We start from the raw sequence: 288,358 nt of genomic DNA on the forward strand, positions 1-288,358 counted from the left end.
ATGATTGTGGAAAAAATATGATTTTTTATTTTTACGCCCGGGCGTTATAAACTTCTGTGAGGCCCTTGGGGGTTCAAAGTGCTCATCACACATCTAGATGACTTCCTTAGGGGGTCTAGTTTCCAAAATGGGGTCACTTGTGGGGGGTTTCCACTGTTTAGGCATATCATGAGCTCTCCAAACGGAACATGGCGTCTGATTTCAATTTCAGCCAATTTTAGGTTGAAAATATCAAACGGCGCTCTTTCCCTTCCGAGCCCTGCTGTGTGCCAAAACAGTGTTTCTCCTCCACATATGGGGTATCAGCGCACTCAGGACAAATTGGACAACAACTTTTGGGGTCCAATTTCTCCTGATACCCTTGGGAAAATAACAAATTGGGGACTAAACCATCATGTTTGTGGAAAAAATATGATTTTTTATTTTTACGCCCGGGCGTTATAAACTTCTGTGAAGCTCTTGGGGGTTCAAAGTGCTCACCACACATCTAGATGAGTTCCTTAGGGGGTCTACTTTCCATAATGGGGTCACTTGTGGGGGTTTCCACTGTTTAGGCGTATCATGGGCTCTCCAAACGGAACATGGCGTCCGATTTCAATTTCAGCCAATTTTAGGTTGAAAATGTCAAACGGCGCTCTTCCCTTCCTAGCCCTGCTGTGTGCCCAAACAGTGTTTCTCCCCCACATATGGGGTATCAGCGCACTCAGGACAAATTGGACAACAACTTTTGGGGTCCAATTTCTCCTGATACCCTTGGGAAAATAACAAATTGGGGACTAAACCATCATGTTTGTGGAAAAAATATAATTTTTTATTTTTACGCCCGGGCGTTATAAACTTCTGTGAGGCCCTTGGGGGTTCAAAGTGCTCACCACACATCTAGATGAGTTCCTTAGGGGTCTAGTTTCCAAAATGGGATCACTTGTGGGGGATTTCCACTGTTTAGGCACATCATAGGCTCTGCAAGCGGAACATGGCGTCCGATCTCAATTTCAGCCAATTTTAGGTTGAAAAAGTCAAACGGCACTCCTTCCCTTTTGAGCCCTGCCATGCGCTAAAACAGTGGTTCCTCCCCACATATGGGGTATCAGCGTACTCAGGACAAATTGGACAACAACTTTTGGGGTCCAATTTCTCCTGTTACCCTTGGGAAAATAAAAAAAATGTTGCTAAAATATCATTTTTGTGACTAAAAAGTTAAATGTTAATTTTTTCCTTCCACGTTGCTTCTGCTCCTGTGAAACACCTGAAGGGTTAATAATCTTCTTGAATGTAGTTTTTAGTAGCTTGAGGGGTGCAGTTTTTAGAATGGTGTCACTTTTGGGTATTTTCTGCCATATAGACCCCTCCAACTGACTTTGAATGTGAGGTGGTCCCTAAAAAAAATGGTTTTGTAAATTTTGTTGTAAAAATGAGAAATCGCTGGTCAACTTTTAACCCTTATAACTTCCTAATGAAAAAAAAACTTGTTCCCAAAATTGTGCTGATGTAAAGTAGACCTGTGGGAAATGTTATTTACTAATTACTTTGTGTCACATATTTCTCTATTTTAAGGGCATAAAAATTCAAAGTTTGAAAATTGCAATATTTTCAAAATTTTTTCCATATTTCCATTTTTTTCACAATTAAATGCAAGTTATATGAATGAAATTTTACCACTAACATGAAGTACAATATGTCACAAGAAAACAGTCTCAGAATCGCCTAGATCAGTTGAAGCGTTCCAGAGTTATGACCTCATAAAGGGACAGTGGTCAGAATTGTAAAAAATGGCCCGGTCATTAACGTGCAAACCAGCCTTGGGGCTTAAGGAGTTAAATGACCCTTGATAGGTGAATATTTACTGTTTAGTGTCACCGGTAGATGTACCTTTACACTGATTTGAAAGGGAATGTACTATAATCTGTTTTTATTTTCTGACTACAGATTTTTTTCTACTTTCTGTAAATGATTACAGGGGTTCGCCATCTTGTCTGTGCTGCTGCTAATAGCAATAAAGAAGCAATAAAATATAATAATATTTTATGGTTTACTTCAGGTCTTCCTGAAACTTTATAGTCTTTGTTCTGACAGTTTGATATTAATAATTAATTAACCCATTAGTTCTCCCTTATTCCTTTTCCTCCTTTTTATAGTGGGTTGTATGTTTCTTCATTTTTTTTTACCTGGTAGTTGACAATTTTTCTTTTATTTCCTTCTGTTTTTTTTCTCTCCACGACTCCTTTTTTCTTCTTTAATTTTTAGTCTTGTGAATTTTCTTCTACTTACATGATTCCATGAACGATGTGTACAGTATATACATTCCTTTTATGCGTAGGTATACATATATATATATACACACATACACAGTATAATTCTGTATGCGTGCTATGATCATGAAATAAACCTCTTTGCATACATAATTATAACCATGTGTTATGTCTGATGCAATTATGTTTTTTCTGTGTTTCTTTTATATTTTTATTTTTCTGCATCCCAATTTTCCATTTTCTCAGTGTGACATATTTTTATTCTGATATGCTTATGTGCATGTTTTAGCCATAATCAAGGTCATTTGACAAAAACATTGGTCCATTAATTTGCACAGAATTGTTGCTGATGATATGAAATAATTATTTAAAATTCTGCATTGAATTGAAGGGCCTGGTTCTCTCTCTACATCCCTGATTGATAGCTCAGGACCTACCAGATCTCATCGGTGTTGCAATAAGTATAGTGGGAGAACAGCTGTAATCACTCCTAGGTACAGTTGTGGCCAAAAGTATTGACACCCCTGCAATTCTGTCAGATAATACTCAGTTTCTTTCTGAAAATGATTGCAAACACAAATTCTTTGGTATTATTATCTTCATTTAATTTGTCTTAAATGAAAAAACACAAAAAGAATTGTCCTAAAGCCAAATTGGATATAATTCCACACCATAAAAAAGAGGATGGACAAAAGTATTGGCACTGTTCAAAAAATCATGTGATGCTTCTCTAATTTGTGTAATTAACAGCACCTGTAACTTACCTGTGGCACCTAACAGGTGTTGGCAATAACTAAATCACACTTGCAGCCAGTTGACATGGATTAAAGTTGACTCAACCTCTGTCCTGTGTCCTTGTGTGTACCACATTGAGCATGGAGAAAAGAAAGAAGACCAAAGAACTGTCTGAGGACTTGAGAAACCAAAATTGTGAGGAAGCATGAGCAATCTCAAGGCTACAAGTCCATCTCCAAAGACCTGAATGTTCCTGTGTCTACCGTGCGCAGTGTCATCAAGAAGTTTAAAGCCCATGGCACTGTGGCTAACCTCCCTAGATGTGGACGGAAAAGAAAATTTGACAAGAGATTTCAACGCAAGATTGTGCGGATGTTGGATAAAGAACCTCAATTAACATACAAACAAGATCAAGCTGCCCTGCAGTCCGAGGGTACAACAGTGTCAACCCGTACTATCCATCGGCGTCTGAATGAAAAGGGACTGTATGGTAGGAGACCCAGGAAGACCCCACTTCTTACCCCGAGACATAAAAAAGCCAGGCTGGAGTTTGCCAAAACTTACCTGATAAAGCCTAAAACGTTTTGGAAGAATGTTCTCTGGTCAGATGTGACAAAAGTAGAGCTTTTTGGGCATCAACATAGAATTTACAGGAGAAAAAAAGAGGCATTCAAAGAAAAGAACACAGTCCCTACAGTCAAACATGGCAGAGGTTCCCTGATGTTTTGGGGTTGCTTTGCTGCCTCTGGCACTGGACTGCTTGACCGTGTGCATGGTATTATGAAGTCAGAAGACTACCAACAAATTTTGCAGCATGATGTAGGGCCCAGTGTGAGAAAGCTGGGTCTCCCTCAGAGGTCATGGGTCTTCCAGCAGGACAATGACCCGAAACACACTTCAAGAAGCACTAGAAAATGGTTTGAAAGAAAGCACTGGAGACTTCTAAGGTGGCCAGCAATGAGTCCAGACCTGAATCCCATAGAACACCTGTGGAGAGATCTAAAAATGGCAGTTTGGAGAAGGCACCCTTCAAATATCAGGGACCTGGAGCAGTTTGCCAAAGAAGAATGGTCTAAAATTCCAGCAGAGCATTGTAAGAAACTCATTGATGGTTACCGGAAGTGGTTGGTCGCAGTTATTTTGGCTAAAGGTTGTGCAACCAAGTATTAGGCTGAGGGTGCCAATACTTTTGTCTGGCCCATTTTTGGAGTTTTGTGTGAAATGATCAATGTTTTGCTTTTTGCGTCATTCTCTTTTGTGTTTTTTCATTTAAGACAAATGAAATGAAGATAATAATACCAAAGAATTTGTGTTTGCAATTACTTTCAGGAAGAAACTGAGTATTATCCGACAGAATTGCAAGGGTGTCAATACTTTTGGCCACAGCTGTACTTTGAGAAACATCTTCCTCTGCAGACACACACACTGCAGGCAGGCTGTCACTCAAAGCTCATGGGACATAATTATAGAGCCGTGTTCTCAGTGTACAGAGAGGTGATATAATCATTCCCTAGAATTACCCTGGTGACACTAAGCGAGCCGTTACAAGGAGATTACACTGTGATTTTCTCTGTGAAGCTGCACATCCAGTATAACAAAGGGCTTCTTCCCTTTACTGACATGCCGGTAGCGAGCCATGAGAATCAATAGTGCATTTCCTTACTTGCATCCTAGTAAACAGCAGGGAGTGCTGGTATTTGTCTTTAAAGAGGACCTGTCATCAGGTAAAAAGTAGCCAGTGTTTGCTCTTATTTTATTTCCATAGTTCCCCCTATTACTCCATTCCTCTTTTATTTATTTTTTTAAATCCACAATATGGATCCAGAGATACAAGTCTTGTTATGTTGTGCTAATATTTATAGGGGGTGTGACTCACATGCTGAAAATGCTGAGGAGCCTAAAGACACGCCCCAGAAGATCCTGAGAGCCATACCTCCTTGTAAAGACAAAAATTAGTAATACTTAAAAAGGCCCAAATCTCTGGAACCGTATGCTGGGTTTGAAAAAAAAACAACAAACATAATATGCAAGGTAGCAGTGGGAAAAAAATAAACTGGCTACTTTTGACATGGTGATAGATCCTCTTTAAATCCTTCATGACCTTCAATGCACGTCACGGAGATTGTGCGAGGCACAAGAACTGTGCCTGCGTGATCGTCACCGGGAGCTCAGCTTAAGTGGTAGCCGAACTCCAGCTGTCACAGCCAGGAGTGGTGCCCACACTGCCCTGGGCCATTTAACCCCCTACATGCCATAGTGATCACAAAATTTAGAAGGCTGGGGGAGGGAGTAAACTTCCTCTCCCTTACGATCGGCACCCTCCTGACATTATCGCGAGGGCCCAAGCTTTGCTATGGCAAACCGAGGCCTGTTCAGACCATGCCAAGAGCATGGCCTAAGGCTTCAGTCAGTATAAAACAATGCATTATACCAGCCATCAGAGTAATAAACGTTCAAGTTCCATAGTGGGGCTAAGTAAAAAGTTAAGAAAAAATTGTAAAGATATATAAAAAAAAAATCATAAAGTAAATAAAAACAAATTAAAAAAATATTACATGTACAGTATTTATAAAAAAATTACACATATTTGTTATTGTTGCGTCTGAAACGACCCAACCTATAAAACTGTTACACTAATTAAGCCCTTCAGGTAAAGTGAACCTGTCAGCAGGATTGTGCACAGCAACCTACAGACAGTGTCAGGTCGGCACCATTATACTAATTAAAATGACACCTTGGATGATGAAATCCGTTTTGTGGTTGTTGTTTAATCTTTATTTTCAGTTTTGAGTTAATGATATGCTCGTGCTCCGGGGCGGCCTGTGGGGGGAGGTCTTCATGTGGTGCTCTGATTAGGTATTCATAATACAAACTGCTGACAGGTCACTGATCCCTCACTGACCTGCCCTCAGTTTGCATAACTAATACCTAATATACTGAAGAGTCAAAAAACGCATCTGCAGGCAGGTGCCAGCCATGCCACCTGCTGTGAAGCACAATCAAATGTGAAATATTCCAATAATAAATGTGGTTGATGTCATTCAGATAGAAAAAAAAAACAATTTTAAAATGGTGCCGCCCACGCCAGCGCAGTAGCAGCTCTTGGCTATCTCTGATAGCTGATACTGTGCATGCGCCGGCAGCGCCATCTTCCTGGAAAAGAACAAAACATATATTCTTCCAAGACTACGCTGCCCGCGCCATAGTAGCTCTCGGCTACCTCCATAGCTGCTACTGTGCAGGCACAGGAGGCGCCATCTTGAAGGATTTTTTTTCTTCTCCAGCAAGATGGCACTTGCTACTGCGCAGGCGGCGCCATTTTAAAAGTTTTCTATCTGAATAACATCAACCACTTTTATTATTGGGACATTGCACATGCAATTATACTGTAGAGCAGGTGCCACGGCTGGCAGTTGCCTGCAGGTTTTTTTTTCTTCAGTATGTACAGATATTCATTATGTAAACTAGGGGCAGGTCACGGAGGGATCAGTGACCCGTCAGCAGTCTGCATAATGAATACCTAAGCAGAGCACCACATGCAGACCCCCTACAGGCCACCCCGGAGCACGAGCATATCAACACAAAACTGAAAATAAAGATTAAAAAACAACCACAAGACAGATTTCATCAACCAAGGTATCATTGTAATCAGTATAACGGCGCCAACCTGACACTGTCTGTTACTGTACACAATCCTGATCACAGGTTCTCTTTAACCCCTTCACCCCCAAGGGTGGTTTGCACGTTCATGACCGGGCCAATTTTTACAATTCTGACCACTGTACCTTTATGAGGTCATAACTCTGGAACGCTTCCATGGATCCCGGTGATTCTGACATTGTTTTCTCGTGACATATTGTACTTCATGTTAGTGGTAAAATTTCAATCAAATAACTTGCGTTTATTTGTGAGAAAAACGGAAATTTGGCGAAAATTTTGAAAATTTCGCAATTTTCCAACTTTGAATTTTTATGCCCTTAAATCACAGAGATACGGCACACAAAAAACTTGATAACTAACATTTCCCACATGTTTACTTTACATCAGCACAATTTTGGAACCAAAATTTTTTTTTGTTAGGAAGTTATAAGGGTTAAAAGTTGACCAGCGATTTCTCATTTTTACAACACCATTTTATTTTTAGGACCACATCACATTTGAAGCCACTTTGAGGGGTCTATATGATAGAAAATACCCAAAAGTGACAACATTGTAAAAACTGCACCCCTTAAAGTGCTCAAAACCACATTCAAGAAGTTTATTAACCCTTTAGGTGTGTCACAGGAATTTTTTTGAATATTTAAAAAAAAATGAACATCTAACTTTTTTTCATAAAAAAAATACTTCAGGTTCAATTTTTTTCATTTTACCAAGGGTAACAGGAGAAATTGGACTGCAAAAGTTATTGTGCAATTTGTCCTGAGTACGCAGATACCTGATATGTGGGGGGGAACCACTGTTTCGGTGCATGGCAGAGCTCAGAATGGAAGGAGCGCCGTTTGACTTTTTCAATGCAAAATTGGCTGGAATTCAGATTGGACGCCATGTCACGTTTGGAGAGTCCCTGATGTACCTAAACAGTGGAAACCCCCTACAAGTGACCCCATTTTGGAAACTAGACCCCCCAAGAAACTTATCTAGATATGTGGTGAGAACTTTGAACCCACAAGGGCTTTACAGAAGTTTATAACGTACAGCGGTACAATTAAAAAATCATATTTTTTCCACAAAAATGATCTTTTCACCCCAATTTTTATTTTCCCAAGGGTAACAGGACCCTAAAAGTTATTGTGCAATTTGTCCTGATTACGCTGATACCCCACATGTGGGGGTAAACCACTGTTTGGGCGCATGGCAGAGCTCGGAAGGGAAGCAGCGCCATTTGACGTTTTTGGCTGGAATTGAGATCGGACACCATGTCGCGTTTGGAAAACCCCTGATGTACCAAAACAGTGGAAACCCCCCACATATGACACCATTTTGGAAACTAGACCCCCTAAGGAACTTATCTAGATGTGTGGTGAGCACTTTGACCCCCCTAGTGCTTCACAGAAGTTTATAATGCCCGGGCGTGAAAATAAAAAATTCGTATTTTTTCCACAAACATGATCTTTTAGTCACCATTTTTTTATTTTCCCAAGGGTACCAGGAGAAATTGGACTCCAAAAGTTGTTGTCCAATTTGTCCTGAGTATGCTGATACCCCATATGTGGGAGAAAACTACTGTATGGGCACACGTCGGGGCTCGGAAGGGAAGTAGTGACGTTTTGGAATGCAGACTTTGATGGAATGGTCTGCGGGTGTCATGTTGCCTTTGGAGAGCCCATAATGTACCTAAACAGTGGAAACCCCCCACAAATGACCCCACTTTGAAAACTTGACCCACTAAGGAACTTATCTAGATGTGAGGTGAGCACTTTGAACCCCCAAGGGCTTCACAGAAGTTTATAATGCCAGGGCATGAAAATAAAAAAATCGTATTTTTTCCAGAAACATGATCAATTAGTCCCCAATTTTTTCATTTTCCCAAGGGTAACAGGAGAAATTGGACCCCCAAAAGTTGTTGTCCAATTTGGCCTGAGTACGCTGACACCCCATATGTGGGAAAAAACTACTGTATGGACACACGTCGGGGCTCAGAAGGGAAGCAGTGACGTTTTGGAATGCAGACTTTGATGGAATGGTCTGCGGGTGTCATGTGCGTTTGGAGAGCCCCTGATGTACCTAAACTATTGAAACTCCCCACAAGTGACCCCATTTTGGACACTAGACCCCCCACGGAACTTATCTAGATGTGTGGTGAGCACTTTGAACCCCCAAGTGCTTCACAGAAGTTTATAACACTCGGACGTGAAAATAAAAAAATCATTTTTTTCCACAAAAATGATATTTTTGCCCCCAATTTTTTATTTTCCTAAGGGTAACCGGAGAAATTGGACCCCAAAAATTGTTTTGCAATTTGTCCTGACTAGGCTGATACCCTACATGTGGGGGTAAAACACTGTTTGGGCGCATGGCAGAGCTTGGAAGGGAAGGAGCACCATTTGACTTTTTCCAACTCAGAATTGGCTGGAATTGAGATCAGAAGCCATGTTGCATTTGGAGAGCCCCTGATGTGCCCAAACAGTGGAAACCCCCCAATTATAACTCCAACCCTAACCCCAACACACCCCTAACCCTAATCTGAGCCCTAGCCCTAACCCTAGCCCTAACCCTAGCCCTAACCCTAGCCCTAACCCTAATGGGAAAATGGAGATAAATATTTTTTTTTTAATTTTATTATTTTTCCCTAACTAAGGGGGTGATATCGGGGGGTTTGATTTACTATTTATGGCGGTTTTTATGTTTGGCGGCTGTCGCACGCTAAAAGACGCTTTTTATTGTAAAAATAGTTTTTGCATCACCACATATTGAGAGCTATAATTTTTCCGTATTTTGACCCACCGAGTCATGTGAGGTCTTATTTTTTGCGGGACGAGTTGACGTTTTTATTGGTACCATTTTCGGGCACGTGACATTTTTTGATCGCTTTTTATTCCTATTTTTGGGATGCAGAATGAACAAAAACCAGCGTTTCATGAATTTCTTTTGGGGGGTGCGTTTACACCGTTCCGCGTGCGGTAAAATTGATAAAGCGGTTTTATTCTTCGGGTCAGTACGGTTACAGCGATACCTCATTTAGGTCGTTTTTTTATGTTTTGTCGGTTTTATGCAATGAAAACTATTTTATATAAAAAATAATTATTTTTGCATCGCTTTATTCTGCGAGATATAACTTTTTTATTTTTTTGCTGTGTTGCGGCTCGTTTTTTGCGGGACAAGATGACGTTTTCAGCGGTACCATGGATATTTATATGCGTCTTTTTGATCGCGCGTTATTACACTTTTTGTTTGGCGGTATGATAATAAATCATTATTTTTTGCTTCATTTTTTATTTTTATTTTTTAAGTGGTTCGCTAAAGGGGTTAACTAATGGGACAGTTTTATAGGGCGGGTCATTACGGACGCGGCAATACCTAATATGTGTACTTTTATTGTTTTTTTTTTATTATTTCCAAAAAATGGATTTATTGGGGGAATATTTTTTTTTTTTTCTAATTTATTTGGCGATTTTTTTTTAATTATTTTAACACTTTTTTTTATTTTTTTTTTTACTTTATTAAATAGTCCCAGGTGGGACATCACTGTCCTGTGACAGATCGCTGATCTGTCACATCACAGATCACTGTGACAGATCAGCGATCTGACACAGGCACTGCAGAAGGCTTCCTCATGCCAGCGCTTTGCAGGCACTGAGGAAGCCAGCTTCCTCAGGCCCCCGAAGGCCCCTGTCGCCATCTTGGATTCGGGGGCCTGGAGGAAAGGAGCCCCCCGCAGCAGCGCTGCACATTGCGCTGCCGTGGGGGGCTCAGGGAAGCACGGAGGGAACCCCCTCCCTGCCGATGCTTCCCTTTAACCCCCGGTACACCGCGATCATGTTTGATCGCGGTGTGCAAGGGGTTAACGTGTCGGGGGCGGTCCATGACCGCCCCTGACACATTGTGCCGGGTGTCAGCTGTGATAATCAGCTGACACCCGGCCGCGATCAGCGGCGCTCACCACGTGGGCGCCGCTGATCGCGCCGACGTACTATCCCGTCCATGGGCATAGGGGCCCAGGGCACATGGACGGGATAGTACGTCGGATGGCAGAAAGGGGTTAACGCCATAAAAAAATAAACAAAAAACTATGCTTTTTCATCATACTGCCAAACAAAAACTGGATAAAATGCAATCAAAAAGTAAAATGGAAATAAAAATGTTATAGCTCTCAGAATATAGTGCTGCAAAAGCAATTCTTTTTTCTATAAAATAGTTTTTTTAATGTAAAAGCTACAAAACATAATATGATTAATGTGATTACTGCACCCCTAGATAAATTAATTGGGGGGTGTAGTTTGTAAAATGGGGTCACTTATGGAGGGTTTCTGCTGTTCTGACACTTCAGGGGCTCTGCCAATGTGACATGGCACCCTAAAACCATTCCAGCAAAATCTGAACTCCAATATAGCGCTGCTTCCCCTCTGAGCTTTGCATTGTGCCTCAAAAGTAGTATTCGTAGTATTCGACCACATATGGGGTATTGGTGTACTCAGGAAAAATTGAGTAACAAAATGTACAGTTCATTTTTTTTGTTATGCCTTTTGAAAATTAAAAACTTGGGGCCAAAGCAACATTTTAGTGGAAAAAATTACTGTAAAAATCTCCATTGATTCGGGCCATTGTTATACAATTCTGTTAATCTCCCAAGGGCTAAAAATATGCACTATACCCCTGCAGGAATTCCTCAAAAGATGTAGTTTCAAAAATGGGGTTCTTGTGGGTGATTTTCACTGTTTAGCCATGTCAGGGGTTCTTCAAATGTGACATGGCGTCCCATATCTATTCCAGCCAATTTTGCGCTCCAAAAGTGAAATGGCGTTCTTTCTCTTCCAAGCCCTGCCACCACATATTGTGTATCAGGAGAAATTGCATGACAAATTTAATTATGCATTTTTTCCTATTACCCTTGTGAAAATGAAAAATTGGGGGTTGAAGCAAGATTTTTGTGGGAAATTTCTAATTTTTTTCATTTTCACAGCTCAGCGTTATAAAATTCTGTGAAGCACCTGTGGGTTCAAGATGCTCACTACACATCTCGATAAGTTCCTTGAGGGTGTAGTTTCCAAAATGGAATCACTTATGGGGGGTTTCCACTGTTTAGGCACGTGAGGGGCTCTCCAAATGTGTCACAGCATCCGCTATCAATTCCACAAATTGTATGGTCCATTTTCTCCTGTTACCCTTTTGAAAATGCAAAATTTGGGGCTAAATCAACATTTTGATGGGAAAAAGTAAAACTTAAATTTTTCTCTTTCACAATGCTTTAACTCCCGTGAAGGGTATATGACCTTGATCCGTAAGAGCAGTGTTTTGGACACAGCTAACCTGCTCTGGGTCCAAACCACTGCCTTCTGGATGGGATTTATAGAAATCCCATACCCACTGTGCTTCTATTTGATGCTGCGTTAACTGCGGGTTTACGAGCCCCAGCATGTCAATGTATTGAATTGTATTGAACAATAGGCTCAGGGTAGTTTCCTACATAGCAGCTGCTGCATGAGTCCCTAAACTCGCTGCAAAAAGTCTAGGTGTAGCCTTAGCCTGATGTACGCAACGTGGCCTTACATAATATGGCATTTCATGCACTTTAAAGTGGCAGCTGGGCAGGTCCTGGACGGGATACATGTGTTAATCGAGGTGCCCAGACTTGATGTAGGACCTGGAGAAGCAGGCTGCAGCACGTATTGTTCTAAGAAATACGTTTAATTGGCCTCGATTTTGGGTCCGGGTTTTAGGAGGGGCCATTAGAGCTGGGAGGGTTTGGCCGTTCTCTTACCTCCAGTTCCTGGACTCGGAATAGGTTATTTAAGGCAGCTGGTGCTGCCTCACTGTGCGCTGTGTGTCGGAGGAGGAACATGCTTGTGTTATACTGAGCAATCGGAGGAGGAGAGTATGACTAGAAGTTAAGGGGGTTTTACACATAGCGAGATCACTAGCAATATCGCTATAACGTCACCGATTTTGTGACGCAGCAGCGATATTGCTAGCGATATCGCTATGTGTGATACTTATCTCCGACCGGCTCCCCCGCTGTCTGTCGCTGATCGCGCGAGAGATCGGCCGGCTCCATTTCTCATCGGGCGCTTCCTGCTGGGCTTCCTGTGGCGCCGACGAGCGACGTGTGGAGGCGGGCGGGAGGATGTCAGGATCGCCGCGTCTGAAAGGTAAGTATCGTCTGCTGTATCGCTGCTGCATCGCTGTGAGATCTGCCTGTGTGGCAGCTCACTAGCGACCATGTAGCAATGCACCAGCGATCCTGACCGAGTCATATCGTGGTCGGGATCGCTGGTGCATCGCTAAATGTAAAAGGGCCTTTACTGTGTTTTAAACGCGTGAGCCTGTGTCTGTTGTACAGAGGAATGTTTGTTTTATTTTTACCTTTGTGCCAAGGAAAGGAAGTTTTATGGACTTTAACAAATCTATCATTTTTTTTAGCACCAAGTTACTTCGTGTCTGCACCTACCACAACCGCTGTCAGAATGTGGATTCCTTACAACTCAATGAAGCCTAATGTAATGTACAGAAGCAGACAGACATAACGGGACCACTGTGCAAGAAAACTATACTGTATGGGCCCTTTGCAGTGTAATAGCATTGCTCAACAATGCATAAGTCCATCTCGCCTCTCGAGCCCCTGTGGTAACGTGGCACAATGTATACACCCTGACCTAATGTAGCATCAGTAGTTTGCACTATAGCCTTCCAGCGCTGGCTGGAGTCCGGGGGTCAAATCTCACTAAGGACAACAAGAAGTTTGTTTTCTCCGTGTTTGTGTGGGTTTTGTCCAGGTTGTCAAATTTCCTCCCACATTCCAAAGACATACTGATAGGGAATGTAGATTGTGAGCCCCAATGGGGACAATGATGATCATGTCTGAATATGATGGCGTTGGAATACGCTGTACACCAAGGAAAACTTTATTACTGAAGATAGTGGAAAACAACAGGGAGCAAATATTACAAGGAGAGGACACCAGGGACATGGACACCATACAGTACACATAACGTTATAGATAGCAATGTCACCGGCAGGTGATGATCAGATCCAGGCGGGTTAGTGCTCATTAGCTAATCAATCAACCGCAGTTCACATTAGACGTGATCGTCAATTCAATCTTAAAGAATCAAGTGGTGTAAGTTATCATACAGTGATTTAGTCTATGGCAATACCGCCCCCTACTGCTGGTTTTATAAAAACTACATACCAAGCGTAAAAAAAAAGAATCATATTCTCCTGACATTATAGCATCTGTAAAACTCTGACCATTCTTTTCCTTCCATTAATGACCCCTATGTAACGTGCAGAACCTTCTGAAACGTGTGGTGCCTTCAGATACGTCATGAGATGAGATCTGCGTGTATGGACTTTTTTCACTACACTGAGGCCTTCTTATGAATGTTGCCAACTTTATTTTAGGAACTGATAAAAGTCCCAGCATTTTGATCCCTATGTGTAATGTCTCTTGACCTCAATATTCCCCTGTAGCGTTTATGGGGTGTCATTACATTCACACATTCTCACACCTCCTGTAAGTCTATTACTTTCAGCTATGATACTAGGAAACCGTAGGGAGATAATAAACTGCTCACTGCCCTGACAGATGTGAATAATATATAAAACCCTGGAGATCTGTCACAAACTGCATCTTCCCTCCATTGTGTCATTGAGGAATGTACCGAAATATCTCTGTACAGATTACAGCGGAAATATACATTAGCGGCGTCCGCCCTCATTCCCGCCGCAGCCAGCTCTGTCTCAGCTTTAGAAATAGTCATTTAGTCTTCTCGGCAGGGAAGATGGTGACCGGGTCTGTCTGCACCTCGGCATCACACGTGCGCTTTGGCCCCTGAAATCAGCAATTAGAGAGCAGGGTTGTATCAGTACAATGGATCATACACATGAGATGATTACAATGATTTTATTTCTTCCCACCTTAAGAGGGAAGATATATGAGAATATCTCTAAGACCCTCAGAAATATTAGACCATAGAGGAAAATCTTTGGATTCCCCCAAATAAGCACCTAATGCAATTGAAAAACTTAATGGAGTTTCACAATGAGATAACAAAGAGCCAAGAATCAGGGTGAGGCGTCACTTTCAAGTATAGGGATCTACCTGTGGAATATGGGGGCAACTAGAGGTAGGAAGGTCTTTGCTGAATTATTCAGCCATCATCTACCTCTAATTGCTGCTGGTGAAGCAGAGCTCTGCCTGTGGCTGTTAAATTATTAAATGCCGCTGTCAATCTCTGACAGCAGCATTTAATGCGTATCGGCAGAGGGACGTGAACCGGTGATGTGATCATGATGCGCCAATGGGTAGCCATGAGAGCTGGGGGGTCTGCTGAAGTCTCCTGTAAAAGGCAGCCTGTAGCTGGCATTCATAGGAGACCGTGATTTTTGCAAAACATGGCAATGATACCACACTGTTATGTATAGCATAAGCAATCGGACAATCACAGCTTCATGTCCCCTAAGGCAGGGTTCCCCAACTCCAGTCCTCAAGGCCCACCAACATATCATGTTTTCAGGATTTCCTTTGTATTGCACAGGTGAAGCAATTATCACCTGAGCAATACTAAGGAAATCCTGAAAACATGACCTGTTGGTGGGCCTTGAGGACTGGAGTTGGGGAACCCTGCCCTAAGGGACAGTAAAAAAGTAAAAACAATGTTTTTAAAAATATAAAAAATAAATATATACGAGTTCAAATCAAGCCCTTTTCCCAATTAAAAATAAAGGAATAAAAAAATACATATTTGGTATTGCTACTGTCTATCAAAATATAAAATAAATTAATCCGATCAGTAAATGGCGTAATATGAAAAATTATTGAAACACCAGAATTACGATTTTTTTGGATGCTACAACACGGCAATAAAATGCAATAAGAGGTGATCAAAACATTGTATCGTCCCCAAAATGGTATCAGTTAAAACTGCTCAGAGTGCAAAAAATAAGACCTCAACTAGCCCCAGATCTCGAAAATATAAAAAGCATTATGGGTCTTGGAAAAAGGCAACACAAGCAAAAAAATTTTTCTTACAAATTTCAATTTTTTTTTCACCACTTAATTAAAAAAAAGACCTAGACATGTTTGGTATCTGCATAATCATACTGACCTAGAAAATCATACTGCCAGGTCAGTTTTACCGTATAGTGAATATCGCAAATAAAAAACCCAAAAACCATTGTGGATTTGCACTTTTTCTTTGCAATTTCAACACACTGATAAAATGAGTGTTGCTATTCAAAAGTACAATTTGTGCCACAAAAAAAATGTTATATGGCTAAGAGGATGGAAAAATAAAAAAAGAGTTATGGCTCTTGGGAAAAGGGATGGGAAAAAATGGAAATTGACAGCGGCATGAGAAGTTAAGAAACAGGTAGAAGATATTAAGGTATTGATAGATTTAGGTTTTAACCTACATGCCCATATAGGTGGTTTGGGAAGTTGGTCTTACTGACAGATTCAATTTAAGAAAAACCTGATCATCTTGGAGACATGTATGGTAAACTCACAATGGCTTTGAAGAAGCTGCCCAGGGACTGCCTCTTCTCTGTCCTCTTCAGTTGGCCATCTCTAGATGCCCCTACACTGTTATCCACCTGTACTGGGTCTGGAGCTTGTATTTGGGCTGAAGCAGCTGCCTCTGCACTCTCTCTACTCTCTTGCTTGTTCAGTTTCTCTGCTGAAGCTTTCTTCTCCTTCACATTGTCCTTTCCTTTCAGTGGTGGGGGTGGAGGAGGTTCCACCACGGCAGTGACCACAGTTTTCTCATTCTTACTGATCTCCACTCCATCTGTAATGTCCAGGGTCTGCAAAAGTAAAATTAAGGCATACAAGAACTTTAAAAAAATCTTCTGATGATTATGATTTGTTCGTGCTTTTCAGAATTAGGGTGGAGATTAAGGGCTGCAGATTGGATAGGAAGTATCTCATAGGCTGGGGTCACACTTGCGAGAAACTCTCACGAGTCTCGCGTCTCAATACCCAGCACTTCTGCCAGCACTCAGACCGGAGTGCTCAGCTGCATAGAAATACATGCAGCCGCACACTCTGGTCTTTAGTGCCGGTGGCAGTGCCGGGTATTGAGACGCAAGACTCGTGAGAGTTTCTCGCAAGTGTGACCCTGGCCATAGAGTCACAAAAACATGTTGGCAAATCTTTGTGTGGTGACTTGTGGCACATAGGGGTCTGGGATAAAGGTAGTCTTAAAGGGGTATTCTCATTTTATTAAATTGTTTTACTTAGTTAGACCATGAAAATAAACAAGTTTGTAACTGACTTGCTTTTTTATCAGCTGTCATTCTGCTGCAATGAGACTTTTTATCTTTCATAGTGTACAGCTGGTTTAATAATAATAATAATAATTTTTATTTATATAGCGCCAACATATTCCGCAGCACTTTACAATTAAGCGGGGACATGTACAGACAATAAATTCAATACAAGTTAAGACAATTCAAACAATGACATTAGGAGTGAGGTCCCTGCTCGCAAGCTTACAATCTACAAGGAAATGGGGGGACACAGTAGGTGAGAAATGCTTGTTAATTCAGGTCTGGCAATTATAATAGGGATTTTCATATAAAGCTGCATGATCCGGTCATCAGCCCGTGTGTTTAAGCGCAATAGACAAGTATCAAGTGCAGTTATCATGTGCATGAAGGGTGTGGAGACAGATGAATAGTAGGGTGCAGATTCAGAATAATATTTGGAAGGAGGGAACAGGGCAAAGTTAGCTTGCTGAGTAGTTGATGTGATAGGCTTCTTTGAAGAGATGGGTTTTCAAAGCGCGCTTGAATAGGTCAGGGCTAGGTATCAGTCTGATCGTCTGGGGAAGTGCATTCCAGAGAGCTGGAGCAGCACGAGAGAAGTCTTGGAGACGGAGGTGCGAGGTTCGGATTACGGGGGATGTTAGTCTTAGGTCATTTGTAGAACGGAGGGCACGTGTAGGGCGATAGACAGAGATGAGAGAGGAGATATAAGGCGGTGCAGAACAGTGGAGAGCTTTGTGGGTGAGAGAGATGAGTTTATACTGGACCCTGTAGCGAATAGGTAGCCAGTGTAATGACTGGCACAAGATGGAGGCATCGGTGAAGCGGCTGGACAGAAATATGACCCTGGCTGCCGCATTCAAGATGGATTGGAGAGGAGAAAGTTTGGTAAGAGGGAGACCGATCAGAAGAGAGTTGCAGTAGTCCAGACGAGAATGAATAAGAGCGACAGTAAGAGTCTTAGCAGTTTCAAAGGTGAGAAAAGGTCGGATTCTGGAGATGTTTTTAAGATGCAGGTGACAAGAGCGACTGAGTGATCGGATGTACGGAGTAAAGGAAAGTTCAGTGTCGAATATGACCCCAAGACAGCGGGCATGCTGCTTGGGAGTTATGGTTGAACCCTCCAGGGTTATTTCGATGTTAGGTAGAGTGAGGTTAGTAGAGGGGAGAAACACAAGAAGTTCAGTTTTAGAGAGATTTAGTTTCAGATAGAGGGAGGACATGATGCTAGAGACAGCAGACAGACAATCCTTGGTATTTTGAATTAGGGTAGGGGTGATGTCAGGGGAAGAAGTGTATAATTGGGTGTCATCAGCATAGAGATGATACTGGAACCCAAATCTGCTGATTGTTTGTCCAATAGGGGCAGTGTATAAAGAGAAGAGGAGGGGGCCTAGGACTGAGCCCTGCGGGACCCCGATAGTAAGGGGACGAGAAGAGGAAGAGGAGCCGGAAAAAGATACAGTGAAGGAGCGGTCAGAGAGGTAGGAGGAGAACCAGGAGAGGGCTGTGTCCTTGAGGCCTATAGAGCGGAGCATAGTGAGGAGGAGCTGGTGATCCACAGTGTCAAATGCGGCAGAGAGATCCAGGAGAATCAGCAGGGAGCAATGACCTTTCGATTTAGCTGTTATTAAATCATTAGAGACTTTAGTGAGGGCAGTTTCAGTAGAGTGTAAAGAGCGGAAACCAGATTGTAAGGGGTCGAGAAGAGAGTTATCCGAGAGATAGCGGATTAAACGGGAGTGGACCAGGCGTTCCAGGAGTTTAGAGATGAAGGGAAGGTTAGAGACAGGTCTGTAGTTAGCAGTGCAGTTCTGGTCCAGGGATGGCTTTTTAAGTAAAGGGGTTATGATGGCATGTTTAAATGAAGATGGAAATATACCTGAAGAAAGAGAGAGGTTAAATATTTTAGTCAGGTGAGTGGTGACCACTGGTGAGAGAGACTGCAGGAGCTGTGAAGGAATAGGGTCACTGTTGCAGGTTGTAGGCCGAGCAGAAGCGAGGAGCTTGGAAACTTCTTCTTCTGAAACAGGCTCAAAGATGTCTAGTGAGCTTGAGGTGCGGCAGGGAAGGGGATCCAGGCACTGAGGAGATAGGGCTGAGATATCCTGATGGATGTGGTTGATTTTTTCTAGGAAATAAGTGGCCAGATCCTCACCGCTGAGGTTGGTGATGGGGGCCTGTACTTTAGGTTTCAGGAGGGAGTTTAAGGTTTCAAAAAGTCGTCTTGGGTTGTTGGATAGTGAGGTGATGAGGGTGGTGAAGTAGGATTGTTTGGCCAGATGAAGGGCAGAGTTATAGGTTTTGAGCATGAACTTATAGTGGATGAAGTCTTCTGCTAAGAGAGATTTTCTCCACTGCCGCTCTGCACACCTCGAGCAGCGCTGAAGAGAGCGTGTTTGTGTTGTGTGCCAGGGCTGCTTTTGTCTGTGTCGGGTCTTTCTGCGTATAGAAGGTGCTGCTTCATCTAGGGCATTCTTCAGTGTATTATTGAAGTGTGACAATGCTATGTCTGGACAGGAGAGGGTGGAGATGGGGGCTAAAGATGTGTGGAGATTGTCCCTAAGCTGTTGGGTATTAATGGTACGTGTATTCCGATAAGTGTGGTAAGTGGGGGTGTCCCGGGTGAGGAGACAATTCTTGACAGAAAAGGAAAGAAGGTTGTGGTCCGAGAGCGGGAGAGGTGAATTAGTAAAGTTGTGCAGCGAGCCGGGACGGGAGAAAACCAGGTCCAGAGTATTCCCGTCCTCATGTGTAGGAGAATTGGTAAACTGTGAGAGGCCGAATGAAGAAGTTAGAGAAAGAAGATGAGAGGCAGACTGGGAGAGCGGATCATTGATGGGGATGTTAAAGTCTCCCATGATGAGGGTGGGGATGTCACAGGACAGAAAGTGAGTAAGCCAGGTGGTGAAGTGGTCTAGAAACTGGCGGGAGGAGCCTGGAGGGCGATAAACGACCGCCACTCGTAAGGAGAAGGGCTTAAAGAGTCTGACGGCGTGGACTTCAAAGGAAGGAAATGTAAGTGATGGAACCGGGGGGATGACCTGGAAAGCACATTGTGATGAAAGGAGCAAACCAACACCTCCACCCTGTCTGTTCTCAGGTCTGGGGGTATGTGAAAATTTCAGCCCACCAAACGAGAGAGCGGCAGCAGCGGTGGTGTCTGAATGCTGGATCCAGGTTTCTGTAATAGCCAGAAGGTTAAGGGAATTAGAGAGAATTAGAGGTTTCCATGGAGCTTGGCCACCAGACACTGGCCAAGTGTGTTACATTCCTGTAGAGGGGTTAACAGCTAACATACCAGTCAGCTCTCTTCAGCCCAGTCATTTTATACAGCGGTTAGCTACCCATCTCCCTTGTCCTGCCTCTCAGTTCCTGATGAGCTGCGGTTATAAATCTTCCAAAATCAGCAGCTCCTACCATCAGCTGATTTCAGAGCAGATCTCCTAATCATGGCTCTCACTGTCTGGAGCTGTGTGCTTGTTAAATTGGCCTGTTATCTCTAAGTGTGAATATGGCTATAGCAGTGTAGATCTTTATAGTTCCACTAATACTACAGTTCTATTCACCAGAACTGTCACTCAAGGAGGCGAATTTACACCAAAAACCAGTAAGTGAAAGAGACTGAAAAGACATGTTCTGCTCAGGAGACAACTTGAAAAAAACTTTAAAGTCCAATTTATCAATACTTCAGATATTCAGCTGAAAATACTCACACTAATCCAGCTAAAATTAACCCTTACAAATAACAGAAATGTCTGCTGCTAGCAGTAAATCACTTGTAAAATGTAACAGCCCTCAAAAGGTGTCCAAAGGAGCAGCTCATCCTGATGGGTTATCCAAGACTTTGTTTTTCCTATAGGGCTAAAACATATCATAAGGTAGTTGCTAACTACCTGCCTGATCTGTCCTGTGATGATCAGAGCAGTTACAGACCGCTCCTGCGAACGATTCAGTAGCTTCCGGTGGTATCACGTTGGCATAGCAGAGCGGAAGAGATGAAGCGTCACTGCCGATATCATGCTGATTGACAGATGGCTACCTGCTGCCTAAAGGGGGTTTTACACATAGCGATATCGCTATAACGTCACCGATTTTGTGACGTTATAGCGATATCGCTATGTGTGATATTTACCTCCGACCGGCTTCCCCGCTGGTTATCGCGGATCGCAAGAGAATGTCCGGCTCCATTTCTCGTCGTCTGCTTCCTGCTGCGGCTTCCTGCTGTGACGATGAGCGACGCGTGGAGGCGGGCGGGAGGACGTCTTCATCGCTGTGTGTGAAAGGTGAGTATTGTGCGCTGCGTCGCTGCTGCATCGCTGTGAGATCTGCCTGTGTGGCAGCTCACTAGCGATCATTTAGCGATGCACCAGCGATCCTGACCGGGTCGGATCGCTGGTGCATCGCTAAATGTAAAAGGGCCTTAATTGTGGTGAGCTGACTGTCAATCAGCAAGACGTCATCAGTGACGCCCTGTCTAAAGAGCGGAGCGGAAGTCAAGAATCTGCTCTGTCGATGAGACTTCACAGGAAGCAAGAGAATCGCCGCCTGAGGTACAAATGATTGTAAGGCAGGTATTTAGCAACTATGTTCTTAGCTCCATAACAAAAGAATCCAAAAGTCCCGGATAACTCCTTCAATACCACCTCAGGTTAACGAAAAAAAAAAGATAGCGGTGCAGGAAAAACGAGATTAGCTGTGTCCTCTAGTGGTCATTGATAAGACATCTGATATACAAGCTCCGTGGCAGAAGAAGGCAAATATAGCACCATGCTTCCTTAGAAATACTTACAAATCCTAAAACGTTACAAGAGTTTTGACCTCTTAAAAACTGACATGTTCTTAGATAAAATACAGGCAACGTGATCACCACATGAAGCAGTTTAGAAGAAGGAAAAGAAGCTGATTATGGTGTTCTTGTCGTATATATTCAGGAGGTAGATATACAGTGAGATTTCATAGATAAATGGATCTGAGCAGATAGATTTGTGGTGATTTACAGTAGGTCCCATCACCAGAGCCAGCTGTATTCTAGATATTCACTTACAGGCTCCTGGCGGCTTTTCTCGTTATCCTCTCCGTTGATATTATTTCCATCACCCATCACTGACTATAATAACAAGTAATATACAGGCAGGTTTGTTTTTTTCAGTTCTGTATTCTCTTATGTAAAATAAAATTATCAAATAACCAAATAAAACAATTACAATAATACAAGTCTGGAGAATATCTGGCAGATGAGAGCAATGGTGAGAAATGCATGTACTAAACTGCAGCTGTGGCACCCTTCTTATCTCACCCGTACATATCATAATCGTTAGGCATTTTCTATGACATAGGGGGACTCAGCGAATATACAGGGATTGGGCTCATGCTTTTGAACGTCTTACCAGCTGTTTGAAGAACATCATGATTTTGGGTTTGGTGGTCTTTCCTTCTTCTGGCTTCTTGTTTTGAGCCTCTGGAGATTTTCCCCCTGCTCCTTTCTCTCCGGGGTTGGACTTGCTGCTCTGGGGCTCTGGTTCTGACGAACTCTACATTCATGGGTAATGTGATATTATCAGTTTTACATGGAAAAATATCAGTAAATTTTGTGTAGCTCCGACCGTCACAAAGCTCATCTGTCCGGGGATGAGAACCAGAAAGTTCTCCTCCGAAGGTTTATCTGCATCAACTACAATGTTTATAATATGTCATGGGTAACGTAACAAGTATCAAGAAGATCATACAAGTATCATACAAGCTTTGTGCATGCCCTCAACGTTTTATATTTCCACTCTGGAATAGAAGGGGTTGTCGAGCTAGATGGAAAGTGCTTTAAGACTGAAAAGTAATATTAGCTCCACCAATGCCCTACTGTGTACGTTGGCATTTGCTTCAACACAGGAGAGAATTTCCGCCCCCTACCTATGAGATGTACGAAGGGGGTCTGGCTGTCGGGCTCAGTTTAGTAGCTAAGCCAGGCCCCTTCAGCTAAGCCAGACCCCTTTAAAGACTGTATGGAACTGCTTCCATAGATAATCAAGCGACACAGGGCCCTAGTTCTCATGATCGGTGGGATCCAAGCAGCAGGACACACAGGCATCAGATACTTCTCACCTTTCCTGTGCTTACCATAGTTTATAATTTGTATACGCGAGACCCAACAAAGCAGAAACTCAGACACATGTGAACACTGCTAATACCAAAGCGTTAGGTGTTAATGACACTTACAGTTAGTGTTAGTTGAACCGTCTGAGGTTCCTCTGCTGGTACGGACTGAGAAAAAGACATTGAGGTCCATTAATGAATGAATCCAGAAAAGGAACAGTAAAACATAAGGTGTTCTCAAATATCAGACGGAATTACTATTTTCTGAGGAAATACTTAACAATATAGGAAATCTAATAGACAGCCAGAAAAATTTCAAATATTTTTCTTTACTATATATATATAGTTTTTTTTTCTATAAATTTCATCCTATAGCTTGGATGATGAAAAGCTTCATGACAATTACTAATTCTGTGCCTCTTTATTCTCACACCTATTAAAGGGATTCTGTCAACAGGTTTTTGCTACCTAAGCATAATGTAGGGCAGTGATCCTGATTCAAGCGATGTGTCACTTACTAGGCTGTGTTTTGCAGTTTCAATAGAATCAGTGTTTTATCAGTAGGAGATTATCCTTAAGGTACTGTCACACTAAGCGATATCTCTAGCAATATCGCTATAACTTGTGATGTTATAGCGATATTGTTAGCGATATCGCTGCATGTGATACTTACCTACGACCCGCTCCCCCGCTGCTTATCGCTGATCGCGCGAGAACAGGCTGGACTGTTTCTCGTCGTCAGCTTCCTGCGGCGCTTCCTGCTGTGACGACGAGCGACGCATGGAGCCGGGCGGGAGGACGTCAGGATCGCCTCGTCTGACAGGTAAGTAGCGACCCCCGTCCCCAGCGATGTCGCTGGTGAGATCTGCCTGTGTGGCAGCTCACTAGCGACCACTTAGCGATGCACCAGCGATCCTGACCGCGTCATCTCGCTGGTCGGGATCGCTGGTGCATCGCTAGGTGTGACAGTACCTTAACAGGACTAGGTGTCTGGTGCCTCCTGGTCCTTCCCTGCTCTCCACCACTGATTTCTGTCAATGTACAGTGTACATAGAAAGCCACATTGCTTTGCTTTTACCTTCTGGGTCCTTACCCCCACATCAAGCCACCATCATTTCTCTTTAGGACTCAGCTTACATACTGGCAGAATTGTTTGAAGAGTATACTTTGTATTATATCTAAAGCAACTCTCTTATATATTTATTGCCCACTATTATAGTGGTACATTTTGCAATTTACATGTATTTTTTACTTTATCCATATTATTAAGTTTTTTCTTATAAGGCCAGATTCACACATTCAAGGAATGCGGCCGAGTCTCGCACGTTAATACCCGGCACTGCAGATTCTCCGCCATATTCCTCGTATGTGTGATCCCGTCCTTAAAGGGAATCTGTCAACAGGTTTTTGTTATGTAATCTGAGAGCAGACTGATGTAGGGGCTGAGAACCGATTGCCGCGATGTGTCACTTACTGGGCTGTGTTTGCTGTTTCAATAAAACCAGTGGATTATCAGCAGGAGGTTATCAATGGAAGACAAGCTGCCTTTGGCCTCCTGATCCAACTCCATCTCCACCACTGATTTAGCAGTTTTCTGCCTATGCACAGTCTACACAAAAAAACTTCCAATCAGTGGTGTGGGTTTAGTTAAACACAGCTCAGCATTCATAGCACTGCTAGATCTGCAGTAGAGAAAATAGTGATTGTCTAAAAATGACAGCATACAAACTAGCAAGTGACACATTGAATGGAATAAGGCTCTCTGCTCTTACATCTTGCTGCTCTCAGATTACATAGCAAAATTTGCTGACAGATTCCCTTTAACAGGACCTTTCCTCCACTGATTGAATGGCTTACATGCAGGAGCATATATACAACAGAGTCAGCCACTGTAGCAGTTATGGGGTCCCTAGAGAGGTGGCTCCTGCCTGGTTTGCCCCCTATCCTCTTTCTAAGGCCGGGGTCACACTTGCTTGTGATGCGAGAGCATCGGATCCGATATGCTAATGACCCTCGGCTCCTCCTCTGCTGCCAGCGGGAGGCGAGTGTCATGCCACTGTGCTCCGAGTCTCCCAGTATGCTGGGAGGTATATGCTGTTTTCATTTAGTAGACGACCCCTTTAAGGTCAATAGATTTAGAATGTGATGTCATAAAATCTCCTGTAGGAGTTATGTGAAGGGGGAGCAATACTTTTCTCCATTTAATGCATTTTAGGATTTTTTCCCCTGTCCATTTATTGACTGATTGGTTATAGATAGCACGTTTTCTGAAACTTACATTCTCCTGGACCTTAGGGGGCTGTGGTTCTCCTCTGAAAGACTAGAGAGAGAAGTTTCTTGTTAGTAAGGAATCGCTGCTATGGGTGATGGTATAAATCAGCATTAGGACTTATGCCCATCACTGTGCTATGCACATAAGATTAAGCCTACGTTCACACGACTATATTTTTGGTTCAAATGCTGTCCTTGAAAAAAAACTGACCTCCCCTCGAACCAATGTAATTCAATTGGACTGTTCAGATTACAGTTTTTTCATTTGGAGCAAATATTAAAAAAAAATTCACAGCTTGCCCGAGTTTTATCTGATATTCGGATCGCACTCGGCCATGCAAGTCAATGAGTCTGTGGGAAACATCGGATTGCACTCGGATGACATCTGAGTGCAGGCTGATTTCATGGACTGACAGAATGGAGAAGACTGAGACATTTTTTTTCATCAAACTCTGATCAGAGTGATTAGCATAGTCGGTCCTATTCTCTCGGATGATAGAAATATCGTCATGTGACCCTTGACTTAAGCTGTTTAGGAAATGAAAAGTTTCTGCAAAAACTGCATGAAAATTGGTTAAAATAAATAACAAGTCTGTTTCCTTCCTGTACAGTGTGCACATTCAATGTCTGCACCAAATGTTATCTATAAGGGCTTTATCAGATAGCACTCTGCTCAATGTTGTATCATGGACCAGAGCAGATCTGCGATTATTCTTTTATGCCAATTCAGCATGCGATAACAATCACAGCATGTTACAAGTGGCTCCGATTTTCGGATGTCATCTGAGTGCAGTCTCATGTGCGCTCACAGAGACAATGGAGAAGATTGGGAAATTACGTTCTCCGTCTTCTCTGCACCATCGATTCTGTCATGCAAGGGAATCTGATCACACTCAGATGACACTCGGATCAAACTCTGACAGCGTTTGAGCCGAGTGTCATTTGCATAATCATCCCAGTTCTCTCGCATGAGAGAATATGCAGCAGTGTGACGTGACCGTATGGCTGATATACGTATATTGCATATATGTGTCTATACTGTAACTATAGAGAGGAGGGCCAGGAGGACCCGTCTGTTCCATGTGGCTGACCTTCCTCCAGAACAGCACTGGCCGGGCTGCGGCTTCTTTTTGAGCTTTTTCACTCTCTGCTTGCTGTGTGTCAGAGCCTGAGGGTTTTGTTTCCAAACTGAGAACCTGTTCTGGGGGGGACTTCTCCGAATTTACAGACACAGACGCAACAGGCTGCTCTACCACAACCTACAACGGAGATTAGTGATTACATGCAAACAAACATAATTCCGGCAATTATACACATGTTCCTTATATTACAGTATATTAACTGTGTATTGTACTCATACAGTACATATTACTATTTTCTGTATTGGAATCACTTAGTCCAAATGCTAATATTATTTAGACCCAAACAACTACAAGAGAGATGAAAAATAATACATGTGGAGTTTAGCTGTTAGAAAGCTCAAAGCCACTAAACGTATGAACAACAAATCATTTTTACATTGCACTGCATATGTTAATTCTTTCTTTTTAGCATTTTTTTTTATATCTCTTTCAGGCGGGCTTTTGAGCTGACCTGAAGATGTTGTTGTGCCTACATACCGTTTGGCTATGTTTATACGCATCGTTTTTGCTGCTTTTTTTCTGCAGCGAAAACCTGCTCCCTTGGCAATAAGAACTCTGTTCAAAACAGTTTTAGCAACGCTGAGTTTTTGATGCTTTATTTGCATAGTTTTTTGGGTGCAGATTATAAAGCTCTGGCAAAAATTAAGAGACCACTGCATAGTTTTATAAAAATCAGCTTCTCTACATATCTGACGCCATTCCATTCCAGTGTCAGTCGAATTCCAACCAGAGTACACCTCATTCTACTTAATGTGCTTCTGATTAGGTGATCACCTGAACCAAATCTTATTTAGCGAAGGAAAGTATAAAAAACCCTGCTGTGGTGTTCACAATCCTCTTGCAATAGGACAAGCTGGATGGCAAAACAAGTGCTAGTAATATCCCAAAAGTAATAGGAATGAAAAAAATAACTTGTAACCATGCCAAAGGAGTTGAAAAGAAAAGTCTTGAGTGAGGAAAAGAAGGGCTCAATTCTGTCCTTACTAGCAGAGGGATACAGTGAGCGTCATGTTGCCTCCATCCTTTAAATTTCTAAGACGGCAGTCCATTACAACAAGGTCAAGCAGCAGACATTGGAGACAACGAAGCTACAGACCGGCAGAGGGTGAAAACGACTCTCCACTGACCGGGATGACGTCATCTTATTCAAATATCCTTCAGCAACCACAGGATGACATCAAGTGACCTACAAAAGGAATGGAAAGTGGCAGCTGGTGTGAAGTGCACGGCAAGAACAGTTCATAACAGGCTCCTAGAGGCAGGGCTCAAGTCATGTAAAGGTAGAAAAAGACCTTTCATCAATGAGAAGCAAAGGAGAGCCAGGCTGAAATTTGCCAAAGACCATAAGGATTGGACCATAGAGGACTGAAGTAAGGCAATTTTCTCTGATGAGACTAATTTTCAGCTTTGCCCAACACCTGGTCGTCTAATGATTAGACGGAGACCTGGAGAGGCGTACAAGCCACAGTGTCTTGTACCCACAGTGAAATTTGGTGGAGGATCGGTGTTGATCTGGGGATGCTTCAGCAAGACTGGAATTGGGCATGGTTAATCTTTGTGAAGGATGTATGAATCAAGCCGCATACAAGGTTATCCTGGAAAAACAGTTTATTCCTTCTGCTCAGGCAATGTTCCCCAACTCCGAGGACTGGTTTTTCCAGCAGGACAATGCGCCATGCCACACAGCTAGGTCAATCAATGTGTGGATGAAGGACCACCACATCAAATCCCTGTCATGGCCAGACCAATCTCCAGACCTGAACCCCATTGAAAACCTCTGGAATGTAATCAAGAGGAAGATGGATAGTCACAAGACATCAAACAAAGAAGAACTGTTTACATTTTTGTACCAGGAGTGGCATAAGGTCACCGAAAAGCAGTGTGAAAGACTGGTGGAAAGCATGCCAAGACGCATGAAAGCTGTGATTACAAATCATGGTTATTCCACAAAATATTGATTTCTGAACTCTTCCTGAGTTAAAACATTAGTATTGTTGTTTCTAAATGATTATGAACTTGTTTTCTTAGCATTATTTGAGGTCTGCAAGCACTGCATTTTTTTTTGTTATTTTGACCATTTCTCATTTTCAGAAAATAAATACAAAATTTATTGTCTGAAACTTCGGAGACATGTTGTCAGTAGTTTATAGAATAAAAGAGCAATTTACATTTTGCTCAAAAATATACCTATAAAGAGAAAAATCAGACAAACTGAAAATTTTGCAGTGGTCTCTTAATTTTTGCCAGAGCTGTATGTGTGCTTTGTCTATAGTACATGTAATAAATAAAAATAATAAAAATAATCTAAAAAAAAATAAAATTAGTTATATTCACTAAAAGCACTTCAAAAACACTATGAAAAATGTCATTGCCTTTTTTTTAAGTCTTCACCATAGCTTTCTATGGATGAAAAATGCAAAAACACTGAAAGAATTGGCATGTGACAGGAGTGAAAAACGCTGCTTTTCTCAAATTTAGGCTGGTTTCACATTTGCGTTTTTTAGCGCTGGAAAAAAACGCTAACCTGCGCATGCGTTTTTTCCCCTATATTTAACATGGGTGCGCATACCTGCGCGCTTGTAAGCGCATGTATGCGATTTTCATGCGCTGCGTTTTTTTGGGGTGTGCGATTGGATTTTCCAGACGCATCATGTTGCATTTTTTGGCCCTGCAAAAAAGCGCATGCGCACATATGCGCACGTTTTGCGCTAAAAATGGCCATTATAGCCTATGGATGCGCATATGTGCGCACTGGCATGCTCATGTAAGCGTTTTTTTGCATATGCGTTTTTTTTTTTTAACCATGGAATTTAGGGGTTTGAGTTAGAGTTAGGGTTAGTTAAGGGGGTTTAGGGTTAGGGTTAGGGTCAGGGTCAGGGTTAGGGTTGGGTTTTGGGTCAGGGTTAGGGTTTAGTATGGTTTGGTTAAGGGTTAGGGTCAGGGTTAGGGTCAGGATTAGGGTTAAGTATGGTTTTGTTAAGGGTTAGGGTCAGGGTTAGGGTTAGGGTTAGGGTTAGGGTCAGGGTTAGGGTTAGGGTTAGGGTCAGGGTTAGGGTTAGGGTCAGGGTTAGGGTTAAGTATGGTTTTGTTAAGGATTAGGGTCATGGTTAGGGTCAGGATTAGGGTTAAGTATGGTTTTGTTAAGGGTTAGGGTCAGGGTTAGGGTTAGGGTCAGGGTTAGGGTTAAGTATGGTTTTGTTAAGGATTAGGGTCATGGTTAGGGTCAGGATTAGGGTTAAGTATGGTTTTGTTAAGGGTTAGGGTCAGGGTTAGGGTTAGGGTTAGGGTTAGGGTCAGGGTTAGGGTTAGGGTTAGGGTCAGGGTCAGGATTAGGGTTAGGGTTAGGGTTAGGGTCAGGGTTAGGGTTAGGGTTAGGGTTAGTTAGGGTTTAGGGTTTGGGTTAGGGTTAAGTATGATTTGGTTAAGGGTTAGGGTCAGGGTTAGGGTTAGGGTTAGGGTCAGGGTTAGGGTTAGGGTCAGGGTTAGGGTTAGTAAAGTCATGGTTTGGGTAGTGTGAGGGGCCACCTAAAAATGTTGGAAAAAAACGCAAACGCGGTAAAAACGCGCTAAAAACGCATACAAACGCATAAAAACGCTGCATTTTTTTCATGCATGCTCATAAAAATGCTTGAAAAAAACGCAGCAGTTGTATGCTTATGTATGCGTTTTTTCAATGCGTTTTTTTGCGGGAAAAACGCGCTGGAAAAAAAAGCAAGTGTGAAACTAGCCTAAGTCAGGAAAAAAAGCAGGTGTGGACATTAGATTTCTGAAATCTCATAGCTTTTACCTGTAGTGTAAACAGAACCTTTTATTTTGCATAAAAAAATGCTGCATGTGAACATAGCCTTAGGGTTCGTTCAGACAAGCATTTGGGCCTTATGTCATCCTGGCGACAGACGGACTGCACAAGAACATCACACAGTCCAAAACAAGTGACACGGGGAGTTTAGGTGAATGATTTTCCACACGGACCATATCTGAACCTGTTTTAGGATGATTTGTGGAAAAGACTATGAGTTTTTATATATTCCTGCCTGTTTTCACTTACACTTTCAGAGACTTTTAGTGGCGGTGGATCTGCTTTAAAAGACTGGAGAGAAAAAAAATCAGTTAATTGTCAGTTTTATTAGTTTGAAAAGCTCCAAAAGTAAATGGAAAGAAGTCACAAAAGTTGCATCTCTCACAATTTATACATTTGTATTTCTGAGATTTTTATGCTTACTCACACATTCTTATTTATAAAAAAATTGGCCTGATTTACATGGTTTTAAAACAGTGAAACTTGCCAAGGGCCCCCAATATCAGTGTCTCCATACTGCCCACCACATCACCTGCTTAACCTAGGCAGACACATCACCTCCATAACAGTACTCAGGAACCCACTCAGTAGAATCCAACAGATTTATCTCAAGTATTGTTTTAAAAAATATTTCAAGGTTTAAATAAAATACTACATCTTGCCATGCGCCTAGTACATTAATCATGTGTGTCTTCTCCCAGGGGGCACCACTATTTCACATTGCCATCATCGCTACACCTTTGGAGGTATTTTCTCTGACATTTATGCCTGAGGAAGGGTTCTGAGCAGGAATGTTCCATGCTTTGTGATGTTTAAAAAATGCTTTTTTTTAATGGGATTGTTGACGCTAACATACTGCTTTTTTATTTATTTTAGCATACTTTTTTACTATTGTTGCCGTTAGCATACTGTTTTTTTTTTTAATTCTAGCATACTTTTTGCTATTTCTTCAATAGTATAAGCGCATCTGTAATTACAGGAGCCATTCCCCCTAAAATAGCACAAGCCCCGTGCAAATACCAACTATAGTACCATCATGAATGTCCCCATCAGTATTAAGCACATTACTGTAGTGATGGCCATAATATTATCCAATTTATAGCTGCCACACTACTCCCCAGCAGAACTACCTACACTGATGACCCCATCCTATGAGTACGGTGCTCCCGATGTCGAACTCCAGGGCCCCACTTTTCAACTACATGCAAATGTGATATTATCCTCAATCACAAATTTATCTAGCAATGCACTGGGTAGATTGGTAATGCAGCTATTGTCTGTACATAGTGATTCAAGTATAATGTACCAAGTACTACTCATATAAGAGGAAGGTGGCCCACCAGAGGATTCTCCTGTTCTCTTGTGAACCAGTCGAAGCCTGCTCTCAATGACAACCCTGTCACAAATCAACTGACCACTCCAAGTTCACACTTGGTCTGTCATATGTAAGCTGCGAAAAAGCAGCTAATTCTTCCTGAAATCTGTGATCCATGCACAGAACCAAGAAGAACAAGCTTGCTGTTCAGTAAATTATCTCTTTTCTCTGTAACCCTTTCCTTAGATAAGGACTAGTGTTGGATGGATATAACAGCTGTTCAGGAGCACTAAGAAGCGCCTCCTTTGGTTTGAGAGCCCTAGCTAACCACCTCCTCTGTTCACCTCTTCTCACAGCCATGAACGCAAAGGATATGTCCTCTTTATGGTGCTCGTGTGTGGACCTAGTCTTAGGCTGTGTGCCCACGTAAGCGTTTTTTTTCACGTTTTTTAAGCATTTTTACCGGCAAAAACACTTGAAAGTCGCTTAAAATAAGCATCCTATTCATTGTAATGCATTTTGCACTTTTTGTGCATATTGATGTTTTTTTCTGCGAAAAAACGCATCGCGGTAAAAACGCAGCATGCTCATTAATTTTGCGGAAAAGTCTGCATTTTTAGCTATTTTCTATGAGACTGGGGATGCGCGGAAAAAAACGCATAAAAAAGTGCTGTTTTTGTGCAAAAAAAGCGCAAATAACGCGTGGAAAAAACGCGCGTTTTCTGGGAAGGAGTCCGGTTTTCATGCAGATATTTTCTGCATATGTGGGCACCTAGCCTTAAGGCCCCGTTACACATAACGATGTCCCAGCGATTCCACCAATGATCCGACTTGGATGGGATCGCTGGGACATCGTTAGGCTGATTGCTGGTGAGCCGTCACATAGACAGCCCCTCCAGCGATCAGGACAAGCGAGCCAGCTGGTTTCCAAGGTAAACAGCGGGTATCTAAGAGCCACGCGGCTCTTAGATACCCGCTGTTTACATTGGAAACCAATGTCCAGCGTCGCTGATCGCTGGTCTCTCGCTGCCACACGCAGCGATGCGTGCTGGCCAGCGGGAGACCGATGATCAAAAAACGGCCCAGGACGATCCTGCACAATCAGTGATACCCGGCGGGGGGGCCAGTCGCTGATCCATGTCACACACAGCGATTTCACTGGCGAGATCGCTGTGTGTGACGGGGCCTTTAGCTTAGGTACATATCAGGGCTGGGTTCACAATCATGGATGTAATAAACTAGCTATCAATGTCCAAACCTTCATTCTAGTCCAGTAATGGATACAATTGATGACATTGATATGATCTCATTAAATTTTCCCAACCTTCCTCCAGAAGGGCACAGAACGGGCCACTGCTTGTTTTTGAGGGTTTTCGCCTTGAGGTTGTTGCGAGTCAGGTTCTAAAGGTTTTGTGTCTGGTGTAAGAACCTGTTCTGGGGGCGACTTCTCGGCACTTATAGACACAGACACCACAGGCTGCTCTACCACAACCTATAACAGAGATTAGTCATTAGATGGGAAGGGGAGGTTACATAGGAGGTCACAAGTTATGACACTCTAATAAGCTAAGACTACAACTAGGTAACGATAATTAGGGAGATCTATTATCAGTATGCAAAACTTAACAAGTGGGCTCAAAATGTGGCATAAAAGCAAAATGGTGTATTTGGCATGCAATAGCTAACAAACCCTAAGTTAGCTATACATAGAAATAGTATTACAGTAATCAGAAATCGTCATCGTAGGATAGTAGTAAATACTTTGTCATTTTGCTCCTTACTACCCCATTACTGGATAAATTGTATACTTGTTCTACAGGGTTCACTTACATTGTCTTGAATTTTACGAGGTTGGGGATCTCCTTTAAAAGACTAGAAACAAATATTAATACGTTACTAGAAGAGTTAGAATGTTAACAGACAGATGTCAGACAACTTAAGAAATTGGAATGATTGGATAGTAACACAGTCAGTAAGATTGAGAGAAGATATGTCTTAATCTAATATTGACCCTCAAGAGATAAAAATCAAGTGTCTTCATCTTACAGGAAAAAAAATTCCTTCCCAATTCTGAATATGACAGATCAGGTGAACCACCGATCTCCAGTAATCTAGTGCAAGTGACCTCTAATATGTCATCCAGGCCTCTGTTAACATCTTTCATCAATCAGCCATCACTACTTTCTGAGATTCTCAGTGTCACTGTCCTTACAGTAAATAAATCTGTCTATGTGAGAAAACAATCCTTCTCATAAATAAAGTGGCTGCCTCCTTATTATATTTAGAAGCTTTTAACATTAATCAAAGCTTAGTTTTTCTAATCCTAAAATTCCCAACATATAGTGTAAGATTTTTGTTTCCTAGTCACCAGTAGAGGGAGCTAAGGAGCTTACTGTATACAGTGTTATTACTGTGTTCAATGTATAAACAGTCTGCAGTAGCCTCCTGAGCTCCCTCTAGTGGTGGCTGTAGACAGAATTGTAGAGTTCTGTATCAGAAAACTTAGTCTCAGATCACTATATAGATAACTTATAAAATCATCAGCAGAGATTTTAAGACCCATTAAATTATATATAAAAAAATAGTGTGAACATTTCTTTGAAATAAAGAACGATGTAGCAATTAGCATTGCATCTGTAAGGAGTTCTTGCCTAGGTAGGCAAGGCTGAAAAGACAGTAAAGGTTGCCCTAGTTGGGCAGAGTATGTAAACCCAACCTTTGGGTGGAAGATGAAGCCAGCATTTAACCCATGTAGAAAGCAGTAAATTTTTTTCCAACCTTTCTCCAGAAAGGAACTGAGCGTGAAGGTGGCTCAACCATGGGTTTCTCATTCTCCTGTGGTTGGATGTTGGTGTCAGGTAGTTTAGTGTCCTGGACTGAGATCTGCTCGGGGATTGTGTTTGCAGACACAGTTAGTGTTGCCTGCTCCTCCAAACCCTACAACATGGATGTATTGTTAGTAAGGGTTAAATGGGTGTTTTCACCTCAGAATATGCCATAAATATCTGATAACATACAGGAGATGTAAGCTGGTGCTGCATCTAACAACCGGGTTCCCCCGATCCCTATCATATCTGGTGACGTGGCCACCTGTCACTGGATACAAACAAGCAAATGAGGAGGTGTCCGCTCCTATGTGTGGCTTTCTTCATTTACTTGTGTAACACTTGTAATAATAGCCAAACAAGTGAGACCCATGTTATTAAAGTAGGTGTGAATTCCAAAAGTGCACATAAATGTTTGACTTGGGAACAGCCCTTTAGCAGTCGAAGGGTATAATATACCTCCGTAATGATATCATCCTGAATATTTTGATTGGGTGGATATACTATGTTGCATCAATTATGTGATATAAATCCTAGAAACTGATCTCAAACTTTTAATAGAAAATCTGAATAAAAATTTTTTTCTTCAGATACTGTATAAATAATGTTATCACTTTAAAGGAAACCTGTCACCTTGAGAAATACTATTTACCTGCCAATATAGTAGAACAGCCGCACTTGCCCCAATGACTGGGAGCAGCACCGTCCCAATGACTGGGAGCAAGTGGCTGCAGAGAGAATGAAAGTTAATTTTCTACCTGTAGCTGCGCTTCCAGTAAGCCGGCTACACAGGGTTTAAAAACTATTTACATACAGATTACCACTATAGGGGCAGGTAAATAACATTTCTTGAGGTGACAAGTTCCACTTCTTTTTTTCCATATGTAAGGGAACCTGTCACCTCAGAAAACGACATTTACCTGCAAGTATAGGCTTAATCTACAGGTAAATAGCGCTACAATGCTGCCCAACCATCTTACTGAAAGTGAGGCTACAAGGGGAAAATTAGCTTATTTCCTCCAGGGAGGTGCCAGCTTTCAGTCATAGGGATAGTGCATGGAGCGATTACAGTCACTGCTCATTGCACCACTCACTATACTGTGAGCGGCAGCTATAAGGACATGCCCAGCACTTTGACAGCTCATGTTGCTCAGATATGCTGCAGAGCTGACTCTCTAAAGTGTAGGGGCATGCTTACAACAGCAGCTCAGAATATAATGAACAGTGACTGCTCTGTGCACACCTTCATGACTAAAAGCTGGCAGCTCCTGGAAAGAAAGAAATTCATTTTCTCCTGGTAGCTGTAGTACTGTGACCAGAAAGCAATGTAACACTATTTACCTGCAGACTAGCCCTACATCTGGCGGTAAATAGTGCTTTCCGAGGTAACAGACTGTCTCTAAATTCTCTTCTACCTGTATAAATATATCTTTTACCTACATAAATATATCTTCTATTTTTATATATCACTGCAATTTCTCATAGGAAACTAAACAAAAGATAAATAAGAAGAAAAATAAATTTTAGCTATACAATTTGGGGAATATATGAGCATTTTGGCCATACATTATATAATATATACAATATACACATATATATACACTCACTGGCCACTTTATTAGGTACACCTGTCCAACTGTGTGTTAAGACTTAATTTCTAATCAGCCAATCACATGGCGGCAACTCAGTGCATTTAGGCATGTAGACATGGTCAAGACAATCTCCTGCAGTTCAAACCGAGCATCAGTATGGGGAAGAAAGGTGATTTGAGTGCCTTTGAACGTGGCATGATTGTTGGTGCCAGAAGGGCTGGTCTGAGAATTTCAGAAACTGCTGATCTACTGGGATTTTCACGCACAACCATCTCTAGGGTTTACAGAGAATGGTCCGAAAAAGAAAAAAAATCCAGTGAGCGGCAGTTCTGTGGCCGGAAATGCCATGTTGATGCCAGAGGTCAGAGGAGAATGGGCAGACTGGTTCGAGCTGATAGAAAGGCAACAGTGACTCAAATTGCCACCCGTTACAACCAAGGTAGGCAGAAGAGCATCTCTGAACGCACAGTGCGTCGAACTTTGAGGCAGATGGGCTACAGCAGCAGAAGACCACACTGGGTACCACTCCTCTCAGCTAAGAACAGGAAACTGAGGCTACAATTTGCACAAGCTCATCGAAATTGGACAGTAGAAGATTGGAAAAACGTTGCCTGGTCTGATGAGTCTCGATTTCTGCTGCGACATTCGGATGGTAGGGTCAGAATTTGGCGTAAACAACATGAAAGCATGGATCCATCCTGCCTTGTATCAACGGTTCAGGCTGGTGGTGGTGGTGTCATGGTGTGGGGAATTTTTTCTGGGCACTCTTTGGGCCCCTTGGTACCAATTGAGCATCGTTGCAACGCCACAGCCTACCTGAGTATTGTTGCTGACCATGTCCATCCCTTTATGACCACAATGTACCCAACATCTGATGGCTACTTTCAGCAGGATAATGCGCCATGTCATAAAGCTCGAATCATCTCAGATTGGTTTCTTGAACATGACAATGAGTTTACTGTACTCAAATGGCCTCCTCAGTCACCAGATCTCAATCCAATAGAGCATCTTTGGGATGTGGTGGAACGGGAGATTTGCATCAGGGATGTGCAGCCGACAAATCTGCGCCAACTGTGTGATGCCATCATGTCAATATGGTCCAAAATCTCTGAGGAATGCTTCCAGCACCTTGTTGAATCTCTGCCACGAAGAATTGAGGCAGTTCTGAAGGCAAAAGGGGGTCCAACCCCTTACTAGCATGGTGTACCTAATAAAGTGGCCAGTGAGTGTATATATATATATATATACATACATTTATATGTATTGGAATTTGTATGAGATTATTTAATTTTTATAATTGAATTTTATCAATGAACTTGGTGAGAATTACTGATGAGTTCGCCTGTGATGGCTTATTGTTACCCTGCATAATACAATGAACTTACATTTTCCTGGATTTTATTGGGTTGTGGTTCTCCCTTAAAAGACTGAAGAAAAGTTATATGTTAGATAATTTGTTAGTGGATTTTTAGCATCTATAAAGTTAAAGCATAAAAGAACATTTTGGATCAGTCCGCAGACTGGGATATCACTTGTTTCATCTGGTATATGGTGTTACTGCAGCTGAGGGAAAAGTAACAATCACACAGTGGTACATATACACGTGAAGAACCACCTTCCCACAATTATCCAGTTTCTAAAAAAAAGTATCAAAACACTGAGTTTGTGACAATTGTTAAAGGGAGTCTGTCTGCACAAACCAAACTGTTTCTTTGGTCATGTTGCGCTTTGCAAAAAATAATATCATCCACCACTTTTCTTATGAAATCTGTTTCTCCCTGACTTAAAAAAAAAACCCCACACTGATTTAGGTCATATGAAAATGAAGCTTAAGTGCTCTGGTCATCATGATCAGAGCACTTCCCATGTCTTTGCCTCTGTGGCTCCATTATGCGCCCATCACCACCTTCTTTTGTTTGAAATCTACCATTCATTTAAAAATGTCCTGTTCTAAAGAATGAAGGAATTTTGAATTTATTGTTCACTGCTCGTTGCTTAGTAATCGGCCACCCCTGTGGCCCGTCAGCGGTGACTGGTCTTCTAAGCAAGGAGCACAGTGCTTATAGGCTCTTTGCTTTCCAGATTGCGAGCGCTTCTAGTCCAGGGGTGGGCAATTCACTTTTCCAAGGGGCCACATGACAAGCTGTTACTGTGGTTGAGGGCCAAACTTAATGCTGCTCAGTATTATTGTTTTATTTTAATACTGATCAATTAAATCTGGTGACTCGTTGTTAATACTTTTTACCATAGGGTTTACTGTAACTTTTATTCTTTACCTGTAGCAGCGAATCAATACCATAAAATCATATGCTCCTGTTATGCAGTCCTTGTACCATGATCAACAGTTCTCAACACAATATGATGTCCCCCCCACACAGCCCCCTCATGCTCGGTATGAGGTCCCCAACATGCCCCTCATGGGCAGTAAAATGTATTTATAAAATAAAAAATGAATAAAATAAAAAAATAAAATCCCACATACTACTTACCTTTTTGCATTCTGTGCAAGTGGGGGTGTCGCCTCACCCTCTTGAGCCGTAAACCACATTTAAAAGCCTCCTCTGGCTGGTGTCCTTAGGTCAGTACCTGGTTCTTTTGTCTGCCCTTATTCACACTTTGCTTTTACTCACCTCACCCCGTTCTTCCTTAGCTCCGATCTACGCTGTACGTTGAGTGCACAGCTGATGCGATGTAATGATGTCATCGCGCCTGCAGTTCTCCCAGACGGATGGGCTTAATGATGAAAGAAGGAGCCGTTTTCTTCCTGTTCCATCATTTATTTAATCGGTATCAGTATCCCAAGGACGCAGTGAGCATGAGATGGTGGGCGGAGGACGGCTGCGTGGTGCGGGCCTCAGGCAGTCCTGGTCCGTGGGCCACATCAGAACAGCCAAAGGGCCACACTTTGCCCACATTTGCACTAGACCGAAGTGTCAATCATCATGAGCGCACTACCACCAAGCAAGCAGGAATACAGGAGGCGGGAAAGTAGTGCGCTCCTGAAGAGTGAAGATTAAACAATCACTTTCATTTTGCACCAGCTCGTTCCCAATTCAGCTTGAGTACACATGCTACCAATCAGCCAGTGTTGGATTGTAAAAGGAGGTGGAACGGACCGTGGGTACCTGCATGCCTGGTCCGGAACTGAAAGGCCTGCATCCTCTGTTTCTGGGGGGAAGCCTGAGGGAGGCAGACCTTCCCCTGCTGCAGGAGGGAAGGAGAGATGGAGTTTCCTGCTGACAAGAGGGGGCGGGGAGAGCCTAGGGAGAGCACGCTGACAGAGGGATATAAGAAGGAAAAGTGCGCGCTGCAGCAGGAGTTGTCGCCAAGTAAGTGCAGCGCGCAGAGCAGAGAAGAGCGTCCTCTGCTTCCCCCACCCAAGTGTGCTGGCGCTGTGACAGGTCATGCTGCTGCTGTCCAGGATAGAAGCTGTGGTGCTGGGGGGGATTAACCGTGTCAGTAGTGGAGAGCGGAGCGTGCAGAGCCATCTCAGCAGAGCGGAATGCGCGGAGCCATCTCAGCGGAGCGTGTGGAGCCGTGTCAGCAGAGCGGAGTGAGCGAAGCTATGCCAGGTGCCGTACACTATGAGACAGTGAGTACCGCACCCTCTCTGCCCAAGAGTGACCGCATACTCGAAAGAGCCCTCCGGTTGAGAACTGAGACAGACAGTACGCGGTGAGTGCCCTTTGCATAAACGTGGACCCGCCAACCTCTGTGACCGGAGGTGACTCACTTGACAAGCCTGAGACAGTCACTAGTGTGTGCAGGCCCGGCGTGCACAGTGACAGATCTGAACCCCTGAGAGTAGTAGCTGGACTGACCGAGGAGTGCGGCACTGTGCCTGCTGTGACACGTTCTGAGTGTGGACTTGTGACTAAGAGTGGTGAGAGCAGGACCCCCGCTCATCACCCAGCATCCTCTTGCTTTCCCCAGAGTCTGTTTCTTTATTGTGGACAGAGACTTGAGAGACTGCATGTGCCACTGTTGCCGATGCCACCATTGGAACTCTGTACTCCCTCATAACAGAAGACTACAGTCCGATAAGTTTAACCTCTTTATTACTGAACTTTCGTTTGTCCCTCACCTACCCTGCCAACCTTCCAGTTCTGCCCCATTCCTTGTCATCACCGTACAATCCCTCAATCCCTGCATGGAGCATATCCCCCTGTAAATAAACCTGTTTAACCCTTGTACTGCCTCCACGTGCGTGACTGCATCCCGCGTTTCCTGCAGGTTATTACAGGATCACTCATGCAGGCCATCGAATCGTCTTCTTTGGTAAGACGTTGATCTGTGCATGTAGGGAAAAAAATGCTGCAGCCAATAAGCACACTGTATGGGAACAGAAGGATTGACTTAACGATTGTTATTACATAGTTCTAACAATTCTGACCCCATGTAGTGTGCATTGGCTGGTGTGAACAGGCCCCAGGAATGAACATTCATCGTCTCGAATGACAATTATTTATGGAGAGAAATCTGATCGCCCTAATTAATCTTTACTGTAAAGTTCGTCATGGCCAACATTTCATAATTTTGTAAATCAGAAAACTGTTAAATTACAACACAAAAAATCTATGTGCAGGACCCCATTAGATGTGAATTATGTGCTGTGTCCTCTCCACAGACTATCATCTGTGAAGTATGAGCCCGATTGATGAAGATCTGTTTAGGAAAAACTTATTGGTTACCTATAAAATATAGGTCTAAGGGGTAAGGTTTCTCCTTGTGGAGAGTGACATACCAGCTCTGGCTTGTCAAGGTAAGGAGGCTTATTCGCCGTGCAATGCTCCTCTGGGAAATTTAATATGCAAATTGCCTCTTCAGAGAGAAAGAGGACTTTTCCTCTACAGCGCCACCTATTGGTAGTAGCGATCCTACAAGTCACCATCAACCCTTTAACGAGTCTTGTAATATGACTTAGGATAAAAGGATTTGGCTTTTATCCTAAGTCATATTACAAGACTCGTTAAAGGGTTGATTGTGACTTGTAGGATCGCTACTACCAATACGTGGGGCTGTAGAGTAAAAGTCCTCTTTCTCTCTGAAGAGGCAATTTGCCTATAAAATATAGGTTTACATGCTTTTTTCTGCAATCAAAACCCGCTCTGTTGGCAGTAAAAAATACCCATTTTGCGGCATTTTTTTGCAGCATTTTTCACTGCGTTTTTACCCTGTTTTTGGGTGCAGTTTACAAGTGTGCTTTGTCTATAATACATGTTTAATAAAGTTCATTTTATTCACTGAAAAAGCTGCAAAAATGTTTGTAGGGGGGTTTTATTCACTTTTTTGCTGCTGTCTATGGGTGAAAAGATGCTGCATAAACGCTGAAAGAATTCAAATGATGCAGATTAAAAAAACGCTACAGGTCTCAAATTCAGCCAGGAAAAGCGTGTGCATGGGATTTCTGATTTCTTTTGCTGGTACTATAAAAAGTGGCTTTTAATTTGCATGAAAAACACTACGTAAAAAAATGTTGCGCGTGAACATAGCCTAAAAGAGGTGATCCAGTTTCTAATTTTTTGCTTGGAAGGGTAAAGAATATGGATAAGGCCAGGTTCACATAGCGGTATGGCAGTCCTTTTAACGGATGCATTACAAAGCGGCAATAACGCGATATAACGCAACCATTACACACACCCATAGACTGCCATAACCTAGCACATCGCTAACGCATGTCAAAATCGGCATGCGTTAGCAATTCAAGATAATAGATCTGTGAAAAAAAAAAATTGGTTCGATTTTCCCGGACTGACTTCATGGAGAAGATGGAGAAACTTTATCTCTCAACCTCCAAGAAAATCTGGGTTGTTTTTGCAAGAAATGTCACATGGGACCAGTCCACGGAGCAGTACACAGAGATCCCATAGCATGTACAATACAAGGATTGTTCTATTGTTCTGACCCACAGCCCAGTCATCTCATGACCACACAGGTGATTATTATTCCACGGCTCCTCAAAAAGCACAAATGAAGTAAACATGTCAGCATAGTTTTTTTTATTCTGGCAGACTAATAAAACCTTTTAGTCTTGGTCATCACTTACATAATTATTTGCAGTAAATGGCTCTAAATGTATAGTAGTGGCCAAAAGTTTTGAGACTGATGTAATGATGGTGTAAGGATGATGTAAGGATGGTGGACTGTGCTGTTGTTTTCCAACCCCTGAAGATGTAAAGGTAACAAGCAGGAACGCGGGATGCAGTGACGGGATGCAGACAGACCAAAGGTTAACAGGTTTATTTACAGGGGAAATACTCCACGCAGGGAGATAAAAGGTGGAACAGTATAAATGGCAATAGGTTTTGCAAGGTGAAGTACAACGATACAATTAATGGCAGTTCAGTAGCAAACTTATAAGGAAGTCCCACAACTGCAGCTCCTGTTGCAAACTCAATGGCATCAGCAACGGCCGAAGCAGTGTCCTTTAATTGGGTTCCATAGAACAACAATACCCCCGGTCTTCTGGTGACAGTGGTCGGTCTCCGGTAACTTCCACTGCCCCTAGTCCGCATACTGTAGTTTCCTACAAAGGTAAGGGCTACTGTCTAAGCTCAACGAGACTCCTGCACAACTCTCCTCACAGTCTCAGTCAAGGAGCCCAAAGTGGCTGACGATAAAAGGGGTCACAATCCGGTATGAGCCCCACGTGGCCAAGGAGTTGTTTTACGGCACGGTCAAGGTACAAGGGTCTGTCCTGTCCTCAGTCACTCATATGGGGCACGTGTTTTATACCTATGGAAACGGAACATTCTGTGCCTTGCTTTCTGACAGTCACCGGACTCACGCTGTACGTCCCTTTCTCTCTGGTCCCTGCTGTTGACGGCGGGCGACGACTGGCACTAGCTTGCACACTGCTGATGTTCTCAGGACTTGGCACTTCTCTCTCTGGCTGCTGCACGGCTGGCTCAGCTCTACTCGGTGTGCACATCTTAGCTCTATGTACATGGCTCGGTTCTGCACGGTTCTGCCCAGGGAATACAGCCCTGCTCTGCTTTGCAGCATAGAGAGGGCTCCGCAGCGGTCTCTCTCTCCAAAGTGCTACTGTACACGCTTGGTTCTGCAGGCAACGGGGTCCTCTCTATGCTGCCTGCTACAGCACCGGTACTCTCTGAGGGAAGGGAAGGCAGAGCGCGTCACTTACCGCTTTGCGTGTTGCTCTGCCCTGGCGCCAAACCCCCATCCTTAGCGCACTTTCTCCTTTTATCTCTCCTGCGGCGCGCCCTTTTCTGGCTCTCCTCGCCCCCTCCTGTCAGCAGGAAGCTCCGTCTCACTCATGCTTCCCTCATGCAGCAGGGGAAGGTCCGTCCCACTCAGGCTTCCCCCCAGGAACAGAGGATGCAGCCTTTCCAGTTACTGACCTGGCATGCAGGTACCTGAGTCCTGAGTCTATCTCCTTACAAAGACACGAATCGCGTTGTGTTGTATGGTAATGCGTACTAGGTCATGAGTCCTTGTATATATCATGTATTGTGAATTGTGTAGTAATGTATACTATAGTGTAAGGCATATATACAGAATAGGTAATGACATTAGGGTAAGATACAGCTAATGTCTGGGATTAGCCCACAGGGGCTGGAGTTAGCGTCAGGGAAAGTGACGGAGTTCCTGTTAGTTTTTAGGATTTGAGGTGTAAAGTGAGCAGAGCTTCATGGAAGGGTGACCCTAAGTGAGAGAAGACTAAGGACGAGGGATAGTGTGATCCTGAACAAAAGTGACTAACGAGACAGAATGGCCTTCCGGAGAAGGGGCCTTGGATAGGATGCCGAGTCACGAACCCTGGAGCTTGAAACACAGAAGATAGCGGATCTAAGCAGGATTGAGTACAACAAGCTAGTGGGGGTCCCAAGTGCAAGGGTTCCAGGGTGCCAGTAGTAGAAGAAATAGGACACAGAACTGAAAAGAAAGTAAGGAGACTTGCTGATCAGGACTGTAGCGTTAAAGATAGGCTGTGGTTGAATAGGACGAAACAATGTGCCTCACTGGCCCTGGAGTAAACTATGGAGGATGGATGTTCAAAGTGAAAAATGCTTTTGTACTGTGAAGGAAACGTTCATAAGACTTTGTACCCACTATCCCTTATATATTACCTTTACCAAGTTGCCATTCAGTAAAGAGTTTGAGTTGAAACAGAAGTCTCTTCTTTGAATTGTAAAACATGGTCCTGGCCAGCCCACATCATCGACTACATGCAGCCTGCATGGGCGTAAGGCCCTCACAGCACAAGCCCACAATACACAGTCTGGACCCACTCTTTCATGTTGCACACCAGGACGTAAAAAGGGACGTTAAACTGACTCAAATTTTGGTATTCACAAAGTTTTCTCCTTAAGTGTTTATAGAAAGGAAAATAATTTTGGAAGTACAAGGATTTGACAGCAGTGGACTGGAGTAAAAATATTTTCTCAGACTTTTTGAGATGTCTGGAAGAATGATTGTTTGGAGAAAAAAAAGTGAGTGCTACCATGATTCCTATGACACGTCAACAGAAAAGCATCCTGACATCATTCATGTGTGGAGGGTTTTCATCCACTGAGGGGTCTCCCTCACAATTTTGCCTTAGAACACTGCCATGGATAAAGAATGGGATCTAATCATCCTCCAAGATCAACTTCTCCCAACATCCAGGAGCAATTTGATGATGAACAATGCTTTTTTTCCAGCAAATGCAGATTGAGATCATGTCACAAGGCAAAAGGCAAAATTCCATAAAAAATCCTCAAAAAGTGGGGGACAAATAAATACACAGAAATTTTGATAAACTCCAATCGCTGTGTAGGCAAGAAGGGGCTGTCATCAACCAGGATTTGGCCCAGAATCTGAAATGCAGCTTACAGGGTGAGGGGCAGAAGTCTTTAAAAATAAGGGACAACACTGTAAATGTTGCATCTTTGCATAAATTTGATGAATTTGTCAATAAAAAAATCCTTATGAAATGCTGAATTGTACTACAGTAACCAAAGACAAATCTGGCAAAAAGATATAAAAGCACTGAAGCAGCAAGCAATGTGAGAGCTAAAATTTGTCAGTCTCATAACCTTTGGCTACGACTGTACATAAATATTGTAAATCTTTTTTCTGACGTTTACTAAACTCAGTGGCTGAATATCCTTCGGTATGACTTTTTATATACCAAAAATGTGCACAAAGTAGTTATCCCTTTTCTTCCCCTGCTCCTCTGTTACCAAGTTATGGTGCACTTAGATGTGCCAATTTTAGGCCATTATTGCAACTTAACAAGCGCCTGTTTACTGGTCTGGCACATACTGATGGGAACAGAACGACCATTAATATGGAGGGGCTGTCTCCATACATCATTGTGCTATCAGCAGCCCAACCCCTGTTTACATGGAGTGACACTCTGCCAATAATAAAGATATTTATGCCAGCATTAAAGACCCAATCACCTGACAAACAAGCTGTCACGGGTTTACAGCGACAGAGGTATTTCTGCACTGATTAAAAGCATTTCACCTTCATATTAAATTATGTAAATTTATTTTAGCAATGCAGGGGTTAATCTGCTCAGTTGAGTGCTCCTGGAATCTTTCATGCATTAAGGCTCTCAGCTGTGCACTGTTAGCCACTCCCATCTCCTATGTAATATGGGCCCTGGCTAGCACTCATTGTCAGAGTAGTTTATGCTGCATGGTTGGTGGTTGTTGTAGGTTGTTGTTGGAGAAGGAGTTTGGTGGAGTTATCTGTGACTGTTGCTAGGTTTTGAGCGTGTGATAATGCCCTTTCTTCTTCTACTTTGGTTTAACCCCATCCTCCACTCCCCGGTGTTTACCTCTGTTGTTTATGTGTGTATATGTGTATGATTGGTATTTACCTTTAACCCTGTTAGTTTTACCTTGCTAGTCTAGTTGCTGTATTACAGTACACTGCTACTCCCCTCTTCCTTGGGACTGAGAGTGGATTCAGTAACTAAGGCAAGATACGTGGCCCCGGCATCTTCACCATCAGAACCGACGAACAGTGCGAGCTAAGGTGCCCCAGCGTTAGAGACAGGGAAGGAGCCCCTGGTCCTGGGACACCCGACAACAGAGTCGTGACACAAGCATTTTACTCATTCGTCAAGTGATCGCTGGCATGTTTTGTTGGTATTGGCAAGAATGAGCACTCTTATGAACACTTGCTGTAAATTATCTGTCCATCCTCACCATTAGTTTCTATTGAGGCATTTTGTAGCAGTTGATGTGAAAAAATAAAATCTGATATTCCCATAATTAATATTCTATGTAGTCAATGATCTTTAAATATGTTAAGTGCAGAGATAGAATATAAAATTTTATAATTGTAAGGTTGAAAGAAGACACAAGTGCATTTAGTTCAACCTATAGCCTAACATATTGACCCAGAGGAAGACAAAACCCCATGGGTCAGATGCTATTTGCCCCATATTAGGAGAAAATTCCTTTCCAACCCCACATACAGCAGTCGGACTAGTTCTCTGGATCAATGTCAGTCACAGAATCTAGTGCTCATAACCTGTAATATATTTATCAATACAGGCGTCGAGGCCTCCATGTTACTGGGGTGTATCTCATAGTACTGACCTTCCTCCAGAATAGTTTGGGTCGCGAGGCGGTGGACTCCTTAGCAGCTTTGCTTTCTCCTTCTGAGGCTGTGATCTGTGTTGGGACATCAGAGGATTTAGGGTCCTGGATTACTACCTGTTCTGGGGGGGACTTCTCTGAGTTTACAGACACAGACACAAATGACTGCTCTACCACAACCTACAACAGAGATTAGTCATTAGTACAAAGCTTTTAGTACAATTGAGTAACAATTACACCAACATAGACAGGAAATAGAGTATTATTGTTGTTATTATGTCTCACTATCTATATACAGTATCTAGCTGTCTTCTATCTATCTATTTATCTATCTCAAATCTATCTACCTCATCACATATCTATCTATCTATTGATCTATATCTCTATCTCATATCTATCTATCTATCTCATATCGCTCTATCTATATATCTATTTATCTATCTATCTCATATCTATCTATCTCATATCGCTCTATCTATATATCTATTTATCTATCTATCTCATATCTATCTATCTATCTATCTATCTCATATCGCTCTATCTATATATCTATTTATCTATCTATCTCATATCTATCTATCTATCTCATATCGCTCTATCCATATATCTATTTATCTATCTATCTATCTCATATCTATCTATCTATCTATCTCATATCGCTCTATCCATATATCTATTTATCTATTTCATATCTATCTATCTATCCCATATCTATCTCTCTTCCATCTTTCTATTATCTATCTCCTCAAATTTCTGCATCATAGAAGACCATATTATTAATTATTGGTGTACGTCTCCTCTTGATACCACTGATGATGTGACTGGAGATCGGAGTAGGAGCTGAACAATGACTGATTAATTATCAGACACAGCAGTGTGATATATGATTGTGTCCTCATACAATAAGTGGCTGCCAGTGCAGGCTCTGAACAGTGACAGCCCCAGAAAGAAGTCACCCTATTTATGAAATATAGTCCATAGACATCTCACATAATTGCTGCAAATACATGATATCCCTCTGTGTAAGTACTTGTCCAAATGAGAGTCTGTGACAGGCAGGATGGCTACTGCTCATTATTATGTATTAATTAGATGCAGTTAATAAGCTTATAATGTAAATGATGTGAATCCAACAGACGGACAGAATACATCACAACTTCTACTTACTTTGCTGCCGCTTGTCTGCTGCTCGTCTTTTTTCAACTGTCAAGAAAATAAAAAGACATCATTTGATACTGAAGAGCAATTAGCGCGTTTCTAGTATATCAAGGAAGCGATTATCTTCTGGCTGTTATGATGAATTAGCTAATGTTAGTAATGAGGAGATGATGCAGTAATCGGCCTTTCCCATGGTGTGATGATCGCCCGAAAGATCGATCACAATTATTGCTGTAACATTAAGTGAGAATCTGATCATTTGTCATTGATCACGTCACTTTTATTTTATTTCCCGCCATGGAAGCAGACATCTGCCTGCCACTTGTAATGAAAAGAACTTCTGTTATTTTTCGATCCTACGTTATACATTACCTATATTGTATGCTTTGCTGTGGTTGGAGAGAACTAGGTAGACACAGCTGGGTCAAGATTAGAAAGTGACTTTTTCCAATGTGTTCTCTGTACACCAGCTATGAATTTCAGACTAAAGTTGACAATTATTTCCTTGGGAAGAAAAAATAAATCTTTTTTTACAATGTCTAGAGAGACAAGAACACTCTCAAGGAGGAGGCCATATCATGGCTGGATTTAACAGACATTTTAATGAATGTAAATCCAGAGGTTCACCCAAGATGAGACCAATGGCAACAGTGAAGAGCAGAAAATCCAGGTTAGAATTTATTAGCAAATATCTAAAATGCATCTGAAAGATACTCTATGAATGTATGAAACCAAGATGAGCAGGAATGATGGGAAGTGAACAGTAAGCAACCACATCATCCGTCATGCCTGGTGAAGGCAGTGCTAGTGCGCGGGCATATATGGCTGCCAGTGCAACTGGGTCACTGGTGTTTATTGATCACGTGACTGTGGATGGAAGTAGCCAGATGAATTCTGAAATGTATAGAGCTATATCCATTTTTCCCAGCCATTTGCTGCAAAACTGATAGAATAGTATGTCATACTACAGATGAATAATGACCAAAACATACTTCAAAAGCAATGTATTAGCTCCTTATTAATGAGCCCAGAGATATTGCCTTTGATTGGCCTCACTCCTCTATGCTCAGCACTGCAACGCCTGCCAGATTGTTAAAATCAACATCCGGCAAGGTCGTCACAAGGGCGCTGCAGCTGTAGCATTCACATACTGTCCAAGTGGAAGAAACAGTGTTGATCCCAGCAAACTGGTGCAGGACATAGAGGAATCATAGAATGTTAGAGTTGAAAGGAACCTCCAGGGTCACCATGTCCATGCTCAAAGTGTAGGGACGTGCGCCGACTGGGAGGTGGTCCCTTTCCGCCGCAAACCGACTGAGACAGAGACTGATGTGAGGCCAACAGGTCCTCTTTATTGGCCGTCCCTTTGACGATCGCAGCACCACACAGCAGCTGCACGACACTTCCGCACACAGGCACGGGTACCTTTCACTTGCTTCCTTTTCCTAATTGACGTCCCTCGCGGCTCTTCTACTGTGGCTGCCCTAGGCCTACCACCACAGCGCTTCACCCGTCCGAGTCCATCCGTCTCTGGTACCCCTAGGCCTTCTCTGTCCTGCGGCTCTCCTGTCAGGGCCACCCCCTTGACTGTCTTCCTCCTCAGTCCCTTCCTGAGCTTCTTCTCTGTCCGTCTCTCCCTTCAGTCTTCTCCTCTCCTGAGCTCCTTTCCCTGGACTGACTTCTTCTGGAACTCTCTACCCCTTCTTATATTCCCTCTCTCTGCGAATTCCCCTCTAGAGCTCCTGTAACTCCGCCCCCCATGACTCTGCGGTTTCGTAGCATTAAGCTGATGTAAAGCCCTTTTCTCACTGCTCTCCGCTGCCATCTTGTGGCCAAGCTACAGTATTACACCGCCTTCTGTTTCTGCTGTCTTTAGTCTCCCCCTAGTGGTGAAAGCCAGTACTTAAGCATCCTTCCCCTATTTCTAGCTGTCTCCCACCTTCATATTCAGCAGTCCACGTTAAGCACACTGTACATTACCCTCCTGCTGCAGAAAGGTCCACAGGTCAGTCCACTTCCCCTACAAAAGCAGGATTCACTAACCATCTCAGACAGATGTCTGTCCAGCCTCTGTTTGAAGACTTCCAATGAAGGAGAACTCACCACTTCTAGTGGCAGCCTGTTCCACTCATTGATCACCCCCACTGTCAAAAAGTTGGTGTTGGGCTAGGAAGTGAGCATCATTTATTATTGTTCACTTTCCTGGATCCATTAAAGAAGAACTCCAATTTACTTTTTTTTATTGATTAAATGTGTGTGTATGTGCATGCGGTGTATGTAACCCTCTCTCATGTATAGTGCCATGGAATCAATGGTGCTCTAAAGTAAACAATAATAATAATAATGTAGTTCAGTGTGTGCGCTAATATACTCACCTAGCGCCACTCTTTTCAGTGTCTAGCGCCATTCTTCTGCTCTCCTTAGTAACGTCATCGCAAATGAGACTCCAGATCATTCTGCACTCTATGTGTGAGCCGGATGTCTCTTTTACAAAAACCCATAGAACCTCGTTCTGATGCTCCAGACTTACATTGTGAATGCAGGCTTCAGCGTGACCCGGAGAGCCTGCAGAGCTTTGACATCACTCAGAATAGGAGGAGATCGGTGCTAAACACCGTAAACAGTAGCGCTAGGTGTGTATATTAGGAATGCTTTTTTAATATAGGGCCGTAGTGGATAATCCTTTTAAGGCTGTCTATTAGACCTCCTACTGCAATCTATACTGAAGACAGAAAAACCCATAATAAATCTGCAGCAACTAAACACAGCTGTAGACCTGGGGAAATATCGTATCTCTAAGGAGCTCACTCACTATTTCTTGATGTCCATGTGCTTCTGACTTCAGGAAGTAACTGATCACAAAGGATTTACATCCACATATTATTAATAATATTAATTATTAATATATTAATCTTAGTTTGATCAATTACTTTGAGCCTGTAAATACGTAACTGTGGAACTCTACTTTTATTGCAGTACTGCAAAAGGGACCCTCGGTATGGACTAGTCACTACAAAAAAGTGAGAATTAGAAATCTCAATGTTGGGTTCACTAGTAGATAATAATGAGGATATCATATTAACATTTACGGTGCTGAACAATGAAAACAGCAGGGTGACCGAAATGTGACTAAGGCTGTGTGCACACGCTGTGGATTCCGCTGCGTTTCCGCAGCAGTTTTGGCCGCTGCGGACCCGCAGCAGTTATAGCTGCGGTGTACAGTACCATTCAAATGAATGGTATAAAAAAACCGCTGTGCCGACGCTGCGGAAAAATCCGCGTGGATTTGCTGCGGTTTTGAATCCGCAGAAAGAATTGCATGTCAATTCTTTCTGCGGAAACCGCTGTGGGTTCCTATCTCCACCATTGTGGAGATAGTGAATCCGCAGGACCAAACCGCAGGCAAAACCGCAGATAATCCGCAGGTCTTTTGACCTGCGGATTATCTGCGGTTTTTGCAAAATCCGTGCGGATTAATCCGCAGCGGATTCCGCAGCGTCTGCACGTACCCTATTATAGCTCTTACTGTACATGTACACAGAGTTGTGAGAAAAAACAGCCAAACAATAGTAATTGAATCTACAGCTCTGGAAACAATTAAGAGACCACTTTTAAATGTTCAGTTTGTCTGATTTTTCTCTTTATAGGTATATTTTTGAGTAAAATGTAAACTGTTCTTTTAGTCTACAAACTTCTGATAACATGTCTCTGAATTTCCAAGCAATAAATTTTGTTTGTTTTTTCTGAAAAGGAGAAATGGTCAAAAATGAAAAAAAAACTCAGTGCTTTCAGACCTCAAATAATGCAAAGAAAACAAGTTCATAATCATTTAGAAACAACAATACTAATGTTTTAACTCAGGAAGAGTTCAGAAATCAATATTTTGTGGAATAACCATGATTTTTAAAAACAGCTTTCATGTGTCTTGGCATGCTTTCCACCAGTCTTTCACACTGCTTCTGGCGCAAAAATGTAAGAAGTTCTTTGTTTGATGGCTTGTGACTATCCATCATCCTCTTGATTACATTCCAGAGGTTTTCAATGGAGTTCAGGTCTGGAGAATGGGCTGCCCAAGACAGGGTTTTGATGTGGTGGTCTTGTAATTTTTGCCAGAGCTGTATATATTTTTTGCTTGTAATATCTTTTTTTTGTAATATGACATTTTAGAACTTTCCTAAAAAATGTAAATGTCAGGATTTTTTTTTAATTTTAGGAATTGTAGGAATAAACTTTCCATTTCCTTACTGTTAAAAAAAAGCCATTTGTCCCACAAGAGGCAGTATTTCTAGCTTTAGATAAAACCTTTCAGACATTATTACCCAAGGTTGGGATTTTACTTTTCAGCTTCTACGCAGACAGTGCGTTCCCTAAAGGTGATTCCTAATATCTGACCAACAATTAGTTTCATTAGAAGATACAGAGCTTCCTGAGTTTCTTTATACAAGTAGCTTTTCGTCAATGTGATGACGTTCATTAGTATAATTAATACTAACATGGTAAAAGCTCACGCACAGTTGAGGGGTGTCATGACCTTAGTGGATTAGTGAATGACCCAGAAACACTGTTTTACAGATGGTTACTTATTGTCAGGACCCCAAAAGTCCTTCCAGCCATCACCATCTGTTGTAAGTCAGTGCTTTCTAACGGTCTCTACAAACCTTCTGCTTAAACAATCTGCTAAGTGTCCCAGACTTGGGGCTGTCCGACTTCTTCAGGTTTTTGGCCTCCATCTCAGAGGTTTGTTGCACAGAACTCTTGTGTTTTTCCTTTTTAGATGATTTTCTGAAACCTCCATTCTCTTTTTTCTTTTTATGTGAGAGGTAGAGAAGGACACATTGGTTATATTTTTATTCTTTCAGACATATTAAAGGTCACTTTTTTATATGATGATGATGATGATGATGATGAAACTTTGATCAAAAACACGTTATAAAAATGTTGGATCATTGATGAATTATAGCTTGGTAACTTTGACAGTAGTAGTCCTGTGTATTATTTTTTAGGGCAATGCCCGAATCATCATGTATTTCATATGTGGCGAGTCATTGGTATAAATTGTGGTCTGAAGACCAACCATCATGTGTGCTCATTATGAATAAAGGAAAAACAAAAAACAAAACTTTCACCCCACATGTAGTATAATCCACCAAATGGTGTCCTTCTTCACAATGTTTACTAGAACTTCTCCATAGCAATGTACGATCAAGTTCTCAAAAGGACAGGTATATGTTGGCTGGTCAGAACCGTAAAGCCCAAAATAAATTGGGGTAAAGTCAGTCAAACTTTGCAACATTGGCAGGATCAACCGGCAATCTAAAGTGTAATGGGGGCTTCCTGACTCTTCCCCGACAGTTGATGTCCTCCTATTGTTTGATAGGGAAATAACCTGTTGTTAAAGGAGTCTGGCAGTATCTCTCTCATAGAAAACACAGGAGAACTCAACTGAGCCAATGTTGCTAATTGAAGGAGCTGGGTGAGATAACTGTTGGGGGAACTTAGCCAGGACTGATTGTCTCTAATTACAAAAAAAAACCTGTTTGGAACTAAATGTGGCCATATTTGTTAGATAGCTGTCGGCCAAACCCTTGTTTAGCCATCAGCTATTTCTCCCACTCCCATACACAAAAGACCCCGTCTCACTAAGCGATCTCGGTAGCGAGAACGCTGCTGAGTCACAACTTTTGTGACGTAACAGCGATCTCACCAGCGAGATCGTTGTGTGTGGCAGCGATCAGTGAGCGGCCCCCCTGCCGGTATCGCTGATCGCTGGAAGAAACCTCTGGACATTTCTTTGGTCGCTGGTCTCCCGCTGGCCAGCACGCATCGCTGGGTGTGACAGGCGGGAGACCAGCGATCAGGTGTAAAAAATAATAAAAAAAATAAAAAATATAGTTATTCTCACCTTCCGACGTCCTGTTCAGCCATCCTGCCTCTCTCCACGCTCCCAGTGATCCTTTGCACGAATGACTGCGAGACTTTGTTATCCCTCGAGACCGTGACATCTTGCGGTCATTCGTGTAAAGGATCACTGGGACCGGAGCATGGAGAGAGGCAGGATGGCTGAACGGGACGTCGGAAGGTGAGAATAACTATATTTTTTATTTTGATTCTATTTTTTACAGCGATGGCCAGCGATGCCGGGCGCTCGGCATCGCTGTGCTGATCGCTGGTGAAGCTGTCTGTGTGACAGCTCACCAGCGATCACATAGCGACTTACTAGCGATCCTGACACCTTGATATCGGTGTCGGGATCACTGGTAAGTCGCTTAGTGTGACGGGGCCTAAACATGATTGGCTTAGCCAATTGCACAAGTGTTCTGCATAAGTAAAGTTTAGTAAGTCACTTCCAGACACCACTGGGAATGGCTTATGGCCTCCTGGGCTTCTGAACTCTGTTGTAGTCCCATACACATTAGATGACTGGTACACCCCACCAAAATCGCTGTGTAATAAAGAGGTTGTCCGGCCTAGGCTACAAATCTGGAGTCACTCTATGTGATTGCAAGAATGTGAATTTTCACAGCGTGTAGCGTGTGTGCTATCAGGATACTCCAGTGCCAGAAACAGGTGGGTGAATGACCGCAAGTATGTGATTTGCTTACACATGATCATGTGTCGACTAGACATGCACTTCCTCGCTCAGTGCAAGGGTAGTGTGAGCAATGCCGGACTCGTCTAGTTAGAATGTGACCAGAGGTATACAAATTGCACTTGGAATATGTGACCACCTGATCCTGGCACTGGAGGAGCTTGACAGCACATTTTGAAGGATTTACAAGTATGCAGTCATATAGAGTGACTGCAGACTTGTACCCCAAGGCCAGACAGCCCCTTTAATATTTACATTCTCAGATTTCCTTGCATTTGTGAATACGCTTCTTTACTATTTTGAATTTGACAAAGAATGTTTCATGACTTTGAAGATTAAAGCCAACATTCATCAAAACAGTTTTCACCAGAATTATTTTGCTCAACCCATGATTGCGTAGTTTTTGAATATTGGGAATTTATTCGGGAGTCAGCGTGGCTAAGCGCAGCCAAAAAATTCATCATAATTTACGCCACAAAAATAGCATAAATTCTGACAGCGTACTCCAGGCCTTGAATAAAGTACATTTCTTGCCCACGTCTCTTAATGAATTTGGCATTTTTTCCTCCAGCAGATTCTTCATTAACACTGGAATACAAAATGTCAGTTTTCAAGATAAAGGACTTGAATCTCTAAAGGAAAGATTGCAAAATCTTTTGAGACTGATTCATCAAAGTGTGTACGTCAGTTTTCTGTCATAAAACATTTTGAAATGTTGCAAAAGTTTTAGAATTTAGAATTTGCCTTTTTACACCATTTTTGGCCAGCTGCGCCAAAGTGGGCATAGCATGGGCGGGATAGTGTGTGGTGGTGCCCACCCACTAAATCCATCATAAATTAATCTACTTTAGTGGATTTTACTGCTAATTTATGCCAAAAATTTTACTTTAATCCCTGACTAGGGTAACATTTTTGGTGAGGTGCGTGCTAGAGAAGATGTGCCAAATTCACTAAGAGGTACCTCTTAAAAAAATCAGCGCATCGTACTCCACAAAGCCCCTTCATTATGACTGGCATGTACAGTGCAAGTATTTTTTTGTTTAACCCCTTTGTTTCTACTCCCTGATTAGGCCCTAAACTAAATATAATAGTGACACAGTGGTCCATGCTGCTGTTTTGAGGCTTGACAGTGACGCAAGTCTGTGCTTATGCCAAATTCCTGAGAAGCAGAATAAAACTAGGAGGAAAAAAAAATTCCAGAGACACTAAGATGAGTGAACCTTTTTCCTCACTAATCCATAGCAACTTCAAAATATAGTGGTAGAGAACTTACGCTATTGACATAGACCAAGAGAAGGAGCCGTACTTCATGTTCCTCCTACCACTAAGGAACCATAATGTCCAAAAAAGGATCCTAACCTTTGCCTGGGAAATGAATGTGAAGAATCCTATCTGATTTTGCAATACGATCTCTAGAAGAGCCATCGCTACTGATGAATCAATTAATGGAGTAAATGGGCTTATATGTTTAGAAAAGAGTGTGTATAAAAAAGAAATTTGATTTAAAAATGTGAAAATATTTGGGGTCCATAGATGGACTCCCCTGGTCTACCATCGATCATCCTGCTGTTGGAAAACGTATTTGTATATGTACAGTAAATTAAGCTAACTTTCCCTTTCTAGGTTCAATATGAATAGTATAAATGGACATTGGCTGGATGATAATAATCTTTTGTTTGCACAGTGCACTATTATTATTACTATTATGTACCACAGAAGATACTCTTCAGTTTATCCACATAAAAATTGTTCCAGGACTTGTGTCTAAGTTTGTGGGGAGGGGACGGAATTACCTTCTTTCTGTTTTTGTGATTTATACTGGACTATATATTTTGTTTTTGTTGTAAATTTTTGAAAAATGTTCAATAAAAAGAATCTGATTTAAAAAAGAGCCATCTCTTAGAGTCCATTTAGATGGTTTCTATCTTAAAATTTCTTCCATCCCCCAAAATTGATACTTCAATCATACACATAAGTCTTCTCCTACTTATTTTGTTTGATAGTACTTGTGTATATGGGTTGATTTTATTTGGTTGTTGTTTGATATGTTATGATTTTTGGTATGATACCGACATTGTACAATAGTACTATTTAGGTACTGTAGTATATTATATGGTAGTCTAATGTAAAAAAGTAGTAATATTTACGCACTATACTGCACTATTAGGATGGTATGGTAGTATTATGTACCACTACAGTATGGTAGTATTATGTACACAGAATATCAAAAATAAAATGCAGAAAATCACATTGTGTAAATTACATAAATTTATTTGCATTTTGCAGGGAGAAATAAGTATTTGATCCCCTACCAACCATTAAGAGTTCTGGCTCCTACACACCAGTTAGACGCTCCTAATCAACTTGTTACCTGCATTAAAGACAGCTGTCTTACATAGTCACCTTTATAAAAGACTCCTGTCCACAGAGTCAACTGCACTTAACAGGGCAGAGAAGTACGGCTACACAGAGGCGCGACACGAGGCAAGCAAGAGAGCGGCATTGCATGAAGATGGAAGGCGCCGGGCCAGGACCAGCAACACCCCTTGGACCGGACCGCCCCGCAGGGGACTATAATAAAAGTTATTTTTCTTCTTTTCCAGGTCGGGTTGGGGGCCGATATGCAGCATTATAGAATGCTGTATATCAGCCCTGAAAGGTGATGATCGTAACTTATATTGGACAAAACTTCCCTTTAAAATTATAGATTGTTCACTTCTTTGTCAGTGGGCAAACTTAAAAAATTAGCAAGGGATCAAATAATTATTTATTTCACTGTTTCACTGTGTGTGTGTGTGTGTATATATATATATATATATATATATATATATATATATACAGTATATACACACATATATGACACAGAGTTAATAGCAGTTTTGATGGTATTAAATGGGCAGTGCAATATGATTTAGGGCAGCATAATTTAAAAGTGTATAGCGGTAATATTTATGCACTGTATGGCTGCATTATTTTGACACCTGCATAGCAGTATATTATTTAAATTGAAATGTCGCATATTGATGTTATTTATGTGCTCTATGTCAGAATTATTTTAATAAGAAATATGGTGTAAATCAGCATAAAATCTTTTCACAAGGTGTCAGTGTCCCATATTGGGTTAATTAGAATAAAATCTTAACAGGGAAACAGCAAGTTTTTACATGTGGAAGTAGCAACGTGGCCATATAGGTGCTTGTCCACTAATAAAAATGCTTCCTTTTTTACAAAGATAGGATGTGCCAATCATGAGAAATCTAGCATAAAAGCAATATGCAAATCAGGCTGACAGTGCACTATGGAGTGTCCATGCACTGGGAAGAATCTATTCAAGGGCATTGACACGCCCCCAGTGCACTTACAGCCTGTAATGCATATGGCTTTTAGGCTAGATTTCTCTTGACTGGCACATCCAATATCTATAAAAAAGGTATCATTTTTATTAGGTGACAAGCACCTATACAGCTATAGTGCTACTTCCATTTGCAAAAATGTGACAACAGATTTCCTTTAATATCCCTGGTGAGCTTTAAAGCACAGGCGGACATGATGACGTCAGCAAAGAGAGTCACTACATATTTGTATGAAAAGCTTTAGATCATTCACACCACGGCCCCATCGTTATAGCAGGTTGTGTACAATGGAGACACGACTCTTCATCCCGTACAAGTGCGATTACTGCTAATAAGGAACATTGACTTTATCAGTCTTACTTCTTTGTTGGAAGCATTTTTGTACAAGGAACCTGACAGATGGAGACGTCTTTAACGCTTCGTGTCCAAACACTGGGCTCGGCATGCTTGCTCAGGCTGATGGGAAAATAAACAAGGTCTCTCCAGCAGGATATGCAAATGCCAGGAGGCTGTATGAAAGCTTAGAGCTGTACTGAGCTCTTTGCCACCAGCTCCCCAGTGTCCAGCTGTCAATTACAGCACTATTATGTTTATTATATCATTAGAAATCCACAGTCATCTATTTCCAAACAGGAAGATGCCTGGGGTATGCTCTGTGCCCACTAGTGTCTGTATGTGCATCGCTGTGCAGGAGTAGAAGTCACCTGTTGGTCACATTGTTTAGAAAAAAAAGTACATGCTACAATATACATTGTTGTGTTTGCCAACTGTATAGGAAAGTACAATGTACAGCACTTTCTCATAGAGTAAAAAAGGTATGTCTGTAATGGGAGATTCCCTGACACATACATCAAATTATATAGCCGGTGTCCGATGCAGGATCCGGCGGCAGCACTGCGCATGCGCCGAGAGCCGCTTCTATTGGCCGACACATACCATGTGACCGGCCACCAATGATACATAAAGGTCCTGGTCTTCCATCTTTTATACATCACCTTGAGAAAGTACCCTGCAAAACAAGCAAACCGCAAGTTGGGGTTCTCCAGGATCCTGTCCTGTGCCTTTCACCCATCATTTTACTGGTAAGCACTGCTCTTAGCGGAAGGACTTTTCATATATATTACTTGTTAATTGCTGATATAGAATATTGGATTGAGCAGTTTCTTGCCTATCTACAGTACAGGTTCAGGTGGTATATAGGCTCTGGAGGTCTGTTCTATTTTCCATCTTTGTGCACTTTATATTCTATTTTGTATTTTTGTACTATTTATATATCTTTTGTAACTAATAAAATTATACTATTTTTACCATGAGACTCCTTTATTTTCCTTATATACAGAAGATGTATAACTTATACCAGCTGTATATATATAATTATATACAGAATATACCAAGGTTATACCAGCATGCTCCATATCACTATATACAGAAGATGTATAACTTACACCAGCTGTACATATATAATTATATACAGAAGATACCCAGGTTATACCAGCATGCTCCATATCACTATATCGAGTAGATGTATAATTTATACCAGCTGTACATATATCATTATATACAGGAGATACCCAGGTTATACCAGCATGCTCCATATCACTATATACAGAAGATGTATAACTTATACCAGCTGTACATATATAATTATATACAGGATATACTCAGGTTATACCAACATGCTCCATGTCACTATATACAGAAGATGTATAACTTATACCAGCTGTACATATATAATTATATACAGATTATATCCAGGTTATACCAGCATGCTCCATATCACTATATACAGAAGATGTATAATTTATACCAGCTGTACATATATAATTATATACAGAATATACCCAGGTTATACCAGCATGCTCCATATCACTATATATAGAAGATGTATAACTTATACCAGCTGTACATATATAATTATATCCAGCAGATACCCAGGTTATAACAGCATGCCCCATATCACTATATACAGAAGATGTATAATTTATACCAGCTGTACATATATAATTATATACAGAATATACCCAGGTTATACCAGCATGCTCCATATCACTATGTACAGAAGATGTATAACTTATACCAGCTGTACATATATAATTATATACAGGAGATACGCAGGTTATACCAACATGCTCCATGTCACTATATACAGAAGATGCATAACTTATACCAGCTGTACATATATAATTATATCCAGCAGATACCCAGGTTATACCAGCATGCCCCATATCACTATATACAGAAGATGTATAATTTATACCAGCTGTACATATATCATTATATACAGGAGATACCAGCATGCCCCATATCACTATAAACAGAAGATGTATAATTTATACCAGCTGTACATATATAATTATATACAGGAGATGCCCAGGCTATACCAGCATGCTCCATATCACTATATACAGAAGATGTATAACTTATACCAGCTGTATATATATAATTATATACAGGAGATACCCAGGTTATACCAGCATGCTCCATATCACTATATACAGAAGATGTATAACTTATACCAGCTGTACATATATAATTATATACAGAAGATGCCCAGGTTATACCAGCATGCTCCATATCACTATATACAGAAGATGTATAACTTATACCAGCTGTACATATATAATTATATACAGAAGATGCCCAGGTTATACCAGCATGCTCCATATCACTATATACAGAAGATGTATAACTTATACCAGCTGTACATATATAATTATATACAGAAGATACCCAGGTTATACCAGCATGCTCCATATCACTATATACAGAAGATGTATAGCTTTTACCAGCTGTACATATATAATTATATACAGGAGATACCCAGGTTATACCAGCATGCTCCATATCACTATATACAGAAGATGTATAACTTATACCAGCTGTACATATATAATTATATACAGAAGATGCCCAGGTTATACCAGCATGCTCCATATCACTATATACAGAAGATGTATAACTTATACCAGCTGTACATATATAATTATATACAGAAGATGCCCAGGTTATACCAGCATGCTCCATATCACTATATACAGAAGATGTATAGCTTATACCAGCTGTACATATATAATTATATACAGAAGATGCCCAGGTTATACCAGCATGCTCCATATCACTATATACAGAAGATGTATAACTTATACCAGCTGTACATATATAATTATATACAGAAGATGCCCAGGTTATACCAGCATGCTCCATATCACTATATACAGAAGATGTATAGCTTATACCAGCTGTACATATATAATTATATACAGGAGATACCCAGGTTATACCAGCATGCTCCATATCACTATATACAGAAGATGTATAACTTATACCAGCTGTACATATATAATTATATACAGAAGATGCCCAGGTTATACCAGCATGCTCCATATCACTATATACAGAAGATGTATAACTTATACCAGCTGTACATACATAATTATATACAGAAGATGCCCAGGTTATACCAGCATGCTCCATATCCCTATTGGCAAAAAGATACTTAAAATAATGGCCCTTGTATAGCTCATCCATGACCTTCTACACAAAAGTTTACAAGAAAATTGTCATCCATATGGGTACACATAAATCAGAGAAGAATGGGGGATGAAAAAGTTCCATACCTTGTCTGCACCCTCAGTCTTCACTTCCTCTTCAGATTTTGATAAAGACTTATTGGGTGTGACCTAAAAGAGAAATATTTTTAGTGAAGCAATGAATTGTCTCCTAGCTAGATAGAGGTGAATCAATCCCTCCACCTCGAATCCTAACACAAGAAGAATATAAAAGTGGAAATTATTGACATCTCCACTTTTAAACATGAATGTCATTAGCATTAAGAAGATGGAATAGCGCCCCCAGTGAACAAGTATTATGTGAAGGAAATTTTTTAAAATACCCCTGGTCGGGGCATGCTGAGACTTGTAGCAAATGACCTATATTGTTTATTAATAACTTTATTGTTTGTTAATATCTAAGAAGTTAAAATATTGCATTATGTGCCAGGAAGAATGCACTGGATTGATGTGTACAGGGCTTCCCACACCTGGATTAACTATTATAGATAGTAGTCCAGAGCACTAACTACATATTTGTACAATCGCCATGATGGTGTTGAATGTGGTGTTCCATTATCTCAATGACAGAAATAAGAGGAATATGTAATATTTGGGTGGTAAGTACACCTATAAGGAGAAAAGTAATAGTAGACACACGTCTTTAAAGGAATCTATCGGCAGGTTTTTGCTCTGTAATCTAATAGCTGCATAATTTAGAGATAGAGACTTTGATTCCAGCAATGTGTCACTTAGTTTACTGTGTGCAGCAGTTCTGATAGAATCACAGTTTTCTCTGCTGCTGATTTAGCAGAGCTCAGAATGCTGAGTTGTGTATAACCCTGCCCCCACCACTGATTGGCAGCTAGTAAAGAAACACTTAGCTAACATAAATGAATTTAAGTATCCAGGTCCAGATGAATTACACCCCAGAGTACTGAAGGAGATAGCTGAAAAATTTTTTGAACCCCTCTCCATAATCTTTGAAAATTCTTGGAGAATAGGAGAAATCCCAGGAGACTGGAGAAGAGCAAATGTTGTTCCTATGTTCAAAAAGGGGAAGAAGGTGGACCTAGGGAACTATAGGCCGGTGAGTCTGACTTCTATACCAGGAAAGGTCTTTCAACAAATTTTTAAACAACATGTATGTAAGTACCTGGATAAGAATGAAGTGATTAACCAGGGTCAGCATGGGTTTGTAACTAATAAGTCATGTTAGACTAAATTTCCTTCTATGACAGAATCACTGACTGGGTGGATCAGGGAAATGCTGTAGATATAGTATATCTTGACTTCAGCAACGCATTTGACAAAGGACCTCACACTATCCTTATTGAAAAAATGACTAAGTATGGAATATACAAGGCAACTGTTAGGTGGATTCATAACTGGCTTAGTGATCGGATCCAAAGAGTGGTCATAAATGGCTGCACATCAAGTTGGAAGAATGTCTCAAGTGGGGTACCACAGGGTTCAGTCCTGGGCTCTGTATTGTTCAACATCTTTATCTACGATTTAGATGAGGGAATTGAGGGTAAACTGATTAAATTTGCTGATGACACAAAGCTAGGAGGGATAGCTAATACTAGAGAAGAGAGAGAGGACTTAAAAAGAATCAAGATATGAATAAACTGGAGCAGTGGTCAGCAACTAACAGAATGGTTTTTAACAGGGAAAAATGCAAAGTACTACATCTGGGCAATTAAAATGAAAAAAGCCTATACAGAATGGGAGGGATAGGGAGGAATAGGGCTAAGCAACAGCACATGTGAAAAAGACTTGGGTATACTAATAGATCATAAACTGAACATGAGTCAACAGTGTGATGCAGCAGCAAAAAAGGCAAATACAATTCTGGGATGTATTAAGAGAAGCATACAGTCTAGATCACGTGAAGTCATTATTGCCCTCTACTCCTCTTTGGTCTGTCCTCACCTGAAATACTGTGTCCAGTTTTGGGCACCACATTTTAAAAAAGACATCAACAAACTGGATCAAGTTCAGAGAAGAGTGACCAGAATGGTGACCAATCTGCAAGCCATGTCCTATGAGGAATGGTTACAGGATTTGGGAATGTTTAGCTTGCAAAAAAGAAGACTGAGAAGAGACTTACAAAAAGAAGACTGAGAGAAGCTGTCTACAAATATCTCAAGGGCTGTCACTTTGTAGAAGGATCAACTTTATTCTCATTTGCACAAGGAAAGACTAGAAGCAATCGGATGAAACTGAATGGGAGGAGACACAGGAGGAGAAACACATCGTTTTGATGTGCCCGCCGACCGCACGGGAACGCAACAAGTTGCATTTTGTGCAGACGGCGGGTGCATCAAAACGACGCATCCGCATACATTCGCATGTCCTGCATACCCAATGTTGAAGATAGGTACACAGGACGCATGCAGAAGTATGCAGAAGTAGGCGGGGCTTAACGAAGGAAGTACACAGCCCTCCGCAGAGCCCCCGCACGCTAATGTGAAACCAGCCTAAGATATTAGAAAATTTTTTTTGACAGTTAGGGTGATCAATGAGTGGAACAGGCTGCCACGAGAGGTGGTGAGTTCTCCTTCAATGGAAGTCTTCAAACAGAAGCTGGACAGACATCTGTCTGGAATGATTTAGTGAATTCTGCTTTGAGCAGGGAGTTGGACCAGATGACCCAGGAGATCCCTTCCAACTCTACCATTCTATGATTCTAGCTTTCTGTGTACACTGTATATTGGCAGATATATTAGTGAGGGCATGGTTGGACCAGGTAGCACGAGTCAACTAGTCCTCTAATGATAATCTAATGTTGATAAAATACTGATTTTACAGGAAGAGGACAAAAGAGCACCTCACTAGAGTTGTAAAAATCTCAAAAGTAGTGACTAAAGATCAAGGAGGTATAACAAGTAGATGAAAGAATTGTCTGCCTACCTTACAGGGATTGAATGGTCCAGTGTAAGTAAGGTGATCCTATGAAGGAGATTCCTTATTAACCAAAAGATCCATAGAAGTGGCTGCAGCAGAAGATTCTGTGCACTGGAGCAGGGGGGTGGGAGCCAGTGAGTGTGTGGATACTGGCGATAGACACCAGCGGCACAAAGAGAGTGCTGTACACTCCAGGCAGAGGACAAGTGGGGACAGGGGAGCGTCCCCCCTGGATAGTGCGGCCCAACTGAACCTCAACAAGAGTGGAGGCGCGCGGAGTACACCGGACTAGAGACGCCGCTGACAGTGCCGAGGTGTTGGGGGCGTGGTCGTCACCTAGAGCAGGGAACTGGACACAGGGGGAACGGAGGCTGGGAGAGACCAATCGCCTACACGTTTCGTCAGGGCTTCGTCAATTCTTTTCTTGACAGCCACCAGCACAGAGGCTGTCTTAGCGCCTGCAGCTCTCGTTTGCAGTAGGTGGAGCGCCGGTGTTTACTTTTAGATTTCCAAAATACTGATTTTATTGCAACAGCAAAACACAGCCAGTAATTTATTTATCACTGGAATCAGGGTTACTGCCACTACATCATGGTGCTTTTGTATTGTACAGCAAAAACTTGGTGACAGATTCAGTCCCATTGCTCCCGGGGTATAACATCCGGCCCCTCATTATTCCAAATGCCATTACTAACATACTGTATGTGACAGAGTGGTGGGTGGTAAAGAGCTCACCAATACCACTGGGACCCTGTAAGACCATGCAAATGGTGTATAAGTTAGTTTATGAAACTTGTTGCCTACTAAATCTTCCCTCTTCATCTTTGAGTGATATTATTGAGAAGTGGATGGAACCGCAGCAGCTCAGCCATGAAGTAGAGACTAAGTAACGTTACAGAGCGGGGTGACCAAGTGCTGAGGGGCATAAAAGTCACCAGTGCCCTGCTGACTCCATAACTACAGAGTCCAAACCTCTCCTGGCATGAACATCAGTTCAAAAATGATGCAACAAGAGATTCATAACATGGGTTTCCATGACTGAGCAGCTGCATGCAGCCTTACATGACCAAGCACAATACCAAGTGTCAGATACAATGGTGTAATGCCACCACCACTGGTCTCTGGAGCAGTGGAAATGTGTTCTGTGCAGTGATGGATCACACTTCTCTGTCTGGCATCTGATGGATGTCTAGGTTTAGCAATGTTACCTGCCTGACTGCATTGTGCCAGCTGAAAGTTTGGTGGAAGAGGGATAATGCTACGGAGTTATTTTTCTGGGGTTAGCCTTGGCCTCTTACTTCTAGTGAATGGAATCTTAAAGTGGTTGTCCACTACTAGGTCAACCCCTTCTTAAACTAAATTTTTCGTCCACGATAAAATAATAAAGCCTATACTCAACTCCCGTGCCGGTGCCATTTGAGCGGTGTCAGCACTCGCGGTCCTGGGGCTATGATGCAGTGGAAAAACACGTGATGCCTGGCGCCCAGTCAACGCTGGCATCACTGTCTAGGATTAGGATGCATAATCTGAAGAAACATAATTGCTGGAGCTGAATGATGCGACCCAGGCTCACTTTGTATTAAAACAGTAAATAAACAAAAGCACCTGATGATGCAGGAGTGGTGAAACATGTTCAGGGATATATGTAGCATGTGTTACCTTTCAACATCAGTACGATGTGCTGTGCAATTACAAATATATAGTAAGCGTACTGGACCATTGTCTGTAATAATCAATATATATGTGGGTAGTCCTATTAATATTAATACACTACCGTCTTCCCAGCACATAATGCAATATGTTAAAGAGGTTGTTCAGTACTTTAATGTCTGATTGGTGGGGGTGCTACACCCGGCTCCCCCAAAGCTAAGCTGCTCCTGATGTTGGCCGGCATTGCTCAGTTATGGAGCTGCACAGCTCCGTTGGTGAAATAGTGGTGCAGTTGCTTACCTCCCAACTTTTGAAGAAGGGAAAGGGGATCAAAGGCTGCCGAGGCAAATTTTAGGTCACGCCCCCAACCACACCCATTTCACAACTAGTCACACCCATTTCCACGCCCCAAACACACCCATTTAGCAGTGCTGATCACACTGACTGGTACTGAGGGCACAGTGGCTTGTACTGTGGGCATACTGACTGGTACTGAGGAAAAGAAAGAACAGAGAGAGAAAAAAGAAAACAGAGAGAGAAAGAAAGGAGAGAGAGAGAAGAAAGAAATAAAGAACAGAGAGAAAGAAAGAAAGAAAGAAAGAAAGAAAGAAAGGAAAGAAGAAAGAAGGAAAGAACAGAGAGAAAGAAAGAGGAAATAAGGAAAGAATAGAAAGAAAGAGGGGAAAGAAAGAACAGAGAGAGAGAGATGGGAAAGAAAGAAAGATGGTACAGAAAGAACAGAGAAAGAAAGAGGGGAAAGAAAGAACATAGCAAAAGAAAGAACAGAGAGCGAGAGAAAGGAAGAGGGGAAAGAAAGAACAGAGAGAAAGAAAGAAGAGATAAAGAGAGGAAAGAAAGAAAGAGAGAACAGGGAGAAAGAAAGATTAGAGAGAGAAAGAAAGAGGGGAAAGAAAGAAGGAACAGGGAGAGAGAAAGGAAGAGGGGAAAGAAAGAAAGAGCAGAGAGAAAGAAAGAACAGAGAGAGAAAGAAAAGAGAAAGAAAGAAAGAACAGTGAGAGAGAAAGAAACAAACAGAGAGAGAAAGAAAGATTCTATAAAGATACTATAGCAGCCCGTCTCACATTGTAGTGCCCACCTGAGCCTCCTGGTGCAGGACATATCATGATCCACTTGTGGCCGACATCCCCAAGTCCAAGGCAATCCTGCTGTCCGCGCTGGAGCAGGAGGACACAGTAATGGATCTGAAGCATTCCCTGAAGTGCCTCCATGGTTCTGTCACAATCTCCTTCCAAAATTACCTAATTTCCGGTCAGCTTCTAGCATGTCGCTTCCGGTGTAACGTCACGTGTGAATTTTAAAGTGCTCTTTGGGGCTTCGCCGTGTACTCCTGTGTCCGCAAGAAAAGTAAGCTCCAGGCCGGGGCAGACTATCAAAATCAGGACTGTCCCGCTGGATCCGGGACACCTCATACACACACGGTTCCGCTTTGTGTGCCTCATACACACACGGTTCCGCTGCGTGCACCTCGCACACACACAGCTCAACTCCGTAAACCTCGTACACATGCGGCTCTGCTCCGTACACCTTGTACACACTCTGTAAACCTTGTACACACATGGCTTCGCTCCGTAAACCTTGTACACATGCGGCTTTCCTCCATACACTTCGTACACACGCGGTTCTGCTCCATACACCTCGTACACACGCGGCTCTGCTCCGTAAACACACGGCTCAGCTCCGTACATTTTGTACACACAGGACTCTGTTCCGTACACCTCGTACAAACACGGCTCCGCTCCGTACACCTCCCACACACGCGGCTCCACTCTGTAACCTCCTACACACGCGGCTCTGCTCTGTACACGTGCGGCTCTGCTCCGTACACCTCATACACACGTGGCTCTGCTCCATACACCTCGCACACATGCGGCTCCGCTCCATACACATCGTACATGTGCGACTCCACTCCGTACACCTTGTACACGTGCGGTGCTGCTCCGTACACCTCGTACACACATGGCACTGCTCCGTACACACGGCTCCGCTGCGTACACCTCGTACACGTGCAACTCTGCTCCGTACACCTTGTACACACGTGGCTCCGCTCAGTACACCTCATACACATGTGGCTCTGCTCCGTACACCTCATACACACATGGCTCTGCTTCGTACACCTCGTACACACATGGCTTTGCTCCGTACACCTCGTACACATGCGGCTCTGCTCTGGACACCTCGTACACGTGCGGCTCTGCTCCGTACACCTTGCACACAAACAGCTCTGCTACATCCACACTGAAAACCCCTCCCGACCCTACACATAAACTTCACCTCATCCAGCACCATCCATGACAACCAGCACAGCAGAGTCCTGCAGATACGGAGGGGTCGGGATGTGCGCACAGGACCTGTGATGAGGTCACAGGAGGGGAGGAGTCAGGGGTCACATGATCAGAGGCATTGGATGCCCCTGATCATGTGACCCCTGATTCCTCCCCTCCTATGACCTCATCACAGGTCCACTGAATAGCCCAGCTATCTGTTATTGCTGGGGTTCATCACTGTGGGGCTGCGGTGGCCAATGGGTCTGTCTGGGAGGGCGTGCGGCTCAGTGAAATGCGGGAAAAATAAACTACCGCCCGGGACATTCAATCAAAAACGGGACAGTCCCGCCAAATCCGGGACGGTTGGGAGCTTTGAAGTTGGGTACTGCACATCCGGCCTCTAATGGTTTGAATAGGGGGTGTATGTGCAGTACCGGGTCGCTGCCACTACAGAGTAGCTGGAGCTATGCATCTCTGTAACTAGGCACATCCGGCCGCCGTTATCACCAGGAACAGCTGATCAGTGGGGGTGCTGGGTGTCCTAAGGATAGGCCATCAATGTTAAAGTCCTAGACAACCTCCTTAACTTTTTAATTTGACCCTTAATAAAGGATTTACCATAAGTTATAGGTTTTATAATACACCAATAAGAATCAAATTTTACGTCCTGTTAAAAAAGGTTGTCCCGCTAGCATGACCTTGTACCCTTTAAGTTATTTCCATATGTGTCTATTCCTTTCCCAGGCCCATATCCTTCCCCAGTATACAGTATTTGGTATTTGGGTGCTTGATAAATGGCTGGTCCACTGCCCTAAGGGGTTAAATCTAGAATGATAAACTTTATTGTAACCCTGTTCTTGTCTATTATACAAAGTATTAAGAAAGATACAATGGAAACTCTGGGCACCAGGACACAAGAGTCACAATCACCAAAGCAGGCAGCCACAAAGAGCACATTGTATGCGCAGTGACAGTGCGCTGCTGGATAAGAGGGCAGCACCGCCCGGGGTACGACATTTCATGTGCCTGGTAATTAGTTCTCTAATAAACCAGGCTAATGTACACATAGTAAGGGGAATTTATCACTTTTGTGGCAGAAAACTGTCATTATAAAGGAAGCAAATTTTGTCACAAACCTCATATGCACAAAAAAAGTGCGATTTTTGGCCTTTTTACACCTTTTTGGTCACTTTTAAAAAAGTGATGCGAAAGTAGGGAGAGGTAGTGGGAGCAGACGGGACCACTCAGATTATGTCAGAATACTCTGAATTAAAACCGGTTTATGAAACAGTGTGTGGGTGTCATAAGGCTGATCTGGTGAGAGCAGAGAATTCCTGACTGATTCACAGCCTTTTCACAACATAATATAATAACAGAATTTCCCTCTCTATAATAACACAATAGACACTTTCAGCTCAACTTTCACTGTCTCAACCCCTTAGCGCTATATTGTTTCTGATATTCGATAATGCACATATTGCAGTGGTTACCGACAGTCCTATGTAACACCACAGACAACAAGATAATGACTCCCTGAAAACAGATAATGTGGTAGTTGTCACTTGCAGTCCTATGTAACACCACAGATAAAACACGGATTATTTTCTAAGTACAGATAATGAAGTAGCTGTTACTTGTAGTGAAATGTAACACAACAGATAACACAGAAATAACTGAGTACAGAAGCTGTATGAGATTTGTACCTTTTACCTGCAGTCCCATGTAACACCACAAATAACACACTGAGTTCAGATAATGTGGTAGATATCACCTACAGTCCTATGTAACAACATCACAGATAAAACACTCGGAGTACAGATAATTTAGTAGATGTTACCTGCAGTCCTATGTAACACCAAAGATAATACACAGATCATTGTATTAAGTATAGATAATGTAGTAGCTGTTGCTTGCAGTTCAATGTAACACAACAAATAATACAGCGATAACTGAGTACAGAAACTGTATTAGACCAGTACATTTTACTTACAGACCTATGTGACACCACAGATAACACAGTGATAGCTCCCTCAGTACAGATAATGTTGTAGATGTTATCTGCAGTCCTATGTAACATTACAGGTAACACAGAGACAACACCCTGAGTACAGATAATGTAGTGGATGTTAGCCGCAGTCCGATGTAACACCACTGATAACAGTGATAACTCTCTGAATACAGATAATGTAATGTTACCTGCAGCCCAGTGATAAGAGTGATAACTCTGAATACCGATAATATAGTAGCGGTTACCTGCAGTCCTATGTAACACCAAAGTAATAACTCTCTGCATACAGATAATGTAGTTGATATTTCCGGTCCAATGTAACACCACATATTACACAGTGATAACTCTCCGAGTACAGATAATTTAGCAGATGTCATCTGCAGTCCTATGTGACAACACGGATAACACACTGATACAGTAACTCTCACACTATGGAAAATGTAGTATGTTACCTGCAGTCCCATGTAACAACACAGATAACAGTGAAAACTCTCTGAATACAAATAATGTAATGTTACTTGCAGCCCAGTGATAACAGAGTGATATCTCTGAATAGTAGCTGTTACCTGCAGTCCTATGTAACACCACATATAACACAGTGATAACTCCCTGAGTACAAATAATGTAGCAGATGTCACCTGCAGTCCTATATAACACTCTACTATAGGCAAAATCCTGTGCTAACCATTAAGAATGCCAAATGACAAACTCATCTAAATTAACTCTTTAATTTAACTTTCAACACAATTTTTGGTTCAAATAATTATACTAAAACCATCCAGCCTGGGGAATGCGTTCCCCTCTAGACTGCAAGCCTTTAGGACTAGCTATCTCTCTTAAACTGAACATCTGCCATACGCCTAGTATTCAGAAGCAGACGCCACAATCCTTACCAGGGTCTTGAAGAAGCTCATGACTGGGTGCAGCTCCGCAGGTGGAGTGTTCTGGGGCTCTTCGGATGCACTCTGCTCCTCTGCACTTGCTGCCTGGTCGTAATCATCTACGCTCTGCAGGGAGAGACAGATCCTGTTTATTCAGCTCAGCGCAGCCCTATTCCTTATTTGCCTCATTCCTCTCTCACAATCCTAATTCCTGTCATTCTTGATCCCACATGGGGCGAACAATCGGCCATTGTCGGCGCATTGTTATGGGCCATAATATATGCACAATTTACCAATGGCTCGAGTAACATTCTGTCCTGCTGAACAGAGCCGGCCAAAGACATGGAGCAGCGCGCGGCCACCCAAACAAATCCCCTTTTCTTTTGCGCAGTTCACCAGTTGCAAGATGGGACACGTGTCCAGGTTATTGGCTCAGACTTCCTCAATGGCCAATTATCCACTAAAAAGCGTCTTCCATCTCTCATTTGTGTTTGCACGCTCATCACTGAGCAGAGTAGAATATACAGTGAAACTTCATTGAGACGACCACCGACAATTGCGTTGAAAACTTTTGTCCCATGCTTCTCCACTGTATACGAGGTTTTTGAGATGAGTCTTGACTCATTAGCATAAGGCTCTATCTAAACATGGCATCCTTGTCATTGGCGAAAGGACTCACACACTCTGTGCAAATGTGTGCAACGTTCCTGATGCTTTTACGTGTATAGCGATGATGGAGGTGCAAAGTGCATGGGCAAAAGAGAAATCTAATTCAAATCAATGTTTGGTGTGACCACTCTTTGCCATCAAAACATCATCAAAGCCTCAACTATTTCACATTTTTACTCATCAGTCCAGAGCACCTACTGCAATTTTTCTGCAACCCAACTCCTATGTTTTTGTGCATAGATGAGTCACTCAGTCTTGTTTCCACATCGAAGGAATGGTTTTTAGTTAAACTTTGGTCTTCCAAGAAGACCACTTTTCAACAAACTTTTCTGAACATCAGATAGATGTAAGTGAGTCCAACTGGGTGCTGAGAGTTCTGAGCTGATGGCACTGTTGAACATTGTCAGATTTTAAATGAAAGTAAGTATGAGTCTTTCATCTGCTCCACTAAGTTAATTTGACCGACCACTGCAACTACAGTACTCAATGTTGCCTATTTCTTGGTGTCATCAACGTTGAGAAATACAGGTAGATACTTATTCATCATGCAATACCATCAGGGTGTCTGATTGGCTCCAAACTTATTCTGCAGCAGGACAACAACCCCAGACAAACAGCCAATGTCATTAAGAACTATCTTCAGGGTAAAAAAGAACGAAATGTTTGGAATAACTTCTGTGCTGAGTTACTTAAGAAAATGTGAGCAAACTGAGAACCGAGATTTGATGCTTTGATGGCAAAGAGTGGTCACATCAAATATTGATTTTATTTAACTATCTCTTTAATTTACTTTGTGTCTTGTTAATTAATAAAAGTAAAGTATTAACACTTCTGACTTGTAAGTTTTCAAAAAAGATGCAAAGTGCCGGGATCCTGTGAACCATGATACGGCAATAAAATGGTCAGAAAGACTTCTTTAGTTTATCATACATGCTGTCGTTTTTTTTTATAAGTTACACTATAGCTTCATGAACTCTCTTTCAAAAGTGCAGAATGTAGAATGTTTCAAAACTGTAGAATGTAAGCCCGAAATGGCAGGGTCCTCTCCCCTCTGTACCAGTCTGTCATTGGTAGTTTGTTACTGTAAGTGATATCTGTATTTTGTATGTAACCCCTTCTCATGTACAGCACCATGGAATCAGTGGTGCTATATAAATAAATAAATAAATAAATAATAATAATAAAAAGTGCAAACTTTACAATTTACTTGTTATTAAAAATACTCTCCATTCTCAAGAACGGAGAAATATTTAAATTCTATACTTTACAGCTCTTTGTTTAAGCTGTCAGCCACCTCTGGAGTCATAGGTGTCTAGTCTCCTAGACAAAAAGGGCTCAGGGCTTACAACCTCTTAGATATAGAGGTTGTAAGTGCTGCTCTGAAGCTGCCTGAATTGCTTGATCTGGCCAGCGCACTCTTCCAATTCTACAGCTTCTTTTACTTGCAGTGTAGGAAAAGCACACAGATAGGACCGGTGTGCACACCTGGACAGGGAGGAAGCCAGGAGGCAGAAGAAGTGATCACCTGGTATGTCCACCCCTGAGTTTATATTGTTATTATTTTGCACATTCTGAAAAATTAGAGCTGGAATCTCAATAGTTGATGTCACTTGCACCAATTAATATACTGTATGTGCCACAGTCCACCTCATCTATGTTTATTTTGCACTTGTGAGAAGATATAGGTCTCCCGGGCTCTGTGTTTAGTTATTGTCAGGAAGGAACACGAGTTCTTCTCATGAATCCTCTAATAAATTTTATAGCAGTGATCATAAGTCCCTGGCAGCTGCTGGATTTACCGCAAGCAGCCATAAATATCATTATCACTATAAACTCCACAAACAAGTCCAGCGCCTTAATCTCTGCTGCTTTCCTGCCATCACTGCCCTGCAGATGGTGGACTGGGGATTACAAGTTTGTGTATTATAGACTTGACACCCTTTCATGTACATTGTATGTTTTGGAATTTTCATTTAAAGGGAAAGTGCACCTGTAGACTCTCTGCTCCCTGTTTACCCTGCAAGTAAATGTAATCTATTATTCCATGCTAGCAGCCATTTTCCTAACTATAGGACACATTAATAGTTTATTATTCCATTATGCTAGTTTATATCTGTAACAGACTGGGTGGTGGAACCACTGTGCCATGATCTGAGGAGACCCTGAAGGGTGTTACTAGGTAGGTGGCTCACCAAGTTCAATCTCGGGTGCATGGCGGCAGACAACACCATGATTGAGGAAGGACGAGGGAGGCAAGACCAGGTGGTACATTAGGAGTGACGTCGGGTGTATGGCAGCTAACCCCCAAGGGACAGGAGGCAGGAATGGCCCGGAATGATAGACAGGCAGGCAGGCGGGTACAGCTGATAGACAGGCAGGGGGGCACAGCTAATAGACAGTCAGGCAGGTGGGCATACAGGAAGAAGAGCACTTGGACCTGAGAACTAGCAAATGTGTTATTATTATTATTATTATTTATTTATATAGCACCATTGATTCCATGGTGCTGTACATGAGAATGGGTTTCATACAAATTACAGATATCACTTACAGTAAACAAACTAACAATGACAGACTAATACAGAGTGGAGAGAGGACCCTGCCCTTTCGGGCTTACATGCTACAGGATGGTGGGGAAGGAGACAGTAGGTTGGTGGGTTGCAGCAGTCCCGGTGTTGGTTGAGGTGATATCACTGGTAGTGGTGAGAGAGAAGGAGGTAGCGGGGTCATTGCAGGCTGTAGGCTTTCTTGAAGAGGTGGGTTTTCAGGTTCCGTCTGAAGGATCCAAATGTGGTTGATGGTCGGACTTGTTGGGGCAAAGAATTCCAGAGAATAGGGGCTATTCGGGAGAAGTCTTGGAGGCGGTTGGGTGAGGAGCGAATAAGTGTAGAGGAGAGAAGGAGGTCTTGGGAGGACCGGAGATTACGTGAGGGAAGGTATCGGGAGATTAGATCAGAGACATATGGGGGAGACAGGTTATAGATACGTCAACCTGTATGGAGATGCCTGTGCAACATATACTAGACACAGTATCTGTTGCACAGGCATCTCCCTGCAGGTTTAGGTGCCTTAAATAGTACTGTCTCACAGCCATTTGCTGGGGACACTTTAGGACTGTGCATGCAGCCCCTTTAAGAAGGGGGGAACATGTACAGCCTAAGCAAAGTGCATGGGGATCGGCATGCTGTGTACGTACCCCAGACATCAGCAGCAGGAGAGGAGGGAGGAAGTGTTGAACCGTGGCATCTCAGCTGGGGAATGGAAGCAGAGGAGAGAGACAGCGGCGCTACAAGTACACCTTTTACGCCCCCTCTTTTTCAAGCCCGCAAGGAATTTGTCTAGGAGGAGGGGGGCATGGATGTTCTCTCTAGGCTCCCAATACTTCTCCTCAGGACCAAACCCTTTCCAATTCAATGGTGAATGGTCTAATGAAGCGAGGGCCCAGTTTATAGGATGGTACCTTGAGTTAGACATACTTAGAAGAGAACAGCCAGACCTTGTGCCCAGAACAAAACAGAGGTGGATCCAGACATCTCTTGTCTGTGTATTTTCATCCCGAGGGCTTCAACAATGTGGACTTGGTGTCCTCCCAGATTTTGTAAAAACCTTTGACTAGGGACTCAGCATCCGGAATATCAGAGGAAGAAGAGACAGGGAGCAAAATATTGGGATGTTGACCTTAGGCTACAAAAAAATGGACATTTGGTAGATGATTCACTGACATGGTTTTAAACAAGAATTCGGTCCACAACTGGAGTTTAGACCAGTCTGTCATGGGGTTTCTGTAACAGAGAGAAGCTAGAAGACCACGGCATCGATTGCTTCCACTCCTGCGATGAGAAGAAGCACTTCATTTTAATGGTGGTTATTTCCTCTGACAGAACAGGGGTTAATTAGCCATGTTGGAGAGACGTAAGCTCTCTGCTGAGCTCAGTTAGCCACTGCCATTCCCATTATAATCTGATCTCTATTGCACATTCATGTCAGAGCTAGCATTTGCTGCATGGCTTCGGGAGGGAGAGGTGTTTATATGAGAAGGTGTGTTGAAGGGGTTATCTGTGACTGTTGAGTGGTTTGTACATATGATAATTGCCCTTCCTTTCTCTATTTCTGTTTTTTCCTCTACATCCACTCCCCAGTGCATTACTCTGTTATATGTGAGTGAATATTTTGTATGCCTGGAGATTTCTGTTAACCCTTGTTTGTTTAGCCTTGTTTGTCGGTTGGTGTACTACGGTGCACAATAGCGCCCCTCTTCCCTGGGTGGAGGAAGAGAACAGAGGGAGGGCTAACTCAGGAGACAGGGAAAGGGTGGAGGCCCAAGCAGCTTCACCTTCGGAAGTATCCTGGAGAATAGGGCGCCACCTAGAGATAGGGACAGGGAAGGAACCCCTGGTCCCGGATCACCCGACAGCTATGTCATGACACAGTCACTGTGGTGGACATTGACGAAGTGACGTAGGAGGAGTTGGTCAGGATCTGATTGATCCGATCTACCTGACGATTAGATTGAGGGTGGTAGGTGGAAGAGAAATCCAGAGTGACATCAAGTAATTTGCAGGTGGCCCTCCAGAAAGGAGAAGTAAACTGGACGCCTCTATCCAAGACAATAGGTTCTTCCTTAATTTCTGCAAGACTTGGCAGACATGCCTTTTGGTGTTAGGGCAGATCAAGAGAGCACACCAAGATGTCATCTAGGTATGTTAGGGTTGGCGGAACACACCAAATAAAATATAATAGTAAGGTGCGTTCGCAACCCGGAGTCCACCGTGCAGAGATGGTATACTGCTGCTCGATAATGGCGAACACTGCCTGAACACCGGCGGGGTAACCGCTGACCCGGTGTGTACAGGAGCGAACTCTGTTACTGCACAGAGCTGCAGAATACAGGTGCCGGAGCCTGTTAACCTCACAGGGCTCGGCAAGGTGAACACTAGTTAAGAGACACAGGACTCTGCCACAAGTACGCAGTTCCTCTAGTCCCACTAGCGTTTGACACCACAAATGTGATGCCTAAACTGAATAATATGTGCGCACTGCACGGGTTCAGCGGACATCACTAACCACCCAGAGCGGGGAGGTAAGCGCTTGACTTGAGCACGGCGCCGCTGTGAGCAACGCTGCTGCACATGCGGTCCAGTGGTGCCTTGTGCTGACTGGTGCTATCTGGTGCTAACACTCGTGTGGAGAGCGGGATGCTCTGTGGCACATAGGTTGTGCCACTACTGGCACTGACTCTATCTCCTTAAACCCTAACTCATACACAACCGAGGGTATGGGTTTCATAATGAGTCAGTCACCAGTCTCATACATCCGTTATCACACACACAACTAACCATCAGAGTCTATATTAGCGCATGGCCTCCTTTGATAGCACCATCCTTCCGGGACCATCCTGATGGTCCAATCCGAGCTGCTTGAGGACCTGAGCATGTGACCTCCGACCTCCAATGAGAGGTCATCCCACGGGCATGCTCAGTGGGCTGCAAAAAGGACTTCGCCTCTGGAGCTGCTCACTGCTGACTAGTGCGGATTGCTAAAGCTGGACCAGAGGTTGCAGCAGCAACCAACCTGACTGCACTAGCTTGAGAAAGACGCCGGGAATGACGCCTTTGCTAAGCAGCCTCCTCTGTGGTTGGGACTGAATGGGAGACCACAGAAGGCAAGGCTGAGGATTCCTCCTGTGCAGAGGTTGGAATCTGACGCCTAACAATGTATATTACCTAACACACGAGTAGAGAAGGTCCTGGAAGATGTCTTTCACCAGTTCTTGAAAGAGGGCAGGGGCATTACAGAGTCCGAAGGATATTACCCAATACTCACAATGGCCATCTCAGGTATTAAACGCAGTCATCTATTCATCTCCTTGCAGTATATGGCTCAGGTTGTATGTCCATGAAGGTTCAACTTTGTGATAACTCATGAACCTTTAAGTCGATCAAACAACTTGGAGGTGAGCGGTAGAGGGTACTTATTCTTGATAGTAATTTGGTTGAGGCCCCTGTAATTGATACAGGGTTGCAGAGAACAGTCCTTTTCCTTCACAAAAAAGAAACCTGCTCCAGCCGAGGAGGAAGATTTCCAGATAAATCCCCTGGCAAGATTCTATTCAATATACTCGGACATGGCACGGGTCCCAGCCTGTGACAGGAGATAGATTCAGCCAGGTGGAGGAGAAGCTCCTGGTAGAAAGTCAATAGGACAGTCATACGGCCTATGAGGTGGAAGAGTCTCAGCTTCCTTTTTATCAAAGCAGGCAAGCCAGGTAAATTTGATGAGGAAATCGGGGGCTCAAGCAGGATGAATAGGAATTAGATATCTCTCGTGGTACTCCTGGCCCCAACGGAGTACTTCTCTGGATCTCCAATCCAAGACTGGTTCGTGGCAGACCTAAAAGCAGAGGGTGAGACAAGCCTGACAACACATTGAGATTAACCTTCTCTGAGTGTAGCATTCCTACTTGGAGTTCTACATGCTAAGTCATGAAAAGGATAGTATCGGAAAGGGATTATCCATCCACTGAAGAAACCACCAACGGATCGGGAAGACGTTGGATCAGAATCTGATCTTATTCCACTATGGCGTGTTGAATGAGGTTAATGGCAGAACCGGAGTAGAGGTAGGACAACTTCACAAAATGGATGCCACCACAGGACATTGATACTGATGAAGAGGAGAGATTTTTGCCCGGGGTGACATCTGCAACAAACCCTAAGCTCTGGCGTTTCCCGGTCTCTCTGTGCAGGAGCAGATTACTTGCTCAGGACTGCCACAATTGAAGCTTCTTTCCTCGGCCCGGCAGACCTCCTGACGATGCTTGGTCATCTTCACTTGGTCTACCTGCAAGGACTCAGGAGAGGGTGCCGGAGATGAGGTTTGCTGCATGATCGGTCTTTGAAAGGTTGGAGCCAGGTCTTCTCTTGCGGTTCACCTCCCTGGAACTCTCCTGAAACATGCTATCTATCCATGTTGTTAGAGATAACAGGTCATCCCATGAGGTGGGAATATCACGTCCGGCCAGCTCGTGCTTGATTCGCCTAGACAGGACTTCCCAGAAGGTGGCTACCAGAGCCTAATTATTCCAGCCGAGTTCTGATGACATGGTGCGGAAATGTACAGTGTGCTGGCCCACTGAGAGATTTCCCTGGTGCAGATGGAGGAGAGAAGATGCTGCTGAGGACACTCGGCCAGATTAGTTGAATAGCTTACGGAGGGCCTCAAGAAAAGACTGAAGGTCTTCCCCATATGGGGAATGCGCATGCCCTAAGCACAGTGCCTGGGGATCTACTCGCTGTGCGTGTACCCCAGACATCAGCAGCAGGAGAGGAGGGAGGAAGTACGCAACTGCAGCGGTGAGTTAGTCGATGACTCTGCCGGGGAATGGAGGCAGAGAGCAGAGACACTGGCGCTACAATATCCCATAGCTCCAGTGCTGAGAACTCTATCTATCGATCTACATATCTATCTGATTCAAGAGAGCATTATTGGCAGGACTAAATACACATTAGTTTGGCCAAAGCAAGTGTAAAGTAAGGATAAGGACTGTGGGGATGATGGATAGGGACTGTAGGAACCATTGGTGGACACAAACAGAAAACGGCCTGTGCAAGTGTAACAAAGTGGCACTGGGGGGTAGTTATGGCTGAGTTACTTTAAGGCACAGTCAACAGACAGAGTCCACTGAGCAAACGGTCAGTGAGCACCCCCGGCCCCTTGTACATAAATAGACAAGTCTGACGCAGCTTCTTCCTACGGGTTACCTTTCCTCCCTCCGGTCCACAGTACTCCAAGCAAGTGAAGTCCAAGAACATGACTGCGGTCCATCAGGGATTAACTTTTAATAAATGTTGATGAGAAAGAAAAGAATACAACACTGGCTTCCTGCTCTCTCCCTGACACTATCCACGGCCGTACCCACAACAGCAGTAGTATTACGGCGGAGGAACACGTTTAAAAAAATATAAATAAACGTGTTCGCCGCCCGGGGTCCACCGTGCGGCAGGTGATATGACCGCTGCTAGAGAGGCAGAGCACTGTAGCTGTAATATGCACGGGGTTCACTGCACCCAGTGCACTAAAGCAAGCTCTGTTAAGGTCACAGAGCTGCACGCTTAAAGCATACAAAACCGCTGAGTCTGTTCTAGGTCACAGACTCCAGCGGAGCAGACACGGTATAAATAGTAACAGGAGTAGCCTTAGACGTCAGGACAACTCCGTCCAGACCTACCGTGAGAGAGAGGTGCGAGACGTCGCAACTCCAAAAGCTAAAGGAACTGCAAACGCAGCGTGGTGAGAACGGAGCCTCAGCGGAGACACCGCAATATCGCTGGCGCGATGCAGGACGCTAGCTGCTGAGACAGAAATAGCTGGAGCGTGCTGACGCTAGCGCTGCTACTGGCGGCTGCCCAATCACTCACACAGTCATAATATCAGAGGGAAGGGGTTTCATAATAAGTCAGCCACCAGTCCAAGCATCCATCACCATACATACAGCAGCAGTATGAAAATACTAGCGCATGGCATAGCGGCCATGCGCACTTTTTATAGCGTACGGGACCTGCCAGAAATCTCCAGAGCCCTGAGCTAAGCCAATGGAATCAGGAGCAGGACCTGAGCACCTGACTCCTGAACTCCAATGGGAGCTCATTCCAGGAGCATGCTCAGAAGCTGACTGAAAGGACTTAGCCTCTGGAGACAAATGTGAGGATCTGGATCTCTGCATAAGTATGGCAGGACACAGATTCCTAACACGTAGTAGCCGAAGTTACAGAGTAGTCCACTCGCTGGGATCTGCACGCTTATAGTCCCTTCAGTGGGGACCCTTATCTTTCGAGGTCCTGGGGCCAGTGTTGCTGTCCTTAAATCCTTTTGAGTCCTTCTGAATCCTCCTGAGTCCTTTTGAGTCCAGGGCAGCAGATCGTCTCCCCTCTGAGAGTCTGGCAGTGCCTCGGCTGCTATTACACATCTGCTCAGGGCTAACATGCCCGAGCCTCTGACCAGGAGCAGCAGCTTCCTGCTGTCTGTTCTGCTGCTGGCCCAGCCCCCAACTTAACCCCTAACTGTCCCTAGCTTAACAGTAGTAATTAAAGGGGAACTCCCCGCAATACATAATACAGTACAATACATAGTAAACAGGTACAACATATGGCAGTACATCGCGGGTTCACACAGTGCAAACAAAGCATAGGAATACATAACATATATTACATTAGTGCACTAGACATACATAAACAGGACAGTGCACATAGGAGAGAGGAGAGCAGACGGGGTTCCTGCCACCTCCTTACACAAGAACAGTATATAGGCTCTTAGCAGTCCAATAGATCATTATAATGTAAAATTACACCTGCTTTCAAGGTAGAAATGGATCCCTTACCTCTTGAGCCACTGTGCGGTTGCACAGGTTTAACCAATGATATGTCCGCCTCTGGTAGGAACAATGGATGGGGGCACATTCAGGGTCGTGGCTATGGAAGTTCATGGTATAACGTACTTCTCTTCTCCCAGTCTATGGCATGCAATCACATGCTGCTTTAATCCGGGAAGAGATTGGAGAGTCTCCTGAAGTGAGTGAGCGGTTCTCAGTGTAGGAGCTTTTGATGACATAATTGATCTGTGTACTGAGTTGTGGCCATCAGGCTCTGCTTCAAATATATAGATGTTTCCGGTCAGTAAGCCTTTTTCTCGCTCTGGTCTTAAATTGAGGTCTCCAAAGAGGAGAACTTTGCCCAAGGCATGATAATGGGCAGCTTTTCCTTGTAAGATCTCAAAGCTGTCTGGATTGTAGGGTGACACTGGTGGCTGGCCGTAAGTAGGTGGCACAGGGGAAGACTATCTATCTATCTTATATCAATGTACTTATTTTTCACTTACATCTTGCTATGCATCTATTTATTTATTACCTATCTGTCATAGAGAAAAATTAAAATCCATAAGACATCTCCAGAGAGGGGACATATCACCTTCAAATTGAACATATGGGATTAATTATAGCTGGGGAAGAGAGAAAGAGCTATCACTTAAACATCTATTGAGGTAGGAATCCACATTGAACAAATGGGGTTAATTATAGCAGGTGAAGAGAGAAACTAATTATAACTAGGGTAGTCAGAGAGCTGACATGTGAACCTCAATTGAAATAAGGGCCTCCTGCAGTGACCAGGTAATTGCAACAGTAGATTTACTTTGGGAAAAAGACACCAAGACACTGAGAATGCTTTGTTTATGCAGAGACAGAGAAGTACACTTCCCAGGTATGAGATTCTTCTGATCAAAGCATGATTCCGAGACCTTTCAAAGCCAGTGGTCACTGATGAATATTGGTTTGCATATTTGTAGGAGAGTTATTATCGGTGTTGTTGAAAAGGGATGAACATAACCCATTCATTCACATCATTGTAAGGAAGGCAGAACTCCTCCAATTGAATATTGATCCTGTCACGGTTCCTCCCCTCAGGGTGTCTAGGATGCAGTTACTGACAGTTCGGCCATCCAATCCGGTACAGGGGCGTGCTAAAGCTGTCTGTACTTTGATGGACAGCATGGCCATCCAATCTGGTACAGGGGCGTGCTGAGCTGTCAGTGTGTTGATTGACAGCTCAACTAGCCAATTTGTGACTTGGAGGCGTCGGCTGTCTCTGGAGTTCACTATCCCGGGTAATTGCAATCCCTACTTGACTGAGCAGCTTCTCCCAGACCACTTCCAGATGTACATTCATCTTGTGAAGTTTGTGCTCTCCTGTGCATTGTGTTCTGTTTGCTTGATCTGTTGCCTGACTGGTGCTCGGACCTCAGACCGTTACCTGACTACACTTTTGTCTCTTCCTTCTGTTTATGATGTACCCGCCTGGCTTCTGACCTTGGACTCCTTTACCACTCCGACTTATGGCTTGGCCGTGAGAAGTGACTAGCGTCACAGGTCAGATGCATACTGCTATCCATGCCATGTTTCATCTCTATACACAAAGAAAATCGCAATAAGAAACATGACAACAATATCTTCCACCTGAGACCTCCAGGGGCAAAGATATCCTGTAAGTTGAGTATATCATAAAATTCTAAAGGACCTAGCACATCCCACAACCACCCTCACCAAAGGGAAGTATGTGGGCGTAACCGTGATCTAATAAAATACATAATTTGGGTTTGGTCATTTGTCAGTCCTGGAAGATACAGCTTCCTGTAGATACATCCATTTTCTAAAGGAGTACCTCACTTTGCTAAGTTTTGAGCCATTTCTGTGACATCAGGTTTAGTAATTTTCCTTGTTATCCCTTTTATTTTATGTAATTGTATAAACCGTATTGTTTTGTTCCTATTTTGTATCATCTCTTTACATTTTTTATAAACACTTACTGCCTTTTTGGATTAAATACATAAAATGTAATAGCTTTGTTCCTCTTGCTCTGTAAACCACACTCCTGAAGCCATAGTCTACCTGCAATTGGTGTCCAGTTAGCCTGTATAAACTATTGAGGGTGGCAGCTAGTGGATCATCTTTGTTATTGGGGAGTTGGTAGTGATCATATCTGGATATATATACAGTACAGACCAAAAGTTTGGACACACCTTCTCATTCAAAGAGTATTCTTTATTTTCATGACTATGAAAATTGTAGATTCACTCTGAAGGCATCAAAACTATGAATTAACACATGTGGAATTATATAATTAACAAAAAAGTGTGAAACAACTGAAAATATGAGTGTGCAAAGCAGTAATCAAAGCAAAAGGTGGCTACTTTGAAGAACCTAGAATATAAGGGATATTTTCAGTTGTTTCACACTTTTTTGTTAATTATATAATTCCACATGTGTTAATTCATAGTTTTGATGCCTTCAGTGTGAATCTACAATTTTCATAGTCATGAAAATAAAGAAAACTCTTTGAATAAGAAGGTGTGTCCAAACTTTTGGTCTGTACTGTACATATACATTCAATGCATTTGAATCGGAAGTGTATATACTATACGCTCATTGTTAGTTCCCCAATAACTGGCCTAGTAGTGGAAACAGCTGCGGTCTCATCTATCATTCATCAGCCAATTGGGCAATTGTCCTGACAATTGGAGGCAGCGGCGTTGCGTCCCTTGACAAAGTGGTGACAGTGGTGTGATCTTTGTGACCCACCCGGCTTTTCCATTGACATTATCTACCGTATAAATTTCATATTTATTTATTTTTGTCTTTTGTTCACATCGATTAATTTATATATTTCATATCTATATTTCTATTTATCTATATCTATCTGTTTTTCTACATATCTATCTATGAGTCTATCTGTATAAAGATAAGAAGGGGAGCACTATATTAATAGGCAAAAAGTGAGGACTTTATTAGCCCATCTGCTGATGTTTCGGTCCCATCACAGAACCTTTCTCAGAAAGTTCCCTCTTTTTATCTTTATACAGTATATCTAACAGATTTTGGGATTGTTAGTCCAGGAGGCTTCCACCGTTTTTTTTTTTTAATTGCATTTTCTTTGCAATTTGTGCTGCTCTATCATATACATTTGTCCTGTATACATTATCACTGTACTTGACAGTGTCAGACATTTCTGCATCTTATTTTAAGCTTTGAAACAATAGACAAGAAGTCATATAATGTATTGATAATAACATATGTGGCATTTCTGCATGTTAATGACAAGGGCGGATGTGGAGTGGGACAAGACCACTGCTGCTGCTTCTCTCTCACTAAGACCATTGTCTTCACTGCTGAAGTGTTGTTTCAATGACGTTGGCATGAGTGAGGGGTGGACTTTGTTTACAGTTCACTGAGGGTGACTGTAGAGGAGGGAGCAGAAATTAGGTATAGTAGCTGTGCATCCAACACTAAGCACATAGATGGTCTGTAACTTCAACTGATCCATCATGTAGCCAAAGGCATGATTGGAAACATCCAATCTGAGGGGCTGGACTTTTGTATTGTAGACAATGTATGATAGATTTCTTCTATTAATACTTATTCTCTGGATTTTTGATTGTTCAGGGAATCCCACAGTCAAGCATTGTAAACTACTGGATTATTCTTGCATGTGATGAGAAGCTACCACTGATTGACTATAGAGTGGACTGTACAGGGTAATGCCCTGCATACAAAGTTCACACATTCAGGTAGAGGTCTCCTTAAAATGCATGTTGGTTCAGTTAGATGAAGGAGCCCCTAGTTTTAGTATGTGGATCTGCATTTTGTACACCTCTTGGTACGACAGTGATGACGCGCCCTATTGTTCATAGGTGGTACTGCACCTAATTTTTGCATGGCTGCTCTTGCCCAGGTCATTGTGATCTCATCGTTCACATGGTTTGTGTGGAGCTAGTTCTTGTGTCTTGTGACCCCTACGCTCTGATATACTGTAGGAGGCACCTTGATTGCTTAGTCTACGTGGTTGATCCTACTTACAACGCAAATCAACACTTCCTAAATATCATCACTAACTCCGTGTGTACATTTTGGCTGTCGCCTCTGTTTGCTCTTGTAACATTTCTCATTGTCTAGGATCTGTGAGTGACTTGTACTAATGGAAAATCCACAAAGCCTTTAATGTTATCCGAGTATTAAATTAAACCCCGGCTGGCTGCGATAGTGCCTGATTGTAATTATTTCTAATATAAGAGACTATTCACATGTTTGGTGAATGTCATTGCCCTCATAGATATATGTGACTATTGTATTCTATTTACCCTGAACTTAAAAAAACCTAGAGGATAAAACTGTGACAAGAGCAGTATAATCCTCCCATGCACTTTCCTATGCTGGCCTGGGCAAAGCTTCCATGTGTAGTGTAAACCGTAGCCAGACACATCTGATTTCTTAATTCACCTTGGAAGAAAAGGATCGGCATATTGCAGTACACAATCCTGATCCTTCTCTTCCCCAACATATACCATTGGGTAGGTTTGGATGCCTTCATAAACATATGATCGTCCGATTGTTCTAAAACTAAAGGGAATCTGTCACCCCTTTCTTCGAATATGAGCTGCCGGCACCAAGATCAGGGGCTTATGTACAGCATTCTGCAATGCTGTAGATAAGCCCCCGATGTAACCTGAAAGATAAGAAAAAAGAGTTAAGCCCCCATTACACACTGCGATATCGCTAGCAATAAAGTCACCGATTTTGTGACATTGCAGCGATATTGCTAGCGATATCGCTGCATGTGATACTTACCTCCGACCGGCTCCTCCGCTGGTTATCGCTGATCGCGCGAGAAGCTCCTGGACCATTCCTCGTCGGCCACTTCCTGCTGGGCTTCCTGTGGCGCCGACGAGCGACGCGTGGAGCCGGGCGGGAGGACGCAGGATCGCCGCGTCTGACAGGTAAGTAGCGATCCCTGTCCCCAGAGATGTCGCTGGTGAGATCTGCCTGTGTTCACTAGCGACAACTTAGCGATGCACCAGCGATCCTGACTGCATCATATCGCTAGTCGGGATCGCTGGTGCATCGCTAGGTGTAATGGTACCCTTAGATTATACTCACCCAGGGAGCAGTCCTGTCTTGGTCCGATGGGTGTTGCGGTCCGGCACCTCCCTTCTTTGGCGTCCTCTTCTTTCTGGGCTGAGCAGAATACTGCAGTGCGCAAGCACCGGACCTCTCCCGGCACCTGCGCACTGCAGGACTCTGCTCTGCCCTCAACAGGGCAGAGCAGTGCGCCTGCGCAGGAGCCACGACAGGAAGGAAAGAAGAGGACGACATCGTATGAAGATGGGAGGCGCCGGACCGGACCCGACCGGACGCCGGGGTGAGCATAATCTAACTCTTTTTTCTTATCTTTCAGGTTACTTCGGGGGCTTATCTGCAGCATTACAGAATGCTGTAGATAAACCCTTGATGGTGGTGCCGGCAGCTCATATTCGAATAAAGGGGTGACAGATTCCCTTTAACAGGTTTGATTGACATTAAACTAATGTGTATCACCACTTTATGTTCTAATCGTCTAGCTTTTGTCTATATGCATGTCATGTCCCTCCCTTTGATGTCGGCTCACATCTTTCCAAGCACATGTCAGCTGTTGGGAACAGCTGGCATGTGCCCCCAACAGCCGCGGGTGGAATCGCGATCCACCCGGCTGTTAACACGTTAAATACATTTAATGTGATCGCGCCTGAAGCGCGTCACTAACCTTTCCCATCGGCACCCATGTCACATCGGTTCGCATGACAATCCAACGTATGCAGGAGACCCCTGTGGTTGTCATTGCCGGATTGCTATGAGCACCGCCCAGCGGTCGGCGCTCATAGCAAGTGAGCATTTCTGCTACACACAGGCGATCTGATCATCACATGTGTGTAGCAGAGGCGATCAGACCACTTGCAGCTTATAGTCTCCCATGGAGATTATTGAAGAATGCAAAAAGTAAAAAAAAAAAAAAAGTTTTTAAAAATAGCAAAAAAATAAGAGTTCAGATCACCCCCCATTTGCCCAATTCAAAATAAAACCATAAAAAAATACACATATTTGATATCGCCACGTTCAGAATTGACCAATCTATCAAGCTATAAAAATAATTACTCCGATTGGTAAATAGCCTAGTGAAAAAAAAGTTAAAATGACAGAATTACGTTTTTTTGGTTGCCGCAACATTGCATTAAAATGCAATAACGGGCAATCAAAAGATCGTATCCACACCAAAATGGTACGATCAAAAACGTCAGCTCTGCACTCAAAAAATAAGCCACCACACAGCCCCAGATCATGAAAAATGGAGACGCTACGGGTCTCGTAAAATGGCCCAATTTTTTTTCTTTTTTAACAAACTTTGGAATTTTTTTTCACCATTTAAATAAAAAACAACCTATACATATTTGACATCTGCAAACTCGTAATGACCTGGAGAATCATAATGGCTGGTCAGTTTTAGCATTTGATGAACATGGTAAAAAAAAAAAAACAGTTGTGGAATTGCACTTTTTTGAAATTACACTACACTTGGAATTTGGAATTTTTTTTACCCTTATAAAGTACATGATATGGTAAAACCAATGATGTAATCTAAATGTACAACATGCCCCGAAAAAAACAAGCCCTCCCGTAGCCACACTGACAAAAAAAATAAAAAAGTTATGGCTCTGGGAAGAAGGGGAGTGAAAAACAGTAACCCAAAAACAAAAAAGGGCTGCAGTGTGAAGAGGTTAAGAAGGACTTCAGATGGATTTGCATTAGGGTGGGCCAGTGGTTAGCTCCATTGCATGCAGCGCTGAGTTCTCAGGCTCAATTCCCACCAAAGACAACATCTGCAAACATGTAGGTTTCCTCCCACACTCCAAAGACCTACTGATAGGGAATTTACATTGCTTGCCCCAATGGAGACAATATCTGTAAAGCTCTGTGAAATATTAAAGTTTGGAGGGAAAGGTCAGCAAACCATCAAATCGAAAAAAAATCCTTTATTTAGCATTCCTTTGAAAAAGGTAACTCCATGGAAAGAAAAAAAACATTTTTAAAAAACCTTGATGCGTTCTGGCGTATCGCTGGCCCTTAGCCAAAAGCATACCACGTTATTTTTACTCTAAGTTGTGGAATATGTTGGTGCTATATAAGCAAGCAGGGTAGGGAGCACTGCTACAAGAGTTTGTGCCCATTCTTGGATGGATATGTCAATGCTTAAAAACCCCTGAATGTGCCCATTAGACAATCGTTCTATGGGTGAAACCTAAGAACCTATGACAGACTGGTATCATATGAAATAAGATGACTGATATTCTTAGTTGAAAGTCAGATGAAAGATTTTTTGTCAAGGAACAAACTTTTATTAAAAGAATATTATCAGAAAAACGTCATTTTTTTTCCATATTCCACAAATTCCTGTGAAGCACATGAAGGGTTAATAAACTTCTTGAAAGTGGTTTTGAGAACCTTGAGGGGTGCAGTTTTTAGAATGTGATGTGGCCCCTAAAAAAAAATGGTGTTGTAAAAATGAGAAATCGCTGGTCAACTTTTAACCCTTATAACTTCCTAACAAAAAAAAAATTGGTACCAAAATTGTGCTGATTTAAAGTAAACATGTGGGAAATGTTACTTATTAAGTATTTTGTATGACATATCTCTGTGATTTAAGGGCATGAAAATTCAAAGTTGGAAAATAGCAAAATTTTCAACATTTTCGCAAAATTTCCATTTTTTTCACAAATAAATGCAAGTTATATCAATGAAATTTTACCACTATCATGAAGTCACGAGAAAACACTGTCAGAATCACCAGGTTCCATTGAAGCGTTCCAGAGTTATTATCTCATAAAGGGACAGTGGTCAAAATTGTAAAAATTGGCCTGGTCATTAACGTGCAAGCCACCCTCGGAGGTAAAGGGGTTAATATACATTGGTATAACTGCATTATAGACCACAAAGAATTAATCGGTTGATGTCTGGTGAATTTCCTTCATTTTTCCTAAAGAGATTGTGTCATGAAAAAAATTGATGAAATTGTTTTTGTGTTCAATGTATTTTTTTTTCAATTTTGTTTATGGTTTTTTTTTTCCTACATAGCACAATCTATATTAAAAATAAAAATAGAAATTTGTAAAACTTTTCATTCTGGCTACTGGGGCTTTTTTAGAATCCAACTTCCTTTGTTTCAGGAAATAACACATGTACATAGCAACAGTGGTTGGATCCCAACCATATATTTTGTATTGAAGTATCTATTAAGCCTCTACAAAGGCCATTGTGAAGAAAGGAAAACCTGGGGGATCTGGGACATCCCCTATTGTGATTGGTGGATCCTGTGTTATCAGCTGTCCATAGAGGCATTATCTGTCATTGTAATTCTGTCTCTGATGATAAGGAGCCTGCTGAAAACTCTTCTTGAATAAACAGGAGGTATGAGTCAAAAAAAGTCATAGTGGCCAGTGTGAAAATTGCAAGATTGATGGGAAAAAAAACATGAAAGCTAGATTTAAAAAATAGGTAATTTTCTTATTATTGCATTCCTTTAACAACACTATTCAATGGAAATGTGGTGGAATAACATTTGAAGGCCAGTTGTACATAATGGAATCTGAAAGTCTGCAAACATACAAGATAAATGGATGTGACCACTGCAACTCATGAGGATTCACCAAGTTAGGAGATGCCAAAACCTGTGCTTTGTAGATAGTCATCATCATTACAACTGTTATACAATTGTTAGACAATAATTGTAAGTTTTCGTATGTATCTCACCTGAGGCTGGAGGTTATCGCTCGGTGGAGAACTTTGTAATGCTGCAGTTTGATCCACAGTAATGAGCACCGGTTCATTTATTGCCACCTCAGGCTGCAGAGTAGACTGCATCTTCTCTATCTTGAATATCCTGTTGAAAATGCTAACTTCTTTAGGTTTTGTGGGGGCCATTTCTTCTTCTGTGGAGTTTGTTGCAAATATCGAAGCTTCTGGGGTTGTCACCACCGAAGTGGGAGTCTGATTTTGAACGCCACCAGTATTCTCCTTCGCTGCGCTGTCAGGACCTATGGGTGTCATTAGTTGGGTTTGCACCACTGGTGACTCTTGCAAAGTTATTTCTGGTTTCACAGAGCCAACATTTTCTGGACCATTGGGCTGAAAACTTGTGTGACCAGGGGAAGGACGTGAGATGGTTAGTCTGAACTTAGACTTGGCCGCTGGAGGAGGTGGGATAGTGACAGATCCATTGGAAATAGGGCTTAAGACAATAGTTTTTTGGGAAGAAGTGATCATGCTTTCTTGTTGCACCACTTCTTTGGTGCTCACTATAAAAGGAAAATAACAAAAATGCATGATTTGTAATCAAGTCTGTGAATAACTTAGAGGACTATCCTAAAAGAAAAATTACATTTTTTAGCATATTACCTAGTGACTCCATCTGCATTGTCTAGTGCAGACACAGGTAGCCTAAAATCCACTTACTATCTCATAAGAGGCCCACTTTGCATTACTCTCCAGCTCTGTTTTTTTCAGACTGGCTGCTGTGTAGGAGCAAAAGATCAGGAGGAAGTTAATGCATGGAATGGACAGAGGATTTCCTTTACAGCAAGGACAACAAATTAAAAACTAGTAATGCAAATAAACAAATAGAATAAATAAAATTACTAACTACAAGGAAGTAAGTAACTGTCTATAAGATATAACCGCTCTCTCTCCTAGAGGTATGTAAAATTAGGCACACATGAATATACTTCTCACTAAAAAGCAGAGAGAGTGATACTAACCGTCCAAGTAACTGTTCATACCATGCGCGGTATCATCGGTCTTGGATTCCGCACATGTAGACTTTTCTCCTGATTCACTTTCATATAATCCAATGCTGGTGTGTTTCTCAATGCCGAAAGTAGCGTGGATGAAAAAAGTCACGGGCAAAATTAGGTAAATTCCAGAAAATTACAGGTTGATCACCTCTGATGTTGTCCAAGTGATGGCGGGTGATGCTCCGGCCGGTAGCAATCGCCCTGTTCGCCGCCCGTTATTGGAGGGGCAAGCAGCGGGAGACACGGTTGGAGCCGGCAAGGTACAGGACCTTGCGTGACGCCACAGTCACGTGTTAAGACACGTGACAGGACTAACAGCCAGTTTTTTCCAAGCCGATCACGTGTCTTAACACGTGACTGTGACGTCACGCAAGGTGATCAATCTGTAATTTTCTGGAACTTACCCAATTTTGCCTGTGACTTTTTTCAGCCACGCCACTTTCGGCATTGAGAAACACACCAGCATTGGACTATATGAAAGTGAATCAGGAGAAAAGTCTACATGTGCGGAATCCAAGACCAATGATACCGCGCATGGTATGAACAGTTACTTGGACGGTTAGTATCACGCTCTCTGCTTTTTAGTGAGAAGTATATTCATGTGTGCCTAATTTTACATACCTCTAGGAGAGAGAGCGGTTATATCTTATAGACAGTTACTTACTTCCTTGTAGTTAGTAATTTTATTTATTCTATTTGTTTATTTGCATTACTAACGCATTTTTTCTATTATACCCTCTCAGCTAATAAGGGAGGTCAGTAACATTATTTTATTCAGTTGTTTGGCAATCACTCTACAATCCTTAGGGAGAGTCACTACTCACATTTGGCAAATGACTACTAGCCGGTTTTATGAGTGAGAAACATTATTCTTGTGGGTATCACTAGCGCAAATATTTTTACATTTTTAATTGTTTTATTATTCAGACAAATAGGTGGTATTGTCTGTTAATTTGCAGCTGTTATACCCCTACGCAGCGCCACTGGTTTTTGTATAAATTAAAAACTACAATTATCAAATGATCAGGTAACTGCTGCACTTAGGCCACGTTCACATGTTCAGTCAGTATTTTACATCAACATTTCTAAGCCAAAACCAGGAGTGAGTGAAAAATTCAGAAGTGGTGATATGTTTCTACAGTATTATACTTTCCCTCTGGCTATTCCACTCCAGATTTTGGTTGACAAATACTGTTGTAAAATACTGACCAATTACTGAACGTATGAACGTGACCTTAGACTGACCAGAAAGTCTCATTAAGGGCTTGTTCACACAACTGATTTGCTTAGACGAGTGGTATCCATGGTTTTCATGGATTGCAATCATACCTATGCTATTCTATGGTTATGTGCATAAGTCCGATTTTTTTCCTCGGACCAAGTTGTCCACGGGGAGGGTAAGAAACATGTACGATTTTGATGCGAGTGTTGGATCAAAATTGGAAATGCAAGTCTATCCGTCTGCGAAAAACTGATGCCACTCTGATCAAACTCTGATCAAAGTCTGATCAGAATAATCAGACCATTTTCACAGATGTGGAGAAAACGGTGGTGTGACCCTACCATAAGAACAATTTGCCTTGGAGAAAACGGTGGTGTGACCCTACCATAAGAACAAGGTGCCTTGGAGAAAATGGTGGTGTGACCCTACCATAAGAACAAGGTGCCTTAAGGACCGATGAACTCTCTTTACACTGCCTTACAGTATGTACTAGGGGTGACTTGAGTCCCAATTGCTCAAGAGATAAGGCAGCATAAAGAACCCACATCAACTTGTTGTAGAAGATGCGGTTAAACATTGGTGGACTCCACCTGGATCGGTTTTGGAGTCTATTACTTCTTAGTAACTTGTATTATGTGGGTACAGTGACATCATTAGTCCCAGGTCAGTACCCCAATACTTTCCACTCACAGGAATCGCCCCTTTCTTCTACTACATAACGTGATTGGTGGTGGAGGAGAAAGGGATATTATTGTTTTCTAGGTTGGTGTTTAGAAATTAATGAATGAGTGAGAATACGACAGATATTGTTTGCCCCTGGCTGATCTCCAGACCGCTAACACATAATGGTGATAGTTTATCTGCACTTAGTCACTGCCACTGCATATAGACACCCAGTTACCAAATACATAATGTGTGTGTGCACATTTCCCTGCACAGATAGCGTCCATAATGTGATTAAATAATAAGGTGGATGGAAATCTTTAATCAGGGAGTAGACAAGATAGTCTGAAAGCAGAATTCCCAAGAACCCAAGCAATACTTTACATACAGCTGCTATCAAAATTATTCAGTCCCCATTGAATTACATTTATTAGCGAAATATACAAACTTTTGGGGTTTTTGCGACAAACCAGTCACACAAGCACAATGTAATGTAAAATATGGCATATCACCAAACCACCTTAATGAATATAATGATCACAACACGACTAATAAAACAAGTGGTTTCTCAAAATTCATCACAAAATGCCAATTTCCCTAGCTACTGCAGGCTCAGAATTATTCACCCTTTCTTGACAAGTGTCATTAGTGCTTAGCAGAGCCCCCTTAGCTGTTATAACTTTCTGGAAACATGATATATAGGCAGACACCATCTTCAGGCAGCAATCCCGAGGAAAATTAGCTCATTCCTCATTGGCAATGGCATCCAGATCACTAATATTCTTAGGTTTGCATTATCATATGGCATCTGTCTTCTTCAGATCTCACCAGAGATTTTCTATGGTGTTCCAATGAAATTACTGTGATGGTCACTCCAGGATCTTCCAAGACTTCATCTCAAACCTTGGTGGATCGAGGTATGCTTGGGTTCTTGTCCTGTAAAGTCACATGCACACATTTTGTATTTGGTGAGGTTTTTACATCAGTATTTGTAAGCCAAAACCAGGAGTGGGTAAAAGTGCAGAAGTGGTTACGTGTTTCTATTATACTTTTCTTCTGACTGTTCCACTTCTGGTTTTGGATTACAAGCACAAAGATAAAAAAAACTCACCAAATAGTCAACATGTGCATACATGGCCTTAGAAGGTCCAATGACACCCAAGTTTCAGCTTCCTTACAAAAGGAATTACATTTTCTACCAGGATTTCCAGATACTTGATTTAATACATCTTCACATGCTGCAGATTTCCAGTGCAGAGGATCAAAGCAGCTCCATAGAAACACAAAGCCACTACCGTGCTTCAACCAAGGCATCACCAAGCCACCGCCATTCTTCACACTAGGCATAAACAAGCCACTGCCATGCTGTTTAGTAATAGGCGACACCAATCCACCACCATGCTTCATTGTAGGCATCATCAATCCACTAGCATGCTTCACCGCTTCCAATGCGTCATTCTTTCTATTCCAGAAATGTAGCTGATTCAATGGCTATAAAAATGTCAGTTTTGTTTCATCAGTACAGAGAACAGAATACCAAAACTTCTGTGGCATATTTATATGGCTTTGAAAATATTATACCCAACTTTTCTAGTGATTTTGACTCAGCAGAGATGTACATCTTGGAATTCATTTAATATGCACCTTCTGGTAGACATTGAACCCTCAGTCTGCACTTTAATGTCTATATGTGGATTTATCTCAGGTATCAGGAATAATTCCCCAATATCTAGAATATACTCCCTTTATTGGTGGTGACACATTGCTTGCAAGCTGCAGCTCTAGTCTTCCGCCACTGTCATGTCATTCATAATGTAATGACATGACAGCAGCGGCAGAGGAGAGCTGCAGCATGTCACAAACAACACTTTGGAGCTCTCCTTGGTATTCCCTCATACCTGGTATAGATCCACAACATTGTATTTAATGATATTACAGTGCAGTTCTTTCTCTCTCTCAGGGTTTGTAATGTCAATAAGAACCTGTAGCGTGGAGATCTCTGTGTGATCAGGTAAGACACATCAGTCTTACCAGATCACATTAAAAATGCTGGTTCTGACTTTCTCTGAAGGCGTTTCCTTTTTTTCCTCCTGTATGACACTGACTTCTTATGATTGAGCAAAATGATACAGGGGAAAATGTAAAGGCATCATTGAAGTATCTCGGTTAATGCTTCCTTGACTGGAGGAGAAATTAGCATATATTCTTATACAAAGGAAGACATATATACCAGGATAGGGGACATATATATAGCAGGAGGAGCCTAGGATGGGGGACATATATACCCAGAAGGGCCCTAGGATGGAGCATGTTAAAACAGGATAGGGGACATTGTTACATAATGGGAGGGACACATATGTGCTTATAGGATTTAAAATGCTACAATGGCTCATACATCTGACCAGCATGCAGATGGGGGCTTAGGTTCAGATTTTGCACCACGGCCCATCGAACTCTAGTTTCGTCATTGTGTACTAGTGTAGCAAGCGGCATCAGCAGAAAGAAGACAGGGAGGATAAAGCGCCTGGCCACTGTGTGCACGTGTGGCTGGGTGCAGGAAGTGTGCATGCGCACACACGCCGACAGCATTCAGACAGTGGTCCCTCTGGGAAGCAAGCACAATCAATCAGAAGCCCTGTTCTCTGGGTTCTAGAATGCCAATCTTGGAATCAAAGAAGGTCTTATGGTCGGACAACCCAGCATTCAGCAAGGCAAGGAAAGGGGATAAGTAGTCTTTTTTTTTGGGGGGGAAACCATTTAACTAGTGACTGATATGAAGCTGGGCTGTGTATAATCAGCTGTGGTTTCTCTGTTGAATATACATTATTTAGGTGGCAGAATGCCTTCAGCTTTGTGAATTAGTATGGCTGTTGAAATATCAGGACACTTCTATCATTCTTAGGCTATATTCACACTAGGCGTTTTTTCAGGTTTTTTTATGCAAATTTTCAGCTGCGTTTTACAGTATCAGCAAATTCTATGAGATTTCAGAAATCTCATGCAGACACCTTGGTTTTTTGTGTCAGTATTTTGTGCCTTTGCTTGATTTTTGCAGATCAGAGTGTAGCGTCACTTCTTTCAGCATTTTTTCAGCGTTTTTCACCCATTGAAAGTAATAGGTGGTGAAAAAACGCTGCAAAAAAGGCAGGTATGAGGTTTTTCTGCATTTTTTGTGCAAAAAACAAGTAGAATTAGATTTTTTTTTCATTAAACTTTATCAGCATGCACAAGAGACAAATTTACCATGACAAAAACAAAGCAAAAAATGCAAAAAAGCAAACAAATAAAACTTCCTGAAAAAATGCTTAGTGTGAACATAGTGTTATAGTTACGAAAGGTGGCGCAATATCTAATATAGAGTGGGTATGGAAAATATTGAGACCCCTTTAAATTTTTACTCTTTGCTTCATTATAGCCATTTGGCAAATTCAAAAAAGTTCATTTTTTTCTCATTAATGTACACTCTGCGCCCCATATTGACTGAAAAAAAACAAACAGAAATTTGCAAATTAATTAAAAAAGAAAAATATTACATGGTCATAATAAGTATTCAGCCCATTTGCTCAGACACTCATATTTAAGTCACATGCTGTCCGTTTCCTTGTGATCCTCCTTGAGATGTTTCTACTCCTTCATTGGAGTCCAGCTGTGTTTACTTAAACTGATAGGACTTGATTTGTAAAGGCACACACCTGTCTATATAAGACCTCACAGCTCAGAGTGCATGTCTTTCCAAATGAGAATCATGAGTTCAAAGGAACTGGCCAAGGAGCTCAGAGACAGAATTGTGGCAAGGCACAGATCTGGCGAAGGTTACAAAAGAATTTCTGCAGTACTCAAGGTTCCTAAGAGCACAGTGGCCTACATAATCCTTAAATGGAAGAAGTTTGGGACCACCCGAAGTCTTCCTAGACCTGGCAGTCCAGCTAAACTGAGCAATCGTGGGAGAAGAGCCTTGGTGCGAGAGGTAAAGAAGAACAACAAGATCACTGTGGCTGAGCTCCACAGATGCAGAAGGGAGATGGGAGAAAGTTTCACAAAGTTGACAGTCACTGCAGCCCTCCACCAGTCAGGCCTTTATAGCAGTGTGGCCTGACAGAAGCCTTTCCTCAGTGCCAGACATATGAAAGCCTGCATAGAGTTAGCTAAAAACACATGAAGGACTCCCAGACTATGAGAAATAAGATTCTTTGGTCTGATGAGATGAAGATAGAACTTTTTGCTGATAATTCGAAGTGGTATGTGTAGAGAAAACCAGGCACTATTCATCACCTACCCAATACAATCCCAACAGTGAAACATGGTGGAGGCAACATCATGCTATAGGGGTGTTTTTCAGCTGCAGGGACAAGACGACTGGTTGCAATTGAAGGAAACATGAATGTGGCCAAGTACAGAGATATCCTGGATGAAAAACTCTTCCAGAGTGCTCTGAACCTCAGACTTGACCAAAGGTTCACCTTCCAACAAGACAATGACCCTAAGCACATAGCTAAAATAACAAAGGAGTGACTTCAGAACAACTCTGTGACCATTCTTGACTGGCCCAGCCAGAGCCCTGACCTAAACCCATTTGAGCATCTCTGGAGAGACCTGAAAATGGCTGTCCACAAACGTTCACCATCCAACCTGACGGATCTGGAGAGTATTTGCAAGGAAGAATGGCAGAGGATCCCCAAATCCAGGTGTGAAAAACTTGTTGCATCATTCCCAAGAAGACTCATGGCTGTACTAGCTCAAAAGGGTGCTTCAACTCAATACTGAGCAAAGGGCCTGAATACCGTTTATACTCGAGTATAAGCCGACCCGAGTATAAGCCGACCCCCCTAATTTTGCCACAAAAAAATGGGAAAACTTACTGACTCGAGTATAAGCCTAGGGTGGGAAATGCTCCATAGATTATTCCCCCATATGGTGTCCCCAGAAGAAGCTCCATAGATTGTTCCCCCATATACTGCCCCCATAGGAAGCTCCATAGATTGTTCCCCCATATGCTGCCCCCATTAGAAGCTCCATAGATTATTCCCCCATATGCTGCCCCCATTAGAAGCTCCTTAAGATTATTCCCCCATGTGCTGCCGCTGCTGCAGCATGTAAAAATAAAAAAAATGACATACTCACCTCTCCGTCGCTGGGTGTCAGATACTCACCTGTCCTGCGTCCATGACTGCTCACCACTATCTGCCACGTCATCAGTCAGTGACGTTCAGACTGCAGGGGGCGCGGCGCGCACTAATCATGTCACCGCGCCCTCTGCTGTCTCAAGTCACTGACCGATGACAGACAGCAGCAAGCAGCCATGGACGGAGGACAGGTGAGTATCGCTATACTTACCCGTCCTGACGCTGTCGCTTGAGCCCCAAGCTTCTCCGCGCTCTCTCTTCCTGAGTTCAGCGGTCATGTGATACCGCTCATTAAAACGCATGAATATGCGCATATTCATGAGTTTTAATGAGCGGTACCACATGACCGCTGAAGGCAGGAACAGAGAGCGCGGAGAAGCTGGGGGCTCAAAAGACAGCGTCAGGATGGGTAAGTATGACCTGACACCCCCGCCCCCTCTCCCCCTCCAACCCCCTGGTGTATATGACTCGAATATAAGCCGAGAGGGGGGCTTTCAGCCCAAAAAAACGGGCTGAAAATCTCGGCTTATATTCGAGTATATACGGTACTTAAGTTATGAACATGTGATATTTCAGTTTTTCTTTTTTAATAAATTAGCAAATATTTCTACATTTATGTTTTTTATTCAGTCAAGATGGGGTGCAGAGTGTACATTAATGAGAAAAAAATGAATTTTTTTGAATTTTCCAAATGGCTGTAATGAAACAAAGAGTGAAAACTTTCCGTACCCACAGTATATTTACATCTTATAGCAAAATATCCTAATTTTATTTCCCTGCTCTGTGAGTCAGAGACCTGTTTATAAGGAATGAGAGCCGTGTTACGGTATCAGTCAAGTTGTCGGGTTCAGTTCTCTGCACACGCCCTGTATGTACACAGGAATGTTGACTTATTGAAAAAATGACAAAGCCTCACCCCTGATATATTCTGCATCTGCTCAACAGCTGAGAATAATAACTTGATGTTGTCAGTTACAGTGGATCAGCGGTGGCTCGACAACCATGACAGTTTACAGGTGTAGCCATCAGCGATGAATTCTGAAACGCATGCAAAGTGCAATGGTATGTGAGTTTCTGAGTCCAGAATTGTAATTCCTGCCTGATATGATACACATAACACTTGCGGTTCTGATGACAGTGACAAGTGGTGATGGCACCACTTATTACCTTTTAATACAAGAGAAAAAATAATGGATCTAAATGTGGCAAAACATTTTTGTATCCCTGGTCATAGCATGATGGACATTAAATTACTTGTATTTAAAGGTAACTTCAAGTCTCAGAGAGACAGGAGGGTCTGGGAATATAAATTTATGACAACCTTTGACACACTCAGTGCAGGAATGAATGTGTCACATGGATTTATGTCTTTTTACATCAATTAAGGAATTTGCTCTTCAGACCTTCTGAGGACATCACATAACACAGAACCAGACCCCAACAATAAAACTTTCTCAGTCCTTATCTATGAACTGTTCCAATATTTATGTTTATTCCTCTCCCAAAATGACAATTCTGCTTCACGTCACTTGTCTTATCTATTGCATTAGTTCTGTGCTGTTTTGTGCATAAATATGTGCTTCTTCAGATGTTGTATTAGTCTATGCCTGATGAAGAGACCTGAGTAGTCTCAAAAGCTTGCAATTTGTTACCATCTTTTCAGTTAGCCATTAACAGGTATCAACCACTGAGGACTCTCAATTCTAAATATTTTTCTCAGTTAGTAAAAAAACAGCACACTTTGACAGGTGACACATCTGTGAATTATGTGTTTCAACCCTTATCTTGTGTTGTCTTCAGATTACATTGCCAAAACGGGCTGACAAATTCCCTTTGAATAGATCTATCTATCTATCTATCTATCTATCTATCTATCTATCTGTGAACAAATTGTTGGTTCCTTTCTATTAAAATAAGAATGGTCACTGAAATAACTTGAAACTGGCAAAAGTAAGTTACAATTTCAATTTACTGAATATCTCTATATATAAAACTGAATGTATGTATAAGTGTGTGTGTATCACCAATCAATCACGAAGCATCTTTCATTTCATCAGATTTGTTCAAAAGAAGCTGAGCTGTGGTTGGTTGCTATGAGCAAGTTTTCCTTGCAACCAATCACTAAGCATCTCTCATTTCACCAGAGCTGGTTAAAAGAAGCTGAGCTGTGATTGGTTGCTATGAGCAAGTTTTCCCTCTTGACAACACCTCAGCAGACACTGACATGGTGGGAGAAATCTACCATCCCCGGGAACATAAGCTCCCAGCCATTGTCTGCCCCCCTGAAAGGAGCACAGAGCACATGACAAAAGAATCCCCCCCTCCCGTGCCCATATACACATCACACATCCTCCATCCCATAGGCACATCTTCCCTCATTAAGGTATCTCCGGTATGGAAGTCATCCAGGGATTTGGTTTTGACCCCAGGTCTCTCTTAAAGGGGTCCCCGGTATGGAAGTTAGGACCGTTCCACTCAGCTCTGTGGTTCTGACCCCAGAGTCTCTTAAAGGGATCATTGGTATGCAAGTTAGGGCAAATCCACTCAGCGTTTTGGTACTGACCCCAGGCCTTTTTTAAAGGGATCTCCAGGATGGAAGGCAGGGCAAATCCATCCAGTGCTTTGGTTCTGACCCCATGCCTCTCTTAAAGGGATGCCCGGTATGGAAATCAGGGCAGTTGCCTTCAAATGCTCTGGTACTGACCCCAGGCTCTCTTAAAGGGATCTCCTGTACGGAAGTTAGGGCAAATCCCTCAGCACTCTGATTCTGACCCCAGGGTTCTATTAAAGGGATCATCAGTATGCAAGTCAGGGCAAATCCATCCAGTGCTCTGGTTCTGATCCCAGGCTTTCTTAAAGGGATACCCGGTATGGAAGTTAGGGCAAATCCACTCAGCGCTCTGGTTCTGACCCAAGGCCCCTCTTAAAGGGATCCCCGGTATGGAACTTAGGGTAAATCCCTCAGTGCTCTGATTCTCACCCCAGGCTTCTATAAAAGGGATCCCCGGTATGGAAGTTAGGGCAAATCCACTCAGCGCTCTGGTTCTGACCCAAGGCCCCTCTTAAAGGGATCCCCAGTATGGAAGTTAGGGTAAATCCCTCAGTGCTCTGATTCTCACCCCAGGCTTCTATAAAAGGGATCATTGGTATGGAAGTCAGGGCAAATCCACTCAGTGCTCTGGTTCTGATGCCAGGCCTCTCTTAAAGGGATCCCTGGTATGGAAGTTAGGACCGTTCCACTCAGCGCTCTGGTTGTGACCCCAGGCTGAAGGGATGATGTGGGATATTAGGGGTAGTAGTCCGTGGGCTCTGACGGGATGATGTGGAATATTAGGGGTAGTAGTCCGGTGGCTCTGGCTGATGGGATGATGTGGGATATTAGGGGTAGTAGTCAAGTGGCTTTGACAGGATGATGTGGGATATTAGGAGTAGTAGTCTGTCGGCTGTGATGGGATGACGTGGGATATTAGTGGTAGTAGTCCGGTGGCTCGGGCTGACGGGATGATGTGGGATATTAGGGGTAGTAGTCCGGTAGCTCTGGCTGATGGGATGATGTGGGATATTATAGTGCAGGGATCCCCAACCGCCGGTCCGCGGCCCAGCACCGGGCCACTGCAGTGCCCTTGCTGGTCTGCGGACACAAGGGGAGCCAGGGGCGGTCAGTGGCGTAGCGGGGGCTGGGGCGGCGCGCAGCAATTCTTAGCGGCGTGTGTAGCGGCGGGCAGGGAGCGATCAAGCAGCTCCGCTGCCTGCAAGAGGGAATAGCAGGAGCGGAGCTGCAAGGACCCGTCCAGCTTCCTGCCTGCCGCCCGCGCTTCCTGTCTCTGACTGACACAGAGAGGAGCGCGCCGCTGCTGTGTGAGAGCGAGGAAGCGCAGGCGATGCTGCGACAGGTGAGAGGTGGTGTGTGTATGTATGTCTGTCTGTGTGTGTACATGTATGTCTGTGTGTGTGTGTGTGTGTGTGTTTGTCTGTGTTTGTGTAGGTGGAGCCTGGCCCTGGAGGAGATGGGGACATGAGGAGAAGGCCATGATGGGGGTAATGGGAGAAGGCCATGAGGGGGTAATGGGAGAAGACCATGATGGGGTAATGGGAGAAGGCCATGATGGGGGTAATGGGAGAAGGCCATGAGGGGGTAATGGGAGAAGACCATGATGGGGGTAATGGGAGAAGGCCATGATGGGGGTAATGGGAGAAGGCCATGAGGGGGTAATGGGAGAAGACCATGATGCCTGGGGTGATGGGAGAAGGCCATCATGGGGGTAATGGGAGAAGGCCATGAGGGGGTAATGGGAGAAGGCCATGATGGGGGTGATGGAGAGAAGGCATTGATGGGAGTAATGGAGAGACGTCAGTGATGGGGTGAAGGCAATGATGGGGAGAAGGGAGTGATGGGGTGAAGGCAATGATGGAGAGATGGCAGTGATGGGGTGAAGGCAATGATGGAGAGATGGCAGTGATGGGGTGAAGGCAATGATGGAGAGATGGCAGTGATGGGGAGAAGGGAGTGATGGGGTGATGGAGCAGGCAAGAATGGGGTGATGGAGCACTCATTCAAAACCTATGGTGAGTTGAGTCACATTATAAATGTTATTTAATTATAAGTATGCACTGCTACACTACAACCGTGTCCATAGCCCCGCCCCCTTATGACCAAATCCCCGCCCCTGCCACACCTCCATCCCCGCCCTACCGGGCCATGGAAGAATGGTCTTGCTTGAAACCGGTCCCTGGTGCAAAAAAGGTTGGGGACCACTGTTATAGTGAATGTGGCTATGCGGAGTGGACGGGGCTCTACATTCAGCTTATATATATATATATATATATATATATATATATATATATATATATATATATATATAGATTATAATCATTATAATTTGTTATAACTAACCGTAGTTAGTTAGTATGCCCGAGCAGCGCCGGTCTCTTCAGCTAGTCAACTAATAAAGATATTAACACAATTTGCCCTTTCACATGCCCTGTGCACTCCATCCATATCAGCCCTTCTCTCCTCTCCTGTGTACATCTCTCATGCTCTTTTCACAATCTTAAATTGCACAGTTCCATTCACTTCCATCTTACAACACAAGAGACACTAACAAATTACTTAAACATGTGCTCACTCTCTTTATTCTTCTTCTCCTAGTCACAGGAGATATATCTCCTAACCCCAGTCCTTCTTGTAATAGTAAGTTTAACTCCCCTGATGCACACAGAAAACCTGAGACTCTCATTCATGTTCCTTTTGTCATGGTTCCATCCCTCAGTGTGACTGTTATGCAGTTACTGACAGCTCAGCCATCCAAACTGGCACAGAGACATGCTGAAGCTGTCAGTACTTTGACAGCTCTGCCATCCTTTCTGGCACAGGGGTGTGCTGAGCTGTCAGTGTGTTGATTGACAGCTCGACTATCCAATCTGAGATTGAGAGGCGTCGACTGTCTCCAAGTGTTCATTATCACAGGTGATAGCCATGCTACTTAACAGAGCTTTTTCTCCCAGACCTCTGCCAGACATACATTCAGCTAATGAGGTTTGTGCTTCCTGTGCCTTGAGTACTGTATGCTTGATCCTTTGTTGCCTGACCTTGGACTTCGTTCTTACCATCCGTCTGTTTAACCCCTTCTGCTCAGATCCGTTATCCTCTTGGACCTCGGAAGGCTACCTGACCAAGCTTTTATCTCTTTGTTATGTTTATGACCTACACTCAAGGCTTCTGACCTTGGACTCCTTGAGTACTCTGACTCAGGGCTTGACCGTGGGAAGTGACTAGTATCACACTTTTAACACCTTCTGTCTCTTAACTGTGCCCTCTGGAACTCACGGTCAGCGTGTAACAAACTTTCCTACATTCATGACTTACAGTATTCCTTTTAAATTCCCTTAACCTTCTGGCTCTTACTCAAACCTGGATAGCTGTCAGACTACCCTGCTGCTATCTTATATTGTGGCCTATCTTTTTCACATACAGACCTGACAACAGACCAGGTGGAGGGATTGATCTGCACCTTTCAACAAAATGTATTTTTTAGGTTATCCCCCAGTACCCTCACTTATATTCCCTTTTTTTGAGGACTATGCTTTCAGACTCTACAGGCCCTTCTTCCTATGAGTGGTGGTTGTGTATTGACCTCCATGACTCTCCCATCAGTTCCTGGATCACTTTGCCACTTGGCGTCCATACTTTCTATTCTGTAACATCCCCATTGGCGATCTCCTTTCCCACTCACTTTTTATCTCTGTCTTTCCCTCTCAGCCTTTCACAGCTTACTAACTCTCTTGTGCATGAAGATGGGAATATGCTGGACCTTATCTTCTCTCGTCTCTGCTCAGTGTATGATTTGACTAACTCCCCTCTCCCGCTCTCTGACCGCAACCTTTTTTTATTCTCTGTCAAGAACTGTCACCCGACTCAGGACTCCTCCACTTACCATACTTATAAAAATATACATACCATTAATACCCAGAAACTTAGAAGAATCTGCAGTCACCATTAGCCCCAATCTCTTCCCTCTCATGTCCTGACTCTGCACTTCCTACATTTAGAACAAATCAGCACAAACAGCGAAAACCCTGGCACATGCTGCAAATAAGTTTTCTCAGTAGTGCTCCAGATGCGCCGAAAAACAGTGGAGAAAATCGACTATGGCTAAAGATTTCATCCATTATATGTTTATGCTTAAATCATACCACTCTGCCCTTCATCTCTCCAAACAAACCTACTTCAACAACCTTCCCACCACACTATCCAACAGTCCTAAACGATTCTTTGACACTTTTCATTCTTTCCTCAATCCAAGAGTGCAAGCCCTAGCCACTGACCTCAGCGCTGACAAGCTGGCCAATTATTTCAAAGAAAAATTGACTGTATCTGACATGAAATTTTCTCCCAATCCCCTAACATCATGCATGATCATCCCTCCCCGATGGCATCTAGCTCACTTTTTGTCTTTGAATCGGTCATGGAACAAGAAGTTAACAGGCTCCTTGCATCTCCTCGCCCTACTACCTGCATCAGTGACCTTGTTACCTCACATCTCCTTCAGTCCCTTTCTCCGGCTGTCACCATTTAGCTAACTAAAATATTTAACCTCTCTTTTTTTCTGGTATCTTTCCCTTCTCATTTAAAAACATGCCAACACACATCCATTAATTAAAGAAAATACCTCAACCAGAACTGCGCTGCTAACTACAGAACTGTCTCTATTGTGCTATCTCTCATCTAACTCTCTTCTTGACCCTTTTCAATCTGGTTTCTGTTCTTTACACTCTACTGAAACTGCCCTTACTAAAGTCTCTAACAATCTACCAACAGCTAGATCTAATGGTCACTATGCCCTGCTGAGTCTCTTGGATCTCTCTGCAGCATTCATCACTGTGGATGACCAGCTCCTCCTCAATGTGCTCCGCACTATCAGCCTCGAACATTCTGCTCTCTCCTGGTTCTCCTCCTACCGCGCTGATGGCTCCTTCACTGTATCTTTTGCTGGCCCCTATTTCTCTCTTCTTTGCCTTACTGTCGGGGTTACTCAGGGTTCAATACTAGGCACCCTTCTATTCTCCCTATACACCGCCCCTATTGGACAAACAAACAGTAGATTCGGATTCTGTACCATCTCTATGCTGATTATGCAAAATGTACACTTCATCTCCTGACCTCACCCCTGAATTACTATAATATACCAGTGATTGTCTTTCCGCTGTCTCTAACGTTATGTCCTCTCTCTGTATAAAACTGAATTTGTCAAAAACTGAACTCCTAATGTTTTCTCCCTCCACTAACCTACCTCTGCCTGATATTGCCATTTCTGCGTATGGTTCTACCATTACTCCCCAGCAACACACTCGCTGTCTTGGGGTCATATTTGATTCAGATTTTTCATTGACCCCCCTACATCTGATTACTTGCTCGCTCATGTTACCTACACCTCAAAAACATCTCTAGAATTTGACCTTTTCTTACCTTTGAAACTGCAAAAACTCTTACTGTTGCTCTTATTCATTCTCTTCTGGACCATTGCAAGTCTCTACTAATTGGTTTCCCACTTACTAAACTCTCCCCTCCAAAATCCATCCTGAACGCAGCAGCCAGGATCATATTCTTTTTCATCCCCTACACCAATGCCTCTACCCTGTATCAGTCGTTGGACAGGTTGCCTATCCGATACAGAGTCCAATATAAACTTATCACTCTCACCCTGGTCGTTTTCCACCGAATACTAACTGTCCATTATGAACCCCGTTTTGTGACATAAATAGTGAAGGGCGAACCTGAACAGTAAAGTTCCGGGTCTGTACCAATCACTTCACTGACGTCACTGTGCACTGCATGATAACTTTCTCACGATGACAGCGGTGATGTCAGTGATGTAATCGGGGTTCATTAGCTATGAACTCCGGTGACCTTTCTCACGTCACTGCTACACACTGCAGAAGTGTCCTTGCGCTGCTGTCTCAGTGTATTCCAGCTGGCTTGCTTAGTGGTTGCATCATGCCAATGCTCAACAAACCACCCAGATGTAGCAGAGCTGGACTTCTTCGTGGGACAGATACAGATTATCTTCTTGTCGGACAGGTGAGGAATATGGTGTTTTTTATTTTTTATTTTTTTTAAATAAATGGGTAAAAGAGGTTGAGGTTTCATTTCAAATAAAGGACTTTATTTTTACTGTCTCTTTTCTTTGATGTTGACATTACAAAGCTGACGTCAACCCCACAACTATTAGCTCACTTGCCACAGCACCAGGGCAAGTGGGAAGAGCCGGGCAAAGCGCCAGAATTGGTGCATCTAATAGATACACCTATTCTGGGGTAGCTGTGTTCCTTCCCAGTCTGGGAATACCAGCCCCATGCTGTATACTTTAGCTTGGCTGGTTGTTAAAAATGGGAGGACGCTGACATTTTTTTTTAAAAATTAAAAAATGTTAAAAAATGGCATGGAGACCCCTATGTTTTTGATAACCGGCTAAGATAAAACTGACATCTGCACATCACGTCTCGCTAACAGCGAGAGCAGGCATATGATAATAAGCATCGTACTCTCTAACCGTTTTACTGCTGGTCAAAACTGCTGGCTCACACTCTGTCAGCTGTATGTTGGTGTGGGAATCGCAACAATCTGACTGGCGATATCGAAATAACTGCATATCAGAGCAGTTTCTCACGCTGCCACACAGATAACAGCGTATGAAATATTTGACGTTCAGGCTGCTGAACCCGAACAGTAACACAGACTTCTTGGAGAAGTTGGTGTTAAGGTTCCATGCACAAATACTAGGTGTTTGGTATTACCCTGAACCTTACTGTTCGGGTTCGCCCATCACTAGTTATGTGTAGAGATGAGTGAACCCGAACTTAAAAGTTTGGGGTTCATACTGGAAAGTTAGTGTACAGTGCTCAATAACGAACACGGAGAAGAGAGAGTGCTAAACACCAAACACAGATGAATGAGAGACTTTTGCAGGTCCTTGTTAGAGTCATCATTGATTTCAATGGAGTTCGGGTTCTGGCTCAAGTTCAGGTACAGTTCTGGTACCAGAACTGAACTTTGGTATAAAGTTTGGGTAAAGTACCAGATCCCGAACTTCCACAAGTACGCTCATCCTTAGCTATGTATTATTATGCAATGTCTTTATTGTCTTTACAAGTACCCTCTAAACAATTTGTTTGGTGCTAAATGCCTTTCCCAGAAGGGTTTGGCGTTTAACACTGGACACAAACTGTTTAGCGTTCTGGGGAAAGTAGAGAGAAAGGATTTTCCAGCTCCAAAGTTCGGATACTCATTGTTTTAAATTGGGTTATGATTTAAGTTTGGGTAAAGTTCCTGAACTTAGGGTAAAAGAACCCGAAAGTCCACAAGTCTGCTCATCCCTACTTATGTGTTATTCTATATTAACTCCTTTCTCACAATGGACAATGATCCGTCCATGTGCCCTGGGCCTATCTGACCAGGTATGGATCATTACGTCACCGCGATCGCCTGTGCACACAGGGTGTTTACGGGCGATCGCCTCCGGGTGTCAGTTGATTCTGACAGCTTAAACCCAGCACTAAGTGCCAGGAGCGGTCACAGACCACTCCCGGCACTTTAACCCCCCCATTTGTGACAACCAGCCTTGCTAAAGCTCACAGCTGGGTGCTGCTATTCTCAGGATGTTAAGGGGCCATGGATATTGGCCTCCCCCAGCCTAAAAATAGCAGCCCGCAGCTGTCCAAAAAAGGCACATCTATTTGCCCAACTCTTTCCACTTGCCCTGTTGTGGTGGCAATTGAGGTTCATATTTGTGGGGTTGATGTCACCTTTGTATTATCATGTGACATCAAGCCCACGTATTAGTAATGGAGAAGTGTCTATAAGTTACCTCTCCATTACTAATCTTATAGTTGTATGGTAAATAAAGACACACCCAGAATAAAGTCCTTTATTAGAAATAAAACAAAACACAGTTTTCCATTTTTATTTAAAAGTAACAAACACAGTTTTACTTACCTAACGCTGTTATGATTGAGTCACCGTAGGAGACAAAAACAGAAATGCTAGCTAGTCCTGAAAACCAGAGAAGTTGGCAACTATCAGATTGCAGACCCCTGAACCTATCAACACAACTAGCAGTAGCCGTGGGGGGTTCCTACGATGACCTAGACCCCTCGATCACAGCCGGAGAGATACATAGGCCTAAAGAAGGAAAGGGGAAATCTAACTGCCCCAGAGCAGACCCCAAAGCAATAGGCAGCCCCCCACATATAATGACGGTGAAGCAAGATGAAAACACTTACACAGACAGAAAGACAGGCTGAGCAAAGACGGGGGCCAAAAACTACCTAAATAGGAACGGATAGGAAGGCTGCTGTCTGCAATCTGCCAAAACCCTAACAGAGACAAACGCCAACAAGCTGATATAAAAATGGCCCTGAAGCAACTAAGCTTCAAAAACTAAATCAGCACTCAGGTAGTTTCAGAAGACAGAGCTCTAGGAACACTGCACACTCCAGCAGGGAGTGGCAGAATCCAAAAAGCAAGAAAAACAAAAACAAATCTTAGATGCAAAAAGGCAAAACAGAAAACTTAGCTTTAGGAGAGCAGGAATCAGACTGGTGTCCAAGAGTCCACAGAGAAATCACCCGCAGGGCAGAAAGGGCGTAGGCTGCCTTAAATCCAGTCAGTGACTCCACTCAGCCAATCGTCTTCATTAGTCCCAGGTGCCTGATAATCAGGCTCACTACCTTCCTTCACTAGAATAGGGAGTTCACCAGGCCTCAGTGACGGAGGGGAAAATGAACTCACAACAGTACCCCCCCTTGAGGAGGGGTCACCGAACCCTCAACAACGCTACCAGGGCGATCAGGGTGAGCCCGATGAAAGGCACGCACCAATGTTTTGGCATGAATATCAGAGGCAGAGACCCAGGAATTATCCTCCTGACCATAACCCTTCCACTTAACCAAATACTGGAGTCTCCGTCTAGCCATATGGGAATCCAGAATTTTCTCTACCTCATATTCCATGTTACCTTCAACCAATACAGGGTCCGGAGGTGCCACCTCAGGCACAACTGGCTCAACAAACCTCTTCAACAAGGACTTATGGAACACATTATGGATCTTAAATGTGACAGGAAGAGCCAAACGAAAAGAGACCGGATTAATAATCTCCAAAATCTTGTAAGGTCCAATAAATCTAGGCTTAAACTTAGGAGAAGCCACCTTCATAGCAATATTTTTTGATGATAACCACACCATATCACCAATCTTAAACTGGGGACCAATGGTCCTATGTCGACTGGAAAACCGCTGGGCCTTTTCCTGGGAGAGAGATAACTTATCCACCACTTGGTCCCAGATCTGGTGCATTCTCTCCACCACAGTGTCAACACCTGGGCAGGCAGAAGGCTCCACCTGCCCTGAAGAAAATCGAGGGTGAAAACCAAAGTTACAAAAAAAAGGTGACATCAAAGTGGCAGAACTAGCTCTATTATTTAAAGCAAATTCGGCCAAGGGCAAAAATGAAACCCAATCATCCTGATCAGCGGAAATAAAACATCTCAAATATGACTTCAAGGTCTGGTTTGTTCTCTCTGTCTGCCCATTGGTCTGAGGGTGAAAAGCAGAGGAGAAGGACAACTGAATTCCCAACTTGGAACAGAACGTCCTCCAAAATTTAGACACAAATTGAACTCCTCTGTCAGATACAATGTTCTCAGGAATCCCGTGCAAGCGAACCACCTGTTGCAAAAACAGAGGCACCAACTCAGAGGAAGATGGCACTTAGGGAGTGGTACAAGATGAACCATCTTAGAGAACCTATCACAAATCACCCAAATAACAGTCATTCTTTGAGAGACCGGCATATCAGAAATGAAATCCATTGAAATATGGGTCCATGGCCTCCTGGGGACCGGCAAAGGCATCAACAACCCACTAGAGCGAGAACAAGATTTAGACCGGGAGCAAGTCCCACAGGACTGCACAAAATTCCTGACATCATGAGACAAGGTGGGCCACCAAAAAGAGCGACTCACCAGATCTCTAGTACCAAAAATACCTGGATGACCAGCCAATGCAGAGCAATGAACTTCAGACATCACTCTCTTCTTCCACTGGTCAGGAACATACAACTTTCCACTGGGGCAACGCTCAGGTTTGTCCTCCTGGAACTCTTGCAGAGCAAGTCTCAAATCGGGCGAGATGGCAGAAAGAACTACCCCTTCGCCTAAGATGGTGGCAGGCTTGGTCACCACAGGAGAATCAGCAAAGAAACTCCTAGAGAGGGCGTCAGCCTTGACATTCTTAGTTCCAGGAAGGAAAGAGACCACAAAATCAAAACGTGTAAAAAACAAGGCCCACCTAGCCTGTCTAGGGTTCAAGCGTTTAGCCGACTCTAGGTAAATCAAATTTTTGTGGTCAGTGAGGACCACAACTTGATGTTTGGCTCCCTCCAACCAATGTCTCCACTCCTCAAATGCCCATTTCATGGCCAACAGTTCCCGATTCCCCACATCATAGTTACGTTCAGATGAAGAGAACTTACGGGAAAAGAAAGCACAGGGATTCATTTTAGATGTTACCGGATCCTTTTGGGACAACACCGCTCCTGCACCAATCTCAGAAGCATCCACCTCTACCTGGAACGGGAGTGAGACATCAGGTTGCCGCAGAACCGGGGCGGAGGTAAATCTACGCTTCAGCTCCTGAAAGGAAGCAACCGCCTCCGGAGACCAATTCAACACATCCGCACCCTTCCTGGTCAGGTCAGTCAATGGTTTGGCAATACTAGAAAATTTTGCTATAAATTTCCGATAAAAATTAGCAAAACCCAAAAACTTCTGGAGGGCCTTCAAAGAAGTGGGCTGAACCCAATCATAAATGGCCTGTACCTTGGCCGGGTCCATTTCAATAGTTGACGGAGACAAAATAAATCCCAAAAAAGAAATTCTCTGTACTCCAAAAAGGCATTTTGATCCTTTGACATACAGAAAATTCTCTCTCAAGATCCGGAACACAGTCCGAATATGTTCCACATGAGAATCCCAATCCTTGGAGAAGATCAAAATATCATCCAGATAGATAATCAAAAATTTATCGACAAAGTCTCGGAAAATATCGTTCATGAAGCACTGGAAGACAGAAGGGGCATTAGTGAGCCCAAAAGGCATCACCAGGTACTCAAAATGTCCCTCCGGAGTATTAAACGCCGTCTTCCATTCATCCCCCTGCTTAATGCGGATAAGATTATACGCCCCCCTGAGGTCAAGCTTGGTAAACCAGCAAGCACCTCTGACTCTAGAGAATAGATCCGAAATCAGGGGTAACGGATACTGATATTTAATAGTAATTTTATTGAGGGCACGATAATCAATACAAGGCCTTAAAGAACCATCCTTCTTGGCCACAAAAAAAAAACCGGCACCTAAGGGTGAAGAGGATGGTCTAATATGACCCTTCTCCAACGCCTCCTTAATATAGGACCGCATAGCCTCGTGCTCGGATACAGATAAATTGAAGAGCCGACCCTTAGGAAATTTACACCCCGGGTTTAGTTCAATTGCACAGTCATAACTCCTATGAGGAGGCAAGGACGCAGACTCATTCTCACTAAATACATCATAGCAGTCCGCCAAATAGTCAGGAACCTCATGCGACTGAGGAGAGGTGGAAAAAAACGGAGCCTCACTAAAGGTACACCGGCAACCCCAACTCACCACAGACACATACTTCCAATCCAAAACTGGATTATGAATCTGCAACCAGGGAAACCCCAGAACAACGGCATCATGCAGACCATGCAACACCAAAAATCTGCAATTTTCTTGGTGGTCTGGGGCGACCCGCATGACCAACTGGGTCCAAAACTGAGGTTTATTTTTAGCCAGAGGGGTAGCATCAATCCCCCTCAAAGGGATAGGCGTCTGCAGAGGTGTCAATGGAAATCCACAACGTTTAGCAAAATCCAAGTCCATTAGGTTTAGTGCTGCTCCCGAATCCACAAAAGCCTTGGCGGAAAATGTGGACAGGGAACAGATCAGAGTAATCGCCAAAAGAAACTTAGGCTGAACCCCACCAACAGAAAACGTGTGTGCAAAGCGTTTCTCACGTTTAGGACAAACAGAAATAACATGTGAGGCATCTCCACAGAAAAAACACAGCTTATTACGCCTTCTGAATTCCTGACGTTGCACCTTAGACAAAACTCTATCACATTGCATAGGTTCAGACGTCTGTTCAACCGGTGGCAACACCTCTCGTGTAATCCTGTGTTCACGTAAACGCCGATCAACCTGAATGGCTAAAGACATAGAATCGTCCAGACCAGAGGGAACAGGAAATCCCACCATAGTATCTTTTACGGCTTCTGACAAACCCTTCCGAAAGAGAGCAGCCAAGGCACTATCATTCCAGGTAGTAAGGACCGCCCACTTTCGGAACTTTTGACAGTACAACTCTGCAGATTCTCGACCCTGGTTCAATGCTAACAGGGTCTTTTCAGCCTGATCAATAGCATTAGGTTCGTCGTACAGCAACCCCAAGGCTTGAAATAATGCGTTCACATTAGTCAGAATAGGGTCATCTGGATTCAAAGAAAACGCCCAATCCTGGGGATCGCCGCGCAGCAAAGAGATGACAATTTTAACCTGCTGCGCGGGGCTCCCTGACGAGTTAGGCTTCAAAGCAAAAAATAATTTACAATTATTCTTGAAACTCAAAAATTTAGATCGATCCCCAAAAAATACATCAGGTGTGGGGATCTTTGGTTCAACAGCATTTGAACGAGCAAGATAGGCAGAAATTCCTCGCACTTCAGCAGCGAGCTGCTCCACACGATCAGACACTTGCTTTATCTCCATTGAGAGAAAAAAAAATTCCCCCTACGGCCTCAGAGATATAGAGGAAAGAATATACACACACCTTTTTTTTTTTTTTTTTTTTAAACACAATTCTTTCCTGCTATTGAGTACCCCAGGATCTGCGGTTAGGCGGGTGATTCTGTTATGATTGAGTCACCGTAGGAGACAAAAACAGAAATGCTAGCTAGTCCTGAAAACCAGAGAAGTTGGCAACTATCAGATTGCAGACCCCTGAACCTATCAACACAACTAGCAGTAGCCGTGGGGGGTTCCTACGATGACCTAGACCCCTCGATCACAGCCGGAGAGATACATAGGCCTAAAGAAGGAAAGGGGAAATCTAACTGCCCCAGAGCAGACCCCAAAGCAATAGGCAGCCCCCCACATATAATGACGGTGAAGCAAGATGAAAACACTTACACAGACAGAAAGACAGGCTGAGCAAAGACGGGGCCAAAAACTACCTAAATAGGAACGGATAGGAAGGCTGCTGTCTGCAATCTGCCAAAACCCTAACAGAGACAAAAGCCAACAAGCTGATATAAAAATGGCCCTGAAGCAACTAAGCTTCAAAAACTAAATCAGCACTCAGGTAGTTTCAGAAGACAGAGCTCTAGGAACACTGCACACTCCAGCAGGGAGTGGCAGAATCCAAAAAGCAAGAAAAACAAAAACAAATCTTAGATGCAAAAAGGCAAAACAGAAAACTTAGCTTTAGGAGAGCAGGAATCAGACTGGTGTCCAAGAGTCCACAGAGAAATCACCCGCAGGGCAGAAAGGGCATAGGCTGCCTTAAATCCAGTCAGTGACTCCACTCAGCCAATCGTCTTCATTAGTCCCAGGTGCCTGATAATCAGGCTCACTACCTTCCTTCACTAGAATAGGGAGTTCACCAGGCCTCAGTGACGGAGGAGAAAATGAACTCACAACATAACGCCTAATTCCACTGAAGCCCTCGTTCTCCTGTAATAAAACAAAAATAAAAAAACAACAATATCCTTCACCTCTCCGTCGTTCTGCCCCATGCCGTAATCCATTTCTGGGGGATGAGTAGGTTTCAACCTCAACAATGCCAAGATGTGACTGTCCAGACTGAGAACCACTGGTGACAGAGCTTCTGCAAGCGCAGCATCAATGACGGCATCAAGGTTACTGGCAGTCACTGAGGCTCCGTTTCCAGCCGGGCTGAACTGCTGTGACCTCGGTGAGATCCCCACTAGCACCATGAGATATTTATTTAAATAGTTTATAAAAAACAGTGTGGGGACCCCTCTATTCTTGATAATCAACCTTGCTGAAGCTGACAGCTGAGGGTTGCAGCCCCCAGCTGTGAGTTTTGTCTGGCTGATTATAGAAAATACAGAGGAACCCACAATGCTTTTTTCATTCATTTATTTATTTATAGCACAGGCGGTGACTGATGAATAACCTCATCAGCCACCGCCTGCTCTCACTGTTATTAGTGGCAGCAGAGTAATACTCCCATCAGTCGCCGCCTGCTGTCTCTTTTATCACTTAAATGTAACTCTCATTATTCTGATGAGAGCCAAGGAACAGCGATTACTGTACTGCTTCTTCCTCGGTGCTGATGCGTGTCACACGGATGACATCCATGTGTGTTTTCCGTGTGCACATGTGCATGACGTTTTGCGGTCCGTAATGACATTAAAAAATGGACATATCAGCATGTTTTGCCCACGGACACATGGTCCATGGAAACACATTGACATGTGCACAGACCCATTCCTTTGAATGGGCCTAAGTGTGTACGTGTCTACAGTACGTGTAAAAACTGTTACCACACGTACCAGAGACAAGGACATGTGAAAGAGGCCTAAATCTGGTATTGCTGTAACCCGAAGAATAAAGTCACCTAATCACTTATACCGCATTAGGAATGGCGTAAAAAATAAATAAAACCAATTCTAAACATGCTGTTTATTTTTTCATTCTCCCTCAAAAAGATCGAAGTAAGGCTCAGAGCACATTTATCCAGCACTCTGCGTTGAGGTCTTACACTAGGGTTTCCATGTAAATCTCTGAACCACGTGATTCAGATGGAACCTCTGGTGGAAGATTCCCTATAATGAGGCACTGTGGACACCGTCTGACCTGTGATCCGGCAGTGTCTGTCTTTTTAGGATTGCATAACAGTGCCGTCGACCACAGTTTTGTGAATTTCTGAAAAGGACACTGCTTAGCAGAGGCCAGAGAGAGTCCAGAATAACTGCTGCCTCACTATAGTGAATGAATCTCTCAGGGGTTTCATCTGAATCAAGTTACTCAGAGATTTAAATGGAAACCCCAAAGTAAGTGCCAGGCGTAGAGCGCCATATAAATATGATCCCAAATATTATGTAAAATGTTCCCAATAAAAGCTTCAACTCAATCCAAAAAAAAAGCAAGGCCTCACTCAGGTCCGCTATCTGTTAATGGAAGTATAGGGGCTTCCACATTACTGGTAGCACAAAGGCTCTGGAATAGCAAAATGGCTCCTCACCCGACAAAAGAAATTCAGCAAATTCTCAGCTCCCAAATCCAAATGCCCCCCTCACTTCTGAGCCCCACAGTATACCTAAACCACATAGCGTCCATGTTTGGCATTTCTGAAGCGATGAGAGCCCGCCTAATTTACGGGTGCATGCCTCCAGAAGCACGGGCTGGGCATAACGTACTGGTGACAGCAACGTACTGGTCACTAGAGCGTACTCCCCACTATAACGGCAGTTTGCAATTTTCACTCGACAATATTCATTGCTGTTTGTTTCTAGAAAATACCCATGAAGTCAAAATTGTCACTACATGTCTAGATAAATTCCCGAAGGGGTATAGTTTCCCAAATGGGGTTACTTTGAGGGAGGATTCTGCTCTTCTAGCAATTAGGGGCTCTGTATATGGAGTCCGCAATCTGTTCTAGGAAAATCTGTGTTCCAGGAGGCAAATACACTGACATGTGCACAGACCCATTCACTTGAATAGGCAAATAGTGCTCTGTTCCTCCCGAGTCTCTACGTATGGCTAAGTATCACTGTACAGCCACATATGGGGTTTTGCCACTTTCAGTAGAAATTGTGGGACAAATTTTTGTGCCATTTTTACCCACTTCTTGTCTGAAAACTTAAAATCTGGTGCTAAAACAAAATTTTGGTGGTAAAAATGTAGTTATTTTTCTTCAATGGTATAAAATTCTATGACTCACCCATGGTGTCAATATGATCACTGCACCCCTAGATGAATTCACGGTGTAGTTCGTAAAATGGAGTCACTTATGGGGGGTTCTGCTGTTCTGACACCTCATGGGCTCTCCCAGTGGGTCATAGCAGCTGCAAACCATATCAGTAAAATCTGTTGCTCCTTGCCTTCTAAGCTTCGCATTGTGCCTGAAAAATATTTCCCGTTTACATGTAGGGTATTGGTTCACTCAGGAAAAAATGGACCTCAGTTTGTTGTAAAAAATTTCCTATTAGCCCTTACAAAAATTGAAAACTTGGAGCTAAAACAACATTTTAGTGGGAGAAATGTAATTTATTCTTTCTTCACCGCTCAGTGGTATAAAATTCTGTGAGGCACATGTGGTGTCAAGATGATCACTGCACTACTAAATTAGTTCATTGGGGAGTGTAGTTTGTAAAATGAATTCACATATAGGGGGTTTCTGTTGTTCTGGCATCACAGGGGCCCTGCCAATGTGACATGGCACCCTTAAACCATTTGCGCAAAACCTGAACTTCAATATGGAGTCGCTTCCCTTCTGAGCTTTGCACTGTGCCTCACAAGTAGTATTCCGATACATGTGGGGTATCAGCGAACTCAAGAGAAATTGCACAACAAATTTTATGGTGCAATTTCTCTTGTTACCCTTATGAAGATGCAAAATGTGAGGCTAAAATAAAAATTTTGTGAGGAAAATTTGATTTTATTATTTTCACGGCTCAACGTTATAATCTTCTGTGATGCACCTGGGGGCTCAAAGTGCTCACCACTCATCTAGATTAGTTCCTTGGGGGGTCTAGTTTTCAAAATGGCATCATTTATGGGGTGTTTCCACTGTTTAGGCACATCAGGGGCTCTGCAAACGTGTCATACTTTCCGATCTCAATTCCAGCCAATTTTGCGTTGAAAAAGTCAAATGGCGCTCCTTCCAAGATCTGCCATGCACCCAGTGGTTTACCTCCACATATAGGGTATCAGCATACTCAGGACAAATTGGACAACTTTTTGGGTCCAATTTCTCCTGTTACCCTTGGGAAAATAAAAAAAAAATTGGATTTGAAGTAAATTTTTTTGTGAAAAAAAGTTAAATGTTTATTCTTTTTGAACATTCCAAAAATTAACGTAAAGCACTTGAAGGGTTAATAAACTTCTTGAATGTGATTTTGAGCACCTTCAGAGGTGCAGAGGGCACTTACAAGTGGTTGTATTAGTCTGGATAGACCCCGTCGCCACACCCTAAAAAAATGTGAAAAGGACCCATTTTACAAAAAGGAACCAAAGCCAAATCTTTCATTGACACCCGCTGGAGTCACCATTTTTAAATGGTAAATCCAGCGGCTCTCAGCCTGGGCCAAGGACCTAAACAAATGATACAACCACTTGTAAGTACCCTCTGCCTTAAAGCTTTCCTGGCTTTGTTATAGGAATTTGGTATCTTAGTTCTAATGCCCAGATAGACTTTTTCACATATACTCCTCTGCAGCTTACACCTGAATTAGGCGTTAATCAGTCTCTTATGTTTAGCCAGAAAATGTGGTGATATATTAATCTGTATACTGTTGGCATTGAAATAATCTGGTTACTGTATCTTGAGGATTCTGGTCTATCCAGTTAGTATATACTGACATATTTATACAGTATATTATGCAATAGGTTGTGGTTTTGGCACTATGCACTTTATCTGACCAGTCTGCATTTCCCTGTATTCTGCTTATCAGCCTCTGTATTTTAATAATTTGTATTTTAAATTTATTCTAATAAAATGATATTTTAGGACTATAGTCTGTGAGCCTTCAGCTTTTTTCCTTTCAGTATTTTGTTATGTGTTATTCTGTATTGTCTTTATTAAATATACAAGTCCCCTCTAATACGTAAAGTGCTGTGGAATATGTTAGTGCTAAAAAAATAAAAAAATATAAAAAATTATTATAACTGATTGAATAAATAAATTAAAAAAATAAAAACTAATGAAAATGTCCTGGACATAAATGATGGTGGCTTTTACTTGAGATTTTGCTGCACGACCTCTTGCAGCAATCATTGCAAACAAATGCTTACTGTAACTTCTCAGTGACACTTCTGCCCCTGTCTACATATATTTTAGCTACACACCTCTGTATGCAAACTGCTTCTTGAGTCTCAGGTGTGACTTCTCCAGACAGCAGGTTTCAGCTCCTTCAGATGAGCAATAGCATTTAGATCAGGGCTCATGGTAGCCACTTCAGAATAGTCCAATGGTTTGCTTTTCACCCTTCTTGGATGTTTTTAACTGTGTGTTTTGGATCATTACCTTTTTGGAGGACCCGTGACCTGTGACTCAGACCAAGCTCTTGTGACACTCTGCAACACATGCTGCTTCAGAATGCCTTGCTGACTGTCTTTAGATTTCATTTCACCCTGCACAGATTAAAGACACCGTGTCCGAGATGCAACAACCTAGCCCCAAAACATAACCGAGCCTCCTCCATGTTTCACAGTAGGTACAATGTTCTTTTCTTTGTATGCTTTATTTTTGCATCTGTGAACATATCGCAGATGTAACTTGCCAAAAAGCTCTAGTTTTGTCTACTATGTTCAAAGAATAATCTCCCAGAAGCTTTGGGGTTTGTCAATACAAATTCTCTTCTCTTATTTGTCCCAGAGAATTATTGCAATTAGGCCAGGGTCACACTAGTGTATGGCATCCAATGCGAGAACATCGGATGCGATATGCTAATGACCCTCGGCTCCTGCTCTGCTGCAAGCAGGAGCAGAGGATCCTCTCGAACAGAGAGGATCGGAGCACAGCTGTGGAGAAGGCAGAGAAACTAATTTCTCCATCTCCTCCATTGCTGGTGTCAGAGTATATCACACAGCACTCGGATGATATTCGAGTGATGTTCGATGTGTCACTTGCACCCATAGACTTATATGGTGTGAGTGAGCCGAGCCTCGGCTGAGTCTAGGTGCCAATCGCAGCATACTGCGATTTAACACACACGCTGGATACGCCCTAGGAAAAAAACACTGATGTGAGCTGCCCCATAGATAAACGCAAATCGGACATAATTTCACACAGAACCCCCCAAATGGAACAAAATTGTTGACACCTTTCCAAAATTCACTCTCAAACTCACCTGTGGCAAGTAACACGTATGGGCAATATGAAAATCATACCTGAAATCAGGTAAAAAGACGAGAAGTCGACTCAATGTTTGCATTGTGTGTCTGTGTGCGCCACACCTAGCATGGAATACAGAAAGAGGAGAAAAGAACTGTCTAAGGACTTGAGAACCAAAATTGTTGAACAATAACAACAATCTCAAGGTCACAAGTCCAGCTCCAGAAATCTCAATGTCCACGGTGCGCAACATAATCAAGAAGTTTACAACACATGGCACGGTAGCTAATTTCCCTGGATGTGGACAGCAGAGAAAAATTAATGAAAGTTTGCATTGCAGGAAAGTTTGAATGGTAGATAAGCAGTCCCAATCAAGTTTCAAAGAAATTAACGCTGTTCTGCAGGCTCAGGCTGCATCAGTATCAGAGCGAACTATCCATCAACATTTAAATTGAATAAAATTCTATGGCAGGAGACACAGGAGAACGCCACTGCTGACACAGCAACTCAAAAAAGCTAAACTACAGTTTGCCAAAATGTATGTGAGTAAGCCAAAATCCTTCTGGAAAGTGTCTTGTGGACAGAAGAGACCAAGATAGAGCTTTTTGGTAAATTACATCATTCCACTGTTTACCGAAAATGGAATGAAGCCTACAAAGATATGGCGGAGGATCAAAGATGTTTGAGGGTTACTTTGCTACCTTTGGTACTAGGTGCATTGACTGTGTGCAAGGCATCATGAAAGCTGCAGATTACCCAAGCATTTTGGGTTGCAATGTAGTGCCCAGTGTGAGAAAGCTGGACTTGCATCCTAGGTCCTGGACTTTCCAGCAGAACAATGACCCCAAACATACTTGAAGAAGCACTCAGAAATAAATTGAAACAAAGCTCTAGAGAGTTCTGAAGTGACCTGCAATGAGTCCGGATCTAAATGCCATTGAACACGCTTAAAACTGCTGTTTTGAGAAGGCACCCTTCAAATATGAGAGACCTGGAGTAGTTTTCAAAAGCTTGTTGATGGTTATAGGAAGCACTTGATTGCAGTTATTTATTGTAAAGTATGTGCAACCAAATTTTAATTTGAGGGTGTCAACAATGTTGTCCAGCCCATTTTTGAGGTTGTCATAGAGAAACAATCAAAATCCATACAGGAGACCTTCACATTGAACATATGGGGAAGGGAGAAAAATGAATGAAAACATAGAAAGCTCACAAGATTCAAGCTCCTTTTGAAGCAGGAGACCTCCTGCTGTGGAAAGGTAATTACCAAAGAGGTCTATTGTGGGAACAAGACATAGAGACTAAAGGTACTGTCACACTTAGCGATGTACCAGCGATCCCGACCAGCGATATGACGCGGTCAGGATCGCTGGTACATCGCTAAGTGGTCGCTAGTGAGCTGCCACACAGGCAGATCTCACCAGCGACATCGCTGGGGACGGGGGTCGCTACTTACCTGTCACACTAGGCGATCCTGCGTCCTCCCGCCCAGCTCCACGCGTCGCTCGCCTTCACAGCAGGAAGCGCCGCAGGAAGCTGACGACGAGAAGCGGTCCTGAACGTTCTCGCGCGATCAGCGATAACCAGCGGGGGAGCCGGTCGTAGGTAAGTATCACACATAGCGATATCGCTAGCAATATCGCTATAACGTCACTAGTTATAGCGATATTGCTAGCGATATCTCTTAGTGTGACAGGCCCTTAAAGGCCCCTTTACATTTAGCGATGCACCAGCGATCCGACCATGATACGACCCGGTCAGGATCGCTGGTGCATCGCTAAATGGTCGCTAGTGAGCTGTCAAACAGGCAGACTCACCAGCGATGTAGCAACGCAGCAGCGGTCGTTACTTACCTTTCAGAAGCGGCGATCCTGACGTCCTCCCGCCCAAGTCCACACATCGCTCGTCGGCGCCAGCAGGAAGCGCCCGACGAGAAATGGAGCTGCGCGATCAGCGACAGACAGCGGGGGAGCCGGTCGAAGGTATGTATCACACATAGCGATATCGCTAGCAATATCGCTGCTGCGTCACTAAATCGGTGACACTTTAGCAATATTGCTAGTGATATCACTATGTGTAAAACCCCCTTAAGATGTGTATATTAAAGAAGCTGGGGCTTCTTTGTCCCAAGTAGGAGAATTGTGTTCCCCAGGCAGACTTGTGAATCCCTCCAAATTACTAAGGTTATGATAGATGAGGCTATCCAGCTCATGCTTGGCTCTCTATATCAAGGTAAAATCACAATAAAAAATATGATGACTATGTATACCACCTAGAATCCCCAGGGGTGGAGATATCAAGTAAATTGAGGACCTCATAAAATTCTAACAGACTCAGACTCATATCATTCCTCGGAAGACATTGTTCTCTGTGGGTTGTAACCATTTTTTCTCATTAGAAGTGCTTTCTTCACTAAGCTCTGAGCCATTTCTGTGACTAGGTTTAGTAGTTTTCTTTCATTATTCCTTTTTATTTTATGTAATTGTTTTGTTCCTATTTTGTATCATTTTGTATATTTTTATAAACACTGCCTATCTTTCTGTATTAAATATAAAATTTAATAGCTCTGTTCCTCTTGCTCTGTAAACCGCAGCCCTGAAACCATATGCTACCTGTAACAGGTGTCCAATCCACCTATATAAATGATTGGTGGTGGCAGCAAGTAGTTCTTTTTGTTGTTGTGGAGTTGGCATTGGCCGTACAGAAGTATATACATATATTCCATGCGTTGTAATGGGAGTTGTATATACCATACACGCACTGCTAGGTCCTCAATATCCAGCCTAGTAGTGGGACAGCCGCGGCCTCGTCCATCGTTCGTCAGTCAAGTGTATAATTGTCCTGGCGATTGGAGGCAGCAGAGATGTGTTCTCCTGACAAAGTGTTGGGGCCTTATTGAACCCCCTAGCTGTGTATACTAGACAGAGATTTTGTGTGAAATGTCCAATTTGCCTTTTTTTCTCTGTTTTTTTTGTGTTGTTCCAATACACACAAAGGAAATAAACATGTGTATAACAAAATAAGTGTAATTGCAATAATTTTCTGGGAGCAATATTTCATTTTCTGGAAAAATTTGCCAACACTTTCGGCCATGACTGTATGTTTTTTGGTGGGGCGTATTCTAAATGCATAAATACCTTGGTTCATTACAGAGTTTAGTGCTGGTGAATTCTGCAGGGTGACAGGTCCATTCTTCACCTCAACAGCAAACTGCAGAAACAAAATATATTTATTAGTGATCCCAAAATGTGACTGTGTTTATAATATTTAGACACTAAAGAGGGTCTCAGCTGCAATCTTCATCCTCCTGGCAGCTTAGCCTGGAACTGCTGAAGCAACTTATAAATATGTCCATCATGCAGATGTGGTATTGTCCCCTCTGAACTCTGCTGCACAGAGGATTATGAAAGGGTTAGGGTGGCTTCTTTAGTAACAGTTTGTCAGAAAATATTTATTAGGGTATTTCCTAACAAATAATTACAAGTGTAAGCAATTTCTTTTTTTTCATGGAGTTTGCCTTCATATGTGTCCTCCATATTGAGTATTGAAGCAATCACAGTTCTCAGCCAATCTAGATTGCTTAAGATAGACAGGGGACTCAATCACACAATCAAAGAGTACATAGCCCACAAACTGCCGCATTGTTAGGCGTCTGGTTCCTGCCTCTGCACAGGAGGAATCCCGAGCCTTGCCTTCTGCAGTCTCCCATTCAGTCCCGGCCGCAGAAGAGGCAGCTCAGCAAAGACGTTATTCCCGGCGTCTTGATCAGGCCAGTGCTGTCAGTTCAGTTGCTGCTGCCATCTCAGGGTCAGCTATAGTAGCCTGCATTGGTCAGCAGCAAGCAGCTCCTGGGACTAAGTCCTTCTTTCGGGCTACTTAGCATGCCCGTGGGACGACCTCACATTGGAGGTCAGAGGTCACATGCTCAGGTCCTCAAGCAGCTTGGATTGGACCATCAGGAAGGTCCCGGAAGGACGCTGCTATAAAAGGTTCGCATGGCTGCTCTGCCACGCGCTAAGGCTAGTTTCACATTTGCGTTTAAGGCATTGGCCTGCGCACGGCCGCCGCTAAGCCCCGCCCCCTGCCGTACCTCCGCCAGTAGCTCCGTCTACGGACGCATGACGCTGCATGCATCCTGCGTCCCCTATCTTTAGCACTGGGGACGCAGGCCGTGCGCAGGTATGCATTTGGCGGGGCATGCGTCCTTTTGACGCTGCACCGACCAGCGCCAAATGCAAAAGGACGCATGCACCGCCAAACGCATACTTGTGCATGGCCTGCGTCCCCAGTGCTAAAGATAGGGGACGCATGATGCATGCACCGTAATGCGCCCGTAGGCGGAGCTACTGGCGGAGGCACGGCAGGGGGAAGGGCTTAGCGGCGGCCATGCGCAGGCCGCCGCTGCTGCCTTAAACGCAAATGTGAAACTAGCCTTATATAGACTCTTTATGCTATTTGTGTGAGTGATGATGGATGCATGAAACTGGTGACTGACTCATTATAACACCCCACCCTTGGATACGCAAGTTTGTAGGGTTTAGGGTTTGGAGTCAGCGCCTATTAGTAGCTTCGTTTTGCGCCACTGTGCTACATCTCACAGCATCTCACTCAGCGCCACACGGTGCCGTCCTGCTCTTTGCACCTCGCTATCGCATGTACATCAGCATCCGTTAAAGTGGCACTGTGCGCCTGTTTTGCGCTTTTCAGTCCTAAGCCTAGGCTTGTTAGTGGCGTCCGCCAGAGCTGCGCTGTATGCACTTAGCGCGGTAAGCAACAATCACCTGCACCCTGTGACTGTTAACAGGGCACAGCATTCTATAAGCATCTGTCCAGGCATCGCTGTTGCGGTGATGAACGCTAATGGGGCTAGAGCAGGGGTCTCAAACTCGGCAGAGTAAATGGGCCGCACGTAGCTGGGGGGCCGCATTCCTCTGAAACTTAATACACCTCGTACACTTGCGGCTCTGCACACCTCGTACACACGCGGCTCCGCTCCGTACACCTTGTAAACACAGGGCTCTGCACACACAGGGCTCCGCTCCGTACACCTCATACACACAGGGCTCTGCAGACCTCGAAAACACAGGGCTCCGTTCCATACACCTCGTAAACAGCAGGGCTCCGCTCCGTACACCTCATAGACACAGGGCTCTGCACACATCGAACACACAGGGCTCCGCTCAATACACCTTGTACACACAGGGCTCCACTCCATACACCTTGTGCACACAGGGCTCCACACACCTCGAACACACAGGGCTCCGTACACCTCGAACACACACACGGCTCCGCTCCATACACCTCGTAAACAGCAGGGCTCTGCTCCGTACACCTTATAGACACAGGGCTCTGCACACATCGAACACACAGGGCTCCGCTCAATACACCTCGTACACACAGGGCTCCACTCCATACACCTTGTGCACACAGGGCTCCGCACCCCTCGAACACACAGGGCTCCGTACACCTCGAACACACACACGGCTCCGCTCCATACACCTCGTACACAAAGAGCTCCGCTCCGTACACCTCATACACACAGGGCTCCGCACACCTCGAACACACAGGGCTCCGCTCCATACACTTTGTCCACACAGGGATCCGCTCCATACACCTTGTACACACAAGGCTCCGCACACCTCGAACACAGGGCTCCGTACACCTCAAACACACACACGGCTCCGCTCCATACAGCTCGTACACACAGGGCTCCGCTCCGTACACCTCATACACACAGGGCTCCGCTCCGAACACCTCATGCACACAGGGCTCCGCTCCATATACCTTGTACACACAGGGCTCCGCTCCATACACCTCGTACACACAGGGCTCCACGCCGAACCTCATACACACAGGGCTCCGCTCCATACACCTCGTACACACAGGGCTCCACTCCATACACCTCATACACTCAGGGCTCCACTCCGTACACCTCGTACACACACGGCTCCGCTCCATTACACCTTGTACACACAGGGCTCCGCTCTGTACACCTCGTACACACAGGGCTCCTCACACCTCAAACACACAGGGCTCCGCTCCATAAACCTCGTACACATGCGGCTCCGCTCCATACACCTCATACACACAGGGCTCCGCACACCTCGAGCACACAGGGCTCCGTACACCTCCAACACACAGGGCTCCGCTCCATAAACCTCGTACACATGCGGTTCCGCTCCATACACCTCGTACACATGTGGCGCCCCTGAGGCTCAGTCGCCACAGAGCTACTGCACCTTCTCCTAAGGTGTAGTGCCCCACCATCCAGGTAAGGTGGGAACTCCTTTCCACACTCCAACACTCGCACCCCCACACAACAGGGTAGTTCGGCACCACCACATTGCAGCTCAGTGCTTAGAGAGTAGCAGAGCACCTCTGGTGGCTCCCTGCATGGAACACTGGATGTGCTGGGAGGTGGGTGGAGTTGAGATCCATATAAAAGATGGGGAAGGTTTAGAATTACAGATCAGTCTGGCGGGAGGTCAGGCGAGAGAAGGACAGTCAGTCAGGAGAGTCTGAGGACGGGTCCGAGAGGAAGGAGATCCCTGGAAGAGGGAGAGAGAGGAAGGAGTGCTGCAGCTGCCTCAGTGATCGGAGCCAGCTGGCACGGGAAAGGAGCAGAAGGAGAAAGACGTAGAACTGTTACCTAAGCTTTCATAAGAGAGAGAAAGATCAGTACGGAACAAAGGAGTAGGAGAACAGAGAGGAGACGTCGGTTGGAAGAGGAACCCTGCCTATAGGTTCTCAGCGCAAGGCCGGGGCCCGGTCCCCGCGGTTGTATGGACACTTATGGTTCTGCAGCAGACACCGGTGGAGTAGTTGGCTGTAAATGCACTACTCCCATCTAAGACTTGGGGCACAACGGCAACTGATTAGAGAGCCAGGACTCCGGAGAAGGGAGTTCCCGAGAGAGGCTACAGCTGTCTGCCATGCGAGTAGAGTTGTTAGGAACATCTGACAGGAGGAACTTCAGAGTACCACGTACTGGAGATCTTCACACCTTAAGGCGCAATAGAGGAGTCGTTCAGGAAAGGTACATGTTGGCGGAGTGTTGGAGAGGAGAATCCTGACTTGCCCGGGAGGTTGATTGAGTCTCTGCCCCGGAGGACACAGAATGGAGGCAGGCACCAGTGTGTACCACAGACTGTGAGTAAAGCTTTGGAACTGCAAGCCCTGGTGTCTTCCATTCATTTGTGCGCTAACACCGTCAGCACCGCTATATCTGGGTTCCCTTTTCTTCACACCACCTGTACCTATTCTCATCTATTGCAATTACACTGCCCTGGGGTTACAGCTTCACCTGTGGGGAGCTACACCATCTATGCTGCAACACACCATCAGCCCCAGAGTATCTGCACACAGCGTTGGCTTAACAACTTGCTTGCCAAACGCCACAGGTGGCGTCACGAACAATTCCATTCCATTAACCACAAACCCCCATTGATTTGGGCGCCCAGGGCCACGGACTGGGTCACCGCCGCTGTGACACATCCCACTGACACCGGCCCGATACCCCACTGCCCTGGGAGGGCGACCCACACACAGGGCTCCACTCCATACACCTCATACACACAGGACTCCATACACCTCGAACACACAGGGCTCCGCTCCATCCACCCTGTAAACCCCTCCTGACCCCACGCATAAACTTACCTTCATCCAGTACCATGACAACCAGCACACAGACAGCAGCATCCTGCACACACTGAGACCCCTGTTCATGTGACCCCCTGACTCCTCCCCCTCCTGTGACCTCATCACAGGTCCTGTGCAGTGTGTGCATACAGAACAGCCAATGCCATCGCCGCTCCTGAATGCGCGCCTTCCCCCTGCCTTAGGCAGTGAAACATGTGGTGCACCGCTGGCTGCAGATGCCTGCCTCAGGGGCTGGTGTTTGAGACCTCTGGGCTAGAGGGACTCTAACCCTGTGCCCTTGGCGCAGAGTCCTGTGTCTTTGCACTAGCGCTCCCCTGCCGAGTCCTGTGAGGATAAACAGGCTCTGGCACTTATTCCAGCAGCTCTGTGAGGTAACAGAGTTCACTCCGGTACACACCGGGTCAGCGGTTAACCCGCCGGTGTTTAGTTAGTGATCCGCCATTACTGAGCAGTAGTTGTCCATCTCTGCACGGTGGACCCCGGGTTGCAATCGCACTTCCTTATATTTTATATTTAGTGCGATCCGCAAACCTAACATGCATACCATATACCGTACACATTACCTATGTGTTTATTAAAAGGTACACTGCACTAATGACAGTTCTTATCTAGATCTCTCAACTCCTTACTGGGCTAGCATGGACTAAATTGGCGCAAATCACTCCACTTAACAAGTGGCAAAAAACTCCCTGGTTTTCACCCTTTCACCTTATACAGGTTGTGGTCTTTGCTGTATAAGCCCCTGGGTTGGATCCACGGAGTAGCTACTGCTGGTGGAGCAAGTTCATAGTAAAATAGTCAGCAAACAGGTTAGTACCCGAGGGATGAAGACAATGACATATTCAATAGATGGAATGTGGTCAGGAGGATAAGTTCAGCAGATCAGACAGAGACATAAAGTAAAAGAAATGTCAAACAGTTCCACGTCAAGTCTATTAAAGACTTATGGTTTCAGAAACCTTATCCCCCGGCAGCAGTTTGCTTAAAAAAAAAAAAACTACTCTTTCCTCACCCTCCTCATCTATTCTTTTCTCACCCTCCTCAGGTACAGTGCTGAGTTTCTGCTGGTGCTCATGTGGTTTGTTACTGTTTGCAACTCTAATGTCACATTAACAGTGTTGCCAATCCATGAGCTCAGTGGCTCATGTCCAACTTCGGCAGAGCCATTGAACTTTTGTTATTGGCTGCAGCATTGTTAATGTGACAGTCAGAAAGGGACCTCAAAAGAAAAATTAACTTTGCAGGAAGTACAGGGATTGGACTGTGATAAAGTTTCTCTGATGAAGCCCCTTCAGACTGTTTGGGTGTTTGGGATATGTGGAAAAATGATTGTACAGAGAAAAATCGGTGAGTGCTATCATGAGCCGTGTGTGATACCAACAGTAAAGTATCCTGAGATCATTCATGTGTGGGGGGTTTTCATACATGGAGAGGGGCTCACTCATAATTTTATCTAAGAACACTGAGATGAATAAAGAATGGGATCTAAACCTCATCCAAGAGAAACATCTCCCAACCATCCAGGAGCAATTTGATGATGAAGATGTCTTTTCCAGCATAATGGAGACCATGTCACAAGCCAAAAGTGCTAATTTAATGGCTCAGTGAGCAAAACACTGACATTTTGGGTCCATGGCCAGGAAACTGCCCAGATCTCTATCCTATTAGGAACCTGTGGCCAATCCTCAAACAGTGGGAGGCCAAACATAGCACAGAAATTGTGAGGGGCAGCATGGTAGCTTAGGGTACCGTTACACCTAGCAATGCACCAGCGATCCCGACCAGCGATATGACGCGGTCAGGATCACTGGTGAATCACTAGGTGGTCGCTAGTGAGCTGCCACACAGGCAGATCTCACTAGCGACATCGCTGGGGACGGGGATCGCTACTTACCTGTCAGACGCGGCGATCCTGCGTCCTCCCGCCCGGCTCCACGCGTCGCTCGTCGTCACAGCAAGAAGCGCCGCAGGAAGTGGCCGACGAGAAATGATCCAGCAGCTTCTTGCGTGATCAGCGATAACCAGCGGGGGAGCGGGTCGGAGGTAAGTATCAGACACAGCGATATTGCTAGCAATATCGCTGCAACGTCACAAAATCGGTGACTTTACAGCGATATTGCTAGCGATATCGCAGTGTGTAACGGGGGCTTTAGTAGCATACTCAGTGGGGTCCTAGGTTCAAATCCAACCAAGGACAACATCTGCAAGGAGTTTGTATGTTCTCCCTGTGTTTCCTCCAGGTTCTCTTGTGTCCTCCCACACTCCAAAGACATACTGATAGGGAATCTAGATTGTGAGCCCCAGTGGGGACAGTGCTGATGACGTCTGTAAAACACTGTGGAATAAATGGTGCAATATAATTCAGTAAAACAAATAATAAATAAATGATGAGACAAGAGTGGGCATTCATCACTCAGGTCCATTTGGTCCAGAGGGCAGAGACAGACTGCCATATAACTCGTGCGATGATTGCATCCCGACGCCTCTTCTGACCCAAGCTTGATAGCGTGATGTATTTCTTTGCAGCTGTCAAGCTCGGGTCAGGAGAGCTGACAGCCAGGATAAGCTTTACCATGTGATCCATACACAAGTTATATGTCAGTCTGACTCTGCCCAGAAGCTAATATCCAGCTGCCAGGGCAAAGGGCAGAAGTCTTCAAAAATATAGGGCAACTCTGTAGTTATTGAGTCTTTACATAAACTTGATGCATTGGTGAATTAAATTTTAAAAACATATGAAATGCAGATAATTGTAAAGATATAACAACATTGGAGCAGAAAACTGTGAAAACTCAAAATTTTCACAACTTTTGGCCATGACTGTATAAAAAAACACTAATTAAAATGACTAAATAGCTAATTTGCCATCACATGTCACAGTAAGAGGAGTAGAGGGCTTGGCTGGACGTTGTTTTGCAAAATTGCGCCACCCAGAGGTGATGCCATTTCCCAGTCCCAAAGTAAGTGTCGACCACAGAATCAAAGCACTAACGCTTGATAACAGATGGAGCTGGAGTAAGGTCAGGCATATATGCTACAAAAGTTTTCCTTTAATTACATGTCATAATATAAAAATGTAAAAAAAGGATACATGACCCTTATATTGACCGTATATTGGTCGGGTGCATCATACAGTACATACTACCAGTGTAAAGGTTACGCGCTGCCTTAAGGCGAGGAGTGAAGAACGGCGACGCCTGTCATGCTCATACAGTGACTAATCCAACAATACATTGTAATTGTCCTCCTCAACACATTCAATAAAAAAACCTTACTGGGAACCAGACAAACAAGATTCCATGCTCATCATTATAATATATTTTAATGCTAGAAATGCATATACTGTATATGGATAATGGCCAGATTACATAATTAAAATATGTATCGACCTCTGAATGGAAGTTTTTAGGTGACATAAAATATGGAGTCATTGTGTATACACTGAACATTAAACTATTTATCTGCTACTAATCCTGAGTTACATCCTGTATTATACTCCAGAGCTGCACTCACTATTCTGCTGGTGGAGTCACTGTGTACATACATTACATTACTTATCCTGTACTAATCCTGAACTACATCCTGAGATATACTCCAGAGCTGCACTCACTATTCTGCTGGTGGAGTCACGGTGTACATACATTACATTACTTATCCTGTACTGATCCTGAGATACATCCTGTATTAGGCTGAGTTCACACGTGACTTTTTTTTGCGTTTCCACGGCGGTTTAAACCGCTCGATTTTGCCGCGAAAACGTGAAAAATAAGCATCCCATGCATTCCTATGGGATTCCGCAAAGCTGTGCTAATGCTGCGGTTTTTACCGCGGCGGAATCGCTTCGCGGCAAAAAAAACGCAGCATGCTCATTAATTTTGCGGAATCGTGGCAATCCCGCACCCATAGGAATGCATTGTTCCGCTTACTTCCCGCATGTGACTGTTCACACCATGCGAAAAGTAAGCAGAACAATTGCGGATGGTACCCACGGTCCGGAGGAGAGGAGACTGTCCTCCGGGCTTTGGGTACCATATCCCTGTAAAAAATAGAATTTAAAATAAAAAATGGTGTTATTCTTACCTTCCGATGTCCCACGCAGCCTTCCCGCCTCTCTCCACGCTCCCGTTCCCAGTAATCCTTTGCGAAAATGCCCACGATGGCGTCCGTTCTTGCGGGATCGCGAAGTCTCGCGGTCATTAGCGCGACGTCATCGTGAATTACCACGAAATATCGCGATCCCGCGAGAACGGACGTCATCGCGGGCATTTTCGCAAAGGATTACTGGGAACGGGAGTGTGGAGAGAGGCGGGAAGGCTGCGCGGGACGCCGGAAGGTAAGAATAACACCATTTTTTATTTTCTTTTATTATTTTTTACATTTTATCTTTTACTACTGATGCTGCATAGGCGGCCTCAGTAGTAAAAAGTTGGTCACACTTGTCAAACACTATGTTTGACGAGTGTGACCAACCTGTCAATCAGTTCTCCAAGCAATGCTACAGATTGCTTGGAAAACGCTAGCATTTTGCAAGCTAATTACGCTTGCAAAATGCTAGCTTTTCCGTGGGAAAATAGCGGGAATTTAAAATGCGATTTGTCCCACGGAATGGAATTCCGGAACTCTCGTGGTAATTTCCGCGAGAGTTCCGCTACGTGTGAACTTAGCGTTATACTCCACAGCTGGATAGATAATATATTGTATGTACACTGTGTGAGGTGTTGTATTCATCAAGACTGGTGTTTGTGCGAGGAAAACATTTTGAAATTACCGTACTTATACAGTGCCTTGCGAAAGTATCCGGCACCCTGGAACTTTTCAACCTTTTCCCATATATCATGCTTCAAACATAAAGATACCAAATGTAAATTTTTGGTGAACAATTAACAACAAGTGGGACACAATTGTGGAGTTGAATGAAATTTACTGGTTATTTTAAATTTTTGTGGAAAAAAACCTAAAAAGTGGAACGTGCAATATTATTCGGCCCTTTACGTTCAGTACAGCAAACTCACTCCAGAAGTTCATTGGGGATCCCTGAATGATCCAATGTTGTCCTAAATGACTAATGATGATAAATATAATCCACCTGTGTGTAATCAAGTCTCTGTATAAATGCACCTGCTCTGTGATAGTCTCAAGGTTCTGTTTGAAGCACAGAGAGCATTATAAAGACCAAAGAACACAACAGGCAGGTCCGTGATACTGTTGTGGAGAAGTTTAAAGCCGGATTTGGATACAAAATGATTTCCAAAACTTTAAACATTCCAAGGAGCACTGTGCAAGCCATCATATTGAAATGGAAGGAGCATCATACCACTGAAAATCTACCAAGACCCGGCCGTCCCTTTAAACTTTCATCTCAAACAAGGAGAAGACTGATCAGAGATGCAGCCAAGAGGCCCATGATCACTCTGGATGAACTGCAGAGATCTACAGCTGAGGTAGGACAGTCTGTCCATAAGACAACAATCAGTCATACACTGCACAAATCTGGCCTTTATGGAAGAGTGGCAAGAAGAAAGCCATTTCTTAAATATATCAATAAAAAGTGTCATTTAAAGTGTGCAACAAGCCACCTGGGAGACACACCAAACATGTGGAAGAAGGTGCTCTGGTCAGATGAAACCAAAATTCAACTTTTTGGCAACAATGCCAAACGATATATTTGGCGTAAAGGCAACACAGCTAATCACTCTGAACACAGCATCACCACTGTCAAATATGATGGTGGCAGCATCATGGTTTGGGCCTGCTTTTCTTCAGCAGGGACAGGGAAGATGGCTAAAATTGATGGGAAGATGGATGGAGCCAAATACAGGACTATTCTTGAAGAAAACCTGTTGGAGTCTGCAAAAGACCTGAGACTGGGACGGAGATTTGTCTTCCAACAAGACAATGATCCCAAACATAAAGCAAAATCTACAATGGAATGGTTCACAAATAAACGTATCCAGGTGTTAGAATGGCCAAGTCAAAGTCCAGACCTGAATCCAATAGAGAATTTGTTGAAAGAGCTGAAAACTGCTGTTCACAAACGATCTCCATCCAACCTCACTGAGCTCGAGCTGTTTGCCAAGGAAGAATGGGCAAGAATTTCAGTCTCTCGATGTACAAAACTGATAGGGACATCCCCGAAGCAACTTGCAGCTGTAATCGCAGCAAAAGGTGGCGCAACAAAGTATTAAGTTAAAAAGGCCGAATAATATTGCACGCCCCACTTTTCAGTTTTTGAATTTCCACAAAAGTTAAAAATAACCAATAAATTTCATTCAACTTCACAATTGTGTCCCACTTGTTGTTGAATCTTCACCAAAAATTTACATTTGGTATCTTTATGTTTGAAGCATGATATGTGGGAAAAGGTTGAAAAGTTCCAGGGGGCCGAATACTTTGTCAAGGCACTGTATTTGTGGTTTTATTGGAGATAAATGGTAACTTTAGATTCACAGTAATATACACTTTGTACCTCTGGATTACTTTCTTTAATGGGTCCTTCTTGCTCCTCTTCATACTCTGAGCTGCTCACTGCATTTCCCATGATGAGAAATCTGCTGAGAGAACAAATTCACATTTACGACTGCGCTTTATGGGGATTTATTCTGCATGTGACTGTAATTGAGGGGAACAGTGGAGTCCATCACATTGTACATAGTGCACTACCTGCAAGCTGCGCATCATCGGGCAGGAGGAGCTGAGCAGACTGATCTCTACAATCAGGGCTGCCATCAGGGCATTACTGCCCTTACTGCTGTATGGGACCCGGTGAGCAGACTGATCTCTACAGTAGTTAGAAGATTCTGTCTAACTTGTGTTATAATTATTGAAACCCCTGCATATTATGGGCTTAGCAGCCAACTGGATGATCCTAATCAGTGATTGACAGTCTTCCTTTATAAGTGTGGATACAGAGATGTCTGTCAATCACTGATTAAATCTGCCCCTTGGACTCCTAAGCTACAAATGAGTAGAAATTTTGAGGATTGAAAGTTAGACTAAATCGTCTTCCATAAAATTATTTATTAATATGCGCATCTCATCCTTTATAACATGCTGCATATAGATTGTACAAAAGCTTAGACTGGCCAACAGGAGAATCCTCCAGTGGGCCTCTTGCAGGAGTGAGCCATCACCCTCAAATATGAGCAGTACTTGGCACAATATAGTTGAAAGTCAGAATCTTATTCATTTAGCAATCTACCCAGTTCATAGTTACATACATTTGTGATTGAGGTTAATTTGCATTTGCGTATTACTGAAAGGTGGGGGCCTGGTGTTGGTTACTGGTGGGCACTTGGCTCCCTAGTCCGACACTGATTTTACAGCATTCCCATGCTGACAGGTCCCATTTAGGCTATGTGCACACGGTGCGGACTCACCCGCGGATTTTTCCACGTGGGTTTTGCAAAATCCGCAGGTCAAAAGACCTGCGGTTTTGCCCTGCGGTTTATCACCTCCACAATGGAGGAGATGGCAAACCGCAGCGGAATCCGCAGAAAAGAATGACATGTCAATTCTTTCTGCGGATTTGAAACCGCAGCAAAAACCGCGCAGAAAAATCTGCACCGTCTGCACAGCGGTTTCAATTTTCCATAGGCTAGAATGGTACTGTACATCACCTGCAGTTCTGCTGCGGATCCGCAGGTCCAAATCCGCTGCGGATCTGCAGCAGAATCCGCACCGTGTGCACATAGCCTTAAGTTCTTGATCCTTTATTGTGTGCTGCTGCAACATCCTTCTTCCCTTGTGTTATACAGCTGGCATCTGCCTGTAACACAAGTGACTGGAGCGAGCTCTGATCGCTGCTCTTTAGTAATTTAGATGCCATTGTCAATCGATGAATGACTGGGTTGCCAGTGCACAAATGAACCCAAAAAATATTATGAGCAAAAGCATCAGCTCCCTCACACAGCGCAGTTCCATTGACAAAAAAATAATTCTGCTTTTCTATCACTAAGGGACTCTTTAAATGGAATCTGCAAACTAGTCTAGCAAAATCTGCGTTCCAGGAGGCAAATAGCGCTCCGTCCCTCCCAAGTCACTCAGTTTGGCTAAGTAGTACTGTACAACCACATATGGGATATTGCCACGTTCAGTAGAAATTGTGGGATAAATTCTGGTGCCATTTTTACCCATTTCTCTGTATGAAAATGTAAAACTTGGGGCTAACCCACAATCTTGGTGGTAAAAATGTTAATTATTTTTATCTTCATTGCCCAATGGTATAAAAGTCTGTGACACACCTGTGGTGTCAATATGATCACTGCACCCCTAGATAAATTCATTGAGAGGTTTAGTTTGTAAAATGGGGTAACTTATGGGGGGGTTCTGCTGTGTTGGCAACTCAGGGGCTCTGCCAATGTAACATGGCACTCTCATGGCACATTCTGCACAGTAATATGGGGTTTCTTCCCTTCCAAACTTTGCACTGTGCCTCAAAAGTAGTTTTTGATGACATATGGGGTATCAGTAAACTCAGGAGAAGTTGCACAACAAATTTTGGGGTTCAATTTTTCCTCTCACCTTTGTGAAAATACAAAATTTGGAGCTAAAAAAGATTTTTGCGGGAAAAATGTGATTATTTTTTTATTTTTACGGCTTAACATTATAAACTTCTTCGAAGCACCTGGAGTTTCAAGGTGTTCAATACACATCTAGATAAATTCCCAAAGTGGTCTAGTTTCCAAAATGTTGTCATTTTTGGGAGTTTCCACTGTTTAGGCACATTAGGGTCTCTCCAAACGTTACGTGGCGTCCACTAATTATTCCAGCAAATTTTGCATTCAAAAAGTCAAATGGCGCTCCTTTACTTCCAAACCCTGTCGTGCATCCAAACAGTTGTTTTCATCTACATATTGGGTATCGGCATGCTCAGGAGAAATTGCACAACAAATTGTATGGAGCAATTTCTCCTCTTACCCTTGTGAAAATACAAAATTTGGAGCTAAAAAAGACTTATCTGGGAAAAATTTGATTTCTTTTATTTTCACAGCGCTACGTTATAAACTTCTGTGAAGCACCTGTGGGTTCAAGGTGCTCAATACAGATCTAGCTAAGCTCCCTAAGGGGGGTCTAGTTTGCAAAATGGTGCCAGTTGTTGGGGGTTTCCACTGTCTAGGAAGATCATGCGAGTGGCGGTAGTGTATCGTCCCCCCGGCCCCTCCCATCAGTTCCTGGATCATTTTGCCACTTGGCTTCCACATTTTCTCTCCTGTGACATCCCTACCCTCATCATGGGCGATTTCAACATCCCCATTGCTCTTCCCCTCTCCCCATCTGCTACTCACCTTTTATCTCTAACCTCCTTGTTTGGCATTTCGCAGATTACTAATACTCCAAAGCATGAAGACGGAAACTCCCTCGATTTGGTCTTCTCTCGGCTTTGTGCAGTGGATGATTTCACAAACTCTCCTCTCCCGCTCTCTGATCACAACCTTCTTTCATTCTCTATCAAGAACTGCCAGGCCACTCAGGTCACCCCCACTGTCCATACTTATAGAAACATACAGGCCATTAACACCCAGAAACTTACGATGAACTTGCAGTCTTCATTGGCCCCTATATCCTCCCTCTCATGTCCTGATTCTGCACTGAAGCATTACAATGAAACACTTCAAACTGCCCTGGATGATTTTGCACCTCCTATACATAAAACAACACAACAAAGACAGCGACAACCCTGGCACACCCTGCAAACACGTTTCCTGCAGCAGTGCTCCAGGTGTGCTGAACGTCTATGGAGAAAATCCAATCTACACGAAGATTTCATCCATTATAAGTTCATGCTTAGAACATACAACACTGCCCTTCACCTCTCCAAACAAACCTATTTCAACACCCTCATCACCTCACTGTCCAATAACCCGAAACGTCTTTGACACTTTTCATTCCCTGCTCAACCCAAGAGTGCAGGCCCCAACCACAGAGCTTCGAGCTGACGATCTGGCCAATTACTTCAAAGAAGAAATTGACCAGATGTGACAGGAAATTATCTCCCAATCATCTCGTACCATGCACTGTCCTCCCTCCCCCACTGCATCTAGCTCACTCTCTGATTTTGAACCAGTCACAGAAGAAGAGGTAAGCAGGCTCCTTACATCTTCTCGCCCAACCACGTGCACCAGTGACCCATTTCCGTCACATCTGCTCCAGTCCCTTTCCCCTGCTGTCACCCCTCACCTAACTAAAATATTTAACCTCTCTCTCTCTTCTGGCATCTTTCCCTCCTTATTTAATCATGCCATCATACATCCAATACGTAAAAAACGATCCCTCGACCAAAACTGTGCCGCTAACTATAGACCTGTCTCTAATCTTCCCTTCATCTCTAAACTCCTGGAACGCCTGGTCCACTCCCGTCTGATCCGCTATCTCTCCGATAACTCTCTTCTCGACCCTCTCCAAACTGGTTTCTGCTCTCTACACTCTACTGAAACTGCTCTCACTAAAGTCTCTAATGATCTACTAACAGCTAAATCTAACGGTCACTACTCCATGCTAATTCTCTTGGATCTCTCTGCAGCATTCGACACAGTGGATCATCAGCTCCTCCTCACTATGCTCCGCTCCATCGGCATCATGGACACCGTTCTCTCCTTGTTTTCCTCCTATCTCTCTGACCGCTCCTTTACTGGATCTTTTGCTGGCTCCTCCTCCTCTCATCTTCCCCTTACTGTTGGGGTTCCTCAAGGATCGGTTCTAGGCCCCCTCCTCTTCTCCTTGTACATGGCCCCTATTGGTCAAACAATCAGTAGATTTGGTTTCCAGTACCATCTCTATGCTGATGACACCCAATTATACACTTCTTCTCCTGACATCATGCCAGCCTTTCTAGAAAACACCGGCGATTGTCTAAACGCTGTGTCTAACATCATGTCCTCACTATATCTGAAACTGAACCTGTCAAAGACTGAACTCCTTGTGTTTCCTCCCTCAACTAATGCACCTATACCCGACACTGCCATTTCCGTGTGTGGTTCCACTATTACTCCCCAGCAACATGCCCGCTGTCTTGGGGTCATACTTGACTCCGAGCTTTCATTCACCCCCCACATCCAATCACTGGCTCGCTCTTGTTATCTGTATCTCAAAAACATTTCTAGAATTCGACCTTTTCTTACCTTTGACTCTGCAAAAATTCTTACTGTTTCTCGTATTCATTCTCGTCTGGACTACTGTAACTCTCTTCTAATCGGTCTCCCTCTTACCAAACTTTACCCCCTCAAATCTGTCTTGAATGCTGCAGCCAGGATCATATTCCTCGCCAATCGTTACACCGACGCATCTACCTTGTGCCAGTCCTTACACTGGCTACCCATCCACTCCAGAATCCAGTACAAACTTATTGCCCTCACCCACAAAGCACTCCATGGCTCAGCACCACCCTACATCTCCTCCCTTGTTTCAGTCTACCACCCTACCCGTGCCCTCCATTCTGCTGATGACCTGAGGTTAGCATCCTCGATAATCAGAACCTCCCACTCCCGTCTCCAAGACTATACACGTGCTGCGCTAATTGTTTGGAATGCACTTCCCAGGTCAATACGAGTAGTCCCCAATCCTTACAATTTTAAGCGTGCCCTGAAAACTCATTTATTCAGACTGGCCTACCGCCTCAACACATTAACCTAACTATCCCTGTGTGGCACAGTCAAAAGTTTTACCATAACCAGGTTCCCTGTATCATGTTCCCACATGCTTTATGCATCTATTAGCCCTCTGTGTCCCTTCTGTTACACACTTAACATTATGGCTGGTCCAAACAATCAGGGCAATTGTTACCACCCACCTTTCGTGTCTCCCCTTTTTCCCTCATAGATTGTAAGCTTGCAAGCAGGGCCCTCATTCCTCTTGGTATCTGTTATGATCTATGTGATTATTGTTATGCTGTAATGTCTATCAACTGTACAAGTCCCCTCTGAAATGTAAAGTGCTACGGAATATGTCGGCGCTATAGAAATAACATTTATTATTATTATTATTATTATTATTATTATTATTATTATTATTACAGGGATTCTCCAAAAATGACATGGCATCCACTTATTATGCAAGCAAATTTTACATTCAAAAAATGAAATGGCGCTCCTTCCCTTCCAAGCCCTGCCATTTGCCCAAACAGTAGATTTCCCCCACATATGGGGTATCAGCATGCTTAGGAGAAATTGCACTACAAATTGTATGGTCCATTTTCTAGTTACCCTTGCATAAGTTAAAAAATTTACGGTAGGTCTAAAGGAAAATTTTTGTGAAAGAAAAGTAAATGTTTATTTTTTCTTTCCACATTCCAAAAATTCCTGTGAAGCACCTGGAGGGTTAATAAACTTCTTGAATGTGGTTTTGTGTGCCTTGAGGGGTGCAGTTTTTATAGCGGTGTCACTTTTGGGTATTTTCTGTAATATAGGCAACTCAAAGTCACTTCAAATGTGAGGTGGTCCCTAAAAAATGGTTTTGCAAATTTTGTTGTAAAAATGAGAAATTACTGGTCAACTTTTAACCCTTATAATGTCCTAATAAAAAAAATTATGTTCAAAAATTGTGCTGATATTTAGTAGACATGTTGGAAATGTTATTTATTAACTATTTTGTGCGATATGGCTCTCTGATTTAAAGTTTTGAAAATTTCAAAATTTTCAGAATTTTTGCCAAAGTTTTGTTTGTTTTTTTTCACAAAAAATGTAAGTCATATGAAAGAAATTTTACCACTATCATGAAATACAACGTGTCACGAGAAAATTCATATCTCAGAACCAGTGGGATCCAATGAAGATTTCCATAGTTATGACCTCATGAAGTGACAGTGGTCAGAATTGTAAAAACTGGCCTGGTCATGAATGTGAAAACAGGCTTCGGAGTGAAGGGGTTAAAGACACGGAGGGGCTGGGTCACAGTGTTGGGCGTGGAATGTAGTTGGGGTTGCCACTGTTTCAGGAGGAGGGCAGCCCTGTTTTTTCTGATTCAGGATTACTCAAACTGCATTCCTCAAGGGCCGCAAACAGGTCAGGTATTCAGGATTTCCTTGTATTGCACAGGTGATAAGAGGGGAAATGCATGCAGGAAAGAAACACAGAAAAAGACTTTTCGGAGGAGATGGTTATTGCGTCGTGTGTGGTTTGGACACCTGCAGAAAAAGAAGCAGTAAAAAAACCACAGCATTTATGCTATGTGTGAATATGGCCTCGGCATTACATTTTTATGGGTTCAATAAAGAAAAAATGATGACGCCATTTTTTAACTCAATTTACCGATCACCATAAACAACAATCTGATGGCTGTGTTGTGCGAGTTGTTGCAATTACAGGGACACCAAATATGTCTATTACTTGCTGATTTGGCATGTTTATTGATTTTAAAAAAATGTACATTAAAAATAAAATTTTTGTTATTGTTTTCCATTTTTTTTTAGAAATTTTATAGAAAGAAAAATATCTCCTATTGTCTCTCTAGAATACAGGGATATAGAAATACACTGCTGTGTTCAAATTTATCTGTGCGTACCACAATAATCTGCCTTTTGGTTTGGTGGCTGCAGCGCAGATTTAAGTGGAGAAAATCTTCCCACATCTGTCAGTTGCAGGCTGTGGCTCATAGTGTTAAGCCCCCGTTACACACTGCGATATCGCTAGCAATATCGCTGTATCGTCACCGATTTTGTGACGTTGCAGCGATATTGCTAGCGATATCACCAGTGGCGGATTAAGTGGACTATGGGCCCGGGGCTGTTCATAAAACCTGGGCCCCTGTACCCCCCTTCCCACCTGAGCGCTGCGGTCCCCGTGCGGGAATTGACAGCCGTACGGACCGCAGCACTTGGTTTGCTGCGGGTCCATACGGAAAACCCGCCACCATTCCACCACGTGTGGACATGGCCTAAAAAGACGTTGCACATAAGCTGTAGGCCTACGGCCAATACGCACAAAATCGCCCAACGTGATCCTGGCCATAGGGGATCCACTTTAATGTCCCCACTTTAATTTGAAGTCCCCTTACTTCATCCATTGCAGTCCCCTATCACCCACTCACTTCATCTGCAGTGCCGCTTCATCATTTGCAGCCCCTTATCCCCCCTTCCATTTCATCATGTGCAGTCCCCTTCCCCCCAACTTCATGTGCAGCCCCACTCCCCCATCATCATGTGCAGTTAATTTTACCCCCACATCATGTTCAGTCCCCCTTACCCCCACTTCATGTGCAGTGCCCCTTACCCCCAATTCATCATGTGCAGTCCCCCTTACCCCCAATTCATCATGTGCAGTTCCCCTTACCCCCAATTCATCATGTGCAGTTCCCCTTACCCCCAATTCATCATGTTCAGTCCCTCTTACCCCCAATTCATCATGTTCAGTCCCACTTACCCCTTAATTAATCATGTGCAGTTCCCCTTACCCCCAATTCATCATGTTCAGTCCCACTTACCCCTTAATTCATCATGTGCAGTCCCACTTACCCCTTAATTCATCATGTTCAGTCCCACTTACCCCTTAATTCATCATGTGCAGTCCCACTTACCCCTATCATGTGCAGTCCCACTTACCCCTTAATTCATCATGTGCAGTTCCACTCACCCCCCACTTCATCATGTGCAGCCCCACTCACCCCCCCTTCATCATGTGAAGCCCCCACTCATCCCCCCTTCATCATGTGAAGCCCCCACTCATCCCCCCTTCATCCTGTGAAGCCCCCACTCACCCCCTTCATCCTGTACAACCCCAGTCACCCCCCTTCATCATATACAGCCCCCAGTCACCCCCCGTCATCATATACAGCCCCCACTCACCCCCCCTTCATCATATACAGCCCCCAGTCACCCCCCCTTCATCATATACAGGCCCCAGTCACCCCCCCTTCATCATATACAGCCCCCAGTCACCCCCCCTTCATCATATACAGCCCCCAGTCACCCCCCTTCATCATATACAGGCCCCCAGTCACCCCCCCGTCATCATATACAGCCCCCAGTCACCCCCCCCTTCATTGTGTACAGCCCCCACTCACCCCCTCCCCCATTTAATTCATTTTATAAATGAAAAAAAATAAAAAAAGTTCCCCATACTTACCTCACAGCCGGCTCGCTCCACAGCAGCGCCTCTGCTTTCAGCATCCTCCGGGACATGTCGGCGCGTGCACGATGATGTCATCGCGCACGCCCGACATCTGACCCGGAAGTACAGCCGGAGGGAGCCGGAGCTGAGCAGCCGTCAAGGTGACGACCGTGCACAGCTCCCGGCCCCTCATAGAATGTGACGCGGGCGGCTGTCTGCTGCCGTGCGTCACAGCACAGGGCACGGCCGGCCCTGTACAGGTGCTGGGGGAGCGGTCCGGGTGGCATTTGCCTCTCTGCCACCCGGCCCAGCCCGCCCCTGCCCCTGGGCCCCCAAAAAACCTTGGGCCCGGGGCGACCGCCCCATCCGCCCCTATTAAGATCCGCCATTGGATATCGCTACATGTGATACTTACCTGCGACCGGCTCCCCCACTGATTATCGCTGGTCGCGTGAGAAGGTCCTAGATCATTTCTTGCCGGGCGCTTCCTGTGGCGCTGACGAGCGACGCATAGACGCGGGCGGGAGGACGTCAGGATCGCCGCGTCTGACAGGTAAGTAGCGACCCCCGACCCCAGCGATGTCGCTGGTGAGATCTGCCTGTGTGGGAGCTCACTAGCGACCACTTAGCGATGCACCAGCGATCCATATCGCTGTCGGGATCGCTGGTGCATCGCTAAGTGTAACGGTACCCTTAGCTGCTGCCTGCAATGATAGAGGTTGTGGGTTCAATTCTTGAGGAGAACAAATTGCAACAATAGGAATTGTTTATTTAAGTAATTGCATGCAGAGAGATGCTGTCCTTCAGGAGGAGGCGATGCTATGAAGTGATTAATACATTGGGGTGGAAAAAGTGAATGGAAGTTGAGACAAATCCCTCATCTATGGCGACTGCACCCTCAAAACGAGACAGTCCCAATGAATCAGGGATGGTTGAGACCTACTACGCACATGTGCCTTTTGTATAAATCATTCTACATGTTGGGGTCTCTTGGTTACTCTTTTATCATTCACTATATTTTCCGGCTCTTTTATGCACCGTCTGAGTCAGTTTTACAGATCATTTTTCACATCATACGTCAATCTCCACATAACCACAGGCGAATGACAATGTACTTGTGCTTCCTGATGTTGTAAGTCACATCTATTGTATTATTATATTCCCTGAGGCTCTTACAACAAAAATGTCTGCATTTCAGTTTTTTGATTGCTATATCTGATATTTCACCTACCATGATTGATCACCTGTTCTGATTGTTTGGCACCTTAATAGTTACTGTGTATAACTGTTATACTTTCTTATATTATACCATGTTTTTGTGTTCATATTTAGCGTGACGAAGGGTGTGTAACCTAAAATATTGTTCTCACAGGGAAGTATATTCATAAATGTGGTGTTTCTGAGTTTTTGATTTTGCAGAATTTTCTTCACCATTTCTGCACTTGTTAAATAAATTAGGTTACTTTCTCATTGCGTTTTCTAGTGCGTTTTTTACATGCATTTTTATAGTGCTTTTGACACTCCATTTTTTTCTGGGTATGTCATGCTTTATAGAAAGTTGCTTTGTTTTTGATACTTCTTGCTACTTGACTTTATTGATACAGTCATATATGGATTACATGTGTTTTTATTCCCTGTAGATTTTTCACATCTAATGCAAGTGCTTGGGAAAAATCTATTTATATAATTGCCTTGTAATGTTTTCATTTCCTGTTCTGTCCAGATGTCACCGTATACCAGAATTCCAAGTGGAGGAAGTTCACTGACCACCATATTGGGACACCCACATGATGGGTCTCTCAATATGGAAACTGCTGCTGGTACCAACCTATTGTGCGGTACCACCAGCGGAACACCTTCGCACCACCCACACACACATTCACACACACTCCCACGTCTCACACACACTCCCACCCCACACCCTCTCACACACTCATGCTCACTCACTCATGTGCGGTACCATCAGCAGAACGCCGTCGCACTGCGCCTGCGCGTATTCCACGCAGGCGCAGTGAATCATTTGGCTGATCCCGGCGGCAGATGCACGACATGTCTACAGGCAGAGGAAGCCGGTCATATTAAAGGGGTTTTCCCATGAACGAAAGTTATTTTAAAAAATTGTCTGTCTGACCGTGTATGGAGCATACCACATATCTCCTGGGCAGGGGAAGAAGCAAAAGACAATACTGAAATTACAGCAGGGGATCGCAGAGGATCCATTTTGTGAGGTAAAATAATTCACTGACTGATTTTAAACAATATTTTACCTCACAAAATGAATCCTCTGCGATCTCCTGCTGTAATGTCAGTATTGTCTTTTGCTTCCTCCCCTGCCCAGGAGCTGTGGTATGTTCTGTACATGGTCAGACACAGGGGTGAGAGAGACAGAGCACAGGGGGGAGGCAGCGCAAACGGGACTGCACATGAGGGGAGAATACAGCACAGGAAGGAGAGAGGCAGCAGACAAGGGGGATAGCACATGGGGTAGACAGGTCATAGAAGAGAGCACAGACGGGAGAAGTCAGCACACCGGGAAAGAGAGTGGATAGGTGGGTGAGCACACGGGGGAGAGATTCTCAATGCTGCAAAGCCTGGCCCCATCGTGACATTACCGCCCTCCCTCAAGCACTGCAGGTGAGTGAACACTGAGTAAAAAGAAAAAAAACACAGAGGCATGATATTTCCATAAATCCCATCCACTTTGCTGAAACTGTAAGATGCTGCGTTTTTTGCTCAGCAAAAATACTCTGTGACAAAAACTCACTAAAAACTCATTGTGGTAACTTAACCTAAATGTTTAAGCACTCGTATGGCTATGTTAATTGAATAATAAAAGGAGGTGGCTCTTGGAAGAAGAGAAGCAAAAATTGAATGTACTAAACAGAAAATCACCTGGTCATGAAGGGATCAAAAATCAATGTTTTAACTCCTTAGTGACAGAGCCAGTTTTGTACTTAATGACCAAGCCAATTTTTACAATTCTGACCACTGTCACTTTATGAGGTTATAGGTCTGGAACACTTCAACAGATTCCACTGATTCTGAGAATGTTTTTTAGATACATATTGTACTTCATGTTAGTGGTAACATTTCTTTGATGTTATTTGCGTGTACTGAAAAAAAAAACTGAAATTTGACAAAAATGTTGAAAATTTTGCAATTTTCAAACTTTTATTTTTTGTGCCCTTAAATCAAAGATTCGTGTCATACAAAATAGTTAATAAATAACATTTCCCTCATGTCATCTTTACATTAGCACAATTTTGGAAGCATAATTTTTTTTGTTAGGACCTTATAAGGGTTAAAAGATGACCGGCGATTTCTCATTTTTCCAACAAAATTTACAAAACCATTTTTTTGGGATCACATCACATTTGAAGTGCGTTTGGGGGGTCAATATGACAGAAAATATCCAAAAAGTGGCACCATTCTAAAAACTGCACCCCTCACAGTGCTCAAAACCACACTCAAGAAGTTTATTAACCCTTCAAGTGCTTCACAAGAACTAACGCAATGTGGAAGCAAAAAAAATTAACATTTAACTTTTTTCGCAAAAAAATTACTTTAACAGGAGAAAATGGACCACAAAATTTGTTGTGCAATTTCTCCTGAGTACACAGATAGCCTCTATGTGGGGGAAAGCCAGTGTTTGGGTGCATGGCAGTGCTCAGAAGGGTAGGGAGCACTGTGTGACTTTTTGAACACAAAATTGGCTGGAATCAATGGCAGGCGCCATGTCGCGTTTGCAGACCCCTTGTTAGGGCTGGCGGAACGCACCAAATTATAAAAGAGTAGTAGGTGCGTTTGCAGCCCGGGGTCCACCGTGCAGAGGTGGTACACTGCTGCTAGATAATGGCGGAAGAATTAAGCGGTGAGAAAACAGTCACACGTGGGTTACATCACCCAATGTGAACAGGAGTGAACTCTGTTAATGCACAGAGCCACACAACCGCAGAAAATAGAAGCTGGAGACTGTTTAGCTCACAGAGCACGGCCAAAAGAGCGCACAGTGTACGGCCACAGAACTCTACCCCAAGGACACGGGGTTAGAGTCCCTCTAGGCCCACTGAGCGCGCGGCATTGCTGCCGCGAGCGCCGCTATAGACGCTGGCTATGAAGTGTGGAGCATGTGCACAGAGGCGTGCCGAGTCCCTGGTGAGGACTGATGCCTGACTCAACCTCTGACCTACCTATGCCTAAGCCTGGGCGCTAGCAGGCTAGACTGCACAACACATGCATACCAAGGGTAGGGGTTTCTTAATGAGTCATTCACCAGAGACATCACTCACTCCACATAGTCTGTAAATACAGTCTATCCTAGCGCATGGGCCAGCGGCCATGCGAACCTTTTATAGCCGTGAGCGTCCGGGACCTTCCTGGCTTCTCGGATGGGCCAATCCGAACAGGAGCAGGACCTGAGCACGTGACCTTCGATCTCCAATGGGAGATCACTCCACGGGCATACTCAGTGGCCCGACATGGGGACTTAGTCCCTGGAGAATCTCGCTGCTGAGCAGCCTGCATCGCCAAAGCTGTGCCAGAGGAGGCAGCAGCAAGCAAACCCACGGAGCTGGTCTGGGCAGAGTGCCGGGACCGATGAGTTTGCTGAGCAACCTCCTCTGCGGCTGGAAAGGAATGGGAGACCGCTGGAAGCAAGGCTCGGGATTCCCACTGTGCAGTGACAGGAACCCGACGCCTAACACCCCTGATGCACCTAAACAGTGGAACCACCCAATTCTAACTCCAACGCTAACACACCCCTATCCTTAATCCTAACCCCAACACATTTCTAACTCTATTCATAACCCTAGCCCAACCCTAACTCTAAGGGCCTTGTCACACATAGTGACGCACCAGCGATCCCGACAATGATACGACCTTGTCAGGATCGCTGGTGTGTCACTACATGATTGCTGGTGAGCTGCCAAACAGGCAGCAGCACCAGTGACATGCGGGTAACAAGTGACACATGTCGCTTAGTTACCAGCGAGCTGGTAACCAAGGTACACATCTGGTTTCTAAGCGGTGTGCGGCACTTAGAAACCTGAAGTGTACCTTAGTTACCTGCTCCCTGCACCAGCGCGCTGGTAACTAATGTACACAGAGGGTTTCTAAGTGCTGCACACCGCTTAGAAACCTAATGTGTACCTTGGTTACCAGCGCCAGATCGCTGGTCTCTCGCCTGCCACACGCAGCGATGAGTGCTGGCCAGCGGGAGACCAGAGATCAAAAAAATGTCCTGGCCATTCCAGGACGATCAGCGATACCCAGCGGGGGGCTGGTCACTGGTAAGTGTCACACACAGCGATCTCGCTGGTGAGATCGCTGTTGCGTCACAACACTGTGACGTGAACCAGTCCTGTGTGACACGACCTGCAGGCCGGTAACTAAGACAACACACGGGGGGAGGGGGAAACAGTTACAACGGTGGGCCCTGCGATAGGGGATGTGGAGACCTCCTGCACTCCCCTGAGTCAGTGTCCCTCACACTCCTAATGTTCCCTATACAGGCTCCTCACCTGTCACCATAGCACACCCTAACCCTATCCCTTGCTAGGGAGCTGGGTGGTGCAGGCACTGGCCCCACCACTGTACTAATACACACCAGGGAAAAATACAAACAGGGATAAGACCACTTAGCTTTGCTCTGTTGCTATTGCTCCAAGCAACAGAGTCCACCACCAGAATGCAACTTTCCTCCAGAATAGCTGCTACTTCTCCAAGCTTTGTCAGAGCTGCAAGGAACACCTCTCTGTAATTCCTTCCTACACCAGAGCTCCCCCGAGCTGCTCTCTGTAGTTCCTTCCTTCACCAGTCTTGGTTGGAAATGAGCAATCTCACCAAACGTGAGTGAGAGCACATGACACACCTTTATAGTTAAGCCAGAGGAATCACACCTATTAGTGATTCCCGTGTAATAACGCTAACCACCACCGGGGCAAACTAGAACAAAAGACACCACTGTGCAATGACCCTAATGGCCACTGGGGGCAAAACCAAACTTAAGCACACAGCTTAAGGAAAAAAAAATAGGTTACATGTGCTTTATTCTGTCATCATCCAACCTGGATCATGACAGTACCCTCCCTCAATGAGGGGCCTCCGGACCCTCAAGACCGCTCCTCATCAGGGAACCACCTACAGTGGGGATGCCCAGATCCAGAGTTCACACCTGCAACTGCCTGCACTTCAGGTTTATGACAAACGAGCACCGCTGGTATTGGCAATGTATGTTCTGGAGGTACCACACCTCTCCGAAGCGCCGACCTGGGGAACGAGTTGTGTATGTGCATGTTTGGGAGTAATGGAGCGCCCTCACTCGCCAGGGCTGTGGGGTACTCGGTACCGGGCCGGTTGATCTTCTCAGCGGGAGTTGTCACGGCAGCAGTGACCCGGTCCGTGGCCCTGGGGCTCCATTGCAAAAGGGGTCATTTCAGTGTGCTTATGGTGGTGAAAGTTTATAAGTGATTAATGGCGCCACCTGTGGTGTTCGGCAAGGAAGATGTTAAGCCGACGATGCAAACAGCTCCTCTGGGACAGATGGTGTGGTGCAGCAATGATGTTATAGCCCTCCACAGGCAGGGCTGTAGTCCCAGGGCGGAGTAGGTGAAGTGACACTTAGATGGTGTAGTGTCGGGCGCAGGAGGGATGTAGCAGTGTCGGGCAGGTTGACGCAGGAATAAGTGGAGGACACCAGGGCATGTAGTTCCAAAGGTTTACTCACAGTCTGTTGTGGTACAGGTGCCCGCATCTGTGCCGTGTCCTCCGGGTCAGGAGCTCAGTCAACTTCCAGGCAAGATGAAGTACTCCTTTCCAACACTCCGCCAACATATGTGCCTTTTCTGAACGTCTCCCTCTTAGCGCCTTTTAGTGAAGTACTCACAGTACTGAGTTGCACTGGAGTTCCTCCTGTCAGATGTTCCTAAGAATTCTACTTGTACGGCAGACAGCTGTAGCCTGCTTCGGGGACTCCTACCTAGTCCTGGCTCACACACGTTGCTGTTGTGCCCCAAGTCTGGTGTGGGAATAAAGTGGTCACTACTTCTATTCCTCTGGTGTCTGCTGCAGGACCATTAGTATCCATACAACCTCGGGGACTGGACCCCGGCCTTGCCCTTAGAACTTGAGAAGAGTTCTCCTCTAACCCTGATCCTTTGTTTTCTTCTTCTCCTCACGTTCCGTACTAATTCTTCCCTTCTTATGGAGAGTCAGGCTTTCTATCAATGTTCCTTTCTTGGGCCAGCGGACCCAGATCACTGAGGTCGGCTGCAGCACTTCCTTCATCCATCCCATTCAGGGGATCTCCTTTCACAGACTGACCTCGTCAGACTCCTGTGACTAACTGCCTAAATCCTATCCTCTTCCCGCTCTTTTAGTGCAAACTAAACTCCACCCGCCTCCCAGCACGCTTCGTGTTCCAAGCAGGGAGCCACCAAAGGGTGCTTTGCCGCACTACTATGTTGTGTGGGATGCAGGTGTTGGAGTGTGGTCAGGTGTCTCCACTTTACCTGGATAGTGGGGCACCACACCTCAGGAGGAGGTGCAGTACCTCTGTGGCGACTGAACCCTCAGGGGCACCACAGTAACTCGAGCTGGTAAGACTCCGGGCCCTGGATAGCTGACATCAGATACAGCCCGATCACCTGAGAATTCCAGACCCCCGCAACAAACTTCCACTGGATGTTTTGGTGGCCACCCATACATGCTCGTTCACACACAGGTCCGGACCTGAACGTTTATTGCCACACATTTGTTTGTCAAAATAGGGTGAACTCTTTCTGGAACTGACAACAGAGGTGTCCCCCTGTGTCACCACACTCACACCCCCGCAATTCACCAAGGTAAACACCACCCTCCAACCCCACCTACTACGAGGTCTGCGCCTCTCAGGGTAGACTAATGGCGAGGTTTGAGCCTTGCCCCTACTCTCCTGCAGCACCTCCGCTGCTCTCACTGGAGAGGAAGGGGACGATTGTAGAGAGACGGCAGAAACAGTAGCCCCTAGGCAGCAGCCCTCACATGACTGCTCCCAGCTGACTACTTCCTTAGTCCGCCAATCTAAAACCGGGTTGTGTTTTTTAGACCAAGGGGGGCCCACAACGATAGGTGCTGGATTTCCCTCCAAGACGTAGTATGACTGGGACTCATCATGATGTTCACTATACAGCACAATGTCTTCTACGACTTGGTTTAACCCCCCCTGGCTCAGTGGGACAGAGGTAATGGCCTGGACGCTTATGGGTTTGTCTGGCGTCTCACCACTCAGACCATGAGTCTGGACAAACTGAGCATCCACCAGACTGACTTCTACTCCACTGTTAACAAGCACCGGTATGCCCTCAGGTACCTCGCCAACCATCACCTCCGCTGACATAGTACCTTCTGAGGGTGAGGAGGAAATATACTCTCCCAGGTCGTCTTCCTCCACACGACCAGGGGGGAACGGGTTCTCTGATAGTACAGAAATTTCGGTGTCAGTGCCAAGGACTAAATCATTAGTCTGCTCACTACAAGGGCGTACCCCTTCACCTTGGGGAACACCAGGCAGCACCATGGGGACACCGACTCCACCCACCTGCCTGGGTACGTCCGCCTGTATAAGCAAGTCCTGCTCTCCACAGGGACTCCATGGCACATCCTCACCAAAGTCGTATATGGACCCTCTAGTTGAGGCAGAGGATAGACCTCAGACCCATAATTCCGCTGCAGGTGCTGCTGAAACACATCATGCAGCTCCTCTCTAATCTCAGTGAGGGCCAGCAGCAACTGCTCACTGGTCTGAACTTGGCCCATGGCTCACCAGAGAGAAAAAAATGTTGTGGTTGGTAATAATGTGACGTGGACCCGTCCTGGGTGACACAACCCGCAGGCCGGTAACTAAGACAACAAGACACGGGGAAGGGGAAACAGTTACAACGGTGGGCCCTGCGATAGGGAACGGGGACGTGGAGACCTCCTGCACTCCCCTGAGTCAGTGACCCTCACACTCCTAACGTTCCCTATACAGGCTCCTCACCTGTTGCCGAGCCAGAACCTGTCACCCTAGCACACCCTAACCCTATCCCTTGCTAGGGAGCTGGGCGGTGCAGGCACTGGCCCCACCACTGTACTAATACACACCAGGGGGGAAAAATACAAACAGGGATAAGACCACTTAGCTTTGCTCTGTTGCTATTGCTCCTCCAAGCAACAGAGTCCACCACCAGAATGCAACTTTCCTCCAGAATAGCTGCTACTTCTCCAAGCTTTGTCAGAGCTGCAAGGAACACCTCTCTGTAATTCCTTCATTCACCAGACTTTACACCAGAGCTCCCCTGAGCTGCTCTCTGTAGTTCCTTCCTTCACCAGTCTTGGTTGGAAATGAGCAATCTCACCAAACGTGAGTGAGAGCACATGACACACCTTTATAGTTAAGCCAGAGGAATCACACCTGTTAGTGATTCCCGTGTAATAACGCTAACCACCACCGGGGCAAGCTAGAACAAAAGACACCACTGTGCAATGACCCTAATGGCCACCGGGGCAAAACCAAACTTAAGCACACAACTTAAGGAAAAAAAAAGGTTACATGTGCTTTATTCTGTCATCATCCAACCTGGATCATGACAAAAACTTGTGACTTAACTCTAGCCCCAACCCTAACTCTAGCCCAAACCTAATCCTAGCTCTAACCCCAACCCTAGCTCTAATCCCAAACCTAACCGTAGCCCCAACCCTACCTCTAATGGAAAAAAAATATATATTTTTTTATTTTATTATTTTTACCTAAGGGGGTGATAAAGGGGGATTTGATTTACTGTTTTTTCTTATTTTGATCACTGTGATAGGGTCTATCACAGTGATCAAAATGAGCCAATCGGAAAAATCTTCTATTGTTGCCAGGTGACGGCTGGCAGATCTCGGTAGGCACACTGCGCATATGCCTGCCATTTCCTTCCAGGAAGAGGACGCCGGGGCCCGAAGGACAGAGACTGAGGGTCCAGGGGGGACTTGGAGGATCCCATTTCTCTCTCCCCTGGTATGCTAGATGATATCAGAGGAGAGAGAAATGAATGGGAAATCGGACTTTATTTGCGATCGCCATTATTCCGTGAAGAGCGGTGATCATGAGACCGGGGATGGTAAAAACTGACCCGAATCATGTTCTCCGGAGTCTCAGCTACCCCTGGTAGCTGAGACCCCAAAGATTTTCCGACGCTGGAGGGCGCTATAACCTTACTCCTCAGCACCGTTAAAAAGCGACGCTGAGGAATAAGTACCCTTAACTGCTGCCATTGAAAGGCGTATTGGCGGTTGTTGAGGAGTTAAGACATGTAGATCAGGAGAGCAGACTGTCAGTCATTATATGTCTCACCCTGGTAACACCTTCTTTTATATAAAATAATATTTAGAGGCAGATTCTACAGGAGATCTATGTCTGGCCCATAGATCTTAACAGCTCAATTATATATTAAGAAAAACATAGCTTTCTCGAGTATAAGACATTGGATCACAAATATCAATGTATCATTTTATTCAGCTTCCTATGACTTACATGCCCATATAAGTAGCATAGGAGGAATAATTGTACTGACAAGTCAGTCTCGATTTGATTAAAGTTTTTGCTTCCCCAGAGGCTTATCAGGAGTATTTTTAGACTTTTATTTCTTTTTGGGAGTTCCATAAGTTCGCCATTGTCTTCCAGGGTAAAAATGTGCATACTGTGCAGTGCAGTTTGTTTTCCCTGCATAGTTTAGGGTAAAAGACTGAGCGTTCCTATACAGTAATAATATGTAGGCCGTTGTATAGGACTGAAGGACGCTCTTTTGGCATATGATCAGTGCAAGGTGTGCTATGATTACAGTCAGCATTTGCAAATGTCACAAAAATACAAAATGTGCACAGATCATACACCAGGAAATTTCTGTGCTGTGATCTCAGCCTGTGATCTACAACCTCTCCCATTAATGGCATGTACTAAATATTTTTAAATGATTTACTAAAAGTACATTTTGTGTCTGACACAATTCTTCTTTCTTCTTAAAGGTAACCTGCGCAGAACATATACAGTATATCAAAGAGATGCATTCATAAATAAACCAGAGGATGTAAGTGCAGCACGACATACAGTAGCTTCCTGACATGTCTATCACATGTCTATCACTAGACCATTCCTTGCAAAAGCTACTTAGTTGCTCAGGTGGGACAACCAGATGGGGTGTGCACAGAACACCAAAGCTAATGCACCACAGTGTGTCATAACAGTGCAATGAATGCTATGGTGTCCTCATTATCTTTGACTACTACTGTCTTCTCTCACTCTAAGGCTACTTTTAGGCTGTGTGCACACGTTCAGGATTTTTTGCGTTTTTTTCGCTTTTTTTCGCGTTTTTCCACTGCAAAAACGCTTAAAAAACGCATACATTAACCATCCCATTATTAGAATAGATTCCGCAATTTTTGTGCCCGTGCTGCATTTTTTTCTGCAAAAAAAGCGCATTGCATAAAAAAACGCAGCATGTTCATTAATTTTGCAGAAAGTCAGCGGATTTGCCACTATGTTCACTGTATTAGGATGCTCCGGGAAAAAACGTAAAAAATCCGCTAACAAAAACCGCGCAAAAAACTAGATAAAAACGCGAAAAAAAAATGCGGATTTCCTGAGAAGGAGTCCGGTTTTTCTCAGGAAAATTCTGCTTACGTGGGCACATAGCCTTACACATGCTGGGTTTTTTGCAGCCCTTTTTTACGGGCTGTTTTTACGGGCCGTATTGCCGCGATTTTTGTGGTCTCCCTCAAAAATGGGCTGCAAAAAACCTTCTCGGATCGCCGTTTTTCCCTGCTGTAACAAATTGTAGGGAAAAAAAATGGCAATCCACAAATACGGTGTACCGCAAAAACAAGCTACCTTTGTTTTTGCGGTACCATTGATTTAAATGGAGGCCGTGTCCGTGAGCCGTGAAAAAAATCAAGAAAGCTCGATATTTTTTCACGGCCGTATATATGACTCTCACGGCCATACGGGACACGGCGCTCCGATGTATTTTTGCGGGCCGTTTTTGCTGCCCCATGGAAATCTATTAGGGCCGCAAAAACGACGCGCAAAAACACAGCAAGTGTAAAAGTAGCCTAAGGCCACAGTCACACGTTCAGTATTTGGTGAGTTTTTTACACTGGTATTTGTAAAGTAAGACCAGAAGTGTGTGAAATATGCAGAAGTGGTGACGTGTTTCTATTATACTTTTCCTCTGATTGTTCCTCTCTTGACTAAAGCACCTGTCACACACAGCGATCTCGCCAGCGAGATCGCTGCTGAGTCACAAGTTTTGTGACGCAACAGCGATCTCACCAGCAAGATCGCTGTGTGTGACATCTATCAGTGACCGGCCCCCCTGCCGGGTATCGCTGATCGTTGTGGAAAGCCCTGGACATTTTTTTGATCATTGGTCTCCCGCTGGCCAGCAGGTGTGTGGCAGGTGGGAGACCAGCGATCAGTGAGCAGGAGCTGGTAACCATTAAACAGCGGGTTTCTTAGCGCCGCGCGGCGCTTAGAAACCTGCTGTTTACCTTAGTTACCAGCTCCCTGCACCAGCGTGCTGGTATCTAATGTACACAGCGACGCCGCACGCTCGTCGTCGTTGGTGCTGATCGCTGGTGAAGCTGCCTGTTTCGCAGCTCGCCAGCGATCATGTAGCACACACCAGCGATCCTGACAAGTTCATATCGTTGTCGGGATCGCTGGTGAGTCGCTATGTGTGATGGGGCCCTTAGACTTACAAATACTGATGTAAAGTACTGATTAAATACTGAACGTGTGAATGTGGCCTAACACTGTATATACTGTAGGTGACTCTCAATCTGACATTCTATCGCCAGTACTCTGAATGACACAGTATTTAGGATACTCCCACTCTGACACTGTACATCGGGTACTCTCATTCTGACACTGTATGTAGGTTAGTCTTAATATGACAATGTACATACTATACAATGGCATGTAAAAGTTTGGGCACCCCTCGGCAAAATTAATGTTATTGTAAAGAGTTAAGCAAGTTGAAGACGAAATGATCTCTAAAAGGCCTAAAGTTCAAAATGACACATTTCCTTTATTTTTAAGTAAAAAAACATATTTTCATATTTTACATTTTAAAACTTACAAAGCAGGAAGATGGGCTGATACAAAAGTTCAGGCACCCTGCATGGTTAGGCCCCTTTTTGAAGGTATTGCAGCCGGTAAACACTTTTTGTAGCCAGGCAAGAGTCATTCAATTCTTGTTTGAGGGATTTTCATCCATTCTTCCTCTAGTTCTGTGAGATTCCTGAGCTATCTTGCATGTACTGCTATTTTGAGGTCTAGCCACAGATTTTCAATGATGTTCAGATCAGGGGACTGTGAGGGCCATTGTAAAACTTTCAGCTTGCGCCTTGTAAGGTAGTCTATTGTGGATTTTGACGTGTTTTATGATCATTATCTATTTGTCTATTTGTAGAAGCCATCCTCTTTTCATCTTCAGATTTTTAAAGATGGTGTTATGTTTGCATGAAGAACTTGTAAAAATTTCATTAAATCCATTCTTATCTCTACCTATCAAATGTTCCTCTTGTCAATGGCAGTAGCACAACCCCAAACTATGATTGATCCATCCCCATACTTAATGGTTGCTATGTTCTTTTCTAGAAATGATGTGCCCTTTTTTCTCTACGTTTACCTTTGATCATGTGACCAGAGTTCTATTTTAACCTTATCTGTCCACAGGACTTGTTTCCAAAATGCATCAGGTTTGTTTAGATGTTCTTTTGCATACTTCTGATCCTGAATTTTATGGTGAGGATGTAGATGAAGTTTTCTTCTGAAGACTTTTCCATAAAGACCATATTTTGAAGATGTCTTTGATCAGTAGAACAATGAACCACAACTCCAGAGTCTGATAAATCTTTCTGAAGGTCTTTTGTAGTCAAGCGGGGGTTCTGATTTGCCTCACTAGCAATCTTATGAGCAGCTCAAACTGAAAGTTTGCTTGGTCTTCCAGACCTTATCTTGACCTCCACTGTTCCTCTTAACTGCCATTTCGAACTGAGGAAAGGGCAACTTGAAAACACTTTGCTATTTTCTTATAAGCTTCTCTTGCTTTGTGGGTCTCCACCATTTTTATTTTCAGAGTGCTTGGCAGCAGCTTAGAAGAAGTCATGGCTGCTGTTTTTTTGGCACAAGGTTAGAGGAGGCAGGGTTTTTATAAAGATGGGAAATTTCCATCACCTGGATTTTCCTATTGATGATTGTGAACAAGCCATAACCCTAAAAGGCTAATTAAGGTCTGAAACCTTGATCAAAGTTATCCAAGCACACAGATGTACAAAATTACATTATATTTTTTGCCTAAAGTACAAAGGAAATGTGTCATCTTTAATTTAAGGCCTTTTAGAGATCATTTCATCTTCACCTTGCTTAACTGTTTGCAATAAAAATAATTTTGAACTGGGGTGTTCAAGCTTTCACGTGCCACTGTAGATCGATCCAATTCAGACATTGTACATACAGTGGGGAAAAAAAGTATTTAGTCAGTCAGCAATAGTGCAAGTTCCACCACTTAAAAGATGAGAGGCGTCTGTAATTTACATCATAGGTAGACCTCAACTATGGGAGACAAACTGAGAAAAAAAAATCCAGAAAATCACATTGTCTGTTTTTGTTTCATTTTATTTGCATATTATGGTGGAAAATAAGTATTTGGTCAGAAACAAGCAATCAAGATTTCTGGCTCTCACAGACCTGTAACTTCTTCTTTAAGAGTCTCCTCTTTCCTCCACTCATTACCTGTAGTAATGGCACCTGTTTAAACTTGTTATCAGTATAAAAAGACACCTGTGCACACCCTCAAACAGTCTGACTCCAAACTCCACTATGGTGAAGACCAAAGAGCTGTCAAAGGACACCAGAAACAAAATTGTAGCCCTGCACCAGGCTGGGAAGACTGAATCTGCAATAGCCAACCAGCTTGGAGTGAAGAAATCAACTGTGGGAGCAATAATTAGAAAATGGAAGACATACAAGACCACTGATAATCTCCCTCGATCTGGTGCTCCACGCAAAATCCCACCTCGTGGGGTCAGAATGATCACAAGAACGGTGAGCAAAAATCCCAGAACCATGCGGGGGGACCTAGTGAATGAACTGCAGAGAGATGGGACCAATGTAACAAGGCCTACCATAAGTAACACACTACGCCACCATGGACTCAGATCCTGCAGTGCCAGACGTGTCCCACTGCTTAAGCCTGTACATGTCCGGGCCCGTCTGAAGTTTGCTAGAGAGCATTTGGATGATCCAGAGGAGTTTTGGGAGAATGTCCTATGGTCTGATGAAACCAAACTGGAACTGTTTGGTAGAAACACAACTTGTCGTGTTTGGAGGAAAAAGAATACTGAGTTGCATCCATCAAACACCATACCTACTGTAAAGCATGGTGGTGGAAACATCATGCTTTGGGGCTGTTTCTCTGCAAAGGGGCCAGGACGACTGATCCGGGTACATGAAAGAATGAATGGGGCCATGTATCGTGAGATTTTGAGTGCAAACCTCCTTCCATCAGCAAGGGCATTGAAGATGAAACGTGGCTGGGTCTTTCAACATGACAATGATCCAAAGCACACCACCAGGGCAACGAAGGAGTGGCTTCGTAAGAAGAATTTCAAGGTCCTGGAGTGGCCTAGCCAGTCTCCAGATCTCAACCCTATAGAAAACCTTTGGAGGGAGTTGAAAGTCCGTGTTGCCAAGCGAAAAGCCAAAAACATCACTGCTCTAGAGGAGATCTGCATGGAGGAATGGGCCAACATACCAACAACAGTGTGTGGCAACCTTGTGAAGACTTACAGAAAACGTTTGACCTCTGTCATTGCCAACAAAGGATATATCACAAAGTATTGAGATGAAATTTTGTTTCTGACCAAATACTTATTTTCCACCATAATATGCAAATAAAATGAAAAAAAAAACAGACAATGTGATTTTCTGGATTTTTTTTTCTCAGTTTGTCCCCCATAGTTGAGGTCTACCTATGATGTAAATTACAGACGCCTCTCATCTTTTTAAGTGGTGGAACTTGCACTATTGCTGACTGACTAAATACTTTTTTTCCCCAATGTACGAGAGGGCACTCTCAGCCTCAGGTGCATCTGTGTGCTAACCATTTTTCACAGACTGATAGCAGAAGCTGGAGGATAATACTGTATATTTTTTGAGGATCCAAGAAAAAACTAGTGAAACTTGGACAAAACTCTGATGAAATCTGATCAAAAACCCTGATGAAACTTGGACCGTTTTTTATTTTTGTACCAGGAAATAACTGACATTTCAATGAGCCCTTAACCACCAAGGCATCAACTCCGCAAGACCCCTGAAGGTGTCCTGTGGAATCTATAGGCCCCTTTACATTTAGCGATGCACCAACGATCCCGATCACGATACGACCCGGTCAGGATCGCTGGTGCATCACTAAATGGTCGCTAGTGAGCTGCTAAACAGGCAGATCTCACCAGCGACACAACGATGCTCGGCGGTCGTTACTTACCTGTCAGACGCGGCGATGCTGACGTCCTCCACCCGCGTCCACGCGTCGCTCGTCGGCGCCAGCAGGAAGCCCAGCAGGAAGCAGCCAACGAGAAATGGACCAGGCCGATCTCGCGCGATCAGCGATAACCAGCGGGGGAGCCGGTCGGAGGTAAGTATCACATGTAGCGATATCGCCAGCCTGAAGCCCAGCAGGAAGCAGCCGACAAGAAATGGACCAGGCCGATCTCGCGCGATGAGCGATAACCAGCGGGGGAGCCGGTTGGAGGTAAGTATCACATGTAGCGATATTGCTAGCAATATCGCTGCTGCGTCACAAAATCGGTGACGCTTTAGCGATATTGCTAGCAATATCGCTATGTGTAAAGCCCCCTTATCACTGAGCCATTAGCAAAATATCCTTTAAGTCCTGTGAGATGTGAGGTGTGGCCTTCATTGAGCAGATTGAGATATGGGGAATTTATGGACAAGACAACACCTTGAACTGTTTGCCATGCTCTTCAAACCATTCCTGAAAAATCTTTGCAGTGTGGAAGGGGCAATCATTCCGCTATTAGAGGACACCACTGCAAGGAAAGTGTGTAAATGATCTATACAGTTTTTAAATAACATCCACATGAATGCCAGGACACAAGGTACCAGCTGTTATGAATGAGTCACCGTAGGAGGCAAAAACAGAAATGCTAGCTAAGTCCAGAAAACCAGAGAAGTTGGCAGCTATCGGATTGCAGACCCCTGAACCTATCAACACAACTTGCAGTAGCCGTGGGGGGTTCCTCCGATGCCCTAGACCCCTCGATCATAGCCGGAGGACTATATAGCCTAAAGACAGAAAAGGAAATCTAAACTGCCCCAGAGCAGACCCCAAAGCAAAAGGCAGCCCCCAACATATAATGATGGTGAAGCAAGAAGAAAGAACACTAACACAGACAGAAAGATAGACTGAGCAAAGACGGGGCCCAAGCTAACTAGATAGGAAAGGACAGGAAGGCTGCTGTCTGCAATCCGTGAAAAACCCTATGAAAATAAGAGGCAACAGACTGACAGTGAAAAAGGTCCTGAAGATGCTAGGCTTCAAAAAGGCTATGTCAGTACTCAGGAATATTCTGAAGACAGAGCAACCAGCAAAAGGAGATTCAGCTCACCCCAGCAGGGAATGGCAGAATCTAGAAAAGCAAGGCAAACAAAAACAAAACACAAACGCTAACATGCAAAGCAGAAAACTTAGCTTTAGAGGAGCAGGAATCAGACTGGTCTCCTAGAAGTCCACAGAGAAATCACCCGCAGGGCAGAAGGGCGTCGGCAGCCTTATATCCAGTCCGTGACTCCACTCAGCCAGTCATCATCATTAGGCTCAGGTGCCTGATAATCAGGCTCATTACCTTCCTTTACCAGAATAGTTTGTTCACCAGACCTCAGTGACGAAGGGGAAAATGAACTCACAACAGTACCTCCCCCTTGAGGAGGGGTCACCAAACCCTCAACCACGCCACCAGGGCGATCAGGGTGAGCCCGATGAAAGGCACGCACCAATCTTTTGGCATGAATATCAGAGGCAGAGACCCAGGAATTATCCTCCTGGCCATAACCCTTCCACTTAACCAAATACTGGAGTCTCCGTCTAGCCAGACGGGAATCCAGTATTTTCTCTACCTCATATTCCATGTTACCTTCAACCAATACAGGGTCCGGAGGTGCCACCCCAGGAACAACTGGTTCAACAAACCTCTTCAGCAAGGACTTATGGAACACATTATGGATTTTAAATGTGACAGGAAGAGCCAAACGAAAAGAGACCGGATTAATAATCTCCAAAATCTTGTAAGGTCCAATAAATCTAGGCTTAAACTTAGGAGAAGCGACCTTCATAGCAATATTTTTTGATGATAACCACACCATATCACCAATCTTAAACTGGGGACCAATGGTCCTATGTCGATTGGAAAACCGCTGGGCCTTTTCCTGGGAGAGAGATAACTTATCCACCACTTGGTCCCAGATCTGGTGCATTCTCTCCACCACAGTGTCAATACCTGGGCAGGCAGAAGGCTCCACCTGCCCTGAAGAAAATCGAGGCTGAACCCAAAGTTACAAAAAAAAGGTGACATCAAAGTGGCAGAACTAGCTCTATTACTTAAAGCAAATTCGGCCAAGGGCAAAAATGAAACCCAATCATCCTGATCAGCGGAAATAAAACATCTCAAATACGACTCCAAGGTCTGGTTTGTTCTCTCTGTCTGCCTATTGGTCTGAGGGTGAAAAGCAGAGGAGAAGGACAACTGAATTCCCAGCCTGGAACAGAAAGTCCTCCAAAATCTAGACACAAACTGAACTCCTCTGTCAGATACAATGTTCTCAGGAATCCCGTGCAAGCGAACCACCTGTTGCAAAAACAGGGGCACCAACTCAGAGGAAGACGGCAACTTAGGGAGTGGTACAAGATGAACCATCTTAGAGAACCTATCACAAATCACCCAAATAACAGTCATTCTTTGAGAGACCGGCATATCAGAGATGAAATCCATTGAAATATGGGTCCATGGCCTCCTGGGGACCGGAAAAGGCATCAACAACCCACTAGAGTGAGAACAAGATTTAGACCGAGAGCAAGTCCCACAGGACTGCACAAAATTCCTGACATCATGAGACAAGGTGGGCCACCAAAAAGAGCGACTCACCAGATCTCTAGTACCAAAAATACCTGGATGACCAGCCAATGCAGAGCAATGAACTTCAGACATCACTCTCTTCTTCCACTGGTCAGGAACATACAACTTTCCACTGAGACAACGCTCAGGTTTGTCCTCCTGGAACTCTTGCAGAGCAAGTCTCAAATCGGGCGAGATGGCAGAAAGAACTACCCCTTCGCCTAAGATGGTAGCAGGCTTGGTCACCACAGGAGAATCAGCAAAGAAGCTCCTAGAGAGGGTGTCTGCCTTGACATTCTTAGTTCCAGGAAGAAAAGAGACCACAAAATCAAAACGTGTGAAAAACAAGGCCCACCTAGCCTGTCTAGGGTTCAAGCGTTTAGCTGACTCTAGGTAAATCAAATTCTTGTGGTCAGTGAGGACCACAACTTGATGTTTAGCTCCCTCCAACCAATGTCTCCACTCCTCAAATGCCCATTTCATGGCCAACAGTTCCCGATTCCCCACATCATAGTTACGTTCAGATGGAGAGAACTTTCGGGAAAAGAAAGCACAGGGATTCATTTTAGATGTTACAGGATCCTTTTGGGACAAAACAGCTCCTGCACCAATCTCAGAAGCATCCACCTCTACCTGGAACGGGAGTGAGACATCAGGTTGCCGCAAAACCGGGGCGGAGGTAAATCTTCGCTTCAGCTCCTGAAAGGAAGCAACAGCCTCCGGAGACCAATTCAACACATCAGCACCCTTCTTAGTCAGATCAGTCAATGGCTTGGCAATACTAGAAAATTTTGCTATAAATTTCCGATAAAAATTAGCAAAACCCAAAAACTTCTGGAGGGCCTTCAAAGAAGTGGGCTGAACCCAATCATAAATGGCCTGTACCTTGGCCGAGTCCATTTCAATAGTTGACGGAGACAAAATAAATCCCAAAAATGAAATCCTCTGTACTCCAAAAAGGCATTTCGATCCTTTGACATACAGGGAATTCTCCCTCAAGATCCGGAACACAGTCCGAATATGTTCTACATGAGAATCCCAATCCTTGGAGAAGATCAAAATATCATCCAGATAGATAATCAAAAATTTATCGACAAAGTCTCGGAAAATATCGTTCATGAAGCACTGGAAGACAGAAGGGGCATTAATGAGCCCAAAAGGCATCACCAGGTACTCAAAATGTCCCTCCGGAGTATTAAACGCCGTCTTCCATTCATCCCCCTGCTTAATGCGGATAAGATTATACGCCCCCTGAGGTCAAGCTTGGTAAACCAGCAAGCACCTCTAACTCTAGAGAATAGATCCGAAATCAGGGGTAACGGATACTGATATTTAATAGTAATTTTGTTGAGGGCACGATAATCAATACAAGGCCTTAAAGAACCATCCTTTTTGGCCACAAAAAAAAAACGGCACCTAAGGGTGAAGAGGATGGTCTAATATGACCCTTCTCCAATGCCTCCTTAAAATAGGATCGCATAGCCTCGTGTTCGGGTACAGATAAATTGAAGAGCCGACCCTTGGAAAATTTACACTCCGGGCTCAGTTCAATTGCACAGTCATAACTCCTATGAGGAGGCAAAGATGCAGACTCATTCTCACTAAATACATCATAAAAGTCCGCCAAATAGTCAGCAACATCATGCTACTGAGGAGAGGTGGAAAAAACCGGAGCCTCACTAAAGGCACACCGACAACCCCAACTCATCACAGACACAGATTTCCAATCCAAAACTGGATTATGAATTTGCAACCAGGGAAACCCCAGAACAACGGCATCATGCAGACCATGCAACACCAAAAATCTGCAATTTTCTTGATGGTCTGGGGCGACCCGCATGACCACCTGGGTCCAAAACTGAGGTTTATTTTTCGCCAAAGGAGTAGCATCAATCCCCCTCAAAGGGATAGGCGTCTGCAGAGGTGTCATCGGAAATCCACAACGTTTAGCAAAATCCAAGTCCATTAGGTTTAGCGCTGCTCCTGAATCCACAAAAGCCTTGGCGGAAAATGTGGACAGGGAGCAGATCAGAGTAATTGCCAGAAGAAACTTAGGTTGAACACCACCAACAGAAAACGTGTGTGCAAAGCATTTCTCTCGTTTAGGACAAACAGAAATAATATGCGAGGCATCTCCACAGAAAAAACACAGCTTATTACGCCTTCTGAACTCCTGACGTTGCGCCCTAGAAAAAACTCTATCACATTGCATAGGTTCAGACGTCTGTTCAACCGGTGGCAACACCTCTCGTGCAATCCTGCGTTCACGTAAATGCCGATCAACCTGAATGGCTAATGACATAGAATCGTCCAGATCAGAGGGAACAGGAAATCCCACCATAGTATCTTTTACGGCTTCTGACAAACCCTTCCGAAAGAGAGCAGCCAAGGCATTATCATTCCAGGTAGTAAGGACCGCCCACTTTCGGAACTTTTGACAGTACAACTCTGCAGAATCTCGACCCTGGTTCAATGCCAACAGGGTCTTTCCAGCCTGATCAATAGCATTAGGTTCGTCATACAACAACCCCAAGGCTTGAAAGAATGCGTTCACATTAGTCAGAATAGGATCATCTGGTTTCAAAGAAAATGCCCAATCCTGGGGATCGCCACGCAGCAAAGAGATGACAATTTTAACCTGCTGCGCGGAGCTCCCTGACGAGTTAGGCTTCAAGGCAAAAAATAATTTACAATTATTTTTGAAACTCAAAAATTTAGATCGATCCCCAAAAAATACATCAGGTGTAGGGATCTTTGGTTCAACAGCATGCGAACGAGCAAGGTAGGCGGAAATTCCCCGCACTTCCGCAGCGAGCTGCTCCACATGATCAGACAATTGCTTTATCTCCATTGAGAGAAAAAAAAAAATTCCCCCTACTGCCTCAGAGATATAGAGGAAAGAATATACACACTTTTTTTTTTTTTTTTTTTTTAACACAATTCTTTCCTGCTATGAGTACCCTAGGATCTGCGGTATGGCGGGTGATTCTGTTATGAATGAGTCACCGTAGGAGGCAAAAACAGAAATGCTAGCTAAGTCCAGAAAACCAGAGAAGTTGGCAGCTATCGGATTGCAGACCCCTGAACCTATCAACACAACTAGCAGTAGCCGTGGGGGGTTCCTACAATGCCCTAGACCCCTCGATCACAGCCGGAGGACTATATAGCCTAAAGACAGAAAGGGAAATCTAAACTGCCCCAGAGCAGACCCCAAAGCAAAAGGCAGCCCCCAACATATAATGACGGTGAAGCAAGAAGAAAGAACACTAACACAGACAGAAAGATAGACTGAGCAAAGACGGGGCCCAAGCTAACTAGATAGGAAAGGACAGGAAGGCTGCTGTCTGCAATCCGTGAAAAACCCTATGAAAATAAGAGCCAACAGACTGACAGTGAAAAAGGCCCTGAAGACACTAGGCTTCAAAAAGGCTATGTCAGTACTCAGGAATATTCTGAAGACAGAGCAACCGGCAAAAGGAGATTCAGCTCACCCCAGCAGGGAATGGCAGAATCCAGAAAAGCAAGGCAAACAAAAACAAAACACAAACGCTAACAGGCAAAGCAGAAAACTTAGCTTTAGAGGAGCAGGAATCAGACTGGTCTCCTAGAAGTCCACAGAGAAATCACCCGCAGGGCAGAAGGGCGTCGGCAGCCTTATATCCAGTCCGTGACTCCACTCAGCCAGTCATCATCATTAGGCTCAGGTGCCTGATAATCAGGCTCATTACCTTCCTTTACCAGAATAGTTTGTTCACCAGACCTCAGTGACGAAGGGGAAAATGAACTCACAACAACCATCATTGCTAGCATTGGCAGTCCTTGGCATATGACCCAGACTTTAAAAAAGTTGTCCACTACTTGGACAACTTCTTCTTATACCCTTTGCTTGACACCCATAAAATAATAAAGCTTATACTCCCCTCCCGTGCTGGCATTGTTCCTACGACGTCAGCACTTAGTCTCCCTGGGCTTCTGTGCTGTTGTTGTGACAGGTGTTGCTGGTGCCCAAACAGCGCTTGCGTCACTGTCCCCGCCTCCTGTCAAATTTAGGAGGAAAAGGAAGTCAAAGATCAGCTGTAACCCAGACTTTCTCTTCATGTTCGATTTGTCCAAAGATTGAAATAGTGATGCCAGTGCTGGCTGGGCGCTGGTGTCACGTGTCACAATAATTGCATGAGAATTCAGGGAGAGCGAGTGCTGACACCGTGGGAACAGTGCCGGCACAGGAGGTGAGTATAGGCTTTATTATTTTATGGGACCAAACATTTTGATCAAGAAGGGGTTGTCCTAATAGTGGACAACCCCTTTAAGCGTCATGTGATCAGCATTGGGTGAGTACAAGTTGTATTTTTTCTCTGGAAAGAAGAAGAGGGCACTATTTTGTATTAGCGGCACAATGGTGGGAATTGCTATTGTGTGTGAGGAATATAGAGGGCATTACTTCTTTCTTGAGGGCACACAGAAGAATTTTTATTTTCTAAGGAGCAACAAGTGTGCATAATTACTTTCTAGGGGGTATTATTAGTTTTTAACTTCTGGGGTCACAACAGTAGTATGCATTATTACTATATGGGTGTTCAAAAACATAATTACGATATAAGAGCACAAAGGGGGTACACTTACTGTATACGTCTCTAAGAAGGGTGCCATTTTTGTTTCAGGTCTAAATTATTCTAAGTCATTTTTTGAGAAGACTAGAGTTGAGCGAAACGGGTCGAAAAAATTCAAAAGTCGCCGACTTTTGGCAAAGTCGGGTTTCATGAAACGAAACCCGACCCTAGGATGAGGTCGGCCACGAGGTCGGCGACTTACGCGCCAAAGTCGCGTTTCAAAAGTTTGTTTTGCGCTCTTTTTCAGCCAATCAGGATCCACGGACACTGTGGGCAACGTGATGACATAGGCATGGGTCACCACCATCTTTCAGAAGGGCATGCAAGTGATTGGCTTGCTTTGGTGGGCGTCACAGGGGGTATAAAAGGGCGTGCACGCCGACCGCCATCTTACTTCTGCCGATCTTAGTATAGGGAGAGGTTGCTGCTGATTCTGTAGGGAGAGCGTTAGGCAGGGAAGAAGACAAAAAAACTGCTTCTGCTGCTAGCGATTTGGCCTGCACAACACACAAGTCACTGTGTGTGCAGTGCAAGGGGAGGCTATATTGTGGTGTATCAGTGGTATTGGTTGTTGGGCTGCCTTTTAAGGCTTCCTGACACGCTGGCATTGCTGTTTACCCACTGCTCCGCAAACTGCTTTTTTAAAAGCAATCCAATCTCCCTTATCCTCTCGTCACTTTGGTCACAGGCAGCTGTGCCATCGAGCGTGTCACATAGCGCTCAGATATCAGTGGGCCGCACACAATCCACAAGTGTCCAGTGTCCAAAAGTGTACGCAGAGATTCAAAATCTCCATTATCCTTTCGTCACTTTGGTCACAGGCAGCTGTGCCATCGAGCGTGTCACATAGCGCTCAGATATCAGTGGGCCGCACACAATCCACAAGTGTCCACTGTCCACAAGTGTACGCAGAGATTCAAAATCTCCATTATCCTCTCGTCACTTTGGTCACAGGCAGCTGTGCCATCGAGCGTGTCACATAGCGCTCAGATATCAGTGGGCCGCACACAATCCACAAGTGTCCAGTGTCCAAAAGTGTACACAGAGATTCAAAATCTCCATTATCCTCTCGTCACTTTGGTCACAGGCAGCTGTGCCATCGAGCGTGTCACATAGCGCTCAGATATCAGTGGGCCGCACACAATCCACAAGTGTCCACTGTCCACAAGTGTACGCAGAGATTCAAAATCTCCATTATCCTCTCGTCACTTTGGTCACAGGCAGCTGTGCCATCGAGCGTGTCACATAGCGCTCAGATATCAGTGGGCCGCACACAATCCACAAGTGTCCACTGTCCACAAGTGTACGCAGAGATTCAAAATCTCCATTATCCTCTCGTCACTTTGGTCACAGGCAGCTGTGCCATCGAGCGTGTCACATAGCGCTCAGATATCAGTGGGCCGCACACAATCCACAAGTGTCCAGTGTCCAAAAGTGTACGCAGAGATTCAAAATCTCCATTATCCTCTCGTCACTTTGGTCACAGGCAGCTGTGCCATCGAGCGTGTCACATAGCGCTCAGATATCAGTGGGCCGCACACAATCCACAAGTGTCCAGTGTCCAAAAGTGTACGCAGAGATTCAAAATCTCCATTATCCTCTCGTCACTTTGGTCACAGGCAGCTGTGCCATCGAGCGTGTCACATAGCGCTCAGATATCAGTGGGCCGCACACAATCCACAAGTGTCCAGTGTCCAAAAGTGTACGCAGAGATTCAAAATCTCCATTATCCTCTCGTCACTTTGGTCACAGGCAGCTGTGCCATCGAGCGTGTCACATAGCGCTCAGATATCAGTGGGCCGCACACAATCCACAAGTGTCCAGTGTCCAAAAGTGTACGCAGAGATTCAAAATCTCCATTATCCTCTCGTCACTTTGGTCACAGGCAGCTGTGCCATCGAGCGTGTCACATAGCGCTCAGATATCAGTGGGCCGCACACAATCCACAAGTGTCCAGTGTCCAAAAGTGTACGCAGAGATTCAAAATCTCCATTATCCTCTCGTCACTTTGGTCACAGGCAGCTGTGCCATCGAGCGTGTCACATAGCGCTCAGATATCAGTGGGCCGCACACAATCCACAAGTGTCCACTGTCCACAAGTGTACGCAGAGATTCAAAATCTCCATTATCCTCTCGTCACTTTGGTCACAGGCAGCTGTGCCATCGAGCGTGTCACATAGCGCTCAGATATCAGTGGGCCGCACACAATCCACAAGTGTCCACTGTCCACAAGTGTACGTAGAGATTCAAAATCTCCATTATCCTCTCGTCACTTTGGTCACAGGCAGCTGTGCCATCGAGCGTGTCACATAGCGCTCAGATATCAGTGGGCCGCACACAATCCACAAGTGTCCAGTGTCCAAAAGTGTACGCAGAGATTCAAAATCTCCATTATCCTCTCGTCACTTTGGTCACAGGCAGCTGTGCCATCGAGCGTGTCACATAGCGCTCAGATATCAGTGGGCCGCACACAATCCACAAGTGTCCACTGTCCACAAGTGTACGCAGAGATTCAAAATCTCCATTATCCTCTCGTCACTTTGGTCACAGGCAGCTGTGCCATCGAGCGTGTCACATAGCGCTCAGATATCAGTGGGCCGCACACAATCCACAAGTGTCCAGTGTCCAAAAGTGTACACAGAGATTCAAAATCTCCATTATCCTCTCGTCACTTTGGTCACAGGCAGCTGTGCCATCGAGCGTGTCACATAGCGCTCAGATATCAGTGGGCCGCACACAATCCACAAGTGTCCACTGTCCACAAGTGTACGCAGAGATTCAAAATCTCCATTATCCTCTCGTCACTTTGGTCACAGGCAGCTGTGCCATCGAGCGTGTCACATAGCTCTCAGATATCAGTGGGCCGCACACAATCCACAAGTGTCCACTGTCCACAAGTGTACGCAGAGATTCAAAATCTCCATTATCCTCTCGTCACTTTGGTCACAGGCAGCTGTGCCATCGAGCGTGTCACATAGCGCTCAGATATCAGTGGGCCGCACACAATCCACAAGTGTCCAGTGTCCAAAAGTGTACGCAGAGATTCAAAATCTCCATTATCCTCTCGTCACTTTGGTCACAGCCAGCTGTGCCATCGAGCGTGTCGCATAGCGCTCAGATATCAGTGGGCCGCACACAATCCACAAGTGTCCAGTGTCCAAAAGTGTACGCAGAGATTCAAAATCTCCATTATCCTCTCGTCACTTTGGTCACAGGCAGCTGTGCCATCGAGCGTGTCACATAGCGCTCAGATATCAGTGGGCCGCACACATTCCACAAGTGTCCACTGTCCACAAGTGTACGCAGAGATTCAAAATCTCCATTATCCTCTCGTCACTTTGGTCACAGGCAGCTGTGCCATCGAGCGTGTCACATAGCGCTCAGATATCAGTGGGCCGCACACAATCCACAAGTGTCCAGTGTCCAAAAGTGTACGCAGAGATTCAAAATCTCCATTATCCTTTCGTCACTTTGGTCACAGGCAGCTGTGCCATCGAGCGTGTCACATAGCGCTCAGATATCAGTGGGCCGCACACAATCCACAAGTGTCCAGTGTCCAAAAGTGTACGCAGAGATTCAAAATCTCCATTATCCTCTCGTCACTTTGGTCACAGGCAGCTGTGCCATCGAGCGTGTCACATAGCGCTCAGATATCAGTGGGCCGCACACAATCCACAAGTGTCCAGTGTCCAAAAGTGTACGCAGAGATTCAAAATCTCCATTATCCTCTCGTCACTTTGGTCACAGGCAGCTGTGCCATCGAGCGTGTCACATAGCGCTCAGATATCAGTGGGCCGCACACAATCCACAAGTGTCCAGTGTCCAAAAGTTTACGCAGAGATTCAAAATCTCCATTATCCTCTCGTCACTTTGGTCACAGGCAGCTGTGCCATCGAGCGTGTCACATAGCGCTCAGATATCAGTGGGCCGCAAACAATCCACAAGTGTCCACTGTCCACAAGTGTACGCAGAGATTCAAAATCTCCATTATCCTCTCGTCACTTTGGTCACAGGCAGCTGTGCCATCGAGCGTGTCACATAGCGCTCAGATATCAGTGGGCCGCACACAATCCACAAGTGTCCACTGTCCACAAGTGTACGTAGAGATTCAAAATTTCCATTATCCTCTCGTCACTTTGGTCACAGGCAGCTGTGCCATCGAGCGTGTCACATAGCGCTCAGATATCAGTGGGCCGCACACAATCCACAAGTGTCCAGTGTCCAAAAGTGTACTCAGAGATTCAAAATCTCCATTATCCTCTCGTCACTTTGGTCACAGGCAGCTGTGCCATCGAGCGTGTCACATAGCGCTCAGATATCAGTGGGCCGCACACAATCCACAAGTGTCCACTGTCCACAAGTGTACGCAGAGATTCAAAATCTCCATTATCCTCTCGTCACTTTGGTCACAGGCAGCTGTGCCATCGAGCGTGTCACATAGCGCTCAGATATCAGTGGGCCGCACACAATCCACAAGTGTCCAGTGTCCAAAAGTGTACACAGAGATTCAAAATCTCCATTATCCTCTCGTCACTTTGGTCACAGGCAGCTGTGCCATCGAGCGTGTCACATAGCGCTCAGATATCAGTGGGCCGCACACAATCCACAAGTGTCCACTGTCCACAAGTGTACGCAGAGATTCAAAATCTCCATTATCCTCTCGTCACTTTGGTCACAGGCAGCTGTGCCATCGAGCGTGTCACATAGCGCTCAGATATCAGTGGGCCGCACACAATCCACAAGTGTCCAGTGTCCAAAAGTGTACGCAGAGATTCAAAATCTCCATTATCCTCTCGTCACTTTGGTCACAGGCAGCTGTGCCATCGAGCGTGTCACATAGCGCTCAGATATCAGTGGGCCGCACACAATCCACAAGTGTCCAGTGTCCAAAAGTGTACGCAGAGATTCAAAATCTCCATTATCCTCTTGTCACTTTGGTCACAGGCAGCTGTGCCATCGAGCGTGTCACATAGCGCTCAGATATCAGTGGGCCGCACACAATCCACAAGTGTCCAGTGTCCAAAAGTGTACGCAGAGATTCAAAATCTCCATTATCCTCTCGTCACTTTGGTCACAGGCAGCTGTGCCATCGAGCGTGTCACATAGCGCTCAGATATCAGTGGGCCGCACACAATCCACAAGTGTCCACTGTCCACAAGTGTACGCAGAGATTCAAAATCTCCATTATCCTCTCGTCACTTTGGTCACAGGCAGCTGTGCCATCGAGCGTGTCACATAGCGCTCAGATATCAGTGGGCCGCACACAATCCACAAGTGTCCACTGTCCACAAGTGTACGTAGAGATTCAAAATCTCCATTATCCTCTCGTCACTTTGGTCACAGGCAGCTGTGCCATCGAGCGTGTCACATAGCGCTCAGATATCAGTGGGCCGCACACAATCCACAAGTGTCCACTGTCCAAAAGTGTACGCAGAGATTCAAAATCTCCATTATCCTCTCGTCACTTTGGTCACAGGCAGCTGTGCCATCGAGCGTGTCACATATCGCTCAGATATCAGTGGGCCGCACACAATCCACAAGTGTCCACTGTCCACAAGTGTACGCAGAGATTCAAAATCTCCATTATCCTCTCGTCACTTTGGTCACAGGCAGCTGTGCCATCGAGCGTGTCACATAGCGCTCAGATATCAGTGGGCCGCACACAATCCACAAGTGTCCAGTGTCCAAAAGTGTACACAGAGATTCAAAATCTCCATTATCCTCTCGTCACTTTGGTCACAGGCAGCTGTGCCATCGAGCGTGTCACATAGCGCTCAGATATCAGTGGGCCGCACACAATCCACAAGTGTCCACTGTCCACAAGTGTACGCAGAGATTCAAAATCTCCATTATCCTCTCGTCACTTTGGTCACAGGCAGCTGTGCCATCGAGCGTGTCACATAGCGCTCAGATATCAGTGGGCCGCACACAATCCACAAGTGTCCACTGTCCACAAGTGTACGCAGAGATTCAAAATCTCCATTATCCTTTCGTCACTTTGGTCACAGGCAGCTGTGCCATCGAGCGTGTCACATAGCGCTCAGATATCAGTGGGCCGCACACAATCCACAAGTGTCCAGTGTCCAAAAGTGTACGCAGAGATTCAAAATCTCCATTATCCTCTCGTCACTTTGGTCACAGGCAGCTGTGCCATCGAGCGTGTCACATAGCGCTCAGATATCAGTGGGCCGCACACAATCCACAAGTGTCCAGTGTCCAAAAGTGTACGCAGAGATTCAAAATCTCCATTATCCTCTCGTCACTTTGGTCACAGGCAGCTGTGCCATCGAGCGTGTCACATAGCGCTCAGATATCAGTGGGCCGCACACAATCCACAAGTGTCCACTGTCCACAAGTGTACGCAGAGATTCAAAATCTCCATTATCCTCTCGTCACTTTGGTCACAGGCAGCTGTGCCATCGAGCGTGTCACATAGCGCTCAGATATCAGTGGGCCGCACACAATCCACAAGTGTCCAGTGTCCAAAAGTGTACACAGAGATTCAAAATCTCCATTATCCTCTCGTCACTTTGGTCACAGGCAGCTGTGCCATCGAGCGTGTCACATAGCGCTCAGAAATCAGTGGGCCGCACACAATCCACAAGTGTCCAGTGTCCAAAATTGTACGCAGAGATTCAAAATCTCCATTATCCTCTCGTCACTTTGATCACAGGCAGCTGTGCCATCGAGCGTGTCACATAGCGCTCAGATATCAGTGGGCCGCACACAATCCACAAGTGTCCACTGTCCACAAGTGTACGCAGAGATTCAAAATCTCCATTATCCTCTCGTCACTTTGGTCACAGGCAGCTGTGCCATCGAGCGTGTCACATAGCGCTCAGATATCAGTGGGCCGCACACAATCCACAAGTGTCCACTGTCCACAAGTGTATGCAGAAATTCTAAAACTCCCCTGTCCTATAGACACCTTGTACCTTGTTTTACATTACTATATAGTTTGTTGGATTTTGTCTACATTTCTACCAAAAATGAGGAAGGCTGGTGGAAGAGGCCGTGGAATTGGGCGGGGGTTGGCAGCTGGTAATGATGGTGTTGGTGGTGGATTTGATGGTAGTGGCAAGAGCAAAATAGGACCGAATGCAGGAGGTGCTGACCCTGCGTCATCGTCTGGCTACATAAGGACTCGAACGCTTAGTTTTCTAGGAGTTGGCAAACCGCTTTTAAAGGCAGAGCATCAGGAAAAAGTTTTGTCTTACATTGCTGACTCAGCCTCCAGCTCTATCGCCTCCTCTTCTTCAGTTGTAAAAAGTAAAAGCACTGAGTCGTCATTGGAGGCTCATGTTCATGAACCACACCTTTCCTTGTGTCCTTCACCCCAACCAAGATTGAAGGATGACGCAGGCCATACTACTGATTACTCCATGGAGCTGTTTTCACATACCATGCCTGGATTATCAAGTCAAATGGTGAATTACCCAGGCCAAGATGAATCTGACATGGAGTGCACTGATGCACAGTCGCTGATGGATGATTCTGCTGGTACATTCACTCAGAGCACTACATTGTCCTCGCAGTGTACAGAGCCAGATTTTGACCCTGATGAGACTCAGGTGCCCCTTCCCGCACACTATACCACCATACACGGTGACACAGAGAAAGGTGCACATGACATAGAAGAGGAGGTGATGGATGACCCAGTTGTTGACCCAGATTGGCATCCATTGGGGGAAGAGGGTGCTGCTTCCAATAGCTCAGATGAGGAGCATCCACAGCAGACATCGACATCGCAACAGCTGTTATCTGGCAGGCCCGGAGCACTCCAAAGACAGGTTCCAAACATCAAAAGAGTTGCTGGACAGCTTGTCCAGAGGGTCAAAAGATCACAGCGTGCTAGGCCGCAAAATGTCTGCCAAAGTAGGAAGAGTGCAGTGTGGCAGTTTTTTGAACAAAATCCTCATGATCAGGCCAAGGTTATCTGTAAGAAGTGCGCAAAGACCTTTAGCCGAGGGAAAAATCTGAAAAATTTGAATACCAGTTGCATGCTTAGACATTTAACCAGCATGCACTTGCAAGCGTGGACACAACACTAAACCTCAAGTGCCACATGTGCAACTGATCACAACGAAGGCAGTCAGCAACGCTACATTGTTTCCCCCACTGTAAGCCCACCGGTTAGCACAGCAGCAAATGTTGAGGTGTCGTTGCAAGGCCACAGCAGTCAGGGAATCCCACTGTTATATCAACGAAAGACTGATTCTAGGCCATCAGAAAGAACAACAACTCCATCACCATCATCAACCCTCTCTCAGTCCGCCCTGTCCACCGCTACTTCCACCATATGCAGCTCTCAAGTCCAGCTCACCCTCCCAGACACTATGAGTAGGTTAAGAAAGTACTCAGTCTCTCATCCGCGTACACTGGGTTTGAACGCCCACATTGCCAAACTAATCTCGTTTGAGATGATGCCCTTTCGGTTGGTGGAAAGCACAGCTTTCCGCGAACTCATGGCCTATGCAGTACCACGCTATGACCTACCCAGTCGCCACTTCTTCTCTCGCAAAGCCATCCCAGCCCTCCACCATCATGTGAAAGACCGCATTGTCCATGCACTCAAGCAGTCAGTGAGCGGAAAGTTGCACCTCACAACTGATGTATGGTCCAGTCGGCATGGCCAGGGCCGTTACGTGTCCATCACTGCGCACTGGGTTAATGTGGTGGATGCAGGGTCCACAGGGGACAGCGGTGGTGGGACAGTGCTGCCTAGCCCACGGTATAGGAAACAGTTGGCTGTAGGCGTTCGACCCTCCTCCTCCTCCTCCTCCAGAAGCGACAGCACGTCCACAGAGCGCAGTCGTACGAGCACTCCATCTGCAGCTGCCACTGTTGCACACGATGTGTCCCCCTATCGAGCAGCTAGTGGAAAGCGTCAGCAGGCTGTGTTGCAGATGATGTGTTTGGGCGACAGACACACCGCCGAGGTGCTGGCCGAGTACTTGAAGCGACAAACTGAGTCATGGCTGGGCAGTGTACATCTTGAGGCAGGCAAGGTAGTTAGTGATAACGGCCGTAATTTTATGGCAGCCATAGCCCTTTCAAAACTCAGCCACATACCTTGCTTGGCTCACACCTTGAACCTGGTGGTGCAGTGCTTCCTCAAAAATTATCCGGAGTTAACAGCCCTGCTCCAGAAGGTGCGAAGACTGTGCGCGCACATCCGCCGGTCGCCTGTACACTCCGTTCGTATGCAGAAGCTGCAGCGATTGCTCCACCTTCCCAACCACCGCCTCATTATCGACATTGCAACAAGGTGGAACTCCACCCTGCACATGGTGGAGCGGCTGTGCGAGCAGAGGCAGGCCATAATGCATTTGTGGGAGGATACACGGCCAGGCACTTTGAGAGCAGACATGGAGTTGACAGGCGTGCAGTGGTCAAAGCTGAAAGACCTTTGTAAAGTCCTTCAGTGTTTTGAGGAATGCACATGGCTGGTAAGCGCAGACGACGCCATCCTAAGCATGAGCATCCCACTTATGCGTCTGCTCATGCAAACTTTGACGCACCTTAAGGAGCAGGCGTCTGCAGCCAATGTTGATGAGGAGGAAGAGGAGGAGGGAATCCTTGATGACATTCAGCCATTGTCTGCTCAGGGACCGCTCCTGGACGAGGTGGAGGAAGAAGAGGAGGAGGAGGATGATGGGGATGATTACTTAGGGGAGGAGGATGCATCTCGTGGGGCAAGTGAAAATGTTGGCGTGGCAAGGTCTGGTACAGGGTTTGTGCGTGACTGGAGGGATGTGGATTTGCCAGAAAGTGCTCCTCCACCCAGCACTCGCAGTGCATCATTGACACCGGGAACATTGGCCCACATGTCAGATTATGCCTAGCGGATCCTAAAAAGGGACCCCCGCATTGCCAAAATGATGAACGATGACGACTACTGGTTGGCCAGCATCCTGGATCCACGCTATAAAGGCAAATTACAAAACATCATGCCACAGGAGAACCTTGACCTAATATTGGCTAATAAACAAGCAACTCTGGTAAATCGGTTGCTTGAGGCATTCCCAGCACACAGCAGCGGTGATGGTTCTCACACGAGCCGTACGGGCCGGGGGCAGCTTGGCAGAGGTGTTCGTGGTGCACACAGCAGAAGTGGCGTTGGAGACAGGGGTTTCATGACAATGTTGTGGACTGATTTTTCAAATACCGCTCACACAACTGGTAATACTGCATCGATGGAAAGTGACAGGAGACAGCAGTTGTCAACTATGGTTACAAACTACTTTTCCTCCCATATCGATGTTCTCCCACACAGGTCATTCCCCTTTGACTATTGGGCCGCTAAACTGGACACCTGGCCTGAATTGGCACAATATGCCTTACAGGAGCTCGCTTGCCCAGCTGCAAGTGTGCTATCGGAAAGAGTCTTCAGTGCAGCTGGATCAATCCTGACAGAAAAAAGGACCCGTCTGTCAACCCAAAATGTGGATGATCTAACCTTCATTAAAATGAACCACGCATGGGTTTCCAAGGATTTTGTCCCACCTTCCCCTGATGACACATAGGGTGACAGAAAAATGGCTTGCTTTGGTCCACCTCTTCCTGGGACTTGACCTATTTCACCTTTTGCATCAGTTGAATGTCCAACATCAACATATGCCACTTTCTAAAACTCCCTAACTGTGCTGCCTCCCCCCCATGGCCGGGGTCACCACCTATCGCACGACACCGTGCGAGTGCCGTTGCCCTGGACAGGTGGGTAGGCCGACTCTTGGGCGCGGGCACTGGCACAGGGTCCCTCATAGTGCAATCAAGTGTCTCTGACGGTGGTGGTGCACACCCGCCGTCAGACACACCGCTGTACTATGAGGGGCCCAGTGTCAGTACCGACGCCCACGAGTGGGCCCCCCTTGCTTGGCCAGGGCCCCAGCATTTGCAATCTTTACCTCTCCCTGCTCCTCCGCTGTGTAATCTGGGCCGTCAAATCCATACTGTGCCTGACACCGTCTGAGCCTGCCTCCTGAGACATATATTTTGAATGTGTACGCTATCCATACATGTTATCCAGGGATACGGTACCCTTTCTAACCTTTGTGCAATCACGTGCAATCCAAACTGGGCCTAACACCGTCTGAGCCTGCCTCATGCTGTATAGACATATATTTTGAATGTGTACGCTATCCATACATGTTATCCGGGGATACGGTACCCCTTCTAACCTTTGTGCAATGACGTGCAATCCATACTGGGCCTAACACCGTCTGAGCCTGCCTCATGCTGTATAGACATATATTTTGAATGTGTACGCTATCCATACATGTTATCCGGGGATACGGTACCCCTTCTAACCTTTGTGCAATGACGTGCAATCCATACTGGGCCTAACACCGTCTGAGCCTGCCTCATGCTGTATAGACATATATTTTGAATGTGTACGCTATCCATACATGTTATCCGGGGATACGGTACCCCTTCTAACCTTTGTGCAATGACGTGCAATCCATACTGGGCCTAACACCGTCTGAGCCTGCCTCATGCTGTATAGACATATATTTTGAATGTGTACGCTATCCATACATGTTATCCGGGGATACGGTACCCTTTCTAACCTTTGTGCAATGACGTGCAATCCATACTGGGCCTAACACCGTCTGAGCCTGCCTCATGCTGTATAGACATATATTTTGAATGTGTACGCTATCCATACATGTTATCCGGGGATACGGTACCCCTTCTAACCTTTGTGCAATGACGTGCAATCCATACTGGGTCTAACACCGTCTGAGCCTGCCTCATGCTGTATAGACATATATTTTGAATGTGCACGCTATCCATACATGTTATCCGGGGATACGGTACCCCTTCTAACCTTTGTGCAATGACGTGCAATCCATACTGGGCCTAACACCGTCTGAGCCTGCCTCATGCTGTATAGACATATATTTTGAATGTGTACGCTATCCATACATGTTATCCGGGGATACGGTACCCCTTCTAACCTTTGTGCAATGACGTGCAATCCATACTGGGCCTAACACCGTCTGAGCCTGCCTCATGCTGTATAGACATATATTTTGAATGTGTACGCTATCCATACATGTTATCCGGGGATACGGTACCCTTTCTAACCTTTGTGCAATGACGTGCAATCCATACTGGGCCTAACACCGTCTGAGCCTGCCTCATGCTGTATAGACATATATTTTGAATGTGTACGCTATCCATACATGTTATCCGGGGATACGGTACCCCTTCTAACCTTTGTGCAATGACGTGCAATCCATACTGGGCCTAACACCGTCTGAGCCTGCCTCATGCTGTATAGACATATATTTTGAATGTGTACGCTATCCATACATGTTATCCAGGGATACGGTACCCTTTCTAACCTTTGTGCAATCACGTGCAATCCATACTGGGCGTGCTAACGGCTGGCGAGCTGTTAAGCAAGCTACAGCACCTGTCCAGACAAGTACAGGGATTCCCTAGCGAGGAGACTTATTTGATTGTTTTCTATGTTGGGACAGCAATTTTTGGGGAGCACTATACTCTGGAGAATGATAGATGGGGCCCACCATACACTGGAACATTCCAAAGGTGGACATCAGACACTGGAGCAGCATTTACAGGGCCCATTATACACTAGAGCATTAGAAATGGGGCCCATTATGTTTGGAGCATTATTTGGGCCCATAAGACAGTGGAGCTTCATCCATGGGGACCAACATATACTGTAGCATTATGTGGAGCTCATCATATACTGTTTCAAACATTATATGGGACCAATGATTTTGTATGGAGAAATAGATGGGCCTCGTCATGAGATGTAAAAAGTGAGGTATTTTTCATTGTACTTTACCGCTATTTCTCTGCCGTATCGGAGCATGATGAGTTGTGGTATGTGTTAAAGGGGCGCTCTTTCGCCCAGGGCACATGAAAACCTGCAGCCAGCCCTCCCCCCCCCACAAATTTAGCCAAATAACCCCCATTTTTCAGTGCGTAACTTGTATTATGAAGTTAATTAAGGTTGACAAGCTTAAGTAAGAAGAATTGATGCTTTTGGCATTCAAATGGGCACTGTAGGTGTGTTTCCTGTCCTCCTCTCACTGCCGACTTTTATTCCCCATTGACTTACATTGGGTTTCGTGTTTCGGGACGACCCCGACATTTCCCTATAATCGGACGATCTTGCTCGACCCGACTTTTGGAAAAGTCGGGTTTCACGAAACGAAACGCGACCCTAAAAAACCAAAAGTCGCTCAACTCTAGAGAAGACACATTATGTCTTGGGACTTCTGCTCTTGATCTTTTTAGATCCTGAACCAAACTTTCCCTGCAGAACACTGCACAGGACATTACACTTCAGTTTTTCTTTCCTATCGTTTATCTTGGTTCCGTCTCTTCCCCATGTAATTAACAGAGTTTACATGAAGTCAAAGGAAATGTGACTCCTCACAGCAGACCATCTTCTTCCATTGCTCACTGGTCCGCTTCTGATGCTTAGATGAAGATTGTAGACTCTTTCCATGGACAGAGGTCAACATGGACACTATGACTGGTCAGTGGCTACTCTCCCCATACACAAAAAGCTGTGATGCCCTGTGTGTCCTGACTAGTGATGAGCAAACGTGCTTAGATAAGGTGTTATTCGAGCATGCTTGGGTGCTAACCGTGTGACTTTGGCGTGCTCGAAAAATATGTTCGAGTCCCTGCATGGCTCCCAGCTGTTTGACAGCTGCAACACTTGCAGAGAATGCCTAACAAACAGGCAACCCTTCCATGTGTTGCGGCTGTCGAACAGTCACGAGACATGCATCGGCGTGGACTCAAACATTATTTGAGCATGCCAAAGACACTCGGCGATAATGACTTATTCAAGCACGTGCGCTCATCACTAGCCCTGACACCTATCTATCATATCATTCCAAAACGTCCTTTCCTATAAATAATGACCCAATCAAGGGGTATACACTTCAGATTAAACAAAATATATCCATAAACTAGGTTAACCAAAATACCCAGTAATAAGAAGTTAGATTTAATTAGTATAACAATTCAAATTTTTATTAATTTATTATTAAAAAATAAATTAAGAGAGCAATGGTGCTAGCACATGAGGGACACAAATTCTCAATATATCTGACATATATGTAAATCTGTATAAATCGTGGTCATAGGTTTGGGACAGGTAATAAAGCATTAATGAACTCTTTTTCTTGTGGTTCTATTGTGTTGTTCAATTGCTAGGTTCAATTGCCCTAGTTTAGCTGCACAATATTCATGGTATCAGACAGTGAAACACATAAATATTATCAAGTATTAGCACCTGTTTTAATTTATCTTTTAACAATGTATTAATAAAAATTTGAAATGTTATACTAATTAAATCTTACTTCTTATTACTGGGTATTTTGGTTAACTTAGTTTATGGATATGTATTAATAGTAACTTATTCATCTTCTATGGGATTGGAAAAGATGGGCCATCCTGATCTCCAACATACATGAGTGAGCCTGTCCACTCATCGGTAGTTTATGGACTGTCAATCCTTGAATCTCTTTTGGTATGTACTATGCATTACATACTGGGAACATCCGACAATACCTGCAGTTTTGGAGATACTCTGACCATTCAATCAAATGTTAGATTGGGGTCCAAGGGCCCATCAGTAACACTGACTTTGGGGGCCCACGTTTCACCTGTACACAAATATTACACGACCCAGGTTCACAAATTTACCCATATCTCTATATACTAATAAACTGGGTAGTTTGGTTAATGAACAATGAGATGCAGCTTTTTTCTGTACAGAGTGAATCAAGTGAATTATGAGAAGTACTGCCCTTGCAATAAGGTTGAGAGCCCAGATCTGCACAGGGGCCCATCAGGGGATTCCCCTTTTCCCTATGGGCTAGTCTGAGCCTGATTCAGTCCTTGTCAGAGTCATTGGATCCCTACACTTGCCCATTTTTCCTGCTTCTGAGCCATCTACCTCTTCTTCTTTCCTTCTACTCTATAGCCCACCTCTTGCCATCATCATCAGACATTATTCACCAGTCTCTTTCATCTTTCGATAGATTTGTTGTTATGGCTGATTGAGGTATGTTATAATCCATATACACCTGCTATAATAACACACATACAGTATATGTAACACACACACACACACATACATACATGTTAGATTCATGCTATATTGACAGACTTGCAGAGAAATATCTGCCAACTGGACTAAGGTTTTGCCATCTGAAAATCAAACGGGCTCAATATGCCCTGAAAACAACAGGACAACCGAATGGCCACGAAAACCATTACGTGTGGCTACATAAGGCTGACTATCTCCCCACTAGGATGAAAACTTATTGTTGTGTTATTTAGCAGAAGTGATGTGATGTGACCATTGTTTCCAGGTATTCATCAGCAGAAGGATGTATGTAACCCCTTCTCATGTACAGCACCATGGAATTAATGGCGCTGTATAAATAAATAATAATAATAATAATAATCTCCCAATTATGTGCATCTGATCCAGGCTGCGACCACTGGATGACATTTTTGAGTCCCATTTAAGATCTTCTTATATCAAGTACAAGGGAATTATTAATACAGTAATTATCTCATGTATATTGGAATCGCTGTTTTTGCGTTTGGCAAATTTCCCCGTTAATAATTCTGAAAATTCTTCAGCAGAACAGTGACACCCTTTATGGCAGCCTGTATTCCGCCTATAGAGCAGCAGGCACAGGCTGCCGTGAATCATCCTTCTATCTGCTGTCCGCCCCATAGGTCAGTGATGGACGGTGTGAATACCCAGCAGCTTCAATTATCTGCAGACAGGAATTTTCCCATTCTGTCAGTGATTCTGATATTTATCTGGTTTATGGAGTTCCTATATGTGCATTTTTTCATCCCTGTAGACTTACCGCCTCCCTTCTTGTCCCATTCATAGTTTGCTCAAATAGCACGGATTCTGCCGGAGTCACCTAAAACTTTTCATGAAAGGTGGATGTTAGGGAAAATCAAGATAAATCTCACGAGCTTACCTGGAGAGGACAGTCCTCCCTGCAGAATCCGTGTACGGAGCGGAGACAGCAGAGCCGGGCCTGTTCACCTGTCTACCTTCTGTAGCATTACAGTCTGGGTGGAGCTCAGGGTGGAGCGCTCGCTGATTTCTCTCTGTCTACACTTTGTTTTCACAGCTCTAGGCTAAATATATATGATAAGTCACACAACTTTGATCACGTGCGGATTTCTACCTGAGATCAGTCGCCCCCTGCTGTCCAGTGAATAAAAAGGACATCAGACGTTCTTAGTTATATGTATTTTTGGGAAAACTGGATGACAACCAGGTAAGCTTAAGGGTATGTGCACATGTTGCGGATTTGGCTGAATCTTGTTGAATCTGCAGGTAAAAGGACTTGCGTTTTACTTGCGGATTTACTGCGGATTTTGTGTGGATTTCGCCTGCGTTTTTACACCTGCGGATTTCTATTATGGAAGAGATTTAAAAACACTGCGGATTCCACACAAAGAATTGACATGCTGCAGAAAATAAACCACAGCAAATCTGCGCAGAATTTTCTGCAGCATGTGCACAGCGGATTTGGTTTTCCATAGGTTTAAATGGTACAGTACACCGCATAGAAAACTGCTGCAGATCCACAGCCAAATCCGCAACGTGTGCACATACCCTAAGGCCTCATTCAGACATCCGATTTTTTTTCATGTATGATAAAAACTGCCCTGGTTTCATCAGTGATTTTGTTCAGCATTTCATTTGAGTTTCATCCGTTTTTCACGGCTGAGAAGCAAAAAAAAAAAGTTTCTCTACCTTCTCCTATCTAGCAGTCCATGAAAAAATGGACGGCATATGGATAGCATTTGAGTGCAATTTTTTCACGGACCCAGAGACTTACATTGCCGCACAATGTTGGACTGGGATGCAGTAACATTGACTTTGGGGGGCCCACATTTCACCTGAATACAAATATTACACTACCTTCATTCACAAATTTACCTATGTCTCTACATAATAATAAACTGGGTAGTTTGGTTCATCATGAGATGCTGCTTTTTTCTGTACAGCGTAAATCAAGTCAATTGTGACAAGTACTACCCATACAGTGGGGATGGGGGCCCTGATCTGCACAGGGGCCCACCGGGGGATTACCGTTACCCTATGGGGGCCAGTCCGAGCCTGTTGCTGCATATGATTCGACACTTGGATCAATGATGGACATGTCATCGCATTTTTGCACAGACCACTTGATCCCCCCCAAAAAAGGTAACAGAACCGTAGACTGACCGTAGGTACAAGTACTATCCATAAAAACCACAGATAGAACTCATACATGGAAAATAGACGTCTGAATTAGCCCTAAATCTGGGTGATAATCACTTTGGGCCAGAAGCTATAAGCTTTTCATAAGGTATAGGTTACACATTGGCTAGAGTCACACAACAGTATAAAAAATCCATCCGATTTTCATCCGCAAAGGTAGAACTATTTTTTTCTCACTTGTCATCCGTATACAATCCATTTTTTATAGCAGCTATTAATCATTTACAGGCCTATTTACAGATTAATATGTTACAGAATTGCAATGTATCCATAATAATAGGATGTTATACTGAGGGCTCCTAATTTTTTTTTCACACCCATAGACTTGAAAGGGTGAGCCTCATTGGATTTTTGGAGAAAAATCGTGCATGTTGTAATTTAAGTCACATGCATATTTAGTCAGTGGAAAAAAATCATTCATCTGCTCTGCTCCTTGGATAACTTTGGTCCGATCTGTTTTTTTAACACATAGCACTTGGACTGAAAATATGGTCTTGTTCATGAGGCTTATGGGTGACAGATCCCGCTGTATGGTACGTGTTACCTATAGCTAGACATCTGGCTAACTTCACATTCAGATCTGGGAGGACTGGGTGCCATCCCCCATGGGTGCTGTGGCCAGACTGTCTCATCCAGCATCTACATAAACAAATATAATTAGTTTGTAAATTTTCAGCAGAAGAGGTTTACATTTTTGAGGGTTTTGGGGCATTTCTTGATTTTAATATGGACATGAATAATTGTCAACGTAAAGTTTTGCCATAAACAATCTCTCGCTCTCTGGAGGAGTCTCAAGGTCACGGTGAAGGTCGTCGGTCTCTGCCACAACTCAAAGGCGAATTGTTCTGTCTGAGATTGGTGGGCAGAAGAAACATTTGTAACATCAGTGATTCTTTGTGTAACATCTCATGTCCGGGGCTTGATATGAGATATATGTGCACCCATGATCAAGGACACGACACCCCCTGGCAATACACAGGACAGCCTCCCTACCACAGTGCCAATAGTGACACTTCTTATGCTGGTGTGCCAGCGGGATTCTGTGCTCAACCTGCATGATTAAACACTGCACAGTACCAATTCGCATATTGTATGCCTTGTGTGAATCTACTTTTATCCATAATGATTAAACACTACACAGTATCACTTCTTATTTCTGTATGCCTGGTGTAATTCAGTCCTTATCTATCACTAGATGGTGGCCCGATTCTAACGTATCGGGTATTCTAGAATATGTATGTAGTTTATTTATGAAGATTTAAGAATAATGCAATGAATACACAGGATTTTCCAGGTAAAGTCGCCGGGCGTGACCAATCCCGCAGCAATTCGCAGGCGGACTGCACCTGTCGCTGATTGGTCGCGCCCGGCCGGCCGCGACCAATCAGGCTGGTGCCGGTCATCTCCCAGCTGCGTCACTGTTGACCTCCGTGCGGCAGGAGATGACCCGCGGCAGCCGTCGGGAGATCATCGGCTAGCGCCGCAGATCTCCCGATGGTAGGGGTGGCGTGCGTCGTTCAAATTCCGCGCCAATTCGTGGCCGGACTGCGCCTGTCGCTGATTGGTCGCGGCTGGGCGCGACCAATCAGCGACAAGGGATTTCCGTTACAAACAGAGAGACAGACAGACAGAATTAGACGATTATATAGTAGATGATTAAACACTGCACAGTACCACTTCTTCGGGTGCTTTCACATTACGTTCTGCGTCCCCGTCGGGGCATATGTCCAAAATCCCCCACAAAACGGGGTCTGGGCGCATGTTCCGAGGGGGCCATAGACTATAATGGTGATGGCAGAGCGAATGTGAACTCTGCTGTGCACTTTTTTCGGGAGTGTACGCCTACAAGAGGTGGACTCAAATGTAGTACCAGTTCTATTTTTTTAATATAGGGTGCAATTGTCGTATATATAAAATCAATAAAGTTAATTTTCTTCCAGCAGCGTTCGGGCATGTTCAATTTGCTATTAACCTGCAGATTAACTCAATATCTACAGTTTAATAGCGTTCTTTCTGGTGACAAGTTCCCTTTAACTAAAATTTACACATGGCATACACAAAAACCTCTGTCTTCTTTCATAAAAGCCTATGGCACACTATAGAAGCAGAAAAAACTTGCTAATCACTAGATGTTTTTTACAATCCTGTTTATATCAGCCAACTATAAATCCTGAGGTGTATGCAGTGCTGAAGCCAGGCATCAGGTAATGACTGGTGATATTTTACGCTCAGTAGACTCTGCTGTTCTGTATCTGTACTGCCTGATATCTCCTGGCCCTGAGATCACCCAACAGATGTTCAGAGAAGACTGGAATTTGAAGGTGTCATGGAACATAATGGAGGTCGCCTGGAAACTGCTGCTAATGGATCCGGAAGATGTGATCTGCATGGATGATGGCAACTTCAGTTATGGTGGATGTTATCATTGCCGGTGCAGTAAACCTGCCATGGTAAACAAATGGTATACTATAGGTTGCACAGAATCCCTTCATATACAGTAAGAGTAGGGTTGGAGAGGATGACTTCGCACCTCTATCGACACTCCAGTTTTTTTTTAAAGCATGAAAATATGCTGTATTTTATGTATTATCCTCCTGGAGGCTACAGTCCCTGTTAGACAGGGGAGACAGGGTTAACTGTAGGGCCAGCCCATCGTTGGGGAGGAGAAATAGGGACCAGTTTAGCAGTTCTTGTTTAATTAGGGAGTAGTCAGTGAGCGAGAGACAATAAAGGACACTCTTATAGAAAGGCGATCATCACCGAGTGTGTGTGTGTGTGTGTGTGAAGAGACCAGGAAAAGGGAGCAAGTTTCATTAAGAAACTGCATCGGTGTGCGCAGCGCGCCGATACAGTTACATTCTGCAGCAAAGCAGGGAAAATTGATCTCCCTGCTCTGCCGCCTGGCCATTATGGGGCCCCTGAGCAGGCGTGGGGGCCCGATGCCTGCAGTGGACTATGGAAATACTATTGGAAAAAAAAACGGCGTTCCGCAAAACCGGAATTGACGGCGAGCCCCAAAAACAAACTTCCGCTTGTTTTTGCGGCCCCATTGATTTTACAATGGGTGCCATGTCCGTACGCTGTATAAAAGATTGAGCAAGCTCGATATTTTATCATCACGCCCGCAAAAACAGCCCTCACAGCCATACGGCACACAGCGCACCATGGAATTTTTGTGGGCCGATTTTGCGGCCCCACAGAAATCTATTGGGGCCGCAAAATCGGCCCGCAAAAATACGGTAAGTGTAAAACCAGCCTTAGGCTATGGCCACACTATTAGTATTTAGCCAGTATTTCACATGAGTTAATGTAAGCCAAAACCCGGAGTGGGTCAAACATGCAGAACTGGTGCACTTGTTTCTATTATACCTTGTTCTCTCATTGTTCCTCACCCGGTTTTGGTTTACAAATGCTGAGAAAAATACTGAACAAATACTGCTAGTGTGGCCGTAGCCTAACTCAGACTGTGCTGCAGAAATTCTGCAAAAGAATTTCTAGCAAATTATCTGTGTGGACAAAACCTTACACTTAGGGCTCATTCATATGACCTTATTTTCGGTCCATGTGCTGTCTGTGGAAAAATCACTCGGTTATGCATATGGCTATGTGCACACGTTGCGGATTTTGCTGCGGATCCGCAGCGTTTCTGGCCCTGCAGGTCCGCAGCAGAGTCTGCTGCGTTGTACAGTACCATTTTACTCTATGTAAAATAGAAACCGCAGTGCACATGCTGCAGAATTTTCTGTGCGGTTTTTCTAATCCGCAGAAAGAAATGACATGTCACTTCTTTTCTGCGGATTCCGCTGCGGTTTACCATCTCCTCCATTGTAGAGGTGATAAACCGCAGGGCAAAACCGCAGGCGAATCCGCAGGTAAACCGCAGGTCTTTTGACCTGAAATTTACCTGCGGATTTTACAAAATCCGCAGGGAGAAATCCGCAGCACCTAAAAACTACGTGGGCACATAGCCTATAAGTGAGGTTTTTTTCGCTGACTAAATCTGTGTGAGAAAAAAATGGCAGCATGCACTAGTTTCTTCCATAAATTGGATGAGACTCACCCACCAAGTCTACGAGAGTGTAAAAAAATGGATGCTGTATGGAGCCACAGTCTAGCATCAGAATTTTGCGAATGCATTGCAATTCTGTAACATAGGAAACCGTAAATGGTTAATAGCTGCTGTAAAAAGAACGGATTGTACAAAATCGACAAGTGAGAAAAAAAAAATCATCCCACTTTTCTGGATGAAATGCTGAACAAATTTTTTTATATAATTATGTGAACTTACCCTTACTGACAGGCAGAAGGGTACCTCAGTTATGGCCTTAGGGTTGATATAATATCACCCATAGACCGGGACCACACATGCGAGAAACTCGGATGAGTCTCGCATGTTAATACCCAACACTGCCGCCAGCACTCAGGAGCAGAGCGTGCAGAGAAATAGAAATACCTGCAGCCGCACGTTCCGCTCCTGAGTGCCGGCGGCAGTGCTGGGTATTAACATGCGAGACTCGTCCGAGTTTCTCGCATGTGTGATCCTGGCCTTAAGGCCATAACGTATTCAGGGCTTTCTTCCCAACAGCTGCTGCTATCAATAAGGGTCATGGGCCCTCATTCAGTAAAGGCCCCATTCGGATGTCTCTTTTTTATGCACAAGTGCTAGCTGTATTTTTCATAGTTAGTGGATGGCGGCCTCCATCGCCCAACAAGATTGCAATGTCAGCAAGGTGGTGGCACAGTCATGTTTTGAAGTATCCTTAATCAAAAGATCTATGAGGGTTAAAGGAAATTCACATTAAAAGAGCAACTCTGGGAGGTTGTTCTGACATCTTGCAAAGAATTCATGCAGAAGCTATCCAAAAACTCACAAGTTCAATGGATGCAAGAATTGTGAAGGTAATAACAAAGAAGGGTTCCTATGATAAGGGTGCTTTCACATTGCGTTCTGTGTCCCTGTCGGGGCATACGTTTGAGTCCGGACACATGTGCCGATGGTATAATAGACTGTAATGATGCAGAAAGAGTGAACGTGCGTTCTGCTGTGTATCATTTTCGGGAGTGTGTAATGCAGGTGTCTGGATGCAATGCAAAGAGGCACGAGGCGGAAGCAGGGATGATCATAGTTCTACTTATATAACATGATTTAAAGTAACTATAAACAATTAGTGTTAGTAATTAGGCAGATTAACATTCAAAGTTAACAATAAACTTGGAAAAGCAAAGGAACCCTTTTCAAAAAAATTGGACCGCACTCAAATGCCATCCTAGTGGGGTCCAATTTTCATGGACTGATAGTGTAGGAGGAGAGGCCTCCGCCGAGTACCTGGGCCGGAACCGAGGGGACCGTCTTCTAGGTTCCTGGGGTATCTGTTTCCTGGGGTATCTGTTTCCAGGGAGCAGAGCTAGGGGACGGACCGCTGAGACTGACAGGGCAGTTAGTTGGGGGAGGAGCCCAGATAAGAGTGGCGGAGAGGGCCAGACTGAGTGAGTCAGCAGAACGAGGGAGAAGGAGGTGGAGGCATGGTGAGGGCCAGAGAGCGAGAGCCACGAGCAGCTTCCAGAGAGGAGGACAGCGACAGGAGGGAGACTCTCGGTGGACTGCAGGGAGACGGCGCCGAGTTTACCGACAAAAGAAGACTGCTTCCTCACTCCATCTCTCGGCCACGGCCTACTCGCAGCCACCAGCGGCCGACGCCACCTCACTCCAGCTCGCGGCTGCGGCCTCCTCACAGCTGCTGGCAGCCATTACCGCTTCACTCCCGACCACAGCGGTGACTTCTCCTTTGCCGTCCGCAGCTGCCACCGCCCTGCTCCTGTCCATGGTAGGGGCTGGGCCTACGCCCACCGCGGATGCTCCAGTGCGGCCGCAGGCTGCGCCTGTGGCCTATCAACCGCCACTTATCACCGCCGCTGCTAGCCCTTGTCAGGGAGTTGCGACCTCCACTCTCCCACTCCCAGGTGGTATCCCGCTGCCTCCGCTGGGGGACATCCCACCAAAGAACTCTCTGCGGGCCTGTTGTGCCCTTGCTTCTCCTGGGCGTCAGAACACCCGAAGACTAAGCCAGATTCTAAGCGGCTGGGCCCAGTGGCTGCGACGCTGACACACCGTTGAACAGGATGCCGAGGGACGTCAGGAAGGATAAGTGACACATAGTAACTAAGGACCCGTAGTCGGCCATTCCACGGCCCTATAGTGACCGGTCTTTGCCGGAGTAGTCGTGTTCTCCCAATACTTGTTTATGTGTATTTGCTCCCTGCGAGGACAACTACTGTTATTCTGTTGGTTGCTTAAAAAAGCTCTAATGGCATTTATCTATAAAAGTTACTGTTAAAGTTTTATCTGTCTCGCGTCTCGTCACTGCATCCTGCGTACCGGCTACTACCACATTTGGCGTAGTCGAAAGGATGCAGTCTCCGAGCGTGGACAGCGGCACCCCAGGCCAGAGAAAAAGCAAACAACCAGGGCCCCTGGTCCTGCATTTCTCTGGGGGCTATGCTAAACAACCTGCCCAGGTTCTCAGGCTCCAACACCATGCTGTGGAGCTGGGCAGAGCGAATGCGAGGCCTCTTTCAAATGCATCCAATGACCCCTGACCTGGAAGCTGAGGTAGCTCTCATGGCATTAGAAGGGGAGGCCCGAGATTCAGTAATGTTGAGGCCCCCGGGACACCGCAACACCTTTGCTAGGATCTTGCGGATACTGGAAGAGACCCATGGGGATCCGACAGATGTGGGAGAGTTGAGGACCCGGTTGTTCAGTTGAATGCAGGGAGAGGGGGAGACTATCACCCAGTATATGAATGTCCTCCAATAGTTATACACAGCCATCGAGCGGAAGGACGGCGTAGGGGTAGGACCCATCGACATTACCCTACGCAACCTGTTAGTGACTGGACTCAGAGACCCGTTGATAAAGCAGGCATTACGGGAGCAGGTCCGAGTGAACCCACATTTAGCTTTCTCTGAGGTGAGAAAGGCCCGCTGGCCTGAGTATGTCCCTGAACTAGTGTAGGTCTATAACAACCGGGGGCACCGAGTTACCGGCTATACCCCCTACTCACTGCTATTCGGACGAGAAGGCAAAGGGATCACAGAGGTAGAACTAAACCCGGAGGAACCCCAACCCTGGTCCGGGGTGTCATCATGGGTCCGAAATCACCGACACCGGCTACAGACAAAACTCCAGGACCTAGAGCACCCAGGGGGGACTCTACCTCCACCCTCCGACTTCCAGACTGGGGATCGAGTACTCGTACAAGACCAGCGCCCCCAGAACAAGCTAGAACCACTGTGGGAAGAGAGTCCTTACTGAGTATTGCACCGAATAAGCCCCGATGGGCCTGTGTACGAGATGTGACCTGAAAGGGACGGGGCACTTCCCACTCATACGGTGCACCATAATATGTTGCGTCCCTGTACATCCAACGATCCCGTGCGACCCGAACCCACTCCTCAGGCCCCCGAACCAATGCCCACGGTCTGGGACCTAGATGACGAAGAAGAAAGCCCAGCGTTACAAGCGGGCCATCCAAGGAACAATATCTCAGCAAGTCACGCCAGCCCACCAGAATCAGCCAGTCCACCACCGGCCACCACCCCAGAAAGCTCCACCACGGTCGAACCAAGACGCTCCGAGCGGTCAACAGCCGGCAAACCCCCCGAACTCTATGAACAGGATCAGTAAATGTGGCAACAGGAACTTTGGTCTCAAAAGGCCAACCCGAGCCTACCAAGACCCTCGCCCGAGGACTGGTGAGCATACAGGATGGGGGAGTGTAGGAGGAGAGGTCTCCGACGAGTACCCGGGCCGGAACCGAGGGGACCATCTACTAGGTTCCTGGGGTATCTGTTTCCAGGGAGCAGAGCTAGGGGATGGACCGCTGAGACTGATAGGGCAGTTGGGGGAGGAGTCCAGATAGGAGGGGCGGAGAGGGCCAGACTGAGTCAGTCAGTAGAATGAGGGCGAAGCAGGTGTAGACATGGTGAGGGCCAGAGAGCGAGAGTCACGAGCAGCTTCCAGAGAGGAGGACAGCGACAGGAGGGAGAAGACGCCGAGCTTACCGACAAAAGAAGACTGCTGCCTCACTCCAGCTCTCGGCCGCGACCTACTCGCAGCCACCCGCGGCTGACGCTGCCTCACTCCAGCTCGCGGCTGCGGCCTCCTCGCTGCTGCCCACAGCCATTACTGCTTCACTCCCGACCACTGCGGTGACTTCTCCTTTGCCGTCCGCAGCTGCCACGGCCCCGCTTCCGTCCGTGGTAGGGGCTGGGCCTATGCCCGCCGCAGATCCTCCAGTGCCACTTATCACCGCCGCTGCCAGCCCCTGTCAGGGAGTTGCGACCTCCACTCTCCCACTCCCAGGCGGTATCCCACTGCCTCCGCTGGGGGGCATCCCGCCAAAGAACTCTCTGCAGGCCTGTTGTGCCCCTGCTTCTCCTGGGCGTCTGAACGCCCGAAGACTAAGCCAGATCTTCAGCAGCTGGGCCCAGTGGCTGCGACGCCGACACACCGTTGAACAGGATGCCAAGGGACGTCAGGAAGTATAAGTGACACATAGTAACTAAGGACCCGTAGTCGGCCATTCCTCGGCCCTATAGTGACCGGTCTTTTCCGGAGTAGTCGTGTTCTCCCAATACTTGTTTATGTGTATTTGCTCCCTGCGAGGACAACTACTGTTATTCTGTTGGTTGCTTAAAAAAGCCCTAATGGCATTTATCTATAAAAGTTACTGTTTAAAGTTTTATCTGTCTTGCATCTCGTCACTGCATCCTGTGCACCTGCTATTACCCCAATAGGAGAAGCATAGAGAAAGTTTTTTTTTTTCTTTCACGTACCAGAAAAACTGGTGAAACTGTTTTTCTTCAATGTGAAAAAAGAGATGTCTGAATGAGGCCTAAGGGTGATATGTGTGGTAGGAAATAGGGCTCAGTCACCCTTAACTGGCTAAGAGCTGCCTAGGGGATCTGTCACCCATTTTTTCCCCTATTAGCTGCCGGCATAGACATCGGGGACTTATCTACAGCATTCTGTAATGCTGTAGATAAGCCTCCGATGTAACCTGAAAGAGAAGAAAAACACGTTATATTATACTCACGGAGGTGGGTGGTCCGGTCCGATGGGTGTTGCGGTCCGGTCCGGCGCCTCCCTTCTTCATGCGATGACGTCCTCTTCTCCCATCCTGTAATGGCTCCGGCTCCAGCGCATTGCTCTGCCCTGTTGAGGGCAGAGCAGAATTCAGTAGTGCGCAGGTGCCAGACCTCTCCCGACGCCTGCGCACTGCAGGACTCTGCTCTACCCTCAACAGGGCAGAGCAGTGAGCCTGCGCCGGAGCCATTACAGGATGGGAGAAGAGGACGTCATCGCATGAAGAAGGGAGGCGTCGGACCGGACCGCAACGCCCATCAGACCGGACCGCCCACCTCCGTGAGTATAATATAACGTGTTTTTCTTCTCTTTCAGGTTACATTGGAGGCTTATCTACAGCATTACAGAATGCAGAAGCCCCCGATGTCTATGCCGGCAGGTGAAAGGCCAAAAAAAGGGTGACAGAGTCCCTTTAACCCCCACTAATATCACCCATAAGGGTCCCCTTATAAGTTACATTTTAGTTGATAAATTACTGAAAGAATGTAGAATGAATGTTACCACCTTGGTAGCCAAACAAGTGTTTGTTGTCGGCGCCATTTTAAAGTGATTGTTCATTTGGTGGAGAACTTGCTGGAGCTTTCACAACAATGCTTTATAACTAATGGGGGAAAAAGCTGTAGCTTATACTTTTTAATCTTTGAAAAATTGAAAACAAAAGAAGTGAAAGACATGAGTCTAAAATTGGCTTTTGAGGATATTTTTCTCATGATCGCTTTAGATGGAGGTAGGTCTTTCATCACCGTGTGACTTTGTGTACTGTTTGTGGCTCTCAGAAGAAACACAAGAAGTGCTATTATCCAATGTGTCTTCTTACATAGCACAGAAAAATAGTCAGATGAGAAAATGTATACCATCAGAACAACACTTCACCAGGTATTTGCCACCCTATCTGAGAGCAGCATGATGTAAGGGCAGAAACGCTGATTCCAGTGATGTGTCTCTTAATGAGCTGCTTGCTGCAGTTGTGATGAAATCACAGTTTTCTCTGCGACAGATCTGCCAGTTCTCTAAATGCTGAGCTGTGTATAATCCCATCTACCCCACTGATTTGCTGCTTTTTGTGTAACCTATGCATAAGCAGAAAGCTGCCAATCAGTGGTGGGGACAGAGTTATACAGAGTTCATGAATATGGTGCACTACATGGCAGCATGTTTACTAAACCTCTAGTGATAATCTACAGTTTAAAAAACAGTGATTTTTATGTATATACGATACATACAGTCCCACTCATCTTATTGGCACCCATGAAGTGTAAGTACATAATGTGGAATATCTCCTGGAAAAAATGAATCAAGTGAAACAGTTTTTTGTATAGAACACTCGTGTTAAATACAAAAGAGCAAATGATAAACAATAATTTAAAACGTAGAGAAAATAGAAAAACCTAAAGCTTGCTGTGACACAGGCTTTGGCTCCCTTTACATTAAATTAGTATGGAAACAGATTTTTGAGCCTCCTGTGGTAAGTCACAAATGAGAATCACCTGTGATTAATTGTCGGTGCCCATGTGACATGGGTTAGCCAATGAATGATGACTTCAGCATTTTAAAAAGTCATATGGTAGGCCCTGTTCCTTTGTTACAATGATGAAAACAAAGGAGAAGTCTGAGGACATCAGAGCTGATATTATTAGCAAACACAAGACTTCTAAAGGGTATAAGGCCATCTCCAAAGACCTTGATATCCCAGTTTCAACAGTGCGCAATGTTATTAAAAAGTTTGCCAAGCGTGGAACCTTCAAGAACATCCCTGGACGTGGGGGAAAGAAGAACAAGAGATGTCTTTGAAGGTTGGTGCGAATGTTGGAAAAAACACCATGTCAAACATCCAAAGACCTGAAGGCTAACCTGGAACAGTCTGGGGTCATGGTTACAACAAGTACCATATGCCGCACACTAAACCAAGCAGAGATTTATGGGTGAAGACCAAGGAATAAACCATTGTTGAATAAAAAACATAAAAAGGAATGACTGATATTTGTTAAAGAGTACCTTGACAAGCCACAATCCTTCTGGAAACATGTTCTGTGGACAGATGAAACAAAAATAGAGCTTTTTGGCAATGCAAAGCAACAGTTTGTTTACAGACAGCGCAATGAAGCTTATAAGTAAAAGATCACCCTACCAACAGCTAAGCATGGTGGAGGATACATAATGCTGTGGGGTTGCTTTGCTGCTTCTGGTACTGGAGTCCTACACTGTACCATGGGAATCATGAAATCAGAGAATTATCAAGAGATTTTAGAGTAAAAAATGTAAGAAAACTTGGTTTGAGTCGAAGATCATGGGTCCTCCAGCAAGATAATGACTCAAAGCACATATCAAAAAGTACACAGGAATGGTTGAACAAGAAAAATGGCCATCAATGAGTCCTGACCTCTATCCCATTGAAAATCTTTAATAAAAAAAGGGGGGAAACCAGCGCTGCCTATGGTCAGAATGCAATACATAAAGTGCATATGCACATAGATTTCTAGCTGAACGTTAAAATAAGACATTTAGCAAACAATTGATCAATTCTTTGAGCCACCCCGCCACGTCACGGCATTCTCATATGGGGCAGTCCTACTCTACGTTTTTATATTCGCTGTGCCATTACGGCCTCCTAAATGTATTAAAAGCAAGACTGTATTAAATGCCAAGTGTACCTGATTGATCAATTGTTTGCTAAATGTCTCATTTTAAAGTACAGTTAAAAATCAATATGTGCATATGCACTTTATGTTTTGCGTTCTGACCATAAGCAGCGCTGGCTTCTCCCCTTTTTTATTTGATATTGGTTTGTGGCTGACCACCACTTTTTGCCGTGCACGCTGAGTTATGCACGCCTTTCTTTATGTCTTTATTGTTTTTGAGCTAGGCTGCTGTACACACATACAGCACCCCTACCATGCCCCAGGCCCTATTTGATTATGCACCTGTGTCTGGGCCTGTTTCACCATTAGTGTTGAGCATTCCAATACTGCAATATCGGGTATCGGCCGATATTCGCGGTATCGGAATTCCGATACTGAGTTCCGATACTTTTAGTATATCGAATACCGGAATCGGAAGTTCCCATAATGCAATGAGCCAGTTTGATTTTATTCAGTCAATGAGGATTCTAAGAAGTGTGGGCACATCCTGTTAGAGCATGTTAGGCATGTAACTACTGGCATGGCTGTGATTGGCTGCTGAAATGATGTCATGATGCACTATAAAAGCCGCCGCCGCCATTTTGGGTTCACTCTGCTGTGAATTCAGTTAGGGATAGGACGCTGCTGTTCTGAGGGACAGTGTGACCTAGCGATTTGCTATATTGTGCTTTACCCAGGCTACTTTATTAACCGCTGTAGCTTTCTTTTGCCTTACAGCGCTGTTCACGGCTGTCTGCGAGGTCTCTGTGTGTGAGTGCAGCTCACGCTGTAGTGTGTTCTGCAGCCACCTCCGGTTGTAGTCCACTCAGAGTGCGTCACTGCCTCATACATTGTCCTTTTTTACATTAGTGCTGCTCATTTTTCCTGATTTCTCCTATTAGTGGGGTTCCATCTGTATCCAGCTAGAATATTTGCAAACACTATATAGGAGTAGATAGAGGAGCCTTTCTGCTGGCTTGTGCCCTGCAGCCCCAGCCAGATTAGTATTAGCCTATTTTTTGGAGCCTCATCTATTGCATTGTAGACTACCTTCCTGCATTGTAACAGCTACAAAAAGTTTGTAATACTATCGGTTTTACATCTTTGGGCACATCCAGTGTCTTTTTGTGAAAAAAAAAAGTTAATAAAGTTCACCAAACACTCCACTTTACAGTTGTGTAGGCCACATTAGCTCATATTAAAGTCTAGTCCACACTTTATAAAATTAGTGTTTCTTATACCTGTTAGCAGCTGTTCAGGAATAAGCACACTAAGCCCGTAGTACTTTTCTGCCTATCTTTATCAGTCTACCAAGATGAAGAAGGCAGGGAGTAAGGCACGTGGTCGTGGACGTGGAGTTTCTGCAGGGAGAGGACGTGGGGATTATGTGCCTGCTGCGGGCACCAGTGACTCAGCATCCCCCAGTTATCCCAGGGAACAGTCCTTTATGCGCAGCTTTGTAGGAGCTCGCCGTACCCCACTGCTGCGGGACGAACAAATTGAAGCCATTGTCGGATGGATGGCAGCTAACGCATCGACTTCAATTAGTTCCAGATCCTCTCAGGTCAAGAGCACTGAAGAGCACCCATCTGTCTCTTCACCACCTGCCAAATTGCCCAGGCAGTCAGAGAGCCCTGGACAGGAGCCATCTCTACTTCTGTTCTCTGAATCTGTTGGCTTGGAAAGAGGGAGCCAGCCAAGCAGCATTCGAGAATTTGAAGAAGAGGTAGTATGCAGTGATGTGCAACAGCTTTGTCTCTCTGAATCTGAAGAGGCAGGTGGGCTAGTGCCTATGGTCAGCACACCTCAGTACGCATCTGATGATGAGACTCAGGTGCCACTTTCTGTTGCGTACTTGTGGCACCCCCAGGAGTATGGTCGCCACACTGGCATTGCCTTCCTCCAGGGAGGGTGATGTCAGGCTTGGAGACAATCAAGGGTCTCTCTGACAGTTAATCTCTACATACAACACAGTTCCCACTCCAGGCCAGAAGAGGGAGCTCTGAACCAGAATTGGGGGAGGAGTGCTCTCTGAGAGCCAGGAAGGGAAATTGGTCAGTTATTGTGAGGAGGGCAACGAGTGTAGACGTGTGGAGAGAAGATGGAGGTTGAGCTGAGGATAGAGAGCTCCCTTCCATGATCTGGGAGGGAGCGCATGATCTGGAGTCTGGTCTCCACGGTTGTAAGGATACTGAAGGTCCTGCAACAGAAACCAGAGGAATAGGAAGCTGTAAATGCTCTATTCCCAACTAAGACTCGGAGGCACAACAGCAAAGGGTGAGCCAAGAAAGATAGAAGACTACAGCTGTCTGCCATACGAGGTAGATCCAAAAGGGAAGAAGAAGGAGGAACTTCAGTGTAACACTGTACTGCATGTACCTCAAGTAAGCGCTAGAGAGGAGACTACACAACCCATCTGACAGAGAGATTCCTAAGTTGCTTCCAGGCTAATCAGCTCCTGTGCCATCTGTAATCTGGACCCTGAACTCCACTTACAAGTAAAGGTAAAGAAACTACATTCCGCTGTGTCCTTGCCTTCTTCCTGCAACTTCTTCAGCACTGCTACATCTCTGTGCCAGACACTGCACCCTCTTCCCCAACACCTATCTACACTGCCCTGGGACCAACAGCCCTGCCTGTGGAGGGCTACAACATCTTTGCTGCACTACACCATCTGTCCCAGAGGATCTGTCCGCAGCGTCGGCTTAACACCTTCATTGCCGAACACCACAGGTGGCGTCACGAATCACTCATAAACTTTATTTCACCACTCAAACCCCTTTTTACATGGGCGCCCAGGGCCACGGACTGGGTCACCGCTGCTGAGACATTCCCCTCTGAAGGACCGGCCCGGTACCGAGTATCCCACAGCCCTGAGAGGGCGACCTATTTTGGCATCACGAACAGGAATACAGAGCCCGGTATCCCCAGGTCCTGTGTGCCAGAGACTGTTTTGTGTACTGTGGACTGTTGGCGCCATAGCCGTCATTATCCCACTGCTTGGCGAGCGCGGGAAACAAAAGAGGCGGGCCATCGTGGGCGGAGCCTGCCAAAGAGCGCAAGGAAGTGAAGTGCCACGCGGGAAGAGAGGACAGTGCGTGAGAAGGGGAGAAGCTGAGGCCTACAGCCGGTAAGCCGCTCAACCCCGGGGCCTGGCAACAGTTAGCTAGGGGGGAAGGAGAATGTCCGAGGCACGTGCCGATGCAGCGGTGGACGCCCCCACCAGCCCCTCAGCGCCGCAAGATGCAGTGCCCAATGTGGCTGCATCTCCAATAGCACCCACCGCAGCGGTTCCCATAATGCCGCTGTCTATGCCTTACATACCGGGAGCAGCATGGCTACCGCAGTATTCAGGGGAGTCATATACCCTGAGTGAATTTAAAGAGAGACTGTGCAGTTTGTTTGAGGTGTATCCTCTATCTGAAAGCCAGAAGGTGAACATCCTGATTGGGCAGCTAACAGGTGCAGCACAGAGAGAAGTAAAAGCCTGGCAGGACACTGACAAAGAGACTGTTAAAAAGATTTTGGCCAAGCTAAGAAGCACCATTGACACCCGCACTGCAGCTGAAATCAAGATGAGGTTCTTTGGATGTAAACAGAAAGCGCAGGACAATATAAGGGACTATGCTCTTAACCTGCAGGAGGCACTGCGAGCCATAAAGCAGATTGACCCTGACAGTGTGAAAGATGGAGACTGACTGCTAAAGGAGCAATTTATTGAAGGACTCTTATCCAGCACCCACAGAGCACAGCTGCGCATCATAGCCCTACAGAACCCTGATCTGGACTTTGCTGATTTCAAGGACAGGGCTATCCGGGTGCTGCAGGAACCAACTGTCAGCCGTCCAGCGCCCCCTAGGCGCCAAGCGATCACCTACCACCAGGAAGCAACATCTTTCCCTTCCATCCCTGTGAAGGCTGATGCACAGACTCTGGATAAAGATCCGACAGAAGAGCTGCGTCCTCAGGTCCAGGAGATGACCAAAGGGATGGCTGCACTTACTAAAACTGTGCAGTCCCTGCAGGTGTCCTCCAAGGAGAAGATCCAGCTTGCTTCCAGTCCAGAGGATGTCCCGTGGCTCCGGAAGAGGAGAACCCTGCCACTTTGAGGGAGGAACAACAATCGCTATGACCAGGACAGACGTCCCATCTGTTGTCACTGCCGCAAGGCAGGTCACCTAGCAAAATCCTGTTATTTAAACGAGCAACCCCTGGGGCAGAGGGCCAACCCCCTTGGAGTAGGACCACAAGGCCCAAGGAACTGGCAAGCCAAGTATGTTGGAGGGAGACCGATCCTTCCAGTGGTGATTGACGGCATCCCCATGAACACTTTGCTGGACACTAGCTCCCAGGTGACCACTATGCCCTATATCCTCTACAAGCAGTATTGGGCTGACTCTGAACTTACCCGTTGCCCAAGTGATGAACTGACAGTAGTTGCCAGTAATGGTCAGTCTTTACCGTAAGTGGGATGTAAAGAAATTACTGTTAAAGTGGGTAGAGTAGAGTTAAAATCTCAAGGTCTGATAGTTGTGGATATTGATCGGCGAGAATGTAATCCCATGATGACTCTTGGTACAAATGTAATTGAAAATTGTCTTTCCGAGGTTATTGTCTTGTTGCAACAGGTGGCTGAGACTGCTGGTTCCAGTGAACAACGAGTCCTGCAGAAGGAGATCAAGGCCCTGATGCAAAGAAAGCAGGTAGAACTCTCTGGCGGAGAAATTGGCATTGTCAGAGTGAGTGATGCTTTCCCCATTGCAATACCCCCCAGATGTGAAATGTTGATTTGGTGTCAGGCAGCCATGGGCCTCAGAGGAAAAGATTACCAGGCATTGGTAGAGCCAGTATACTCTGATAGCAGGCCCACTGTCCTGACAGCCAGAGGGGTAGTTGATGTACGTAAAGGGAGAGTACCTGTACGCCTTTTAAATTACGTGGAGGAGGAGGCCACAATACCTTGGTATGCCACAGTTGCTAAGCTGCTCACTGTCAGTAATAATGCAATGCAGGCAGCAGAGCCCTTGGTCTCATCCGACCAGGTGGAGGACAGTGGCTCTGTAAAGCAGCGGGAGGAGTGGTGTCAGCAACTGTTAGGGCTGGCGAAACGCACCAAATTATAAAATAATAGTAGGTGCGTTCGCAGCCCGGGGTCCACCGTGCAGAGGTGGTACACTGCTGCTAGGTAATGGCGGAAGAATAGAGCGGCGTAAAAACAGTCACACGTGGGTTACGTCACCCAATGTGAATAGATGCGAACTCTGTTAATGCACAGAGTCGCTCAACCGCTGAACGTTGATGCCGAAGCCTGTTTAGCTCAAAGAGCCAGGCCAAAAGAGCGCACAGTGTACGGCCACAGAACTCTACCCCAAGGACACGGGGTTAGAGTCCTTCTAGGCCCACTGAGCGCACGGCGTTGCTGCCGCGAGCGCCGCTATAGATGCTGGCTAAAAAGTGGAGCACATGCACTGAGGCGTGCCGAGTCCCTGGTGAGGACTGATGCCTGACTCAACCTCTGTCCTACCTACACCTAAGCCTGGGTGCTAGCAGGCTAGGCTGCACAACACATGCGTACCAAGGGTAGGGGTTTCTTAATGAGTCATTCACCAGAGACATTCATACGTGCATACATCATTCACTCCACATAGGCCAATCCAAACACGAGCAGGACCTGAGCACGTGACCCTCGATCTCCAATGGGAGATCACTCCACGGGCATGCTCAGTGGCCCGACATGAGGACTTAGTCCCTGGAGAATCTCGCTGCTGAACAGCATGCACTGTCATAGCTGTGCCAGAGGTGGCAGCAGCAAGCAAACCCATGGAGTTGGCCTGGGCAGAGCGCCGGGACCGACCAATCTGCTGAGCAGGCTCCACTGCATCCGAAGAAGAATGGGAGACCGCTGGGTGCAAGGCTCTGGATTCCTGCTGTGCAGTGGCAGGAACCCGACGCCTAACATTACCCCCCTCCTAGGGCCCCCTCCCCTCTGAGCCTCGCTACGCTCAAACGCTGCAATGAGGAGCGGAGCTTGGATGTTCTCCACTGGCTCCCAGGTCTGAGCCTCTGGACCATGACCCTTCCAATCCACCAAATAAAACTTTTTGCCCCGCATCACCTTGCATCCCACGATGGCATTGACCTCAAACTCGTCCGAGGACAAGTCTGATGTCCCAGCAGATGACTCAGAGAACCGAGACAAGTGAACAGGCTTAAGGAGGGACACGTGGAATGTATAAGAGATAGCCAAGTGTGGTGGAAGGGCCAAACAGTAGACCACAGAGCTTATCTGCTCGAGAACCTTGAAGGGGCCAATGTAGCACGGTGGGAATTTAGTGGACTCTACCCGCAGCCTGATGTTTCGGGCGGAGAGCCACACCAAGTCGCCAGGGGCAAAAGTCGGAGCAAGGCGCCGGTGTGCATCAGCGGAGGTCCTCATTCTCTCCTTGGAAGCCCGGAGAGCATCCTGGGTGCGATCCCAAATGTCACGTGCCTCCACCGCCCAGTCTGCCACCCTGGAGTCGGTGGATGACACGGGCATGGGTACAGGGACGCGCGGATGCTGGCCATAATTTAGGAGGAATGGGGTCTGACCGGTGGAGTCGGCCACAGCATTGTTCAAAGCGAACTCTGCCCACGGCAGCAATGATGCCCAGTCGTCCTGCCTGGCCGAGACAAAATGTCGAAGATATGTGATCAGGGTCTGGTTGGCTCTCTCTACCAACCCGTTCGTCTCGGGATGATAGGCTGAGGAGAGATTCAGCTCAATGCTGAGCAGGGAACAAAGCTCTCTCCAAAACCGGGATGCAAACTGAGGACTACATAGTATGTGTATGTAGTATGTAGTATGTATGTATGTTGTATGAATGTAGTATATATGTAGTATGTATGTATGTTGTATGAATGTAGTATATATGAAGTATGTATGTAGTATGTATGTTGTATGAATGTAGTATATATGTAGTATGTATGTAGTATGTATGTATGTTGTATGAATGTAGTATATATGTAGTATGTATGTAGTATGTAGTATGTATGTACGTTGTATGAATGTAGTATATATGTAGTATGTATGTAGTATGTAGTAAGTATGTTTTTTTTGCTTTTTTTTACATTCAACACATTAGCCGGATGATGGGACTACTACTGTCCCATCATTGGCTAATGTGTCAATCACTGTCATTGTAGCAGGCATAGCCTGATGGGACTTGTAGTCCCATCGGACGATGCCTGCACACACACACAACCCCCGGCAGGCCCGAACAGACCCCCAGCAGCCCACACAGACCCCGGCAAGCCCGCACAGACCCCCGGCAGGCCCGCACAGACCCCCGGCAGGCCCGCACAGACCCCCGGCAGGCCCGCACTGACCCCCCGAGAGGCCCGTACAGACCCCGCCCGCACACACAGACATACACAGTGTCCGCCCACGCACCGCCCATACTCTTCCCCCCTCCCGAACTGGTGTGCAAGTAAAGAAAGAGTTTTTTTTAATTCCGATATTTCTGTCCCATTAACTTGCATGGGTTTCCGGTATCGGAATCGGTGATACCTGATACATTTTGGGTATCGGTCCGATCCGATATTTCCCAATATCGGAAAGTATCACTCAACACTATTCACCATTCATCTGTGGTTCCTGGTTTGGCAATGTGGAGGTCAGATCTGAAATGTCCATGTCCAGGCCTGGTTGGCCTTTATCTGCGCTCGCCCTTCCTGGTGCCATGGGAGTGATTCAGAAGCGCTTAAGGTGCATTTTGCATTTAATATAGTCTTGCTTTTACTACATTTAGGAGGTCGTAATTGCACAGCGAACATAAAAAATGTAGAGTAGGACTGCCCCATATGAGAATGCCGTGACGTGGCGGGGTGGCTCAAAGAATTGATCAATTGTTTGCCAAATGTCTCACTATAAAGTACAGTTAGAAATCAATATGTGCATATGCACTTTATGTATTGCATTCTGACCATAAGCAGCACTGGCTTCACCCCTTTTTTAATTGAAAATCTTTGGGGTGAGATGAAATCTACCATTGAGAAAAAAAAATTCTCCATCAATGCCAAAGGGTGAGCAACTACTCATTAATTAAGTGTGCCTTTATTGCTGCACATGTTGTTTATTCTATTTCTTCTTTGCAACTGCAACATGTAAGTTGAAAAACAATGTTTTATTGTTCTGCAATGATCATCGGGGTGTGAATTCTTGTGCAGGACCAGCTTACTGGAATCCTTTGTTTGACTCAAGCTGACATGCGGCACTACAAAACCCAGGCTAAACCAGCACAAGGCTCTGAGATATTAAAACTAGAAAATTACCAGTAATAAAAGATTGCAATATCTCTGAGCCTAGCCGAGCACACAATCGGAATTGGCATTCCTTCCCCACACACCCGTCCCCTGCAGCCACCTGTAGAACTCTGCGTTATTGAGTTATAAAGCATAGCTACCAGGAATTACATACAGAAGACGAGATCTCGTTTCCCAAGATCTCATTGCCCAAATCTCAGTCTTAGCATGCGCCGCCCCTGGCAGCCATTTTCTTGGAGGCCACCGCATTGCAGTAATGGATGTGCGGAGGGACTCCGAGCTTTCACAAAATGCTGGTGGAGCTCCCCGCCCACAGAGCACTGCAGCCATTTTCACCTGCAGTTGCGCACATCAGAACATTCCCTCATTCCAGCCTGCGGCCTGCAACAACGTGTCAGTCTTGCCTCCTCCAGCAGCGACCCTGGGACGCTGCTTCCCCACAGTCACCATCTCCAGTAAGCAATAAGACGCATGGATTATAAGAGGAACCAACATTTTATTAAAAAAAGGTTTCATTCTACGTTTTTAAAAAACACAAGTTTTTTGTGGAAAAAGTTGATTGCTTTATGAATACTAATTTTGAGTGTATTGCTTTTTAGTTTGTTTTTTGGTGGTGTAGTGCCCCAAAACCACAATTATGGAGTTGTTTTTTTTTTTCTTTACGGCTTTTACTGTACAGGTTAATTAGTTTTATATTTCGCTAGATTGGACTTTTATTTTTTAATTTTTAATGATGAAAAATGGGTTTTATTCAAGTTTTTATATTTTCTTTTGCAATTTCTTGAAGTATTTTTATACATATTCTTGTATTAACAATAGAAAAAGGCAGCGATGTTTACCTGCCCAGGCCTCCAGACAAATGCACTCTCAAGATGCAACAGGCCCATGAAGTTAAGATGGTAGTAACACAGGTGCAAAAATACTGATGGAACAACCACTCATGGTCTACCAATGGAGTGGGTGGCTGCTTAGTATGTTATTGCACAATAGAGACTTGCATGCAACGCTGTTCACACAATGGTAATGCACAGCATTCAGCTTGACAGCCTATTAGTGACGCCCATACTACTAGATCAGGCAGGCTGCCCAGCTCTATCCAAATGCATCCCATGTGAACAGGCACCACAAATTACAAGCCCAAATGGGCCTAGCTGCACCCCGAAATTTAAAATGCAAAAAAATACATATAAAATATGTGATGTATTAGTCGATATCTTGGCCAACATATGCAAGCTCGCAACCCACGTCAAGGGTCCCCACGCTTGCGAGTTCTATCACTAAACAACAAAGCGACTAAAAGAGGACTATAAATCCTCCTAAAATTTGAAAAACAGCAGAAAAAAGTCAGTGATGTTTACCTGCGCAGGCCACCAGATAAATGCACTCTCAGAATGCAGCAGGCCCATGAAGTTAACATGGTAGTAACACAGGTGCAAAAATACTGATGGAACAACCACTCATGGCCTACCAATTAATGAAAGGGGTGGCTACTTAGTATGTTATTGCACAATAGAGACTTGAATGTGGAACTGTTCACACAATAATAATGCACAGCATCCGGGTTAACAGCCTATTAGTGATACCCATACTATTAGATCAGGCGGGCTGCCCAGCGCTATCCAAGTTCTAATCCAATATTTTTGTATTGTATAATTTGTTTTGTAATCTCCTTTGAGTACTTGAACTTGCAATCCCCGATCTTACTTTCCGCTGTAGCGCTGTCATTGGTATTTGTTGTTGCTTTTGTAGGGCTTGTATAGTTTGTATTTCAAACAGTTTGCTGTGGTATTTCTTGATGTCTTGTGAAAGATAACAGGTCAGAATACCTCAGCTGTTGGGATAGACATCATCTGCTGATAAACCTGATTTACTGGAAGTCTCTAATTCGTTGAGTTCTTGTTTTTAAACACTGTTGGGTTTTGTGTTTGATTGACATACTTAAAATCTGCATTGGGGTAATAGATTGCTTAGACTTCACAAACATGGTGTACATGGACTTTTCAAAAGCTTTTGATACGGTGCCACACAAACGGTTGATACATAAAATGAGAACAAAGGGGATAGGGGAAAATATGTTTAAGTGGGTTAAGAGCTGGCTCAGGGATAGGAAACAAAGGGTGGTTATTAATGGAGCACACTTGGACTGGGTCACGGTTAGCAGTGGGGTACCACAGGGGTCAGTTTTGGGCCCGCTTCTTTTTAACATAATTATTGATGACCTTGTAGAAGGCATAGAGAGTAGAATTTCAATATTTGAAGATGACACTAAACTCTGCAGGGTAATCAATACAGAAGAGGACAATTTTATATTACAGGAGGATTTATGTAAACTAGAAGCTTGGGCTGATAAATGGCAAATGAGCTTTAATGGGGATAAATGTAAGGTCATGCACTTGGGTAGAACAAACAAGATGTATAATTATGTGCTTAATTGTAAAACACTCAGCAAAGCTGTCACTGAAAAAGACCTGGATGTATGGGTGGACGACAAACTCACATTTAGTGGCCAGTGTCAGGCAGCTGCTGCAAAGGCAAATAAAATAATGGGATGCATTAAAAGAGGCATAGTTGCTCATAAGGAGAACATAATTTTACCTCTATATAAGTCACTAGTGCGACCACACACATAATACTGCGTACAGTTCTGGTCTCCAGTGTATAAGAAAGACATAGCTGAACTGGAGCGGATGCAGAGAAGAACGACCAAGGTTATTAGGGAACTGGGGGGTTTGCAATACCAAGACAGGTTATTACACTTGGGGTTATTTAGTTTGGAGAATCGAAGGCTTATGGGTGATCTTATTACAATGTATAAATATATGCGGGGACAATACCAAGACCTTTCTAATGATCTTTTCACTCTTAGACCTGTGACGGGGACAAGGAGGCATCCTCTATGTCTGGAGGAAAGAAGGTTTAAGCATACTCACAGACGCGGATTCTTTACTGTAAGAGCAGTGAGACTATGGAACTCTCTGCCATATGATGTTGTAATGAGTGATTCCCTACTAAAATTTAAGAAGGGACTGGATGCCTTTCTTGAAAAGTATAATATTACAGGGTATATACACTAGCTTCCTTAATATTGCGTTGATCCAGGGAGCTAGTCTGATTGCCGTATGTGGAGTCGGGAAGGAATTTTTTTCCCCATTGTGAAGCTTAGGGTGTGTGCACACGCTGCAGATTCTGCTGCGGTTTTTTTCTTCAATAAACCACAGCTCTAGCCAGAAAACGCATGAGCGGTTTTTTGTGCGGTTTTGGGGATTTTGGTGCGGTTTTTCTGCAGTTTTGAGTGCCGTTTTTGGTGCAGTTTTGTCAGCGTTTTTCACAGCAAAAAAACATACATAAAGTCTGTCAAACTTGACTGAGAAAAAAAAAAAGATGATGTCATTTCCTTGTCCAACCCCCCTTCTCCATTTTGCTATCCGAAAGCAAGTATGAGTAGCACAAACATCCAGCATTGGAGCGCCCAGAATACCGCCCAGCGGCCCGAGAACCAGATCAAACAGCGATGCCTGCCATATAGACCATATAGAATCCTTTTGATGTGGTTTATGCTGCAAAACATTAATCGCCACAGAGAGGAGGTAAGGCTGGTTTCACATTAGCGTTTTATCGCACAGTGCATCGTGCGCTATTGGTTGCATGTGCAATGGTCCCCCTATCTTTAACATGGCGGGCGCAGGGTCTAGCGCTTGCACGCGTTCATCAGCAGTTTTGTGCCCTGCGCATTTTACCGGTGTGCGCCCTGACGCCCTAGACACTACATGTATTTTTAGTTTCCGCACAACCTCTTTAAAAAAATGCCTATGCACTCCTATGGTATTCCACATTGATAGTGGCAAAATATGCAGCATGATCATTCTTTAGCATAATGGTGGCGATAACTTTGCAATAGGAGGGCATTGAAACTGCACTCATCAAAGTGACCAATGACCTTCTGACAGCAAAACGTAATGGTGACCATTCTCTGCTCATTCTTCTCGACCTTTCTGCAGCTTTCGACACTGTTGACCATCCTCTCCTACTCTCTAGGCTCCAGTCACTAGGCATTAAGGACACTGCTCTTTCCTGGTTCTCCTCCTATCTTTCCGACCGCTCCTTCAGTGTTCTGTTTTCTGGCTCCACTTCATCTCCTCTTCCTCTCACTGTTGGGGTACCTCAGGGCTCAGTCCTTGGCCCCCTTCTCTTCTCTCTCTATACAGCCCCAATTGGACAGACCATAAGCAGATTTGGCTTTCAGTACCATCTTTATGCTGATGACACACAACTGTACACATCATCCCCTGACCTTACCTCCGCTGTACTACAGAACGCCACTGACTGTCTGTCTGCAGGTGCGCTGTCTGGGTGTTATGTTCGACTCCGATCTCTCCTTCACCTCCCATATACAATCTCTTGCCCGCTCATGCCGCTTACACCTAAAGAACATCTCTAGAATCCGCCCTTTTCTCACCATGGAAACAACAAAAACTCTCACTGTCGCCCTGATCCACTCCCGCCTAGACTACTGTAATGCTCTATTAATTGGCCTCCCTCTCACTCGACTCTCCCCTCTCCAGTCTATCCTTAATGCAGCAGCCAGGGTTGTCCATCTGGCTAATCGTTTCTCAGACGCGTCCGCTCTTCGCCAGTCGTTACACTGGCTGCCAATTCATTACAGGGTACAATTCAAAGTACTTGTTCTCACCCACAAAGCTCTCCACAGTGCGGCACCCCCTTACATCTCCTCCCTCATTTCTGTCTATCGGCCTAACCGACCGCTGCGCTCTGCAAATGACTTTCGACTAACCTCTGCCCTAATCCGTACCTCCCACTCCCGACTCCAAGACTTCTCCCGTGCTGCGCCAATCCTCTGGAATGCTCTACCCCAAAATATTAGGACCATCCACAATTTGCATAGTTTTAGGCGCTCGCTCAAAACACATTTGTTCAGAGCGGCCTATCACATTCAGTAATCAAAGTCATGTTTGTGTGTGTGAAGCCCATTCACTATCTCCATCTAACCCCCACCCCCTGAAGATGGCTGGACCGTCATTGTAAATACATCATTGTAAATACAAACCTGTGCTTTGTATCCCCCCCACCTCATTGTAGATTGTAAGCTCCACGAGCAGGGTCGTCTTATTTCGCTTTAATTATTGTATTGTTAACGTTGTTACTTATGACTGTTGTGTTTGAAACTGTTCAACTGTAAAGCGCTGCGGAATATGTTGGCGCTATATAAATAAAGATTATTATTATTATTATTATTATTATTATATTGAAACGATCACGTTACGCATGCGGCTATGGCCACCATACGTAAATTTAGTGCTTCATGTGCGGATGGTACCCAGGGTCTGGAGTAGTGGATACTGTGTTCCAGGCCCAGGATAACATAATCCAGTAAACAATAGAATAAAAAAAAAAACAATAGGGATATACTCACCCTCCGGTGGCCAACGGAGTCCTTTCAGCCTGTCACCACGCTCCCGGCATCTTCCGTTCCCATAATGGTATGTGCAAATTAGCTCTGATGACATCGTGTTCTTGCAAGCGTCACGTCATCTCAGATCAATTTTTAAAAAAGAATTGGGAGCTGAACATGCCGTGAGCGCCGTTGAGTCTATTGGGGGCCATTGGAAGGTGAAAATAATACTTTTTTGTTTGGATTTTTTCGAATATGTTGTCTTTTAGGACAGATGCAGAATAGGCAGCAGTGGGAGCTTATTAATTTGCGCTGAGCTTTGCTCAGCTATTACGCTACGTGTGCACATCGCCTAAGTGTTTTTTGTCATTAACATTTATTTATATTTTAGTTGCAGGAGCGACGAAGGAGAAAGCGAAACAGAAGAATGTGGTTGCACCCGCTTGTAGCTGAGCGACAGGAGAAGGGGCATTTTTATGTCCTTTACCAAGATTTGAGGAGGTAAGTTCAAAATATCTTTAATCCGTCTATTAAAAAATTATAAACAGCAACTAACCATTTTTTTCATCTTATAATTTCAGATTTCCGGACAAATTAATCTTGTTCTGTCGGCTGTCCATCCCGGCATTCGACCGATTGTTAGAAATATTATCACCACATCTGACCTTTGCGGATACCATAATGAGGAAGGCCATCACTGCTGAGGAAAGGCTGCTCATCACCTTGCGGTAAGTACAGTGGGGCAAAAAAGTATTTAGTCAGTCAGCAATAGTGCAAGTTCCACCACTTAAAAAGATGAGAGGCGTCTGTAATTTACATCATAGGTAGACCTCAACTATGGGAGACAAACTGAGAAAAAAAAATCCAGAAAATCACATTGTCTGTTTTTTTTTCATTTTATTTGCATATTATGGTGGAAAATAAGTATTTGGTCAGAAACAAGCAATCAAGATTTCTGGCTCTCACAGACCTGTAATTTCTTCTTTAAGAGTCTCCTCTTTCCTCCACTCATTACCTGTAGTAATGGCACCTGTTTAAACTTGTTATCAGTATAAAAAGACACCTGTGCACACCCTCAAACAGTCTGACTCCAAACTCCACTATGGTGAAGACCAAAGAGCTGTCAAAGGACACCAGAAACAAAATTGTAGCCCTGCACCAGGCTGGGAAGACTGAATCTGCAATAGCCAACCAGCTTGGAGTGAAGAAATCAACTGTGGGAGCAATAATTAGAAAATGGAAGACATACAAGACCACTGATAATCTCCCTCGATCTGGTGCTCCACGCAAAATCCCACCCCGTGGGGTCAGAATGATCACAAGAACGGTGAGCAAAAATCCCAGAACCACGCGGGGGGACCTAGTGAATGAACTGCAGAGAGCTGGGACCAATGTAACACGGCCTACCATAAGTAACACACTACGCCACCATGGACTCAGATCCTGCAGTGCCAGACGTGTCCCACTGCTTAAGCCTGTACATGTCCGGGCCCGTCTGAAGTTTGCTAGAGAGCATTTGGATGATCCAGAGGAGTTTTGGGAGAATGTCCTATGGTCTGATGAAACCAAACTGGAACTGTTTGGTAGAAACACAACTTGTCGTGTTTGGAGGAAAAAGAATACTGAGTTGCATCCATCAAACACCATACCTACTGTAAAGCATGGTGGTGGAAACATCATGCTTTGGGGCTGTTTCTCTGCAAAGGGGCCAGGACGACTGATCCGGGTACATGAAAGAATGAATGGGGCCATGTATCGTGAGATTTTGAGTGCAAACCTCCTTCCATCAGCAAGGGCATTGAAGATGAAACGTGGCTGGGTCTTTCAACATGACAATGATCCAAAGCACACCGCCAGAGCAACGAAGGAGTGGCTTCGTAAGAAGCATTTCAAGGTCCTGGAGTGGCCTAGCCAGTCTCCAGATCTCAACCCTATAGAAAACCTTTGGAGGGAGTTGAAAGTCTGTGTTGCCAAGCGAAAAGCCAAAAACATCACTGCTCTAGAGGAGATCTGCATGGAGGAATGGGCCAACATACCAACAACAGTGTGTGGCAACCTTGTGAAGACTTACAGAAAACGTTTGACCTCTGTCATTGCCAACAAAGGATATATCACAAAGTATTGAGATGAAATTTTGTTTCTGACCAAATACTTATTTTCCACCATAATATGCAAATAAAATGAAAAAAAAACAGACAATGTGATTTTCTGGATTTTTTTTTCTCAGTTTGTCTCCCATAGTTGAGGTCTACCTATGATGTAAATTACAGACGCCTCTCATCTTTTTAAGTGGTGGAACTTGCACTATTGCTGACTGACTAAATACTTTTTTTCCCCACTGTATATAGTTTTTTGTTTGTATGTGATTCGGTCTCTTTCACACATCAGTGTGTCAGGTCCATTTGAGGAAAGTTTTCACATGTACCTGAGACACTGACACACGTACACCCACTCCAATTAATGGGTCTATGCACATGTCGGCCTGTTTTTGTGGCCCGTCTGTCTGGGTGTAAAAAACACTGACATGTCTGATTTAGAACAGTTGCACGGTCCACAAAGTGTCACGCACATGTGGACACAGCAGACAACACACATTGATGTCCTCTGTGTGACACGCATTGCACAGGTGAAGAAGCGCTGCATAAAGCGCTGTTCCCTGATATCAGGTGCTGAAGATGCTGCCATCATTCTCCCCTTCTCTGCCAGATTTCATTGCCATCAGGGAATAATGGGCTTTTTCTTCACTACCTGACACCGTGTCTTTGCTTCCTGTTGCACTTCTTCCCTGGCAGTCATCCATGTGGGATTGATACACTGCATGGGCAGCAGACGGTTGACATATATCTGCCGCACACACACTGACACATAGATGGATGTGGATATCTTTTGTACATTTTTTCATGGTGTCTCTTAGATCGGGATATGTAAAACACGTTTAATTACATGTTTGGTCACATTTCTAATATTTTTTTTCTTTTTCTTTGCAGAGTTTTGGCCACAGGAGAGAGCTACACATCCTTACACCTCCAATTTAGAGTTGGTAAATCCACCATCTCTCAAATTTTCAGGTGCACATGTAACGTGATCTGGCAGAAACTGCGCCCATGGTGATGCCTTTCCCAACCGAGGAGACTTGGCTGCAGGTCACAGCAGGCTTTCAGTCTGTGGCCAATTTCCCAAACTGCATAGGTGCAGTTGATGGTAAACATAGAATCATAGAATCATAGAATCGTAGAGTTGGAAGGGACCTCCTGGGCCATCTGGTCCAACCCCCTGCTCAAAGCAGGATTCGCTAAATCATCCCAGTTAGATGTCTGTCCAGCCTCTGTTTGAAGACTTCCATTGAAGGAGAACGCACCACTTCTCGTGGCAGCCTGTTCCACTCATTGATTACTCTAACTGTCAAAAAGTTTTTTCTAATATCTAATCTGTGTCTCCTCCCATTCAGCTTCATCCCATTGCTTCTAGTCTTTCCTTGTGCAAATGAGAATAAAGTTGATCCTTCTACAATGTGACAGCCCTTTAGATATTTGTAGACAGCTATTAAGTCTCCTCTCAGTCTTCTCTTTTGCAAACTAAACATTCCCAAATCCTGCAACCTTTCCTCATAAGACAGGGTTTGCAGACCGGTCACCATTCTGGTCGCTCTTTTCTGAACTTGCTCCAGTTTGTTGATGTCTTTTTTAAAATGTGGTGCCCAAAATTGGACACAATATTCCAGATGAGGTCTGACCAAAGAGGAGTAGAGGGAAATAATTACTTCACGTGATCTAGACTGTATGCTTCTGTTAATACATCCTAGAATTGCATTTGCCTTTTTTGCTGCTGCATCACACTGTTGACTCACACTATTAGTATACCCAAGTCTTTTTCACATGTGCTGTCACTTAGCCCTATTCCTCCCATTCTATATATGCTTTTTTCATTTTTATTGCCCAGATGTAGTACTTTGCATTTCTCCCTGTTAAAAACCATTCTGTTAGTTGCTGCCCACTTCTCCAGTTTATTTAAATCTTTTTGAATCCTCTCTCTCTCTTCTCTAGTATTAGCTATCCCTCCTAGCTTTGTGTCATCAGAAAATTTAATCAGTTTACCCTCAATTCCTTCATCTAAATCGTTGATAAAGATGTTGAACAATACAGGGCCCAGGACAGAGCCCTGTGGTACCCCACTTGAGACATTCTTCCAACTGGATGTGCAGCCATTTACGACCACTCTTTGGGTCCGATCACTAAGCCAGTTATGAATCCACCTAACAGTTGCCTTGTCCATTCCATACTTAGTCATTTTTTCAATAAGGATTGTATGAGAGACTTTGTCAAATGCTTTGCTGAAGTCAAGATATACTATATCTACAGCATTTCCTTGATCCACCCAATCAGTAATACCATCATAGAAGGAAATTAAATTAGTCTGACATGACTTATTAGTTACAAACCCATGCTGACTCTGTTTAATCACTTCATTCTTATCCAGGTATTGACATACATGTTGTTTAATAATTTGTTCAAAGATCTTTCCTGGTATAGAAGTCAGACTCACCGGCCTATAGTTGCCTGGGTCCACCTTCTTCCCCTTTTTGAAGATAGGAACAACATTTGCTCTTCTCCAGTCTTCTGGCACTTCTCCTGTTCTCCAAGAATTTTCAAAGATTATGGAGAGGGGTTCAAAAATTTCTTCTGCTATCTCCTTCAGTACTCTGGGGTGTAATTCATCTGGACCTGGAGACTTGAATACATTTAGGTTAGCTAAGTGTTTCCTCACTATCTTTCTGTTTATAGATATCCTGGATTCTTCTATTCCTTTAATAGGACAGTGAATAACAGTTGATGTTACATTTCCTTTCTGAGAGAAAACAGATGCAAAATAGGAATTTAAAAGTTCAGCCTTCTCAACATCCTGTCTTACCATTTCATCATTTTCATCCTGTAAAAATCCTATAGCATCTTTGACTTTTCTTTTACTTTTGACATATCCCCAAAATCCTTTATTATTGCTTTTGACATCTCTTGCAAGCCTCAATTCATTTTCAGCTTTAGTTAATCTGATTTGTGCCTTGCAGGTTCTGCAGACAGCATTATATTCTTCTTTAGATATGCCTCCTTCTTTCCATTTTATAAACATTTTTTGCTTCCTTTTTAGCATGTGCTTAAGTTCTGTGTTCATCCATCCTGGTTTCCTTAAATGCTTCCTATTCTTCCCTCTTTTCGGAATTGTTAACAACTGTGCTTTGAGAATTTCATTTTTCAAGATTTCCCATCCTTCCTGGACATTTTTGTCTTTAAGGATATCCAGCCATTGGATCCCTCCAATTCTCTTTCTGAATCCCTTAAAATCTGCCTTTCTGAAATCTAACCTTGACGTCTGAGTCTTCACAGGTCTTCCACCTCTAGTTATCCAAAATTCTAAAAAAGCATGGTCGCTACCTCCTAGGGTCCCAGCCACTTTTACCTCCTCAACCATTTCCTCCCTGTTTATAAGGATTAGATCCAAGGTAGCAGTTCCCCTTGTTTTCTCCTTTACCTTTTGGAAGATAAAGTTGTCAGCAAGAGAGGATAAGAATTTCCTTGACCTGTTAGTTTTGCCTGAGAGAGATTCCCAACAAATGTCTGGATAGTTGAAATCTCCCATGACAACTATGTCATATTTTTTGGAGAACTTGGCCATTTGATGCATAAAGAGTTCATCCATATCTTCAGCTTGCACAGGTGGCCTGTAGTAAATGCCTACAATGGTGTCCTTTCCATTGTTCTGTCCTTGTATTCTTACCCAAACAGTTTCCACAGAACTCCCAGTCTCTGAAGCTTCAATCTCTGTGCAGATATACGCATTTCTAACATACAATGCGACACCCCCTCCTCGTTTATCAAGTCTGTTTCTTGCAAATAAGTTGTATCCTTCTAGTCTTGTATTCCAATCATGTGTATTGTCCCACCAAGTTTCAGTGATTCCAATGACATCATATTTCTTTTCCTGTGTTAGTAGTTCCAATTCTCCTTGTTTGTTGCCCATGCTTTGTGCATTAGTATAGAAACATTTTAGTTTGTGATTGGTTTCTCTTTCTCCAATATTTTTTTTAATTAGATTCATTCGTCTTTGTTCTTCCTTTCCACTTCTAATAGCAGAGTTCTCAGTAGCATTTGTCAGGTGTATGGCTTTTTCTGGTCTTTTGCTTCCCTTCCCATGTTGTTCTAGTTTAAAGCTCTCCTTACAAGTGTAGCAAGGCGACTTCCAAATACCTGCTTTCCAGTCTTCGTAAGGTGCACCCCATCTCTAGCAAGTAGTCCATCGTATAAGTAGTTCACTCCGTGATCCAGAAATCCAAATCGTTGCTGACGGCACCATCGACGTAGCCAGTTGTTCACCTGCAGAATCTTATTCCACCTCCTTGTTCCATGGCCATCCACTGGGAGGATGGAAGAGAAGACCACCTGCGCTCCCAGTTCTTTCACTTTCTTGCCTAAGTCTTCAAAGTCTCTGCAGATGGTTTCCAGGTCGTTTCTTGCGGTGTCATTTGTCCCCACATGTAGTAGCAGGAATGGGTAGTCATCTGTAGGTCTGAAGAGTCCTGATATCCTGTCAGACACATCTTTAATTTTTGCACCTGGAAGACAGCACATTTCTCTTGAAGTTATATCCGGTCTGCAGATAGCGGCCTCTGTTCCTCTCAACAGGGAATCCCCCATGACCACCACTCTCCGTTTCTTCTTCACAACATTTTTCTTTCTCCATCCAGGAGGACTCTGAAGGCGTACAAGGTTGCTGTTTGTTGGCAAAGTCTTATCCTGATGTATTTCTTCATCGTTTTCCTGCGTGAGAGCCTGGTACTGGTTTCTGAGCAGTATGGGTGCTGACTGCCTCCTGATCCTCCTGCTTCTCTGGGTCACATGTCTCCATTCCTCTGTTTCTTCAGGTGCACTTCGAATTTCTTCTCTTTCTGTAGGGTTCATGTAGGGTTCTCTTTCATGTAAGGGTTCAGCAGCCACCACGATCAGGATCACGCTTCTTTAATTATAAGAAGTATTTTTCGGTGGTCCTGATGGCGGTGGCTGATGCACATTAAAAATTTGTTGCCATCGACGTTGGTGCCTATGGCAGTACTGGGGACTCTCGTGTGTTGCGATCATCACAGATTGGTCAGCAAATTCTTCAAGATTGCGGAACGCTCCCAGCCCCAAGACCTTTGCCGGGTTCCACAGATCCAGTGCCCTTTGTGATGGTATCGGATGAGGCGTTTCCCTTAATGACCACCCTGCTGCGTCCATACCCACGAAGGGGACTGGATGACCGGCGGAGGATTTTTAATTATCGGCTGAGTCGTGCACTCAGATATGTGGAATGCACCTTCGGGATCATGACTAGTCAGTGGAGGATCTTTCACACTGCCATCCAGTTGGATCCAGACACCGTTGACGCTGTGATTAAGGCATGCTGTGTACTCCATAACTATGCTCGGGAGTACAGCTCAGACATAGATTTGGAGTACCAGCAGCCAGAATGTAATCCTCTGCGCAATGTGGGTCTGGCAAGACTATCCAACTCTGGTGTGCGTGTGAGAGAAACTTTTACTGGCTATTTTATGAGTCCAGAAGGTGCCGTGCATTGGCAATACTCCTGTGCTGGTGTTGGGCAGCCTGAACAGCAGTGAAAGATGGAAGAAGATTGAGTGTCACAAACTAAGGACCCCTCAAGTAATATGTAAATGTTATGAATATTTTTTCGGAAAAGTAAAACAAAAAAAATTAATGTTTTGTTAATCAATAAAAAAAAGTTGGATTCTTAATTGCCGGTGTACGATTGCTTTCTGTTTAAATTAACAAATTTTCATTCTTCCAAGCCTTCACACAGTACAGTGCCTAGAAATCCTAGAATTCCTGCTCCATCTACCATCACTTTGATCCTCCATCCCATAGTCCTGTGATACTCGACCCATGACATAGTCATAGATCAAGGGATTTTCTATCAGACTTACATTAATGTCAACTCAAAAAAAACAAACCAAATTGGAAATTTTTTTTTATTTCGAAAAAAATATATAAATTCAATGTCATTGTTGGCATATCCAAACAGAAATACTCCCAAATATATTTTGATTTTAATAACAATAAACCTGACATTTTGAGGCAACAAGAACATTTTTTTGGATTATTGTGTGGAAGCGGGCAAGGTGTTATAAACGTACACCATGTCTAGTTAATGTCAAAAATACTATGGTGACCATTGAAAAATGATGGCAGATACTGGTACTCTGGGGTATAGGGATAGTTTGCCTGGGAGCTGCCAGAGTCAGACTGGTTATAGTAATTTTGGTGGTTCATTGGTGGCCTGTACTCCACTTTTCGTTGCTGTTGGGTGGTTGGTGTTGGGTGGAACAGGCCTAAAACGCCCATTAAGATATTGTTATAGGGAGCAATTGGAGCAGGGTCCTGTAAAGCAGTTAGTGACATCTGCACCATGGTCATTAAGATCGACTGCCTCTCCGGTGTCAGTGCTCGAGTTTTAATGGCTATTGTCATTCCAAAGAAATCAAACATCCTCAGTGATCGTTTTTCTAATCAAATCCAGCGTTTCAGATGTTGCCTTCAAGATGGTGTCCTGGTGTTTCTTTTTTGTTTTTTTTTTGTTTGTCTCTCCAGATACCTGAAAGGCAGGATTTTTTGGTCCACTAGCTCATGAGGAACCCGATGCTTCATCAGCTGCAGAAACAGATGTTCCTGCAGCTGATGAAGATGGGGCTCCATCAGAAGGTGTGTCAGTACATGGTGCCAAGATATCACCAGCTTCACAGGACCCTGCTCCATCTTCTGAATCTTCAACTTGTGGAGCTGTTCCCTTGAGTGCTGTTGAGAGAAAAAAAAATCTTCTGAGGAAGATACAGTGGGGCAAAAAAGTATTTAGTCAGTCAGCAATAGTGCAAGTTCCACCACTTAAAAAGATGAGAGGCGTCTGTAATTTACATCATAGGTAGACCTCAACTATGGGAGACAAACTGAGAAAAAAAAATCCAGAAAATCACATTGTCTGTTTTTTTTTTCATTTATTTGCATATTATGGTGAAAAATAAGTATTTGGTCAGAAACAAGCAATCAAGATTCTGGCTCTCACAGACCTGTAACTTCTTCTTTAAGAGTCTCCTCTTTCCTCCACTCATTACCTGTAGTAATGGCACCTGTTTAAACTTGTTATCAGTATAAAAAGACACCTGTGCACACCCTCAAACAGTCTGACTCCAAACTCCACTATGGTGAAGACCAAAGAGCTGTCAAAGGACACCAGAAACAAAATTGTAGCCCTGCACCAGGCTGGGAAGACTGAATCTGTAATAGCCAACCAGCTTGGAGTGAAGAAATCAACTGTGGGAGCAATAATTAGAAAATGGAAGACATACAAGACCACTGATAATCTCCCTCGATCTGGTGCTCCACGCAAAATCCCACCCCGTGGGGTCAGAATGATCACAAGAACGGTGAGCAAAAATCCCAGAACCACACGGGGGGACCTAGTGAATGAACTGCAGAGAGCTGGGACCAATGTAACAAGGCCTACCATAAGTAACACACTACACCACCATGGACTCAGATCCTGCAGTGCCAGACGTGTCCCACTGCTTAAGCCTGTACATGTCTGGGCCCGTCTGAAGTTTGCTAGAGAGCATTTGGATGATCCAGAGGAGTTTTGGGAGAATGTCCTATGGTCTGATGAAACCAAACTGGAACTGTTTGGTAGAAACACAACTTGTCGTGTTTGGAGGAAAAAGAATACTGAGTTGCATCCATCAAACACCATACCTACTGTAAAGCATGGTGGTGGAAACATCATGCTTTGGGGCTGTTTCTCTGCAAAGGGGCCAGGACGACTGATCCGGATACATGAAAGAATGAATGGGGTCATGTATCGTGAGATTTTGAGTGCAAACCTCCTTCCATTGAATATGAAACGTGGCTGGGTCTTTCAACATGACAATGATCCAAAGCACACCACCAGGGCAACGAAGGAGTGGCTTCGTAAGAAGCATTTCAAGGTCCTGGAGTGGCCTAACCAGTCTCCAGATCTCAACCCTATAGAAAACCTTTGGAGGGAGTTGAAAGTCCGTGTTGCCAAGCGAAAAGCCAAAAACATCACTGCTCTAGAGGACATCTGCATGGAGGAATGGGCCAACATACCAACAACAGTGTGTGGCAACCTTGTGAAGACTTACAGAAAACGTTTGACCTCTGTCATTGCCAACAAAGGATATATCACAAAGTATTGAGATGAAATTTTGTTTCTGACCAAATACTTATTTTCCACCATAATATGCAAATAAAACGAAAAAAAAACAGACAATGTGATTTTCTGGATTTTTTTTTCTCAGTTTGTCTCCCATAGTTGAGGTCTACCTATGATGTAAATTACAGACGCCTCTCATCTTTTTAAGTGGTGGAACTTGCACTATTGCTGACTGACTAAATACTTTTTTGCCCCACTGTATCTATATCGAAACGCGCGTCAGGGGGACCCTGGGTGATCCTTTTCTGGTAATAACTTTCATTAATGTGCCATCATTGGAGCCATGAGGCATATATATTTTTTTCACATTTATCCCTCTCCTAATGCATTTATAATATATTTCCACTAGTATTTTGTATTATGGGATATTTCCCTTTAGGAGAGGGATTTAATGTGAGAAACTAGTATCATTTGGAGTGCTTATGTATGTAGTTTTTTGATGTATGAGATGTATTTCTCACATTTGTCCTCTTCCCATAAAGTCAATTAATATTTTTTATAATTTTATACTGTGGATTAGTTTCCTCATGAAGGAGGATTAAATGTGAGAAACCAGCAATGTCCGAAGACCAATGTATGCTATGTAATATATAAAAACTTTTTTTCCAACAACATATTCGTGTACATACATTTTTCATGTGCTCTGTGAGAGATACATATTATTATTTGTTGCCAGATTATATATTTATATGTAAAACTGCATTTTACTTCATTTATGAATAAGTGTTTTTTCACCCAGAGACTGTGTGTTTTACTGTCATTTCATGTATGGTTTGCCGATTCTGTTTTACTCCATGTTATATGTTCTAATAAAAATATGATTTTTTATTTTAATTGGAGGACCTTTCTCCTTGTTTGTTACTAAAAATATAATGGACTGGAACAGGAGCAAGTGACGTGTTTCGAACACGGTTGTTCTTTATCAAGATTGAAAACTCTGAAAATTTTACCAAAAGCTGGAACATTTCCTCTTTTTCCTGCAAAAGGTTAAATATCACTGTATCTGTATTTATGCTAGGAAGGATAAAACTTTGTATTAGATAAGGGACAGAAAGAATACCCCAGTGTGGTTTGTAACTTGTGTAGATTCTGTAAATGTGTGAAATATTTATGTAACAACTACTATATAATCAGTACTTATAGAGGTATCACAATGTTATCTCTGGTGTTACATAGGACTGCAGGTCACATCTTTTACATTACGTACACTCAAAAAGTTATCACTGTAATCTGCATATTTTGTATGCCACAAAAATCCTATGATGTGGCTCAGCTTCATGAGCATAAAGTGTTAATTTGTCACAGCAAATGATGCCGTAATACTGCAAATGGCCAGGAGGTGGTGGTAAAAGATAACACTGTTATGATATGAATTGAAATAGGCACTAGATTATGTATGTACAGTATATTCTATCTCGTGTCTTTAGAGCAGCATGTGATTAACTTGTAACTTTACACATTAATGCTGTATTCATACATTACAGTTTCTTGTGATTTTTCAAAATTGCAGTAAAAACTTTATGGTTTATAATTGCAGCAAAAAAAAAACCCTCCAAAGAAAACAATGTGACTACAAAGTGTGAACAAAGCCAAATATTCCGTTTAATTCTCAGAGTAGATGTCACCATTATGTGAATAGAGTATGATGAATATTATATCTGTGCGGTAGTGATATCACATACCCTTGTTTGCAGACAGTAGTGACATGCCTCATAACTTTGAAAGACAACAAAGAGGAACAAATATACTTTTTTTAGCTTCCACACAGTATAATAGTGTCACAATGCCCCTTACATACAGTATGAAGCTCCAGTGATTCCTACACTCACAGAGTATGATGCCTTCACAGTGCCTCCTACACACATGCTCCCACAAATTTTGGATAGTATAAATGCTACATTCACTGAGAGCAAACAGGGATCTTTGTAATTGTTAAGGAATAGAAGCAGTAGCGTAACTACAAAGTTATGGGCTCCGGTGCGAACTTTCAAATGGGGCCCCCATCATGCCAAAATACACGCACATCTCTGCCCCGCACACCTCGTACACGCGTGGCTCCGCACACCTCGTACACGCACACCTCGTACACATGCGGCTCTGCTCCGTACACCTCGTACACGCGCAGCTCCGCACACCTCGTACATGCACACCTCGTACACGCACATCTCTGCACTGTACACCTCGTACATGCACACCTCGCACACGCACATCTCTGCTCCATACACCTCGTACACACGTACACGCACATCTCATACACGCACATTTCGTACACGCACACATCGTACACGCACACCTCTGCTCCGTACACCTCGTACACACGCGACTCTGCTCCGTACACCTTGTACACACACATCTCCACTCCGTACACCTTGTACACTCTGCTACATCCACCCTGTAAACCCCTCCTGACCCCACACATCTTACCCCAATCAGCACGATGACATCCAGCACAGCAGAGTCCTGCAGACACTGAGGCCCCCGATCTTGTGATCCCTGACTCCTCCCCTTTTGTGACCTCATCACAGGTCCTGGGGGCACAGAACAGCAATCAAGCGCTCCTGAATGTGTGCCTTCCCCCTGCACTCTGTAGTCACGGAGCTCCATGTGACTGGTCACTGAGAGTAATGGCAGCAGGTCTCATCGTCCATCACCTGAGACACTGGGGGTGGCGTGCAGAGCTCAAGGGGAGGAATAACCGAGTCCATGCTGGAGGAGGGGGCACAGGGCGTGATGGAAGCCCAGGTATTATGAATAGGTCACCGAAGAGGATGGCAGGAATAGGCTAGGCCACCAGGAAACCAGAAAGGTTGGTAACTTAGCGGATTGCAGACCCCTAATCCTAACAGCACAACTAGCAGTAGCTGTGGGGCAGACCTACGATGCCCTAGACACCTCAGCACAGCCGGAGAACTAACTATGCCTAAAGCAAGAAAGGTGAAATCTAAACTGCCCTGGAGTAGAACCCTAAAGAAATAGATAGCCCCAAACATATATTGTCGGTGAGACAAGATGAGGCACAAACACAGGCAGAAAGTGGACTGAGCAAATGATGGGGCCCAAACTGTCTAGATAGGAGGAAAGGAAAGACACTGTCTGCAATCACGCAAAAAACCCTAAAAAATCCAAAACATCTGATGTACAAAAAACACTGAGGTCTCACGACCTCTCCCCCACTGTATCAGCATTCTGGTGTGAATTAGCAGCAAAGCAAAAGAGACTAATATAACAGGAGACTGAACAAACTGACACAAGCTGTAACATATGGAGCGGGGTCCAGCACTGCCCCAGCAGGGAACACGCTGAACCCTCATAGCAAAGCAGAAAGAGGCAAAACCAGATCAGATGCAAATGAACAGCTTAACTAAAAAATGCAGGATCAGGCAGGAGACAGCAGACCTCAAAATGCACAGGAAGAAGTCAATCACCAGTAGTAACTGAGGGAAGCCTGCTCACTTATATCCTCCCAGTCAGTAACCCCTGACTTCCAATCATCGTCATCAGGTGGCAGACTTCTGTCAACCCGGCCAGCTCCACTACCCGCAGTAACCACCAGAGTGAGCCCTGACTCAGAAGTCATATCAAGAGAATGCACAACACCAGGTCCCACATGAAGCCGGCTGCTTCTTTGCTGGACTGGGCGGGCCCCTAACCACTCCAGGGCCCCGTCGCAGCTGCGACCTCAGTAGTTTCACCCCTGAATAGAAGCATAAAGTCTGTTAAGAGTTTGTCAAATTTGTACAACTCTTCATTATTAAGTGATTGACATTTTTGTTTATAAAACTAATTGACTCCATTTTCAATGGGCTTTTTCCTTTATACTAACTATTGGTCGTGTTTGACAATGGGTGTAACCTGATGGTGACTATGAAGCTTGGCAAGCTCACACACATCTCACACACAAACTATGCTTGACCCACAGCCCACATGCTCAACTTTGTAGTTTAGCGGTTGCTGAAAACCTACCCAGATTTGCCAGTGCTTCTGGTCAAGATACGCCGCATGAGCTCCAGTTTCCGCAAATCCGCTACAACTGCTGCCGCTCTGACACTGCTGCAGCAGCGCATGCAAGTGCCAGCTCACCGTCTGGTGTGCGACGTCACCACCTGCTGGAACTCCACAATGCACATGCTGGCAAGGTTTTGTGAGCAGCAGAGGCCAGTTGTAGAATACCAGCTGCGACACACTCATCAGTATTCTGGTCAGCCTTCACACATAACAACTGGAGTGGGCATGGAAGTCTGACATTTGCGCGGTTCTCCAAGACTTTGGGGACTCAAAAAAGATTGTGATTGGTGATGATACTATCATCTGCGCAATGATTCCACTTTTGTGAATACTTAAACAGTCGCTGCTGACAAGTAACATGAAGCTTTGCCTTCGGACCAGGTGGAGATAGAAGAAGACATGAGACAGGTAAATACTACCCAGCCCAGTCCCATCTCATCTGCTCAGCATGGATTGGGCAACAAGGAAGATGTGAAGGCTGTGAAGTAGGAGGAACAGGAGCTGACAGGAGCGCAACAAAGGCTGGTACTCACACAAGCTTCGTCCCGTCTCTCCTGTGTGGATGGGCTGAAGAGGGGAATGTGCAGGAGAGATAGCAGAGAAGGAGCTAGAGTAGTAATCATGGTGGAGAAAGGGAAGTGTTGGCTGTAGGGACCTTGACACTTGTCAGACTTTATGTACTGTTGACCTTCCCATGACTGTCGAATTACATTCATCTTGGTGAAAAAACAGTAATGGTTGTTCACCCTGCTAGACCCATGCTACAAGGTGAACCTTGCATCTCTCTTTCCTGAGGTGGAGGGTCTATTAAAATGGTGAAACAGCAGAAGGCCATTATGGAAAATATGTTGAAAAAATTCCCATCAGACAACGCTAGCAGCAGGGGACAAGCTTCCTTGCCCAACCAAAGAGGAGAGGTGAGGGTGATACACAGCAGAGGCAGGCATACACTGTCAAAGGACTGGGCCAATTTCATGACACCATCCCAGCATCCAGACCCTGATGACTGAGTATTTTTGACTAGGAGAAAAACGTTTTTAAAGATGGTCACGCAATACCTGGCTGACAAAACCAGTATACTCCCTAATTCGTTTGTGACCTTCAATTATTGGTTTTCAAAGCAGGAAACCTGGCATGAACTGTCGCTATGTAGCAACCCTGCTGGCATCACTGCAAGGCCTTCCATTCCCGCACACCAACTTACCTTCTGCTTCAAGCCATACTGTGAACTCTGTCTGTTGCCAGCCCTGAGCTCCAGGTGCTATGCCTCTTGTTTTCCTGCTTGCTCTCCATGTTTCCTGACTGTGTGTATAGAGGGGCGGCGCCTGAACTCTCTGGTTCTTATGCAGTCAGGGTGCACCTGTGTAATGTGTCCCTTACCAATCACCTAGAGCCCTTGACTATTTAGTTTTGCCACACCCACTGACCTTGGCCTGAGCAATGTCTAAACTCAGTTAGCTCCTTGCTACTGAGCCAGCCAGGCCCTGTCCTATGTCTTGCCTTCTCTGAAGGCTCTTACTGCGTATTCCTGTGTCTTGGTACCTTGCCTAGCATTTCTCTGTCCGCCTGCCAGGAGGCTGAATATCCTGGCCCTTGAGTCTTGTTCCAGTGCCTTGTCTGTTCTCTGTCCGCCTGCCAGGAGGCAGAATATCCTGGTCCTTGTGTCTTTGTCCCTGTGTCTCTGTCTGAACTCAGTCTTACCTCTGTCTGTCAGTCTCCTTGTCTGTGGTTCCTTCTCTGCCGTGTCTTTCCTTGTGGCCTCCCTATCTGAGCGTTGGCTCTCTAGCCACTCTGCCTGCACGGCTCCCTAGCCGCTCTGCCTGCATGGCTCCCTAGCTGCTCTGCCTGCTCGGCTCCCTAGCCGCTCTGCCTGCTTGGCTCCCTAGCCGCTCTGCCTGCTCGGCTCCTTAGCCGCTCTGCCTGCTCGGCTCCTTAGCCGCTCTGCCTGCTCGGCTCTCTAGCCGCTCAGCCTGCCCGGCTCCCTTGCCGCCCAGCCTACGCCGCACTCCTGTGGTTCTGCCTACGCCGCACTCCTGCGGCTCAGCCTACTCCACACTCCTGCCTATATCCATACCTGCACCTCCTGTGTGAACAGGTCCAAATCCTGTTCCAGCACACACCACTCCCTCCTGCCTACACCTGCTGTGTGAACAGGTCCCTACCTGCTCCTTCTCATACCACGCCAATCTGTCCTGTCTCCAAGCCGTGCCCACCTGTCCTGTGTCTCCAAGCTGCGCCCGCCTGTCCTGTGTCTCCAAGCCGTGCCCGCCTGTCCTGTGTCTCCAAGCCGTGCCCGCCTGTCCTGTGTCTCCAAGCCGTGCCCGCCTGTCCTGTGTCTCCAAGCCGTGCCCTCCTTTCCTGTGTCTCCAAGCCGTGCCCGCCTGTCCTGTGTCTCCAAGCCGTGCCCGCCTGTCCTGTGTCTCCTAGCCACGCCTGCTTGCCCAGTGTCTCAGTTGTGCCTGTCATGTCTACCTGCCTGCCAGTCTATAGCACCTGTCCAAGTGACTTGTCCCCGAGTGGGATCAGCATCCACAGTCAGACACAACCCTGGAGTGGCACCCGACAGCTACCTGCCGCACAAGCCTGACCTCACCATCAGAGGCTCCAGTGAAGACCGAGGTAGCTGCCGTAGTCACGCCCCTTCCAGGGTAGTCTGGTTTGGGGCACAGTGGGGCCACAAACCCCCGGCTCACGCCATTCAGCCAAGGCGCGAGCGTGACACGCTACATGCCTTGGAAGAGCCGCTATTGTCTTAACTGAGTGGGTTTTTAGTGGGGGAGGGGTCAAAGCAGACAGGTTAGGTGCTTTTGCCTGTCAACAGAAAGTGCTGACAGGCACACTGATAAAAATGAACAAAGCTTGGACTAGCTCCAACTTTTCCACCGCCAGATGACAGCAGCACATAAAGTGTTTTTAATCTTCAATATTTGAATGAGGGCCGTCAAATGTTACTTTCAAGGGTCTATGGATGACTGTATTACCCTCCTTATCATTTTTTCATGGCTTAGTACTTTTTTCAGAGCATTTATGAGTGTAGAAGTAGATCAACTACACTTTATTAATATTTTAATGAGGTCCTACAGTTGTTGCCTTCAATGGTCTATGGATTAGCCTGCTTATAATTTTCTTCTGGCTCTGCACTGTGTGCAGAGCCTTTACGAGTGTAGAACTACCACAACTATACTTTATTCACAATATTTAAATGAGATGGAGTAAAAGTGTGACACCATTGCTCTCAGCAGTGATCTTGGAGTCAGAGATGCTTCCAGCGGTCTTTGGCATGCTGATCTTTTTCCATTCAGCACTGTTTCCATCCATTTCAACATTTTCACTGCCCTCCAGACATCCTTATAGGGTCTGCTAGCTAGAAAAATGCTAGGATTTCTCATTGACTCCAGTATACTCATTTCTCGAAATGAGCATCCAAGCATTAGGAATTGCTTGGTTCGAGCAACGAGCATCCGAGCATTTTAGTGCTTGTTCTGTTCATCTCTAATTTTCAGTGGTTTGCATTAAGTGCATCTTTCCACTGTGTAATAATTGCTCAACAAAATACACTATAACAAGACCATTAGTAGCAAAGAAACACAGACAGTATACATATTATAGAAAGTGGCCCTGACCCAGAAAGACCACATGCACTAGCCATGGAAATACTCCCAGAATGCCGTATACAAAAAGAATGGAGTAAAAAAATCCACAAAAGAAAAGGTAAAATAGAATACTTTTATTAACCTCATAAATATGAGTCACCAACACACATTAATAAGAACAAGGTCACAATAGTACAAGATTCCATTAGAAAAGGATTTCAGGTGCAGAAAAAACACATGCAGTAGCACGTTACAACCAGGCAAGGAATCAAACAAATAGATACAGTAAAGTGACAGTGCTTCAAGTTTTATTCAGATAAATTAATTACCTAGTGTGTGACCATATCAAAGAAAATATCCAATCCAGCATAGTAGCACACATATGAATAGAAAACGACCACAACACAGGTCATAATAGTTAGTAAATATTACCCATGGTTGTAATGTGCACCGCACGTGTAGCCCCTACGTGCGTTTCGCGTATGCTTCATCTGGGGGCTGTGATCATATTTATGAGGTTAATAAAATTACTATATTTTACCTTTTCTTTTGTGGATTTTTTTTTACTCCATTCTTCATTTTTGTATACAACAAGACCATTAGTACCTAATATGCTGCATTTAAAGGATAAAATAATGCCTGATCATGTCCAGAACGCATATTACCACCACATAGTGACCAAATAATACCACCATCATGGGCGTACCCACCAAGGAGCGGGCAGCTGCCCCCCTCAGAAGCAGGGGCACGCACCTATCATGATGAGGCCACCGACCGCCACCTGTCTGAGTAGGTAATGGTAACGGTTGCCTCAGGCAGCGCCGGCGGTAAGCAGAGGGCATGGCGGCATAATGGATCGGAGGAGTGGAGGGCACCTGCAGCCGCTAGTAGGAGGCTTAATCCCAGCCTCAGTGTCTGCCGGCCGCTCTGCACTGCAGATCAGCACAGCGGGGACTAAAGTTAGCGATAACATTATCACTGAGTGCGCCGAGTCCTGCAGTACGGCGCTGGCACACAAGCTGGAGAGACTACTGGAGCTGCTAGAGCTGCTAGGAGAGAAGACGAAGTAAAGAAAAAAGTAAATACTTGTTAAATCAGACAGTGACCTGATGGGAGATAATGTGGGGAGCTGTTGCATATGATGTGGGACTGGGAGCCCTATGGGGGGTTGTATGGGAGCCCTATGGTGGGCTGTATATGATATGGGAGCCCTATGGGGGCTGTATATGATATGGGAGCCCTATGGGGGGCTGTATATGATATGGGAGCCCTATGGGGGGCTGTATATGATATGGGAGCCCTATGGGGCATTGGGGGAGGGTAAAGACCTGGCTCAGAAGTACAGTGGGAGAGAACAGACAGACTGGGTTGTGCTTGATGAGCATCGATCGGAAATTCTTCAAGGAAAATCAGGACTGGATTGAAACAAAAGTTTTGAACACGTTTTCTTCAAACCCAAGAAAAATGATATTAGTATAAGACATGTAATTAGAATAAAAATATAAATTTTTTTGCAAGCAAATAATTGTAATAACTAATAAAGCACTGCTATAATTACATATAATTTTCTTAAAATTTTCATTACATTCAGAGGGTACTATTACAGACGGGGCATTATTACAGTCTAAGGCACTGTTTAGAGTACAATAAGGTTTGTGCAGAGGTGGTGAAACTTGAGGAAGGTGCTAGAAAAGCAGTAAACCTAAAATGTCTCAGTGTTCCATTTTTAAGGGACAAGTTATAGATGGAAGAAGAGGTCATGGCTGTCCAGGCCAAATGAAAAGCAAAAGGGAAAATGAATGACAACAATCAGCAATAATGAGACTGGTGAGAACCTATAAAGTATACACATTGTAACACACTAGGGGTGTTATAGGGTGACATAGCCTTGACATAGACGGAAACACTTCATATAAAGGAAAAATGGGGCTTTTATTTTCAGCCAAAAACTCAGCAAATAATAAAACAACCAAAAAGCAACAAAGATTTGCTCGGCTAGGCGCTAACTAATACACCATACCTCTGCCTCGCGCTACCACGGATGTGTGCAGGGTTTGGCTTTCCAATAACTCAGCATTTAGCACATTTAACTGCTGTACATATCCTTCTCAGAAAATGCACCATATCAGTCCTGAGGCCGTGTCTTCCTGAACCTTTTCCTTCAGCCTTTTCTGTGTCTGTAATGAGACGACCTCTCTCAGCTGATCTGGCTAACCCTCCAGTACTACCGGTAAGGGAGCAGGAGTGGAGTGATGAGTCCCACTACCAAATCCTACTCATCACTCAAAAAACCAGGTTGGGATCTACCAGGAATATAACAGCTCAACAGATAAGCTGCTTCACCAAAGAGTACAACCCGGTTTTTAACATCTCGCCCAGCTCAACTTTCTGGGATAGATATACACTCCGCCCAGTATCCTTCTTGTCGGACGCCTACAACATATATTGTCTGCAGAGCACTGGTTTATGACTGACATTACCATTATATGGTCACTGCGTGGTGGTAATGTCAGTCCAAGTACAGTGGTTTTTTTCAAGAAGCACTTGCAGCTATATTTTTTTCTTAAATATTAGTATGGCTTGTAGTGTGAGTGTATTAACATACTCACCTACTGCCACTTTCTCAGAGATCCAGCACCGTTCTCCTCCTCTTCTCAAAGTCGTTACCGCAATTCCGACTAGCCGGCTATCCAAAAATGGCTTTTACGATGTAAGCTAATGGAGCCTTGTTTGGACACTTCTTAGACTTACATTGTAAACGCCACTTCCAGGTCACGCATAGAGTGAGCCGGCTTGTCGGAATTGCGGAAAAGTCACTGAGAAGCGGAGCAGAACGGCGCTGGATCCTGAAGAATGTAGAGGTATGTGAGTGTATTAATACAATCACACGAGACTACATGCACTTACTCACATTTAATAAAAAATATACATGGGAGTGCTTCTTTAATAACCAGCATTGTGGCATTATCACTACTGTATATGCTGGTGTTATTTGCCTGTTATATTGCAATATTATTATTATTACTATTATTATTATATCTTATATAGAGAGGTGTAATTGGAAATATAGTTAAAAGTACATCTTGATTTCCTGCAGATAGGGTAATTTAAGTAATAAAGAGCCCAATCTGGGGAAGGGGACACATGCAGCAAAGGCCTGTGTGCATTCAAATGCCAGGGCTGAATTTTAGTCCCAGTTCCTCCCTGGTGTAAGTGAAAAGGTACTATATATACAGTGACTCACCGGTGAAGTCTCCAATTGAAGTAATTCCATTTCACTTTTCTTTGTCATCTGGTGCAGACCGCAAAGACTCATACGAGCCAAAACTCATCTCTGCAGTATGTAACAAACAGGCTGATCACTTCTAGCACACACTGTACACTTTTCCCCCCAACATCTACACTGCACCAGTTCAAGAGGAAAAGATGCCATAATGCCGTCTTGGTATCGTGCACAGTAAGGCTGTGTGCACACATTGCGTTTTTTTTTGCATTTTCGCGGCATTTTTCCACTGTGGAATCGCCGCGAAAACGCAAAAAACCCGCATCCCATGCAATCCTATTGGATTCCACAATGCTGTGCTAATGCTGCGGATGTTTCGGCTGCGGAATCGCATAACAGAAAAATTCGCAGCATGCCCATTCTTTTTGCGGAATCGCGGCGATTCCGCACCCATAGGACTGCATTGATCTGCTTACTTTCCGCATGTGACTATGGCCACCATGCGCAAAGTAAGCGGATCATGTGCGGATGGTACCCACGGTCTGGAGGAGATGAGACTCTCCTCCAGGCCACCGGAGTCCTTCTCGCCTCTCACCACGCTCCGGGCATCTTCCGGTCACAGTAATGCTTTGCGCGAATGACCGCGATGATGTATCGCTCTCGCAAGCGTGATGTCATCTCAGGTCCTTCGCGCAAAGCATTACTGGGACCATAAGATGTCGGGAGCGCTGCAGAGCAGATCGGAGGCCGTCGGAATGTGAGAATAACAATATTTTTTATTTATTTTATTATTTTAACATCCTACCTATCACATTCCAAGTGATGCTAATCGCTTGGAATGCGCAAGCATTCCGCAAGCGAAAAACACTTGCAAAACGCTTGTTTTCCGCGGGAAAAATGCATGCGAATTTGGGAGTGCGGAAATTTCCACAGCATTACTGCAACGTGGGTACATAGCCTAACAGTGCCTTCCTTTTGTCCCCCCCCACAGTAACAGTTTCCCTCAAAACACAGTATATTACAGAAGTAATATCCTCCTTTGTGACCCCCTCACATTAGAAATATCCTCCTTTGTGGCCCACATACAGTATTAATACATTTGATGTCCCCATTTGTGACCCTTGTGCAATAGAATACAATACAATAGTAACATTCTTCTCTGTGACCCAGTAATAATGCCTGTCTTTGTGCTTAAATACAGCAGTAATGCTCCCTCCCCAGTGGCACCAATAAACTAGTAAGGTACCTTTTTTTTTACTCCAATACAGTAATTGGGTCCACCTTTTATGCGTCAATAAATTTGTAACTTCGCAAATTGAGGCACCATAAATTAATAATTAATAATGTATAGGACAACAAGAGGGGCATTGTAATTTATGGGACAATGATAACGGACATTATTAATATCTCCCCATACTGGCCCCATACAGTAATAATATCACTCAAACTTGCTCCATTCAGTAATAATATTCCCCCCATTGTATACCCTTAACAGTAATAATGTTCCATAATTCACCCCCATACAGTAACAATGCCTCCCTTTCTGGTCACTACATATATCCCTCATTCTTGTCCCAATATAGTAATAATGTGACCCAAACTTGCACCAGACAGTAACAATGTACTCCAACTGGCCCCATAAAGTACCGTAATAATGTTCCCCAACAAGTCCCCCACACAATAATGTCCCCCATTTTGGTCTCCATATAGTAGTAATGTCTCCCATTCTGGTCCCAAAATAGCAATAATGTTCCCCAATATAAACTTTAAGCAAACTGACAATATAAAAACAGAAGTGAGATGATACTTACAGTATATTGTAAATTTGCTGAATGTTTCATTATACGGGGATTAAGCTTTATTTATATAAATCCATCTGGATGGAAACATTTACCTGGCAGCCAGGCTAGGGATCCGCTGTATTTCCAAAAATGGTTTTGGCTGCTGGTATTTATAATGTTATATCATTAATTTAACCATTTACTGAAAAAATATATATATAAAAAATCTTGCTCTCTTCTGCCAAAAAACTGTTTGTTAGTGATATCTGCTCTACTAGGTAAAAGTTTGGCGGCTTTTATACCACCTTCATGGGTTGTCACAGGAAGTAGATGCACAGAGACCAGTGAGTGGTTGCCGCATTCACATGCTGTGGACGGAATGTCATCAGTGCACCCATGCCAATGAGGAAGTGCCACTGCAGGGGCTTCAACAGGTATGTACTGCTTATTTTATTTTAAAGTGAACCTGTCACCAGATTCATGCAGCCCAAATTATGAGCAGAATGAATCAAAGCCTGGCTGCACGGTTGCCTTTACTGACACATGTGAAACAATTGCTCGTTTTAATGATCTCACAGATACCAGCGAGATCCTGCAATGGGTTTCCAAGGTCAAACAGCTGCATTCAAGCCTTATATCACCAAGCAGAATGTCAAGCGTCAGATAAAGTGCTATAAAGACACCTCCACTGGACTCAAGAACAGTAAAAATGTGTTCTAAGGAGGGATGAATTACGCTTATCAATCCGACATCTGATAGACAAGTGTGGGTTTGGTGAATCCCAGGAGAACGTTACCTGCATGAGTGCATTGTGTTAGCTGTAGTTTAGTGGAGGAGAATGGGAATGTTTTTCAGGGGTTGGCTGATGCCTCTTAGTTCAAGTGAAGAGAAACCTTCAACATACATGCCTTTTTTGGTAATTTTAGCTTCCAACTTTTCCAGAGCAATTTGGAGAAGGCCCTTTTCTATTTCAGCACCACAGTGCCCTGGTGCACAAAGCAAGGTCCATAAAGACATGGCTAGTGGAGTTTGATGTGAAGAACGTGATACAGAGCCTGGACAGCAACAAACATTCAACACCTTTGGGATGAACTGGAATGGAGAATATGAGCCTGACCATCTCCTCCAACATCAGAGTCTGACCTTGTAACGGTGCCCAGGATGGTGGCCGTAGGTGAGTGTCATGGGTCCGACTCCCCGGCATTTTAGAGAAAATAAGGGCCTGTTTCCAGGGTGTGTGTGTATTGCTGTTGTAGATGTGAACACTTCTTGCCCCCTCTGGTCCGCCACACTTAGCGTGTCTGTAGTTCCCCATGACTCCACGAACGGGAGAGCACTACGGTGTATAAAAACAAGTTTATCTTTACTGTTCATTTCATTGATCCACAAAACACAGCAGGGGACACAAACATCTTTCTTTAGGTTACAGTAGAGAGGCATCTCTTCAACAAACATTTTTGAGCAGCACAAGTGGTCAAACTTTTTAGTAGCGGAGTTAAGGGCTTACTCACCGCCCCTACCCTCGGCGTGGCTCCCAGCATGCCTCATGCTTGTGTGCACGTGTGGTGCCCCTGAGGCTCGGTCGCCACAGAGGTACTGCACCTCCTCCTGAGGTGTGGTGCCCCACCATCCAGGTAAGTTGGAGGCTCCTGACCACGCTCCAACACTCGCATCCCACACAACACGGTAGTTCAGCAAAGCCACATTGCGGCTCCCTGCTTGGAGTGTAGCAGAGCACCTTTGGTGGCTCCCTGCTTGGAAAACAAAACGTGCTGGGAAGTGGGTGGAGTTTAGAATACATAAAAGAGCAGGAAGGTTTAGAATTACAGGTCAGTCTGCGAGAGGAAGCCACTCAGAGAGGAGTGAGGAAAGAAGATCCCTGAGAGAGAGGGATGGAAGAAGGAGGTGCTGCAGCAGACCTCAGTGACCTGGGTCTGCTGGCACGGGAAAGGAAAGAAGGAGAAAGACGTTGAACTGAAACCTGATCTTCCAGGAGGAGAGATTAGTACGGAACGAAGGAGTAAAAGGGAACAGAGGATGTGGGTTAGGAGAGAACCCTGCCTAGAAGTTCTAAGCGCAAGGCCGGGGCCCGGTCCCCGAGGTTGTATGGACACTAATGGTTCTGCAGCAGACACTGGTGGAGTAGTGGGCTGTAATTGCACTACTCCCATCTAAGACTTGGGGGCACAACAGCAACATTGATAGTGAGCCGGGATTCAGGAGTAAGGAGTCCCCGAAGCAGGCTACAGCTGTCTGCCGTACAAGTAGAGTTCTTGGGAATATCTGTCAGGAGGAACTCCAGTGTAACTCAGTACTAGGAGATCTTCACACTTAAAGGCGCAATAAGAGGAGACGTTCAGAAAGGTACATGTTGGCGGAGCGTTGGAAGGGAGCATTCCATCTGACCTGGAGGTTGATCGAGCCTCTGGCCCAGAGGACATGGTACGGAGGCAGGCACCTGTGTGTACTACAGACTGTGAATAAAGCATTGGAACTACAAGCCCTGGTGTCCTCCATTCACTCTTGCGCCAACACACCTGGTACCACTACATCTGGGTACCAGCTTCTATACTGCCTGCGCCTCTCAGCTACCCCTACATCTACACTGCCTTGGGACTACAGCTCCACCTGTGGGGAGGTTCACCATCTTGGCTGCAACACACCACCAGTCCCAGAGGATCTGCATGCAGCGTCGGCTTAACATCTCACTTGCCGAACACCACAGGTGGCGTCACAAACTATTCTATTAACTACATTCCACCATTCAATTTCCCCTAATACTTGGGCGCCCAGGGCCACGGACCGGGTCACCGCTTCTGTGACACATCTGTGGCGCCCCAGGGGTATGGTCGCCACAGTGGCTTTGCCTTCCTCCAGGGGAGGGTAATGCCAGGCTTGGAAGCAATGATGGGTCTCTCTCGCAGTCAATCTATGCATGCAACACAGTTCCACTCCAGGCCAGCAGGGGGAACTCTGAACCAGGATTAAGGGGAGGAGTGCTCTCTGAGGGCCAAGAGGAAGGGGTGGTGAGTTAGTTAGTCTGCGGAGGGTGAAGTGTGCAGACGTGTGGAAGGAGTGCTGAGATAGAGCGGAGAAGACAAGCTCATTTCTGGAGAGGGCGCATGAACTGGAGCCTGGTCTCCACGGTTGTACGGATACTAACGGTCCTGCAACAGACACCAGAGGAGTAGGAGGCTGTAAATGCCATACTCCCATCTAAGACTTGAGGGCACAACAGCAGCTTGGATAGTGAGCCGGGACACAGGAGAGAGGAGTCCCCGAGATAGGCTACAGCTGTCTGCCGTGCAAGTGAGGTTCTTGAGAACATCTGACAGAAGGAACTCCAGTGTAACTCAGTACTGGGAGTACTTCATTCGAATAAGCGCTAGTAAGGAGACTGCACAACCCATCTGCTGAGAGAGAATCCCTGAATTGCTTCCAGGCTAGCCTGCTCCAATACCATCTGTAATCAGGACCCTTGGCTTGCCGTTATCAAGTAAAGGTACAGAAATTGCACCCCGCTGTGTCTTGTCTGCTTCCTACCTTTCCGGTACCGCTACATCCCCGTGCCAACCACATCTACACTGCCCTGGGACTATAGCTTCACCTGTGGGGAGCTTTTACATCTTTGCTGTACCATACCATCAGTCCCAACGGATCTGCATGCAGCGTCGGCTTAACACCTCCCTTGCCGAGCACCACAGGTGGCGTCACAAACTATTCATCTAACTAAATTCCACCATTCACATCTTCCTATTACTTGGGCGCCCAGGGCCATGGTCCGGGTCACCGCTGCTGTGACACATCCCACTGATACCGGCCCAGTAGCGAGTACACCACAGCCCTGGGAGGGCGACCCACATCCCACTGACACTGGCCCGGTACCGAGTACCCCACGGCCCTGGGAGGGCGACCCACATGCCGCAGTCCCCGACAGCGCGCCTAGTGCGCGTGCTCCCCTGCTCTTAAAAGGATGACTCCAAGCCAATTGCCCTTGGGGAGTCACCAGCAATGAGTTGAGTCATTAGGTAGTTGTGATCTACCAGTGCAGTTGCGAGGTCCTCTGGTCACGATGCGGTCAGTGTCCTGAATCCGAATCCTTAGTCCAGGTTGCGGCCAGTGTCTTGAACCCAAATCCCTGGTCCGGGTGAGGCCAGTGGCCTCTACCAAAATCCCTGGTCTCAGTGCGGCCAGTGTATTGAACCTCGTTCCATGGTTCCACTGTGGCCAGTGCCTGATTGTAGCCCCCTGGTGCTGAAGTTTCCAGTCCTGTAGCCGAAGCTCCCTGTTCCCGTTATAGCCAGTCCTGTTCCCAAAGTCCTCTGGTCCCAGTGCGGCCATTTCCTGAACGTTGTCCCCTAGTCCATGTGCAGCCACTCCCTGATCCAGTATCCTAGACCAGTGTGTCTGAACATAGCTCTAATCAGTGACAGCGAACTTGGCCCCTGGGGTCAGCAGCTGCAGCAGTTATGCCGAGGACTGGTACCTGTCCGCTACCTGCAGCCCAATTTGTCTCCGCCATCAGGAAATCCAGTGAACAAATGGTAGCCGCTTAGCTATGCCCCTTCTTAGGCAGGCCCAACCCTGTGGCACAGGTTCACAAATCCATGTGTGGCATTAGTATCATCTGGTATCTTGTTTGTGCACAATCACACCTAACCCTCCCTGGCTGGCTAGATGCTAACCCTGTTACCCCTGAACACTGGATCCTGCAGCTCAAGGGAAAGCTAAACATATCAAGGGGAAGACAGTGACTTCATGTGGCTGGTGGCTAACACTGCAGACACATTTCAGATAAATAACATAACTAAAACACAGTAATCTCATTGATGTGTTCAGGAGGAAATCTGGCAACCCGACCACCTCCTACAACCTCACAAATGCTCTTCCTGATGAATGGTCAAAAATTCCCACAGACAACGCCAAAGTCTTGTAGAAACTCTTCCAGAAGTGTGGAAGTTGTTATATATGCAAAAAGAGAACATATTAATGTCTTTTGATGTACGTAGAATGAGAGGTCATAAAATCTACTGTAGGTGTAATGTGGAGGGGGTATAATATTTTTGTTCTTATAGTGTATGTTCTTTTATGAATAAGACATTAGTATTTTTGTTGGACAGATGGAATGTAAAGTACAGAACATGTAAATGAGGGCATGGATCTTCCAAGCCTAATATGAGTTTGAAAACAGTTGGAAAGGCCCAGGCTGTAGACCGCTGATGCATAATATACTTATAAAGAAACTTGTAAACTAAGAACTGATGGATTAGCAGAGATGTGATCATATTTTCCTGCCTCGTCTGCAGCTTTATAGGCTTCACGTCTAATCAATCTAATTCTCACTGACGCCTGGTGAGATTAACTCCACTTTTATATATCACAAACATTAACAAGGAAACAGTGTGAAACATGTTGAGATGGAAAGAGGCTCTGCACAAGTCTTAAAGAGAAGGCACTTAAAAAAGTGTAAAGCAATAAATCAGAGTGATATTGCCACCAGTTGCATTTTTATGAATGCTATAAGCTGCCTAGGGATAGTATCATGAACCTGCTAGATTATTATGGATTTTATTATAAGAAGAATGAGGGATGCATTATAACTAATCAAACAGAAACATTCATCCATTAGGTCTCTGTAAATATTACTAACTAGCTGAAGAGCCCGGCGCTGCCCGGGCATAGTAACTAACTGTGGTTAGTTATAGCAAGTTATAATTGTCCTCCATCCCATAGTCCCGTGCCTATATACCCATCATACATATCCACGATCCCATAGGCCCGTGCCCATATACCCATCATACATATCCTCCATCCCATAGTCCCATGTCCATATACCCATCATACATATTCGCAATCCCATAATCGAGTGCCCATATACCCATCACACATCCTTCATCTCATAGTCCCATGCCCATATACCCATCATACATATCCTCCATCCCATAGTCCCGTGCCCATATAACCATCATACATATCCACCAACCCATAGTCCCGTGCCCATATACCCGTCATACCTATCCTCCATCCCATAGTCCCATGTCCATATACCCATCATACATATTCGCCATCCCATAATCGAGTGCCCATATACCCATCACACATCCTTCATCTCATAGTCCCATGCCCATATACGCATCATACATATCCTCCATCCCATAGTCCTGTGCCCATATAACCATCATACATATCCGCCATCCCATAGTCCCGTGCCCATATACCCGCCATACATATCCTCCATCCTATAGTCCAGTGCCCATATACCCATCACACATCCTCCATCCCATAGTCCCGTGCCCATATACCCGTCATACATATCCTCCATCCCATAGTCCAGGGCCCATATACCCATCACACATCCTCCATCCCATAGTCAACCATTATGACATCATAATGAGCGGCGGGGCTTGCAACCTATGATGATATCAGCGTCGCCATGGCAGCCATTATGACATCATAATGAGGGGCGGGGCTTGATACACATACACTTTTTCCCCATTATATAGATAGGGGCAAAATTGTTTGGTGAATTGGAACACGCGGGGTTAAAATTTCGCCTCACAACATAGCCTATGACGCTCTCGGGGTCCAGACGTGTGACTGTGCCAAATTTTGTGGCTGTAGCTGTGACGGTGCGGATGCCAATCCCGGACATACACACATACACACATACATACATACATACACACATTTGAGCTTTATATATTAGATAACTTGGTCGACCCCTATGGATTTTATTAATTTCATAGACATTGTTAATGGGGAACCTTAGACTGCCTGGGATGTGATCATTAGCACTGGCAACCAAGAACATATGTATTAAAGGAGTTCTCCAAGAATGTAATAAAAAGGCCCCCATTACCTAATTCAAATGGCAGACTTACCCAGTCATGTGAACAGAAGGCTGCAGTCTGAAGAAACAGCTTCTGAAACCTTTGTCTCAAATGACAGAGGAGGTGTATCATATGACCTGAAGAGAAGGGATATGACAGGAGGAAAAATAAATCTTCTACTCAGCTCCCTTAGCACAAAGGATTTTTTCTCCAACCTCAGTTCTCTGTGCGCAGTTAGTTGAGGAAAAGCGTTATCTTTCCTGACATAGCCCCTCTTCTCAGCTCATGGTGGTACACGTACTTACAATACAGTTCCTTTGTCAGTTGAGACAAAGGTCTCGAAAGCGGTGTTTCATCAAACTGATAGCCTGCCTGACACATGCCATTTGAATTAGGTATATGATGGAAACCAATAGAGCACCTGAGATATCATTATTAACCCGTGAGATAGCTGGAATACTGTAAGATATGTATTTTAAAGTCAGAATACATACTGGAATATTATTGGAGTTAGGTTTACACAACATTAGTAGGACTCTAAATTACTTTTAGGAATACCTGCTGTGGACCTCCTTCTCCAGTTTTCAGACTTCCCTGCTTGTCTGTTCGTGTTGGGGGTGGAGCTATCGCACACTTGGATGGTGGTATCTCGTGTGTAAAAGTGGTGAGTAATGTGGAAATGGGGGATGATGGTTCCCACTTGTTTCATGGCCTGGGAGACATGGGAAGCTGTGTCTCCTGGTTGCCAGGCAACATAGGATGCTGCCTTGTCTAGTGTAAGCCAGCAGGAAATGGCTCCCTGGACATGACTGGGAGGAATGCATCAATTGATTTTTATCTTTAGCAAGAAAATTGTCCGCGGTGCTCAAATGGCCGCAACCTGTTGGAGTGAAAGCCATCCAATGATTCTTGGGCTTCGCAAATTATTATAGGCAATTCATCCCTCACTTCTCCTCTTTAACCAAGCCTATTGTTGCCCTAACCCGGAAGGGAGCAAGACCGAACATCTGGCCCTCAGAAGCTGAGGACGCATTTCTCGCCCTGAAACGGGCCTTTGCCACAGCTCCGGTTTTGCATCGGCCAGAGGTCGGCAAACCCTTCATCTTAGAAGTGGACGCCTCTTCTACGGGGGCTGGGGCGATTCTCTCCCAAAAGACGTCTACTGGGCGCTTAGCTCCATGCGGGTTCTTCTCCAAGTCATTTTCACCCGCAGAATGTAACTACACGATTGGGGATCGAGAATTGCTGGCCATAAAGATGGCGCTGGAAGAGTGGCGTTATCTTCTGGAAGGGGCAGTTCATCCCTTCACAATATTCACTGACCACAAAAACCTAGCCTACCTCCAGTCGGCTCAAAAGACTCAACTCCAGACAAGCCAGATGGTCATTGGTTTTCTCTCGCTTCGACTTCGAGCTCCACTTCCGACCCGGTGACAAAAATACCAAAGCAGATGCACTCTCCCGGTCTCTGCAGTCACCCGAAGTGGAGGAGGCTCAGTCGCATGTTATAGTTCCTGCGCGATTTATCATGGTAGCTCCCGTGAGTCTTCGTTCCGTGCCGCCTGGCAAGACCCTTGTCCCACAAGGCAAAAGGTACAAGTACTACGCTGGACATGTTGGCACCAAGAAGACTTGCTCTGGTTTCCCGTTATTACTGGTGGCCTCTCCACCAAGATGTGTTGGACTTCGTGGCCTCCTGCTCAATTTGCGCCAGGAACAAGGTACCTAGAAGCTTGCCCTCTGGCCTCCTTCAGCCGTTACCTGTTCCCGAAGCTCCTTGGCAACATATCGCCATGGATTTTGTTACCAATTTACCCCACTCTTCTGGATGCACAACTATCCTGGTAGTAGTCGATCAGTCTTCCAAAATGGCCCATTTTGTTCAGTTACCTGGCTTGCCCACGGCCCCTGAATTGGCTAAAATCTTCATTCATTTCAGATTGCATGGGCTTCCTCAGCAGATCGTGTCTGACCGCGGGGTACAGTTTACCTCCCGCTTCTGGAGAGCACTCTGTAAACTCTTAGGCATATCTCTGGATTTCTCTTCCGCTTATCACCCACAGACCAACGGGCAAGTCGAACAGGTTAAACAAGTTTTGACCTCCTACCTGCGGAACTTCTCTAATGCCCATCAAGACAATTGGGTCGATCTGCTTCCGTGGGCAGAGTTCGCCCATAACAATCATTCCAATGAATCCACCACCAAGTCCTCGTTTTTTGTGGTCTCCGGTCAGAACCCAGGTGTACCTCTTCCAGTATCTTCGTCCTCTGGCATACCCGCTGCCGATGCCCTCTCCCAAGAGTTTTCCCAAGTCTGGAGGAAGACCAAGGAGGCTCTCATACAAGCCGTAGTCCGGATGAAAAGATATGCCGACAAGAGGCGGAGGGATCTCCCACCATACCATCCAGGAGACAAAGTCTGGCTGTCGACCAAGCACATCTGCTTGAAAATCCCTTCCTATAAGCTGGGCCCCCGGTACATCAGTCCCTTTGAGGTTCTTGGACGCATCAACAATGTGGCCTATAAATTGAGGCTGCCTGCTTCACTCCGGGTCCCTAACGTCTTCCACGTCTCGCTCCTGAAACCGGTCATCCTCAATCAGTTTTGCCCTGTGCCTCCCGTTGTTCCTCAGCCAGTAGGGGCTGATGACGTCTTTGAAGTGAGAGATATTTTGGCCATGAAGAAGGTTAGGGGAAGAACCTTCTTCCTTATCGATTGGAAAGGGTTCGGTCCTGAGGAGAGGTCTTGGGAACCTCGAGAGAATGTTAATGCTCCCCGCATTCTGAACAGATTTTTGACCAATCTCAGGAGGAGGAAACGTAAATGGGGGGTACTGTCATGCCGGCGCCAGCTATCACACCAGCGTCAGCTGCCATGCCAGTGCCCGCTCCTGCTGCCTTTGCCACATGCGTCCCCTGGCCCGCTCCCGGAGCCGCGCTGCGATTCCTGCCTCCCGTCCTGCTGCGCGGGGGATACAGCGTGGGCTCTCTCCTTCCTCCTGCTTCTACCCAGCTCTAGCTCCGGGGCATGCGGCTTAGGCAGCGGGCGCGCCTCCATGCCCTCTTTACCCCTTCAGCACCTTCCCTGAGCAGTGATCTCCAATCGGGAGCCGGCACAGGGTATATCAGGCGGCTCCTCCTTCTTGGAGGCGCCTGATTATCGTGTGCCTTCCTGTACGATACTCTGGCCCCGTCCTGTCGATCCTGTCACCTGACGCTCCTGACTGCAGTCGCTTCTGACTCCGGTCGCTCCAGACTCCGGTCACTCCAGACTCTACTCGCTCCTGTCACCAGTCGCTCCTGACTCCGGTCGCTCCTGACTCCAGTCGCTCCTGACTCCAGTCGCTCCTGACTCCAGTCGCTCCTGACTCCAGTCGCTCCTGACTCCAGTCGCTCCTGACTCCAGTCGCTCCTGACTCCAGAGGGTACACTCTTGCTACTCCTTACAAAGAGGATAAACATTTTGATGGGAATGCTTCTTTAATAGATCATGATAATGAATTTTTACCCATTATATCACCGGCAGGGCCGTATTTGTCATTGGGCACTCGTGTGCATGTGCCTAGGGCGGTACTCTGCGGGAGGTCGGCACCTGAGCAAGGGTTTTTTTTTTTTTTTTTAACTCCGGGGGTCGTACCTCCCCCTCGTCCCCCCCGACCATACTCACCTCCTCCAGCGGTGACTGTGCTGCAGCTCCGATGGTCCTGAGCTGCGCCGATATCAGCTCTTCCTTTGTCAGCGCGCGGTCAAGTGGTACCACTCATTAAGATCATGAATATGGACGCCACTCCATTCTCATAGGCGTGGCGCCCATATTCATGAGCGGTACCACGTGACCGCGCACTCACACAAACAGGAAGAACAGATACTGGTGACTGGCTAGAGGAGACATGCAGCAGCAGCCAGGTGAGCCAGAGATGGAGAGTGAGCGACGTAGAGGGGGAAGAGTGAGCGGCGTGGGGGGTGAGTGAGCGGCTGGGGGGGAAGAGTGAGCGGCTGGGGGGAAGAGTGAGCAGCTGGGGGGGGAGAATGAGCAGCTGGGGGGGGAGAATGAGCAGCTGGGGGGAAGAGTGAGTGGCTTGGGGGGGAAGAGTGAGCGGCTGGGGGGAAAGAGTGAACCGGGTGGAGAATGAGCGGAGGCTGTACTGGGGAGATGGCTGCACTAGGGAGATGGGTGCACTGGGGAGATGGCTGGACAAGGGAGACGGGTGCACTGGGGAGAGGGGTGCACTGGGGAGACGGCTACACTGGGGAGACGGGTGCACTGGGGAGAGGGGTGCACTGGGGAGACGGGTGCACTGGGGAGATGGCTGCACTGTGGAGACGGCTACACTGGGGAGATGGCTGCACTGGGGAGACGGCTGCACTGGGGAGACGGGTGCACTGGGGAGGCGGGTGCACTGGGGAGGCGGGTTCACTGGGGAGACGGCTGCACTGAGGAGATGGGTGCACTGAGGAGATGGCTGCACTGGGGAGATGGCTGCACTGGGAAGATGGGTGCACTGAGGAGATGGCTGCACTAGGGAGAAGGCTGCACTGAAGAGATGGGTGCACTGAGGAGATGGGTGCACTGGGGAGATGGGTGCACTGGGGAGATGGGTGCACTGAGGAGATGGGTGACCTAGGGAGATGGCTGCACTAGGGAGATGGCTGCACAGAGGAGATGGCTGCACTAGGGAGATGGCTGCACTGAGGAAATGGCTGCAATGGAGAGATGACTGCTCTGAGATGGGTGCACTAGGGAGATGGGTGCACTGGGGAGATGGGTGCACTGGGAAGATGGGTGCACTGGGGAGATGGCTGCACTAGCGAGATGGCTGCACTAGGGACATGGCTGCACTGGGGAGATGGCTGCACTGAGAAGATGGCTGCACTAGGGACATGGCTGCACTGGGGAGATGGCTGCACTGAGAAGATGGCTGCACAGGAGATAGCTACACTGAGGAGATGGCTGCACTGGGGAGATGGCTGCACTTGGGAGATGGCTGCACTGGAGAGATGGCTATGGCTGCACTGGGGAGATGTCTGCACTGGAGAGATGGCTACACTGAGGAGATGGCTGCACTGTTTTGATGGCTGCACTGGGGAGACGGCTGCACTGGGGAGATGGCTGCACTGGGGAGATGGCTGCACTAGGGAGATGGCTGCACTGGGGAAACAGCTGCACTGGGGAGGTGGCTGCACTGGGGAGATGGGTGCACTGAGGAGATGGCTGCACTGGGTAGATGGCTGCACTGGGGAGATGGCTGCACTGGGGAGATGGCTGCACTGAGGTGATGGCTGTACTAGGGAGATGGCTGCACTAGGGAGATGGCTGCACTGAAGAGATGGCTGCACTGAGGAGATGGGTGCACTAGGGAGATGAGTGCACTAGGGAGATGGGTGCACTGGAGAGATGGGTGCACTGGGGAGATGGGTGCACTGGAGAGATGGGTGCACTGGAGAGATGGGTGCACTGGGGAGATGGGTGCACTAGAGAGATGGGTACACTAGAGAGATGGCTGCACTGGGGAGATGGCTGCACTGGGGAGATGGCTGCACTGGGGAGATGGCTGCACTAGGGAGATGGCTGCACTGAGGAGATGGCAGCACTGAGGAGATGGCAGCACTGAGGAGATGGCAGCACTGAGGAGATGTTTGCACTGAGGAGATGTCTGCACTGAGGAGATGGCTGCACTTGGTAGATGGCTGCACTGGAGAGATGGCTACACTAGGATGGCTTGACTGGGGAGATGGCTGCACTGGGGAGATGGCTGCACTGGGGAGATGGCTGCACTGGGAAAACGGCTGCACTGGGAAAATGGCTGCACTGGGGAGATGGGTGCACTGAGGAGATGGGTGCACTGGGGAGATGGCTGCACTGGGGAGATGGCTGCACTGGGGAGGTGGCTGCACTAGGAAGAAAGGCTACTTTCACATCAGCGGTTTTTGCCGAAGTGTCTGCATTAGTCATACTCACCAATGGGGGGGGCAGGCAGCACTAAAACTGCCTAGGGCAGCATAAACTCTAAATACGGCCCTGATCACCAGTATGTATGATTACGCTCATGTATATATTGTGTTGTATGCAGTTTTTAGGTATTGATGTAATTTTATTGTGGCTCACCTTAGCTCCCTCTTATCCTGGGATAACCTGCATTATAGTAAATAGCGGGTGTGGGGGTTGGGCGTCATGCATAGTACACTATGGGAACCTCATCATGAAATTCACAACTTTTTAAACCAGCAGTATAATTGCAGTGCTATAAAGCTTGACTATTCTAGTGAGTGTCCTGTATGTAATTCTTGGAAACACACATGGATACACACACGCCTGTCATTTAATCCATGGGTTGGTCAAGGTGAAATTCAGGTCAATTAATCTATTTTTTTTCCATTACCTTTGACTTTATTTTCATCCCGTGGCTACACTTCACTCGAATAAACCTCATGGAATTTACAGTCAATGTGATGTTTGTCTTGTGTAGACCTACCTTAAGCCCCCGTTAGACATAGCGATATCGCTAGCAATATCGCTGTAACATCACCGATTTTGTGACGCAGCAGCGATATTGCTAGCGATATCGCTACATGTGATACTTACCTTCGACCGGCTCCCCCGCTGCTCATCGCTGGTCGCGCGAGAACGTCCTGGACCATTTCTCGTCGGGCGCTTCCTGTGGCACCGACGAGCGACGCATGGACGCGGACGGGAGGACGTCAGGATCGCCGCGTCTGACAGGTAAGTAGCGACCCCCGACCCCTGCAATGTCGCTGGTGAGATCTGCCTGTGTGTCGGGATCGCTGGTGCATCGCTAAGTGTAATGGTATCCTTAGTCTACAAGAGACAAACATCATATTGATTGTTTACCTTAGCAGTGGCTTTGGCAACAATGGTAGCCATGATTACTTCGACCCATTGGTGGCCCTTTTCTTGACTCTACCATAGCTCAGCTCTCTGGTCGCTTACTGTTTTCATCCTTTATTACATACTGTACATTGGCCTTTTGCAACCTTAAATATTCTGTGGCCAGTCATGACCCCAAGCAGGGGTCACTTATGGAGATATCTGACATATTTCATAGGGGTTTTTGGAATTGTTTTCAGTCTAGATAATTCTCTGTGAACACAGCACTAATCTTATTTCTGCCATGACTGTTTTTCTGTTTGTAAATTGTATCAGGCTTCATACTGATGCCTCGACTGGATACAAATGTAGCAAATAAAAATGCAAGAGAGTCCTCAGCCCCATATTTCTTGTTGTGACTATACATCTACTGGTTATTGCATGCAGCTCCCATGGTGACCTATGTGCAGGGCCGGACTGGCCATCTGACAATTCTAGGAACTGCCAGAAGGGCCTGTCTGGTCATGGGCTGCCTTGTCTTCTATTTTGTTAACAGAATCGGTGTTGTCAAGACACCCACACTGTTAAGAGGTGTGATGAAGCACAAAGCCGCTGACTCCCTCACTTACCCCAGCAGGACATGGGTATTACTGGAAATATTGGTCTCGTAGTAAATCTTGCTTCCTCCATCCAGGGTAATATTAGTAATGACAGGAGGAGGAGAGTGGCAGAAGGAGGAGGTGGAATTCAGGGTTCAGCACAGTGCTGGTACCAACTAGGCATAGTAGACACGGGCCTATGGGCTCCGAAACTGTCAGAACCCCCATGTAACAGATAATAAATAATGTTGATTCATTTTTAAAGAAATCTACAATTAGTGAGAAGACCCAGCCGGCTGACAATGAAAGCCGACAGGAGCAACAGAGCTGTGATGTGAGCATTACATAAAGTGGCAGTAATTTGATGTTTCACCTTTCATCGGGTATATTTGAAAATTCACTAGTAATAGAGTAGGAGAGGCATCAATGTGATCAGGGTGGCAACTGTTTGCTTGGCCAGAATGGTGATTGTTAGAGAGGGAAATGTAAGTGGCCACGAGTTCTGGCCGACTATAGACCATAACAGAACTTTCATGAGTAGAAGCTTTGAGAAGTATATACAGACCTACACTTGAGAAACACAAAAAACTGAACTAGAGTAGACTTGAATGACATGCATGATGTAAAAGCATGTTCACACTGGCTATAAAAGCAAGCAAAACCAAAGGAAAAAACAATGTGTGTATATACCCTAATGAAAATAAATAAGTAAAAAAGCAAGTGCATTAAATGACATAGGGTACTTGGTAAACACTGTTTTGATCAAAAAAGTATAAAGCTGTCCCACCATGGCAAGGTGTACCCAGTTGAGACAGTAACTACACTAACGGTAAAACCTACCTAGTGTGAATAGTGGCAGAGGTCGATATTAGTTAATGATTTTTCTGGGTTGAAATGAAGTTTGATTAACTTAATTTTTGTTCTATTTAATAAAATTTAATTGGTGTATTTAAATTGTTGTTAGGAAACTACTAATTATTAAGACGTATTAATTACTAGAGGAACTTCAAGATTTTGACTACCTAGCCTAGGTAGTCTCCACAGGGATTAAGCTGAAACTAGTTGATCACTGTGAGGCATAGAGAGAGAGAGGGAACACCCACTGGGCCCTGAACCTGAAGTTGCACAAGACGAATGTCAGAAAAAGTAGATCTATAAACAAAAAAGGAAACAAAAGAGAAGTCAGACTACTAAGTGTGGCTTAAATGTCACCAGGTTCATTTCTACAGTTGTGCTCAAAAATGTACTTATCCTGGTAGATTTTTTTGCTTTCTTGGCCTTTTTTCAGAGAATATGATTGATAACACCAAAACTTTTTCTCCACTCATGGTTAGTGGTTAGGTGAAGCCATTTATTGCCAAACTACTGTGTTTTCTATTTTTAAATCATAATGACAACCCAAAACATCCAAATGACCCTGATCAAAAGTTCACATACCCTGGTGATTTTGGCCTGATAACATGCACAGAAGTTGACACAAATGGATTTGAATGGCTACTAAAGGTAACATCCTCACCTTTGACCTGTTTGCTTGTAATCAGTGTGTGTGCATAAAAGTTGAGTGAGTTTCTGGGATCCAGACAGACTCTTGCATCTTTCATTCATCCACTGATGTTTCTGGTTTGTGAGTCATGGGAAGCAAAAGAATTGTCAACGGATCTACGGGAAAAGGTAGTTGAACTGTATAAAACAGGAAAGGGATACAAAAAAGATATTAAAGGAATTGATAATGGCAGTCAACAGAATTCAAACTGTGATTAACAATTGGAAAATCAGGAGCTCTGTAAAAACAAAACCGTGGTCAGGTACACCAACCAAACTTTTATACACAACTGCCAGGAAAATGGTTTGGGATACAAAGAAAACCCCCCAAATAACATCAGCTGAAATACTGTACTCTCTGAAAACTAGCGGTGTGGCTGTTTCAAGATGAACAATAAGGAGCCACTTGAAGAAAAATAGGCTGCATGGTCGAGTTGCCAGAAGAAAACCATTACTTCACAAATGCCACAAAAAGTATCTCACCTACAATATGCGAAACAGCGCCGAGACAAGCCTCAAAACTTCTGGAACAAGGTAATTTGAAGTGATGTGACCAAAATAGAACTTTTTGGCCACAACCATAAATGTTACATTTGGAGAGAGGTCAGTAAGGCCTATGATGAAAGGAACACCACTCCTACTGTAAAGCACGAATATGGATCGCTGATGTTTTGAGGATGTGTGAGCTACAAAGGCACAGGAAAATTGGTCAAAGTTGAAGGAAAGATGAATGCAGTACAATGTCAGCAAATATTGGAGGCAAATTTGCAATCATCAGCCCGTAAGCCAAGCATGGAACATACTTGAACTTTCCAACATGACAACGATCCAAAACACAAGGCCAAGTCGAACTGTCTTTGGCTACAGCAGAAGAAAGTGAAGGTTCTGGAGTGGTCATCTCAGTATCCTGACCCCAATATCATTGAGCAACTCTGGGGAGATCTCAAGCATGCAATTCATGCTAGAGCAGCTAGACAGTCCAATAATTTACAGGAAATGGAGGCTTTTTGACAAGAAGAGTGGGCAGCTTTACCATCTGAGAAAATCAAGAACCTCAAGAACCTCATCCACAACTACCACAAAAGACTTCAAGCTGTCATTGATGTTAGAGGGGGCAATGCACATGAAGAAATGGGGTATGTGAACTTTTGATTAGGGTCATTTGGATGTTTTGGGTTATCATTATGATTTAAAAAGAGAAAACACAGTAGTTTGACAATAAAAGGCTTCACCCAACCACTAACCATGAGTGGAAAAAAAGTTTTGGTGTTATCATTCATATTCTCTGAAAAAAAGACCAAGAAAGCAAAAATTCTGCCGGGATATATAAACTTTTGAGCACAACTGTATATACATATGCTCCATGTCAGAGCTTCATACACACCAAATACATGTTACATTTCTCTAACCAGTTTCTGATTTTTTGGCTGCCATGCTACTGTGTCTGTATACATCTGGCGAGTCCATATACAAGATTTACACATAGATCCCAATGTATAGTGGAGCCTCTGTAATGGCAGCGTTAGAACAGTAGTGTAGGATTTGGCTTCCCCTCTCTATTATTGGATTGATCCTAAAAAGTGAGTGATTCTGATAGTAAGTACGGTATATATGTAGGCTGGTCTAATATACACTGCTCAAAAAAATAAAGGTGAACACTTAAACAACCCAATGTAATGCCAAGTCAATCACACTTCTGTGAAATCAACCTCTCCAGTTATGAAGCAACACAGATTGTGAATAAATTTTTCCTGCTGTTGTGCAAATAGAACAGACAACAGGTAGAAATTATAGGCAATTAGCAAGAGAACCTCTATAAAGGAGTGGTTCTGCAGGTGGCGACCATTTCTCTGTTCTTATCCTTTTTGACTGTTATTTTGATCACTTTTGCATTTTGTCTTTGCCCTCACCCCTAGAGGTGCAGTATGATGAGGTGGTGTCTGCACAGAAGTTGCTCAGGTAGTGCAGCTCAACCAGCATGGGATATTAATGCGAGCTGTTGCAAGAAGGGTAGCTGGTGTCTGTTAGCACAATGTCCAGAGCATGGAGATACCAGGAGGCAGGCCAGTACACCAGTCCTTGGGCTGTCACCCTTGTTGCCAGGAGGGAGACTTAATGACTGGGACAGGACTGCAGGGGGCGGGTCAGGGATAAAAAGCTCTGAACGTGGGAAGACGGGGTCTTTGGCGGGAAGGCAGCATGTGCCGCAGGGGAAGGTTTGCTCACTCATCGCAGCACCATACCAGAAGGCCAGGCCATTTTGCTTGCTGCCATCCCAGACACCGACAGACAGCGAGCAACCTAAGATTGCGGGCTCGCTCACCTCTGAGACCGAAGTGACATCACGTACCACACCGCTGATTGTATACGGGCTGCAGGCTTGACCAGGGGGATCACGTGGGGTCGGACAGTGTATTCCCGATCTCCACCGTTGAACTTTTTCCATCCAAAGAGGCCCCGCAGGCTACTTCTCCATCGACACCTTGCTCCGGGACTGCGACGCCACGTGCAGGAGAGTTACGACACATCACGGCTGTCAGGAGACAGTGCCTCTCGCTTCTCCAGGACAAGGCAAGAGACTTCACGCGACACCTGCGACGCCGCCGTGGGATCTTCAAGCCTCCACCCTGTGAAAACATCAGACTGCTAAGTTTACCTTTTTGTTGAATATTTACCCCTGTGTTCAATCCCAAACTCCCTCTTTCACCTATCTATCTCCCTGCATGGAGTAACACCTGTATTAAATACCCGTTAACCCTTGATTTGCCTCCTGCTTGTCACTGCATCCTGCGTTCCTGCTGTTTGCTCACACACCAACGCCACGTTGCACCATAAACTGTCCAGTTGACTGATGCTTTAACCAAGGTCTGGGAGAAGATCCCTCATCAACATCCACTGCCTCATCAAGACCATGCCCAGATGTTGTTGAGAGGCCATACTGGCACGTGTAGGCTACACTCACTAGTGAGCATGATTTCCTTGTCTAGAGGCATTTCCACTGAAGTTGGATCAGCCTGTAATTTGATTTTCCACTTTGATTCTGAGTATCATTCTAAATCCAGACCTCCATGGGATATTACCTTTGATTTAAATTGATCATTTATATGTTTTATTGTTCTCAACGTATTCCACTATGTAATGAATAAAGATTTGCAACTGGAATAATTCATTCATTGATATCTAGGATAGGGTATTTTAATGTTCCCGAATTTTTTTTCAACAGTGTGCATATAGGTTTACAGTGTGGTGGTATCTCTATCTTGTAAGGCTGGTTTCACATTAGCGCTTTTTAAGCACACGCACGGCCGGGGGTAGCTCCGCCCCCGAGCCGGCTCTCTGCCCGGCGTGCCCGCCCCTTGCTTGTAGCGCCGCCTCCTAGCGCACAGCGGCGCCTGCGATCGGCGCACCCTATCTTTAGCATAGGGTGCGCAGATCGTGGGCAGGCCGTGCGCTAGTTGCGCTTTGACCTGCGCTGCGCACTTTTGACGGTGCGCCGTGCGCGCCAAAATCAAACTTTTCGGATTTTGGCGCGCACGTCGCACCGTCAAAAGTGCGCAGCGCAGGTCAAAGCGCAACTAGCGCACGGCCTGCGCACGATCTGCGCACCCTATGCTAAAGATAGGGTGCGCCGATCGCAGGCGCCGCTGTGCGCTAGGAGGCGGCGCTACAAGCAAGGGGCGGGCACGCCGGGCAGGGAGCCGGCTCGGGGGCGGAGCTACCCCCGGCCGTGCGTGCGCTTAAAAAGCGCTAATGTGAAACCAGCCTAAACTGGACTGTGAGACATTTATCACTGTACATATGAGCAGGCAGCAGCAGAAGACTCAGGTACACCAGTCTCGTGTTCCACATGGATCGGTTCCAGGGAGCTGGGATTGAGGCCGCACCCTTCAGGTTTGTTCTTGATATTGTAGTGAGATTCTGTAACAAGTTTTCTAATCTTCACTTATCTTGAGTTCTGCCCATTCCACACACAAAAACAATTATACTGCATTTATATGTAATTATGAGAACCAGAATGAACTAAGAAAAACAAAAAACAGATAATCCATAGAATGCACAGAATACATACAGAAAATACACAGAATACACAGGATACAGAGTATGCACTGAATACATCGAATACAAGGAATACACAGACAGAATACAAAGACCAATTAATATACACAAAATACAAGGAATACAGAGAACACATCAAATGCATTGGATAAACAGGACACACAGAATACATAGAACACATGGCATACTTTGGATAAATAGGACAATCAAGAAGTATTAGGATAACTAAGGCTAGGTTCACATTTGCGGATGGTGAGAGCTGCGGAGGGCTGCATACTTCCTCCGTGTAGCTCCGCCCACTGCCGCACCTCCACCGTTCAGCTCCGCCTACGTCTGTATGCGGCCTGCGTACCTATCTTTAACATTGGGTACACAGGTCGTGCGGATGTATGCGGATGCCTCCGCATGCATCGTTTTGACAATGTGGTGACCCGCATCGAACGCAACATGTTGGAATTTGATGCAGGAACCGCATTGTCAAAAACGACGCATGCGGAGGCATCCGCATACATCCGCACGACCTGCATACCCAATGTTAAAGATAGGTACGCAGGCCGCATGCAGACGTAGGCGGAGCTGACCATAGGAGGTGAGGCAGTGGGCGGAGCTTCACGGAGGAAGTCCGCAGCCCTCCACAGCTCGGCCATCCGCAAATGTGAACCTAGCCTAAGAAATATAAAATAAACAGGATGCATAGAACTATATTGAATAAATAGGATTTATGGAAACATAGGACACACAGAATACAAAGGATATATGGGATATATACGATATTCAGGATATGTAAAACACATAGGAGACATAGGATTTACTGGAAATTAAATGTATTAAGCTCCCCAGCTCCCCCAATGGTGGTTGCAGACATCTAGAGTCTCATCAATCAACAATATCTGTATATCATGACAGCACCAGGGTTGCCGAATGTTCAGAAATTCCAGAACAGTCAGTAATGATTGGTCACTTTTTTGTCTTGTCCGTAAAAATAATATGTAAGGTGTCCATTATTTTTCGTTATCTGAAGAAACTTGTACAGATTATTTTGACTGTATTTCAGTTTACAGTGAATGTAGCTAATGTCTTCATATCAGAAATATGGGCTGTGCACATGTATGACTTATAATCATAATGATTTATTACAGTTTTCCAATGTGTTTGCAAAAAATCATGTCTGTCAGAGATTTTTTGATAAGCTGTACACAAAAACTACAAAGCTAGCAACCCTGGACAACCCAGGCATCATACTAAGGGGTGACTGTACCCGAAAACCGAGTGACATCTTTTGTATCACACAAGCTAAGTACTCCGTGTTATCTTGCTCCTGATGAACCTCGGAAGAACATACATATAGTTCTTCTTTATCGCATACAACCATTTGAAAAAAATAGCTTGGGAAACTATATAGGATAGGACTACATATCAGTTCTCTATTAAGAACTGTCTAGGTAGTTCTGCTATTGGTCATCATAAGAAGAAAGAAGAAATCTTTTTTCCATCTGAAATCAAGCCAAGAAGACTTACATTAGTTATCTCTTCTCTTTCCCACCTACCTTTTAACTTCTAATCACACCCTTGCCACTATAGGGTTAGCAGGGTAAGCTGTCGTGGAGTGGGGGGGCCAATTGCGCAGGTCCTAGGGCTCCAACCTCCACTGTTAGGTAGGGATAACCAGCCAGTGTAGGGATAGGCACCTCCCAGTGGTGATCATCTCTATGGTGTGATGCCTTTTTGATTATTTCAAGTGTTGTTAATAAAGTTTGATTTTTAGCAGAGACATTAGAGATACTGTGATACAACCCTGGACAACTCTAGTTTACTAGAACACAGCTGCTTACATAAAAGTACACAGCAGTACCCTTGTCATAAATGACAATATAAGACGACAGACACAGAATTCAAATCATGTTACAAATAGCATCTGGGTTGAATTGGCAGCATCAGAATTAGAGATGAGTGGGTCGCCCGCCAGGGCCGTGGGGTACTCGGAGTCGGGCCCATTGAATTTCAATGGGAGATGCCATGGTAGCTGTGACCCGGTCCGTGGCCCTGGGCGTCCATTGTAAAAGTAACAGTCTGTGGTGCATACAGGTGCCCGCTTCGGTGCCGTGTCCTCCAGGTCAGGGGCTCAGCCAACCTCCAGGCAAGATGAAGTACTCCGTTCCAACACTCCGCCAACATATGTGCCTTTTCTGAACATCTCCCTTTTGCGCCTATAGTGAAGTACTCTCAGTACTGTTACACTGGAGTTCCTCCTTTCAGATGTTCATAGAACTCTACTTGTATGGCAGAAAGCTGTAGCCTGCTTTTGGGACTCCTTGCTACTAAGTCCCGGCTCACTCTCGTTGCTGTTGTGCCCCCAAGTCTTGTGTGGGAATAAAGTGGTGACAACTTCTATTCCTCCGGTGTCTGCTGCAGGACCATTAGTATCCATACAACCTCGGGGACCGGACCCCGGCCTTGCGCTGTGAACTTGGGAAGGGTTCTGCTCAAACCCTGATCCTTAGTCCTCCTCTCCTTACATTCCGTACTAATCCTTCTTTCTTATGTTGAGAGTTAGGCTTTCCATCAATGTCTCTTTCCTGTGCCAGCGGGTCCTGGTCACTGAGGTCGGCTGCAGCACTTCCTTCATCCATCCCACTCAGGGGATCTGCACTCTTCCACTGACTCTGTCAGACTGACTAAATCCTAAACTCTTCCCGCTCTTTTGGTGCCAACTAAACTCCACCCACCTCCCAGCACGCTTCGTGTTCCAAGCAGGGAGCCACCAAAGGGTTCTTTGCTACACTACTGTGTTGTGTGGGATGCAGGTGTTGGAGTGTGGTCAGGTGTCTCCACCTTACCAGAATGGTGGGGTACCACACCTCAGGAGGAGGTGCAGTACCTCTGTGGTGACTGAACCCTCAGGGGCGCCACATGAGCAAGTATCTTCGGTTCCCCGCTTATTCAGCAAGCTATAGCGCTTGCTGAATAAGCTACAGCGGGAAGCCCCAACTTCCTGGATCGTGCCAGCTGAACAACTGTTCGTCGCCGCAGCTGCATGTGTCGCTGCTGTGTCACAGTCACCGCACATGCATGGAGAGCCTGTGTGTTGTGCAGTCGTGGGGCAAAGTCTCCATCATCAGATTCATCTTTAAGAAAGAATGACCTTGACTGTGCAAGCAGGATAAGACTCAAGGCTTTCACCCACAAGATCAGACCGAGAGACACCAGGAAGGATGCCAGGAATCATTGTGGATGACAATCATTACCGGTCAAAAATTTCAGCATTACTTCTTCAGGAACAGAGGTAAAAAAGCCAAGAAGTTACCTAGAATAACAAACACTTGTATGGAGCATAAAAAACCTGGATAAGCAGACAGAGAAGATTTACTGGATTCAGGATGCGCAGCAGTCCTGCCGTGGTTTATATAATCTCCTGAAGTGATAGAAACACGGCTGAATGTAACATCAACCAAGGCTCCTCATTGAAAACAGGATTGTTAGATCAGTCATGTACTTATGTGTCGGGGGAGTCAGAGGCCACAGTGTCTGCTAAACGAACATTTACCCAACACTTATCTATTGTGTATGGACGGCATTCTGACTCCATACCTAGGCTGCGAGTGTGGGGCTCTTGAGATGGATGTCTCTATGTACTAGTACTCAGATGAAGAACTTCTGCAGCTTGACATGACTGCAGAGGCATGTAGGAAGATTCCAGAATTTTAGTAGTTATGAACTCCCCGAAGTAATAGGCGGAGGGGATGCAAGACTGTAGGAAGGGGGGGTAACACACAAATGCTGCAGTTTTTATTATATACATTTATATTGATTCTATTAGGCTGGGTGTTTCCCCTTTTAGAAACAGACATCCATTTGTGTGTCTGGTTTCTAATTTCTGTTAGGAGGGAGGAGTTTAAGAAAAATATAACTTCCTGTCTCACTGTCTCTTCCTCTATTTCCGAATTCCTACCAGAAGAGATGGCAGAAGTATGTCTGCAACCTCAGGGAGTATAATACAGGGTTTATTACCTCACAGAACTGGGCATCTCTCACTTCATGTACTACAACTACTGTAGTGTCATCTAACTCACACAGGGCTGCCACTAGGAATTTCGGGGCCCCATACTGGCAAAATTTTCGGGGCCCCCTTGAGAATCCGCCCAGGCTCCACCCAGCCCCGCCTCCACCCCTCAAACTGTCCACAGTCCCACCGCTCTCTCTTGTGAAAAACTCCACTTCTCACCTATCGCACATTAACAGTTCCCATCACCAGATCACACATGTAGCAAGCAGCTTTTGCTTTGGACAAAAGATTTTTTTTAAGCCGCCACCATAACAGGGTAACCTATTAAATATTTGTTAAAATATGCAATATTCTTTAGGTATATTTTTATTTATTTTTCAATTTTTAAAATGACCTATAATACCACATGCAAGGAACAAATACCACCACACCATGACCAGACCACATATTACTACCATAGTGACCAAATAATATCACATACAAGGAACAAATACCACCACACCATGACCAGACCACATATTACTACCATAGTGACCGAATAATATCACATACAAGGAACAAATACCACCGCACAATGACCTGACCACATATTACCACCACAAAGAGACCAAATAATAGCACACACAAAGGACAAATACCACCGCACCATGCCCAGATCACATATTACCACTACATGGTGACTGAATACTACAATACTGATCATTAATAAAAAAGCATAATACTATCACCATAAGTGGCATTATACACAGGAGATCTGTATTTAGTATGCAGTGTCTGTGTACAGGTAATATAGTGATCAATGACATTATACACAGGAGCTCTGTATATAATGTACAGGTAACACAGTGATCACTGGTGATATTATACACAGGACCTCTGTATATATAGTATACAATGTATAGTGTCAGTGTACAGGTGACACACTAACTCACCAGTGACGTCTCTAGGTGAAGTCCTTCATCCTTGCTTTTCATTCATCCAGCACAGATCGCCATCACGTCTTCCAGCCAGGACTCGTCTCTGCAGGAAATAACACAGTTATCTAGAGCTCCGCTTGCAGAACACATTACTTATTTTTTCCCAAATTCTACATTGTTATTATTATTATTATTATTATTATTATTATTTTATATAGCACCATTGGTTCCATGGTGCTGTACATGAGAAAGGGTTACATACAGATTACAGATATCACTTACAGCAAGCAAACTAACAATCACAGACTTATATAGAGGGGAGAGAGGACCCTGCCCTTTCGGGCTTACATGCTAAAGGATGGTGGGGAAGAAGACAGTAGGTTGGGGGGTTACAGCAGTTCCAGTGATGGTGAGGCGGTAGCTTCAGTAGTGGTGAGGAGGCAGCGGGGATCACTGCAGGCTGTAGGCTTTCCTGAAGAGGTGGGTTTTCAGGTTCCGTCTGAAGGATCCAAGTGTGATTGAAAGCCGGACGTGTTGGGGCATGGAATTCCAGAGGATGGGGGCTATTCGGGAAAAGTCTTGGAGGCGGTTGGGTGAGGAACGAATAAGTGTGGAGGAGAGAAGGAGGTCTTGGGAGGACCGGAGATTCCTTGAGGGAAGGTATCTGGAGATTAGTTCAGAGATGTATGGAGGAGACAGGTTGTAGATGGCCTTGTAGGTCAGTATTAGTAATTTGAACTGGATACGCTGAGGGAATGGGAGCCAGTGAAGAGATTTGCAGAGGGGAGAAGTGGAGGAGTAGCGAGGAGAGAGATGAATTAGTCAGGCGGCAGAGTTGAGAATGGACTGGAGAGGTGCAAGGGTGTTAGCAGGGAGGCCACAGAAAAGGATTTTGCAATAGTGGATGCGGGAGATGATGAGGGCATGCACAAGCATTTTAGTAGATTGAGGGTTGAGGAAGGAACGGATTCTGAAAATATTTTTGAGCTGGAGGCGACAGTAGGTGGAGAGAGCTTGGATGTGCGGTTTGAAGGACAGGGCAGAGTCAAGGGTTACTCCGAGGCAGCGGACCCACGGTACGGGGGAAAGCGTGATGTTGTCAATTGTTATAGAAAGGTCAGGTAAGGAAGATCTGTGAGATGGGGGAAAGATGATCAGTTCAGATTTGCCCACATTGAGTTTGAGGAAGCGAGAGGAGAAGAAGGAGGATATGGCTGATAGACACTCTGGGATTCTGGAGAGCAGAGAAGTGATGTCTGGGCCAGAGAGGTAGATCTGAGTATCATCGGCATAAAGGTGGTACTGGAATCCGTGGGACTTTATGATTTGCCCCAGACCAAGTGTGTAGATTGAGAAGAGTAGGGGTCCTAGAACAGAGCCTTGGGGGACTCCAACAGAGAGAGGTTGGGATGAGGAGTTAGTATGGGAGTGGGAGACGCTGAATGTGCTGTTGGAAAGATATGAGGAGATCCAGGATAGGGCGAGGTCTTTGATGCCAATAGAGGAGAGAATCTGTAGTAGGAGGCAGTGGTGAACTGTGTCGAAAGCAGAGGACAGGTCTAGAAGCAGGAGTATAGAGTATTGTCCGTTAGCTTTGGCTGTATGTAGGTCGCTGGTAATTTTGGTCAGGGCTGTCTCAGTGGAATGATGGGGGCGGAAGCCAGATTGTAGATTGTCAAAGAGCAAGTTAGATGAGAGGTGGGAGGAAAGTTCAGTGTGGACATGCTGCTCCAGGAGTTTAGAAGCGAATGGGAGCAGTGATATTGGGCGATAGCTGGACGTGGCTGTTGGATCGAGGGTTGGCTTTTTAAGGATAGGTGTGATTGTGGCATGTTTGAAAGCAGAAGGGAAGGTACCAGAAGTTAGTGATAAGTTGAAGAGGTGGGTTAGGGATGGGATAAGTGTGGTGGTGAGGTTGGGGAGGAGGTGGGATGGGATGGGGTCAAGTGCACAGGTTGTGAGGTGCGATTTGGAGGAGAGGCGATTAAGCTCCTCTTCAATGATGTTGGAGAGAGAGGTTATGGGGTTTGGGCATTGGTCTGGTATACAAAGGGGTTGAGGTGGTTGGGCAATAAAGACGTGCCGTGTTTGGTCTATCTTGTTTTTGAAGTGTGCGGCAAAGTCCTCGGCAGAGATTAGGGAAGTCAGAGGTGGCAGTGGTGGGCGGAGGAGGGAGTTAAAAGTATTGAACAACTGTTTAGGGTTGTGGGATAAGGAAGATACAAGAGATGTAAAGAAGGCCTGTTTAGCAGAGGTCAGAGCTGATTTGAATGCAAGTGTTGCTTGTTTGAGTGCAGTGAAGTCGTCTTGCAAATGTGTTTTCTTCCAGCGCTGTTCTGCAATTCTGGATGCTTGCTGAAGCTTTTTAGTGGTGTTATTGTGCCAAGGTTGTCTATTGGTTCGTCGCACTCTGTTATGAATGACAGGGGCGACTGAGTCGATGGCTGATGCAAGAGTGGGATTGTAGAAACTAGTGGCAGTGGCAGTGTCGTGGAGTGAAGCTATGGAAGACAGTGGTAGAATAGAGTCAGAGAGTGTGCGAGTGTCTAGATGTGCAAGGTTTCTGCGGGGGTGCGGATGCTGCTGGACGTGAGTTACAGGTGAGGAGGACAGGGATGAGAAAGTGAGTAGATGGTGGTCAGATAAAGGGAGAGGGGAGGTGGTGAATTTAGAAAGAGAGCAGAGGCGGGTGAAGACCAGGTCTAATGTATGTCCATCTGTGTGGGTGGCTGAGGAGGACCACTGAGTAAGTCCAAATGATGAAGTAAGGGACAGGAGTTTAGAGGCTGCTGACTGGTGGGTGTCAATGGGGATGTTGAAGTCACCCATGATGATGGTGGGAATGTCAGCAGAGAGAAAGTGAAGGAGCCAGGTAGAGAATTGGTCAATAAAGGAAGTGGTCGTGCCTGGAGGTCGATGACGGCCACTTGGAGGTTGAAGGGAGAATAGATGCGGATGGAGTGGACTTCAAAAGAGGGGAGGACAAGGGAGGGAAGAGGTGGGATTGGGCTGAAGGTGCAGTTGGAAGAAATGAGAAGGCCCACTCCTCCACCATGTCTGTTGCCAGGGCGAGGAGTGTGGGTAAAGTGGAGGCCGCTGTAACATAGCGCAGCAGCGGAGGCGGTGTCGGAGGGTGTCAGCCATGTTTCGGTGAGTCCAAGGAAGGAAAAGTTACGAGAGGTAAACAGGTCATGAATCACATGGAGTTTATTGTAGATGGAGCGGGCATTCCAGAGTGATCCAGAGAGTGGGAGCAGGGTGGTGGCTGTCAGGCGCACAGATTTGAGGTGGGAAAGATTTCTGGTGCTTGTGTTGGTGTGGGAACGATAGAAGGGGGTAGTAATGGGAGGTATGAGCTGTGGGGGTCCAGGGTTGGGAGATATGTCGCCTGCAGTGAGGAGAAGCAGAGAAAGGGAGAGCATGTGGGAGAAGGAGGGTGGGTGGCTTGTTTTGTATTTTATTAGGAAAGCTCTGAGGTTGAGGAGCAGGTCAGCTGAGGAGGTCAGGTGGGGAGGCAAGAGGGAAGGAGAGATTACTATTTGGTTAGCGGGTGCTGGGGTTTGTGGATAGCGAAGGAGAGTGAGGATTAAAGGAGCCAAAACAGTTACAGCGTATGTCATCATGGTATGAGTAATTTTGAAGGCAAAAGAAATTTAGTACCTTTAAATGCAGTGTTTAGTCGTACCTTCTGGTCACTTCAGGCTCATTTCAGGCATTATTTCAGATATTATCCTTAGACGACATCCTTGGAAAGACAGACCGAGGTCATTACACCACATGAAGAAAAAAAGGCGACATAGTGTCGCTCTGCACAGCAACAGGACCGCCCCCCCATTTAAAACAGTATACTCAAAAAAATTAAATACATCACTGCAGTAATAATATCCCTTAATTAACCCCTATGGTAATAATATTCCCCATCCTGACCCCCGTGTGTCTCATTCCTGGCTTTAGCCATATGTTCTCCCATCCCGCCCTCATGAGTATCCATTCTGCCCCCATATGATCTCCATCATATGATATCCATCCTGCCCCATGATCTTGTGCGATCTGTCTCCAATCATGCCCCGTATCTCCATTCTTCCCCCATCTCCAGCATTCTGCCCCCATGTTCAGCATTCTACCCCAGTCCAGCATTTTGCCCCATGTCCAGCATTCTGCCCAAGTCCAGCATTCTGCCCCATGTCCAGCATTCTGCCCCATGTCCAGCATTCTGCCCCATATCCAGTATTCTGCCCCATATCCAGCATTCTGCCCCATGTCCAGCATTCTGCCCCATGTTCAGCATTCTGCCCCACCAACAGCCAGGCTCCTGTCCTGGGTCCCCCACCAACAGCCAGGACCCTGGGTCCCCACAGGACCCCCCATCAACAACCGCCGGCCTCGAGCCCCCCAGACTCCCCATGATCAGAGTCAGACAACAACCGGGCCCCGGGCGGGCCCCCAGACTAGTCCCCATGATGATCAGCCGGGCCCCGACAGACATAAAAAGAATATTCACTTACCTGCTCGCTCGCCGTCCACCGTCACCCAGGGACTGATATTTTCTGCTCTGCTGCAGCCGCTCCCAGTCCCACGCCAACGCCACGTGCACACCGCTCTTCTGCTTGCTCAGGAATGAGGAAATGAAGAGCAGCATGTCACGTGAGCCGGGGGCGGTGCTGGAGTGGACCATGGTGCACTGGGGGGGAGAGGAGGAGGAGCCAGGCACTGCGCCGGACCTTGCCTGCCATGCCATGTCACAGTGTCAGTGAACTGTGAATTTAAGACGGGGAGAAAAAGCCAGGGCAGGCTGAGGGGGGCCGGGGGGGGCCCGGCCGGGACCCAAGCGGCGAGCGCGGACCGGGCTGCCAGCGTGCTCGGGCGCCGCCAGGCCCGGGCGGGCCCCCCTATCACCGGGGCCCCATACAGCTGTAATGCCTATCATGCCCTGATGGTGGCCCTGAACTCACATACAGAGGAAAGTTTAACCTCAGATATTATGTGCACCTCCATTATCTATCTCATACACAGTATACTGGTGTAGTGTTATCCACATCACATAGAAAGGGAGGTTTTACTTCATACATTGTGTGCACCTTCATCATCTACCACATGTAGATGGCCATGTGAACATGCATTTATATGCTGCATGTGTACCAACTCATACCAAGCTCTTTTTTTGTGTTATTTCTTTGTATTTTTGCATTCTGTGCAAGCTGGGGTGTGGCCTCCCTCTCCTGAGCTGGAAATTGTATTTAAAGGCTTCCCCTGACTGGTGTACGGTGGTTGGGACCTGGTCCTTGTCTGCCCTTATTCACACAGACGTCAACTTTGACACATGATAAGGTTACTAATACTAGACAGTGTAGGATCGCCCCGACCACAGAGTCACCTTGTCGATGGTGGGACGGCTTTTATGCTATGTTTGATCAAATACAGTATTACTAAGAACTCTGTATCATTTAAATGCACTTTTGCTTTTTACTTATTTAATTATAGCAGGGTTTTTTTCATTTTGTCTTTTGTAGGTTTTGTTTTTCTCATGTGCTAGTGTAGATTCATCTACCTCTCGTACAGAGAGAAATGTTACCTCAGACATTGTGTGCACCTTCATCATCTACTTCATGTACAAGTGTAGTGTCATCTACTCACAGAGGAAATTTTTACCTCAGACACTGTGTTCACCTCCAGTATCTACCTCATATACTAGTGTAGTGTTATCTACCTCACATACAGAGGGATGTTTCACCTCAGATATTATGTGCACCTCCATTATCTACCTCATGTACTGGTGTAGTGTTATCTACCTCACATACAGAGGGACGTTTCACCTCAGATATTATGTGCACCTCCATTATCTACCTCATGTACTGGTGTAGTGTTATCTACCTCACATACAGAGGGATGTTTTACCTCAGATATTGTGTGGCCCCTCCATTATCTACCTCATGTACTAGTGTATCGTCATCTACCTCACATACAGAGGAAAGTTTAACCTCAGCTATTGTGTGCTCCTCCATTATCTACCTCGTGTACTGGTACATTGTCATCTACCTCAACTGCTGTGAAGAACCAGGCCGACTGCCCTGCTGCTACATTGTCGTTCTGGCCGTGGTAACCACATAGCGCCGCTCCTTTAAGGCTATATAAAGTCAGGGAACCAGTGAGAGGTTCGCCGTGATGTGGTTGTGGGCTTCATACAGTATGATCAGAATATTAAACTAAGAACCTAATGTTCAGTTTTGTAACTTTTTGCCTGGTGCCATTATACCAACAGTTCAGTATATTGTGTACTCCTCCACCATCACCTCATAAATTGGTTCAGTGTCATCTACACTACATGCAGAGGTAAGTTTTACCACAAAGATTGCGCTCCTCCATTATTTACCTCATGTGCCAGCCTCACACATTGCCATATATTCACACTGCAGACATGGCTGACATCTCATATATTTTAGTGGCATTATACCCCTCATGTGATGTTTGCAGCTTCTCCATAGTCCAGGTGTCATGATGACTATGGGGATTGTGTGACAGGAGGAGCAGAACAAGGAGAGTCATTTTACTCTGCTCAAGATGGAGAAATAGGGACTCGGGAGGATACACGTATTACAGACACTGATGGGAGAGAAGCAGCCTGGGACCAAGGGCATGTCACATAGATAAAGGTCCAGTATTGAAAATATACTGTCCTCATTATTCCTCATGTCATGTCCTCTAGTCACTAGTGTTGAGCGATACCGTTTGATACCCAAAAATATCGTATCGGATGGTATCGCCCGATACGAAAAAAATATCGGGTATCGCCGATTCCGATACCGGAAGTCCCATTCAAGTCAATGGGACTTCCGGTATCGGAATTAAAAAAAGGCCTTTATTTCCTTGTTGGCTAATTCTACATAATTGAAAACAAATAAGAATCTTGTAGAATGTATTGTGGGAGGTGGAGGAGACATTAAAAGCATAGTGGTTTATTCAAATCACATGGCATAGCATTAATTCCAATTTTTTTTTTCAAGACGTTCGGAGTTAAAAAGATATTGACTATGTTAACTTTTTATATTTAGTCAGATATGTATGTTTCGCAACTTCCATGCTCTTCACCTTCTTTTGTACTTCTCCCACACTTTCTCCTTCATGATCCGCAGCAGTAGCATTTTTTTCATCAACTTTTTCTTCACTTCATCTTCTTCTTCTTCACCTTCTTCCCATTAATTTTTTTTTTCCATTCTTCATATTCTTCTTAGGCTGGTTTCACATTTGCGTTTTTTAGCGCTGGAAAAAAACGCTAACCTGCGCATGCGTTTTTTCCCCTATATTTAACATAGGTGCGCATACCTGCGCGCTGCCATGCGCATGTATGCGATTTTCATGCGCTGCGTTTTTTTGGGGTATGCGTTGGTATTTTCCAGACGCAGCATGTTGCATTTTTTGGCCCTGCAAAAAAGCGCATGCGCACATATGCGCACGTTTTGCGCTAAAAATGGCCATTATAGCCTATGGGTGCGCATATGTGCGCATTGGCATGCTTATGTATGCGTTTTTTTGCACAAGCGTTTTTTTTTTTTAACCATGGAATTTAGGGGTTTGGGTTAGAGTTAGGGTTAGTTAAAGGGGTTTAGGGTTAGGGTTAGGGTCAGGGTCAGGGTTAGGGTTGGGGTTAGGGTCAGGGTTAGGGTTAAGTATGGTTTGGTTAAGGGTTAGGGTCAGGGTTAGGGTTAGGGTTAGGGTTAGGGTTAGGGTCAGGGTTAGGGTTAGGGTTAGGGTCAGGGTCAGGGTTAGGGTTAGTAAAGTCTTGGTTTGGGTTAGTGTGAGGGGCCACCTAATGTTGGAAAAAAACGCAAACGCGGTAAAAACGCACTAAAAACGCTTACAAACGCATAAAAACGCTGCGTTTTTTTCATGCATGCTCATAAAAATGCTTGAAAAAAACGCAGCAGTTGTATGCTTTTTTATGCGTTTTTTTAATGCGTTTTTTTGCGGGAAAAACGCGCTGCAAAAAAAAGCAAGTGTGAAACTAGCCTTATTCAGCTATTATTAATTTTCATATGCTATTTCTTCATCTTCTTCCTATTCTTCTTTTTCTTCATTTTCTTATGGTAACAGGCATTCCTGTAGTACTTATCTATAAAAGTTATAAGATTACACCTTACGTTCTGCCTGTCACAAAAGATTTACAACAGGATTTGTCCGCGTTCAGTTTGGCCTGCAGCAGCAGGCATTTTCCAGGGACACCACGAGGAGGAACGGACTCACCCCCATTTACTGCTTAGTCTTCTTCTGCTTATAATTTTGATTTCTTCTATGCTGATTTTTTGTCTTATGCTTAATGTTCTTCTGCTTTCTGTTCTTCTGCTTTTGCTTCTTCTGCTTCTTGTTCTTCTGTCTTTTGTTCTGTATCTTGGTGGTTGTCTTCATGTTCTTTGTCCTCTTGGTCTTATTATTTAGGGTCATATTTCTGGTCTTCTTTGGTGTGGTCTTCAGGGTCGTCATCATCAGGGTCATCGTCATGGAGATCAATAAGGATTACCAAAGACAATTTCAAAAAGCTTGATCTTGGAAATGTAGCAGAAGGTACAAGAAGGCTGAGAAACTGGCGAGAACCAGCAGACAGTGCTGGCACCCAGATGGGTAGCAGAAGAAACAAGAGCCAATGGCACTACCGAGGACCAACTGATGGTGCTGGACCATGGTTACTAAGCAGAAGGTACCTGTGCTAAAAAGCACTACCAAGGACCAGCTGACGGTGCTGGACCTCGGATACCGAGATGGAGCCACCTAGGCCAAAGGCTGTGGCGAGAACCAGCAGACAGTGCTGGCACCCGGATGGGTAGCAGAAGGAACAAGAGCCAATGGCACTACCGAGGACCAACTGACGGTGCTGGACCACGGTTACTAAGCAGAAGGTACCTGTGCTAAAAAGCACTACCAAGGACCAGCTGACGGTGCTGGACCTCGGATACCGAGATGGAGGCACCTAAGCCAAAGGCTGTGGCGAGAACCAGCAGACAGTGCTGGCACCCGGATGGGTAGCAGAAGGAACAAGAGCCAATGGCACTACCGAGGACCAACTGACGGTGCTGGACCACGGTTACTAAGCAGAAGGTACCTGTGCTAAAAAGCACTACCAAGGACCAGCTGACAGTGCTGGACTTCGGATACCGAGATGGAGGCACCTAGGCCAAAGGCTCTGGCGAGAACCAGCAGACAGTGCTGGAACCCGGGTGGGTAGCAGAAGGTACCCATTGAAAGCAAAGTAGCCAGGCCGCAAGCCGGCTGCAGTTACCGAAACCCACAGTCCTACAGGGGGTCCATGTCCCATTGGCACTACGGATCCAGCCTTCAGTGCCAGTACCCGCAGCCCACATAGGAGTCACCTAAACTGCAGGCACCGTAGAGTCGGCTAACCCGGCCGCAAGACGACAGGACAACGGATTGGTGGCATAGTGACCTTGACACTACCCGGAAACAGCAGGCGTGCTGGAACCAGGCTGGGCAACAGGGAGTCCCCGTGCCAAAGACACTGCCGAGAACCAGGTGACGGTGCTGGAACCCAGATGGGTAGCAAAAGCTACAAGAGCCAATGGCACTACCGAGGAACAGCTGACGGTGCTGGACCACGGTTACTAGGCAGGAGGTACCTGTGCTAGAAAGCACTATCAAGGACCAGCTGACGGTGCTGGACCTCGGATACCGAGATGGAGGCACCTAGGCCAAAGGCTCTGGCGAGAACCAGCAGACAGTGCTGGAACCCGGGTGGGTAGCAGAAGGTACCCATTGAAAGCAAAGTAGCCAGGCCGCAAGCCGGCCGCAGTTACCGAAACCCACAGTCCTACAGGGGGTCCATGTCCCATTGGCACTACGGATCCAGCCTTCAGTGCCAGTACCCGCAGCCCACATAGGAGTCACCTAAACTGCAGGCACCGTAGAGTCGGCTAACCCGGCCGCAAGACGACAGGACAACGGATTGGTGGCATAGTGACCTTGACACTACCCGGAAACAGCAGGCGTGCTGGAACCAGGCTGGGCAACAGGGAGTCCCCATGCCAAAGACACTGCTGAGAACCAGGTGACGGTGCTGGAAACCAGATGGGTAGCAAAAACTACAAGAGCCAATGGCACTACCGAGGAACAGCTGACGGTGCTGGACCACGGTTACTAGGCAGGAGGTACCTGTGCTAGAAAGCACTACCAAGGACCAGCTGATGGTGCTGGACCTCGGATACCGAGATGGAGGCACCTAGGCCAAAGGCTCTGGCGAGAACCAGCAGACAGTGCTGGAACCCGGGTGGGTAGCAGAAGGTACCCATTGAAAGCAAAGTAGCCAGGCCGCAAGCCGGCCGCAGTTACCGAAACCCACAGTCCTACAGGGGGTCCATGTCCCATTGGCACTACGGATCCAGCCTTCAGTGCCAGTTCCCGCAGCCCACATAGGAGTCACCTAAACTGCAGGCACCGTAGAGTCGGCTAACCCGGCCGCAAGACGACAGGACAACGGATTGGTGGCATAGTGACCTTGACACTACCCGGAAACAGCAGGCGTGCTGGAACTAGGCTGGGCAACAGGGAGTCCCCGTGCCAAAGACACTGCCGAGCACCAACTGGCGTTGTTGGAGCCCAGGGACAATCATGGTGTAGGCCGAGGCCTACTTGGTGGTAGTTTTAGATTGTTTGTAGGCTACAACAGACTGTCAACGTGCTCCAATTAGGCATCTGTCTCCACTCTGTTTCCAGGATTTCACGTGACCACCAACACCGCCAGATTATGCGTACAGCAGCCGTCTGCCCAATCCACACGTGTTGCTGTGTTACTGGGATTCTGTAATGTCAGCAGATCCCCTGATGTGTGTCTGCCACTGTCTCCTGCTCTGTCCACATTCCCACCGCTTGCAGTGGGAAGGTGGACAGCGCAGGAGACAGTGGCGGACACATATTGGGGGATCTGCTGACGTTACAGAACCCCAGTAACACAGGAACACGTGTGGAATGCGTGGACGGCAACTGTGAGCAGGAACTGGCGGTGTTGGAGGTCAGGGGAAATACTAGAGACAGAGTGGAGACAGAGGCCAAATCAGAGAATGTTTAAATCTGAAGTAGCTAAAATTTGGAGGCAGCAGCAGTTTGCCCGCCACACAGCAGGGGATCAGCTGACGTTACCGAACCCCACTTTCACATGAACGAGTGTGTTTTTCTGTGTGGACAGCACTTCCGAGCACCAACTAGCGTTGTTGGAACCCAGGGACAATCATGGTGCAGGCCGAGGCCTACTAGGAGCCAGGTGTAAAGCTGAGGTATTTTGACTTTGGAGGGAGCAGGACACTTTGCCCTCCACACAGCAGGGGATCAGCTGACGTTACTGACCCCACTTTCACATGAACGAGTGTGTTTTTCTGTGTGGACAGCACTTCCGAGCACCAACTAGCGTTGTTGGAACCCAGGGACAATCATGGTGCAGGCCGAGGCCTACTAGGAGCCAGGTGTAAAGCTGAGGTATTTTGACTTTGGAGGGAGCAGGACACTTTGCCCTCCACACAGCAGGGGATCAGCCGACGTTACCGAACCCCACTTTCACATGAACGAGTGTGTTTTTCTGTGTGGACGGCACTTCCGAGCAACAACTGACGATGTTGGAGCCCAGGGAGTGTCATTTTGTAGGCTGAGGCCTACTTGGAGGCAGTTTAAGATAAGACGTTGTTTGAATTTGGAGGCAGCAGCAGTTTGCCCTCCACACAGCAGGGGATCAGCTGACATTACTGACCCCCACTTTCACATGAACAAGTGTCTTTTTCTGTGTGGACAGCACTTCCGAGCACCAACTAGCGTTGTTGGAGCCCAGGGAGAACCAGGGTGCAGGCCGAGGCCTACTTGGTGGCAGTGTTAGATTGTTTGTAGGCTACAACAGGCTGTCAACGTGCTCCAATTAGGCATCTGTCTCCACTCTGTTTCCAGGATTTCACGTGACCACCAACACCGCCAGTTTATGCGTACAGTAGCCGTCTGTCCAATCCACACGTGTTCCTGTGTTACTGGGATTCTGTAATGTCAGCAGATCCCCTGATGTGTGTCTGCCACTGTCTCCTGCTCTGTCCACATTCCCACCGCTTGCAGTGGGAAGGTGGACAGCGCAGGAGCCAGTGGCGGACACACATTGGGGGATCTGCTGACGTAACAGAACCCCAGTAACACAGGAACACGTGTGGAATGCGTGGACGGCAACTGTGAGCAGGAACTGGCGGTGTTGGAGGTCAGGGGAAATACTAGAGACAGAGTGGAGACAGAGGCCAAATCAGAGATGTTTAAATCTGAAGTAGCTAAAATTTGGAGGCAGCAGCAGTTTGCCCGCCACACAGCAGGGGATCAGCTGACGTTACCGAACCCCACTTTCACATGAACGAGTGTGTTTTTCTGTGTGGACAGCACTTCCGAGCACCAACTGACGTTGTCGGAGCCCAGGGAAAATGAGGTAGTAGGCCGAGGCCTACTTGGAGCCAGGTGTAAATCTGAGGTTGTTTGACTGTGGAGGGAGCAGGACACTTTGCCATACACACAGCAGGGGATCAGCTGACGTTACCGAACCCCACTTTCACATGAACGAGTGTGTTTTTCTGTGTGGACAGCACTTCTGAGCACCAACTGGCGGTGTCGGAGCCCAGGGAAAATCAGGTAGTAGGCCGAGGCCTACTTGGTGGCAGGTTGCAATTGTTTCTAGACTACTACTAACTGTCAACGTACTCCAATTAGGCCTCTGTCTTCACTCTGTTTCGAGTATTTCCTCTGGCTTCCAACCACGCCAGTTGCTGCTCTGAAATGCCGTCTGCACAACCCACACTTGTTCCTGTGTTACTGGGGTTCTGTAACAGCAGCTTCTCCCTAGAGGTGAGTCAGGCAATGTCTCCTGCTCTGTCCACATTTCCACTACAAGTAGTGGGAGTGTAGACAAAGCAGGAGACATTGCCGTGCTCAACTCTGGAGATGAGCAGATGTTACAGGACCCAGGTACCACAGGAACAAGTGTGGATTGTGCAGACGGCACTTGAGAGCAGAAACAGGCGGTGTTGTAGGCCGGAGGAAATACTCAAAACAGAGTGGAGACAGAGGGCAAATCAGAGAACATATTAAATCAGAGGTAGTCAGAAGTTGTAGGCAGCAGGAGAGTTTGCCGTACACACAGCAGGGGATCAGCTGACGTTACCGAACCCCACTTACACATGAGCGAGTGTTTTGTCTGTGCGGACAGCACTTCTGAGCAACAACGGGCGTTGCTGTAGCCCAGGGAAAATGAGGTAGTAGGCCGAGGCCTACTTGGAGCCAGGTGTAAATCTGAGGTTGTTTGACTGTGGAGGGAGCAGGACACTTTGCCATACACACAGCAGGAGATCAGCTGACGTTACCGAACCCCACTTACACATGAGCGAGTGTTTTGTCTGTGCGGACAGCACTTCTGAGCACCAACTGGCGGTGTCGGAGCCCAGGGAAAATCAGGTAGTAGGCCGAGGCCTACTTGGTGGCAGTTTGCGATTGTTTCTAGACTACTACTAACTGTCAACGTACTCCAATTAGGCCTCTGTCTTCACTCTGTTTCGAGTATTTCCTCTGGCTTCCAACCACGCCAGTTGCTGCTCTGAAATGCCGTCTGCACAACCCACACTTGTTCCTGTGTTACTGGGGTTCTGTAACAGCAGCTTCTCCCTAGAGGTGAGTCAGGCAATGTCTCCTGCTCTGTCCACATTTCCACTACAAGTAGTGGGAATGTAGACAAAGCAGGAGACATTGCCGTGCTCAACTCTGGAGATGAGCAGATGTTACAGTACCCAGGTACCACAGGAACAAGTGTGGATTGTGCAGACGGCACTTGAGAGCAGAAACAGGCGGTGTTGTAGGCCGGAGGAAATACTCAAAACAGAGTGGAGACAGAGGGCAAATCAGAGAACATATTAAATCAGAGGTAGTCAGAAGTTGTAGGCAGCAGGAGAGTTTGCCGTACACACAGCAGGGGATCAGCTGACGTTACCGAACCCCACTTACACATGAGCGAGTGTTTTGTCTGTGCGGACAGCACTTCTGAGCAACAACGGGCGTTGCTGTAGCCCAGGAAATAAAGTTCAGGTCATAGAAACATGAACACAACAGGAGACCTGGATCCTGTTGCCAGCCAATTATTTATTCTGGAAGAGGACTGGCAAATTCAGGTGAGATCCAGGCCTTGTTCATTTTCACAAAAGTAAGCCGGTCAACATTATCGGCGGATAGTCGCGTGCGATGGTCTGTTACCACACCACCTGCAGCACTAAAGACACGTTCCGATAATACACTGGCAGCAGGGCAAGCCAGCACCTCCAATGCATACTGGCTAAGCTCTGGCCATGTATCCAGCTTAGAGACCCAATACTTGAACGGGGAAGAGCCGTCTGGGAGAACACTAACAGGGCACGACAAGTAGTCTGTCACCATCTGACGGAAACGTTGCCTCCTGCTGACTGGAGCTGTCTGTGATGGTGTAGCCGTTTGTGGCGGTCCCACAAAACTTTTCCACATTTGGGCCATAATGGCCTTGCCTTGTCCTGCGGCACTGCCTCTGCTACCTCTTTGTGCAGAGCTTCCTCCACTGCCTCTACCCACATGGCTGGTTTGAAAAGCACTACCAGCAACACTTGTGGGGGGAATGGAGAACATGATGGCCTGCACAAGTGTTTCTTGGTACTCCCGCATTTTTCGCTCCCGGTTCAACTGTGGTATGAGGCTTTGTAAGTTGTCCCGGTAGCGAGGATCTAGGAGGGTGTACACCCAATAATCAGCCGTGTGGAGAATGTTGGCGATGCGGCGGTCATTTAACAAGCACTGCAGCATGAAATCAACCATGTGCTGCAGACTGCCAACTGGACCGGAAACGCTGTCCCCAGCTTGAGGCAGCATCTCTGCCTGCTCAGCATCACCCCACCCTCGCTGTACACACTGACTACTAGAGCCTTGTGTACCTCCCTCCTCTGGAGAGATGTGTTCCTCCTCCTCCATTGACTCCTCGTCATCCTCCTCACTAAGTGTCCCCTGCCTGGGCCTTTGTGTGGAAGCACGTTGCGCAGACTTGCCAGAAGCAGATGGCATTTCTGACTGCTCATCCTCGACCTCTTCAAAAACCTCCTCACTTAGTGCTTGTAAGGTTTTTTGAAGCAGACAGATGAGGGGGACAGTCATGCTGATTAGTGCATCATCTGCACTGGCCATCCGCGTGGAGTCATCGAAGGCACGCAAAACTTGGCAGATGTCCCTCATAGTGGCCCACTCAGTGGTGGTGAAGTGTATCCGGCGCACAGTGCGACTTGTTTGCGCCTGATGCAGCTGGTACTCCATTACTGCTGCCTGCTGCTCACACAACCGCTCCAACATATGTAACGTTGAATTCCACCTGGTGGGGAGGTCACATATGATGCGATGTTCTGGCAGGCGGAATCGGCGTTGCAGAGATGCAATGCGCGATCTTGCCATGCTGGAACGCCGCAAGTGAGCACACTCTAGGCGAACCTTGTGCAGCAGTGCATCAAGATCCGGATAGTCCCTCAGAAAGCTCTGCACGACCAAATTGAGCATGTGTGCCAGACATGGTATGTGAGTGAGGTTGCCTAGGCCCAGAGCTGCCACTAGATTTCGGCCATTGTCACTCGCTACCAAACCTGGCTGGAGATTCGCTGGCACAAACCACACATCGCTCTCCTGCTTGATGGCATTCCAGAGCTCCTGTGCTGTGTGGCTCCGATTCCCCAAAGAAATTAATTTAAGGATGGCCTGTTGACGTTTGGCCACACCTGTGCTCATATCTGGCCTAACAGGCTCACGCAGTGCTGATTCCGAGGAACTAGAGTAGGAGGAGGACTCAATATGTACAGACTGCATTCCTGCAATCCTTGGAGTTGGCAGAATACGTACAGAGCCACTCTCCAGATCTGTACCCGGCTCCACAACATTGACCCAATGGGCAGTGAGGGAAAGGTATCGTCCCTGTCCATGGCTACTGGTCCACGCATCGGTGGTCAGGTAGACCTTGCTACTGACGGCATTTAGTAGCGCATTTTTAATTTTTCCCTCCACATGCTTTTGCAGGGCAGGGACAGCTTGCCTGCTGAAATAAAAGCGGCTGGGCACATTGTATTGTGGAACTGCCAATGACATAAAGTTCCGGAAGGTGTCAGTCTCCACCAGCCTGAATGACAGCATCTCAAGGGCCAGTAGTTTGGCAATGCCGGCATTCAGAGCCAGTGCTCGGGGATGGTTTGCCGAGTGTGGCCACTTTTTCTCCCATGCCTGTGCTACCGATTGCTGGTGAGTGGCCTGGGAGTGTGCTGATGACTGCGAACGTGGTTCAGTGGGTGGAATTTCACTGGGTCTCTGGACAACAGTGGCAGTGGTTCTTCCATGGCGTTCCAGTGAGGAAGCCGAACCAGCTGTGTGTGAGCTGGAGGAAGAGGCCCCAACACGAGCTGAAGAGGTGGTAGGTGCTGCTGAAGGTTGGCCTACATCTTCAGTGTGTCTGTGTAACTCCACCTCGTGCTTGGTACGCACATGTTTCCACATATTTGTGGTATTGAGGTTGGTCACATTTTTCCCTCGTTTCACTTTCTGATGACACAGCTTGCATTTGACAAAGCAAATGTCATCTGCAGCTGTGTCAAAAAAAGACCACGCACTGCAAGTCCTGGGAGCGCCCGTTTTGTGTTTTGGAAGAGGATTGCTCCTCACGGGTGCCAAAGTGGAGGCTACAGGCAACCAAGTCTGCCCCCGCCCTCTCCCTCCTCTTTTGGCCATTCGGAGAATCTCTTCCTCAGAGCTGCTCCCACCACCTTCCTGTGGCTGACGCCATGATGGGTCAAGGACCTCATCATCTCCACTCCCCTCTTCAAGCATCGGCTGGTCCTGGGTTGTCTCGCCAGCACCGTACGCACCAGAAATTGGCAACTGAGTCTCATCATCAACTGATGCATACTGAGGTGTGCTGACCATAGGCACTGGCCCACCCGCCTCTTCAGATTCAGAGGGACAAAGCAGTTGCGCATCACTGCATACTCCCTCTTCTTCACGCTCTAGAATGCTGCTTGGCTGGCCACCTCTTTCCAAGCCAACAGATTCTGAGAACAGAAGTAAAGATTGAGATGGCTCCTGTCCAGGGCTCTCAGACTGCCTGGGCAATTTGGCAGGTGGTGAAGAGACAGATGGTTGCTCTTCAGTGCTCTGGCCTTGGGAGGATGCGGAAGTCATTGAAGTGGATGCGTTAGCTGCCATCCATCCGACAACGGCTTCAATTTGTTCGTCACGCAGCAGTGGGGTACGGCGAGGTCCTACAAAGCTGCGCATGAAGGACTGTTGCCTGGTAAAAGTGGGGGATGCCGGGTCACTGGTGGCCGCAGCAGATACCAAATCCCCACGTCCTCTCCCTGCTGAATCCCCCGTCCTCTCCCTGCTGAAACTCCACGGCCACGACCACGTGCCTTACTCCCTGCCTTCTTCATCTTGGTAGACTGATAAAGATAGGCAGAAAAGTAAAAAAGGGGTGGCTTAGTGTTCTTATTCCTGAACACCTGCTAACCAGTATAAGAAACACTAATTTGGCTAAGAGTGTGTGTACTACACTTTAATATGATCTAATGTGGCCTAGACAACTGTAAAGTGGAGTGTTTGGTGAACTTTATTTCCTTTTTTTTGGGTGGGGGGAAAGGAAAGGATGTGACCAAAGTTTGAAAGCTATAGTATCACAAACTTTTTGGAGCGATTACAATGCAGGAAGCTAACCTACAATGCAATTGATGAGGCTCCAAAAAATAGGGTGATACTAGCCTGGCTGGCCCTGAAGGTCACAAACAAGCAAAAAGGCTCCTCTATCTAATCCTATATAGTGTTTGCAACCAACCAATGACAATGGATGCGGTTGGAAGCACACTAATATAGGAGCAAAAATCTGGCTAAATTAGCTGCAAAAAAAGGACTATGTATGAGGCAGTGACGCACGCTGAGCGGACTACAGCTAGCGGTGGCTGTAGAACACACTGCAACGTGAGCTACACTCACACACAGAGAGACCTATCAGACAGCCAAAAACAGTGCAGAGAAATGGGCTATAGCACTGAAAGGCTGCTGAAAGGCTCCGCTGTCCACTCCTTTAGTGTTTGCAACCAACGTATATGGATACGTATGGAAGCACACGATACAGGAGAAAAAAAAAGCAGCAATAAAAGAAAAATGTGTATGAGGCAGAGACACACGCTGGCCGGCCTACAAGCAGACGTGCCTGCAGGACACACTACACAGCGTGGGTCTGCACTCACACAGCCCTTGCAGACAGCTGTGAAAACAGCGCTGCTAGGGAAAAGCAAGCTACAGTGGTGGTTTATGTAGCCTGGGTTAAGCACTATATGTTTTGTGGAATCGCTATTTCTAACTGTCCCTCACAGTCTTCAACAGCAGCCTGTCCCTAACTGAATTCACAGCAGAGTGACCAGAAATGGCGGCTGCAGCGCTTTTTATAGTGCATCATGACATCATTTCAGCAGCCAATCACAGCCATGCCAGTAGTTAACATGCCTACATGCCTAACAGGATATGCCCACACTTCTGAGGATCCCCATTGGCTGAATCAAATCGAGCGGGCTCCTAGCATTATGGGAACTTCCGATTCCGGTATTCGATATGAAAAAAGTATCGGAACTATCGGAATTCCGATACAGCTAATATCGGCCGATACCCGATACTTGCGGTATCGGAATGCTCAACACTACTAGTCACCCTACATGTATAATAGGGTTCAAAATAATAGCCGTCCAATGTGACTAATCAGATTAATCACTGTTTTTGGTATAAATTATATTACCACATGTCAAACTATTTACAAGTTGGTGCAGTAGGTTCTAAGAAAATCAAGACTCAGTATTCATGATCTGCATGTTTCTGAGTCTGTGTATTAGAATTAACTGAAAGGGGGTGTGACTGTGTTCAAAATAATAGCAGCGTGGAGTTCAATTAGTAAGTCAATCATTCTGTGAAGAAACAGTCGTGAATTAGGTGGTCCTTATTTAAGGGTGAAGCCAGGACATGTTGTCCATGCATTTTTCCTGGAAAACCTGATAAATATGGGTCATTCGAGACATTCTTGAGAAGAACAGCATAGTTGATTAAAAAGTTGATTGGAGGGGGTAAAACCTATAAAGAAGTGCAGACAATGATAGACTGGTCAGCTAAAATGATCTCCAGTGCTTTAAAATGGAAAGTCAAACCCAAGTGACGTGGAAGAAAACGGAAGACTACCATTCAAATGGATGGAAGAATAGCCAGAATGGCAAAGGCTTAGCCAATGCTCAGCTCCAGGATGATCACAGAAAGTCTCAAGTTACCTGTGAGTCCTGTGACAGTTAAGCCCCCGTCTCACATAGCGAGATTGCTGAAGCATCACCGATTTTGTGACGCAACAGCGACCTCGCTACATGTGATAAGCAGCGGCGACAGGCCCCCCCGCTGGATATCGCTGATCGTGTTCGAATGTCCTGGGCCATTTTCTCATCATCGGCGTCCCACTGGCCAGCTCACATCGCTGTATTTAACCCGACGAGCGACCTCGTTTTCGCAGAACTCAGGGATGCAGGCTGGAATCAGCAGCAGAAAAGCTGCTGTGTGACAAGGTACCAATGACCGCCGAGGATCGCAGGATAGTTGCTGCATCGCTGAAGAGATCAGCCTGTTTGGCAGCTTACTAGCAACCATTTAGTGACACACCAGCAATCCTTACCAGGTCGTATCGTTGTCGGGATCGCTGGTGCGTCACTAAGTGAAACAGGACCCTTAGAAGACGCCCGTGTGAAGCTAATCTCTTAGAAAGAAGTCCCCGCAAAGTCCCACTATTAAAAAAGACATGTAATGAAGTCAATACAATTTGCCGAAGAACACATCAACTGGCCTAAAGAGAAATTGAGAAACATTTTGTGGACTGATGAAAGTAAAGTTGTTCTTTTTGGGTCTATGCAACAGAGATCTGAAGCAGTTAAAAAACTGTATACAACTAAATATTACGTTAGTGATTCACAGGAATGCTAAATCCACAAAAAAAAATACATATTGTGTGTTTTGTAAAGAAATGCAGACACTGCTATTTTTTTAGAACAGCCCAATGTTCATTTTTTGTTATTTCCTGTAAAGTAGTTAAAAATTATATACATCTCTCTTCAAGTTTTCAATTAGAAAACAGTGTGCAATGTTCTCAAAAGCATTGAAATAAAAATTAGTGTAACGATTTTGTGATTAACTGATCTTTTAGAACACACTGTGATTATTTTGAACATTACTGTAAATAGCCTATATGCAGTATACTGATTTATGATCTTTCTGATATCATATACCATGTTATCAATGTGGTATATAAATGCTGCTGTGTGCAGATAGATCATTACTATTGATGGACGAACCCATGGTGTGCAGGTTTGGATAAATGTGGCGCCCCCAGGAGTATGGTCGCCACAGTGGCATTACCTTCCTCCTAGGGAGAGTGATGTCATGCTTGGAAGCAATAAAGGGTCTCTCTATCAGTTAAACACAACACACAAAACAGTTCCCACTCCAGGCCAGCAGAGGGAGCTCTGAACCAAAACTGGGGGAGGAGCTGCTCTCTGGGGACCAAGAAGGGGAAATTAGTGAGTTCGTGTGAGGAGGGAAACGTGTTATGAATGATTCACCGTAGGAGGCAAAAACAGAAATGCTAGCTAAGTCCAGAAAACCAGAGAAATTGGCAGCTATCGGATTGCAGACCCCTGAACCTATCAACAACAACTAGCAGTAGCCGTGGGGGTTCCTACGATGCCCTAGACCCCTCGATCACAGCCGGAGAACTGCCTAGCCTAAAGACAGAAAGGGAAATCTAAACTGCCTCAGAGCAGACCCCAAAGCAATAGGCAACCCCCAACATATAATGACGGTGAAGCAAGAAGAAAAAACACTAACACAGATAGAAAGATAGACTGAGCAAATGATGGGGCCCAAGCTAACTAGACAGGACAGGATAGGAAAGCTGCTGTCTGCAATCCGCGAAAAACCCTATGAAAATAAGAGCCAACAGACTGACAGGGAAAAAGGCCCTGAAGACGCTAGGCTTCAAAAAGACTATGTCAGTACTCAGTTATTTTCTGAAGACAGAGCAACTGGCAAAAAAGGAATTCAGCTCACCCCAGCAGGGAATGGCAGAATCCAGAAAAGCAAGGCAAACTAAAACCAAACACAAATGCAAAAAGGCAAAGCAGAAAACTTAGCTTTTGAGGAGCAGGAATCAGACTGGTCTCCTAGAATTCCACAGAGAAATCACCAGCGAGGAGGAAGGGCGTCGGCTGCCTAATATCCAGAGATCCCCGTCGCCCAGTCATCCTCTCCCAGCTCAGGTGCTTGGTAATCAGCCTCACTACCTTCCTTCACAAGAAGAGGGAGTTCATCAGACCTCAATGGTGAAGGGGAAAATGAACTCATAACAGTACCTCCCCCTTGAGGAGGGGTCACCGAACCCTCATCCACGCCACCAGGGCGATCAGGGTGAGCCCGATGAAAGGCAAGCACCAATCTTTTGGCATGAATATCAGAGGCAGAGACCCAGGAATTATCCTCCTGACCATAACCATTCCACTTAACCAAATACTGGAGTCTCCGTCTAGCCAGACGGGAATCCAGTATCTTCTCTACCTCATATTCCATGTTACCTTCAACCAATACAGGGTCTGGAGGTGCCACCCCAGGAACTACTGGTTCAACAAACCTCTTCAACAAGGACTTATGAAACACATTATGGATTTTAAATGTGACAGGAAGAGCCAACCGAAAAGAGACCGGATTAATGATCTCCAAAATCTTGTAAGGCCCAATAAATCTAGTCTTAAACTTAGGAGAAGCTACCTTCATAGCGATATTTTTTGATGATAACCAAACCATATCACCCACCTTAAACTGGGGACCAACGGTCCTATGTCGGTTGGAAAACCGCTGGGCCTTTTCCTGGGAGAGAGATAACTTATCCACCACTTGATCACAGATCTGGTGCATTCTCTCCACCACAGTGTCAACACCTGAGCAGGCAGAAGGCTCCACCTGCCCTGAAGAAAATCGAGGATGAAACCCAAAGTTACAAAAAAAAGGTGACATCAAAGTGGCAGAACTAGCTCTATTATTTAAAGCAAATTCGGCCAAGGGCAAAAATGAAACCCAATCATCCTGATCAGCGGAAATAAAACATCTCAAATACGACTCCAAGGTCTGGTTTGTTCTCTCCGTCTGCCCATTGGTCTGAGGGTGAAACGCAGAGGAGAAGGACAACTGAATTCCCAGCTTGGAACAGAACGTCCTCCAAAATCTAGACACAAACTGAACTTCTCTGTCAGATACAATGTTCTCAGGAATCCCGTGCAAGCGAACCACCTGTTGCAAAAACAGGGGCACCAATTCAGAAGAAGATGGCAACTTAGGGAGTGGTACAAGATGAACCATCTTAGAGAACCTATCACAAATCACCCAAATAACAGTCATTCTCTGAGAGACAGGCATATCAGAGATGAAATCCATTAAAATATGGGTCCATGGCCTCCTGGGGACCGGCAAAGGCACCAGCAACCCACTAGAGCGAGAACAAGATTTAGACCGGGAGCAAGTCCCACAGGACTGCACAAAATTCCTGACATCACGAGACAAGGCGGGCCACCAAAAAGACTGACTCACCAGATCTCTAGTACCAAAAATACCTGGATGACCAGCCAATGCAGAGCAATGAACTTCAGACATCACTCTCTTCTTCCACTGGTCAGGAACATACAACTTTCCACTGGGACAACGCTCAGGTTTGTCCTCCTGGAACTCTTCCAGAGCACGTCTCAAATCGGGCGAGATGGCAGAAAGAACTACCCCTTCGCCTAAGATGGTAGCAGGCTTGGTCACCACAGGAGAATCAGCACAGAAGCTCCTAGAAAGAGCGTCAGCCTTGACATTCTTAGTGCCAGGAAGAAAAGAGACCACAAAATCAAAACGTGTAAAAAACAAGGCCCATCTAGCCTGTCTAGGGTTCAAGCGTTTGGCCGACTCCAGGTAAATCAAATTCTTGTGGTCAGTGAGGACCACGACTTGATGTTTAGCTCCCTCCAACCAATGTCTCCACTCCTCAAATGCCCATTTCATGGCCAACAGTTCCCGATTCCCCACATCATAGTTACGTTCAGATGGGGAGAACTTTCGGGAAAAGAAAGCACAGGGATTCATTTTAGATGTTACAGGATCCTTTTGGGACAAAACAGCTCCTGCACCAATCTCAGAAGCGTCCATCTCTACCTGGAACGGGAGTGAGACATCAGGTTGCCGCAAAACCGGGGCAGAAGTGAATCTTCGGTTCAGCTCCTGAAAGGAAGAAATAGCCTCTGGAGACCAATTCAAGACATCAGCACCCTTCTTAGTCAGATCAGTCAATGGCTTGGCAATACTAGAAAATTTTGCTATAAATTTCCGATAAAAATTAGCAAAACCCAAAAACTTCTGAAGGGCCTTCAAAGAAGTGGGCTGAACCCAATCATAAATGGCCTGTACCTTGGCCGGATCCATTTCAATAGTTGACGGAGACAAAATAAATCCCAAAAATGAAATCCTCTGTACCCCAAAAAGGCATTTCGATCCTTTGACATACAGGGAATTCTCCCTGAAGATCCGGAACACCGTCCGAACATGTTCCACATGAGAATCCCAATCCTTGGAGAAGATCAAAATATCATCCAGATAGATAATCAAAAATTTATCCACAAAGTCTCGGAAAATGTCGTTCATGAAGCACTGGAAGACAGAAGGGGCATTAGTGAGCCTAAAAGGCATCACCAGGTACTCAAAATGTCCCTCTGGAGTATTAAACGCCGTCTTCCATTCATCCCCATGCTTAATGCGGATAAGATTATACGCCCCCCTGAGGTCAAGCTTGGTAAACCAGCAAGCACCTTTAACTCTGGAGAATAGATCCAAAATCAGGGGTAACGGATACTGATATTTAATAGTAATTTTGTTGAGGGCACGATAATCAATACAAGGCCTTAATGAACCATCCTTTTTGGCCACGAAAAAAAACCCAGCACCTAATGGTGAAGAGGATGGTCTAATATGACCCTTCTCCAACGCCTCCTTAATATAGGATCGCATAGCCTCGTGCTCGGGTACAGATAAATTGAAGAGCCGACCCTTGGGAAATTTACACCCCGGGCTCAGTTCAATTGCACAGTCATAACTCCTATGAGGAGGCAAAGACGCAGACTCATTCTCACTAAATACATCATAAAAGTCCGCCAAATAGTCAGGAACATCATGCGACTGAGGAGAGGTGGAAAAAACCGGAGCCTCACTAAGGGCACACCGACAACCCCAACTCACCACAGATGCAGATTTCCAGTACAAAACTGGATTATGAATTTGCAACCAGGAAAACCCCAGAACAATGGTATCATGCAAATTATGCAACACCAAAAATCTGCAATTTTCTTGATGGTTTGGGGCGACCTGCATTACCACCTCGGTCCAAAACTGAGGTTTATTTTTCGCTAAAGGAGTAGCATCAATCCCCCTCAAAGGGATAGGCGTCTGCAGAGGTGTCATAGGAAATCCACAACGTTTAGCAAAATGCAAGTCCATTAGGTTCAGGGCTGCTCCCGAATCTACAAAAGCCTTGGCGGAAAATGTGGACAGGGAGCAGATCAGAATAATTGCCAGAAGAAACTTAGGTTGAACACCACCCACAGAAAACGTGTGTGCAAAACGTTTCTCTCATTTAGGACAGACAGAAATAATATGCGAGGCATCTCCACAAAAAAAACACAGCTTATTATGCTTTCTGAACTCCTGACGTTGCTCCCTGGACAAAACTCTATCACATTGCATAGGTTCAGACACTTGTTCAACAGGTGGCAACACCTCTCGTGCAGTCCTGCGTTCACGTAAACGCCGATCAACCTGAATGGCTAATGAGATAGAATCGTCCAGACCAGAGGGAACAGGAAATCCCACCATAGTATCTTTTACGGCTTCTGACAAACCCTTCCGAAAGAGAGCTGCCAAGGCATTATCATTCCAGGCAGTAAGGACCGCCCACTTTCGGAATTTTTGACAGTACAATTCTGCAGAATCTCGACCCTGGCTCAATGCCAACAGGGTCTTTTCAGCCTGATCAATAGCATTAGGTTCGTCATACAACAACCTCAAGGCTTGAAAAAATGCGTTCACATTAGTCAGACTAGGATCATCAGGTTTCAAAGAAAACGCCCAATCCTGGGGATCGCCACGCAGCAAAGAGATGACAATTTTAACCTGCTGCGTGGAGCTCCCTGACGAGTTAGGCCTCAAGGCAATTTTGAAATTCAAAGATTTAGAACGATCCCCAAAAAACACATCAGGAGTAGGGATCTTTGGTTCAGCAGCATGTGAATGAGCAAGGTAGGCGGAAATTCCGCGCACTTCCAAAGCGAGCTGCTCCACACGATCAGACAATTGCTTTATCTCCATTGAGAGAAAAAAAATTCCCCCTACGGCCTCAGAGATATAGAGGAAAAAATATACACACTTTTTTTTTTAAAATTCTTTCCTGCTATTGAGTACCCTAGGATCTGCGGTATGGCTGGTGATTCTGTTATGAATGAGTCACCATAGGAGGCAAAAACAGAAATGCTAGCTAAGTCCAGAAAACCAGAGAAATTGGCAGCTATCGGATTGCAGACCCCTGAACCTATCAACAACAACTAGCAGTAGCCGTGGGGGGTTCCTACGATGCCCTAGACCCCTCGATCACAGCCGGAGAACTGCCTAGCCTAAAGACAGAAAGGGAAATCTAAACTGCCTCAGAGCAGACCCCAAAGCAATAGGCAGCCCCCAACATATAATGACGGTGAAGCAAGAAGAAAAAACACTAACACAGATAGAAAGATAGACTGAGCAAATGATGGGGCCCAAGCTAACTTGACAGGACAGGATAGGAAAGCTGCTGTCTGCAATCCGCGAAAAACCCTATGAAAATAAGAGCCAACAGACTGACAGGGAAAAAGGCCCTGAAGACGCTAGGCTTCAAAAAGACTATGTCAGTACTCAGGTATTTTCTGAAGACAGAGCAACCGGCAAAAAAGGAATTCAGCTCACCCCAGCAGGGAATGGCAGAATCCAGAAAAGCAAGGCAAACTAAAACCAAACACAAATGCAAAAAGGCAAAGCAGAAAACTTAGCTTTTGAGGAGCAGGAATCAGACTGGTCTCCTAGAATTCCACAGAGAAATCACCAGCGAGGAGGAAGGGCATCGGCTGCCTTATATCCAGTCACAGATTCCCGTCGCCCAGTCATCCTCTCCCAGCTCAGGTGCTTGGTAATCAGCCTCACTATCTTCCTTCACCAAAAGAGGGAGTTCATCAGACCTCAATGGTTAAGGGGAAAATGAACTCATAACAGAAACGTGTGTGGACGAGAGGAGACGTGCTGGAGGATTGAGCAGAATTCAGGCTCACTTCTAGCTGTAGCGCATGGTCTGGAGTCCGGTCTCCAAGGTTGTACGGATACTGATGTTCCTGCAGCAGAAACCGGAGGAATAGGAAGCTGTAAATGCTCTGTTCCCAAATAAGACTCAGAGGCACAACAGCAACGTGTGAGCCAGAAGAAGGAGGCTACAGCTGTCTGCCATACGAGGGAGTTCTAAAAGAGAACAAGCAAGTGGAACTTCAGTGTAACACAGTACTGCAACTACATCAGATAAGCGCTAGAAAGGAGCATAGAGAGATTCCTAAGTTGCTTCCAAGCTGGCCAGCCTCTGTTCCATCTGTAATCTGGACCGTGGACTGCACTTACAAAGCACAGTAGAGGTAACGGAAACTGCTCCCTGTTGTGTCATTGCATTCTTCCTGCAAACCCTCAGCATTGCAAACTAAAACCAAACACAAATGCAAAAAGGCAAAGCAGAAAACTTAGCTTTTGAGGAGCAGGAATCAGACTGGTCTCCTAGAATTCCACAGAGAAATCACTAGCGAGGAGGAAGGGCGTCGGCTGCCTTATATCCAGTCACAGATTCCCATCGCCCAGTCATCCTCTCCCAGCTCAGGTGCTTGGTAATCAGCCTCACTATCTTCCTTCACCAAAAGAGGGAGTTCATCAGACCTCAATGGTTAAGGGGAAAATGAACTCATAACAGAAACGTGTGTGGACGTGAGGAGACGTGCTGGAGGATTAAGCAGAATTCAGGCTCACTTCTAGCTGTAGCGCATGGTCTGGAGTCCGGTCTCCAAGGTTGTACGGATACTGATGTTCCTGCAGCAGAAACCGGAGGAATAGGAAGCTGTAAATGCTCTGTTCCCAAATAAGACTCAGAGGCAACGTGTGAGCCAGAAGAAGGAGGCTACAGCTGTCTGCCATACGAGGGAGTTCTAAAAGAGAAAAGCAGTACCAGGCTCTCACGCAGGAAAACAATGAAGAAATACATCAGGATAAGACTTTGCCAACAAGCAGCAACCTTGTACGCCTTCAGAGTCCTCCTGGATGGAGAAAGAAAAATGTTGTGAAGAAGAAACGGAGAGTGGTGGTCATGGGGGATTCCCTGTTGAGAGGAACTGAGGCCGCTATCTGCAGACCGGATATAACTTCAAGAGAAATGTGTTGTCTTCCAGGTGCAAAAATTAAAGATGTGTCTGACAGGATATCAGGACTCTTCAGACCTACAGATGACTACCCATTCCTGCTACTACATGTGGGGACAAATGACACTGCAAGAAACGACCTGGAAACCATCTGTAGAGACTTTGAAGACTTAGGTAAGAAAGTGAAAGAACTGGGAGCGCAGGTGGTCTTCTCTTCCATCCTCCCAGTGGATGGCCATGGAACAAGGAGGTGGAATAAGATTCTGCAGGTGAACAACTGGCTACGTCGATGGTGCCGTCAGCAACTATTTGGATTTCTGGATCACGGAGTGAACTACTTATACGATGGACTACTTGCTAGAGATGGGGTGCACCTTACGAAGACTGGTAAGCATGTATTTGGAAGTCGCCTTGCTACACTTGTAAGGAGAGCTTTAAACTAGAACAACATGGGAAGGGAAGCAAAAGACCAGAAAAAGCCATACACCTGACAAATGCTATTGAGAACTCTGCTATTAGAAGTGGAAAGGAAGAACAAAGACGAAAGAATCTAATTTATAAAAATATTGGAGAAAGAGAAACCAATCACAAACTAAAATGTTTCTATACTAATGCACAAAGCATGGGCAACAAACAAGGAGAATTGGAACTACTAACACAGGAAAAGAAATATGATGTCATTGGAATCACTGAAACTTGGTGGGACAATACACATGATTGGAATACAAGACTAGAAGGATACAACTTATTTGCAAGAAACAGACTTGATAAACGAGGAGGAGGTGTCGCATTGTATGTTAGAAACGCGTATATCTGCACAGAGATTGAAGCTTCAGAGACTGGGAGTTCTGTGGAAACTGTTTGGGTAAGAATACAAGGACAGAACAATGGAAAGGACACCATTGTAGGCATTTACTACAGGCCGCCTGTGCAAGCTGAAGCTATGGATGAACTCTTTATGCATCAAATGGCCAAGTTCTCCAAAAAATATGACATAGTTGTCATGGGAGATTTCAACTATCCAGACATTTGTTGGGAATCTCTCTCAGGCAAAACTAACAGGTCAAGGAAATTCTTATCCTCTCTTGCTGACAACTTTATCTTCCAAAAGGTAAGGGAGAAAACAAGGGGAACTGCTACCTTGGATCTAATCCTTATAAACAGGGAGGAAATGGTTGAGGAGGTAAAAGTGGCTGGGACCCTAGGAGGTAGCGACCATGCTATTTTAGAATTTTGGATAACTAGAGGCGGAAGACCTGTGAAGACTCAGACGTCAAGGTTAGATTTCAGAAAGGCAGATTTTAAGGGATTCAGAAAGAGAATTGGAGGGATCCAATGGCTGGATATCCTTAAAGACAAAAATGTCCAGGAAGGATGGGAAATCTTGAAAAATGAAATTCTCAAAGCACAGTTGTTAACAATTCCGAAAAGAGGGAAGAATAGGAAGCAGTTAAGGAAACCAGGATGGATGAACACAGAACTTAAGCACATGCTAAAAAGGAAGAAAAACCGGATTACTTACTGGTAATACTCTTTTGTAGAGTCCACGACAGCACCCACTGAGAGAGGGGATCCACCCCAGGAAGAGGAAACCTACAGAGAGATAAATGGGGCGGTCCCCCTCGCTCCCTCAGTTTGTATTACCGAGAACAACGGAGGAACCGCCATACATGTTTTAGTCATTTTGCTTGGGCGATTCATTTATCTTACCCCTATGCAGTTTTAAGCTTACTAAGTTTAATCACATATCTAACTTAAATCATAATCTCCACCACCAAGGAGACCCATGTGTGAAAAAATTTCTACGGGAGGGAAGTGAGCGGGTGCTGTCGTGGACTCTACAAAAGAGTATTACCGGTAAGTAATCCGGTTTTTCCTCTTCGCCACGACAGCACCCACTGAGAGATTTTCAGAGATAATCACTTGGGCGGGCACACCGTGTTAAGGACTGATCTACCAAAAGTTAGATCCTCGGTAGAGGACAAATCTAGTCTATAGTGACTATAAAAGGTAGATGGAGAAGACCAGGTTGCAGCCTTACATATTTGTTCAATTGGGACGTTCGCCCTCTCGGCCCAGGAGGATGATATGGCTCTAGTAGAGTGCGCCTTAATCCCCAGTGGAGGGTCTTCTCCTTTTGTCAGATACGCCATTGTGATCGCATCTCTAATCCATCTGGATATCGTGCCCGATGTAACTGCAGACCCCTTCCTGCTGCCCTGGAATGAGACAAAAAGAGACCTACTCTGCCTCCAGGGACTGGTCCTATCAAGGTAGGCTAGCACGGCTCTTTTCACATCTAAGGTGTGATATTTCTCCTCGTCCTGTGTTGACGGGTTCTCATAGAATGAAGGTAGGCATATCTCTTGAGACCTATGAAATTTAGTTGCCCGTTTGGGCAGATAGGACGGGTCCATCTTTAAAATGAGACTGTCTCGTGTTGTTAACAGGAACGGTGGGTCTACTGACAGAGCATGAAGATCACTCACTCTCCTGGCCGATACTAAGGCCACCAGCATAGCCGTTTTCAATGAGAGGCACTTTACTGATGCTGAGCTTATGGGCTCAAATGGTGCCTGAGTGAAGGCATCCAAAACCAGAGTAAGGTTACACGCTGGAAGTCGAGGCACATGCACCGGTTCTGCTCGTTGACAGGCCGAGATAAACCGAGTCACCCATCTATTTGCTGCCACGTTATAGTTAAACAGGGCTCCTAGGGCTGACACGTGGACCTTAAGAGTGCTTACTGAGAGTCTAAGTTCTCGGCCTCTTTGTAGAAACTCTAGAATGGCCGTAATGGGTACTTCACCAGCTAGTTTTGTTGGGTGAAAAGCCAGGAACTTCCTCCACACCTTAGCATATATTTTTGTCGTGGACTCCTTCCTGCTTTGTAGCAGGGTATTAATTAGGTTCTTTGAGAAACTCTTCTGCCTCAGTAGCTCCCTTTCAAATTCCAGGCCGCTAGGTGCAGGGCTTTGGCCTGTGGATGGTAGCAGGGTCCCTGCGAGAGAAGGTCCTGGTGCAGCGGCAGGATCCACGGGTCGGTTATTGACATGGCTCTCAGCCATGAAAACCACGGTCTTTTTGGCCAAAACGGGGCTATCAAGATGACCCTCGCCCTCTCCTGTCTTATTTTCCTGACTACTGTTGGTAGTAGTACCATCGGAGGAAAGGCATAGGCTAGTTGGAATGCCCAGGGTGTTTGGAGGGCATCTAGAATATCTGGGTTGTCCGACCTGTAGAGAGAAGCAAACCTTTTTACGCGCCTGTTGGCTCTGGTTGCGAATAGGTCTATCTCCGGTCTGCCCCATTCTGACGCTATCATTTCGAACACGTCTCTGCTGAGGACCCACTCTCCCTGGTATAGGGCCTGGCGACTGAGATAGTCTGCTCGGGAGTTGTCCACTCCTCTTATATGGAGCGCTGACAAGGAGAGAAGATGGACCTCGGCCATCTCCAGAATCTTTCCCGCGATAGACATCAGCGGCATTGACCGCGTGCCTCCTTGCCGGTTTATATAGGCCACTGCGGTGGTATTGTCTGTCTGGATCCTTACGTGGGCGCCTCTTAACTGCGGGAGGAAGCGAGATATCGCATAAAAAATCGCTGTTAGCTCCTTTACATTAGAGGAGGCCTCTATTTCATTCTCCCGCCACCAGCCTTGTACCTTGTGCTCCTCTAGGTGGGCTCCCCAACCTAAGGGACTGGCATCTGTGGTGAGTATCTTGGAGGGAGTCACCCACCACTGTACTCCCTTCGATAGCTTGGAAGGAATTAACCACCATTTTAGGGATTCAACCACCTCGGGCGATAGGGATATCTTCCCTTCCAGCCGCCCCTGCAGTCTACCTATCTCCTGCAGAATAGCCCACTGTAGTTCTCTAGAGTGGAACTGAGCCCATTGCACCGCTGGAATGCATGATATTAGTGACCCCAGCAAGGACATGCCCTGTCTCAATGATATCACGGGTCTTCCTGTAGCATTCTGTACTTTGTCAATTATGGCCATTACTTTGGCGTTTGGCAGAAAGCACTCCTCAGTTACGGAGTCTACTTGCAGGCCCAAAAACCTTTGACAGGTCACCGGCTCTAGTCTGGATTTCTCCCAGTTAATTAGCCAACCCAGTGTTTGTAGGGATGAAATAATCCTAGCTATTCTTGCTTCACACTGTGAAACAGAATTCCCCACTATGAGTAGGTCGTCTAAATAAGGGACAACTAGGGTGTCATTCAGCCTTACATATGACATTACTTCCAGCATTAATTTGGTAAATACCCGAGGAGCCATGGATAGCCCGAATGGCATTGCCGCAAACTGGAAATGCTGAATCCGACCTCTGAACCAGACTGCTACCCGCAGGAACCTTTGGTGCCCTCGATATATGGGGAGATGGTAGTAGG

The 288,358-nt window shown here is 45.2% G+C and overlaps 1 protein-coding gene across 20 annotated transcripts; it reads right to left on the reverse strand.

Moving 5' to 3' along the window:
- Positions 1 to 13,527: 13,527 nt before the first annotated feature.
- Positions 13,528 to 224,268, reverse strand: BCAS1 (brain enriched myelin associated protein 1). Of its 20 annotated transcripts, none has more exons than XM_073580628.1 (21): positions 224,178 to 224,268; positions 133,542 to 133,623; positions 122,554 to 122,626; positions 89,712 to 90,256; positions 70,895 to 71,008; positions 61,218 to 61,280; positions 52,317 to 52,466; positions 47,668 to 47,703; positions 46,501 to 46,680; positions 37,327 to 37,368; positions 34,303 to 34,461; positions 33,355 to 33,396; positions 32,849 to 33,016; positions 30,459 to 30,500; positions 26,360 to 26,527; positions 25,276 to 25,317; positions 23,121 to 23,165; positions 22,298 to 22,441; positions 21,955 to 22,017; positions 16,149 to 16,445; positions 13,528 to 14,472 (listed from the first exon to the last, which is right to left on the reverse strand). In XM_073580628.1, the coding sequence occupies exons 2-21, from the start codon at positions 133,611 to 133,613 to the stop codon at positions 14,398 to 14,400; spliced, it is 2,520 nt and encodes an 839-aa protein (XP_073436729.1). In that variant the 5' UTR covers positions 133,614 to 133,623; positions 224,178 to 224,268; the 3' UTR covers positions 13,528 to 14,397. The 20 variants fall into 20 exon arrangements, with proteins under 20 accessions (XP_073436729.1, XP_073436730.1, XP_073436733.1 ...); XM_073580629.1 differs by lacking the exon at positions 224,178 to 224,268 and adding an exon at positions 181,922 to 182,044 and having other exon boundaries at positions 52,317 to 52,463; XM_073580632.1 differs by lacking the exon at positions 224,178 to 224,268 and adding an exon at positions 181,922 to 182,044 and having other exon boundaries at positions 46,501 to 46,575.
- Between the last annotated feature and the right edge of the window lie 64,090 nt (positions 224,269 to 288,358).

Source organism: Dendrobates tinctorius, unplaced genomic scaffold, assembly GCF_039654945.1.
Source record: "Dendrobates tinctorius isolate UK_male_01 unplaced genomic scaffold, ASM3965494v1 ptg000065l, whole genome shotgun sequence".
Classification (NCBI taxonomy): domain Eukaryota; kingdom Metazoa; phylum Chordata; class Amphibia; order Anura; family Dendrobatidae; genus Dendrobates; species Dendrobates tinctorius.

Bases quoted from the DNA above. Each gene is read 5' to 3' on its own strand.
- BCAS1 (XM_073580628.1), bottom strand. From the start codon at position 133,613: ATGGGAAATGCAGTGAGCAGCTCAGAGTATGAAGAGGAGCAAGAAGGA. The intron at 90,257-122,553 runs GTATTTATGCAT...TTCCTTTTATAG, and splicing joins AAACTCTGTAATGAACCAAG to TGAGCACCAAAGAAGTGGTG. The intron at 30,501-32,848 runs GTTGGGAAAATT...TTTTCTCTCCAG, and splicing joins CTGTGCCCTTCTGGAGGAAG to TCTTTTAAAGCAGATCCACC.